Raw genomic sequence first — 288,358 nt, forward strand, 5'->3', positions numbered from 1 at the left:
TATGCTGTATTCTCAGCATTTTGTGTTTAAATAGTGTGTTTGTGTACATCAAATATCATTTTAATATTGTTTAATATCATTTTGCTTTGTCTGAGAAATGATACTAATTATTTTGTTCTATTATTTTACATTACAAGTTTCCATTTTTAAGTTTCCCTTAAAATGTCGTAATTTAAAAATTAACATGAGTATAACAAGGTAAAAATTAAGATTTTGTGTTTTACTAGAGCATTGGCAGGACTTACATGTGGTGACATCTTTGCCAGCAACTTTCTTATCTCAGGTTTCTCTTTAAATCTTTAGGAATACTGAAGCAATTTTAAATTCCAGTGACAAGCAGCAAGCCTCAATGTTTAATAAACTGTAATGCTAATATGTATTTCCAATTAGATATTTACAATAGATTGCTTCAAAGATACATTTAATTATGAATGTGTTCTAAATCAGCTTTAAAGTGCCTTTTTTTTAATGTGTGCACAGTATGTGACTAATTGTTACTCTAAGAGCAAAGGGAAAAGACTGGAAAAAATTAACAAAGGCTGGTTCAGGGAATGTTTGAAGAAGTGGATGTGGCTGTAACTGAAGGTATCTTAAATCTTTCAAAATTGGTAATGGAGAGTCCTCTGAATGTTGATTGAGCTGTTGTCCAAAATATCATCTCTCCATATAAGGCATATCACTCTTAAATCTGTGATCACTCTTCAGTAATTCACAGCTGCCAGGGGGTGTTAAGTACTGCTGAAATCCATACAAAGGTACATATTCAAAACCCTTTCTAATGCAACACTACCTCTTTTTTTTTTTTTTTTTCCCCTCAAGAGGTGGACCAAACTAGCCTACACTGAAGTTTATGCCACGCAGAAATACAACTTTTATGTATAATATTCTCAGGTTTGAGTCTCCCATCTTCTCATTGCTTTCCTTTCCAACATGTGTTGGATTACTTGCACCCATACACACAGAACTGGACCTACCAAGTTTTCTATAAGGACAGAATTCTCTCTGTGCTTCCTGGAGTCCTCTGGATGTGAGGGAGGTGCTAAACCAGTCAGAATGAATAACTTGGAACCTCTTCCTGTGAGTTCTTCCTCCATGACAAAGTTAAATGGTGAGTGTAAGGTTCAAAATGGTTTGGGGTTGCTTAAGGTAAGTCCAGACTAAAAAAGTTTATGTAAGACTTCATCTGCTCTGTGCACAGAACCATTTCTTGGTTTTTACATCCAGTTTTAACCACAACCAGGGGCAGGTGAATCAGCAAAAGGAATTAGCAGAATTCAAGAGCTCAAAGTTTTAGCTTTGGTGCTTGCTCCTGGTGTAGATGCAGTTGAATCTTGGCTTCTGGATCCTTTGAGAGCACAGACAGAGTTTGAGGTAATCCAGAGTGTGTTACTGCCCAGAGAGGGTGTGGGGTCCCCTCACTGGAGATACTCCAGAACCATCTGGACACAATCCTGTGCCATGTGCTCTGGGAGGCCCTGCTGGAGCAGAGGGGTTGGACCAGATGACCCCTGTGCTCCCTCCCAGCCTGACCCATCCTGTGATTCTCTGTGGCACCGACATTCACGTGGCAGCACTTCCCCTTTTGTCCAAAAAACCATTTGAGAGGTGCAGAACTGTGTCCCATGCACTGGTGAGTGTGAGAGCAGGAATCCCAGCCTGAGAGATGTTTTGGACTAAAATGATGGAATTAGCTTGGATGATGAGAACTAGAAAAAAGAGGTAAGGATGGCACAGACACAAATCTGCTAAAGGTGCCCGGAAGAGAGACACTGCTTATTGTCTCAGGCTAGTTTGTGTTCCAAATGTTATAGAAACAGTATGTCTTTATCAAGTCAGAATAGCTGGATTTTTAGAAATGAAATGAAAATGTTAATGGAAATAATGATGCAACCATCACAACTTAAGCTGTGATAGAAGTTTTAGGAATTGATCCTTCAGAAGCCAATAAATATTAAATGAGCAAAAACAAATATATAAAGTTGATTAAATTAGGTACAAGAAGTATGATCAAGGCAGTATTTATTTTGCTTTTTTTTTCTTCCAGCTCTCTTCAGAATTGTGTCTCTGGACAATGTGCTGCTTCAGTCATGTCTATGTTAAGGCAAATGAGGTGATGAATTACTTTCACTTTTCCAATGAGGAATTTCTTTGCAATATCTTCTGAAGTAAGTCTTTAACTTGCTATAAAATTATCCTGTGGATTCTCAGGAATGAAGCTGACAGAAGAACACAATTTTTAACTTCTCTCTATCTGATCTTAGTTTAAAAGGGCTATAAGCAATTGGTTGATTTGTCCTCTGCTTAATGAGAAGGAATAACACATTTTTGGAGGAAAGCAAGCTGATGGACCAAGCTGCTACAGGATAAGCATTCCATTGCACTTGGCTTAGGTGTGTAGGTGATTTGCACTTGCTTGGTTCTGTGTGACACTTCAGACACCCTCTAAAAAGGGCACAGCACAACCAGAAATGTTTGACAGGAAGGTTTCTTTTGGAATCTGTACACCATGAGTCATCCTCTGATTTCTGGACTTCAAGAGATCACGGGAGGTAGCTACTGGTGCCTGTGGAAGGTTCTGCTACACAGGCTGTGCTCCCTGACAGAATGTTGTCATCTCTGGAATCTGATAGAGTAAAAATCTCCTAGTGAGGTGAAACCTTCTGTCTGCTGGTTTATCTGTGAGGTTTCAGAAGGAAAATAAACCCAAAGGTGATGTTTAACCAAACCAGCCTTGAAGTACTGGTGAGAGACCACGGTGTTTCAAATGATCCCTCCCATTCACCTTGTGGTTTGTCCATGTTCTAAACATCCTGCCAAAAAACAGGTGATGAGTCACTTCTGACTCATCTCTCTGGATCAGCAGAACCCTTTGCACCTTGAGGGAGATCAAAATATCTTCATTTTAATTGCATATAAAACAAAAGGTAATGCTTAGCCTAAAATGCAGGTATCATACCAAAAATACTGAGGATAGGGTTGACATTAATTATTGCACATGAGGAGCAGAGTGCAGATCCTGTCCCCTGTGCCAGTCAGATGTGAAAACTTGCTCCTATAAATAGTCATTCAAATGGGCTTAGCATGCCCTTTCTTTATTCATGACATTCATCCTAGTAGAATTTATTAATCTGTAGTACTGCCAGTTTATCTGACTCATATTAACTAAGCTTTCTTTCAGTAAAAAAAGGGGATAAGTAAGGGCCTCTGTCTTTGAGAATGGGTTTGTGGTCATTTAATTCAATTCATCTTAGCTAAGTCACTACCAAAATACTGTTTCTAATTTCAGATGCCACACCCCAGGAAAAACACCAGTCCTTTAGTCAGATTTACAGAATTACAGCACAGACCAGTGGGGCTGATGATGTGGCCTGGAGAGAAGGAGAAAGATAAAATTAATTTAAAAGATTCTTTTCCTAGTCTAGAGCAAATGAGACTCGAGTGAGATATTCTAAGGTTACCTTAGGAGACTGTTTCAAAGAGTAATCAGAATAATGCTTTCAGTGTTTATAGTGTTTAGGACAAGAAGTAACACCTTTAGGTGGCAAGGCTCAAACATGACTGATTGTCTAAGGATTGAGAGGGCTCTGACTCACTGAAATAGATTGTCTTGGGCTATTAAGAAAGTCTCTGGAAAAAAAAAAAAGTCTGAAAAGCAGCTTTTAGACAACTGTTAGTGGGCCAGATGAGGGACCTGCAGAACTCACTGAGGTCCTTTCTGAAGCTATTTTTTTAAACATCAGGACTAGAGTAGTGGTCTGATACGGAAACTTTAAATACCAAGAAGAAAATGTGCACAGTTATAGAAATAACAACATTCAAACAGAAAGAACTGGAGGCATCAACTCCTTTATTTCAGTAAATAATAAAAGCTTTTTATTTTAAATGTGTTTCACCCATAATTCATCTCCCACCAGAAAGAGTCTTTTTATTTGTTGAGAGAGCTAGAACCCTTCTGAAAAAATAGATGAGATTTGAGCCTTAGCCAGAGATAAGAATCTGACTAATTGTCAGATGGTGAATAAATGAAGAGGCAGCAACCAAAAAGTTTTTAAAAATATGATTATCTTAAGTTAGTTTGCTAAAGCTACTTGTATTTTAAATATTTTTCAAGCTATGTGGGCCTTTCCAGATCTTAAGAAAGTGCATGCTTGAGACATTGGGAGGTGTTGGATGCTTCAGAAGATGATGTAATTCATATACTTAGCAAAGGAATTATTATCAGTGAGTAGGGATTTTTAGACAAATTTTAGCTCTTAGCACTAAATTTTATTCCCATCAACAATGAATTATTCTTACTGTCTTTATATAATCATGAAGTTCATTATGGCACGAAGAGCTTGAGCATTTCATAGATTACACCTACAGTTTGTGATGAATATTGAAATGCAATATTAAGCTATGTTGCATTTCTCTCTGTAGTGTGCCAGTTTAGACTGTTACATTCCTTGAGAGAGAAATGGTGTGTCTTTACAGAATGCAAAATAAAATTGAAGAAGATCTGAAAATGCCCTTAAGTAGCTTTATAAAGCAATTTTTATGCTTCCAAAAAAAAAAAAAGAAATTAAATTAACTTCCTAATCTATATCAGATAAAGAGGGGTTTTAAGTACCAATGTTTTTCCTGGAAAAAATAGGCTTATTCTGCTGTGGTGTGTGTTCAGCACTATTATTATTATTATTATTATTATTATTATTATTATTATTATTATTATTATTATTGTTGTTATTATTAATAATAATAGTGATAATAATAATAATAATAACAGCAGCAATAGTAATATGCTTATTATGTATGTTAAAGAGAACCAAAGGGGCATTTTGACTCCTTAAACGAGGATGCCCGTGGAGAAAGAAAACTTGATTACCTGAGAATAACTGGAATTCTTTCAGATGTTTGATCCACAGTGATTTTGTTCCCTAGCTTTAATTCCTTGCTGGTATGAAGCTGTGCCTGTATTACCTGTATGAGTAAGGGACCTGAGCAATGAGGCATCCTTCATCCCCTTGTTTTGGTGAGGATATAAATGTCCATGAGACGTGGATGGGTGGATCCTGTTATCTGGATGCTGGTGGGCCTGATGTGGATAAGCATCTGAACAAATTAACTGTAATGCAAAAATCTTTTCAGTACATAATATTTTTTCATGCTTCTCATAAATTGTAGTTTATGCAAATTAAAAATATTTCCTTTTTTTTTTTTTTTTTTTTTGACCTGAGTGTAGAAAAGGAAGTCATTGCTTGAAAACAGCAGCAGAATACACATAACTTTATTCTGTTTTCTGGAACATTGCTATAGGCCAGCCTACATCACATGTAAAATTTTTGGCAAGCAGCCATCTGCTGCAGTAATAGCAAGATATTGGATTAGATTGCACATTCCTGATGTGCTCCCATTATTTTAATGGGTTTAATCTATTTGGGATGTTACTTATTGGGAAGAATGTAACAAATGTAGCATCTCCTGAAGCCTGGCAGTCTTCCTGAGGAATAACCACTCTGAGTGTGGGTTCTGCCTCATTCCAATGACATGGACAGAGTTGACAGCCTTCAAAAATGCCTGAAAGGATAATCTAGAATAGGGAGAATCTGCTGATGCCCAATTTACATTGTTGTGAAAGGACAGAAGAAGGCAGAAGATTTCCAGAGCTGTAGTTTAATATAGTCTTGATTAGACAGAGGGTTTGAATTATCAGGGCCAGTGCCAAAAAGAACACTTGGGAAAAAACTTATTGGTATGAAAACAAATACCAACCTTCTGTGTGTACCTTCACAGAACAATTATACTGGAAATATTGAATTCTTCTCAAATTCTTACTGATCCTCTGATCTTGGCCATGTTATCTTGTGTTTTCATCAGTCCATCTCTCTCAAACAAAGACAAATTCTGATCTGGCATCTTCCACAATTATGATTTTTCCCCCCTTGTTTATCCCAAATCTTTATGTTTTCATATCCAATGCATTAGTATGAAATTTGCACAGTCTAATTTTCACTCATTTCTCAAAGGGATTTCACTATTTTTTACTGTGTTTTTCTCTGAGCTTGCTGTTTTTCTCATGAACTTGCTCTCTTCATGACAGCATCATCTGCCTCATCTACTCTCTAGTGCTTGCACAAACCCTTAAGCTCAATTCAGGCTAAACACATTCTGGATACATATAAAAATATATCACAGTAAGTTTATACTATTTCCTTTCAGAGAAGCAGTGATGTTCCTTGAACTTTTATGGAATCTTCCTTTGTACAGTTAATTTCTGAATGAATGAAAGAATAAACCTTCCTGAATTTATTAAGTTCATACTAAGGATGTGTTCATCAGTACCACTGAAACTGCTGGAAGTTCAGGAAATTAAGTGCCAATGAGTGAGATTTTCTTCAGCATTTTTTCAGAGTCATATATGACATGCCTGCAGTGTTCCCTTTTCAGGGATGCTGACATGGCCAAAAACAACCCCAAAACTTAAATGTGAGGGCAGAGATTTGGAAAGGAGGATTTCAGACACGATGGTTGTTCTGAGTGCAGCTCTTGCAGCAGTGTTATGAAGATACACTGGTTAATATATCAACCTTTAAACCAAAACAATGTTAAATAGCAGCCAGCTGCTATCTGTCCTAGATATTTCAGCTGGAATTATCTGAACATCCCACCAGGAAATTCTGAACATCTGGCTGGCTACTGTAATCAATGCTGATACAATGGAGGAATTCTGGAGGACTAGAAAAAAACTACTATTATGTCAATATTTCAAATTCTTAAATTGGATCATTAGGATAATTCTAAGTCAGAGGGAAAATAATAAAAAAGTTGATAGAGAATGAAACATGTAAATATGACTAATACTGATACAGATTTAGAGAAAAGACAGTTTGTCAAACGTATTTGATTGCTTAAATGAGACCATAAGTTGGCAGATAATGGTAAAAGTTTGGATTGATATTCTGAGGCTTTTATAAGGCATTTTGATTTAGAAACCAGAATGACATATAATCAATGTGGTTCTCATTAAATGGATTAAAGACTAGCCAGGAGTTAGCTCTCAAAATACCTCAGCAAAAGGGAATTAGAACTGGTCAGCTGCGTTTTGAGCATGGGTCCCTGCAAGAACTGGTTCCTGATGGTTTTTAATCCTCCCCCCCACTTCAATTAGCATTATTTGAGCCATGTTGTAACAAAGGATGGCCTGGAGTCCTTTGCCACCCAGGAAGCAGGACTAGGTACTAAACAAACTCTGAGAGCACAGGGTTGGGAGCAGGAAGAATTGCCATGAGTCCAAAACTGGAGCTGAACTCCTCAGGGCTGCTTCATGCTGAAGGCACCCAAGTTCAGTGGATCCCACAATTTCTCCTCAGGCATTCCACAAGCACACAACATCTACCTGGTATCCAGAAAAACCTTGATCATGACTCCTGACCCCACTGCTTGCCAATGCCTTAGGAGAGGTTTATTCAGTTTTCATGCTGTGCCCAATGCACAGCAGTCAGGGTTGCCTCCTTCCTCTCTTTTCTGAGTTTTAAATCTTCTCTACAAAAGGCACTTTTTCAGGAAGTGGAGTAGCCTGCCCAGCCTCCTCAGAGGAACAGGAACTTGTGTTAGATCTGTTCTCTGTGGGTAAAATAATCTGGACCTGCTGCACCTGAAGTCAGCAGGCTGTTATGTGAGTGGGCTGGCATTAGCTCTCTTTGCTTTTTCTCTTTTGCTCTTTCAAAAGAAAGGAAGCATTTCTCCTCAGCATGAGCTGAAAACTTCAGGTCAGCAGACAAACACCAATTCCTGCCTTTCAGCTTTTCTGCAGCTCCAGGTTGCAGCACTATCTGTGTAAAAAGCCAGGTCAAACACTCAGCCCTGGCCTTCAAGAGCTGCTTGCGTGTTTTGTTCTGAACCCTGTCCTGAGGCCCTCTCTCCCCACACAGAGGGGACTAAATTCTGTGTTTGAAGTTTCAGCTGCCCCTGCAAGGTCTGCAGACACCAATCTTTATCTACCAACAGCCACAAAGCAAGAGCTGGCAAGAATAGTAAATGAAGCTGGCAGAAGTCAAGTGTAGCCCTTACACCTAAAATTTGTGCTTAAAATTCATTTAAAATCTGTTTCTCCCCATCCTATTGCACTTGCCCTCCCCAGAAAGTCTCTCCTCTGCCCAGGAGGGTGAGCAGTTTATTTTCTTTACTCATGGTATAGTTGCATGTGACTCTGGTTACACAAACACTGGCTTTTCCAGACTATTTAAGCAGAGATTAATCATTACAGAGTACTTTGTATTGGGAGGCAGTGGAGGACAGGGGTCTGGAAATGCAATGTACTGGAGAAAAAAAGCCCTGTGATTCTCAGGAGTATGGCAATAGCTGAACACTTTGTGTATGATGCCAAGTGAGAAGCAAGTCATAAAAGGTCCTAAAAGTGAATCATGGTTATCTGATTCATTAGAAACTTGTGACCAACTGGGATGATAGGGCAAGGAAAAAGAAGGATAAAATGCTTTAAGACACAATCTGTTTTTCAAGGCTGGAAAATATAGTTTATAGAAAATATAGTTTATTGGTTACAGATATTTAAATAGATACTTTTTAATGTCCCTTTAGCTATGAAAATTTAATGGGTAATTATAAAGGATGGCTTAGCTGGAATTATGTAAATGATATTTCCATGGATGAATTCAAGCATAAACATATTGAACCATACTCTCCATGCTTATGAAAATACCCTCTCAAAGTAAAATGGCTTGCTAAGTAATGAAATATTTAAAAACTGTATCAGAAGTTGGAGTCAACACAGTCTTCTGGAGTGAAAACATCAGGATGTGTTCCACACCTTGGGTTCCATTTCTTTTTTTCCTGTGAAATCCAAGTTAAAAAAAAAACTATCAGTCCTTTAAATTTTTGTTTTTCTGGCTTGAACACGTTTAGGCATGGAAGGCAAAGTGTGTGCTGAGCTGCAGCTTGGAGCACTGTGCTGCACCTGGCCAGCCCAGCCCTGCCCTTCACCGCCTTTCGGCGCAGACCAGGTACGGCTGGGGCTGCAGGGTCATCCCCAGCCTGGGCTTCAGCTCTGGGATCACTCCATGAGGGAAATGCAGGTGGAACCGTTGGAGCAACGAGGTGAAGAAAATAAACATTTCCATTCGAGCCAGCTGTTCTCCAAGGCAATGTCTTCTTCCTGAGTTGGAAAAAAGGTTTCAAAAAGGTTTAAGGTATCTTCAGTCACATTTTGCCTTTCAGATGAATAGGAGTGGTCATTTCTGTGTTCTAGGAGTGCTGTGTGAACCTGGTGGCAGTTTTCTGTAAGAAGGATAGGTGATATTTACACTAAGAAACTGATTCTAAAGAATTTGTTGCTCATGGATGCCATTGAAACCAATTCTGTCAAATTGATTTAGATACACTTGTTACTTACTGTATCTGGTCTTGAAGTGCCAATCTAAATGGAAAATGCTTTAAAAAATGACATTGTGAATTTTAGCCTTTTTCCCCTACAATTTTCTTAATTACATCTACTGCCAGTCATTATTTACTGGCAATTACTAGAACTTTGTAAGGAGGATTTTTATTAGTTTATTTATAAAACTGAGCTCGTCTATATAAAAGATGTTATGCTAAAATTTCCTATCTCCAGGGTGCATTATATTGCATATCTTTAAACTGAATTGTTTTGGATATCTTTAAATCAGAACCGAGGATACCACTCTGTCCATTTATTGCCACCCCTTACACTTTACAAATCCCTGGATTTGTGAAAAGAAACAGTGGAAGGAATTGCTCTTACCTAGGGAAAAAGGAATGAACGCATCTTTCTTGACAAACTGCCCACTGCTGTCCAAAAACCTCTCAGGAAAAAACACTTCTGGATTGCTCCAGTATTTTTCATCAAAGTGGACAGAGTAGAGGTTGGTGATGACTGTGGTGCCTCCAGGAATGGTGTAGCCACGCACAACAGTGTCTTTGGAAGTGGCATGGAAAATCCCCAGTGGGGCTATGTTACAGAACCTCAGCACCTCGTGCAGAACAGCCTCCGTGTAGGGCATCTTGCACTTCTCTTCCAAGGTGGGCATTTTGTTTGGGCCAATGACAAGATCAATTTCTTTCTGAACTTGCCCTGTTAGGAATAAAAGCTGAGGTTTATTTTGTAATAGCTTTTACATTTTAATTTAAGCTAAAGTATTTGTGTATATACATACGTTTTAAAAGGATACTGAAACACGATATACCTTATACAAACACCAGTAGCTTACAGGATTTTAAATTTACACTCTATATTCCTATCTGTGGTTAGTGCTGTTATCCCCATTCTGAAACCATGGTGAAATTGATATTAGAGTGATATTTTTTGGTCCAAGTACCAGCAGTAACTTTAATCTGGGCCTCTCTTCCTGCAAATCCTGGAAGCCCCACCTGTACCAAGCACTGCTAAGGAAAATTGGAGGCAGTGAAACCAGAATGTGACACTTCACTTCTGGAATCCAAACTTCTCCTCACAGTGTGTGGGCTAACACTCAGACTTCTACTGCTGTCTTATTTCACAATGACTGCAACACATTTTTTTATTTTTAAATGCATTTCTGTTCTTCCCAAAGTGTAAGTATCCCTGTCTATCATATGTAAATCTGTTGTGAACTGGGGAATGTAGGATAAAAAGAATTCTACCTAAATTGTTACCACAACCTGATTTACATTTTTGCTGACACCTGTACATTTCTTAATTTAGTTTATTACTTTCATATTTAATTACATCTTCTTATTATTTATTAACTACATAGATTAGTATATCTGCCAACAACAGATCATGCATCACAATGCTAAACCTAAATATATTAGAAATACTTAAAAGTATTTCATAAAAAAGCTTCAAAGCTTTCATAAAAATGCCTTCACAAAATAATACGTTAAAATTTTATCATGACACTTGACTTTTGATATCCTCTTTGTCTGCATTTAAAACAAGCTTTCCACCTCTGTCCATAGTATATTTAGTGAATGACACAATAGAATAATATATAGAAAGCTTTTTTTTTGGTGGTGATTATGGATCAGTGCACCACTTTGAAAAAGTATTTTAAATTTGCAATAGGAAAGTGACTCAGTTCCTCAAAATGTCAAAATTCTTACCTTGAATGTTTGGGTAAAGAGCCATAAATAACACTGCCCATCTTAAAACATTTGTAGTGGTTTCTGTCCCAGCTATGATGAGTTCTCCAACGGAGAAAATTAAATTTTCTCTTGAATATGTAGATCCTGGGTCGTTTCCATTGCAATCCATCTCATCTAAATATGCATCTACGAAATGTCGAGGTGACTGAGGCTTCCTATTTTCAGAGACACGTTCAATAAGCTCATGAAGAAACTCATAGACTTCAGCTGCATTTTTGAACAGCTGCTGGTGTTTCCCAAATGGCAAGATACCAATCCAAGGGAAAGCATTATATAAAAATACAGAAGCACTAGCAGCTAATTCAACGTTTTCGCTAAAAATCTCAATCATGTGCTGAAATTCTGTATCTTCGTATGTGAAACGTTCTCCAAAAATAATCAAATTAGTAATGTTTGAAACAGCATTTGTTATCAAGTGCTTAAGGTCAAAGGGTCTGCCTTTGTATGTATCAATGGCATCAAGAAAAAACAGAGATTCTTCTGAAATTTTGTGTTCAAAGGACTTTTGGCCATATCCAAAAACTCGAAAGGAATTTACAGCTAATTTGCGGTGTTCTGTCCATCCTCTGCCATATTTACTGTTCAGTAAGCCTGAAAAAATATTTTGACACAGTATTTTATGCAATGCTTTATTTTTCTTCCCCCATAAGATAATAAAGTTATTCAACAAAACAAAAAATGAGACAAAATATTTTGGATGTCTTGCTATGGAGCATAGTCCACCAGTGACATTCCTTTCCAAATAATATCTTTAAAGAAGCATCAAGTATTTTATGAAAGGACATCAAGTAGAGAAAATGGCTATAGCAGATGCTTCACGTGGTTTGTTCATCTATGGGACAAAAATTACATTTTTATACAAAAGACATTAGCACTCACCTCCCATGTTTGTCAGTTTCTTGAACAAGGGAAGAGATGGCCTGTCTGCAAAAATTTCACTTTGATGGACAAGGCATTCCTTCACTGCATCGTAGCCATTCAGCACAACGGCTGATATTCCCCCAAGGTCAAGGCTGAAGATCTTTGGGGGGCAAAAAAAGCAATAAAAAGTGTCAAGTGCTATTACAACCCAATCTGGAACAGGGAATGAAAAAGTGAAATGATGCTAAACGTCAGTGGGAAGTGCAGAGTGGGATAACCTGGCACACAGGTGGCCAGAGGTGGGACAGCTGTGGCACTACACAGGAGAGTCTGTGAGCTTTGAACAAAGCTCATTTGCTTTGTTAAAAGATAAAATTAATTAGCCCACACTACATCCTGTGCTTTGCTAAAGAAACCAGCCCTCCAAATTAAGGACTGGGGACACCTTCATGTAGTCCCTAGAGAGGAGTGAGAGCCAAGGTGACAGCCAACAACTGAGAGCAGAGCCCAGCTAGGCCCAGCTTCTCTTTCCACAAGTGGTTAGCACAAGGTGCTTTGGAGAAAGGTACAATAGAGCCTGCAGAGGGCACATAGAGAATAAAAAAAAATCAAATTTGAATCTACATTTTAAAAATTAAAACTGAGCCTAAACTTAAGATTGAATCCTTAGATCCCTTTCCATACATTCTGTGTTTTTACCATTACAGATCTTTAGATTTTTCTCCACATCAAGGCTGGTGACCTCCACAATATGAAATTATGTTAGCCTAATTATACATTCTGTGACAACTGGGTTGTCACCCAAAGGGTTGCCAGGCACTGGAACAGCCTGCCCAGGGAAGTGGTGAAGTTGTCATCCCTAGAGGCATTTAAAAGCTGTGTAGATGTGGCATCTGGGGACATGGTTTAGTGGCAGACTTGGCAATGCTGGGTTAACAGTTGGACTCGATGATCTTAAGGGCCTTTTCCAACCTAAATGATTCTATGAGTCTGTTTTGGTACTTTCACTGTTATAATGGCTCTTCTTTTTTATGTGTCAAGAAGACACTCCTGGTATATTTCTGCAAACCATCTGTGAGTTTTGTTCACCTTGGTCTAACTTATTGATCTTTATTCCAATAGCATACATGATTTTTTTTTAAACAGCCTTCGATTGTATTTTTCCGAGTCCCCCAAATCCTAATATGCTGTTTCTCTCAAATTCTGCAGGATTCTTTCCGAGAACAGGTGACTGAAACTCCATACAGCATTCCAGGCAAGTAGAAAGCTTGCTTTATTCGACAGCACATTCCCTTCCTATTTCTATTCTACTTGTCCCAGTACTTTGCTTGAAGAACATTTACCTTTTTTTTTTTTTTTCTAATTACCAGAATACATGTTAGATCTAGTTGGGAGTTAAGTTTTACTAAGCTCGTTTAGAGGAGATTGGCCGCTTAAAGCTGGCTGATGGAAAGAAACGCCCGATATAGAAGAAAGAAAAAAAGGGGGAAAAAATGAAAAAGAAAAAAAGAAAAAGATTCGGTTTTAAATAGTTAGGCTGAAGGGCTGTGAGTATCTCAAAAATCGCGCTGAAGGTCCTTTGAGGCACGGTTCTGCCAGAGCCCTGCGCTCCCGCTCCCGGCGGGGCGCTCCGCCCGCCGCATCCGCCGGGCCGGGCAGGGCAGGGCAGGGCGGCAGCTCCCGGGTTCCCCGCGCCGGGGCAGCTCCCCGGTTCCCCGTGCCCGGGCCGGCCCTCCCCGCTCCCGCGGACCCCGGGGCGGCGATACCTGCCCGTGGATCTGGCTCTGCCGCCGCAGGTAGACGTGCGGCTGCTCGGCGCCCAGCGCGGGGATGTTGCCGAGCAGCGGCAGCCCCGCGGGGCCGGGCGGGAAGCCGGGCGGCCGCCGCTGCTTCAGCAGCTGCCGCACCACCAACGCCAGCAGCAGCGCCAGCACCGCCGCCAGCGGCAGCAGCCAAGTGCCGCTGCCCGCTGGGGCTGTCGCTGTCGCCGCGCCCGGGCGCGCCCCCGGCTCCGCCGCCACCCGCATCGGCACCACCGCCGCCGCCGCCGCCGCCGCTTCCTCCTCTCGTCCCGGTCCCGCCGCCGAGCATTGGCCCGCGGAGGCTCCGCCCGCCGCGTCAGGAGCGCTTCTTCTTTTTTTTTTTTTTCTTTCTTTCTTTCTTTCTTTTTTTTTTTTTTGGAACAACGAAGAGTTGGTCCCTCGGGGTCTGTGCGGTGTCGGAGCGCAGCGCTGGCTGCGCGCTCCGCACGCCCGGCAGCCGCGGGGAGGGACCGGCAGTTCTCTGCTCCTTGTTCCGTCTCTGTAGAATCTCAGACGCACAGTTTGGAGATGTCTTTCCCAGAGACACCTCTGGCTCGGGCAGCCTCGGGCCGGCGAAGCCCGCAGGGATTCCCTCTGGCAGGTGTGGACCGTGCGGATTTGTGGCAGCTCCGGGTGCGATGCCCGGGATCCCTGACCCCGCCACGGCCCGGCCGGACAGCAGCAGGAAAGGGTCCCTGCCCTCGCAGGCAGCACGGCAGGGTGTGTGAATGTCCCCGGCCCGTGTGACCGAGCAGCACGGGGATCACACATTTAATGAGCAAAGGTTGCTGTTCCCTAGTGGGATGCTGGCTCAGGAAGGAGGGCTTGAGCTGCAGAAGAGGCCAAGATCCGTAAGGGAGAGGTCAGAGAGCAGTGTTGCTGTGCCATGTGGCGTTCTTGGCAAGACACTTCATAAACAAACCCAGATTTGTTTCCATTCACTCTGGTTTTGTTACTACTATTTTACGAGCAATATTAGGAGTAACAGAAGCATTCCTGACCCATTACAATTTCTGTGCCACATTCTGTTTCTAACTTGAGATGTCTTTCTTGTTGAATTCATCTTAATAGCTGCCCATAGATTTTTAAGAACATTGATAAGATCTAAACAGAGGAGGAATTTATGCTGATGGAGTTCATTAATAACCTGTGTCAATGCCAGCATCCTGTATCAAAACCTTACCAAGTTTGTCAGAATACAGAAAAAGTAATAATAAATAAGTGGCTTCAGCCCTGCTGGAGGTTTATTTTTTTTCATTCTTCTTCTGAGTTTTGTCTTCATCCTTTATTTCAGTGTGATACTGCCTGGTGTCTTAATTATTTGGATCATATCTGGAGAAAATACCAGTATTTTCAATGTCAATGCCTAAAGAATTCTCACCAAGGATTCAGGACCTCAGCTTGGCTCCAGTCAGAGGAAGAATGAAGAGAAAATTGCCAAGGGGTTAAGTAAGATGTGCACATGCTTAAGTATCTGAGAAAACATAGGAAGAGGTATTGCTCAAACCTATTGTTTTGATTTATTTTTGCAGCTTATCTTCAATGCTCTGTTATTTAAGTATCAAATACCCAAAGTTTTTTATGATCATGATTTCCACTGAATCTGTGTAAGAAAAGCAAGGTAATTAACAGTTTTGGCAGCAAGCATTTTGAAGGGGGAAAAAGGGAAAAAATAGTATAGGAAGGACCCAAGAAGACAGGAAAAAAGATACAGAAGAAAAGTCCAAATATTTGACTAAAAAGGAAGGAATAGATTTGTAGTGGGGGGAAAGCCAACAATATTTGACAATAATCCTCAAGCAGAGGAGAGAACAGTCAAACGTGGCCTTACCAGAGTGTTTGAGCTGTGGGGATGGAGGAGAGACAGTGATGTTCACCACTGAACAGAGGAAGGGAAACTGAGGAGTGTGATGGCAGAAAAATAAAATCCATTTTGGTCAAGCCAAATGCTAAAAGATAGTGAGTCAACCAAGAGAACCTCTAAATATGTGTGATTAAATGGAGGTAAGAAGCAGCAGCATGGACAAAGATGACTGAAACTTGTCAAAAGTAAGTGATAAATAAACTCTTGTAGACAGATGAAATCACTTAAGGATGCAGGTTTAGGGATGCAAGACTCCAGTTGCTGTCCAAGCACAGGATTCCTTGCCAGTTTCTGATTGATCTTTTTATTTTTAAATTTTTTTTAATTCATTCATTTCTTCAGAAGTGTGTGGGCAGCTTATGCTGAATTGCTTCTTTGGGAATGTTTTACTCATCTTAATCATGGATGATCAAATGAGAAAACTTACAGGATGAATAAAGGTTTTTTTATTTCAATTATAAAAATGATGGCTGAGTAAAGAAACCCATTAAAGCATGTATCTTTATTAAATTCTAAAACATTCTAGTCATCAAGTTTTACAATTACTTTGCACTGGAAATTCTGTAAGCAGAAGTTGGAGTAACAGGAAATGATTGTGTTCCTGTCTTCTCAGGAAAATCAGAAAGCAATTATTTGGCTTTGTATTCTTTGACTACACATACTTATATATAGCTTTGACTTTTGAAGAAATGTACTGCCAGGTGTGGCTGCTCTCTGAGTAGCAATGTTAGGATCTTGATGATAACTCTGGGGAGAAAAATTAAGTTTTTTCCAAGTTCCATTAAAAATCTCATAAACTTGTACTTAGCTACAACTTTGAAACAGGTTCTGGTTTTCTTATTCTTCAGAGCTGACATTGTAGCTGGAAAACAAGGTAACTCTTGATCAGTTTAAAGTGTTTTCCATTCCTACAGTAATGTCTCTTGCCCAGTGAAATCACAACATGAGTTATAAAGTGCAGGAAAACAACTTCTTTATAGACAGATGTGTAAAGATTTTGCTCCTTGCCTTTGGTGGTGGACTGGGGAAAAGAGAGAGATCTTTACAGATGTATGTGACACAGGCATGCTTGTCATGAAAAAATTCATTTCACAAGCCCACTGACAAGTTTAGACTAATGTGCAGATGTTATCTGTTACACTCACAAAGTTCTTTTTAACCTATGTCATCACAGAGAATGATCAACTTCCATGTCACAATTATCTCCTGAGCCAAGCCTGTAATGATGCTGGTGCTTTACAGATTATCTCAAACAGAAAAACACATCTGATGTTTTCCCTTGTGAATTTGGTGATTAATTGCTGAGAAAATCCCCACCTTTTCCTTCAGTCACATCCTTTTCTTTCATCACAGTCCTGCTCTGCCTGAACATTTCATGTCTGTCAAGCAGACTCAGAAGGCTGGAGACTGGCTTAACTTGAGAAGTAGTTTTGGCATGTTGTATTTTCTGGTTCTTTCAGAGGATACTTAGGTCAATTCTATGCATAAATTTAGAAATTCATCTTTTTAATTGATGGTCTTGTATGACTGTGGGTTCTGAGAAACTCTGCTGAGAGCAGATGAGCAAATATTATGTTGTTATAGCCTTTGCCTTCACATGCAATTTACCAGCACTGAAAGGAGGGAGATCTTTTTCAGCCCCAAATTTCACTGAAGGCAGAGGAGAAATCATTGCTGTAGGACCTAACAATGTCAGGACACCTGCATAGCTCTGGGAGGGACTGAGGAAAACTCTAAGTTACCCTGTGGCTTCATCAGACCTCAGTATAAGACAAAGGATGAAATGATGACAGGAGGAGTTCCACTCATCTAACATCCTGTAAAGAACAAGCAAGGATTAACTTGAGGGCTTGAGAGACAGTTTCTCACATTTTTTTCTCTGACATGCTCTGACAATACATAAGATAGTATCACAGTACTTGTGCAAGCAATGAAATCAAAGTTTTATAACCATGCTGTTGTTTAACAGGATTAGCTTTCTGTTCTGAGGTTGCTTTTTCAACTCTCATTTTAAATGCAGAATGCAGAAAAATGGAGTGCAAGTAGGTGCTGAGTTTGAAACGTTTTCAGGGTGAGGTTTTCCTCCGTGGTGCATCCTCTCAGTGCAGCCCTGGTGATGCTGCAAGTCTGACCCTGCCTCTGCTGAGTGTGAGGGGCTCTCCTTGTCAGCCTGCTGGAGGTGTGGCTTGGGACAGAACTGGGACTGTGCCAGTTGTCAGAGGGAGGGGATGTGTTTCCAGGTGGCAGGAGAGGGCTGGAGTGAGCTGAGGAGGCTGAGCTGTGCTAAGGCAGGACAGAAGGTGACAAAGCCACAGCAAACATCCCTGTGCTCTGCCCCTGCTGCCTGGCCAAGCAAGCCTCAGGGCAGGACAGCGTGGCCCAGTCTGGTTTAAAGGATGATTCCAAACTGGATTTTGAATATATCCAGGAAAAGTGCCACAGAACCTACAGAATCTTTTGGGGTTTTTGTGTGATAAAAAGATTTCAAGGAGATTAAAGCAATGCAACCCTGATCTTCTGTTTAAATGTCTTTCATAAATCAGTCTTGGAGCTTTTCTAAGGCATTTTGGAGGAAAATTTGCTTCCAGAGTGATTCATAGATTTTTCACTAATTAGCTGAACAGCAGTTCCACTTTCTCAAAAGCAGGCACTGAAGCAGCCTAAATCCAGATTTAATGTCCATTAAAAAGGAAATGCTTTAGTGTTGGGATTTATATCAGTGTTCTGATTCTCAGGAAAGTACTGCATTTTTATATAAAAGAAGCATTTATTTTTTGGGCCAAATTCAAACCAAACCACAAGATAGATTGGTACAATATTTTTCTTTATGTGGATAAGCTTGATGTGAGCTTCTGCTAAATCTGAATATGGTTTTTCAGAGACTATGGGAGCAAGATTGAGGAAATAATTTGACCAGTTAGGGATGGAAGTTGTGCAAAACCAAATGCCTACAAAAGTTATAGTGTTGGTTTCAGAGTTTAAAGCCATTCTCCAGCTTTTCAAATTATGGTGTCACAGAAAATGGAGGAGAAAGATATGAAGAGAACAAATGTAATGGATTATGTTCCTTTCCCAGAGCATCTCACCTATATATGTCACTCCTGACAGATGCTGGAGTAACATGCCATGAAATCCTCCACTGAAAGAGGTTTCAGTGCCATAACTGAAATGCAACTTATTCTTGCCTGTCATTAATCTCAGCTGTAGAAAGCTTTTCTCAAGTGTGGTGTCTCCTTTGTTGCCCTTCAAGACTATATATATATATATATATATATATATATATATATATATAATAGAGTAACAGATTGCAGATTGTTATTGTTTATTTTGTTATCAGCTTTCTCCATAGTCTTTCCTTCTGATATGTTTCCCTGGTCTTTGAGCTTGTTTCCCGAAATCCTTATATGGGATCTCTGATAACTCCTATTGGCATTTTTCTGGACTTTCTCCAACTTGCCCAAGTCTTTTGGTTTAGATCTTATCAGCAAAAAGTAAGGATTACCTCCCAGGCCTCAAACAAGACACTCCTGCTAGCACTCAGCTTGCTTTTACAGCAGCACAACCCCATTAACTCTGGCTTAGCTTATTTCATTTTTTGCAGAACGGGTTACAATGAAATGTTAGAATATTAGCTCTGCTCCCCTTGCCCCACATGGCTTGTAGAATCTTCTTAAGAAGCAGTGTTTGCTGGCTGTTCATGAGACAGGATCCTGGATCAGAAAGGCCAGGCATCCACCAAAAACTCAGAGAAGCAGCTCCCCAGCTTCTCCTTGTAAGGAAAGAGCACGTGATTTTTAGAGCAGGCTTTATCACAACTAGTCCTTACTGAAAAATCTTCATTTGTTGTTATAAAGAACAAACTTCGAGCAGAGATCTGAATCACACTCACCTCCCTCATGCAGAGCTGTGTTTGTGGATCATGGCATCATCACTGTCTCCCCTTTCATTTTTGTAGGGTCCTCTTTTCTCTGGTATGAGCCAATCATGGAAATGAAGATTTTACCTGTGCAGTTCACAGTCTTCTCTTTCTTGAGGAATTACATTTTAGTATTGAACAAAAAGTGCACCATAAGATATAAATGTGGTCATTTTGTTTACCAGCATGCCATCTGCTACCATTTCAGAACTTCACTGCAGTATCTGTGGCTTCTCAATATAATGGCAATATTTACAGTAGAAAAAATGGTCACTCTTTTAAATGTATTGGTTAAATTATATCAACGAGGATAATATTGTAAGAAGTTGCATTTAGTGTAGAGAAAGTCACTATAAAATAGCCCAGATTTTTCTTATTATCTACAAATTAAAACAAATGTATTTGAAAATGAAATTCCTTTTACTTGGAGCTGATGGTTGCATTGGATAATCTGATTTCTTGGAATAAATAAATAAAATAAAAATCCCGTCATTCTGTGGCTTTTTATTTAATCTGCTTTGAATCTATACCCAGCACTGAGAAAGGCAGAACAACTCCCTTGGAACAGATTGTTTCAGTAAATGTCTCACTTTCTCAGTGCAGTGCTGCAAAGTACCCCTCTCTGCTAAATTTTCCATGAACATTTTAACCTCTAGTTTTGGATTTATCAAGCAACAGAAGAACATCATCCTGTGAAAATCCTGGTTTTTTTTACAGCTTCAAAAATAGCCAAACTAACTGGGCAACTGCCCTTCTTCTCCATCTCATGTACAAGAGAAATTTGCAAAAAGAAAGTATGTTTGGGGAGACCAGATGACATATAGCTAAGGGGGAGGGGGGAATAGGACAAGCGTTCCAGCTGGGAGTCCCTCCATTAGCGCTGGCAAGGAGCAGCCGAAGCTCCTGCCAACATCCAAGTGCTACATCATCTCTTCGTGCACAGGAGTGGATCTATTGGCATTCCTACCTGTTGGTTTAAATTTACACTCCTTCCTGTGAAAGCTTAAAGTAGAAATGTTGGCACCTGAAATCCTGTAATCACCGGCTCCAGCCCCGGACCGAGCCACGCTGGCAGGAGAAGGGCTTGGACTGGCTGCACTCAGCCACAAGGCAAAATTTAGCTTTTGTCTCCCAGGAGGAGGAAACTGATATATGCTTTTACAACAGAATCGTCTGGAATTTTATTGGTTTAACTTTAATCCCGGGAATATGCTATGTGGGCAAGGAGTAAATAATTCCCCAAAGGAAATGGGAACAATTAGCTGTTAGCATAGGAAGGGAAGAGTGGAGATAGAAAGAACTATCAGACTGGCAGCCCAGTTATTTAAATTCCCGCACTTTATTTCCGTTGGTGTAACTGTAGAAATCGTATTCACACAGGAAAACCAAAGCCGAGTCATTCCTTTAGGTGCTGCTTAATATTTGTAAATACTTGTAAATATTTGTCCTCAGAAAAACTACTTTAAAACCAGAACAGGAGTCGTGAAAACGGAAGAGATTTTAAATCAAATACTTAGACTCCTTCTCCCGAGGGATTCCCGTGGTGAGCATACGTGTGAGGGAGCTGCTGTTTAAAACGAACTTTCAAATTTGGCAGGGCGGGAGGGGAGGAGAAAGCCCTCCAGGGAGCATCCCCTCTGCCACCCCCTCGAGGGCTGCTGCTCCTGAAGGGCTACGAAGACGTGTTGGAGGGAGGGGTAATCAACCCCCCAAAAAACCCCCAAAAACCCAAAAGTGTTTTGGGTTGTCACTTGGAAAAAAAGCAGAACCCAGACCCCAAAAACCGTGAGGGTTTTGTAATTGTGGTTCTGCAAAACGAGGGTGGCGAAGCGGCGCAGCGACGCCCCCCCGCCGGGAGGGGAGGGGGCCGGGGCGCCCCGAAAGGCGGGTGGCGATGGGCACGGCGGTCCCTACCCGGACGGCAGCCACTCGCCGGGGGTTTCTTTCCCAAACTTCCCAGCTAAAATCTCACTGACAAAGCATCTCCCGCCCCGCGGCTCTCCCCAGATTTATCCATCTCCCGGTGAACACGCAGAGTGACCCGGCGGCTCCAAAAACATAAATGAGGAGCCGCCGGGATGTTCCCAGGAGCGCTCCCCATCCATCGGAGCAGCGAAAGGCGCCATCCAGCCGCGCCGGTCACCTGCTCCCGTCGCGGTGTGCGCAGGGCTCTGCTGCCCGCGGTGTCACCGCCGGGAACGGCGACAGCGACACGGGCGTCTCCTCCCAGCGCTGCCGCCGGCGGTGCCCGCAGCGCCAGGAGCTGTGAAGCGATGCCGGGGAGCGAGGGCAGGGGCGGGCGGAGCCGCGTCACTCCGGGGGTCCCGGGGACGGTCGGGGACTCTGCGCGTCTCCGCCCGGCCACCGCCCGCCGGGCAGCCCGTGTGCGGCGGGGCTGCCGCTGCCGCCGTGCTCGGTAAACGCCCAGCGACCTCGGGCGGGCAGGAAAGGCGACCCCGGTCCCTCGGGGCGCGGTGGGAGCGCTCTGTGCGACCAGGCGATGCAGAGCATCTCTCCCGGGCCACTTCTGCCCCTCCCCGCGCCCGCTCCGGGCGGCAGCACGGCTGTGCTCCCCCGTGTCGAGTCTCCCCCTCCGCTCCGCCTGGGCAAACACCCGCCCGGGCAAACATCCTGAGCGGGCAGGTGCTGCCGCGACAGAGGGTCCTCGGCGGGTGATGCATGGGCGGCGCGCAGCTGCTCGCTAATCCCCGCCGGCGGCACTCAGCGCCGGGCAGCGCGGGGGCGAGCCCCCCTTCCCGGGCGCCTCTTCGTGCACGGAAAGGCGCTGCACCTGCCCTGAAGTTGCGTGATGGAGATGCTGGTGATGCTGAGTTTCTTCTCAGAGGAAACTCGGCCCCGGTCCGGGGGGGCGGTGCGGGCGCCCGGTAGGGCAGAGCACGGGAGCCGCTCGCTGCCGCCACGGCGCTCGCAGGTGCCACTTGTCCCCTGCCCCGGTGAGGAGCGGCGGGTGCCGCCGCCAGCGCTGCCTCCTCTGCCGAGGAGCTGCCCCGGCGTGCTCCCCTCGGGCAGCGATCGGCGCTGCCGCCCGCCGTACCCCTGCCCCGCTGCACACCCCGCCGGTGCGGGATGCTCTCGGGGCGCCGGGAGAGCGCGGGGTGCGCCCGGGTTGCGCGCCGGAGCCGCGGCGGCGGCCGGGGGAGGGCGGGAATTCCCGGGGAGGGAGCGGCCCCGCTCTGCAATGCGGTCCGGCTGCTGCAGAGGTCGCCACGCGTGAGCGGTGCAGCGGGGGCGCGGCGGGAGCGGCCCCCCCGCCCCGCCCTGCGCAGCGCCCCGGCCGCGCCGCGCCGCGATTTTTTTTGTGAATGGGACCCTCGCGTAGCGGGCCATGACGTCACCGCCCGGCCCAATTGGCGCCCAATGGAGGAGCGGGCCCCGTCGGGCGGCCGGCGCGGTGATTGGCTGGCGGGCGCGCGCGGGCGCCCACGCAGGCGGCGGCGGCGGCAGGTATAAAGGGGGCGGCGGGCAGTGCGTGACACCGCGGATCGGCGGCGACACCGGCAGCGCGCCCCTGCTCCGCCCGCGCCCCGCTCCGCACCCCGGTAAGCGCCGCGCCGGCCGCGGCTCCCTGCGCGGGGCGGGTCGCGCCAGCCCCGCGTCTCTGCCGGGGCGCGGGGCTTTGGCACCGCCGTTCGTGGCTCGTGTGCGCGGGGCAGCCAGAGCCGAGGTCAGGGGGGACAGCTCTTCCCCGCTCGGTCGCTTCCTCGCCTCGCTGGTACGACGTGGCGTGTCCGGCCAGGACAAGGTGCTGCGGCAAAAGGTCACGGCCGGGGCGCCCCGGGGAGCCGCGGGGAAGAGGGGCGTCCTTTGGAAGTGGGGTCGTGGTTCCCGTCGAGTACCGGGAGCTGGCAGAAATGAGGATGATGTGGTGGTTGTGATGTGCTCCTTGGAGTGCAAGACACTGATGTTGTGAGAGAGGTGTATCTCAAATCTTCAGTAACAGATATTTTCACAGCTGTTGTGTTTATGACTGACTTTTAACTTAGCCTCTTCTCTGGTTTCAGAATAGAAGTATTTATTGAAATTAAACTACTTAATTCTTAGTGGTGTTAGTGTGCTGGCTGGCTAGAAGCAAGCAGCTTCAGGTGAAGTGCTATAACAAGGGCACTTGGTTCTCAAAAACGTTAAACTGTTTTTCCTTGTGATTTGTATCTGTCCAGGTCAGACTCAACAGTCTGTGACATTGTGTGCAGTAGTCAGAGGAATGTATTTTTTACCAGTTTTAGGAAAACTGCTTTAAGTTGAATGCAAATAGCTTCAGGTCTGAAAAGCCACGTTTTTCTGCCCTGTAATAGAGCCAAGCTATAATAAAATTTTGAGAAAACTAAAGCACAATGGCAATAATCCCAATAATCAAAAATACGAATTTAAAATATCAAGCTGTTCATATTTGTGCTACTTGTGGCTGGGAAGCAATGACCTCTTTAGTGGAACTTGCAGGATTGAGAGGGTTGGAAAACAGCCATTGCTTGATGTACCTCTTTGTTGTAGAGAGGAAATCATGGTTATGCTGAAGATTTCATCTTTCCTTGCTGTTTATGCCTTGGTTGTGTGCCAGATGGACAGCTTCCAGGCAGCCCCAGTCAGGTAAGAAGCTGGTCCTGTTGCTGAGTGCTCTGTCTGAATGGGATGAAAATGCTTAATATTCCTGAGAGGTCCAGGAGGGAAACAGACCACGGTGAAGGAGAAAGGTGGCTGCTTTTTGTTCTGGGGTGTTTTCATTCTATCTTTAAACCGCCCGACGCTGCGCGTGAGGAGAGCGCATCGGGGCTTGCACATTCACACCCTGAAAGGCACTGTCAATGACACACAGCCTGCCAAACCCCTCTCCCTGCAGTAGCCTGGGCTTTACTCACCCTGTTTCCCTTGCCTCTGCCCAGACCTGGCTTGGAGTCCATCACGGACCGAGTGGCTCTCAGTGATTACGAAGCTCGGAGGTTATTAAACGCGCTGGTGAAAGAGTTCATACAGATGACAGCAGAAGAGCTGGAGCAAGCCTCCGAGGGGAACAGGTAAGGACTGCAGTCCTGGGCAGTAGAAAAGCAATGTGGGAGTGTTGTATGTCTGATATTTAGCAAAAGCCATTCAGGCAGACTCTCTGCAGGTCAAGATCTTTTTTGTTTTCTTGGGGTTGTGGCTGACTGGTAAAGGATGATCCTGCAGAGACATCCTAGTGTTGGTGTAAAGAGAATGGCTTACCTAGTTAACCTGCCTCTGTCTGTCTCTTACTTCTGAAAGTGGAGGGCGATTTGAGCTTGAATGAGTAGGTTGTGTTAAAATATGGCAGCAAAAGGTATGTCTTCCCAGTGGGAGTGCTAGGGCATCACTCAGTCACTCTTGGATTCTCTGTCGTGCAAGTGCATGCTGTTGTAAGGCATGGAAAGTTCCTGGCAGGAGGGATGTGTTCCTCCTGATGCACGCAGCGCCACTCTCCCTGGGACCAAAGGCATGCAGGAGCATTTGCATTATCCTAACAGGATTTGCATTGCAATGCATGGGGATGGATGAGACACTGAACAGCATGCGGGATGTGGGGGAAGTTCAGCTTCCTGACCTCGGACTGTATGAGCATCCAAAAGGCTAATGGACTTGCTTGTCAACAAAATTGGATTCATTAACAAATGGTGTTTTCCTTCTGACTGCTTTTGTATGGACTTGCCTTGCATGGAATGCGATGTGGAGGGTTTGGATTTATTTTGAATGAATGTTTAAGTTTCCTAGCAGTAGATCTTTAATACAGGGAAGAAACGCATGGATGTGCATGCTTGAGGTTACTCTTCCTTTGGGCATGTTTTTATTTTTTTTCCCCCCTGCAGCCTGGATAAACCCATTTCCAAACGCTGTGCCAGTCTGAGTACTTGTGTGCTGGGCAAACTGTCTCAAGAATTGCACAAATTGCAAACTTACCCTCGCACTGACGTCGGGGCTGGAACTCCTGGCAAGAAACGGAATGTGCTGAGTGACCTGGAACATGAACGCTATGCAAACTATGGGGAGAGCCCCTAGGAAACAACTAGACATGCTTATTTCTCCCCCTTTCCCTTTTTTAACCTGATGCATGTGGATATAACTTTGATTGCTAACTTTGCTGTGTTCTTTTGATTCTGTTTTTCGACAGAGAATGTTTGAGATGGACCTAATGTTAGGAAGACCTAGAATATAACATGCGTACCAAACTAGGGGGAAAAAATAAATAAAAATGATCAGCACTGCCTTGACATTCCAAATGATTTTCTTAGACATTGATTAAAAAAGAAATTCTAAAAAAGGCTCTTCATTTCTGGCTGCTAAATGTACAAGTAGATTCTTTCTTTTGTGCTTACCCATGCACTTGTTCAATAAACCTATTTTTTCTATAAGTGTTAGATCTGCTTGGTTTAACATTTTGTTTTAGAATGTGAGATTTCTAGATGAGGTTAGAAAAATTTTGCAACTTGTCTTAATGTTCAAGAGAGGCAATGCCAGTAACTTCTAGAAAAGTTCAAAGAGAGCTTGGAAGACACTTCTACACATAAATTGATATGTACTGCTGTAATCAGGCATGCGTGCAATCCTGTTGGTAGGGACCCCGAGAAGCAAAGAAATCAGGAAGGCTCATACTTACTCATTCTAACAAACTAGAAATGTAATCCTGTTTAAAACTGGGTGCTGAACATGTCCAGGTAAGAATTTTGTGGTCTTTTTTCTTATTTTACAATAGGTCTTTGCACTATATTTAAAATATATGTATCTTTAAAATATATGTGTTGCTTTACAATTCACCTGCCTTAGGCTGTCTTGCATGAAGAGCCAAACCCAGATTTCTTTACAGTTCTGTTGCAGCACTGCACCTACCTTGTAATTAGAGGCCTCTTTCAAAAAATTTGCATTGATTGTAAAAGCAACTCTTCGTTGTTAAAATTAATAAATTGCCTTGTGATGCTTAGCTGAGAAAAATCCCTCCTACTGCAAGAAAAACTCATTGCTTTAGTAGAAAATTCTTCAAGCAAGGATTGTGTGAATGCATGTTCCTTGAAGTTCCCCATCTAGCACAACTGTTAGCTCTAGGCTGAATTGTGAGCAGAGAATTTTACTGTCACAGTCTGAACCGCCCCATGGTGCAGTTCTGTAGTAGGCAAAGGCCTCACTGGAGGAAAGAGCTTCTCCCATTCCCACTGAGCCCCTGGAAGCAGTGTCTTTGTGTGGTTCAGCTCTGAAGGTCAGAGTCACTGCCAGAGCTCCTGTAGTGGTCAGTGATGCTGCAATTCCATGTGTTTTCTGGCTGTTAGGGAGCACAGGTGTTGGAGTGAGAAGTGAAAAATCTGTGCTGGCTACTGCCTTTCAGGAGCACCTCAAGCCAAATACAAATGTGAGGTTTTGGAGGAAGAGGGGATGGTTTAAATTCTCCAGATCTGAGCCTCCTCAGCTCCATTCCATGGCCATAATGCCTGGTTGGAGGCAGGCAGTAGCCCAGGTATGGCTGAAAATCTGGCCTGGATTTATTCTTCAGTCCTGCTCTTTGATAAAGTGAGCCTGTCGCTGAGAAAACCATGAAGAGGCTTCTTTTAGCAGTTCTGAGCCATGCAGAGAAGGTGCAAATGCCTTTGCTGGCCATAGTGATGTCTGACTGCCTGCAGGGTTGGTGCTGCAGGAGCTAACTCTTCCTTTTCCTCCCGAAAAGCAGCGTAACAGCACAGAAGAGGGCCTGCAACACAGCCACCTGTGTGACCCACCGCCTGGCAGACTTCCTGAGCAGGTCAGGGGCAGTGGGCAAGAACAACTTTGTGCCAACCAACGTGGGCTCCAAGGCCTTCGGCAGGAGGAGGAGAAGCGTCCAGATGTGAGGAGCTGAGTGGGGATGTGAGCACGGTAAATGTACAGCACCCAACAGCCTGGGGCACCCCCAGAGCTCTGGTGGTGTGGGGGGAATGGCAGACCTGCAGTGGTCACCTCGGAGAATCAGGGGGAGTAAGAGTGCAAAAAGAAAAAAGATGTTACAAATAGAGCAAAGGTGGGTGCTCAAGAGCTTTTGGAGATGTTCTGCTTGTGTGAGCACCTTCACAGTGCAGTAACTAAACACAGCCCTTTGGTTGGAATTCTTGTTGTACCACCAACATTTCGTTATCAACGTATCAGTAACTCTGGTTTTCTTTCTTACAGATTGCAATGAAAATGAAAACTCGACTTTAATTTCTAATGGAAGCAACTCTTCTTCATAAACCAAGACCACCAAAAAGATTAATTTTTCATCCTACTATTGGAAATGTTTTATTTAATACAAACGAAAACACTTCTGTTCTGTATAGTAAAAGAGAATCTAGTTATTAAAGTTAAATTATTGTATATTCTTTTTATATGCAACTCTATTTCAAATAAAATGTGACGGCATCTATTATTTATTTATCTTCCAGCTTATGTGATCCATGCTACTTATCCTGGCCCTACTGCCAAATCTCGGGGATTATACTAAACTGCTGCCTGGCAAGGCATATGTGTATTATACAGTGTGCTGTGCCTTGATGTAAAACACTTAACTATCCTGATTGTACAGTATGTTTAAAGAAAAAAAAGAGAAATCACTTCAGTATTGTATTATTTGTGAATTTACGCAAAATTAAAAAAAGTATTTTAGATACACTTGGATTGAGAAACTGATTTTTCATTTGGACATGCTTCTGGAGACGTGTGGCACCAAGCCAACAGCATTGCAGATCAGCTAGTCCATTGATCTGCTCCAGCCTTATTCACTATAAATACTAGGGTTTGAGTCAAAAGGTCAGAACAGAAAGAATAGCCGCTTTTTATAGATATACAAAAAAACCCCAAATGAACCAAAAGATACCATTTAGTGAGACTTCTGCTAGAAAAATAAGCCATAGGTACATCTAGTAAAAACACAGGGACAAATTTCATGGTGTAGTTAAAAATTAAATCTTTTTATGCAGGCTCTAGTTCAGATGAAATGGCCTGACATCCGCTGTAGATTTTTGTGTAAAGTGAAAAAAAGTGAATTAGGAAGAGAAAGAAAAGCTACAGAAATGTACATTTCTTTGAAGCAATCCTGAGACAGAGTCTATTTAGGGATCAGGGATAAATAATTAGAGTGAGTGGAGAAGAGGGTAGCTGGATCCATTCCATGGACTTATAAGTGGTGCTGCCAACTTTCTTCTCAAAGCTGCTGCTGTTTCAGTTTAGTAGCTGAGTCAGATATTTGTTTAGATTTGTTTCGTGCTTTACAGCCTGACCCTAAAATCTGCTTCATCAAGTCAGATGAACCCCAGGATGGGTGAGGGAAAAGGCCACAGGGCATCGTGTGGTGCCACCTCCCTGCCCAGCAGGGTCATCCCACTGCACCCAGCACAGGATTGCATCCAGAGGGTTCATTGCATTATCTCCAGCCAGGGAGGCTCCACCTTGCTGTGCAAAGCAGAGGTGGAGGTTCTCACACTCTCTCTGTGTGTCTCTGCTGCAGGTGTCACAAGGAGGAGCTTGGCCAGCCCGGGGGGGACACTGAGGCCACCCAGTGACTCCCAGTCCGTGCTCGTTCCTGGCTGCGGGGTCACTCCTCGAGGAGCAGCAGTCCTGGTGAGTCAGTGAACAGAGGAGGCCTTGGAGGAGATCAACCACTGCGTGGTCTTTGTGCAAGGATCTGCTTGCCTTAGACCAATCTGCCAGTTTTGGAGCCTGTAAGTGTTTGTTGCTATGTTTTAGGTGGTTTTCCCCATTTTTCCTTGCACAAGGTGGGGGTCATCTCCTGGGATTGCCTGGCAACCTCAGCAACACCTTTCCCTGTCACTGCAGATCCTTTGGGCACAGCTTGTTTCTTTTGTTTCCTAATACAGCACTCAGCAGTTTGATCTTCTCCAAGACAGAATGCTAAGTACAGTTATTGGGGTGAATACATGGATTTTAGTGATTCATATTCAATAAGAAGCCAGGCAATGCCCATAGGCCCCTTCTGGCTTTTAAGTCTAAATGGTCAGGCAGTTTATTTTTTCCCATTTACAGCCATTCTCTGCTGAGAGACACCTGAGGCTCTGCATAATTGAGTGTCAGCTGTACATCCATCTAATCTAAAAACAATTAGTCCCTCTTTTCAGTGTAACCAAGTTATGCAAGGGATTTCCCCAGACCAGCATTGCACACCCCAGCACAAACCTGACACATGAAACATCCAAGGAGCCTTGGTGCTGGCTTTTGCATTGTCCTGGGGATAGGGAATTTGGGTGAAACTTTTGATAGATGGTGCTTGTGCTGATTGTTGTTTTCTTTTTCCTTAGGAAGAACCAGCTGCTTTCCCACCTCAAGATCTATTCCCGTTGTATCTTCTGTCTCATTTCTCATTTCTTGGGATCTCTGCACATCAATGCACTACACTTAGCAGTGCATAGAAAGAGGGTTGAGACCATGGAAGCAAGGGGGAATACAAAAAAACTTTTCCATGATGTGAAGGGATAGAAGCCCTTCACCACAAAACTGAGATGCTCAGAGCTTTAGAAGAAGCAGATTATTATTGAAGCTAGAGAAAAGCGGAGGTGTAAGCAGTAATATTTTAAGTAAAAATTTGGTAGTTTTGAGGCACTAAACATGGTGGAAGGAATTGCAGAGCTGCTGGAAGGTTGTCAATTGCTTTGACTGACTGTGAGCAAGTGGAAGAAATTGCTTCTATTTTCAAAAGGTTCTGTTCTGGGTAATACTACCCAAACTTGTCAGCTCTCAAGCAAACCCCAGACTTTTACTCCAGGAGAAAATCTGTTTTGGAGTTAGCATTTAAAAAGGAAAAATGTGGTTTCTAGTGTACTTTTCTTTCCATTTTAATACATTGCCATTCTAAGAATACTTGTAGCTGGTGCAAAGTGTGACATTGGTGCAATATATGTGAGTATTGGGCACCAAACCCCAGTGAGTTAGCATTCAGCATTCATGAACAAGTGTCTGTGTTCTTCTTTATGAGGCAATAACAGCCTGAGTATAGTTTGGGTCTAATATTTTTAGATGTCTGCGTGTGTTTCTTTTAACTACTAAGTTTTTTTTTCCAGTCTGAGTGCAAATGAAGTTTTGGGAGAGCACTTTGCAAGCAAAGGCAAAACCAGAAGAAATTTCTGAGAAAGAAAAGGGGACAGGGGGTGATCTGCTCCTAGAGCTGACTCAGTTTTTGATTCAGGATCATTCACCAGGACATTGCTGCCCACACTGATAGAGCATCATTTTGAAATAACCCAAGTGGACTTCCACTGTGGCAATTTTTTTTTCTCCTTCTGTTAGTGAAATTTAATTCATCTTCCTGAAAGCTTCCATTATCTGCAGTGTGAGAAAGGAGCAGAGCTAATGTTATTGCTTCTGACACTGAACACTGCCAAAAGCAACTTATATCAGGCAGTAGTAAATTTTGGTATTGGTTATCTAATCCAGCATTGTCATGTCTAATTAGCAGATTGAACATCTCCAAGAGGTGAAGAGTTTAAAACATGCTGGAGAGTTCGGATCTGTGCGTTTTTCCAGGCTGAACTGTCTCAGAGCAGGTGAATACTTATTAGAGATAAACTGGGGGCTTCAAGCCTGGCTTCACCCAGGTTGAGCACTGGCAGCTTGGTTCCAAACTGGTCACAATCACTGCCTCTGGCAGGCAGCTGCAGCCTGCTCAAAGGGCTCAGCATGGTGCACACCTTTGCTGTGCCTTTACTGCTCTAAAAAGCATCACATCCCTTCCCTCTTCTCCACTTTGGATGCTCCTCATGCCTTCTAAAATTCTTCTGTTCTTCAGAAAATGTCCAAGGATTATATTTTTTTTTCCCAACAGAAAGGAAATCATTCCCATTTCCAAATCACACCTAACATTGTCACACTTTCTCTGTGAACTTCCCAGTCTCGGTGAGATTTCGGGTTCAATGGAGCAATAAGAATCATTGCAACATTTATCTTTCCTTTCTGTTCTTGGCTTCACCACAGCTCTTATTTTCACCAATTACTCTTTTGGCTGGGGCTGAGCTGTGATCCCAGCTCAATTATTAGTGTCACCTCCACGAAAGCAAATAATTGCCTTGCAGTCTGAAAGTGAAGCTCGAGGACTGGAAACACGGCACAATTTGTGTGATTACCAGCGGCGGCTGCCGAGGCAGCCTTGCCTGGAGCTGCCTGCCAGACCCCCCAGGTGTCTCCCTGAGAGGTCCCCTGTCCCCCCAGAGCACAGAAAGGGGACAGGACAGCCAGGTTTGCAGTCACTAGCTCCTCTCCTCCCCCAGCAGTGTCACCCAGACTCTGCGCATGATGGAGAGGTGGGAGCAGTTCATGAAGTGCAGCCATGGGAAACACTCACACTGGAAAAGTTGGTGGAGGAGTTTCCCCTCTCTGGAGAAGGGGAGGAGTGTGAGGAGTCCTCCCCAGGTGGAGAAAGGAGCTGCAGAAGCAGCCTGTGATGAACTGACCGCAGCTCTCGTTCCCCCTCCCCCTGCACTGCTGGGGGCAGGGACCAGGTAGAGAAATGTGAGTAAAGTTACCCCTAGGAAGAATAGAGGTGGGGGAAGTGTTTGTAAGGCTTGGTTTTACTTGTTATCATTGAACTGGGATGTGATTGTAATGAATTAAATTGATTCCCACCAGTTTAGTCTGCTTTGCCCATGCCAGTGAGTGCTGAGTGATCTCTCCCTGTTCTTATCTTGTCCCATGAACCTTTCATTTTATTTTCCCTCCCACGTGCAGCTGAGGATGGAGAGTGACAGAGTGAATTTGGTGGGTACCTGGAATCTAGCCAGGGTCAACCCACCACTCTAAAGGAACATAATCACATGGCTATTTGGAGCCTTTATAGGTTTTTTTGTAGCTTTGCAAACACTTTGAATGTCCAAATATATTTTGTCAGACATGTTAATTTGCACATTATTCTGCTGACATTCTTGAAGGACTGTTACAGGTCTTCACTGTCTTTTGTTGTGACAGGAGCCAATTACTCTAGTTAGCATGTGTTCCTAAAATAGTTGAATAAATAGTTTATAATTCCATTTTTAGCACATGAAAAGACCATGATTTTATATGGAGCCCTATCAAAGTTCTTATTTGTACTGGGTGGGAATGGCCTGTTACTGGGAATGAATTCCAGGAAAGTGCATCAGGGGAAGGATGACAATCCTTGTAGTTCAGTGAATTCCATGGGACAGGCAAATTTTATTTATGGAGCAGTCTTAGTAGCTTAGGGGAACTTTTTAGCATGTCAATCCTGCCAGACAGGCTGAAGAAGACAATGTTGCCAGGGTCATTCTTGAGTGTGTGCATTTTCCAAGGAAGGTTTTCCTCTTAGTTAATGCAGTCCTTCTTTATCATTGTGTAATTAAAGATACTATCTAAGAGTTAAATTAGTTATGAAAATTAATATTGATTGTTGTTCTTAATGCAATAGAAGCAGAGAATTACATAGAAAAAGGAAATGGTTCTGACCTTCAAATACTGGAAATACAAAGCTTAAATGAAAGCTGCTATAGTTTTTGTTTAAAAGGCTTACAGATAAGTAGATGAGAAACCAAGCTGTTTGAAGCACTTTATGTACATTGAAAGTGTAGATTTTTTTCATAAACTTTCTACTTTGGCTATCTCTAGTTTGCAACCCTGGTAAGGTTGCACACTTCAGTGGACAAAAGATTTGTTTGCATTATGTGAAGTTCTTCTTCATGGCTTAGGTTCTCAGAAGAAAACAAAATGTCTTTATTGCACCTTTTCCTAACAGACAGTGGCAGAGCACTGGATTTGTAACTGTGTGTTTTCAAACCACATACATTTAGTATTTAACTTCATGAAGAGCCTTTGTGACTGAAGCTTTTGGTAGGATTTGTGTCCCTATTCTGTTATTCCGGTGACTTTCTCCCCAACAAAAGTTTCATTGCCCGTTTGTTATCACTTGTTGGATTTGCAGAAGCTGCACTGGTGCCACTGCAGGGATGTGACAGGTAGGATTGGAGGTCAAGCCTCTGCTCTTACAAAGACCTGTAATCTGACAGGTGAAGAACACTTCTAGTTCAGGTGCTTTTGATGATATGCCAAGAGAAAATTAACTTGGGTTGTCTCTCACAGCCAGCCAGCTTTAAGCTAATCATGCTCCATCAGCCTCCTAAGCTCCAAGAAAACTGCTTTTTCCATCAGGTTCTTGTGGGTTCTCTAGCTATGGACACCAGGATTATATTTCCTTATGGCCAATCCCCCTCCCCAGCCAGGTGTTGCTCTCATATCAGAAGTTCAACCTGAAACCTGCTGGGTGTCACAAAGTACAGCCTGCAGCCTGCCCCTTGTGCATCAGGTGCTTTTTGCTGCACACCATATAATGACCTGATTTAGTACCCTTATGTCTCACAAGTCACTTTTTTCTCAACATTGCTATTTCCAGTTTGGTTGGCATTTCTCTGGTGAGTCTCGAGCTGCATCAAGGGAAATATAGGTTGGATATTAGGAAAAATCTTTTACAGAAAGGGTGATAAAGTTCAGGAATGGTCTGCCTGGGGAGGTGCTGAAGTCACCATCTCTGGATGTGTTTTAAAAAAGACTGGATGTGGCACTCAGTGCCATGGTTTATGTGAGGTGTTGGGACATGGGTTGGACTCAAGGATCTCTAAGGTCTCTTCCAACCTGGTCATTCTGTGAGTTCTGTGAATTCTGTGAATCTCCTTTACAGCCCTCTCAGAGGACTCTAAATTGATATTAATATAATGTGTACCTATAAAGCCCATTTATATCACCACAGAAGTGTGAAGTGCCTGTAAGGTTAACAAAAATTCAGACAAGTATTTCCATGCCTTTATTCCAGTCTCAGGTTAAACTTATATCTGGGAGGAAGAGAGGGAAAGGTGTAACTTTCTGTTTTAGCAAGTTTTTAGTGACTGCATAGAAATGAAAACTCTCTAAACCTGCTCAAGTTAAGGGAGTGCTTGGTAAATACATCTTCTAGAAGCTAGAGGGCACAGGAGACACAGAAAGCCTCTGGTATAACTCAGTTTTCAGGAGGTGTGAGTGAGCCAGAGTAACTTTGGCTTCTTTTCACATAAAATGGCACTTGCTAATCAAGTTCTAACAGATTTTTTTTTCCTCTTTCTGAAGAGAAGTGACTGAAAATAAGAATTGTCTTTCCGGATTTTTATCAATTTTGCTGATGTTTTAAAAGAAAATACATGATTTATGTTGCTATTGATATAAAAGAAGTTGCCAATATATGCTTCCCATTTTTAATCCAAATTAGATCAGTAATAATATAGTTTTCTGCAGGAGCTCCTATCATTAACCATTTATAGAGAGCTACTGAGAACTGGTTTAATGGACCAGGTCAAAGGTAAGTTCATGGGCAGAGGAGTGTTGCTATCAAGCCTAATAATCACAGATTGCAGATTTCCCTTCTCTGGCTGGTCTGGTGGAAGTATTTGAGAATTTTTCTCACCCTCACAGAGTATTTCTGTGATAGTCCAGGTGTATTTTCTTTAAAAGCCACATGTCTCACCAGTGTAATACCTGTGTGAGAAGGACACTGGGAAACTTTCTGGTACAGACCAGTCCTTACTTTGTTTGCATTTTGAAATGAAGTTCACAGACCTTACCCTAAGTGTGTAAGTGGAACAGAAAATCCTGACCTGCTCTTTGGATGACCTCCCCAATTCCAGTGTGTTTTGTTTTCAGATCCAAGCAAGCCAGTGAGAGATCTTTGCCAGTCTGCAAAGGATATAAAATATATGGATTAATTTATGCTGAGTTTCTCAGGGCAGTTGTCTTTCTCTCTTGAGCAGACAATCAGAGGTACTGTGAGTTTTCACGACTCCTGCATCACAGAAAGGATTCCCTCCAGCCTTTGGGAATTCTACATTTTCCATAGGCTTTGTGCCTTAAGTCAGGCATAAAGCCTGAATATCATCCAGGCTTGGATCCAATATCATGGATGCTGAACCACAGGATGGTATTCTAGTAAACAAAACAGCACTGGTGGAGTAATGAAACTCTGCTGAATTATTCATTGGGTCCTGAATGATGCAGAGAGAGTTTTCACAGTAAACAGCCCTGAAGATGAGAGCAGTGCCAGGCACAGCCCTGTGCCTGTGCTGTGCACCTGGCCTGTTTTCTCAGGGAAGCATCTGCAAAAATTCATGTCTTTGCATAAAGGGACTGGAACAACCATGTTTGGTAGCTGTCAACCAAACTCACCTTGGAAGTCACGACTCATCTTGGAATAGTCAATCTAATTCCAAAAAAACCCCACTTAAGTGCAGGCTCTATTTCCATGGACATAACTTTGAAAGCACATTTAAGCTCTTTGCTACAAAGCAATGTCCTTCCACACATTTTTAAAGGAAGCACATCTTCAAAGAGTAGCACATCTTCCAGCTTGTTGGCCTGAATCTGATGATGCCTCCTAGTAAATGTCTCACATAGCCACAAGAATACAGAATACAGAATAAATCAGCCAGGGTCCAAAACCACAGTGTGCACCAGCAACACAATTTTAGCCCAGGAAGCATTTTCCCAGCTGGCCTTTGGAAGCTGAGGAGCAGCACAGCCTCATCCCAAAGTAGGGATCTTGAGGTGCATAACTCCCACTGCTGTCATGGTTTAAGAACGAGCAGGGATGTGTTATTGTGAGTAGGGAATTTAAAGGAGGATGTCCAGCATGGGCAGAGAAGATGGAGAGGAGAAAATGATGATGGTGAGGCCAACTGTGTCTACAAAACTGAACTGGTCTTTCCAACAGGAAATATCTGGAGGTTTAGTTTTGGATGGTGCTGAGAGGGAGTGTCTGCTGAAGCCTGCCAGTAGTGATGGTGAGTGAAGCTGTGCTTCACTCACAGCTCTGGAGGAAAGATTACTTTGGGGGTGGGAGGAGGAAGAAACCCCTCTGTAGAATGAATCTAGAATCCAAAACTCCCCAAATTAGTTTTCCAAAACCCCACTCTAACCTTTGGTGGAAGCAATAAAATGTGCAGCATTAGGTCATGATAGTCTGGTTGCTGGTATCCACTGGTGGCAGGGAAGCCCTGGCAAGGAGAATCATGCTGTCCCTTCTGAACTGGGCTGGGCTCCAGCAGGGTAGTGATGACAGGTGCTATGAGAAAATCCAAGAGCAAAACAGTGGGTAATACCTCAGGGTTTGAGAAACTTGAGCTATAAAATGAGGGGAAAAAAAGATTGTGAACACACAAGCAGGGCTGCATTTTGGACTGGGCAGTAATGATCCGAGGAAAAGCTGGTGCACTCAAGCTTTCACTAAGTGACTTTGTATCTAACATAATGTGTTTTCAACATTATATTAATATAAATTATCCCAGTGTATAGTAATACACAGAATAATTTAACTCAGCTGATGCCCCCTTTCAGCTGTCTGGCTTGCTTCTGATAGTGGTTGCTGCTAGGAGCTGTCATACTGAAATTTATCAAGAAAAAGGTGCAGAGTTTGTATCATCATCAAGTGTCATACAATAATTTCTTATTTTTCAACCTGTAATGTTTATAAAATATATAATGTACAGTTTTTACAATGTTTTACTTCTTCATTAAAGATGAAGTACAGCTTATTAGAATGTCTTGTAATCTTAGAGTAAAATGTAGAAAATGAATCTGATACATTGTTGTAAGGATCCAAAAAGGTATTTGTTTTGCCACTGGATATCAATGAATAGGGCTGTTGGGAAATGGGACTCTGCTTAAAGGCAATTTTTTCATTATAGTAATTTGTGGGAGACTGAGACATGGCTTGTCCTTACAATGCAGATTGGAATTAAATACAGCATTACCGACTTCATGCAGTGCAAAGCAGTCTTTGCCTTTCCTGTAGCAGATGTGCATCCCACCTTTGACAGCTCCATTTGGTGAGACTCCATTTGGTGTTGCTAGCCAGAGGCATGGAAAACCTTTAGTGTTTTTTCCCTGAAATTGTAGATATTTATGTGCTGCCACTGTCAGAGGCCTCCCTGTTCCTTCCTGGTGACTGGGGCTGTCTACTGGGTCTGGCACTTTATTCTCTGTGCTTGACTTGTAAGAGATTTACAATTTACTGGGAGCAGGGAAAGTAATGGGAAACCACTCTGAAAAGTCAAATACTCATGATTTCTCCTGCACAACGGGCTTGCAATTTTTGATTTCCTGCGATATCTTTGCCCATAGGGCTGAAATAGGATGATGTTCAGTTCCTGCTTCTCTGAACTTTTGACACTCTTGCTGGCTGTTTTCTGTATGTTATTCCCCATCCAGTCCAGATGTTTCTGCACACGAGCCACCCAGCCATTTAGCTGGTTTTTTTTGGAAGGCAAAGCCATGATTTTGTCCTGTGGTGGAGGACAGCATCAGAATGTGGAGAGTACCCATTTTTTGTGGAAGGGCTCCAGTGGCTTTGGCCTTCTTGCAGGATTGGGTGTGGTTACTGCCCAGCTGCTGCTCGAGGCTGTGTGATTTCTGTAGTGCTTCTTTGGCCAGTTTGGGGTGCCTTGTTATGTGTGCCTGAGACTGTAATGTGAGCTCGTGGAAATCCCACAGGAATGGTCCTTGGGATCACTGGCCCTCTTCTCAGCCTGTGCTTGACTGATGCTGCCTGCAGCCTGCACTCCCAAGGGACCTCGATGTTTTCAGCCCAAATTTGGCTCTTTGCCTCCCTTGAAGCATATGTTGACTTGTAGTATTTCTAAAAAAAGGTTATGTGAGAAACTAGTTGATCAATCTTCTAGGCCAGCTTCCTAATCTAGCTCTGCATGAGCAGGTCTCCCTAGGATGGCAGAGCCTGGCTGAGAGCTGCAGCCAGAAACAAGACAAAAATTTAATGGAATATTTCTCAGAAAAGCTGACTTTGGGCTATCTGGGCAAGACACTGATTAAACTTCTTGTTTTGGGCCACAATGCATGTCTGGGTGGGAAGAGTGTGTGCAAGCCTGCCCTTCCTCACAGAGCTCTTGGCTGTCTGGGACATGGAAAGCTGGGCTTCCTCTGCCTTCCCCTATGGCTTGTACAACACATTTGACATTATTGCACTGCTGGAGTAAATCCACGAGGGAGGCAGAAGAGGAGAAAGGAAGTTCATGTTTAAGAACAAACCTGAGTGGTGGTTGTGAGGGGCTCTGGGGTGAGCCTTGCTGCAGGCACTGCCCTGTCACTGCTGGGGGAACACAGAGCAAAGGCTGAGCAGAGACTGAGAGCACAGCAAAGGGAGAGTGTGAGAAAAGCAAAGTGAGAAAAGATAAGCTGGAAAGGGCTCAAATCCAAACCTTACATTCAAAGAGGGAAGTTTATTCAGTTTCTCCCCCTTTCAAGCTTTTGTGGGGACTACAAGGTGTGTGTAGGAAGAAATGTGCCCTAATCTTAAGATTTGGGGATGCTATTTAATCTGCATTGGATTGTGGTGGTTGAACCTGGCAGGCAGATAAACACCACCCAGCCACTCATGTCCTCTCCCCCACCACCAGTGGGATGGGGGAGACAACTGGGAAAAAAGAGTTAAATTTGTGGTTTGAGATAAAGGTGGTTCAGTAGGAGAGAAATGGAAGGGGAAATAACAGCAATAATAATGATGATAAAAGAATTAAAAGAATTAAAACAAGTGATGCAGGATGCAACCACATCCAGTAGCCAGGAAAAGAAAAGGATGTTGGTGGTACCATTAGGAGTGTTCAGGAACACTGGTATCAAGGCCAGTGCTCACTGAACAGTTGGAGCACTTACAGTGAGAATAATTAATACCAGTTTCCTGAGAAGGTGGTGGAATTTGCCAAGCATCCAAAAAACAACCAGACCATTTTCAGGTCCTGATTATTTCCTGATGAAATTGACTTGACCCCAAGGGCTTACAGCAGCCATGACAGTCTGCCTTTGCAAAGCCCCTTAGAATAGAGCCATTCAAATGCAGACATAATTACACCTCTCCTCACAATATTATATTTCAAATATCCTCCCAGTAATCAGAATCTCTGCAGTGTGTGAGCAGTGAAGAGCCCCTTTATCCTTCCAGCAGAAAGCATATGAACTGTTATGAGCACAAGAAGGTTAATAATGGGGAAGGCTAATAGAAAAGGCTTTGAGGCATCATCATAGTCACAAAAAAGGCATGAGGAAATCTGAGAGTGAGTGACAATGCTGCCCCTTTATCAGAAAATGCCCCGATGGAGTGTGAGTGAGAACAAGAATCCTCTGCCTCCCCCGCAGAAAATCACAGCCACAGAGGCGTTGTTGTATATTTCAGTTTGTTCCCATGGTTTTAATCTTCTGACTTACTCTAATTATTCCTGCTCAAGGCTGATTTATGTTTGGCAACTTTATGTTAGGAGGAGTTCCCTTTAACAGAACAACACGTGCTTGCAGGCAGGATGGGGGGAATGTGATGTGTTCGGATGCAGTGGGAGGCAGTTATTGGGCCAAGAAAATCTCTCTGACACTGCCTGTGCAGGCAGAGTTTTCCTTATTTGCAGCAGGCTTTTGTCTCCCCTTGATGAAGAGCAGCAATGCTGACATCATTAGGGATTCCTTCCAATTTGTTTCCCAGGGATTTTTAGGTGCTCAGACATAGTTTTTAACAGCTGTATGGTTTTTGCATGAGCAGTATGTAACACGACAGTAAATCCATAAGAACAAGGTTTTGTCAGCTGTGCTCAGTACCCTCACACTGGGATGGTGACTTTGCAGGAGGAGGGGGACACACCTGACAGCTGTGTCACCAGGAAAGTGCAAAACTCCAACCTGTCATAGGTACTAAGTGTCTACTACAAGTTGTATCAAAATCTTTTCCTACTAGGGAAAAAATGAGGAATTAGCTGCTCTTGGGGATTTTTTTGTTTTTTGTTTTTTGTTTTTTTTCAGGAGCTGCCTGTCATCTGGAAATGAGCTCAGAAGGAAGCAGGGGAGCCATAACGGGTGTAACATGGCAAGGAGCTGAGAAAGTTTAACAAACAGCTTGGGAACCTGTGGGCAAACAACCTCTGTGAGTTCTACTGCCTGTACAGTGACGTGGACTTTGCAGTTCCTCCTCAGTGGGAACAGGTGCTAGCTGGGGAAGTGACAATTCCAGATCTGTAGTAATGACTTTATCATGGGACAGAAAATGGGACCAGGGAGCAAACAAGGGGCTGAGCCAGAAGGGGAGCCTGGAGCTCTGGCCAGGCTCCCCCAGAGGCATTGCTCTGAGCTGCAGAAGGTGACTGATGTTCTGCTCTCACCTGCACACAGAGATGCACCAGCAGCTTGTACATTGTGTTTAAAGTGGAGGAGTCAGTGAGCTCTACACTCATGAGTGTTACTCCAAGAAAATTTACTGAAACAGTCTCCAAAGTCTGTGGACTGTAACCATACACAGTGAATAAAATGTGCTGGTGTGACTGAAAACCTGTAATTTGTTAGATTAGCAGTTTGCAGAGATGGAATTTAGCCCTAAGTGAGGGTTGCTAACTGAAAAAAAAAGAGAAATAGATATTGATTTATCTAATTATATGCAGGCTTTATTTAAAGTGGAAATGAGTCTACTTTAAAAAAAAGTTGTATTGAGTAAATGTACTGAGTAACGTGCTCGGTGTATTTATTGTTGGAAGCATGGGATTCCCACATGTGGTATTGTTTATTTGGTTTTTAAATGTACAAAAAGAAATGCATGTTTAATGTACAAAAAGAAATGCATTTTTGACACCAAATTATCTTATCTTTGAAAAAGTACAGGTGACCCCAGGTTATGCCTGTGGTCCTATCAAAGTAGCATTTGACTTAATGGAGGAGATTTTGCCTGCCCCATGGTCACTGGTGTTTCTGAGGAGAGTGACCAGGACTTGGATGGTTTCTCTGTGGAAAGCATGCTGGACCTGCATGACAAACAGAGTGAGATGGAGCCACATCTTTGTGGGAGCCATGCAGGGGTGTTTTCCTTGTCCCACTTGGTGTCTATGAATCCTGGGGGATGAAGTGTGGCAAATGACAAATTCCTGCTGGATTTTTTCCTTCCCTATTTTCATTAACCTCTGAATAGAGATTATTTTAATTAAAATAATCTTGACAGCACCCATGAAAAAGCTGTGGGGGTTGTCACAGCAATTAGGTGTGTTGTCAAAGATGATAAGCAGCCTGGTATCACAGGAAGGAAATTAACACTCTGACCAATAATGGAACAGTAATCTTAATCCAGTGCTTTTTGCCTCTTAGGAACTCTCCAAAATGGATGGATTTTGGAGACCAGGCAATTTTAGAACAAGACAGTCAAGCAATCAGTGCCATAAAACATCTCCATTTTAAAAGTCAATGTCACACTGGTGTAATAGTGGCTGATGGCCAGCCAGCAAGAAATGTGATGTTAATTAGACATTAACAGTGCAAAGCCTTGATGATTTCCCTGTATTTTGGATATCAGAAGGATTGGGAATTGTACTCAATATCAGGTGGTGGAGCTTGACAGTGGCCTGCATCAGTGCCAGGTGTTTGTTTGGGCTCTCCACTGCAGAGAGAAGGCATGGGAATGCTGGCAGCCTTTCTCTGCTGTGAGAAACAAGAGGTTTGAGAGCCTTCCTTTCTAGGTTGTGACACCACAAGTCTTTTATTACTTAGGAGCTGCTCTGAGCACAGAATTCACTGGTCTTTTGGTAAATTGCAAGCTCCAGTGTTTTGCTCATCCTGAAAGCACCATTCATCCTCTAGGGGACCAGCATCACTCTGGGGCAAGCAGAACTAAAATCAAACCCCCTGTGCTGGCCCAGGGAGAGAGGCACTGTCCTCTGCCCAGGAGGTGCAGGTGGAGCTGCTGTGGCTGCAAGGGCTGCATTGCTCTGCCCAGCACAATCACAGGGGGCTGGAGAGAAAGGCTGCCCAGGGAGGAGCAAGCTGTAAAAACAGCCACTGTTTTACTGTGGGAGAGGATGGCAGGGGATTGAGCTAAAGGCTGGAGTCAGATGGAATCTTGGAAGAAGAGGACTGGGAATAGTCCATCTGTAGGTGCCAGAGCTGATAGGGGGAGGCTTGCAGGACATGGAATGGATGAAGCTGTGCTTATCCATAAAGTCTGAGCTAAAAATGAGGCTGGAGAAAGTTTGTGGTTTCCTGGGTACCCCGTGGCACTTCCTGAGGTAGATGCTTCTCTACACGTCACCAGAGGATTTCCAGGTATCCTGTAGGAAAGGGGTAAATGGAGAAATTCAACTCCTATGTCAACAAGAAAAGGGCAGACAAGTTTAATAGAGGCAATCCTGCCTTGTCCTTATCCTGCCTTCCCAGATGTAATCCAAGCAGAACTGCTCCTTGGCATTTAGGGCTCGTTTTGCCCTTCTTCTGCACATTTTCTTGTCCCACTCTCAGCAAACATGAGAATTGAAGCATGGAAGGAGAGCATGTCATGGTCCTGGTTGTAGAATCCAGCACTGTCATGTGCCTGAGATGTTTCAAAGGGAAGCACCTTCCTTGTCCTGCTGAAGCTTTAGTAGCCCACTGTCATTTCCAGAAATGTGTGGGTAGCAATCTACAACGTGCACCCATCCACACAGGGGTTTTAAACTCCCTTTTCATCCCTAAAACTGAAACAAATCTCAGTTTTAGGGATGAGATCTACAGTTAGTTGAAAGCTGCATCTCAGAAGAGCTGTGATTTGAGGAGGAAGATGATAAGATACTAAAGAAAGAGCTTACTTCTTGTTTGCTTTGCAGTGTGAAGAGGCTGATCCTGCTACTCCAGAGACTAATTCAAATTGTGGTGTGAGAACATTCCTACCCCAAGGACATTTCCACTGTAAGGGAACGTAGAAAAATCCAAGCAAAAAAGCAACATGTAAGTTAAGAACCAGGGGACAGGGGGACAACAAGTGCTTCTTTTCTTCCCTGTAGAAATATGTATTGTTTGTTCCTTGCAGCCCTCCAGCTTGCAGTTCTCTCACGTCTTCTAGTGCATGTGGATGAAGGCTTTGAGCTGAGGGATGATGGCAGCCAGGACCAGCTCACTTCTTGGACTAAAGCAGGAGGGAGATTTCTACAGCTTTGGGAGCTGTGTGCAAGGTAGCCCAGCAGGCTGCAGAGGCTGGGGATGCCCTAAGAGTGAGGCTGGGCAGGACCTGGATGCAGGGACTCAGGGCTGCAAAGAGGAGTAAAAATCAGTGCACAGTGGGAAAGGGCAGCCATGGAGCATATCAGGGGAGGGTGGGTGAGAGCAGAATAGCAGCCACTCTGAAAGGCACAGGGGATGAGGAAGTTGGAGCAGAGAGGAGAAGGCAGCAGGGACAAAAGTTCATCCTCCTCAATGCTGACAGAGTTTTGGGGAATTGAACAAAAAGCTTCCCTTCTGAGGGAAGTGTCAGATCTGAAGAGCTCCACAGATCAGTAATGATGTACACTGGGTTTCAGAGTCAGCTTCCAGACTGAATGCACAGGGGAAATGGCTGTACTTTCTTACTGATAGAAAAGGAGCAAAAATTCAATGCAATAGAAGCCAAACATAATTTCCAAAGCACTTTCCTACTTTACAAAGCTAGAAGTTTAGAAGGTTTATTTTGTAAGACAGCAGCAGGCTCCATATGAAGTACTCCTAAGGAAACACCTGTGTTGTGTAAAACCAGCAACATACCAGACATAAAATGGGTGGTAAACCAAACTTTTAGTGCTCTGCATAATATCATTCATTTATTTAAACTAAAAATATTTAATTAAAAAAAAAATCAGCCTACATTTGTTGGAACTGTGTTGGTGTCCAACTACTGACAACAATTCTCTTTTAAAAGGAAAGGTTTTTACAACTTTCTTCCAGTAAACCACATCTGGATTTTTAACTTCATTGAAAGTTTTTAATGTGTTTTTATATCAGACTGTATTCTAATGGAATTGTTATTTATCTCCAGATTTATCCAGTTTCTGGATCATCTTTTTGGACTATTTTTCATTTATCAGGGTCTTTAATTACATTTCTCTACTAGCTGACCACTACAAAAATTGAAATCCTCACCACAAATCTGTAAAAATGTTTCCACTTGCACAGGGAGACAAAAATAGAATAATTCCATGTCTTTTTGGACGGGTGCCTGGCTGAAACTATGCAGGGTTTGAGTGACAAGAGGATGTAGTCTTTGCTGAGAGCGCTTTCTTTAAGGTCCTTTTTAGTCTTCAGGAACATTTAAGTAGATGAATGAAGAGAGGATTTATGCTAGTTTGTTTCCCTTCATTTTTGTTGACTCTGCCTGCTTTTTTGTAACTTTTGTCTCCTGCAACAAAATCTTTTCAGCTCTTCGGGCTTGGTGAATATATAATCACAAGCTGGTAAGTAGGAACTTCAGAGAGTTTTGGGTTGAAATGGCACTCTATTCTTTTGTGTACAGCTGTGGTAGAGAAAGAAAACCCCTTTGTGCAGATAAGGAAAAAGCAGAATTATTGAAATGCTCAGTACTTGCCAGGGTTATAACTGTAAAGTGTAGTCTTTCAGTGGGGAATAAATACAGTTAACACACAGCTCAGCCTGTGAATGCACTGGAGAGACTTTGCTTGGGCAAGTTGGGAATTATTTTGCATCTGAGTGAGCTCTCCACGTTATCCGTTTCCTGGGGAATGTGGATGGGAGCTCACAAAGCACAGCAGGTAATTGGCTGCTTCAGATGGAAAAGCAGAAAGAGGATATTTGTTGGTATATACAGGAAGAAAATGAGGACAAATGGGAATGGCTGTTGGGTGATAATATCTGTCCATAGTCTTCTGAGGTGTCTGTGAGATTTAAATCCCTACTGGCACTTTGCAAGGGCGGTGAGTGTGTTAAATGTCAAGTTTAAAAAGTTGAGCAACTTTTTCTCTCAGTGTCTGTTTTGAACTGGAACTTTCAAACACTTTGACTGTAAGAAAGGAGGGGAAAGTGTGTGTGATAACAGCTTTTTTGAATGATTTCTGTCACTGTTCAGGGCTCGTGTGTCTGTATCTCAGCATTCCTTTTTGTGTTGCTGCCTTATTTTGAACCATACCTTCATTTCGTGTGAACAGTCTTATCTGATGTCTGTGGAAAGCAAACATAGCTCAGCCTTTAGGAACTTTTTTCTGTATTTCTAAACCTGGCACACTCTGAGGCAAATATTTCCTCTTGGAAGGGGAAAGCTATTACTGGGCTAGGTGCTTTTTCTCAGTTGCACATGTGGCAGTTTCTACAGACAGACTGAAAAGAGCCTGTAATGGTATATCTGTGTTTTTGTTTAAAGTGGTTTATGTCCAGGTAGGGTGGGGAAGTGTGTTGGCAGTGAAAAGACAGATGTAGCCAGGTTCCTCCTGAAACAGGGCCATTTTCATGGAAACCTTTCTGTTCCCTGCTTTTACTCTCCTTCCTCTCTTTAAATGAAGCAGCCTTAGAGTCAAGGCTGATAGATACTAGAATAACATCAATTCTAATTTAATTTCATAATATTGTGTAAAACCCCCACGTGTCAGGGGTTTGATATTCCGGAAATCTATGCCTATGGGTGAAATATGTATGATGGATCTCACTGGGGCTGATTGACACAAGAATGTAATATTTACTTCAAAAATGTTTGCAGTTTCATGTTGCAGGATTCCAGTCTTTGGACAGTTGGATTTTAATTTGTTTCCTGAAAATCTCACCAAGAACAATGTAGACTGTGCTAGATGTTGAGCTGCATGTCTAGAAAGAGACAAAAATGAAATATTTTATGGGTTTGATAGGGCTACATGGCTGTATGTAGGGAGAATACTTGGAAGACTGAAAATAGATGATGCATTTTTAACATTTTACTATCTGTACCAAGCAAAGGTTTGTTTTTCCTCCCCTTTGGTAGAGAGGAAGCACAAGTGTTTCTTTGCTTCTTTTATACACCCCTGTACTCTTTGAGGTGGCTTTAAATTTTCATCAGTGTCATATGAGGTAAAATGTGTATTAAAGCATTAAGGAAAATGGGGTTAAGACCTGCACTGTCTAATAAAAGAAATTAGTATTTTTTGGCAGTCATCCACTGGGCTGTGTGATTTTTTTCCAAAGGGCACTGACATTTCTCCTGGTTTCTTTAGGACTGCCATTCTGTGCGTGGACATGTGTTTCACCCATTGACCTTTTTTATTTATTTTCTTGAATGCCAAATATTTAATGTGTCATTTCTGGCAGAAAGTTCTGGTGATCAAAGGGGAAACAAAGCAGGCTTGAAGCAGGTTGCTGGAAAGGCACCCATGGGATGGCACAGCCATGGGAAGCTCTTTTTTTTTCCTGCAGGAGTTGGGCACCAGTCCTCATACCAACTTAATGAACACAGGAGGAAGCACATATTTCCCTGGGCCTGGAAAACAAATGTGGTCACAGAGTGCTAGATTTTCTACCAGAATAATCAGCTAGAGTGGCATGAGTGACTTCCTGCCAAACTTCTTTTGCCTCCTGTGTGCCTGGCCCAATTAACTCCATTCTTCCTTCTTCAGTCATCTCCCCAGGCAGCTGCCTGCTCCTCATGGGCCATAGGACACATGGCACGGGCCCATGTGGAAATGTTTTGGGGTCTAGGGGCTGTCTTTGCCCTTTTTAGGGGTCTCTGAGTGTCAGAGGCAGCAGTGCTGCCCAGAAAGAAATTCAGAGGCTGTACCTGGGCCCTCCTCCTGCTTGCTGGAAGAGTCTCTTTGGGTAACATGGGCCGTGGGATGAAAGCTGGATTCCTTTGGGAGAGCTGCACAGAGAAGCCAGTGGAGAAACTTCAGCTGAGCACCAAGGCAAGGACTTCAGCTGGGATGTTGTTCTTGTCTCTCAAACAAGATTTCTTCTGTGCTTCTGCCTGCCTGCCTCCCTCCCACGTGGGGATTATCCATGACTTTTCTAATTGGGCTTGTGAAGGGATTGTGCTTGGTGCCAAGTCCAGCAGCTCAGTTCTCTCCCTGCTACAGCCCCTGTGCTTCCTGGACTCCAACCCTCCATCTGCAGAGCTCCATGGGGTGGGAGGTGCCAGGGGGCAGATGGTCTGGTGAAAGGCATTCATTCCACAGACTCCAGATTCCAAAGAAAAAGCCCTAGGAAGGCCTGAACTTCTGCAGGTGAAGCTCTGCAGGGAGGGAAAGCACCTGGTGCTGTGCTCCCAGGAGAAGACAAGAAATCCACAGCTTTTGGGTAGGCTCATGCTTGAAAACATTTTAGCAGGTTTGTGACCTTTAAGAGAGATTAAAGCTAGCTATTAGTTCATTGGTACCTCCAATATTGTAATATTGTTTGAGTGTGTGCTCTACATTATCTGAATGAATATATATATATACACACATATATACATATATATACATACATGTATATATATATATATATATATATATATAGTGTGGAAGTGGTATTTCATAGAAATTTTTTAGACCCAAGGAATGTATTTGATAACTTATAACTATTCATTGGAGTCTTCCACAAAGATGTGCTCCATCTCAGGGTATTATCCAGAGCCTCAGAATTGAAACTATTGGTTGAAACTGGAGTAGGTCACTGGGACTCTGCAAAAAATTTAGGGCTGAGCCAAACTTTTCAGATCCTGCCTTCCTTTGCGTATTTCTGAGTATCCTTGAGGTCCAATTGCTCTCAAGAGGACTGAGAACTGGAAAGCTGGATTTCTCACTTCTGTTTTTCTGGGAAAGTTGAGGCATATTGGGATAACACACCTGCTCAGTGCCACACTAAGTCATCTAGGAAATTCAGAGCATTTCATGAATATAAGCCTGCCCAACTTTCCTGTCATACAGGAAAAACCTGTGGAATCCACTTTCCTTCTGAAACCTGCTTATTTGGGCACTTTCATCCTCAGTTGGCTCAAGGGACAAAAATCTTGTTTGGGTGAACTTCACATGAAAAGTTCTGATATCAGACCTCCAACTTGTCAAAATTGAAATAATTCAGAGTTACTGAGATTTTTTTTTTTTTTAGAGATAAGAGGTACCTGGGAAAAGCTGCTTCTAGAGAAATGATGCTGTTGTGATACCCTCACATCCCCAGTGTAGTCAGTAGAGCCACATTAATTTGTCTCTGGCCAGGAAAAGCCCTCATAATTTTAAGTAAGTCACATCTACATGAAATAACAATAATAAAATCTGTGAACTTGTATCATACAAGCATGCCTGGAGAGGGATGAGATTAAACCCAGAGGTGCTGGTACCTGTCAGATTCATTCAGTGACCTCTCCCTGCAACCCCAAACTCATTGACTTCTAGAATTGTTAGGGAAACCCACAATGGTGGTGGGTCACTGAGAATACTGATGCTTTTTGTGTTCTTGGTTGGGAAGGAGTTAAAACCACTTCTAGAAGTGAGCTGAAATATTCAGAGTAAGAGTTTTCCAGAGGAGGCTGTGCTGACTGAGGGTGGACTTTGTGCCTTCTGCTGTTCTCCTGCTCCCTTAAATTGTGGAAAGGGTAACAAACCCACTCACTGGGGGGGCTCCCAAGAGAATGGCTCACAACAAAGTCATTTGGTACTGGCCTGGCTCAAGCATTCTCAAAAAAAGCCAAGCCTGGCTTTGAGCTGGAGCACAGCCCCAGGTGGCTGAGAGCTGTCCTGTTTGCCCACTCCAGGCAGTCCAGGTCAGCTCCCTGGGGAGCAGCACCCACGAGCTTGGTTTGGCTGAGTGAGTGAGCTGGGACACAGATGTGCTGCCCTACTCAGTGCAGTGGAGCAGGGTTAGGGAAAAGGTTTCACTGCTGGAACTTCAGCAGAGCAAACACGGAAAGGAAGAACCCATCAGACCCTCGGGGCAGCACGGGCTCTGTCTCCCACGAGGGGTTTGCACACAAGGAGACAGTGCACCTCGTCTGAGGCAGGAATTCTGCCTCTGGCCAGGGTTTTAACCCCATTTCTTTCCATAGCTATGCACAAGGTACACTCTCTCTCACCAGCCTTGTGAGGATGAAATCTTCCTTCTCCAGGTTTCGCTGTGGAGCAGCAGCTGCCAAGGTCCCAGTGCTGCAGAGAGGTCATTTCCAGGGCTAGACCCAGAGAGGCAAAAGCAGGAGTGCTGAAGAAAACTTGGCAAAAGCTGATCATGCCTTGGCTAAAGTCTTTATCCCTCTGGCCTGCTGAAGGTCTGCTGAGGGAGCCAGAGAACTCGTGCAGCTCTGCAGCCAGCTGTGTGTGCCTGCTGCAGGAGTTAAAACTCACTCAGGCGGCGTGGCTGTGTTTGTTGTCTTAGTCACTTTAAAATAGGCCATGCCGTGTTAATTATCCTTTCACATCTGTCAGAAGTGATGTATGATTGATGAATGAGGATATTTCAGGTGTTGCCTTTGGTGCTGTGTCAGTCAGACACAGGGTGCAAGCTGTGCTCACTGAGCCCTTAGTGCAGGTGGAGACTGCACTGGGGTCCTGACTGCAGCACACCGAGCTGGTGACAAGGCATAAAACCTACATCCCAAAAGTGTCTTGGAAGCATTTCTGGAGAACAAAACCTATTGCAAGTAGTGTATTTCCAGCCAGCCACTTTAGGAGAAGCTTTTCTGTTAGCTAATTTCTGTCCTGAGGAGGAAGCGGCTTCCTTCCTCTCTTCCTTTAATTCCTTTGCTGTTCTGACCTTCACCTGTGTGACTGGCTCCCTGAAATCCTCTCGGGAGGATCAGTGTCAGCTCTAATAAGCCAGCTGTCACTTTACACCAAACAGAAAGCTCCATTCTCCAAACGGCCCAGGAGAACCAGAGGCTTTTTCTAGCACCCTCATTTATTTTTTTATCCCAGGGGAAAGTGTTTTACTTTGACGTGGCTGAAAGTGCACAAAGCAAATTTGAAGCTGCAGATTTGAGTGTCTTGAGCGAAGCCTGCCATGTGAGGCTTTTCTTTATTTGTCAGCCGGGCTGAAACGCGATCAGAGCCACAGCGCGGGCTCCGGGCACAAAGAGTTTTCTTGTGTTTCCAGCCCGAGGATAAGGGATACACCGTGTGAGGAACACGCTGGGAATGTCTTTCCTTTAGAAAGCTGCACAGGAAGACGCAGGAAAAGTAAGATTGTTACCCTGAGCTCTTGGCGGCCGATGCAGCGCTGCTTCTTGTTGGGAGTTTTGCCATTGACTTGACTGGGAGCAGGACAGTTTTTCTCTGTCCCAGCTGTTTATTCATTGCTCCCCTTCTACTGCTTTTTGGTGCTGACAGGCACCACCTGTGCCCCTCCTCCAGCTTGCACAGGTGGGTTGTATTTACCCCAGTAATCATGGAAAGTATTTGAGAGTGGAGGTGAAGGCAGCGCTGTTTGTGCGCCTTTCCCACAGTGGCTGGTGTCTGAATTCAGCAACTTATGGAGCAGAGGTTTTACAGAGTGTTTGACAAAAGTGACATCAGTGCATGTCACTGAGTGACCACCCTGGAGAGCACCTCGAGACAGGAAAAGAAAGTGGCAGCTGCGGCGTGCGAGAGGAAGGCCATGGTTTTTTCCGTGGATCTGGAGGTTGTGTAAGTATGGCTGCTTCTGGGGTTTGCCTCTGTGGTGGGGATTCTGAGCTGAGAAGAGGGCTGAGTGTGGAGTCAGATGATGATGATGAGATGCTATCCCCTGGCTCTGTGAAGCCAGTCCCCCTTCTCAGGAAAGGTGAGGCCACTCAGCTCTCCATGCTCCTCAGGGCAGCTCCGAGCCTTTTGCTCAGTATTGTTTGGAGCTGCCTCCACAGCACTGCAGCAATATCCCACTGACTCTCCCCTCCCTGTGGGCAGCCTCCCAGGGGCTCTTCAAACCTCTCTTTGCCAAGAGAGGCTGAGGGACAGCAAGCTGCTGAGTGCATCTTACAGGAGCTTTACGCTGGAGATGATCCTTCCTCCTTCCTGGCCGCAGAAGTGGGGAGGGCAGCTTGCCTCTTGTCCCTCTGGGCATTTAATTTGTCCTTGTCTCATGATCTGCATAGGCTGGAGGCTTTGGGCCAAAATCTTTCTTGGTTAGTGCCCCAATTTATACTGTAAACTGAGTGTTGGCAGTAACTAAAATAGATATCTGAGAGTGATTTCAGGATATTTAAATCTAGTGAAGTATCCAATGTACCATCCCTCAGCCTGAGTGAGCTTTGCAACTGTGCATGTATGACAAATGTACATCTGGCTTCTCTGTGTCTTCCCAGGTGTGGGCAAAGGCCTTAGAAAGCTCAAGTCTAGAGCCCTGTGCTTGGCTCTGCTCTGCATTAAGCAAGCTGCAAAGAGAGGGTTCTGGCTTTGTTTGATCAGATTTTGTGTTGGACTTTTTCTTGGATGTGTTGGCTGGATGTGTTCCTCAGGCTATGACTTGCAGAGAGTGGTGAATCTGATATTTAATAGCAGTTTGTTTGTTTGTTTTTGTTCCCCTTGGTCTATTTCAAACAACCAAACTACCTAATTTTTAGACCTCCCCAAAACTTCTGGCCAAAGCAATACTGCACTTTAAACAAAGCACCCAGTGGCCATTAAAGCACACAGCTTTGAATAATTGACTTTTTCAACAGCAGCTGAAGTTTGTGGCTTTTCAAATGAATGGAACCACAGAACCATTGTCCCTTCAAGCCACTGCCCAGGTGGGAAGTGGTGCTGGGTAATGAGCCAAAAATGTATGTGTGTATATATATATATATATAAAAAAGGGTAGCTTCCTTTTCAAGAGATTGAGGATTGAATTTATTTTAAATAAAAGTGTGTATGTAAGTGTCTGACTATACAAACTTATGTGTGGAACCAACAACTGATAATCATCCTGAAAAATGTGTAAGCAACAGATGTCTTTCAGCATGTGCTGCTTGGATGTCAACCTAGGAAAACAAAACAGATTCTTTTATGGTTAGATCTCATGTAAGGGAAGTCCAGTAATTCCTAGACTTGGTGTAGTTCCTTGCTGTTATAGTTGGAAAATAGGCAATGCTCAACTCCAAGCATAGTTTAGGCCTTTTATCTTTGATAAAACTTGGTCTGTGTCACTCCCTGTGGATGTGGGAACAGCTGATAATTAGGAAAGTGAAATGTTTCCTTGTGTAGCCACAGGGCTCTGAAGACACTTAATTCAGTATGCTCTGAGAGTACTGAAAGTGGGCCACTGAACACTTGTTGATGTTTAATCAGGTTGTGATTTATGGACTCAGGCTTCCTTCTGAACTTGATATTCCTTAGAGCCTGCCTAAGTGGCAGTTTCTCTCCTAGAACAAGAAGCCCATTTTGATATGATATGGCACATTTTTCATCCAGTGAGCCTATCTATTGCAGAACTTTGCCCTATCTCAGATGTAGGGATTTTACTATTTGTAGTCTGCATACATGAAATAATAAAAATATAGATGCTGTTCTTAGCATCTTGTGATCCAGATGTGGGTTTAAGGCTGTGTAATCTTGGATGTTAAAAAAACGCCTTGGAGGAGCAGATTTAAAACATCAGCATCCTCAAACTGTCTCATTTAAAATATTCTCAATATTTTTGGCTGGAACACCACCTTACTCCCATCATTTACATTATCCTTTCTACAAGCCAGTTGTGAGAAAGCTTTCCTGGCCAGGAAAACTGCCTTTCCCTGTTCCATGTGTTAAGCATTAACTGGCTTAGTAACATTAGGACTGCATTTCCTTTTCCTAACTGTATTCCTCAAAAAAAATGCTGTAGGTAGGAATCCCTGAATGGGATGGTCCTGAGTGCCCTGCTGCAGAGGCACCACCTGTGCAAAGGAACAGAGCTCCTGGGAAATGAGTTAACAGAAGAAAAGGAACAAAACCAAGCCTCAGCTGGCTGGACAGTCAGCATTGGGTGATTTGGTGAGGAAATCTAAATCACTGCTTTTTTAATCTAGTGTCAGTTTGAAATTAGTAATGTGTTTGAAGCTGGGATAAATCTTAAATATGCTTCCTGGGGAAGTGTTCTCTAAGTTTTCATTGCTATTTTTTTCCCCTGTACAAATGGAGAGGCAATCAACTGCCTGTGAAAGGCAGGATTTGGAGAGAAAATTGTGGCTATGTACTGTATGAGCAAACCTAGCTCTGAATTTACAAGCTGCAACTGAGCTTGTAATGAATGACTCTTATCATAACTAGGCATGAATATTTGCATTGATTTCCACTTAGCAGTTGGTTTTCTGTGCTTTTGAAGGTGGAGTGACTTGTTAATTAATTATTTTTCCCCTGCTTAACTAGGAATAAGTGCTCATGTTAGCTGGGTTTATTTTTAGGGAGGAAAGGAGTATAAAAAGAGAAGCATGGCTCATAATTATTGTGTGAGTGGAAAACGTGTTCCCAAGTGTGTTAGGATTAATACAGTCAGCACCTGTGAGAACCTGATGCAGTCAAACAGCAGATGCTGGAAATTCCTTAGTAAATCATTTGGAGCTAGTATTCTTCTTCTGACTGTATAAGTCAGTCCTCTCCACCCCTTCCTTCTTTTAAGTCCCCCAAATCTACTTTCCTTTTTTGTTTCTGAAATGATCCCCAAGCCCTCACTCTGTGTATTGATCCAAAAAAAGAGTACAACTTCCCACTGAGACCTTTGGAACAGCTGTGTACAGCAGAGCTTATCTCCTGCTGAATCTGGTTATCTCCAGCCAAAGCTGTGATTTGTACAGTTATTTTCACATCAGCCTGCAGGACCCAGCTCGTGCTGCAGAAAGGGCAGTGCTGAAAGAGGCCTGGGTGCTTCTCACAGGTCCAGCATGGTTAACAGTAAATGGTAGTGCTGGGAAGTGTCTGGTTGGTTTGGGGGGTGGCAATGTGACAAAAAAAAGCATTGTCTTGGTCTGAGTGTGATGGAGAGAGTTTTGAGCAGATGGGAAAGCAGAGAGAAGAAATATTGTAAATTACCAGGACAACTACAAAGACATTTGCTCAACTGTTAGTGTTGCTAACAAAGCACAAAAGTGTCAAAACAGATTGGTCACAGGCCTGAATGGTGCCATTGCTGCATTTTTTTAAAACAAAAACTGGGCAGATGCAAAAAATAGGGAGGAGAGAGGTGTTGCAGCTCTTTCAGTTTGATAATTTAAAGTTCCAATGCTTCTAGCATCCTCCATACTCCCATCATGGTGATGAGTGGAAGTCAATTTTAATGCTGGTTTTAACATGGTAATAATCAAGGTGAGGTTTGAAGGAGATTGACAGAAATGTTCTGATTGTAGCACAGGTTCTTGTCCAAGCTCAAGCCAAAGGTGGGAGGCTGCTCTCTGGGTGCTAAGGGTTGTGTGCTGTTACTGCATTAATAGATGAGAGAGGAATTTAATTTCTTTATGAAGTTGCTTCATTCAGTTGTCTGTAGGGAGCAATTTGAAGACAAAAAAATGCAAAAGCAAAAACCTTGTTCTAGAGGTGAAAGGAACAGTGGGACTTTAGAATCCTATCAATTGCTTTCTAAAAATGATCCTTTTCATAAACTGCATCAGTGAACACTATTCTTTGGGATTTATACCTTCCTTTTGAATTCTAACTTTTGGTGAGAAGGCAGTGCCCACTGTGCAGGGCCCCAGAGCAGGGCCAGAGCTCGTGGACTAGTGCCCTGTTCCACAACCCACTAAAACCCCACATGCACAGGGAAATGACCTGGTGGCAAGGTGTGACCAGATCATGTCATTGGTCTCAAGAACATTTTCCTTTGTCATGGTTCCTTGGGTAAAAGTACCATCTAAATGAGGTGTGCATCTTCCTGGAGGGAGGTTATTTCACAAGCACCTGGTGGCAGATTTGGGGTTTTTTTCTGTGCAGAAGCTGGCAATCATGCCTCAAGGACAGACAGAAGAATAGTTTGAGATTTAAGCAGGTTCCCTAAACCTTGAGTTTCTCTTCATGGTCTCTGCCTTTATGATCCTAATCGACAGCTCTTACACTTAATAGCTGGAGATAATTTTGGGTTTTCTCTTGAATCTTGGATTTTTTTGGACCCAGATAGGAAGTCTCATTAAATGTTTCCATTTTCAGCAGAATTTTACCTGTCATTCTCAAAACCTGAGCACAACAAACTGCATCACAAAATAGTAGTAAATAAAACTCATTATAAACCAAACAAAAGCTTTGTATAATATTGTGAATCTCTGTACCATTTTGTCAAAGGCAGGCTACAGTTTAATGGGCATTCAAAATAGAAAAATCAAATAAATCAGATATATTTCAATGGAAAACAAGTGAGGCACTTCTTATCACATGAATAAATCATTCCTTTATAAAGTTGTTTTGCACCATTATGGCTTCAAGTACCATTTATGCAGTCACTAATGAGAGGTCTCTGTAGCAGCTAACACACCAGGTATGGAAAAGGCTCAAAATTCCTAATTCCTTTCAAAAGTGAATACAGTGTGTCAGAAAGGAGAGGAGAAGGGGAAAAGAGTAAGGAGATAGAAATTTTTATTAATAATAACAGTGAACTAGCCTGGGGACAAAAGTTCCTATGAAAGGATAATACATAAAGAGTTTTTCACACTGCCTCAAGGTTGTTTTTTTTTTTTTTTTTTTGTTAAAAATAAATTCAAGATTTATAAAGATTTTTTTCAATTTAAAATGCCTTTTTTTCTTTTCTCTCTCCCTTCTCACAGCCTAGGTACCTCCAAAATAAATGGAAGGAATGGATACAGGGGTAATTGGTTTGAAGAAAAGGGAGATGGGGAGGCAAAAATTGAATAATATTGCTAAAGAAGGGGCTGCTTCAGAGAGGCACCTGGCCCACCACAGTGGTGTTAAAGTATAATTTAAGTTTTCAGCCTGTAATACCACAATTGTTTTATTAGTTGTTGCATATGCTCAATGTAAGTAAATATAACTCTATAATATCTCTATATAATAAATAAAAGTAAATACAACTCTAGGTTTTGGAGCAATAATGAAGTGCAACTTTATTATTCCAAATCAATGTGTTCATCACTTGTTAGGGATTTGATTCCATAACCCAAGTGCCCATGGGTGGAGATGAGATCACATCTGAAATACCAGACAAACTCTGTCATGGCTCCAGGTCTGCCAAGCAGTGCCTGACTCTGCAGTGCCTGCCTCCCTTTGACCTGCCTGATGGCTGGTGTTTTTGACAAGAATATTTCAAGTTTGTGGATGCTCCTTTTTTTTTTTTATTTTTTATTTTTCTTCCTTTCCTTCCCAGAAAGCCCAAAGGCCCCAGGCCAGGGTCTTCATGGAGGGCAGACCTGTAGTTTGGCTGGCTCAACCTCTGATTTACTGAGGCTGAGATGCTTTCCAATTTCCAGTAAAAAACCCAAAAAAGTACATTTGTGTCAAAGACTTTTTATTTTTATTTTGATTGCCGTGGAGTTTAACTGCCTCAAACTGGGGCCAGCCTTTGTTCTGTCTTGCAGTTAAGTAACTCTGGCATTTATGACAGCCTGCAATTACTGTGCAAGCTATCATTTTTCCATTTCAAAAGTTAGCCTTTCTCCATGCTTGCAGCATTATCTCAGATGCCACAGTTATGTGCACCCTCAGGAGGAGGAAGTGGCTGTGGCACATCACAGACTGTGGTGTGGTGAGGGCAGGGAAGTGAATTTTGGGGGTTTCTGGGATGAGTGTTCTTGTGGAGCCAGGTTTTCATGTGTGTCTGATGAGAAGAGTTCACAGCACATACCCTGATGCTTTTTCCTAGGAGGATTTGAGGCTATTAATTCTCAAGAGATTCAAAGATGTGCCTAGGAAAAGTAAATATGAGGTAGACTGCAGCAAACATAAACTGGTGAATACCCAAAGTCTCATTTAGTCTTGGGCACACTTGAGAACAAGACCCAGGGCACAAAGAGGACCAAAAAGTGTTTCTAAGTAGGCAATGGTCTCAGACATTTTAAATGTGCAAGGAGACCACTTCCTACTGCAACTGCTAAAAGGGCAAATTGGCTGTGGCAAACCTGGAAAAACTCTGCTGTGCTTGATTTGTTTGCTCTGATTTGCCCTTTGGCTTCCTGGAATTCTTAGGGTTCAAGCTCAAATATGTGGTACCTCCAAGCAAAGCAAGAATAAATCCCTACCTTGCCTTTTTGTCAGGGGTTTGCTATTTATTTTTTCAGGCAATATGCAATCTGCATATGACACAGAGCACGTGGGAAGGCAGGGATTTCATCATTGATCTCAGATGAGCTGGGCTCCTGATGGCTTCAGTGCTCTGGAAGCTGAGGGATATTTGCAGATGGATTTGGATTTATAAGATCTCCTGCAAAAATAGATGCAATTTCAACTAAACCTTTCACAAGAGGCATATGAATTCTTCTGCCTTTTGCCAATGTATTAACTAGGGATGTTGAGAAGTTATGTCAGTCTCTCCTTCACAGCCTTTGAGTATGGCAGCTTTCTATTCTTGTGGAGTTAATCTGTCAAGTTAATTTTTTAATCAGTGGCTTTTTACAAGTCTGTAGATTGTTTATCATACAAATGTAGTACAAAATCACTGTTAGTTTATTTTTCCTTAATGTTAGCATAGAAGTAAGTGTAACCATGTTCACATGCTTTGATAGTTTATTGTACTAGGATGGCCAAATACTTTTTTTCTCTTTCATGGCTTTGAGACAGCTGGTGAGTGCTTCATTCTGCATACAGGGCAGAATCAGCTGTGTCTATTGTGGAACAATACAGTGTTGATTTGGTGAAGAGGGGATTAAAAAAACCCAGGGAAATGCAATCCTAAAGCTTGGCTGACATCATAGTTTGGCAGCCCATTCATTACAGGCAGACTTGTCTCCTCCTCAAAGTTCTTTGGAGCTCAGGCCTGTCCTGTGCTCAGCCTGCTTGTGGCTCTGCTCTCCTCTGGTGGGGGGGAGGCTGCAGCCCCTTCCTGCTGCAGCATCCCTGCCTAAAGCCTTCCCTCCCAAAGACCACACACCCAGTTTTATGTGCCTTCTGCTGTAACAAACTGCAAAAAGCAGCCACTCATACAGGGCTTGTAAAAGCTGACTTTGTGTTTTGTCTCAGTGGTGGTCTGAGTGGTGCTGGTACTCTGTGCACCTGTTGGGTATTAATAGGAGAAGATCAGGATACAGTTTAAAACTTTAATTTTAAATGTTGTCCATTTAAGCATTGCCATGGAAGCTGATGGCACTTTGAAAGGAGGGATTTGCTCTGCATTTTAATTTGTGCAATGAATGATATGTTTTCATGAGAAGTGGTGAAATTCACAGTGTTTTCCTAACATATTTGTAAAATGCAGAGGATGGCCAGGTAGAGAAATTAATCCCAAAATGATGAAAAGTCTGGTGGATCTCTGAGTAGAAATAGAGTCAGTTCTGTGGGTGTGGGCAGCAGAGGTGGAGGATGGTCTGGAGCACAACTCCTGTGAGGAATGGCTGAGGCAGCTGGAGAAGAGGAGGCTCAAGAGTCCTTCTTGCTCTTGACAACCACCGAGAAGGGATGTGGGGTTGGCCTCTTCCCTCAGGCAAATAATGACAGGAAGGCATGAAATGGCCTCAGGCTGCAGCAGGGCAGGCTCGAGTTGGACATGAGAAGAATTTCTTCACTGGAATGGCAAAACATCTGGAATGGGTGGGGTTGGAATCCCTGGAAGAGTTGAAGGGATGGCTGGATGTGGCACTTGGTGCTGTGGTTTGGTTGACAATGTGGTGACTGGTCAAGGGTTGGGCTTCATGACGTTGGAGGTCCTTTCCAACCTTGATGGTTCTGTGAGTCTATGAAATACGTCATCCCTTTAATATCTTGGGTAGATAAAAGCTCTCTTGGAGCCATCAGAAAGGGTTTTTTGCTTGATAAAGTCAGCACAAGTGTCTGGTGTCTCAGTTTCACAGTAACCTTGCAGGTCTGAGCAGGCAGTGTGGCGCCAGGGAGGCCACTAGCCTTCCATGTGTCACTAAAACAGCCAGATTTTGCCTTTCTGTACAAATACACAGTGTGTGGGGAGTGAACAAAGCCCTCCTCTGCCTTTTACTCTCAGTTTAGACTGCTAAGAGAGAGGAGAAATTACCTTTAATGAGCCCAAGAAGTAACTATGCCCATTCTCATGCTCCTTTAAAACAAAAAGCAGCCAGGTGTCACTCTGATTTTAATGGCAGCTGGGTGCAGTCTCTCCTTGGACTGTGAGCACTAATTCTTAATATGGCCCTCAAATATTGTGCAAATATATCAGAGCCAGTACACAAATACACTAAAATATCAAGAAACAGTGAGGAAAACTCTTGATGTTTTTGGTTTGTCCAAAATATTCTTCTTAAGTAGCAAAAGTGATGCAGAAATGGTCTTCAGTGGGGTTGTTTGAATGCTGAGCAGTTCAGTGCAAGTCACCTCTGCTGACAGGGATGCACCACAACTCAGAGCTGATCAATACAAGCTGAAAATACTGGTATAAAACCTGTTGTGTCTCACTGAATGTGGCTGTGACTTTTATTTTCTGCAACAGCACCTGGAAAGTCCAGCCTTTGAAGTGCCACTAGAAATTTTAGGCAGTGGTGTCATTGGATCAAGGTAGATTTTTTAACAGTGCAGTATCAAAGGAATATTCCCTGGTGCACCAAAATTTAGTGATGAATGAATTGCTTGTGCTGACAAGAAGTTGTTAGGTTCACTTGATAAATAATTGTTTTCTTTTTATTTTATTTAAAAGGAGGGATAAAATCTTACATACTGCCATGTTTTTTTCCTAGGAACCTGGCTTTAAAATCGCAGTGTAAGTTTTCAATTTTGCTGTTGAAAATACCCATTTGTGGCAGTAATTTCTGGGTAGGGGAGCAGAAACTGGCTGATTAAATTGCAGATGCTTGTGAGCCATTGTGCTGTCACCCCCACAGTGTGCTGACACAGTGTTCATGTGTTTGGACACTCTTTTCCCACAGATGTGCAGCCCTTGCATCACCTCTTTTTACCAGAACAGGACAGTATGTGCAGAGATGCTTTAGGATATTGGTAAGAATGAAACAAACTTGCACATAACCAAAAGAAGCCTTTATTTTTCATCCTTGTTCTTTTTTCTTTTTTTTTTTTTTTTTTTTTTTTTGGAAAGGATAACCTAATTTTTATCTGAGCTTGCCTTGTGAGTTAATTGTTCCTTGTTCAACTTGCTGTTCACAAGATACTCTCCACTTGTGCTATTTTTTCTACTTGAATCTGAGTTTTCTTTTGCAAGACCATCCTTTGCCTACAACTACATATTTTTGGTACTGGCTCTTAATTGAAACACAAGTCTAAAGACTTGGTGGCTGTGCATTTTGTTTCTAGTATGAAACCTGTGAAGGTCTGTACAGCCCATTGCTGTGTCTCTTACTTTGTCATTGGAAATAGATGGCCAGCTACAATCTGTGTGTATTTAATTTGTCTAAAAAAATGGGTTGGCCAAATTTGCACATTCTAGAGTCATTCAATTTACCCTAATGGTCTTTAACTGAGAGTTATGTTCACACAGTAGAGGATAAAATAGACTGATTTTTTTTCTCAGAGCTATTAAATTTTTGAACTTGATGAGTCCCCATCTAATCCAGAAAATAGAGGTTTTTGAGTTTGTCCAGTATCTCTCTGAAATCTGGCAAGCCAAGAGCTAGATTGCTTGAGGTTGTTGGAAGATGAAGGAATAGTGCAAAGCAAGGAATGTGAAGAGGAATGTGATTATTTCTCCAAGGCAGAAACTTGCTTTATTTGACAAAGAACATGCTCAAACCTTGATGAAATGATTTGGCTTTAAGCACACGCTCTGTATGCTCCTGGCTGGACGTGCCTTTTGCAGAATTGGGGTGTGAGTGACTCACTGGGCTGCCCAAGGACCAGGGACAGAATGGGACTGGTGCTCTAGGCAGGAACATCTGTCACTTCCAGGTGAGCTACCAGGGGCAGCAGATTCCATGCAGGTATTTCCTTTTATTTTATATTCCATTTCAGGCAGGTGGGCTGTGCAGCCATCCCCTGTGAGGCACCAAAACAATGTTCTGAGTCTAAGCCCTTCCACGAGGGGCGTGTTCTGCTCAGCATGGCTGGCACTGGGAGTTTCTCTAGCAGATTTCTCTTGAATACCTTCAAGAGCTGTGTCAAAGCCTCAGAAGCCATTGGTGCTCGGAGCATCTGAATGGTGAGACAAGCCAGAGGTGGCACATGCACAAACCATGGGGTGTTTCACAGGGCTGAAGGCAAGTGCCAAGGGACAACACAACTGATTTCAGTGAAGATTCACAAGCAGCTTGTCCGAGAAGTGCTGAGGTTGCTGACCCTGAGGTAGCAGAGCATTTCAGCAGGTGTCAGGCTTCAAACATGTGAGATTTTTCATTTTGTTGTCCTTAAGTAGTTTGCTGGATAGGGATCCTGACAGGACTGAAAACTTAAATATCTTTGCCCATTAAGCACAATAAGTTATAGCAAGAATTTCTCTGGATTTGCAGCTTTTCCTTAAATTCTGTAACATAGTTATGCTGTTTCCCCTCTGGTAGTTCCTGCTTCTTTAAGAGCTTGAAAGAATTCATTAGGTTTTATAAAATTTAAGAGTCTACATTTTATTCATATTAGATATGCAATCCCATTTAAAGAGATTGGAAACAAGAAAAAAAAAAAAGAAATCAATCAATAAGCCCCACAAAACTAATACTGATGAAAAATATCTCTTGTAGAACTTTGAGGCTGTCCACAGAAAAAAAAATGCAGTCTTGTCAAGCAAACCATCAAGGAGGAGTACTTGTTTTCTGGCCTGCCAAAAAAGAAAGTGATTTTGAGAGCTGTATTTGCACTTAGTGTGGAGGCATAGATGAAGCACATCTAGCAACAGCTCAGCTGAGCTCAGCTTGTCTGAGCTGTGGAGAACTCACACTTAACAGCAAACCATCATAAATGATGGATTAGTTCCTCTACAAAATGAGTGCTGTTGAGCTGGATTCTGCTTATGTTTCATGATTGCATTACACACCTTTGTGCCTGCCTGGTGGTGATGCCTCTCTCTTTTGTGCAGTTTCTTCAGGCTGTTTTTGTGTATTGTTGGAGAAGGAATTGGGAGACTGGGTGGCAAATAACGAAAGCAATGCATTTTTCAAGAGGTGCTGTTTGCCAAAACTAGCTGAATTCAATGACTTTTCAGCACAGAACAGCATATGTTTCTTTTGGCTGGTGAGAAGAAAGCTGAGCTAGGCTGGGAGAGCTCTCATGATTCAGGCAGCAGGACTTGGACTGTACTTGCCCAGTTTGTGCTATTGTAGCTTGCAGGTTTCCTGTTGTTCTTCTAAAACAGACTTTTGCACGTTGATTGAGGGTCTCTTTTGGCTTGAAATCAGGGAGAATACAGCAGTGTTTCAGTGCATAGGGGGGTGTGCTGCAGCTGTAGATTCTCTGTCTGCCCAGACAATAAATCTGCTTGGAGTTGATGGACTTCAGCAGTTTCCAGTACTGAAAACTGGGCCAAGCAAAAAAACATAGAGGACACGATTTCACAAAAAATTTTACTTAATAGGAAAAAAAAAAAAAGTCTTTAAATGCAGATCTTTTGGAAATGAACACCATTACTGCTGTTTCTCCAGCTGGATAGATTTAAACTTGTAATTACAGAAGCATACCAAATAAGCTGCCCCCCAAAATATGATACTCCTTGCCTCAGTCACAAACCTGACTGTTATTTTGAGGTTAAAAAGGTTTTCCAAAGGGATGAATTTGCCCTTTCATTTCTATCCCAAATATTCCATTTTAGTAATGAAATGTGATCTCAGCTTTCCTTCCTTGTTCTAGTGGAAGAAAAAGTAATTAAGTCCACTTTCAGCATTATGTCAGCTGCTGGTCAAGTCCTTGGTTTATTATTTGAATCCATGGTGGTATCTCAATTGGCAGGCAGGCCAGCACTCACAGGAACTGTGAAATTGGTAGAACCCTGCACCATCCATGCCCTTCTTGGTGAGTCCATTAAAAACAAAACTTTTGCCACTTTATCCATAACCTTTAGGAACAATTTACTGTGAGCTGAGCACAAAAAGAGCTTTGATTGCAGAAAGTGCAACTGATATTTCATTAGTAAAAAAAAATATTAATTGCTATCAGAATTGAAATAATCTGACTAAAAGAAAACAAAGGACTGATATCCTTATCACTGTGAAAGGGGAAATGTCTTTTGGAGCAATTCTTTGACCTTAGATCAGTTAGTTTGTCTTTGTTCAGGTTACTGGAGGGGAAGCATGGGGAGGTGTAGGAATGTCTTGGGCAATATGCGTGAGGGTTTTTTTTTTAATAATTTTTGGGGGTTTTTTGTTGGTTTTTTTTCTCTCAGAAGTTTTTTGCACTCAGTGCAGTATGAGTGCAAAGAATCTATGCAGGGCTGAAGCATTTCCTGCTCTGCAGGCCTGCAGTGGGCACGAATGCACTCAAGAATCTACAGAGAACTTGACAAAGGGGCTTGTGGGATAAATGTCTGCTTGTTTATTGGGATGGATTAAAAGGCAGAAAAGTAAATGTCATGTCTAAGTACCAAGATGTGCTGCTGTGCTGTGTAGAACAAATTGAACTTTACATCTACATTGCATTAGTGCACTGCCTTCTTTGCTGTTCACAATTTATAGTTTTGGAAAATACTTTCAAGCCCTAGTATGAGCATTTCTTTAGTCACATAATTTGCAGGCACAGTTTATGGTTTAAAAGGAAAGGATTTTTTTCTTATTCACCTTTTGGTTCATATAATTACTTTTCAAATTTCATGCACTTAAATTTGCTTGTAACTGTTACAGGGTGAAGTGAGTGCTCAAATAAAAACCTCAGCCTTTGGAAATGACCATTGCCTTCATCCACAGTGATAAGGATATCAGTTCTTAGTTTTCCTTAAGTCATATTATTTTAATTCTGATAGTAATTGATATTTTTAACTAATGAAATATCCTTTAATTTTAATTAGACAGACATTTTCTGTGATCAAAGTTCTTTTAGTACTCAGCTCACAGTAATTTTTTCCTAAAGCTTATGGATAAAGTTGCAAAAGTTTTGTAAGAACATCTAAATGCTTTTCTGCTTTATGCCATATCTTCAAATATTTGACATTAAAATTATTCTTCATAATTCTTATTCAATAATGAAAACAAATGTTTTTTTTAACTAGCTTGCTATTGATAAATTCTATATATTGGCAAAACAAAAATTCTATCCTTCTGGGTCGAATACTTTAAGGCTGTGCTGGTCCTACAGGAAAGCAGCTTTTCATTTTCCCTTAGTGGTCCAGTGCTGCAAAATAAAAGCAGGGTGCAAGGGAAAGGAAGTGCAGCTTGAGTACATGGAGTTTTCTGTGTGGGGCTGTGGTACCCAGAGATGCTGCATTTCCCCTGCAGTTTTCTGCCTTCCCTATGCTGAATTCTAGTTCATTGCCTACTTCAGGGCGGAGTGTACAAATTTCAGAGAAAGGAGAATGGCTGTAAACTTGCATTAAAATAATGGGCTGTAGCATAGTAGTTTTAGATTCCAATTCTCTGTAGCAAGGGGAGTGAGCCATATTTTCAGCTGGTATAACATGGCACTGCTCCATGATTGCTATTCTTGTTGGTATCCATGCTGTCCTCCAGTAAAACAGAAGCTGTTGATTTGCTGTAGGTTTTATATTCATAATGAATCTATATTAGAACATTGTTTCACTTCAAAAAAAAAAAAATAGTTTCCTAGTTCCTATGCCAGGTGTGAGCTTTATGTTTATTCTGGAATCCCCATTTCACCCAGAAAATGAGTGTTTGTCAAATTTGGAAAATGTTTCTGAGGGGTTTTCTTCTTTGGTGATGCTTCTTAATTTGAAAATCTGATCCTTTGAATCTGATCTCTTGAGGCTTTTTGTTCTTCAATATCTGCTTTGAGAGATCTACTGGCATGTGGAGGAAAAAAAATATTTGAAGACTTGCTCACTAGAATGGAAGGGCCTGTTGATAATGAGCTGTCTTTGAAAGACAGATGGAATAGCACCAACAGATCAAACAGGTGGAAAATATCTACACAAGAATCTTTTGCCATAATCAGACACAAACCAGCAGAAAAGATTGTGTGGAAGTCTTTGAGGGCTGGCTGGGTTACACACTTTCCCAGGCACTGTAATTGGGAAAGCCAACCTGCTGAGAGTCAAGTGCATCAATAATTAAAACTAGGTCAATTTGTGCTCAAAGAGCACTGTCTGAGTAATTTTCAAGCATAATCTTTTTCATATAAAGAAACTGCACTGCCAGGCTTGCACTGCATGTAGGATTTGAGCATGCCCAAGTGCAAGGGAGTTGGATTGTGCCAACAGTGGACTGACCTTTTGGTATTTCATTTTTTTCCTGGCTCCTGTTTGCTACAGGCCAGGTAAGGTGTTTCAGGATGGGTGGTTGATTGTTTTCTTTAAAAAGCAGTATTTATTATGAGTCACAAAAAAAATCATTTTGCTGTTGTTTGCTGGAGCAGGCAGATGCAAAGGTTGTATGTCAGTCCCTGCCAGAGCAGTGACAGACTGAAATGTGTGCTCTTGTTCTTTCTGCACTTGTGTCTTTATCAATTCCAGCTCAACACATTGAAGTGTAAACTGTCAGAGGCAAAAGCCAGCTCCTGGGAGTCTGCAGCCAGTAATCCCAGGGCAGGCTGAGGGCTGTGCTTGTATTGTCTTTTAAAGCTGTGGTATTTAATGTCAGTCTTCATCTTGGAGCCTGAAGAGTTTGTGCATTGGATTCTGAACTGCTGTTTCAAAGAGAGCACTGAAATGGCAATTATACATCTTCCTTCTGTGAATTTCATATATTTCCTTTAGCTTTGGTTTGCTTCTAAGCATTTTTGTTTTGTTTTGTTTTCTCTAACAGAAGAAAAATGAAGATAAAGTATCTAACCTGAGCCTGAAACTTTGGTTTCCTTGGCTAATTCTGCTAGCTGGCCACCAGGACACACTACAACAGGGTGTAGATGTGCTGGAGATGGCATTTAGTAGTGGTGAAGATAGTGATGCCTCAGTCCCTCTGCACCCAATGCTTGCAATTATACATGAAATCCCACCAGAAATGTCTGAGTGGCTGCCAGAGCTCCTCTGAGAAAAGAAGGTGGAAAAGTGAGCTTCAAACACTCCATGTAGTGATTTTTGCATATTTGCTCTTAAGTATCTCAAGGAACATACTTTGATTTTTTTTGAAATCTGATTTCTGTCCCTTACAATTTCTCCTAAGTCTCTCCCACAGCCCACAACTATTCTGCCAAATGAAAATGAGAAAATATACCAGCTGTGTCTGTTCTGAGGAAGTGGTTTGCTTATAAGTGGTGACCATATGAAACCTATAAATGCTGATACCAGAACTATCCTTGATTATACGGATGTGGGCCCTGGAAAAAGGAAAATGGGGTCTGTTTGCTAGCTGAAGGGAAAGATCTTGTTGCTGCCTAGGCTTTTTGCCAAGGCACAGCTGAAGTAAGGTTATTTTAGGTGTGTGTTGTGTGAGAGCTTTTTGTCCCTTTGATTTTTATGTGAGTTCTAGTGTGAACACTGCTGTGAGCAAAGAGCAAGTCTTGCCTGATTTCACATTTTCACGGGGTTGCTACTGAAAAGGTGAGTGCATGCTTTGACAGCTGAGCGTGGGACAGGGCTCCCAGTGCTGCCTTCAGCCCTGAGCTGGTGCTGCTCACTCCCTGTCAGGGCTACAGTGCTATGGGGGAGACAAAACTCTGGAGACTGGGCAGTGCTGGCATCCTCAGAGCTCCATCCTCCAAGGGTCCCAGCTGTCCAGCAGGGACCTCCTTGCCAGCCCTGAGCCAGAGCAGCTATTTAACACAAACACTGGTTCTCATCCTGGGAAAATGTAGAGCTGGGGACATGAAGTGGATGAAAAGGTGGAGGTGGATTTCCCTAGAAATATTAGGATAAGGTCGTGATGCAGGGAACTGTTAAACACCAAGGTAGAGTCAATGAGGGGCAGAGCTTTACACTTGTCTCTCAAACTGAGATTTCCTGTTGAAATTCTGCCATCCTTCTAAATTATAAGGTATAAACTTTACTGCTTCTATACCCACATTATTGTTTTTTTTTAACCTGAGACCTTTGCTTTAATGTAAGCCACAAAATCAGTTAATCAATAGATTTTCTTTAAAGGAAAAAAAGCAGTGATGAATATTCAGCAGTAGCAAAAATGCTCTTGAGATTGCCATCTAATTAGAGGTGAAATAAAAATGGAAGCTGATTAGAATTCCAGAAAATGGGATATTCATCTGTTTATAGGAATTTGAGTCTTTATATGCCAGGTTTTATAATTTAGTGTTCAGAACACCCTGATTTTAAGCACTTCTGGAAAAATCATTAAAAGAAGGAAAAGTAAGAAGAATGTTAAAAGAGCCAAATTATGTTGATTTACAAAAGAAAAATGCAGCCAACACGAATTGCAAGATATAACACTGTGCTGTGTCTGAAATGTGCTCTCATCATTGCTGAAACATTGCCCCATGCCAGGGACTTACTGTCTCCAGCACAGACTGATGTCCTAAGCATGAGATGCAATGGCATTTTTCATGGTGCATCTTCTTTATTCTCATGGTAATTTTCAATGAAGGTGCCTCCCCAGAGCAGCTTTTCCCTTTATTTCTATTTTCTTGCATTCTTTTTGTATTTGAATGGTCTTGCCTCTCCCATTTCTAACTCCTCTCCTTTGGAGAGCATTTGTAGGACTTGTGGAATGAAGGTGACCTTTGGTGGCTGTGAAAATGTAAAAAAAAAAAAGTTTCTGGGCTTCTACTTCTATGGAGTTATATTAAACTGGGAGACCTGGAAACCCTCAGGGAGTTGTTGTACCCTGTGTTTGGTTATATTAAACATACTCTGCATATAAATGTTTAGATTTAAAATTATATAAATGATGAAATTAAGGGCTGTTATAAGGTGACACACTCAATACCACATGTGGAAATGTTGCCAGTTTCTATTTATCCAAGTATTGCTATAGCTAGAAAACAATGTCAGGGGTTTTGAGAGGGGGACAAAAGGCTCAAAACAAAACTAAGCAAAGCTTAATGTTATGTGAGCAGAGCTGGGCTGTTCATGTCACTTATCCTGGTGCTGTTTTCCAGCTGATGTGTGTGCCTGACCCTTAATGTCTGTGAATTGTGATGTTGATGCAAATGCAGCACACCTGCCTAAGGTGGAGTGAACTTGTGCACTGCATTTTGGTATAATCTCACTTAAGTGTGAAGGACGTTCAGGTGCTTTGTAAATAATACTTGCAAATCAGGTCCCTTTGTAGCAGTTCATGTCCCAGTGCTGGGGAAGGCTGTGCACAGCAGGGACAGAGCCCTGCTTGGGGCAGCAGGGATGGGCAGTGAGTGGGGATGAGGACACGAGCTGTGAGCATCAGCATTCCTGCCTGCACCATCCAACAGGAGATGATGCCCAGTGACTCATCCCAGGCCAGATCATTCCTTCCAATCCTTGCTTTTGTATTTTCTTGGCAGCAGCATGGCCACGTTATCAGGCCAACTTGGCTGTGTTGTCCCTGCTGGTGGGAGTGGCTCCCACTATAGTCTGGCCCAGGGGAAGGGAAGGTTTCTCCCTGAGGAGCTCAACTGCAACTTTGGCTCCCCCTGCCTCCTCCACTTCAGTGTCTTGTAATTTTTGCTACTCCAAGCAGCCTATTCTGAGTAACCACTCAATGTGAGCAGCTGAGCAGAAGTTTTGTACACTCAGTATTTACTTTTTAATACTGCTTGATGTAGTTTTGATGTGTAGCAATTTTACTGGCAATGTACTGAATGTCTTGTTCATCTGAACTTTCCTATTTGGCTGTCTGGGTGAATTTTGGAACTAGAAAAATATAAATGTTCACTGCTTGGTGTGGAGGAGTCTATTTTGGCAAATTAAATTTTTAAAAATGTGGATCCAAGTTCACATCATCCTTGTGTTTTGTCATCTGCGTTTTTTAACATTTCTTCTTAATAATTTAGCCTTTCTGTGTGATTTCAAATGTCACACAAAGTGTTTTCACTCCTCTTATCTACTAGATGAAGGACTGGCTTGAAGTCTGTTTTAACTCAGTGCCTTTCAGGCAGGTGATTTTTAGTGGAAATGAATTGTGGAATGTTTCAGAGGTTCATCACAGGTTTAAAGGTTTTAAGTCCAAGCCACCTCCTTTTGCACCAGAGGGAATGTCAGCAGATGTGTTTACTCTGAGAGCAGGAGGGTGAGCAAGGAAGATGTTGTATGAAGAGGTGTAGATGGAGCAGAGGCAGCCACCTGGGACTGGAGGACCAGGGTCTAGAACTGCTATTTCTATTACTGTAGCATCTGAAAATATTTAAAGGGGAGGGGATTTTCTGCAAAGAACAGCAGAGAAATCTTTGCCTATAAAAACTGGTGTAGCTTAGAGCCACTGAGAACCTTGACTAAAATTTTCTTAATGGGCTGAGCTAGAAATTGAGACATAATTATTCATTGGAGGATGAAGGTAGCTAGGAAAACCAGCAATAAGAATTGATTTGCAGCAAATAGGATCTGGAGCCTCTGAAATGCAGAACTTCCCTAGGAATTCAGAAGTTGTGTGTAGAAGGCCTTTAGAATAATCTGGCCAGCACTGTTGGCTATAAGGCACCAAAAGACATTTAAATTTATACAGCCTAGTTGTGGTAAGCTGGTCTTTGGACAAAACTCATCACTGCATGCAGCCAGTCTGGATTCCTTGCTCACAGAAGTGAGTGAACACATGCTAAGAGTAGGAAGGGTTTCATTGTGCCAGCAGCTTTAGAAGAATTGAATAAAATCAGGGGGGAAAAAAAGAGCAGTCCATTCAAATGCAGCCTCTGAATAGAGATACTGGCAGCAGTTGTATTTTCTGTGGTGTGTTCCTTGCAGTCCACAGCAAACCTTCACTGCCTGGCACAGGCAAGTGCAGCTCCCATTAAGCTTAGCAGGAGTTGTGCTTGCTGAACTTGGCCCTCTGCCTGTAGAAAATTAAATGTGTTGGCAGGTTAGCCAGAGGAAAATGTTCTTCTATTTGGGTTGCTGGGCACTTGTCCTGAGGCATTCTGGGCTTGCAGAAGAGAGAAATTCTCCAAAATTAGGGCTAGCCAGGAGGGCTTAGAGAAATTACCTATTCCTTTTTTCCCTCAGATAAATTCTGGGAGGCCTGAGAGCCACACAAGGCATGGTCACTGTCAGGCTCAGCACACATGGTGGCCTGTCCTGCATCTAGGACTTCATGTTCCTGTCTAAAATAATGAGAACTACTTGTTCATTTTCTCTTTTATAAGGCAAAGGTTTGACAGGGAACAGCCAAGCCATGACAACATTTTTTGTCCAGGTGCTGTGGTCAGACTAGTGTGTATACAGTGGAGATTGTAATGTGTATGTGTTCATACATCCCCTTCAACTCCTGGAAAAGAACAGATGAATATGTGAAAAGATTTGAGTTATTGCAGTGTGATCATTCCCTCTTTTTCTAGGCTCTGTTTTAGCCCCAACTTGTTCTTTATTTGATTATCTTTTGATCCTCCTCTTAATTTGTGAAAGGAGCTGAGCTGTCCCGTCCTGTCCTGGGATTTCATAAATTAAAAATATCCCACTATCCAAATGTCTTGGGACATGGAGTCCTTGTTTTGGAGAGTGAGGTAGTCACTTAGTAGTGTAAATCCCATTACAGATAAATGGGATTCGGGCTTATTCTTTTATTTAAATGGAAATTTGGTCTTCTGCTAGCATATGGTCACTTTGTGTGCTCCTTGAAATTGTCCTTAAAATAAAGCAGTCCTGTCAGATGCTGGTATCCCTTGTGTGGTATGATGACTTACTTTTGAAATGGACAGAATTATATTAACTGGAGCTGCAACACTCCAGTCTCTCTTAGAATGTTTACAATAAAAACCTGATGCTGACAAGTATTGTGGAGTGTATTTATCCTCCTGCTGTGGATTAAACAATTGATTCTGGAAGATTAAAATGCCCTACCTGCCTTCTTGCACACTTCTGTTTTGCCATGTCAAACAATATAAAATGAATACCGCACTTCCCTCTATCTAATTGAATAATTTACTGTAAATAGCTGTCATTTACTTTGGAGCAGTAGGGGATCATTAGCCAAATGGATGTGAGTAAGTCATGCCTTTAATGCGTTAGAGGGGCCTGAAATGGAATCATCTAAATGGGACCATCAATACAGCAATGCTGAATTAAGTCAGAGGCACTTAGAGCTTTAAGTCCTCTTTCTTGTAAATTACATGCTCCCTCAGAAGAAAAGATAATCAAGAACTTGCATAAAATATGGCATCTTTGTTTCAAAGCTTTATTTTTGATGAATAAAATAGTACAAATTAGATGATGTGATTGGTGGGTATAACTGTGTTTTGGATTTCCCTCCTTTTAATTACATCCCTTCCTTAATGATTGAAGCCTTCCTGCTCGCAAGCAGCTACTTGTGCTGACTAATATTGGCTCTGCTCTGTGAATAAGTAAGATGAGCAGGTAATAAAATATATTTTCTTGACTTTTATGGGTATATGACCTGATAATTATTTGCAGAAGCTGGTGTTTTGTATATGTAATTTTAGAAAGGTCCCAGTCAATCTTTAACTCCTAAATGTACAAGTTTTTGGCTTCTTTCACCACTGAAGTCAGTGGCAGGGCTGTTGGGAACTTTAATGCATTTTTTTCCTCTCATTGACTTCTCCTGACCCCATCTAGTTCTTCCATTCAGTTTTCTCTTATCCTGGAAAATGCTGGTCTTCAAAAGTTACACCAGAAGCCAAACTTTCAAGGGCATCCTCAGAGGAGGATGTAATGCAAGCAGCAATTTTCTTGAGGTGCAAAAATTAACTTAAAAATTATTATAAATAATTTTAACTTTGGTATTCTGTATTATCCATAAGAATTTCCCTTTTGAAGCTGAGTCTCTTCAACCTCAATGGTTCTGTGGCTGTGGGATGCCAGGTTCTGGGCCACAGTGACTTGGAGGGAGCAAGTGGCACACGTGCTACAAGAAGAGCATTGCCCGGCTGAGTTCTGACTTTGCAGTTTTATTCTTCTAATTTTTTAGGGGCTCTAAAATGTTAAACTTCCTGACTTATTTTTCCATGTTTGCTTCCTATTGGATTCCCCTCTGAGTCACCTTCTGTCAGGATCCAACCATTTCCCATTTTTACTAAAATCTATTTTTGTGCCTTACGCATTTCACTCCCATGTATGAGGTCTTCGGTTCCTGGAATTAGATTTGAGCCGATGCTTTAGAATCAAGTTGAGGTTCAAGGGCTGTAAAAAGGCGCCCCCAGCCCCCACCTTTGCAGGCATAATCTGTCATTGCACTAAAGAGAGTAGAGGAATTTGGACCATTATCACTTCATTATCAGAATATGGAGAGAGGCTGAGTAAGTTTCTGCATAGCTGTGAGAGGATGGTGATGCACCTTGTTGTGTAAAGCAGGATGATTTCTGTATTTTCATTCCCTGGATGTAACCACTGCCCTATGTTTCCTGTAAGTGATTTCTTTTTCCACCCCATCTTACTGAAATGCTTCTTTTTAAAAGGTAAATTCATCTTGTGCTTTGAAACTTTTCAGAATTTGCTTATGAACTGCTTTCCCTTTTATTGGATGAGTCATGAGTCGAAAGCTCTGTCCTGTAGTTCTACCATGAGTAATGCCTAACATTTTCTTGGGTTCTCTTTTAGAAGACTATTAAATTAAAAGAAGAATCTGTTTTTTGATATCTTAATGGACAATTAGGTGGCTGGGTCTCAGAACTGATTTACATTTGCCACTGCAGTAATTTAAATTTTTTTCCTACAATTCAGGGATGTCACTTTTTCCCTTGCATGTACATGTTGCTGGTCACAGCACTCTGTCTTTAAATAAATGAAGATATTTCAGGTGTTGGGTCAGCTGTGCAAGTGCTGGTTGTGCTTTTGGGGGCAGTTTTCTCACTGAGGTCTGTACTGACACAAGCTGGGAAAGCTGGGCCATGCACATGAGCTTCAAATTGCCTACATGACATTCAACTCATGGCAATGAGTGCAGATGATGTGTGGCTTCAGGATCCTGTTCTTTCACCTGGGCACTGACTGAGAGAGGTCACGGGCTATTTCCCTGAAACCTCTGCTCTGTGTCTTGTCCAGATAATGGGAATAAAGAAAAACTTGTGTGCATCCTCTCCTGCCCTTGGGGCAGACTGTGCCTGACTGCTCAGATGGCAGATCCTTCCTGTGGGATGCCCAGGCACTGGCACATCAGTGGGTAGGCACTGGCAATACCTAGCAAGATATTTGACATGCCTGACCCTCAGATATTTACTGGTAAATAGTGTAATTGGCACAAGCAGTACCTTGGATGCAGCTGATGTAAAAACTGGATTGTTGATAGCAACTTAGGCACTCTGAAAATGATGAAAGCCACAGTTGCAGGTGGAATGTACTCTCTGTCACCCTGAGGGGTTTGGTCTGTTTTCTTGCTGAGGCCAATTAATGCCTTAGGTTGCACCAGAAATATTGGAGATGATGGGTTTGAAGATTGGCAGAGTTTTCTGAGGCTGATAATGCAAAATGGAGACAAAGGAAACTCTTGATCATGGAACTATCTATGGAAAAGTGCTGGTGGTTTAATAGTGAAATGAGCTCTCTGGAGGGATTTTGAGTTCTCTTAGCTGCTCTTGCAAATGGGAGATGGGCTGATCCACTGCCCACTTATCACAGACAGCAACAGAAAGAAACAGGTCAGAAGACTGAAATTTTCTGGGCAGTAGATCAGCAGTGTGACTTCTAAGTTTTGGTGCATTTGCAACTGAAACAATCAATGCCAATTTCTGGAAATGGGAGTTCATGGAGAACTTTTACACTTCTTTGTTCTTACCAGCCTCATGTGTCTGGAGGGTTAATAGAGCAGAGACCTGTATTGGGAATGAGTGAGTTGCCAAATGTGAGTCTAATGTGCCTCTGACTTGCAGGGAAACAAAGTTCTGTGGCATAGTCATAAATAACTGCAAAGCTCAATGGATAAAACCCCCTATAGTCACTGTTATATTTTCCTGTGGGGAGGAAGAATAAAGTCTGGAATCTGAGCACTCCTAAACCTAATGATTACAAATTCATTGAATTTGGCTGCTAATAGCAAAATTGGCTCTGGGACTTTTCCTTCCTACTAATTCTGGTATGTGTCTCTCCTTGTGCCATCACAAATTGTTACGACCTCAGGATAATAATGGGAAATATTTATCAAAACACTCGGCCTGTTCTGCAAGGAGATTTGTACAGTTTAAAAAATTATTTTTCTTTTCTTTCAATATCCATTTTTAGAAAATCATGAGAACAAACAATGCAGCCATCCTGGAACAGACTGTATAGCGATTCATTGTGTACTCAGAACTTGTGTGCCAGATCCTTGCATAATGGGTTACTGAACATCAGCTGATAGATGTGAAGTTGTTGGACTTGGGTAATTTGCTGCCTATCTGGGAGTTACCAGTACAAAAGAAGATGCAGGCTGTGACTTTTATACCTGCCAAATTTGGGGGTTTACTGATTAAAAGTACTGTGACATATAGTCACTTTTTAATTAAAACTGCACAGCTTCCTACTGAGCTACAATGTTTTCAGGCATGGCATGGTTGTTCACGCACTCATCAACATCCAAACTTTACTTCCTAATGAACAGTACTCCTCTCCTTATACTTCTTGTTTTTATTTTGCCTGTGGTCTCCTCCCTGGCTCTTCCACAGTAAGACTTCAGCCTGTGAATTGGGAAGGAGGGAAAGATTAAAAAAACAAAACCAGCAACAATGTCAACAACGAAACCCAGAGTCAAAAAGCTCCAAAGAAAACTGTTCTGTGCAGGGCCAAAAGTTGGACTTGATGATCCTTCCAACTCATCATAGTCTACATTTAGTTAGCAACCCCATTATAGTCTAGGGAAGGGAAGAGGAGGGGCAGGCACTGATCTCTCTGGGGACCTCTGACATGACCTGAGGGAATGGCCTGAAGTTGTCAGGGGAGGTTCAGGTTGGATATCAGGAAAAGGTTCTTCACCAGAGGGTGTTTGGGCACTGAACAGGCTCCCCAGGGAAGTGTTTGCAGAACCAAACCTTCCAGTGTTCATGAAAAATTGGGAAAATGCTCTTAGCACGTGGTGTGACACTTGGGGATTGTCCTGCGGCAATCCAAAAGTTGGACTTTGATAATCTTGGGCTCCCTTCCAACCCAGAATATCCCATGATCCTCACAAAACCTGCCATTCCATCAGGGAATACCACCTGGACTTTTTTGCTTGGCCTCCCAGAGCTCAGCAGCCCGAGGCTCAGGAGAACTTGGGGCACACAGGCTGAGTGCAGCTCACTGGCTTGAGCAGGATTTGCAATTTTTCTCCCACACCCAACTTGATCCCTGGTGCAAAAGTAATGTGAGCAGGCTGGAAAGTCCCTCTGAGCCTTTGGGTTTGCTTGGACTTTCTGGATGTGCTCTGCTCACATTACACCCACCCCTGAGACACCAGATATGAGAACAATCCTGCAGAGCAGTTTTGCCTCTAGCCCTGCTGAGGATTCCCTCTCTTTGATATTGTTATGGCTTTTTGGCTCCTCCACTTTTTTTTCTGTGTGAAGGACAGAGGAAGAAGAAAATATCTGATGATTGGATCCTCTTTGGCAGCGGTTCAAAATTATAAATGAAGTATTTTCTCCTTACAAACAGAAAAAGCTTGCTGCTGCTTTATGACTTCTTCTTTATGAAGAATTATAATGCCTAGGTAGCATGGTTTGCTGACAGGATGGCTGGAAGTGCTAATTGGAGTAAATTAAATGAAAGAAGCAAGAAATAGAAACTATGCTCAAATTTTGCTGTAGGCTCCATGTTCTTGTTTTTTAGTGTATAGGTAATTTCACAACATACTCTGACTTTTATTTCAGCTTTCAGGAAGTTTTTCTACTGGATTTGCTGTGTCTATCTAGCAAAAGTAGACTTGAAAGTAGAACCTGCAATGAGCATGAAGAGAGCTGGGATCCTTGAAAATATGTGGCTCAACCACGTGTGTATTGGGTTTTCTTTGGTGTATTGGTTTGTCTCGTGTGCTTGTTGCCCAGTTGGATCTCCTGCTCTTGCATTCTGTTGAGTTACCACAGTAGCAGGCAAAAACTTTGATTTCTCTTAGCTACTTCCCTTTTAACTTTTCTGTATTCTCTGATGTCCTTGTTTTTCATTTCCCCAATATGCTGTAGAAAGGTGAAAAAATTATGCTGAATTTGATTGAAAGTAGGAAGCTTATTAGTAATTCAAATAGAGATGTGATTTAAAGACTGTGTGTTTAGAGATAAACACACAATTATCTAAAAATTAGCTGCTCTTGGCCTTCTGTGATTGTGTTATCTGCACTGGTCTAAAGCTGGTCTTAAGGTTTTTAGAGTTGTGACCACAAAAGAGCAATTTGATATTAACTCTATAAAATGATAAACTTAATCACCACTGGCAAATAGTGTGAGAATATGACCAGTGTTTACCCTGCAATGTCTTGTGATGCTAGTCCAATATAGCCTTGACTATGACCTGAATTAATAATATGTTTTGCTCTCTGTTAAAATGTCAGATTTGTTTTTCTTTTTGATGAATATCAATGTAAATAAAGATGTCTTTTAGACTTCCTGTCTGACTAACAGGGATGGCTATTAAGATGAAATCCTTTCATTATAGGTAATGGTTTGTACACAGGGATGTGCAAATATTGTCATGTTTCCTTGCAGGGAGTTATTTGTGTAGGTCTCTATTCCTTTCCTTTGAAGTGGTTAAACAGTGTTATCTTCTCTATCTGCTTGTTTACAGTATTAAACTCTGGAATATTTTGTTTCAATTTTTCCTTGCATTATTTTTAACTTTGGGTTAGTCAATTATTCTGTCTTTATTTTATGCCTCAATAGGGAAAGGAGCTTTTTTTATTTCCTTTCATGTTAAGGTCCTTTTGGATTTTTTGCATGTCTTTAGGGGAAACAATGAATCTTAGCTCCAATTTCATTACACTTGGGCGAGTCACGTTTTCTAATAACAGAAAGCTCTGATGTTCTGTAGGCATTTCTTCTACACTTCTGCATTTGTACACTCTAAGGTGCAAAAATCTCCCATTTTCCCTTGTGCCCTGCACGGTGGCTGATTGAAAGAACAGCCCTTTTAAATCTGATCCCTCTACATGGGGAGCAGATTAAATCCTGGCTATGGTGTCAGGGGTAAATGAGACCCAAGCAGGGCAATTTCACTCGAGGTCATTTATTGTCAGCACAAACCTCTGACCTCTAATACCACTCTGGGGTCCCCAGCACAGGAAGGATACAGACCTGCTGGGGTGAATCCAGAGGAGGACCACAAAGTCTGTCACAGGAATGGAAAACTTCTCCTGTTAGGAGAGGCTGAGAGAATTGGGATTCTTCAGCTTGGAGGAGAGAAAGCTCTGGGGAGACCTTAGAGCAGCCTTTCAGTACTGGAAGGGGGGCTAAAAAAGAGCTGGAAAGGGACTTTCCATAAAAGCACATAGTACCAGGAGAAGGGATGTTGGCTCTAAACTGAGAGCAAGTTTAGATTAGACACTGGGATAAAATTCTTTACTGTGAAGTTGGTGAGGCACTGGGAGATCTTGCCCAGAGTAGTTGTGGATAGCTCATCCCTGGAAGTGTTCAAGGCTGGGCTGGATGGGGCTCTGAGCAGCCTGGTCTCTTGGACCCCCCAGAATTACATTACTTGCATCACTCTGCTCTGAGAACCAAGAAATGTTTTTATACTGTGACTATTCTGCACCGCATAAAAGGTAAAATATTGCTCTGGAGTGCCCCAACCTGACACTTCTTATTTGGTTCCTGAACCTCAAAAGTAAATTATTTTCCAGTGAAACTGCCTCTAAAATGCTAATTGCTAGAAATTTGACCACTAATAAGTTTGTTCCTGTAATACTGCCAGCTATAGAAATTGGTGTGCCCCTTGCAGAAGGGGAGAATTTAGAGACTTTAAAAAAGCCCAAAAGATGCCACTGTTCCAGTGGCCTGTTGCCTAAAATAATTTTGAGGGGGGAGTGGGTGAAGTCATCAAATCTGTTATGCCCTTCTTTATCTCCTTATTTTAAATATTTTAATTTTGAATTTTAAATTTGAATTTAAAATTTAAATTTAAAATAATACTTTTTTAAATAATGTAATCAATGAAGATGGAAGCTACATTTTTCTAGATATTTTGTATTTGAATGGGAAAATTTGTTAAAGATGCATTGTGCGACAATTCATGCCTTGGCAAAAGAACTTACTGTGGTACATGTGATGATTGATCTCCTCCAGTTTTAATCTTGGAGAAAGCTGAATTACCTGGATAAATATGTTCTACTATCTAAATAAATATGAACCACTATCTAAAATAAAGAAATGGAAGGAGCAGTCCCATACATCTTGCTTTCAAAGCAGGATTTTGCCTTGTGGAGATCATAAACGATTTTTTTTTAATGTTCAAGGAGTTTTTTTAAAAAAAAAAAACAAACCACAAACCAGGAAGTGAATTAAGGAATTCCTCTGTATGCAGAGAAATGGTACTGGCTTCAGATTTTTTTCTTCCACCCTCAAAGATCTACACAATAATATTCCTTGTCTGTAGCTTTCAGGATGGCCTATTTGACCGAGGCAGATTTTTATTTGTTTCTCCCTCTCCATCCCCCTGAATATTTCCAAGGTATAGGTGTGTAAAACAAGACTAAAATGGGAAGTACCCAGAAGAAAAAATAGCACAAACTTGAGTTTGCATGAATAACTACATCAGATGCATGTGTATATATACACACACACTCCAAACCTCCATAAATATTATAATTTATACTTCAAAAACATTTAATGTAATAGGAATTTATAGTGAATATATAATAAAATAAGACATATTTTTAAAAATATGAAAATATAAGTGAAGTATTAAGAAAATATTCAAATAAACAGATGGCTATTTTTTTTTGTGTGTGTGTGTATATAATCAAGGACAGGTTGGATAAGGTGGTGAGCAACCTGATCTAGTGGAAGGTAACCCTACTGAATCCCAGGGAGGGGTTGGAACTAGATGATCTTTAAGGTCCCTTCCAAAACAAACTGTTTTATGATATATTAGAAGGAATATTTTCAAACACAGAGACTCATTTCTCTGCAGAAAGCAGAGAGAAAAGAGGGGAAGAAATACGCCGTAAAAATAAAACCCCTCTGTGACTGAAAATGAATTTTTACTTCGGATTGTGCTTGATGTGCAAGGCATAAACTTTCAGCAGAGTTTCCTCTCTGATTGTTGGTTCTGCAAGAGGCACTGCCTTGAATGAATGCCATAGGTAGTGCCTTTTCCCACCTCTCCCTCCTAGTTTTAGTTTTGCATTCAAGGACTCTGGTCCATAGATCTGTGTATGTGATCCCATGCTAATACAGCCCATTTCAATGCACCACTGGAAGGGCTCTTCATTATTTTTGCTCCTGCTTTTATGGTTCCTTAGATTTGTGACACCCAGCTTAATTTTGAGTTGGCTCTTACAATTGCAATTAATTCATGCCCACGTAAGCCTCCTATAATGCAGAATGACACAGGATCTTGAGTCCTTAAATGGTTAGTGTGGAAAAACTTCTGATGGGCTGGATGTGTTGCTGAAGGACAGAATGTATGTATTTACTTTCTGACCTCTCACATAAATGCTGTCAGAATTTTGCTCTTAATTTGATTTGTGGCTTTCCATTAACAGTTATTCTGTGTATAGGAGAATAATAACTAATGATTCCCAGACTCCCAGAATTGTAAAACAAGGGCAAGCACTGTTTGGCAGAAAAGAGATTGTACTTTAGTACAGACAGGAACCGTTCATATTAATCAAGGGATATCTGGTCTGAAATGACTTTTAGCTAATAACTTCTTATTCTCAGGTTAACCATATTGCTTATAGGTAACATGCTCTTCTAATTCAGATGATTATTAATAGTCAAAGGTTAGATGTGTGGAGTTCTGTCTCTTTCTGAAAGAGAAATTATGCTCTTGATTGACCTTGTTTTAAGATATTTTTAGTGTTGAAATTATGATGTTAGGGGTTAAAAAGCACGTGGTAAAGTTCACAGATTTGCCTTTTGATTTGAGCCTTCACAAGGGTGAACATGTGTGACATGAATGAGCTCCAAAATGTGAATTTAATTGTCTGAAGTTTCAGGGCTTAATTACTAAGGACATCATTTTGTGATTGAGAACTTTGGGGCCATCAGTAGAGGAAGAATATGAGCCACACTGAGTTCACCTGAAAAACATGCTGTTACCATGATACTTTTGGGCATGGATGTTGTCCCTAAAAGAATCCTTATGCTAACCCCTGCTAATATCTAGTTTGTTAAATATAAGCTAACACGTTGAATGATGGAGAAGAAATTTAAACTGGGAGATTCTACGAGCTGCAATTTGTTTTCCTAGCAGAAATAACATGTTTTGCAGGGTGCTAAAAAGCACTGTGGCTCTGTAGAAGCTGCTCTCCATTGCTAAACAGGCTGGAGCAACAGGAGGCTCCCAGCAGGGAGTTGTTGTAGGGCAGGAGGGGTTTGTCCTGGAGCAGTGGGATAACAGCTGCTGGCTGCACCACTCTGCTGATGAGGTGCTGCACAGGTTTACCCTCTGCTGCCAAGCCTGGTCTAAGCTGGGATGAGACTTCTCCTCCTCTGTTTTTCAGGTAGGCTTTTTGACAGTTTTTAAAGATGTTTTTAGCTCTCTGTCAGTTGTTGGCAAGGCCTGGTGCCTGTCTGTGAGCAAGATCCCTCTTCCTGCTTTTGTGGTTTTGGGAATTTTGGCCATGAAGGTCATGGTCAGACAAGACACTTTGATTTCTGAGAGCAATGCTTTCATGCTCTTTCAGTTGTGATGTTTTATTCTCTTCTGAACTCCTGAAAAAAGCTTTTGGCTGGCTGTATTGGATGGGATTGAAATGTGGCTTGTGCTCTGCCTATCTGCATCTATTCCTGGAGGAAATAACATCTCAAAACCTAATTCAGTGTTGGAATCACAAAGAGGAAAATGCAGGACACAGAGCCTGCTGCCTTGAATGCACGTAATTCCACATGCACTGCTACCTACCAGAGGAGTCAAATTGTAAGTCAGCATTTACACTGTGATACAGGGCTGTGTGCAGATGTAAAGCCCTATGCAGGTGTTAAATAAAAAGCTTCATAATAGTCCAAGGATGCAATTTTATTATTTCAGTGTGTCATTCAGGCTTCCACCAAAATGACCAATATTGCAAACTACAAGCAATGGGTTTTTTGGTTTGGTTTTTTTTTGTACAAATTTACCTGGGCAGCAACTCTGACAAGCTATGGGTCTAAAATCATTAGTCATGAAAATAAGTATTTTCAGTGGAAAAAAAATACTAGACTCTCCTACAGAAGTCTAATGGTGTTATCTGTTATATACTTAATAAAGGTGAGTGCATGTGTAACATCTCCATAGTCAGCTAGAGTAGAGGACTTTGCTTTTGGGAGTGCTGACTAAAGCTCATCACTGTGTTGTGGATCAAATAAAAAGCAGAATCAACTCAATTGAAGGACTCAGCTCTCTCCTAGTCTTTCCAGGTAAGACCAAAATAACTGTACTTCCTAGTAAAGAGGAATGAGAGCACTGGAATCTGAACAACATCTGCCATCTGTAATTGCCCAGCAGGTGGAGGAGGCATTCCAAGCAGGACCAGAAGCCAGTACCACAAATCATTGGTGTTCTAATCTCTCTTGTGATCCTGGGGGTACAGTGGATCCCTTGGCAAAGTTCCAGGGCAGAGCATTTCCTCATTTTGCCAGCATTAATTTGGGATAAAAGATTTGAGCTAATATCTAATCTAAGTCTCCATCCAGCCAGTTTGGTTAAGATACTGTTGTGGCATTTTGTTATTGTTCCTGGGGCATAAGTAACCTCTAAGTAGGAGTTGATAATGTCTTTAAAGGCTCTCAGACATAATATAAAAGTGTGCTTTGTGGGAAGGCAGCATATAAAAACTTGTATTTTTGTCAGGTTTCTAATTTATGGGGAACAAGGACATGCAATAATCTAATTTATGTCTGTGTATATTATGTCACTGATCACAAGTAATGGAGTACAAGCAGGTGCTTTGATTTGTATGTGTAGAAATTGGTAGTAGGCTGAGTTAATGGTGAAGTAGATGTAGCTTGCCAGAGGAAGCTGAAGCTTTAGACTTGATTTAGTGCTGGTAGCATGAGAAGGTAAATCCAGGTCTAATGCTGAGCAGAAACAGTTGCTTAGTGTCCATTAAATCTGTAATTCTGCAGGCTAAAATATTGGACTTTTTTGTCCTTTAAATGACAAGATTTAGGGGGGAAATTCATTTTGGAGATTAAGGTTTTATGTGGATGTGTTCAGCTTTAAGGATATCTCCTCCAAATGAAGACAGTGATTGTTGTGATATTTGGCTGTTTCCAGAAAATGTGATTGTACAATTGTTTGCTAATCTTAAATTCCTTTAAAAAGGGGGAAATATTATACTACTGGAAATGAAGATACCTCATTTATTCAATTCATTAATCAAGTCTGTATGTCATACACCAAATGCTTTAAATTCCCCCTCCTCCCACCCCCCAAAATAAGCTTGTTTTTCAAATCTTAGTGTGTCACAGGAGCAGAAGAATACATACTAATATTTTCATACTTGGGCATATGAACCTCCAGTCAAAACCTATGAAATATCTGCAATCTCTTTAAACCAATTAAACTATTTTTAATGTGGGGTTTGTTTGGTGTTGGTTTCAGTTTTTCTAATAGATTCTTCTCCCGTGTTTCAATTTTCTTCATATATACATCTAAAGAAGGATTAAATAAAGTTTATTTCCAGGAAAACTTTGGGGATAGGGAGGAACACAGGATGACACCATCACCAGAGCAATCTGGTGCTAGGAGTGGACAGAGCATGTCCACTCTTGGTTGTAATACATTTATGTGCTCAGGATGTGTTTGTGAGATCCTGGGGGAAAAAACAAGGCCATGCATTAGTAATGAGATCAGTTTGCTAGGAAAGGGAGTGAGGGCCTCTCTGTGTCAATTAAGAGCAATTTGGGGTGGCAAATATCTTGAATGCTGGCTGACTCAGCTTGCACAATGCAGCCAATAACCAAAAAGCAGAATTTCACAAGCAGCTACATCAAAACCACTCTGCCTCTGCTGGTGACACCAACAACAGTAATTTCCTGTATAAAGTATTTTCTCTAGAAGTGACATCCCTTGATCCCAGGTTTTGGTGGGTTTTTTTTTCACATCTAAGAAAGCATAATTTTCCCACTGTTCCTGTCTCCTTGTCCTAATGAATCCATTTCCTTCTCCTTCTTCCTGAGTCATGGATTAGTCTTTTCCTTCAAATATTTTTCCTTAGTTTTCTTTTAGCCATGTGTGTGAATGAAAATGACCTCACCTTTTTTTTTGTAGAATAAATCCTCTGTGATTTTTTGCTGTGAATATGCTTTGACTTACAGTAGGTAATGCTCTAATGTAAGAGAGGCTACTTAAAGGAAAAGGGGAAAGAGGAAGAACTCTTCCTTTTGTAAAAATAAGGAATCCTTCTCCTTTCTTCTTTTTTTTCTAGTGCAATAAAGCTTGAATCCATCTCTTGGTCACTAGGTATGAAGGGAAATCATGGAGGAGAAAGATGTGTGCAGCATTTAAAATGTATAAACGATGAAATTGTCTGACATGGAAGGGTCAGATGCTTCAGTAACTTAGCCATCAAGGACCTTTCTGTAAATGTAGTACTTAACAATCCTGAAATCATATTGCAGAATAATTAGGGCTGGAAGGGGCCTCACTTGCAATCTTTCTCACAATAGCATGAAGAATTACTATAATACTCATTAGATTTTCTCTAGCATTCCAGTTAATATAAAATAAATGAGGCTAAATAACACCTTAATACTAACTCAGAAATGTTTAACCCAGATGGCCCTGGCCTGTGCAGCATTCCAGGATCTTCAGGACTATGCAAACCCTACATTGTTTATGCTGTGAAATGTTCCTAATGGCCTCAGTTAACTGCTGGAGTTGTGGAAAAGGAGACTTTTTATTTGTTTTAATGAGCACTCTCCACAGGAGAGCAGGAAAATGCCATGCCATCCTGGGCTGGAGGTGTCTGAGTTTCCCTGGGTTTACTAAATGACTGTTTTCTTTCTAGATACCAGCCTATGGAGAAGTGCAGAAAGGAACAGGATAAATATGGCTTTTAAGGGAGAGGACCACTTAGATTCCCTTTCCTTCCCAGTTCAGCGGTAAGTGCTGCACTCCATCATCCACATTTGAGTGATTAAATGATTCTGAGGCAGCAGCTGCCCTTTCCTTTGAGCCTCTGAAGATACTTAAAGGCTCGTTTTTAAACCCAGGTAGTATTCCTATGGAATTTGTAGAAGGCATGTGGAAGTTAGAGATGTATTTCTTGAGGAATTTGGAAATTTGTATACCTGGAGTGTTATAAATCATGGCAGTGTTTCTGCATTTATCATTTTAAAGGGGTGACCATGTTTGCAGTAGCAATGTGGCTGTACTTACTGCACTGCTTCTTAGTCATCATGGAAATGCCTGGGTCCCTCTGCACTCTGTGAAGACTGCTCAAAGCAATAAATATGGATTTGTTTAGCATGCTTGACTTTGTTCTGCTGTAGGTAGGGTCAAGACATGAAAATTGTGCTATAATGTCTGTGGTACCCTGTTGGGAGTAGAGACATTGGTGACTCTGCTGACCAACAGATTTTTAAAAATCTGTCTTTTGGTTGCCATCTAGTAGCTGTGTCTGTGGAGTGTAGTTTTCCTTCTAGCCTAATAGAGGTTCCATGAAAGGAAAGAAAAAAACAACAACCTACAGTCATTATGTGTCACAACAGGGTTTGTTCTGTTTTATTTTAGGGAAGGAAAGAGGGTGAGGTCTGAACTCAGGAGTAAAATCAGAAATAAAAAGTTTCAGTCTTTTCTGTAATCTTCTTTCTTCAGGTCAGACTTCAATCTTTAATTGTAATTAACTTAAAATTGCAATTGGCAAACTATCTCAAAATACAATGTTTTTCTTCATGGGTAGTTTGATGTTTCTCTCCCTTTCCTTACCTCAGTTTTCCAGCAGATAGTTTGATATTGCCATTAAACTCAGGTGTGTTACTCACTGTAACACATCTAAACATTTTCTCTTCTGTAAGAAGCACTGTGTAGAGGTATGCCAAGAACAATGGGGTAGTTAGGCTTACAGTTGTAGAAAACTAGCTGCAAACAAAGCCAAGGGAACAGGTCCTGGGGGTAGCCAAAGGCTGATTCAGGCTGATGGTGCCAAGATTTGTTTATAATACATAAATGGGGAAATTAGCTAGAGTCTCCCTATGCCAGCAGCTGGAAATGTGGAATAGGAAAAATGCACTTTAAAGGCAGCAACAGCACTGAAAAGCACTGAATTTTGTAGGGTGGGGACTTCTAGAAAAGGCAAATGCCTGTGAGTCAGGTGTGCAGTGCTGAGAGAAGCAAAGCTCTGTCATGTTATGTGAACACAACCACCCTACAAGAACTCTGAACTGTATCTTAGCACAAGAAGGGGTTTGGGAAAGTCCCACATAGCAAGTGTTATGTTTTGACAAAGGGCTGGACTCAGCAGGGCAATTCTCTATAGAGAAATTTAAAAATAAATAAATAAGTATTCCCCCTCACCCACAATAAAATATAAAGCTCCTATTTAATTTTTGCTTGTTTTTATTTTGAGAAATAATCCTTTTTTTTTCTCCTACAGATTAGGGTTATTTCAGATAAAGTCCCTGTAAGGATTGGGCAGACTGAAGCTGTCAGTAGTAAAAAAAGTGAAGGCTCAGAGAAGGTTGGAATTGAAAATAAGAGAAGGTGCTTTTATGCTAAGAATTTAGCAGAAAGGACTAGATAAAGTTCAGGAACTGTACAAAATGCTCTTTTTAATTGTTAAAAAAAAACAAAAAAACCCCACCCAACATAATAGCTTTTCCAAAGAAATGTTTTGGTTTTTTTTTTTGAGATTAAGTAATTTCTCTGGGTTAGAGAAAGGAGTGATATGGCTCCTATAGGGCATTTGAAAGGGTTAAGGGAATTTTCAAAATAACAAGATTAAAATATTCTTTATTATTCCTGTATCCAAGGCTAGGGTTTATGACTGTCTCAGGATCCCAGTTCATATTCTTACTCTTTTGAGAGGGGCTTGAATTAACTTCTTGGGTCTTGTCACAGGAGAAAGGCAGCTCAAATCCAACTGAGGTAAATCCTGTGTAGAACCACAACTATGCCTTGCTTCGTGTTGAGGTCATAATCTTTCATAAATAAAACCAGGCAGGTCCTTCAGCAAGAATATTTCCTCCATAGGAAAAGTGTACCATAAATATGCAAACAAATTCCAAATGTTTCCACAGTGGTCACTGGAGTCAACAGTTATTTGGGCTGTATAAGGAATTTAAAGCTGGGGCCTTAAACCAAGTCTCTGTTTCATGAATTGTTGTTTACACACTTTCCTTAGATTTGATGGGAAATCACAACTTGTGCTGGAGTCTTTAGAGTACTGAGTCATGGTGTTAATGGTTTTCTAACACACTGTCAGAGCTCTGTCTCTAATTGACATCCAGCCTGCCACGGATGCAGTAATTAAAGCTATGCAGTACCCCAAGGAAAAACACATTATTGTTACAGAAAGCTTTTTTTTCTATTTCAGTGAGTTAGGAACTTAAGTTATGATTTTGTCTCTTAGGGGAGAAAACAATTGGAAATAGATCACTTTTATAAAGGAGTAATTTGCTTACTCTCCAAAAGCTGTATTCTCATGTAAAGCACCTTACAGGACCATAAAAGTTATCTGTTTTCATCAGTGAGGGCCAGCTCACTATAGCATGTGAAGTGTGTGTGTATTCCTTAGAGATGAACATAACCTCATTCTGAAATAGTTGTTTTTAGTGTAGCTCTGGCAAAATGTCTGTACCCATTCCTTATCTTTACAAGATATAATTATAAGATATTCTTCTCCTTATAAGAGAAAATGAGCTTTAACATTGGCTTTTCCATGTAGAATAAAACCTACCTTTCACTTATGCTCCTGCTTTTCATCCTGTGTAATGAAAGTTCATTACCCTGCCTGTTTTCTGTGAGTTTAAATTGTAGTTTACACAGGCTCTTTTTCATTGTAGACATGAGGCTTTTTTATACTTTACATATTGTATGGTAAACTAAACATTAGAGAGTGCTGGATCTGAAGTCATTCAACTAAACAGAGGGTACTCACCACCAAAAGTGAAATAAGGTGCTGTTTTCTGGGATTATGTGTTCAGGGCTGCAACTGGAAAAACACTATAATTAGAATTTGTAAAAAAAGAATAAATGATCATCTTTTATCAAAAGTAGGTTAAAAAAGCCAGCCACAATTGTCATCACCAACTTCCCCTTTCCCCATAAAAACCTCCCAATCCCAAAACAGCAACAAAGTAAAACCAAAATAAAATTAACAAAACAAACTGAAGAAAAACCTAATCCTGAGCCAGAAGCATGCTCTAGCAGCCTATAAAACCAGTTGTGTCTTGGCTGCATCAAAAGAAGTGGGATGGGCCTTTGAGCAACCTGTTTTGGTGGAAGGTGTCCCTGCCCATGGCTGGTGGGATGGAACCAGATCATCTTTTAAGACCCTTCCAACCCAAACCATTCCATGATTCCATCAATTGATTAAAACAGCTTGCTGGTTTTCAGGTAGCAAACTAAGGCTACTTCCAGAACTTCAGGAGCATCCATGAAGGTCTGGGTGGGCACAATGCTTCTTTTTTTTCCCCACAACTCTTATGAGTACATTGCTGCTTGCCCAGTGGGGAAAGAAGTACTACTTGAAATGATGGAGAAACCTAAAAATAATTGTCTGTATTTGGTATTAATTGGTGTTTAGATAATGTTTGTTGAAAGCTGTGACTTGAAACAGAAGCAAGAAAAGTTCAGGATTTTATACTGCAGGAACTGCATTGATTCTGCTTGTTTCTCTGCCTAATCAGGATGACAAATTTGTAGACCTTTATGGAACATATGGACATATGAGATGAAAACCAGGTGGGTCTACAGTCCCAGAAGTGAATAGTGTTAAAAAAAAAAAAGGGTGGAAAAAAAACCCCCTTTATAAAGTAAGAGGATTTCTACCTGATCAGGAGCTGAATAATTTCAGGGATCATTCACATCACATTTTGTCATTTTGCTTCTACTTTTAGAGTTTCTGGTCTCTATACAGCAGAAAGATATTTTGAGGGGTAAGACATGTGCAGAACCCTTCAATGTGTTTAATATTTTGTTCTTAAGGGGTTTTTAGGAAAAGAATGGATCCAACCACTGGTGTCTCTCTGCAGAGTGTCTAAAATGTCTCAATATATGATTTAGTGCTCTGAATTAAAGGTAGTGACGTTTTGTTACCCTGTCATAGAAAGTGAATTCTGACTAAAATAACATCTGTTTTTTTTTTCCTTGAGCTTGCCAGTGGTGTCTTGCCCCTTGTATTCTGTAGGTTGGAATCTGTAGGTTTTGACCGCCCTGAATTCTGGGCAGTGAGTTGTTTGGGTGCACAGCAACTCATTGAAATTTTTGCTATTTCACTATCATCCTATTTTCTTAGATATGAATCCCCAAGTGAAAGATTTATAGGGATGTGAATTCTGTGAATAAACACAAATAAAGGTTGTTATCTTTTTTCTCATTCTGGTCTATTTTTTCTTTAAACCACCTCAGTTCTTTTTACCTTTCTATTTCCATTCTGCGTGGCTCCTGTAATTTGTAGTCCCATCTGATTTCTTGTTCTCACAAGATTTTCCTGGCTTTTTTTTTTTTTAAATAGCACTTGTTTTAGTCTTCAGTTCTAAGACTGTGCTCCAGTTATAATTAAACATGAAATCATGTTTAAGTAAAAGTGCTTTAATTGCTTTGTTTGATCAGGGACATCTTCTGTAAGTGCTGAATTCCTTCAATTTCAGTTTCCTACAGTGTTTGCTGCTGCTAACTAAGGGTTTGTTCTGTATTTCTGCCTTTTCCCACCTGTGTCTGCAAACTGAACTTCCTGTCTAACAAGAACTCCATGAAAAGCAGAAAACAACTTTCATATTTCTGCTTTTTGTACTGTACATGCTACTTGCTGTGCATAGGTCTTGCCCTGTTAATTAGAATCCTACATTCCCTATGATCAGTTTTATTTGCATTCCATCAGGAACCTTTCTTGTTGTGGCTCCTTGAAAGTTGTCAGATAAAGACTGGAAGGAACTCCAGAAGAAAAAAACCCAAGTTATTTGTAATAGAAGAGCTAGAGCAGAAAATTTTCAGAGTTGCAAGTTCAGTGTTCTTACTTGGCTCTAGGAATAGCTGCTTTGAGTTTTTAAAAACCATTTGAGAATTGAATGCTCCCTGGGGAATTGAAAATGTGTTTTGAAATACTTCCTTTTGCAACAGGCTGTAGGAAAAGATTATGACAGAAGAAAGGAGGGTGCTTTGCCAATAATGCAATAAAATTACCTTCTAGTGACAAGAAATAAAATCAGTTATTGCATAGCTCAAGGCACTAATGATACCTCATTTAATGACCTTGTATTCCTTTCCTTTCACCCAGTTTACCCTACAAGAATTCAGCAAATAATTTTATAGCTTCAGAAATAGAGTTCACCTTCCTATGAGGTATTTTTTACTTTAGTGATTTATATTGTACCTGTAACCAAACAGAAAGCTGAGTTGTTTGCATGGAGTTTTGATGGTGGTTGTAAAACAGATTTGTGAATCTGTATGGTTCTTCTGGGAAGGATTTTCAGGCATGCTAGCTGACTAAGTCCAAAGGGTGATGTTAGTAAAGCAGCAACTATTGATTTGCCATCATTTGGAGGCATTCATGAGGAATATGAACTCGACAGATTTTTTCTTTTCCTTTGAATCCATGGGTAAAATATCTCTGTTCCTCTATTCAGGATGTTAAAATGTAGGTCAGCAGTTTAGCTAGCAAGCAGCAAAAATAATTGCATTTCTCTTGTACTTTGGGCATTTTTGGGGTCTGTAAGTCTGCCAGAATCCCAGATATTTCCCAACCTTTTCCTTCCGATAGTTTTATCATTACATCTTTATATTTAGCCATGTAATGTTCTGTAGAAATATGTTATATTACTTCCCAGAGCTATGCTGTAAAATATTGTATGTTTAACTGTAGAAGTCACAAGAAAATTTTGGCTTTTAACCTGAAAGAGATTTGAGTTTGTCCACTATAATAATTGTCAAGTTATGGTGACTTTAAAATGTGAAAAAATTGATGAATTTAAGCAATCTGAGTGGCCTCACTAGACCTTTCCTTCATTAACTTGATATTTCATATTTGTGGCTTGCTGTAAGTTGGGAAATACTTTTAAAAGATCGAGGACCATCTTTCATCCTTAATGACAATTAAGATTTTATTCTGAATCCCTCATAAGGGTCAGTAACATTTCACAGTTTGTGGCACACGAGCACAAGGTATTGCTGGGGTAGCCCTTATTATGGAAGAAACTCTGCCTATTATTTTGAGAATGCATATTTTTGAAATATGGGGTTTTATTGAGGAGGCTCTTCTCTTTTTGCATCTTGGAGACAAAGCAGTTGTTGTCTGCACAGTGAATATCTTGTGTTTAGGCTGTGGTGTCCTTTTCAGAAATTAATTTTAATGAACCCTCAAATTAATGTCTTGGAAATCACAGTGACAGAGCTGTGCCTGAATGTCAGGATACCTTATCTGCCAGGCATGGCTGATAGGTTCTGATTGCATCTTCACAAGTGTTGCATGAAGTTTTTATTGCGACAGCAAGTTAGTGATCCTGTCAACTTTACACCCTTTATCTTGATCTTGCTCCTCTAGCCATTGGTTCATGGCTTTGGCTCCATGGTTTGTGTTTCTCTGCTTTCACTGATGCCAGTGAAACAAAAATTTTCAGACAATTCAAATGTTGTTTGTGGTCTTTGTTTGCATGAATTGTAATTTTTATCACAGTTAATTTTTCTGTAGCACATTTCAGAACAGATGCTGAGCAGGTTAAACATCTGCCACCACTCCTGTTGGAGTTCTCTGTTTTCAGAAGACAGACTTGCTGGTTATTTCTGTGTTAAATTAAAGCCTTTACCTTGAACATGGGAGCCTTTTTTCTGGTGTGTTAATCTAAAAATGTGAATGATGCATTGAGACAAATGCCTTGATTTCCTTTAGTCTACCAAATATTTTTATTGCAATTTGATACTTTCCTGCTTTATGTAGCCTTCTAACCAGGTAGAGGGATTCTTAGAAGTTTAGGATATTTTAAATGTACTATGAGAATCTCATGGAATTTTTAAAATTGTAAAGTAATTGTATTCATGCTGTCATGTTAGTACTTTTACTCAGAATTTTATTTTGCCATTTTCTGTTATGATAATGGTTTATACTTTATATTTCATTTAGCTTTAACAGTATTCCTTTTAATTTCACGGATGGTATCCCATAAATTCTCTCTCCCTCTCAAAAAAAAAAAAAAAGAAAAGAGGAAAAAAAAAGGGGGGGGGGGGCAAAGGTCAAAACCTGAATCTGTTTCATTTTGGTGCAATGGTAATTGAAGTACATAGGGTATCTTGCTTATTTGCCATACATCCTTTGGAAAAAGCCTCCTAAAACCCTACTATAATCCCTCTTTTGGTTGAGATGCTATGCAGTAATTTTATGCTTTTACATCATAATATTTCAGCCATGAAATATTATGATGTAAAAGAAACCACAGTCTTGACTTCTGCATTGTCTTTGTGAGCTTCCTGTTGTTAAATAATCCTGAATATCAAATTTTCTGAATTGTACATTTTCTGAACCCGGTGTATTTGCTGTGGGGAAAGGACATGAAAAAGGAGCCTCTCCTAGCAAAAAAAAACCATCTCAAGTTACCACGGTGGTCTGGTCCTGTCCTGCTCTGAGAATTTGGTCATGCAGGGAAGAACTTGCAAGTTTGAGTCTTCAGGGTGGCAGAGTTAAGTAGTATTATCTGTAAACAGTGCATTTTACAAAAAAAACCCACAGAGCCTGCAGTGTCTAATCTTTGACTTTGCCTTCCAAGTCTTTGTGAACTTTGCAAATTATAGCAAAGTCTGTGTCTTTGCTTTTCCTTTTACAATATGAAATTATTAGTTACTTGTTTTACTGAGAGGCTTTCTGTGCAAATATATATGTATCTGGTAATCTGAATTTACTATTCTAGCTGGAATAATATTGGGAAAAATTGTGTAGTTTGTATTTTTTTTTTTTAAAGGGAAGCATATAGGACACTACCTGTGAACTAAAAGAGAAAATTGTTAATGCTAAGGGAGTTAAAAAGTGTAAATTATCATCATAATAGGTAGACTATGCTGAAATCAAATGGCATGCCATGGAACCAACAGTTCCATATTTTTCTCTGCTTTTAGCAGTTATGCCATATTGCTGTTATTATCACATTGGTAATGTAGCTGGAATCATTCTAGTTAGCCCTGGAAGGAAATAAGGGATGAAATCCTGTCTTTTTGCTTAGTATAGCCAATACATATTTCCTGTACAACATTCAAGCTGCTTTGAAGCATTCTAGTGACCTTCCCCTTTACTGTCCTGAGACAGGGGAAAAAGCCAAGTTGTTCTCCTTAACAGAAATACAACTCTTTATGAAAACTTGAAAACAACCATCAGACTAATGGAGGGATCTTAAAGCTCAAGGACTCAGGTTCACTGAATTAGTTGTTGACTTATTCTGAGAAAAGATGGTGCTGTGTGTGTCTTCAAAAGTGCAGTGAGGTTTGCAGAAACTTGGATTTAGCACTAGATGTCATTGCTCCTGATTCTCTCCTGGTTGTAATGCTGAATAATCTTATTGCCTCAGGCAAACCACTTTACCTTCCCTTGTCTTTGTGTTCCACCTCAGCTGGGGAAACACCAAGGAAGTCCTCACTAGCCTATCTCCATATATTTCAGTGGTTCTTACACAGCACCATGTTATGAGCTTGTGTGCCTTGCTCTGCCTGCTGTGGGTACAGCATCCTCCTGAACTGTGGCAGGTGGGAAATGTTGAATACTACCTAGAAACTGCTCCCTGTAAATGCAAAGGATATGTTTCTGTTCCCAAAACCCAGCTTGTCCCTTCCATATGTTACATTTTCTCATCGTTCTCACCGTGGTGAGTTCTTTAAACTCTCTTCGCAACCATGGCCATAACAGAGACTGATGAATAAGTACCTGTACCTTGGTATTTCTGAGGTGTTTTTCCACAATTAATTTTTAAAAAATTAATTCCTTCATTAAAGATATTTCAATGGTTTAACTATGACTTGTGCTTTCAGCTATTTAGGAAAAATATGAATAGTACTACTGTTTTAAATACAATATATTTCTCTTCAGTTCATGTGTCCTGGGAATTTCTTCCTTATTTAATTGCCTGGTCTGTCTTAATCAGGTTCACTGTTGCCTGGGGATGGTTGGGAGGATCTTGTAATCAGTTGTTCAGTAGCCTGCAAAGAGCAAATTTAAAAAAGCTATAAGGACAATGTTTCAACTTTGGTAAATATTTTTCTTTGTTCTTTTCCTTTTTGACAAATAATATAATGATCTTAAGAATGTGCTGGTTGGTGTGACCCCATTTCTGGTCTCATTAAATTGGCTGGTGTCTGTTAGTGGTTGGGTTTATGAGCTCATGTTAACCCTGAGGGATTTGGAGTGCAAACAGGAATTTAATATTAAGCTGAAATGCGACTGTTAACAATTCCAGTTGTTTTGTTTTGCTTCTCACAGTATTTCAGAGAATGTGGTGAAGTGAATATATATATACACACACATAAACATGCATTTTTATTTATTTAGGGCAATATACATAAAGGACTATATGTAATATTTTACTTGTTTCTAAAGAAACAACTTTTAACTATCCTGCACATGTAAACTATGCTTCAAGTATTTAAATTTTGCATTTTGCTAATTGCTGATACTTTATTGTTGAATTTCGTCCAGGAACTATAGAAAATATTTGGTCCAATCTGGAAGTATAGAAAACATCTACATCAAGAATATAATATTCTCCTCAGCTAAGGTTATGGAAATATTTTTTCAATATCTAAAATGTCAGCAGCACTGATGTCAGGATAAAGATTAAACAAGAGCAAACCAGGGAAAAGCTGAGCAAATTATTGAAGGAAAAAGGAAGAACTAGGCAATGGTATCTAAGTAACTGAGGCTGTTCAATGGATGACACGATAGGTGAAAGCAAACTTTTGGGAAGTGCTACAGAGCGAAAAATATCTTGCTCAGTATCAGCTGTGCAGAAATCAGCAGTTTGATGTATTATGTGTTACACAAGTTAACTCTGGGATAAGTGTGGTGGTGGGAAGGGATGAAAGCAAAGGGCAGGCAAATACTCTAATTGGAAAGCCATGAAATCTGCTAATGATGTGTATTCAGGTTGTTAACCTTGCTTGCCAGGATGGCAGAGTAAGGGAGCCTTCATTTGTTTGCAGGCTGTCTTGAATTCTGGGCCAGAGATTCCTGTGCTTTTTGCCATTGATGCAAAATGACACTTTTTACTTTATTTTTGAAACTTTTAAAGTTTAAATTCCAAGTTTTAAAACAAATTCACTTTAGTATTTTAAGTTAATATTTCAAGCATGAAATCTGCTATGCTGGCCTGTCTTTGAGGCTTAAAGGAAGTGGCCTTCTGAATATTACAAGTGTCTAGTCTGCAGCAGTGAAGAGTCCTTTATTCAAAGGTGTTTGAGTTGGTTTCTCAATCTTGAGACTATCACTGAGGTCCTCAGGCTTCCAGATTTCAAATAACAATCCTTTACAGCTACTGTTGTTTAACACTTAGAGTCCAGTGCACCCGGTGGGAAGCCAGGAGGGAGAATTATAGAACAGCCATATATCTGCAGAATTCAATTTTTATGTTGTTTTGACAGAAACTTCTCTCAGTAGTGGCTCAGGAACAAAGCTAATTTTTTTCCATCTCATTTAGAAGCAAACAAACTTTTCTCAAGCCTGTCTTCCTGTGGCACAGTCCTGATGTGGGGTTGTGAGGGCTGTGTTTATGTCGAGAGTGACTCAGGAAGCCTTTAGATGGGAGCACCCCTGGCTTAGTCTAACCCCCTATTGCTCTTGGCTAAAGTGTCAGGAGCAACCTGGAAAGCAATCAGCTGCTACTGCCAGGGGAAAAAAAGATATTTTGTCCTGCTCCAAAGGGCTGGAATTGTACTGGGTGTTCTCTGTATAACTGCTGGATGAGAGGTTGATCTCAGTAACTTTGCATTTTTTTTTTCCTTGATAAAATGTGCAAAGAGTTCAACTGACTGAACTGCTGCACAGCTGCCCTGCTGTGAAAGAGGAGGTGTTTTAAAGTGCACATTGGTCCCACCATTGTTCTACTGCAGTTGTCCTTGCTGCAAATTCAAGGTGCTCAGCCAATGCTTAAGTTGAAGATTTTTTATTACCTAAGTTAACAGCTTGATATAATTTTTAAATAACTCAACAGATTCCACAACAATCTTGATGGATTTTCCAGCATCTAAAAAGAGATACTGCTCTTTGCTCACCAATTAAATTTCAGTGTGTGTATGTATGTGTTTGTGGAAGAAACAGGGAAGGTTTTTGGACAGTTCTGATGTTCTTTCAGTGAAAATTTAGGTCAGCATTTGTCTATCCTTTTAATTTGACACAGAATAGGGATGCATATGACATACATTAATATACTGGTTATAGTGCAAAAACACAGAAAATTTGATTTCAGCCTTCTAGCAAACCTGTGCAGGGTTTTGTGTTTCCAGAAAGGAGCCTAAAACCACTTGGAAGGAGTAAAATGGGCTCCATACATTTCAGAAACTTATGGCCTTTCTCTGTGTTCTGTTTACCTCTGTCTTTTGTTGACATTTGTCCAATGATCCATCTTTGAGGAGTGTAACTTATTTTTTACATATAACCTTCCTTCTCTCCCCAGTGTGTCTCATGAGCTGTTTTAGCATTACAGCTCTTTCCCCTTTGTGTGCACCATCCTTTTGACAATGACACTTGATCAGATTTTATTAGAATTGCTTACAAAGACAGGTTGCAAAGCAAACCAAAGCTATGGGGGGAGGTTGTGCCCTTGTTGGAGTCACAGCATGGCTTGAATTGGAAGGGACCTTAAAGATGATCTAGTTCCAATCCCCCTGAACAGAAATGTGTTCCACTATCCCAGGTTGCTCAAAGCTCCATCCAGCCTGGCTTTGAACATTTCCAGGAATGGGGCATCCAGAGCTCCTTTGGGCAACCTGTGCCAGTACCTCTCCACCCTCACAGTAAAGAACTGTTTTTTCCTAATATCTGATCTGGAACTACCAGTCAGAAGCCATTCCCCTCATCTTGTCATGCTCTTGTAAATAATCTCTCTCCATCTTTTTTGTGGGTTCCATTTAGGTATTGGAAGTCCACAATTAGGTCACACAGCTTTGAGTGTTGCATCACTTTTTTGCCCCCTCTTCAGCTTTTCATTTGGATCCCCCTCAATGTCTGCTTGCACACCGGTGCTGCTGTGAAACAAGAAGGCCAGGCAAAGCCACCTTTTGCACTTTTCACATGCCTCTACCTGTTTCCTACTCTGAAGAAATGCCTTTGGCAAATATGATCACCTCAGCATTAAATGAATCAGGAAAGAGGAAATGGGTATGATGGAACGTGCAGAATATTTCACAAATGTGATACAGGAACTGTACCTGCTTCCTGCAGGTATATTAACCTTTGTTTTATTTGAACCCATAAAGAGCCTCCAATCACTCTTGCCCCCAGAGTAAAACAGTGCTACTTCTCAATTTAGGTCCTTAAGTAATCTACAGCTAGAAGTGAGTTCAGTTTTGTATGTCAAAGAGCATCAGTGGTGCAAACAGCCCATTAACAGCTCTGTGTACATCCCTGCAGCTCATTAGGACAGAGTTTTCTACTCCAATCAGATAAATGTGGTGCAGATGGGCTTATTTACTACAGTTGTATAAGAGAAGATATATTAGGATTTAAAGGCATTCTTTTATGTCAGAAATAGTAAAACTTTTTGCTAATAGGAAGCAAAATGCTGCTGGTATTTGCCTTAACACTGTTCTCCAAGCTTTTCTCTCTGGTTTTTTGTAGGCTGAAATTTCAAAATGCTGTCGCTGTTAGACACCTGTCCAAGGGGTGACCAAGGGGTTCACTGACCCACATGCAAAAAAATGAGAAAATATCCTGACCAATGGTAGAGTGACACAGATTATTCAGCATGACCTAGAGCTTGCCTTTGGGGAAACTCTTTAGTTTTCAGGAAATACAAAGTCAGAAAATTGAATGAATTTTGTATGCCTGTGCAAGGAGATTTTCTCAACAGCTTAGGTCTGCAAATTAAGTAAAAGGGAATTAAGGTTTCTCATATTGGTTATCAAGGTATTGCATTTGTTTTTGCCAGTGCTGAAGCTGCAGAACTTATTAAATGGCATTCTGAATACAGTTGACTGAGAAGTTGTGATTGTAAATGTATTTCTGTATAAGTAAATCTGCATAAAGATGTTTCTTACTTGTTCTACTTAATAATTTGAAACCAGCAAAGGAAGATCTTCTGCTGAGAGCTTCCATCTGCAAGAATATCCCTCAAAGTTGAGTACAAGCTCATTAGAAATGCCCTAATATTTTCCTGGATAAATATGAATATGTGTATTGATAGGCAAATTGTTCCAGCTGAATTGCATGAGACAAATGTTGGAACAGCAAATATCTAGCAAATGAAATATGAAGTTAAAATATGTCAAAGCCACAACTTAATGATTTGAATGAGGAGATATATGGACAGGTATTAACCCACAGGTATACATGTATGCATATATATGTGCTCCCTTAATTGCAAATTAAGTCTGATAAATAAAAACTGATCTGGTTTTTAAAAAACCAAACAAACAGGGATAATGGGATAGGGAAAGAGTGAAGGAATAAAATTGCTCAGAAAACAGCCAGCCACTTATAGATCTGATGTATTAAAAAGCATTTTGGTACGTGATTTGTAGTCTCATGCATCTGGTAGTTACTTTTTTCTGTGAAGTATCATGACATTTGATTTCAACTAAGTGTGTAAGGACACAAATAACATAATGGCTTCATTTGCATGTGCCCTGTCATGGTTTCACTCCTGCTGTCCCCAGCTATCATTCCAGGCAGCTGTGAAGTGCAGGAAAATCTAGTTTCAATAGCTTGGTGCAAAATCCAACCATATATTTAATAGATCAAGGGTGCTGCAATACCAAGATAATATTTCATGAGTAGAGGAAGAAGATGTTCTCATCCCTTTCCAGTCTCATGGAACCAATGAGACTTTTATCAGTATTGCTCTTCAAAACCTCACTGTGAGACTTTGACCTGGGTAGTGCAGTCTGGAATATCTCAAGCCCTCAAAACTTCCAAGTTCAGGTCAGATGTCTGTGGGGTTGCAGTGGTGTGAAAAAAGGTGGGAAGGGAAAAAAACATAAGCACACAACTTTGGTTGTCAGGACACATCTGACAAAACACAGGCAGAAGTTATTTAATGATGTTTTTACAGATCCAGTTGAAGTAGGTTTGCAGCATGTAGCACTGATTCCCCTCCAGCCCTGCAGCCTACATAGAGAATTCAATGTAACTTTAAAGTGTGAAATTGTGCTGAACTGCCCTTGTTTTGCTCATGCTTTCTTTATATCTCCCAATGCATGCTTTTTGATCAGCCTTAAATTAAGTTCATTGGTATTTTCTGCTCTCCACTGGAAATGGGTGGTCTTTGCCTTCAGCACACAACAGTAGTGAGAGGCAGGAAATCAGAGACATTGTTTGTTTTGAGGAACAGAGGTACCTATCAGTGCCTTTGCAGAGTGTGTTTGTTCCAATTATTAATTTCTTGTCTTCTGAATTCAGGGGGAAGGTTCAGCTGCTTTTTTAGGTGGATAATGTTCAGTCTAGGAATGAATTTAGTGAAATAAAAATTTTGGGGGAGAAGGACGTTAGAGAGGGAAAGTACATTTTCCCGCAAGTTAGAGATGGCCCAAAGCCTGTAAGATGTTTTAAATCTAGTATTTTGCTTTCAGGGCATTGTTTTAGTCCTTCCAGGAACAGGTGTCAGGTGAATAGTGGAATCAGAATTACACACCTTTTTGCTTGCAAACAGTGTGCTGAGTTAGCACTGCCTGAATTTTTTGTATTAATGGCAGCTACAGGAAAGTACATCTTGCTTGAGAATTGAAGCTTGAAAAGCTGTTGAGCAGGTGCTTTGAAAATTTTATGAAGTGATGAAAAGCCTTTAATAAAACTAAATTGATTTATCCTTGTACTCTGGATAACAGTAGGACATAGAAATCACATAAAAAACTGGGTCTACTTTATTTGCTTCCCTACACAGTGAAGTCAGTTATCTAATTTTCTGTTTACATGATGGCAGCAGAAAAGGATTTTTAATCAGACAAACACAGAACTTTTTCTTTCCCATGAAGACCTTCATCTCATAATACAGGCTGTAAAAGGGAAAGAGAATATTCAGTGAATAACTTTATTTTGTGTTTTACACATGTATTTTGCATTTGTGAAGAAATTCTGTTATCTCACAGTAATTTGTATGAAATGAATTCCTTTAGCTAAAGCTGGTGACAATAACAGACTTAATATGATGCAATATTTCCTTGCTTCCATTTCTGATATATTTTCGAATCTGATTTGCTTGATGTGCTGTGAGGTGCCATAAGGGACCATAAGAGGACAAAAACCTAGTTCCACTCATCCTTTAATTGTCTTTTTAATGCAAAAGACTGTACTCCCATAAAACATCCATTTATTCATATTTGGTGCCAGAGGCCAATTCATTGAACCTGGGATGTATTATTGCAAAACAATGGTGTTCACTACACTTCTGTGCTCTGTTAGCTGTCTTCCAGGTTCTTTGGTGGCCACTGGGCATTTATTATTGCTGAATAAATAATTAAGGAGGGATAATTGGCTTATTTTTGTGGAATGATACCAGAATGATGTGCTTTATTTATTTTTTTTTTTTGGGAAAACATCATTGTTCTGTTTTTAATGCACTGCAGAATGTGGAGCCTTGCTGCCCTTGTGAGTCATGGTTAGTTAGCTCATTTGTGCCAGAAATTCACTGACAGCCATCCAAACCCTGCTCTTGCTAAAAGAAGAGGAATAAATAGATATTCTGTTTCATTCTACTCATTAAGAAGGGGGGAAAAAGAAGGAATCCTTACTCTATCTTTTCCTTTGTCATCATTTGTAATATTCTCTGGATCTGTCTAAAAGTCACTCAGTTCTATCCTCGGGGGTTTGTAGTTCTTTTCACTTGCTCCCTTGTGAAGGTGGAGATTGACACCTGGACAATGTCAGCCAGGTTTGCTTCCTCCCTTGCTCCTCTTTCACACCTGATAGTCTGAGTGGCTGTGAAGAGCAGGGAGGTGAAAAGTCCTCACTAATGAATTATTGGAAAGAGCAGTCCGTGGGATTCTGAGCTCACTCATCTTTGCTTTTGCCAGGAAACCAGGCTGTGTTTGTTTCTTCACCTCATTCAGTCTTGTGAAGGACCCTCCTGAACTCTTGTCTATTTCAGGTCTTAGAATCCAATTGCTTTGGATTTTATATTTTAATGAGAGTGTTCTAGTTCAGGCATTCTTCACACTTCAGCTGTTGTCCATCATTCAAAAGCAACTGTACAGTAATAAAAAAATAACTATTCATTTCCTTTTTTGCCTTACCTATTTGGCCATCAGAACTCTTCTCAGCATTGCTTGGAAAAATTTTAGTTTTTTGCCTTTCTCCACTATTGTGTTGGATCTGGAAATTCCAATCAAGATGAGAGCATTGTGTGCAGTGCTCTTGTGCAAAACCAAGGAAGTGTCACTTAGGCTAAGCAGAGAAGAGAGTTTAGCAGGAGAGGAGGATGGCAGGAGGTAATAAAACTTCTCAGAATATTAGCAGGAAAGCAAAGAGTGGAGCTCAGCTTTTGAAATTTCTGCTTGAATGCATCCACTTGATTGGTCTTTTGCTGTGCATAACATTATTGTGCCTGGAAAGCCACACAAGTTTCAGGAAATTCAGCAAATAAAAGTTTGGCTGTGTACAGCCTTCTGTCGAGTCTGTATAGATAACTGGGGCAAAAATAGAAAAATATTGCATTTCTCTTTCTGATACGAAATTAAGCACAAAGCTTACAACCTTAGGCAAGAGTTACTCAGAAAATGTTAAGAAGGGCATATTCTGCTACTTGAGCCCGTGTGGTCAGTCCAGACCCATGGAAACAAGGGATTTGCCTGTGTGCCTCTGTCTGCTGGCTGGTGGCTCTGGCATCATTCTGGCCATCTTGGTACAATGATGGGATTTGTTCTGGAACAGTGAATTCTGTCAAGAGCCTTGCATATGGAATGGAAAGAACTCAAAGTTGGAAATAATCCTATTAAACATCTTTTGTTTAAGCAGATGTGCAATCTACACCATGCCTGGGCAGTGTTTCCTTGCATCCCACAGTGTACCCTCCAAACCCTGGAAGATCAGAGCAATTCACTATGCATTCAAATGTCCATTAATACCTTCAAGGAGTGAAATCCTTTCTTAACTGCAAAGGATAGGAAAATCTGTTGATACCAGTGAAGAAAGTATTTCCTACAATTCCTTCCTTAAACTGTATAGTTTTGAAATTTAATGTTCGGTTTGTTATCATTGTTTAAGTCATCAGCTTTAAACATAAGTAAGCTTTTTTATTATTTACTCTTATCTTTCTTACCAGCATTGGATGCCAGTAGAAGACTTCCTTCTAAACAAACAACTGTCTGCATTACTGCTGGAGGAAATAGTGCTAAACTCCTTTTTCCTGCTTTCCAGTCAAAATATCTATAGCCTCTTTCTGAACCATCTTCCTCTAATTTCCCATCCACTTAGCATAGTAAAGTTGTGTTGCACATCCATAGTTTTGTTTTGCAAATATGGTCTCTATGTCTGTGCTGTTTGGTTTGGCCTGTAGCAGTAATGCACAGTGCAAGGAAAATGTCAGAGTCAAAAGACGAAATGAAGTTGTTTGGTTGCAAGCAAACAATTCTGAAAAATTTGTTCCTTTGATTTAATCTGTTTTATTTCATTAATGGAATCCTAGGATTTATAACAATTGATACAAAAAAGAGGAAATTCTTAATACATTAAAGCTAGACATTAGTGGACTGAAGTATTTTCGAAGGTAATGGAACCAGTCTCCTTGTAACAAAACAAAGATTGGCTTCAGTTCTGTCCACGTGGATGTGAATTCCCCCAGTCAGCACAAAGAGTGTGGTTAGGCAAAGCCACTCCTTTCCAGGCTTTCCCCAGGAATGTGTCAGTCTCTCCTTCTCCACTGTGCTGACAAGTGACCCCCTGCAAATGCTATGCCCAGAGCTTGAACAGCATGATGGCAGCCAAGAAAAGCACTTTGCATATGCTCTGCTGGATCCTTGTCTGCAGTGGCAGTGCAGGTTTTGTCCCAGCCCCCTCGCCGCCTTCCAGGTTTGAAATTTCCTTCTTCAAGTGTGAGTGCAGCAGATGAAGGGTCTCCTGCTGCTCCTTCAGCTTCTGAAGGATTTCTTCCCTCCTTTCCTTCTCACCAACAGTTCCCTTCCCTTCAGAGAAGAGCAGCTGGTTGATGTCAACAGCTGCCATCAGCAAAAGGAGGGCCCAGAAGATTGCCATGGCAGATCCTTCCTTGGAAGAGAAAGAAAGGTGGAATGAGCCAAGATTCAGATTCTCCAGAAGAAAAAGAAGCTTCACACTGGAATAAAAGCTTTCACGTCCTTTCTAACCCTGAACAAAGCTGCAGGCCAGAGGAGCTCCTCAGTGTGGGCCTGTTGCTGCAAGTTCCAAGCCCAGCTGCCCTAAGAGGCTCCAGCAGCACGGGATGAGGGGGAAGCTGAGGGAAGTGTGGCACACAGGGAGGCCAAACAGAAACGGCCACGTCTGGGGAGAGAAACGTCCAGAATTTTGAAATGAAAGGGGAAACCGAGTCTGCCAAGCAGGAGGAGGAGGAGAAGAGGGGCCCAACAAGCTGGTGGTGAGGGGGACATTCCCCAGCTGCTCTGCCAGGGGGCTCAGGACAGGCTGGATACAGCAGGGCCTTCCACTGGGAGGCAAGGAATGATGAAGGTGAAGGAGCTGCTGCCAGAACTCACACACTGTCACTTGTTCACGAGTTTAAAATCTCCAAAGAGAGTTTGCCAGGCTCTCCCTGTGTTACTGAAGGCCTGGAGATGTTGGCAGGACCCTGGCTGACCTGCGGGTCTGGCGGGAGCTCACTTCCAGCGGGATCTCTGCGCAGTGGGTGCAGTGCGCTGCTGCACCTCCCTCTGACACCACCCTGCTCTCGTTGCCTGGGAGACACTCCTGGGCAGCTGGGTTCCAGGGCCATGGAATCCTAGAGATGCTCAATACTGGAATTCTAGGGAGCCACAGATTCTGGGGCTGATTTTTTTTTTTTTTTTACTTTCACAGAATTCCCAGAATGACTAGGTTGGAGACCTTAAAGATCATCGAGTCCAACCTATGCCCCAACACCTCAACTAAATGTGCCACCAAGTGCCACATCCAGGCTTTTTTTAAACACATCCAGGGATGGTGACTCCACCACCTCCTCTGAGATGATGCTAAGCTGTCAGGTTCTTGAGAGCATTCTCCATTAATTTCATTTTCAGCCAGTTGCTAGTCTCTTGTCAATTCCAATGTGGGATTATGTTCTTAAAATTCTTTGTCCTTGGGGAATTTACTGTAAGCATTGTCAAAAGAATAATGAGTGCTACACACCCAAGCCTCATCCAAAGTCCACAGAGGAGGAATTTAATTTCAGTTTTAAGGAGTGTTGGAACTACATTTCTCAGTTTTAAGTTGGTTGTTCACATTTACTGCTTATGTTACAATCCTCAGGTATCCATGATTATCTGTTCCACAGAAACATGCTTTGTAGGAAGGTAGCTCAGAATTCCCATTTTCAGTTGAAAAATACTGGACTATATTGTGAAAACTTTTTTGCCTCAAATGTTTTGTGATAAAGTGCAGTGCCATCATGGGCAAAGCATGATGAAAAAAGTGATAGTATAGCCTGAGTCTTTGCTGCTTCAAGAGGGGGCTTGAAATGGAGATACAGTGTGAGCTTGGCTTTCCCTGTTGGTTGTAAATATTGAACCTGCTTTGTTTGCATTTAAACCTTCAGTAGGCCTGGCTTTCCTAGGTTCAACACCTGCACAAAGGAATATGAAGGCATCCAGGAACACTAACCAGCTAGTTTTGACTCTGCAGTGTGAATGGGAAGAGAAGGACATGCATCTGAGATGGAAGCAAAACACAATATACAAAAGGCAGGAAAATTACTCTATGTAAGCTGCTGAACTTACTAAAAAAATTAGTAGTGACTCCAAGTGTAAAATAGCAACATAAAATGTTTGTGTCTAAGAAGTGAGAGAGGGTGAAATAAGATTTCATTGGAAAGTAAAATGAAGACCTTCTACTAAAGAGTAGTTAAAGGTTTGGAATAAAACAGGAGATGAGATGCCAATACATGAACCTGCCAAAGATGCATAATAATGAATAATCTATCATATTCTCTAGGGCAAACAAAATTATTTATCCCCTTCCCTCTGAACAAAGGAAGTTCAGTGATTCTATATGTGGTATTTACCATTAAATACACAAAACTAGTGATTAGACAAAGGGCTGCTGATAAAGGGTACTTTTGAAAGTACACAACTTGAAGCATTGAAGAAAAAGGGACAGTAATTGAAATTCCATGGTTTGTATTTGGGGACTGGGGACACGAAAGTCTGCAACAACCTGTAGTTTGTTACATGGGGAAAAAAAGGAGGAGGACCTATGTATGCTGGCTGATTGAGATGACTGTGGCTGCCTTTGCCAGGAAGATGTGGTGATGAAAGCAGGAAGCTCAGTCCTAGGCTCTGTAAAATGAGATTTCTGGCGGAGATAAGTTTGTTCTAATATCACCCAAAATTGGTGTTAGACTTTGTTTTCTATCAAGCATGATATCAAGTCTTTCAGTAAAAAATTAATTTAACAGGAATGTAAATCTGTTCAAAGCAGGGGTCTGGAAATGACATAGTTTCATAAAAGGAATCTGAAGAATTTTGCTTGTCAAGTCTTGCAAATTGGAAGCTGGGAACATGTGTTGGCTTTCTAGAAATGCATTCAAAGATAAAATCTTGTTTAAAAGAAAAGATGAAACCAAATGGGAATGAACTGGCTTTTAAGAAATTCAGATTAAAAATAAGAAACTTCCAACCAAACTTCCACTGTGATTCTGGAATAGCCATTTAATAGAACATATTTGAGCCCTCTAAATTATTTTTAGAGTGATTTTTAAGCCATTTATGAACAAGCCATCTGATCTGGTTGCTTCTAGTGTCAGATGTGTAGGTTTGATGGCATAGATTTCCTTTTCCATCTTCTGACTTTTACAGAAACATAAACCTCTGTACAAATATTGAATTTGTTTGATTGGAAACTGCTTTCTTATTTGAATAAGACCACCTAAAGTATTTTTGCCTTCTCATTCCAGTATTTGTGACACTGTGTTGCTGCTTTTAATCTTTTAAATTTGCCTGTTGAAGGGTTAATATTCTGATGGGAATCTTAGAAAAGCTAACATCAGGCTGTCCTTTTTCTCATCATTTTTTTGTTTTTTGACAGTTTTAGCTGGAGCTGCTGTGTAATAGATGTGAACAAGGGTCTCCAAATTTCTCTAGTCTCCTGAGTGATACTGATCTCACCGCTCCCTGTAAAATGCTTGTTGCACCCTTCATTAAGTAATCCAGGCTTTACTTAATCAGAAGGGTTAGGACCTTAAATGAGTAAATAGTAGAAGGTGAAAGGCTAATGCTGCTGCTCATAATGCATGTCATAACTCCTTTGAATAAGGCACAGAGAGCTATAGTGTTTGTTATTAAACTAGAAATTAAGGCAGATTTGGAGGAAAGAAAAAACAATGTTCAATGAGGCACTAGTGCTATTTTCATGGACTCATGTCAGTCTCCAAATTAGTCATTGCTTGTGATTGTGTCTGAGCACTTCCACTGCCTGTGGCCCCAAATTATGTCCAGTGTTGTTTTTCTCCTTTTCCCTTTCATTTCTAGTTCTCCCTCCCTGCCAGGTGTCTCTCTCTTGCAGCATATTCTTGTAAGGCCATGAGGAATATTGTCCCCTTCAACTCCAAGTGTAGCCTGGGCATTGGGAAGCAGTGAGCCAGGGTGAGCTCTCTTGAGCACATTCTCTCCTGTTGCTGGCCTTGTTCACTTTTCTCCTTCCCAACACAGGAAACGTGCCCTGATAATTATGGCAGTGAGACCTGTGTGTCTGCTCAGGAATCTGCAGTTTAAACGTGTGCTGATGGCAACATCCCTTCAGGATGATCAACATGCTTCAGTCACTGTGTTAGATTTTAAACTCCTGGGTGAATCTGCAAGGAAGTTCTGAGATTTGTCATGCAATGTTCCATGAGGCACATTCCTCTTACTTTGGGCTAAACGAAGTCAAAAGTCACGGATTCTGCCACTGTGCACAAAGCTAAGCTCACTCAGCTCTGCTGTCTCATCTCTCAGGAAAACTATAATTGTTATGCTTTTTTTGCAAGACCCAGCCTGTCATTTGCAAAGAGATTGAGTCATGGAATCCTTCATCTTCAGTGCTACTTTTGTCTGTGCACTGGAGAGCAGTTTGTTACAAATCATCAGGGAACGTGCTGAACGAACCAATATCCTTCACAAACCAATATCCTTCAAACCAATATCATCAGCAGATTATTTTTTGACCCATCCCTCATGTCCAAATTTTAGATTGGCTAAAATTGCCTGTTTCTAGGTCTGGTGGAGTCCTTAAGTTGGATCAAAGCTCATTAAGTCTGATTTGAGTCCATAACAGTTTGTTAAATCTGAATATGCCAATATCACAGGGTCCAAAACCTTAGTGGTTTTGAAAACTTTTCTTGGTTTGCTATCTTATAACAACACTGCACATACAATAATAGTCATTGTCAGTATGAATTAATTATACTACATAAATAAAAATTCAGCAGACATATTTGGGTTGGTAAACATTGTGTCAATATTAGCATGTTCTTTCTTCAGTTAATAGTCTTATAATGTCATTAACTTGCTGATAGTGGGGTTTTTTTGCATTTTCCTCCTTTCTCTCAGGAAATTATATTATTTTACCATAGTCTTTAAATTCTGTGAGCTCAGTGGCTTGTGTGTGTTTGTCAAAATAACTACTGTTTTAGCAATTTAATGTGCCAGGCAGGAAGAAATCTCCTCAAAAGCAGTTTGAACATTGCCTTAGTATCCCTTCAGCTGATGGAGGCTGGATAGGACTGGACCTATTTAAGCTATTCCCATGTACAGAAAATTACTGCATGATAAGTTTGTTCTAGACTTTCCATAAACTAATCAGCAAGCTTAGTTAGTCTGTGATTTTACAGTGACTTCCTTAAGTTCTGCAGTGTGCCAGAAATTCTGGACTGCTGTAATATTTCCAGACATCTTTAGAGAGGGACAACTTACAGTGAGGATTTCTCAGAAAAATGTAAAGATCTGAGGAGAACACTGCTGCAGCATTTAACACTAAATTATTTATATGGCCTTTTAAAGAGGCTTGATGGAACAACTGTAAGTTCACGCATCACACCTTTATATATTACAAGTGATTACTGTGTTTTTACTTTCTTTATAGACTTTTCTACAATGGTGATCTTTGAGTAATTTTGCATTATTCATTACGGAATTTGGAGAAGTTGACAGATTTTGGTAACTGTAACAATTTTGAGTAATCATTGGGGCTGATTAAAACAACCCTTTCAATATAGCCTGTTACCTTTTTTAAAACCTAAAAACTAGCTTTTACCCATGTGTTCTAAATGTTTAAATAATTCATACTAAAGGCACCTTTTGTCACAGTGAAGTTGGATTGCTAGTGTTCCATTGGAAAAGAAGTAGGTAAAATTGAGGGGAATAAAAGGATATCCTGCCAACCATCCGGCTCTACTTTTATCTTGCTGCATTGAGTACAAAACCTAAATATTTGTAGGACTCTATTACCTTAGAAATGATCTACACAGTAAGTGCACTCACTTAAAAAACAGGAATTTGATTCTTATCTACTTAAAGCTACTCTGTGTGTTTTAAGGTATTTCTCCAGTTAGCTCTCCCAAATTTTGCCCAAATCAGTGCAAATACAATATTGTGCACCTGCAGGGCTCTTGTATGTGATTAATATCATGCAAAGCAGTTGAAGAAAAATGAGCACTGTCTCTATGGCTTTTCACTCTCTCCTTGCACTGAGAGTTGAGTTCTGCTGGCCATTGTATTGATGTGGAAATTGGCCCTGGCTATATTGCATACCCATGAATAATTCTGAAAAGATGAATTAGGAAAAAATTAGAGGTTATTTATGTTCAAAGAGGGGGTGAAATTCATTCAATAAGTTGTTTGTTGCCAATTAATTACCTACCACTAATTAGAATAATAAATTTGCACACAGTTTTAAGATTTGGCATTGACTTTCACCATAGGCTTATCTGGAAGCAGCACTAAATGCTATCATTAGGACTGGTAATAAATCTGTCATATTAGGTGAAAATGGATAAAAAGGCTAAGAAGCCTTGGAAACATAATTTGACTGAGCAGAAGTCTTTACACTTTATAAATATGACCACTGGAATTATTCACATGAATTGATCAGCTCCGACTTCCACACAATGTTATAAACCATGAAACTTTTGCACTTAGTGAAACTCAGTGCTAAATTGGAGGTATAACTCTTTTTCATGATAACATTTGCAATTTAAAACAGAAGTGTGTGTGCTGCCAGTAAAACGGTGGTAAAGAGCTTCAAGATGGAAATTTTAAACAAATGATCGATTCATTAACTCCTGACCTTTGGGTTCATGCAACACCAACATGAGAGAGATCAATCATTTTGATATCAATCCATGTTGTCTATCCTGAAAATCTTGATTTGTTAGTAAACAAACTACTTAAGAGATGCTAGAAAATAGCAAAAAAAAAAAAAAAAAGGCGGGGGGGGGGAAAGAGAAATGCTGGCAAGAGAACTTTGAATATCATAGGTCTCTTCTTAGATTTTTAAAATAGTATTTTTTTTAATGTCTTTACCCAGGAAGAAATTTACCTGCAATGTGTTATGCCATGCAGAAATGTGTATTTTAAACAAGGTCCAAACATCTTTTGGAGTAACACACTTCTAATGGGTTGTTTCTGTAAGTTGGCCTCAGCCAGAGACACCAGAGGATTTTTTCCAAATGACAATTTTTTAAAGACTATGTTTTTTGGAAAGCACACTAGAATTCAGAGTATTCAAATTGCTTCTTAGTCAAGTTCAGTTGAGTGCTCTTGAAAACTGTGTCAAATACTTTACAACCTCAATTAAAACAGAATGACTTTTAAGGAATGTTGGAGACTTTCTCTTGAATTTTCTTTTTGCATTGAATTATTTTTACAACTGTTTTTACATTATATGCTGCCTTTATAATGTAGAGTCTAGATAAATTCCTTTTTTTCAATATGCCACAGCATACTAAATTCAGTAATTTTAACTAGTGGGTAACTACTATCCATCTATCTATCTGTACATCTCCCTTTCAAGAAGGAAATCCTAGAGGCACAGGAGCAGGCTGTGCCCATGTGCTGCTAAAAGATGAGCCAGTGGGGGAGAAGTCTGGCCTGGCTGAACAGACCCTTGGCTGGAATTCAGGAAAAAAGAAGGCAATTTTATCACCTTTGGAAGAAAGGGAGAGCCACTTGTGTGAGCTGCAAGGATTCCATGGGGTTAGGCAGGAAGAAAATTAGAAGGGCTAAAGCCCAACCAGAATAAATCTGGCTACTGCCATAAGAAACAATAAAAAATGGTTCTATAAATACATTGGCAGCAAAAGGGAGGCTAAGGGGGACCTCCTTCTTTATCAGATGTGGGGGGAAAACATGGTGACAGAGAATGAGAAAAGGCTCAGGGGCATCCAATGCCTTCTTGCTTCAGTCTTTCATAGTAAGACCAGCTGTTCTGCAGCTTCTCAGCCCCCTGAGATGGAAAATAGGCAGGGAACAGAATAAAGCCCCCATATTTCCAAGGAAATAAGGACAAAAGTCTACAGCATTGGTGGGATCTACTAAAGGATACCGAGGGTCCTGGTAAAGTGCTCATGGGCCACTTTCCATCATTTACCAGCACACCTCCCTGGATAAAGAGATCCCAGGTGGCTGCTTTTTAGCCAATGTGACACCTGTCTTCCAGCAGAGCCACAAGGTGCATCCAGGGAGCTACAGACCTGTCAGCCTCACCTCAGATCCAGGGAAGGTCACAGAGCAGGTCATCCTGGGTGCCATTGTGCAGCACATCTGGAAAACCAAGGGATCAGACAAGGCTTCAGAAAAACAAGTCCTGCTGGACCACCTGACCTCCTCTGACAAGGTGACCCACGTAGTGGACGAGGCTGTAGCTGCTGTCTGTCTGCCTGGACTGCAGGAAAGACCTTGAGGCTGTTTCCCACAGCATCCTGCTGGAGAAACTGGCCATTCATGGCTTGGATGAATAGCGTGTGGGCAGACCAGGGCAGGGATTGTCCCCTGTGCTGGGCACTGGTGAGGCCACATCTCAAGTGCTGTGTCCCATTCTGGGCCCCTCACTGTAAGGAAGACATTGAGGGGCTGGAGAGAGCCCAGAGAAGGGCAACAGAGCTGGGGAAGGGTCTGGAGCACAAGTCCTGTGAGGAGCATCTGAAGGGTGTTCAGCCTGGAGAGAAGGAAGCTGAGGAGGAACAGATCTCTTTTTATTATTGCATGAAAGAAGGAGCAAGGTGGGGGCTGATCTCTTCTCCCAAATAACCAGTGATAGGACAAGAAGAAATGCCCCCAGAATAACCCAGAGGAGGTTTAGATGGAAAATTAGGGAAAATTTCTTCACTGGAAGTGTTGTCAAGCACTGGAATGGACTCCCCACGGAAGTGCTTGAAAAACCATCCCTGGAGGTGTTTAAAAGCTGTGCAGAAGTGGTACTTAAAGACAGGATTAAGTGATGGACCTGGCAGTACTGGGTTAATGGTTGGGCCTGATGGTGTTAGAAGTCTTTTCCAACCTAAATGATTCTATGATTCTATAAATATCAGGGTCTTAGCCAGTCAAGCAGATACTTTTGCTAAATTAGAGAGAACTGTGGAAAAATCACACAAGTAAGGTCTCTTATACATTTAATACCTGAAAAAATAGTTATAAAAGCAGGATAATATGAAATTGTGAAACACTAGAAGAAATCTGTTAATGAACTTAAAGTAGTACATGTGAGGAGGTAAAGGGAGCTAAATCACAATTTCTTTCTTCATGTGTATAGTGAATACATTATTTATTATCACTCATGGAAAAGATTCTGAAATCAAAGTAAGTTTATTTTCAGAAAGGTAAAGATGAAACAAATCTCTGGAAGACAGTTTAGTAAAAAAAAAATTATTCTAAGAATTGTTGGAAAATAGGGACTGTAAAAAAAAATGTGTTTCAAATGCATACATTTATGTGAATCTTGTATATTGTGTCCTGTTTTCTCCATTACATCTTAGGACATAGGGAAACTGGGAAAAGGTGGGAAGAGTAAGGAATGATCAGAGGCTTGGAATACTGTCTGTAGGGGGACAGACTAGATAGACTGAGTTTCTATACCATGGAAATAAAATAACCAGGGAAGATGGAGTAGAGCAAACAAAATAATGAATTGCATGAAGAGGGCGAATACAGAGCCATCATTTCATTTACACTTTCTCTTAGAATATAGCAACTAAAGTGTTTGCGTTCATATCTCCTGGCAGCAAGTTTAAAATAAACAATAAGAAACACTTTTTCAGACAAAAAAAACCAACCAAACAAACGAAAAAAAACCAACAAAAAACTATGTGAGACACTGCCACCTATGTGAGACACTGCCACTAGGTGTTGCAAAGGCCAAAAGTTTAACTGAGTTCAAAAAGGGATTAATGGCTACTTTTGTTTCATGAATTGTAAAAACATCCTACTCGGACACAACTTCTGGCTGAGGAAGTTCCTAAACCACTAATTGCCAGAAGATGGGAAGGAGGGGTTGCTCAGCTCTTGCCACACTTCTTATAATCTTTCCTTATGCATCTCCTAATGGGCATGTTGGGACCAGGATAATGGGCTAAACAGAGTTTGGTTTTTGTTTTTTTGTCTGAACCATTATGGTTGTTTTTATTTTGTAGGCGTAAGGGGTTTTTTTTCAGTAATGGGGAGACAAAATGGAAATTTCCAACTTGTTTTTTGAGCTCTGTAAATGCCATCTGGAATATGATTCCTAATAGCTAATTAGGGATGATCACACTTTTTTGCTTTCCTCATTTTAATATGTAAAAAATGAGTCTACAAATTCATCTGCAGAGTGCTTAAAATGATTTTCTCTACATACAGTGAGATTTGGATGAAGGTGAATAATTTATGTATTTCATTTGAGTGATAATGATGGGCACCTAATTTAAAGGACAATGTGTCAGAAAAGCTAACAGAGTAAGCAGGGGGAATTTTCTGTGGTCCTCTAGAAGGAAATGAATGGTATAAATGTTTCTCTTGTCAGTTAAGTTATATTAAGTTTCAGTGAAAAAATATCCTACATTCTACAACTGTACTTCTGGCAATTAGTAGAAACGGAAGCAAACAAGGAGAGTTTCTTTAATTTATGGTTTTTGGGTTTTTTTTCTTCTCCTTGTACTATTCTTATTACCTCATTTTTTCCTCCTTAGAGTAAAGAATTTCTTTTGGCTGTTTGGGACTAAAGGAAATATGAATTATTTTTTTTCTTGGTTTTTTTTTTTTTTCCTTACTAACTTTCTATTCTAGATTTTTGTCTGTGTGAATTTCTAATGTAGAAGTTTATTTCTACTTACTAAACAGAAATTTAATTAATCATCCCAGTGCACTTTGGAAATGAAAGATACATTATTCTGTGTCAAATGAGTTTATCCTGTTCTGCATGCAAACTATGCACATTGGTATAAATCATGGTCTCAAACTTCTGAAGTTGTTGTTTTTGTTTATTAGGAAACCTTGCTTCAGATCCAAAAAGGCAATAAGGAGACTACACATAGCAAAGAGAAAGTGGGCCTCAATCGATCATGAAATGCAATTACACAATATTCAGAGCTGAGTGAAATAAAGACCTTAAATAGCAGTAGCCTGTGAAGTTCAAAATTAAAAGTAGCTTCATCATATATTGTCAAAAGGTAGATTGAATCAATGAAACTGATCTCTTGTATCTTGTTTGCTGTCAATTTACATGAAATGGTACTTGAGGTGAGCTTCCTTTTCCTGTATATGTAAATACATTTTGTTTATTTATAGAATATTACTGGAGTAGTCTGGCAGGAGATTTCTGGAGTTCAGCTGGTGCTCACAGTATAAATGGAAGCACAAGATTGAAAAAGGCTTCCACCTGGTCCTCCTTAGCTTAGCTAATGTGATTGCAGATTTTATTCTAGCAGTAAGGCTTTATATAACAGCACAGAATGTTTCTGCTGAGTTGCAATAAATCCGTACCTGAATTAAAAGAATAGGGACTTTCTTTTTTGTCCTTTCTGGTAGAGTATCATAAAATCTGCACATGTATTCAGAAGGTAGACAACAATCTACTATGACTAATTTGTCATATTAACTGTAGGATACCAATTGAAGTTTGAAAAAATAGTTAAATCCATGTTCTTTTACTTTTATTTAATCTCTTTTTTACCTTTTATTTTCAATTATTTGGAAAATTTTAGTATGGACGGGGTGAGGATTACGACATTTTTATTAGGATTTCAGTGCCTTATAAGAAAAAAGATTAGGTATCTTCATCTTGAGACGATGAAATTTGTAATACCACAAAAAATGAGCTCTGAATCAGTGCAACTTCTGCCTCAGGTCCCCCATTTTACTGGCTGGAGGGTGCAAGGGCACAAAATGCAGGCTCACTGCCCTTGTGTCAGGGTACACTTGTCAAGGAGCTTTTCAGCCTTGCTGGTTCACATCATGTTTGTTATGTAAAAATGTGCCTTGGAAGTCAGTGTGCAAAATGTACAATGAGAAATAAGGGGGTAGGTAAAGGTCTGGTCAGGAAGTAGAATCCAGCTCTAGTTTCAGGGATTGTTACATGGAACAGATATTGCAGTATTGTTCCCTCTGTTGGTTTGACTGCATAAGTTTGGAAGGCCTTTGGAGAGATGCTGCAAGGTAAAATTTTAAGCACTTGATAGGCCAAGTGTCTAGGAAAACCTAGACAAAGCAAACACACCCAGAACTTTGCTCCTTCTCCCATACAAAACTCTGAACTTACAAGAAACATTTTCCCCAAAAATCATAATCAAACCCTCTTTTTACTTATCTCTAATATCCACTGTTTTTTCAGACATAATTTTATAGCGGGGTGTGTGGCATAAAAGTGATTAGAAATCCAGAACTTGCTTTTGGAATAAAGAGCTAAATGTGTCACTGTGTTTGTACCACAAGCAAATTGTTTGTTCAATAATTTGCCTTTGGTCAATCCATTGCCACCTAGGAGTTGGTGCAGCTGGTGGTTACTGTAAGGCTGTTTTGCTTTACCTCATTCTTGCCTCTCTTTCTCTGCCTTCCAGCATGCACCTAATCCAGGTGGACTCTGTTCAGCGCTGGATGGAAGACCTGAAGCTGATGACAGACTGTGAATGTATGTGCATTCTCCAGTCCAAGCCCATCAGCCTGGAGAAGGATGAACAAAATGAGCTCATCCTCTCCTCCCAGTACAGCACTTGTGATAACTTGCAGCTCCTGCTGAAGAGAGCTTGGATCATCAGCACTGAGCTGACCAGGATTGCTCAGAAGCTGGAGAAGAACAGGTGGCAGAGGGTCCACAGCATGACAGTGAGGGTCAACTGCCACGTGCACTCCATGATAAACGAGTACAACACCTTCTCCAGGAGCTCTTCAGAGGAAATGCAGCAGGTGAGAGGATGGCTTGCCTGATGTGTTTCACTTTTTAAAAATTTTTTATTCCATTATAATGATTAAAACTTGCTTTAAATAGGCTGTAAGAAATTCTTACATACTGATACTGGTCCCTTGTTTAAGACTTTCTAATCCTTTTTCAGCAGTGGAAATCTTGACTTTGGATCTTATTTTATCATAGGCTATTCTGAATTTTAATAATGTTGACAAATTGCATGGAAAAAATGTTTTGCTTTTGAGGACTACAGAACTACAGCATTTTGATACCCCATCTGTGAGTTCCTTTGCATTTAAAATCTCGAAAATGCTACTTTTTTTGTAAACCTCAGTTTTATCTCTACCAGAAAAGTAGATGAAGTGTGTTCATATGAAATATTATGTTTGAGAGGGTTTTCAATTAACAAACAAGGATTATTTATTTTTGTAAAGCAATTGTGTGTATGAATATAACTTTAAAACCACTTTCTCTTGTTCTCTCTGCAGCTTGAAAAGCTTTTAATAGACAAGTGTTCAGAATTTACAGCATTCACAGAAAGGTAACTTAAATTTTGTTGTTGAAATATTAATTTTGCTGTTTTATTATGTTGTAGAACTTCTAATGAGAAGCACAAATCCATAGGTACCTCCTCAATGGTTTGAACTTGGCTGCTGTAACTCTGCAAGGCTTTCCAAGTGTTAATCTCTGGTGGATGAAGGGAGTTGCTCTTACCCAAACTGCATCCCAATGAAAGATGGGATCTGCTGTTGCACAAAGAGTCTGATATAGACACAAAGTTACACACAAGTGGATTTTTCAGGACTTTTAGACACCACAGGAGAAAGTCTGGCTGTGACAGGTATTGGTGACAAAGTTCCCTCCTAGTTCTGTGGAGTCAGGATTTCAGCTGGGGTGAAAACTTGGATTTTGAGACTTGTACCACGTGTTCCTGTATGAACATATCCACTTATTTTGAATCAAACCAAAGTACATACACAGACATTCCTTTAAATTGTAATTGTAGGCTTACTCATCTCCCTGCACTCTGGAATGGTGAGACTGGAAGATAAAAATCTCTGTAATTCTTCTCATGCTGTTTCCGCTTTCTAACATAAATTACCCATTCCCTCCAGCACAGTTCAATCCCTCTTTTTTGGTTTACTTTAAACATTGTTCAAGTCATTCTGTTTAGGGGATAGCATCAGGGAAAAAAGCACCATCTAATTATCAGGAAATAACATTTTTTGGAGCACTATTGCTTTGTGCCAAACCCACAGAGCTCACATTTGTGTTTTATATTTTGCTATAAGACTAACAGATTTGATAATGGGCTCCAATCTCAAAGTGTCTGCCCTAAATCAACGCTCTCCCTTCTTGTCTTTTTTTGACAAAAAAATGATATAGGTGTCTGACAGGCAGGTAAAGCTGAAAAGGTAACCTGTGTGAGGTAGAGACTGATCACCACACGGTATCTTCCATTCCAGTGGCCTGTCTGAGTGGAAGATGTTTTGACAACACAAATGAATGTGTTTTTGTGAGGAAATATTTGTTATTTCATTTGAATTGTACAAAGTTTTCCATCTTTCTCTCATTTCTTCAATTCTTCTACAGCCAAGCATCACTGGTTACAGGATAACTGTACTAACTCTGTAAAGGTGCTTTATGTATCTTTCCACAGAGAGGGCCAAGTTTATTTATTGATTATGCTGTTTAACTCATCTGGGCGCACATTTCTTGCTTCATCCTTATCCTGCTGTTGTTAAACTATGACAAAGAAGGTAAAGAAATGAAAAGTACTGAAATATTGATTTTGAAAGATGGGTGGGTATGCACAGCTGCAGTTGAAATGCAGGCATCCAAGAGTGAAACTATCAGCATAAGAGGAAAAGAGAATTGCTGCACTGTATAAACACACAGCATCTGCAGCAAGATTAGGCCTGCAGTCTGTGAGGTAAATTGGGATCTCAAAATTATTCAGTAGTGTCTATCCTTTCATTTATTTACTCTGTGTAGACAAAGCTTTGCTTAAAGTCTGGAATGATGCTAATGACACAAAGTCCTTGTGAGCAGCTGAATTGCAGTTATATCCTGTGATTAACACAGGGCTCATTTCTGACAATCAGGTCTTTTGCATCCCTTTTTCCTTCATCTCTTTCCCATCTCCTTCTTTTCAGGTGCTTACAGACTGAGGATGAAGAGATACTGAAGTCCATGAAATCTTGTGTTAATGAAACTCTCACGACCGTGGCTCAATATTTTGGCCAGTTGATAGAGCTGGTTTTAACACAAGAGGCACAGGTTAGTTTGTATTAAAAAAGCTCCAAACCAAAAAGCTCTTCCAAAATAGTTGGATCTTGAGGGCAACAATCCATTAAGGATCCAAGGCCAGGTTGGATGGGGCTTCTGAGAAACCTGATCTAGTGGAAGGTGTCCCTGCTTATAGCAGGGAGACAGCAAGTAAATTATTTTAGGAGCCCCTTCCAACCCAAGCCATTCTATAAATCTGGTTTTAAGAGGAGGATTAGAATTAGAAATCTCAATTTCCAACAGAATTTTGATCAAGAACTCAAATATGTTGCAATGAGATTTAAGTGTTTGCATTCTCAAATTCTCCAATAACCTCTAATCCCAAACAAAACGATCTTTTGGCTCAACTTGTTACTCATTTTTTTTCCTGATGTCTCTTTCTTGCAAGGCATCTAAATGATGACTTCTGATTGTCCCTTCCAGCCTTACCCATTCTGTGATTCTGAATCTGTGAAATACACTGAGTAATTACTCTGAGGCTGCAAATGCATTAATTTTTTTCCATTAGATCATTATTGAAATAATTGCAATTTGCAAGTCTAGCTAACCTATCTTGACCCTTCCCCTTCTCTACCCCAGTCCTTCTCACATATGAAAACCTCAAATGTAATTCTACTCGAATAACTTGTCCATGTCTTAGAGGTGATTTTATGCTGAAATTTTGTGTTGTTGCAGCAGAAAAAGAGGGAAGGAGAAGCTTAGTGAACACAAATAGTTAAAAAAGTATTTATTACAGTGACAAAACAAAATTAATGAATGCTATTAGTTTAACTCTAGCATACCCTGATGTGTTAAGATGGCAAAAAAAAAGTCGTGGTGGTTTCAGAAACATAGAAAAATCCCTTCTAGTTTTAAAGGGTTATTACTAGGAGGTGAGAATATCCCAAATATATTTGCAGAATTACAGTCAAACTAACCAGCTGCCTCCTAATGCTCTTTGGTTGGGATTGATGAGAACTCCATGAAATGTAGGAGTTGAAGTGTGTAAATAACTTTGCATATTTCAAACTCAGTGAGGAGGTTACCACTGTTAAGATGTTTATTCTTTTCAGTCTGAAGAGCTGTTCTTCACTGCTGATATTTCTGCCTTTGGGCATCTTGGCACCTACTGACACACCTGAAATCCTACTCCCTTCTTTTAAGGGAGTGGAATAACTGATGCCACATCACCTTGTGTGTGTTTGTGTGACTGAAGGATGTAGAACTCATTAAGAAAAATTATTTTATGAACAGTTTTCTGAGCCATTCAGTCAGGCTGTGTGCCCACTTCTGGCCATAAAAGCACAATGTCTGGGGATAGTTTGCTGTTCTGAAGCAGACTAAGTGTCTGCATGAGAGATTTCAGTTTACATTGTGTAAAGAGCCTTTTTTCTAATCAGTGTATCAGGATTTAATTCAGGATAGGTTCATATCAAATTGTGAACTCTTAAGCTATGTTTTTATGGAGCATTTTTCTAATGCATTATTATGGAACATTTTTCTAATGCTAAAGGTGGAAGAACAGAGCCTCTTAAAGGCAAGGTAATTGAATTTTGTATAAATAACACTGTAAAACATGGGATACTTCCTTGCATTTCTTTCAAAGTTGGATTAAATACAAAAATGTATTTAATTTCCTTCCTCCTCCTAGAAAATAGAATTAATTGCTCTAGTGATTCTATGTCTTTTTTCAGAAACATAAAATGAAATAGACTTCGTGTTCTTTTCACAGCTGTGCTTCTCTAAAGCTGCATTGACACAACTGCAGAAGCAAGACAATTTTTTACAAAGATTAAAAAATATTTAATCTATTTCCTACATTGGAGAAATAAACTATATTTCTTTATAAGAATGTCTATTTGTCAGGGATGTTTTGACTGAGAGTAGTGATGAAAGCAGACCCTTAGAAGGTAGTGTAAGACAGGGTGTAGCAATATTGCTTATGAATAAGGTGGAAATCTGGTATCACCCTGTGATTCAGCTTCTACACTGACTAAATTGGTGGCCCTCTGAAAATTCTGGTTCAAACCCACAACCAAACACAATAACTAAATATTATTAATATGTACTAAGTAGCTGGAGCCTTCCATACCTCTTGTTCTTCTGCACGTACCCATTGCCTCGCTCTGTTAATATTTATTTTTAAATACCCCTGCCCTTGGTTCCATCTACTCAAATGCAATGATCAGTGTGTGCTGTCAGTGTGACTGCCCCCCTTTTGTGTCCTGTGTCCCCCAGAGCCTGCTGAGGCAGATAGAGCTCTCGGGCAGCCTGTCCAGCACGGAGTCGGCCGTCAGCAGTTTGTTCAGCCTGGCCCAGGAAGGCGCTCACCTCTGCCGCATCATAGCCAGGGTAAGGGATGCACCGAGTCACCAAGGCAAACTGGCCATGCAAGAAACTCAGCTCACGAAAGAGAAGCAAAATTCACTCAGAGGAACCACTTTTTTCTCTTCTTGTGGTGCTTTTGCAGGTTGTAATCTACAGAGTTTACCAACACAACTGTTACATTAGAGGGTTTTTTTCTTAAGAGGGCCACATCCCCCCAATTTTTAACTTAATAATGCCCAATACCTGTGCAAGCAGCTTCAGTAGGATGGTCAGCTCCAACAGGCTTCTCAGCATTGCTTCAGTTGCAGGTGTCTTTGTGCCATCTGAGGTATTATCACTCCATAATTCTGGGAACTTTTGTAGTGTCTCTCCTGAAGTACTTTTTAAATACCAGCCATGGAAATGGAGAGAAGCTTTACAACGGACTGTGGCAGATTGTGCAGAGAAACAGCAAGACCTCTCAGGTGTAGCTGGGGGATTAGAGATATTACTAAAGATGCAAAGTTAGAAATGCTTTGCATTCATTATTATACTTTTACAAAAGACCCATCTCTGCAGTTTCTTCTGTCAGTGAGTGTTCTCATTTACTGAGTAGTTGGTACTAACTTTTGGTATAAATGAGTCATTCTGTCAAGATTCATGATACTGGAAATCCCTGCAGAGTTTGTACCTTTGAGGACACTTGGATCTTGAAGAAGTGAGAATGGTGGACATGGTGTCTTGTTGAGGATAGGGTAGTCACAACCACAGGGCATGCTGAAAGAGGAAAAACCCCCTCCCCCAGCTACTGCTGTGCCAGTTCCTTGTCCCACTCAGAGGCAGGGTTAGACAGCAGCATTTAATTACTTCTGATGTACCCTTAGATGGATATTTACACCATAAAAGGTACTCCTCTGTTCTGAAGGCTGAGAACAAGTTAGACTCAGAAACCTGTAGTGGATTCTGTCAACAGCCTGAGAGGTTTAGTTTTTTCTTAATTGGTATTTGAGCTCCACTCAGTGGTACCCAAAACCAATGTTAAAATGCTGAGTATTGAGGTAGTGCAGAATTACCAAAGTAAAGAAAATTGGTCTTGGGCTGTTTGTAATTTTATGGCTTCCATAAGAGTTTAACATAGCAGAAATGAAGTCTGACCTTTCATGAATCACTCAGTTAATGTATTGCTAAAACCTGGGTGTGTCACAGGTGTACAGCTGGGGAAATGAATCCCCTTATGCAAAGAAACCTAGGTGAGTTTGGCTGCCAAGTTACAGCAGTGATTGCATCACCTGTGCTGTGCCCTGGGCACTGGAAAATGCATTTGTCCAGGCTGGCCATTGTCCTTCCCCCTCTGCACTGCATCAGTGACCCAGGGGGCAGAGGAACTGTAACAGACCACAATTTCAAATGGGTAAAGTTGAAAGAAACTTCACAGCACTGAGCTTTGCTTGCTTTGGAGGTTAACTTGCACCTTTCCAAAAGCTCCCAATGTGAATAAAATATGCTTTTATTTATTAAAAATAAATAAATTATTTATTTTATAAATAAAATAAAAAATATGCTTTTATTTATTAAAAGCATATTAAAATATGCTTTTATTTATGTGTGCAGAATTTTTGGAGTTTCCAGTTTTTTGACCAAATAACACATAAATGTTGCTTGTGCTGTTATTCAGGTTTCATTTGTGACAGCTTTCACAACCTCTGAAGCAGAAAGGAAGAGAGGGGCACTGGCTCAAGTAAGCTATGACATGAATGGTTAGTTATGACAGTAAAAATTCAGGGTGATTTCCAAACAAAAAATACACAACAACAACAAAATCTGAAATTGTTCTCAGTCATTATGAGGGTGAAGAAGGATTGAAGTCATGCAAAGATTAAAACTCTTTTATAGAATCCATAGTTCCCTCAAGAGCTGTCCCAGTATCCTTGATAAAAACTAGCCAGAGAGATTGATTATTTGTTTACTGTGAAAGTGAAATTCACAAAATTTGTCCATGTAACCTTGAAGTCTTATTCTCCATGACAAAGTGTGATCTTGTGGAATGCTGCTCTTAGTTTTTTTTCCTATCCCAAGCTGTAAGGTACAATTCTAAAGCACACCAGCCTTGGAGGTGCAAAAAAAAGAACCAAGACAGTGTTGTTAAGCTACAATATTACAGGAGCTGGTCTCTCATTTTACAGTTTGGTAAGGGTTTCAGTCATCTCTCTCCTTCTCCCCCATCCCCTGCTAATAATTTACAGTAATTAAAAAAAGAAAATGCTCTGTGATGAAGCATCACCCATAATTTTATTCCACCTACAGGCATTCTTTGACACTTTCTTTTTCAGCATGTAACTTTGTAATCTGCTGTGAAAAAATCATGTTGCTGACTCACCCTGGCAGCCAGTAGTAGCTCTCACTAGCTGTCAGAGACATCCAACCTAAGGTCTCTAACAAAAATGAGTAGCAGCATGGACCAGAGAAGAAAATTAGCATTACTTAGAGGAAATGAGTTATAAATAGGTTCAGATTTGTGACAACCAGAAGAGTTGGTAAAAAATCTGTTTACAAGTTACAATAAATAGGTCATAGAGTGATAAAGAAGATAATTAAAAAAAAAAAATCATTTTACTGATGATAGAGTCCAATTCCAACTGTACTGAACAGAGTGCTGTGATAATAGGCTTGTAAAAGAGAAAGGAACAAAAATTAAGATACTCATAACATCTCATAACAGCCCCCCTGGAGAATACTTGACTATTGGAATTCCTTATGGCTGTACAGCAGATCATTTGCTCTGAGAAGATTCTAAAACATTTTGCCTTACCTTCTTTATATACTAGTTCCTTTTCTAGCAACTATTTATTATGAAGGTCTCTTTGGAGATCATCTGTCAAGATAATTATAAATGTTGTCAAAGCCTTGATGAGTATTTACTGCACTTGTTATTTCAGGCTGAAACCACGAAATATTCCACTTAGAATTAGCTGCCTTTTTGCTTCCCCTCTTTATTCACTCAATCCACATAGTTTTGGTGAGTGTATTTCAGGTGATTTCATTACCCCAAACCAGCCCTTCTGAACAGCATCCCCCAAAACTGAATCCCTGTTAATCCAATACAGGAGAGAAATAGTTCATCATGTAGTAGAGCAAGTGTCCCTCTCTTCCTCTGAGTGTTTACCCACTTGACAAATTTATCTATGTCCCTGTCAAATGGAATGGTTTGGCAAAAGATACAGGGAATGAATCTTGAAAAAGGTGAATAAATTCTGAGAAATGCTCTGATCCCAGTGAGGGGATGGTTTTGACAAGCCATGGAATCAGGCTGGGAATTGGCCACCCATCCAATATTTCACTCACACATCTCTTGGTTCATTACTCATGGTCAATATTTTACAGCTTAGTGGTGGCACACGAGGCACAAAATAAAGAGTACAGATCTCCTCCTGACAAATGCAGTGATAAATCCCTTCCTGTCCATCAAAGGCAAAATCAGGGCACCCATTTGGCTTAGAAAAGGCTTCAAGCAATGTGCCAACATCACTTGATCATTACTAGATTTATCCACAAATTTCTGCTTATTATGGCCAGAGCAGAGGATCAGATCATCCCTGATTCAATTGAACTGTGGGAAAATTCAAACAGATAATGAAATTTAAGCAAAAAAAAACCCAACATAACTATTCCCTTTGGCTTAGGAATGACAGTGCAACAGCTTTTCCCCTATATTTTTGATAGATAATTACTGATTACCGTGTTTAATTACTGCTTGGGTGAAATATCAGTATCCTTTCATGGAAGGAAAAATATGACTGAAACTTTTTTGCTAGTGTACTGCCTCTTTTTTAATTTAAAGGCTCAGAAATATCTTTCTGTATTAGACTTTATATAGCAGTACTAGATATAAAATAACACACACATGAATGTTTCTTACAATTCCAGAAATAAGTTTTACTCCTAAAAAGCTTCAGTGAGCTATTGTTTTCACTGATGTCACAGAAATTCCATCTACTGGAATTTCTGCAAGGATGTGATCAAAAACTTCTATCTGGAAAATATGTTGAAGAGTTAATTTTGTTTAATTCTGTATGACTTGGTATATATTTTTTTTAACTGAACAGAGGGCTTTGCTTCCTCTATTATTCTCTACTGTATTCAAGCAAAACTAGTACAAAAATACAGAATTCTGAACATGAATAAAGGCTGAATTGTAGCCCAGGGTTTTAAGTCAGAATAACCTGTTGAGCTTTCAAATAATGGTTGAGGAAAAATGGCTGAGGAAAAAATAGATGATTTCTGTGAATCTAAAAATATTTTTAAACAGAATCTAATGAAACAGGCTTTAAAAAAGGGTGTACTTTTCACTTGGTCCATGATTTTGACTATTTTTAATTTACTGCTGTAATCTGAACACTTTAAGCTGAGCTCTTTCATCTGTCATCAATAATTTTCATCATATAGGTCTGATCCTACATCATAAAAGACATATGTAGTCTACCTGATAGCACAACCTTTGGAAATGAAAAATAATTTAAAAAACCCCACCACACGAAGTGCAACATTGTTTGCCTTTATTTATATATTTACATTTGTTACATGAAATTTGCTAAAACTTTTATTTACGAGCTGGGTTGGAAATTAATTAAGGATAACTACTCCAATATGTACTCAAATCTTTGACACTATAGTATTTAAAGAAAAACATTTAGGAATGCAGGTTTTATTTGTTAGAGTATGAAGATTTGGATTGTATCTGTTTAGAATTTGACACCTATTTCCCACCTGCTTTTCAGTACCTCTTCAGACATGGGACTTTCCAGCTCGTAATTTTAGCATAAAGTAAATTTTGTGTGGAGCTCAGAAATGTAGAGAAATGGGAAATATATGGTAACAACAAGCTGTTTTACACTAATAATATGGCTGAAGGGTCAGTGAAATGTTACTTTAATTGCCACCTATTGATGGTTCCTTGCAATTTTTCCAGGAATGGCAGGTTTAATTCAAATGGAGCTTGTAACTGGTAGGAGTCAATCACTTAAGCACACCTCCTACTGAGGCTGCAGTACTTTTTCATCACTTAGTGTGCAAGCATTAATCCACTTGAGTTCTCTGTGTGAGCTCAACACCCTCTTTGTTGGTGTTTTTATGATAGCTGTTTTGTATAAACTGCTGAAGGAATCTGCTCCCCATCCCAATCTTGATGAAGCACTGGGGAAACCCCCAGTCCTGCTGTCCTGATGGCTGTTTTTCCCCTGCAGGAAGGAGGTGTCGTTGCTCTCTTTAAGATCTGTCGCCAGGATTGCTTCAGGTGCCTTTATCCCCAGACCCTGAGAACACTGGCATCAATTTGCTGTGTAGAGGAAGGGATGCACCAGCTGGAAAAGGTAGGAGCTGACTGTGTCATAAAATAAAGAAGTATGGATACTGTGTTCCATACTATGCTCATCTTTTCTGTGCTGAGCACATTTTCAGTCTTCAAAAAGTTAAGCATTATTCCATAATCTTTGCACAAATTAGCTTTATAAGATAATTTTGTACAACAGGTTAACATGTTAGCAACTACATCAAAAAAGGAGAACAAAGACTAGAGAAATTATGTTTTCTGGACTTTCTGAAGTGTTTAGAAATTCCACTGTTTCAAATCATCCTTAGAAGACATCCTTATACCTCTTTAAATACTTTCCTGATGGTCTGACAGGGCTCCTGCTTGTGGCAGTGCTGCAGCTTGTGAGAGTTGTAGTTGCACAGAAAGAGGTGGGACACATACAGTCATTAGTCAATCAAAAAAAAAATGCGTCTGCTAATCAGCAGCAGCTTTCATAAAAGCCACTTTTAACTGCAATAGCCAACAGCAAAACATTGTCCAGAGAAAATTATATCAACTTCTTAGGTTCCTTTCCTTTCTCACATTCACTATGTACTGCTGTGTTTTGGAAAATGAACACTTCTGGTCACTAAATCATGATCTCATCCTTTGTATTTCATAAAAGAGTCATCTTCCTCAGCTGAATAATGGCCTCTTGAAGTTAATGATAAATGATTTCACTGCCCCTTTTCACTGACATATCTTGTAATTTACTTCCTGAATTCAAGTAAACCGTGACAGAGCACCTGCAGCAAAAAGCAAGTCTCTGAGTTTACAGTAAATGAAGATGACTTAAATTTTTTTTTGACATCATGCTGGTTCAGACTAACACCAGAATCAGTCTAAAAGTGTCTTTCATTATGTCCATCATAATGGTGGAGTTAATAGAGGTAGAAATGAAAAAGATTGATTCAAGTCACCAGGTCCAATTCCTGGCAGCATCAATATGTGTTTAACGTGGCTCATATCAAAACTGTTGGAACAGTTTTCTGGAGGCCCAGAAAAATGGAACACTCTCAAGCTCATGTTTCTTGGATCTGCTTTAAAGTTGGCCACAGGTAAAATTGTTCATGGTAAACTTGATCAAAATCAGGATTGGAGCAGGGTTTAAAGGATTTTTAACTGAAATCTCCCCCTTCAAGGGCTTTCAATTCTTAAATTGTCATCTTTAAATGTGGATAGTTTTTTTTCTTCTAAAATTTGAAGTACTCTTCAGAAGAAGACAAAAGAGAGTTAAAAGTATTAGCAATCCTATAATTACAGAAGTTATCACAGGACTTCTTATGTGGCAGAAAGGGTGGCTTCTTTTATCCAACAAAGTATCTGGGTGCTGGTGAACCATTTCATTTCTCTAGTATGAATATCATTATGCCACCTAGTGCATTAAAATATCAGTGCAATTTGAACTGGGTTTTTAATGACAGAAACTTCACTTAAAAAACCCCCAAACTTGGCTACAGAGATATTTCGATTAGACAAATCAAGATTTAAAAACAAAAAACAAAAATCCCCCATGCAAGCCTTCCCCTCTGTATTTCTTAAATTAGATTGCACAGCCATTGCAGTGCTTAAAAGACCATTTGAAAGAAAGCAACAAGTGCTATAATTTCTCATGAAACACTTATCTGAGAGGTGAACTAAAAGGGGGTGGGACACTTTCTGCAGTAATTGCAGTGCCTAATTACTAAAGACATCAGGAATATTATTTATCCAATGCTCTTTGATCTTTTCAAGTCAGTGCTCATTTCTAAAGATGCAGAAAATTGCCTATTTTAATAAAAAAAAATTTCTTTCAATTTTTTAAAAAACCCATTCTTATTCTTCCCAGTGAAACATCTACAAAGATATCACACTGGAAAAAGCCATTACCACCTTTTTTATCAGCTTGATAAACAAGCTGATCTTTGCTATAATTGCAGTGATAAGGCAGTTGTTGCAATGATCAGCTTTTCCTCTTTTAGGTCCATCTAGTTGGGTCTGTGTACAGTGATGTAAAATCACTTGGTTAAAATAAGATTTTGGAGCAATTATTTAATTTGCAAGTACTTTACTGAATTTTGATACTATACTAGTACTCTTTGCTGTACATTGAAGTGCAGAGCTCCAGGAACTCTGGAGTGACAAATTAGGCAATTAAAGTAGAAAAATGGTGAAAAAATAGTCTCATTGTGTGCCTGAGGACTGCATAAATAAAGGTTCCCTGTAAGCTGTGCTCAACAAGTGGTAATTTTTGTGCTTCAAGGTGCTTCAACCTGCTTGTGGGTGTCTGGTTGTTTGATACACTTTAATTTTGTAATCCAGTGTGACACCAGCAGGATTGAGATCATTATTTGGTCAGAGCTTCCTGACCAGTCCTGCTTTAGATTGGAGTGGAGAGACCCTGGAAAAGCAGCCAGAACAAATTATTCCTATGGCTATTTGTCCCTGTACCCAAGAGGACTTTGTCATCTGTGTCTTGCGGCACTCAAGCATTTTTAGGGGAAGGATCACTGCACCAGAAAAGTTGATTTTTCTTAATCTGGGCATTCCAGGGTTTATAAAGACACAAAAGTAATACAGGTAGTTTGGAACAGAGAAAATAGAGAAAATCCCTTAACCTGAACTGAAAGGAGCTTGTGAGAGCTGAGCATGACTGAAAGTGAAGAACAATCTTAGTGCTGCAGATGCAGACAGGCCTGGTGTGTGTCCTGCTCTGAGGTTTAGGACAGAAACACAGTGATGTAGCAGGAGATTGGTTCTCTAGATTTGTTGAGGGTTCTGGAGAGAAGAATATCTGAACCTTCATGGATGTGTTTTGCAAACTTAATTCACCTCAATGTAGCAAGGAGAGTTGGAGGCACAGAGTTGGGATGGATTATTGTGTGTATTTAGTGACACTTAAGGTTGAGAAAAAGTAAAAACTGTGATCTTGGTGACATTTATCCTGCAAATTGCATCAGCAGTAACTGTACTTCAAGTAATACTTTCCTTCTGAAGACACACACAAAATCCAACAGATCTGGTTTTCAACATGGAGCAACCCTGCCTGGAAATGGGATTTGTTTTTAAATAGATCTTTTATTTCTAAAGCAATTCTTCAGGCCTTACCCCTGTGAGCATACATTAGGTCCTTGCTTTGCAGAGCTGTCTGAGCACAGGCTCTCCCACACATTTGGTGACTTGTAGCCTCATTAAGGTCTAAAAACTGAGGCAGTTTCTCTGCTTCAGGGCTGTCTGCACTAAAGTTGGTGGTGGTGGTACTAAAAGGCACAGCCTTCCAATTTTTGCCCCCCTGAAGCCCAGCTGAGTGGTTTTCCACTGAGGCTTCTGTGGCAATAAACTTCCTGCTGCAATAAAAGAACTGCAGAGCTGGATCAGAAATAAATAGCAAACAGTGCAGTGTATTGCATCTTTTTACTGTGCATGTGAAATGTTATCACATTAAAAAAATGCAGCTAAGCTGGGATCTGGATCAAGGGTTAACTGCCAGAAAACCAGGATGATTTTACAAACAGCCAGCTGCCTAAATTTTAACAGTGTGCTGAGTATGGTTACTTACGTTATTTAAACTATTCCAGAAAGGAAGACACCTGGAATCAGCTTATTAAGAGGAGATAATCCAGGGACACTGGTGACAACAGCTGTGACTTTCATTAGTAAAACCTTTTTAACAAATGATACAGCTTTTATCACTGTGCTTAAACCAATATTTCCTTGGAATAGATTACAAATTACTTTGAATCCTTCATTCCCAGCACACTGAATCAAATTGCCTCCAGGAGAAGGAAGGGTAAAGAAAGTATGAAGTGTACATTATTTGGGGCTGGGAAAAGATATGAATTTCATGAAGACTTCTAAAACATGAGTGACCTAAAAATCTATTTTGTCACTGTGAACCCAGTCTGAGCCTCAGAATAACCATATTCTTCTACACAGTAATAATTTCTGCATGATGGTAATGCAGTCTGTCCATGATACTGCTGAGAAAAAAATTTTTCTGGGGAATGAAGTAAAATGTTAATTACAGAACCTCCTACTACAACTTATTCATAGTTTTTGGGTACATGTGTATTGATTGCTTAATTCAGCTCTAACCACTTGGGACTTTCAGCTTCAGACACTAACCTCAGTTCAAACCATGGAGTAACTTTGTCTCAGGTGAAGTGGGGTGAGACAGAAATGAGAACTCTGTGTTAGGAAGAAATTCCTCACTGTGAGAGTGGTGGAGCAGCAGAAGAGGTTTCCCAGAGAAGCTGTGGATGTCCCATCCCTGGAAGTGTTCAAGGCCAGATTGGATGAGGCTTTGAGCAGCCTGGTCTAATGGAAGATGTCCCTTCCTATGGCAGGAGGGTTGGAAGCTGATGATCTTGAAGATCCCTTCCAACCCAAACTGTTCTGTGAATTATGGAGAGGGTTTTGATTATGAGAGCTTGGCTGGTGTGAAGGTGAAGTCATTAATTCAAAGGCTGAATGTAAAAGTCAGCTGGTGGCCCCTGGGTTCCATTGTCACAGCATGGCAATGCTCCACAGCTGTGAATGTTTAATTTTCATAGTACCTGCTGTACAGTGGAAGAAACTTTGTACAGTGCAAGGGATGGAAAATTTTCCTGATCTGAATGAACTATTTAGCAGCCTTCATATTTCATTATTCCAACTGCAGAATGACAAGGGATATTATTAATGTTTTAATATTAATATTAATTTATAATTAAGAGAGATATTATTTCTCTTATAGAAAACATATGTGATATTGCCAGTTTAGGTAGGAGAAACCCTTAGGCTGCTACAGTTTTCTTCTTTTAAGAAGTGCAAGCTTTCTGAGAAACAGGGACATGCTAATTTTATTGTGGCAAATGGTGGCTTATTTACAGGACTTCCAACAATGAGAAAGTTTCAAAAAGTGCATATCTCTGCCTCAGCCTGTTAGCCCTTCTTACTACTCAGAGAAGAGCTTTGTCTTAGTGTTTCTTTGTTTCTTAAACAAAAAATTTTCATGGCCTATTTTAGTCATTTAAGGACAAGGATTTGATGGTCTCAAAGATGATAAAAATTGCATGGTTATTTTATTCTAGAATTAGTGGAGTTCAATAACTCAAATGATTAAGATTAAAAAAAATAATTTCAAATGGCCATAGTTTTCAAAGTTTAGTTTTAATACATGGAGAGTCAAATTTCATATTATTCTGTTTCCTGAGGAAGACAGGATAAAACTGGGTAATAACAACAAAATACAGGATTTTTAGAAGCCATTGGAAGAGGTGTCAAGTTGTCAAGGAGCCCTTCTCTGTCTCTTTCCCACAAAAACAGGTAACATGCAGTCTTAGAACCCTTTTTTGAATTTTTCACAGCTCATGTTGGCAAACACATTCTTAATGCTGCTTTATAAAGAGGAATACCTTTCTTTTATGTTTCCTAAAGCAGTGTTTGTTCACAGGAGGAACTTGTGAAGCTTCCTGGCTGGGAAGAGCTGGAAACTTACTTTCTGCATGCTCAAAACCACAGAGCACTGTCTTGTGTGCTGAAAACATGTGAAATGATTTAGGTGAATGGGGTTCAAGTGATGCATTGCTTTTACAGCCCTTTGGCTGGTGAATCAACTCTTCTGGCCTGCATAATTCACTTCTTTTCAACCTGGAACACTCTTTTGGCTCATCTTCCATGGCTGTTTGTAGCCAGGCTTGGAAACCATGCTTGTGAAGTTACAAACAGTAAGCAGGGAATGGATGAAGAGGTTTCTGAATTTTGAGAGAGAAGGATAACGTTTTAAAGACCAATTCTGGCAACTTTTGACAGAGCACAGCACACTGAAAGTTGATGGCTTTGATGGCTGGACCTGGCACCTGTCTCACTGCTCTCAGTGGGTAATTGTGAAAGCCACATGAGAATGAAGAGCAGAGAAAGAAATATAAGTCAAACTTAAGGAATAGCAGGAGAGACAACATATTGAAGCTGCTTTTGACATAGATAATCATTTCACATTTTTAGATAACCAGGCATATCTGTTTCAGTAGCTGAGTTTGTGGTACAATTAGATAATGCAAAGTTCTACGCTTGCAGCTCTTTAATTTACTGGACACTTCTTCTGAGTAAGGCTGTTTAATTAATTGGCAGTGAAAAATGTGCAGTGTTTGGCAAATTACATTTCTGTCAAAGCCCCTGCAAGATTCACTAAATCATAACTGAGAGTGCAGGAGCTGCTCTCCCTCAAGTGCTGGCTTTGTGTGTCTTAGGTGCTTCAGGTTTGATCTCTGACTTACACAGCTCTGTACATGAAATTAGGAAGTGTAGCCTCTTTCAGCACCTTCCCAGGCAAGAGCAGCAAGACTTCTTAGGTCTCTGCAGAATCTGACCATCTTTGGTGCAACAGGCTGCAGTTCCAAGGTGAAATAAGGAAATCATGGAAGTGATATTTGTCAATACTGAAAAACAGTGTGAAAAGAGGTTTAAAAAATCCCCATCTTCCCCCCCAAAATCCTCACAACAGCATCAAAAGAAAAAAAAAAAAACCAAACCAACTGGAGCTAATCTCCGAAGTAGTATTTGATATGTTGAAAACCTTCTGATAGTTACACAGCAGATTAAAATTTGTTCACTTTATGGTAGTGCCCATTTCATCATGCAAAAAGGAAAGCAAGGAGGTTTTTTTATGCCTCATTTAAGAGACATAGAACTGAATAAAGACAGACAACTTGGTGCAAGTTGCCAGATCTCCATAGGAAAAAAAGTCTACACAAACTGCTTTGGCTGAGGTCATGGACATGATTTCAATTCTGTTAAAATGACTAATGAAATTATGGTGCTTGTGTTGTTGCAGTCCTGATGCTTTAAAGAGATATGTATCTGTTGCTCTGATAAAAGATACTATCTCTCCTTACAAACCTTGCTTCACTTAAATCATGTTATAGATTCTAAAAGAGGAAGAAAGGAGGCAGTAGCACTAAAGATAAGCATTTTGATAATTCTGGTGAAGGAGGACAATGTGAGACGTGGCTGAGGAGCTGGTGAATACCTCCTTGGGCTTTGGAGGACACAGATCCAATTGTTTATTAGCAGATCCTCATTTAGATATCTGGCCTTGCCCAGATTTTGCAAACATATAAATGTTCACTCAGCCTTAAACATCTGAGTAAATAAATTGAAAAAACAAGAGAGCCACTACCTGCTAAAAATGTCAGCAGACATGCACATCTGCTGGTCTGTTCATGACTGAGATTTCTGATGGCAATAAATTTCATTATGTAAATATTAATTTTTTGACTACTGAACACAATGCTGTGGCACAAAGGAAAACTTTTAGAGTTAAAAAGGTAAAAGATCTTTTTGATAAACTTTGCCTTTTCAATGAAGTGCAACAGGCAATCTATGAGTTGACATAAAAATCTATCTGTAAATTGTTTATTGTTAACAATTTATGAATAGATTTGTATGTCAATTTAAAGTGAGCTGTCTTCTAACCAGCAATGAATACTTGAAGTCCATTCCCTGTAGTATGAGACTTTCCACATCACCCACAGATTTAGGCTTTGTGAAGTTTGTCCTGTACTTAAAGAGGTATATTGCTTAAGCATGGATCTGTGATAATGTGTCCACATGCAAAAATTTCACAGCTGTTAAAGCAACTCTGTTTTATTGGGTTTTTTCCATGTTTCAGCAAGACCTGATGAGAAGAAGGCATTGCAGCAGCATTCAGGTATCATCACTGCTGTTCTGGGAGTAAATCTTGCCACTGTTATACTTTCATGGCTCCAGAGCAGTGAGAGCTCCCATCAGCAAGTGAGAGCTGATAGAATGAGGTGCACTTGGGCATTTGGTTTCCATACAGGATGCAGTTACTGAAGGAGGAGCAACCACTCTTCTAATCTATCCCTCAGCTCTGCCTTTTTATACACCTCAATTATATTAATTGAGATACAGGAGGGACTCTACAGACCTCTTTTTTCTTCTTGTTTCAAAAAGATAAATTTCATTGAAATAGATTTTAAAAGCTGAAAAGGAAAGACCCCGGGCTATGCCAGGTTACTGAGGTGTGCACTTCAAAGAGCAAGATCAACTTGGAGCAGTGCCTGTGGGTAGCCATTCCCTCCAACTTCATTTTGAAACTTTGGACTGGTGCCAGGTTACTGCTCTGCACTTGTTTGGCTCCCATATAATTTACACATGGTTTTTGCAGTCAGTTCTGTTAGTATTTTATGCTATCTATCGATTTTATATTTCGCTAAGGATTTTATTTCAAGCACTCCAAATAGCTCTAGATTTATGTTTCCAAAGTCAGGATGTTAAGAGAATTTTATAAATGAAAAATAATTTGGAAATCACCAGATGATGATTTTTCTGTAACAATTTAAAGTGTTCCCTAAAATGATGACAGTGATCAGGGCAGCGAATGATGTCCGAAGGAACAGAAGCCAGCACATCAAATAACAGGTGGGTTTTCCCTACCTAATAATCATCATCATCATCATCTATCAAGAAAATTTAATTTTAAGATGAAAGAAACAGCTTACTCAGCTCCTAAACTGAAGGCAGAGATTAATGACAATCAATTGAAGCATTTAAAAAGAGTGCAAGCAGAGAGCTATTTTGGACCTCAAATATTCCCCTTGTCCCTGACAGAGGCAGAGATCTGGAAAGAGATGGCTTTACAGAAGGACCTCACAGATGAGTAACTTGGATAAACCTTTCCTGCTCACTCACCAGGAAACTGTTGCATCTCATATCTGTAGCCAGGTGTAAACACATGTACTGAGAGTGTTTAGGTTGCACTTTCTGAGTAGCTTAGCTGTATCCGTGATAAAGGAGAGATAGGAGTGAAAATGCTTGTAAAAGGAACACGAGTTCCCCTCTATAAAATCTCTGCTAGTAATAATAAGTTGTGCTGATCTAACCAATCCATCCTGCTGTAGATTTTATGACTCAGTATTGTGGATGAATTTTCTGGATCATAGAAAAGTCCAAAAAGTTTACTGCTCAGAGCTTCCCTTTCTTGTTTGGCTGATCCTTGAGCTTACCTAAAACCTCACAGGTTTCTGAGACCTCTGAAGGAAGGAGAGCAGGTACCTTCCTGCAGAGATCTGGTAACACATCAGGGATTTAAATGCCTCTGGAGCCTGAGGGTTCACTCCCAGCATTATTTTTCCTTCTAATCCTTCTCTCATGTTTATTTGCCCACCTTTATTAACTCACTCTGGGAGTTTTCTAGTGCTCTGTATAGTTTCTTGTGTATCTATTCCTGCTTGCATGGCAGCGATTTTCAAAAATGTTAACACACATTTAATTTTGAAGGACTGAATTCTCAGATGCACAATACCAAAAAGTAAAAGGAGAAAATCCTTTATTCATTCATCTAACTGCAGCTATGGGATTCCTTACTAATATAAAACTATACTTACAGGAGTACTGCATGACCAAAACTCTCAAAAAATAGGGATTTTATTCTCCTGGTTCCATGTGATTTATATTTATTTTCTTTAGATCATTCCAGTAGGAAACAAATAGCTCTGTACATTCATAAATGAGCTGATCTCAGTCAAACATGAGGGTAACGTGATGGAGGCTGCCAGACAAAGTCACTGGCTTACTTGGTGTGGAAACAGGTACTGGTCACACATTGGGGTTACAGGATGTGGGAGCACTACAGAAAACTGGTTTTCATCACAAGAGCATCCATATTCTGAATCAGCTTCTCATCTTGACCACTTCCTTGTGCTTGCTTTTTGGTAGTAGCTCAAACTAGCAAAACACATAAACCTCAGCTTCTGTTCAGCTTACAACTTGGCTCCTTTCCCAAACCACTTCTGCCATTCTTGTGCTCCCATGAGTGCTGCTGCCATTCCTCCAGCTGCACATGGTGCTGACAAGCCCTTGCATCACAGCACTTCCCAGAGCTCACACTTAGGGAGGCTCCAAGAGTCCTGCTGTGACACAACTCAGTTCAGCTATAAGCTGGGAATCTTTGCTAGCTGCAGATACTGGGGAACCTTTGCAAATCAGGTCCAAGAAGGGCTCCCAAAATGCAAAAAATCTGGATGTTGTTATTGAGAGGGAAACCCACAAGTTTGTATTTTGCAAATTTTAATTTTATACAGTTGCTTGTGGTTTTTGTTTGGTTTCACACAATGTTTACCAAAACTACAGTGAAAATATTTGGTAAAACTCTCTTTTCTCCTTCCATGTCTTCAGTACCTATCACTGCAAAAAACAAGGAAAAAATACATGCAGGAAACTTTTACTACACCCACTTTGGCCAGTTCTAGCCCTGTCTGCTATGAAACATTCTACCAGCAGGCTTGCTTGGTTTAAATGAGTGCTTAGCAGTTGAACTTTACCCCTCAAACAGCATTACAAAAACTAAAAACTCAGGATTTTCCTGGTGGTAACATTCTGACTCTCCTACATGGGCCAAAACCTAGCCCTTGGTGGAGCTGACTGTTTCCCAGAGGCAGGTGTAAAAAAGAAACAGAGGAAATCAAACCCAGTGTAATCCAGCTGGCTAATTAGATGAAACCTGGTATCCTTTCCTTGTGATGTACATTTGAAGTCAGGGGTGGCATTACTCAGGTGAAAGGTCTTGCATGTGCTCCTAACAACCCAAAGGAAGTTAATTGTGTGAGATTTGTCTTACTCCAGCCTTGTAATGAGCTCAGAGCTACCATGTGACTTACCTGAAGCTCGTGATATATAGGAGTCTCCATGAGTTTCTTAAAATAAGGGAAGGGTAAACAATAATTAATGGCAGATGATGTAGAGATGTGTTTGTGTGTCACTGGGTTTTTTTGCTTAGGCTTGTTTGCAGGAAACCACTTAGGTCTGGCACACTGCCTGATTTACACTGAAACTTTCATGTTTCATAAAGCAGCTTTGAAAACACTTAAAGAGCTGTTGGAAAAACAACCTCTTCTGGTAAAGCTAATAATGCTGTTAGCTAAACATCTAACAGCATTGCTTGTATATTTACCTGACCTGTGCCCTTCTTCTCTTGCCTATCATTAAGCTCCCAGACAGTGGCTCTTTCACTGACTGTTCCTTCCCTTGCAGTCCTGTCTCGAGCTGTTCCTTCATGAGGGCTTTCAGTTTGTTCCTTTGCAGTCCCTGGGAATGGATCAGGAAGTTTTGTATGGATCAGGGCATACTTATATACTTGTCTGACAAGGATCTTCATCTGAGATGAAGAGGGAATCCTCATGGGACCAGCAAGTGGAATCATAGGAGCTCATCTTTGTCACTTTGTTCTCACAAAGAAGGTGTGGGAAAGTTTTCAAAGTGACTTAAATCAGCCAAGGACCAGTCCTGCCTGACCAGCTGAATGGCTTCTGTGATGGAGTGACTGCACCCATGGACAAGATCCACTGATACCATTTATCTGGACTTCTGTAAGGCTTTTGACACAATGTCCTTCTGCTGAGAATCCTGTCACACTGGCCGTGTGTGCACTTCCTCTATACTTCTTATATACCTGACAGATGGCATTATTTTGCTGTCACCACTTTTTATTTGAAACTATCTGTTAGTTTCAAGCTCCAGAAAATAATATTGAAGGAAGGTATCAAACAGTACTGGTCCAAATATGGGTTCCTGAGGGACCCCACTCATCCCTGCTCTCCATCTGGGCACCAAGGAGTTGACTGCTACTTTCTGGTTGTGACAATCCAGCCAGTGCATCATCCAACAAACAGCCCAAGTCTGGTCCCAAGCCAAATGGTGTAACCAGTGTTTATTCCTAGCTTCTGTTGTGCCTCCATAATGACACACTTGTGTGTCTCTGCCAGAGTCCAAATGTCTTTTTTGTCAGTCTTTGTTTAAAAATGGGCTTAGCTGGGTTGCTAAAAATGGGCATTTCTGGCAGAAACACTTCAGAAAATTGGATTTTGAAGGGAGGCCAAATTTTCTCTTACATACATCCCATGAAGACTTGCTGACACTCAACAGGGGACCTATAACATCTGTCACTGAAGAAGTTGATTTTTTTTTCTATTCAGTGTGCCATGAAATTCTGTGATGTCATTACTACAGTGGTATCTGACAGTAGAGCAGAAACTCTCTGATTAGTTTTACTTGTCTCTAGCCTGCTCTTCTTGGTTACAACAGAGAGGTCAATATACCAGCTAAAGGTGCTCCCTCTGTCCCTCAGGACTTCATATCCTTTCCTCTCACCTATATGTACAGCTATATCTTGCAAGGAGACAAGCATCTTCTAGGTATATCTTGAATCTTCAAGGAAGCCCCTTCTAAGAAGAGTTTGTGACAGCCTCAGTCTGACTGAAGGTAGTGCAGAGCTGGGTGCTCATGAAGCTGAGCCCAATGCCACAGAAAGATGTACTGTGTCACATAAAGATGTACAGCAAGAGCCATGAAGGCCAGCCTGTGGTGACATAATTTCCTGGTCACCCTATTGTCTATTAATCCTCAGCTTTACTGGCCAGAATCCCTTATTAACTATGGTTTATAAAATAAGGGAAAGAAACAAAACCTAAACCAAGGAAACATATCAAACCCTAAAAAAATAAATAAATTTGGAAAGGTATCCTGAGTTTAAAGTCTTCTGATACCTTGACAATTGCCCAGAAGAATTCTGAAGGCAGCACAAGTTCCCTTGGGAAAGCATTCCTGTTGGTTGTGCACAGGAATACTTTCCTGAGCTGTTGGTGAGGTAGGAAACACCATACACATCCTGGATTCCTGAAAGTGTCCTGAATTGCTGGAAGTGGGATTGGGCTCCCCCACCCAGAAAGTTTTAGTTCAGCTGTTCATAGAAAGACAGTAATTTCCCAGGTTTTGGTAGCACAAATTGGTTTATAAACCTGAACTCCTTTCCATCTGTGACCTTTTCTTCACATCCTCATGGGTATGCCTGATAGACACAGATCCATTTAAAAGGCAGGTTCTTTTTCTTTTCTTTTTCTTTTCTTTTTCTTTTCTTCATTAAAGGGCAGATAGTTCTTTTGTCCTGTTTTTGTCTGTTTCTGACATGATTTAGGATGGAGGCATAATGGAGGCAACCCCATGGGTGAGGATCACTCCTGCAGAGTTTGCCATGGCTGATGAACAGCAGCTGGAAGGCTGAGAGAGCAGAGCAGAGCTGCTCTGATACAGTGAAATTCTGCCTCTGTCTCAACCTCGTTTTGCAGGTGTTTCTATTTCCTGCCCTGGGTAAATTTCTTGACCTTATTAGTTTGCCTTGCCATATGAATGTTTCTCCTTAGCCACAAACAGCCACTTCTGAGTCTCCAGCAATGCAGGGATGTCCAGGCTGCAGGGCACAGGTCTTACCTGCTGCCTCCAGGCCTGCACCACAGATCTGTGTAGCTGCTGGTGCCAATGATTCAGCTGGCTTTGAACAGCTGTGGGTCAGGTTAAGATTCAGTCTACTTGCTGTTTGTTTTTGTGTTGATTTCCCTGCTTTATTGGATAGCCTCGTTCTCTCTTGCTGCTGTATCTTCTGGTCTTAGAAAAGTCCAGGCTGCCAGAGGAATGCTTACATGCTCTTTTTTTGCCCATCTCTCTTTTAATATAACCAGTACTGGGCAGAGTTGCTCAAGCTTCTGTTTGCAATAAAGGCTGTGTCAGAATGTAGCAGATTTTCAAGGAGTATTTTGCATCTCTGCTGAAAAGGCTGAGATCCTTTCAAAGGCCAGTGACTGTAGACATTTCTGTACTTCTCAGTATCACTGTCTCTCAGTATTGAGAGGGGTGAAAGACCAAGTTACAAAAGTAGACTTCATAAACACTGAGACACAGCTTCCCTTATCTTCAGCAACTTGAAACAACTGTGGTTATGTCAGCTCTGCCAAATGAGTAGGATAACAAATCATTCCAGGATGGGAGGCTGGCATGAAAATCTCCTTGTAGCAGTGTTTTGCCTGGAAGAATTTTGAATGTTTTCTGTAAACTCTCGAAGTATCCATTAGGTAATATTTATTTATTTAATTACATAGACTATAGAATATAATAATATAATTTTTATCTTTTTATTTATTAATACAATATTAGTTCATATTACTTGGTTATTTAGTTAGGTACTGATTTGAGGCCTGGGAAAAGGAAATAAAGCAAAATACATGAGCAGGGATAATGTGAAATAGATCAAAGGTGATTGAATTGTCTGGCCATGATTTAAAAAAGTGATCAATAAGATTAAGTTTCAGTCTTTTTTAGATTACAGCTTGAATCACCAGAATGGTATCTATCAAGTTGTGGGTATCCCTGCACCATCAAATGGGAATTAAATCCACTCCATAAAACTAATCCTTAATTGCTATTAATTTAAAAGTTGGCTGATAGTGTTTTTTCAGTGTTATTGCCATCCTTGGGATGTGCACACAGTGTAAGAGCACCAAGTGAGTGTTTTTAAGGTGTCTGTGGTAGGATTTTACCCTTGTGCTGGTCAAGCTGTGATCAAAGCCCCTTTAGCAGGAGACAGAGAGCAATAGCATAATTTGGGCTGGAAGGGACTTTTAAAGGTCATCTGATCCAGACCCTCTGCAGTGAGATTAAAAAAGATAGGGCAAAACAGGGTTAAATTGATTATCACTCAGCATGGAGGAAGAGATCCACACATGGGGCAGAAAGGCTTATTCCAGCACAAAATCAGGAAAGAATCTGAGCACTTTCTCATTAGAGCTTTTCAGCTGTAGTTATCTAGGAAGAATTAAATCATCCTCGTATGTCTGTGCTGAAATGATTATCACTCGGTGTTTTAGGGTCATAAAAAACAAGTGATAATTCTCCACATATGGTCTGGAAACTTCTCGACAGGGGAGCCCGAGTTAAAAGTCAGTTTTGCCAGGCTGTAGACTCCCCGCAGTAAATGCACCTTACACTATGCAATAGTGACACCCGGTGGAGAAAGAATTACAGCAAAGTTTGGGTTGCTCCTGGCTATGGTCTGCCCAGACCTATCCTTTAGGAAGGCAGCAGAGGGTTTGGGAAGACAGGTTTATGGGGATCAAAGCTAGGCACTACTGAAGTATCCTCCTAAATCAAGGTAAGCCAAGGCAAACAGGCTTTTAATCTGAAAATTTTAGGTTCTCTTATCTGTTCACAACCACCTGGATGGTCTGTTTTCCTACAGGATAGACCCTCTGCCTTAACTGCATTAATTAAAAACAAAACCCAAAAAACTTTAAGCAACATCTGATGCAAGAGCATCCTTGGGGGAGTGGGGAAAAATGTCTTCTATTCCTACTGTCCTGAGAGTACTGCCTGGATATTGAGACTGTCAGCCTGAAAAACTTGGGGAGAATGTGAGGAGCAGGATGAGAGCACAGGGGAAAGGGGAATCAGAAGGAAAGGATGGTTCTTTGCTCAGTTTCAGTCTGAAAAGGCTGTAAGATGCATGAGAGAGGAGTTGAGAACAGGAGTATTGCCAGGAGTGTCAGGCAGGGAAGGAATTATTTAGGGAAAATGTCTTCAAGCTTTAAATTCAGGTAATGCTAACAGCAGCAGCACTGAAATAAATGGGCACTAATAGCAGCTGTAAGCAGAACAACCTCAAAAAGGAAATCTATTCTAAAAAATAATTGTCTATCAGATTTCTGTAAAGAGTCTGTTATTTCCTATGGGGTGGTCAACATGCTGCTCCATGGGGAATGAGGCTATCTGCACTTGTCATCTTCAGGTTATTGCTTTCTCAGGGATCATGCAGTGCAAGTAGCTCTGATGAGCAGGGATTTGGGAATAACTGATGTGTAGTGCTAAGGAGAATGGAGTGAATTAGAATAATGCTCCTGCACACAGGGTGTTGTTGAGCTCAGATTTCAGTTCCTGTTGTGTAGGCCTTGCTCATAAGATCACAAAAATGTGATGAATTAGAATGATGATCTGAGTTCCTAGAAAGTGTCCATCCTTAACTGCTTTAACACTCTCTGCCCTCTGCATTTACTTTAGCATTTCATTATAAGCACCGTGGGCTTTGGCATTTTGTCCATGCTGGAATTATTCTAGATCTGCAGAGAGTGGCTGGATGCAGGAAATCACCTCCCAGGACTTTCTGTTGGTCTGGGTATTATTCAGTCTGAGAAACACTCAATTTCTGGAGAAATGAAAGATCATTTGAAGGATAATAAATAGCATTATTGCAATGGCCTATATCCACATACCATGTGGCTGTAGGTAAGTAAGTTTTTATCTTCATTTTTTTATCATAGCTCAGGGTATGGAAGGGAAATGAAGTCACTCAGGAGTAAGAATCTCCCCCAGATGTGTAATGTGAACCTCATGGCTGATCCAAACATGATGTTTTACTGCAGTCTAGGCTGAGGAAGCAATTATAACAAAAGGGAAGGCAAAAGAGCTGTTAGAATAGGTTTGCAATTTATTTTTGAGCAAGATACCTGATTTGTTCTGAGAAAAGTAGTTAGAAGGCATAAGTCACCTTTTAGTTACTAAAGATTGCTCCTGTCTCACCCTCTATCCTGGAAGAAGAACTGGGTTACAAGTCACAAGATCTCACCTAGGAAATATTAATGGATGAAGACACGTGGCTGACTTCCTGCTCCAGTTAGCTAAATTTATGTATGTATTTAAAGGCCATGACAAATTGCTTTTCTCCTCACTCAGAAAAGGATTTCTGATGGTTTGTGCCCCAGGGAACTGGTGGTGTTTGAATTTTCCAGCCCATGGATTTCTGTGTGACTATATCAGATGAGGCTGAGAAACACACCCTGCACCTTTATTTTACCAGCTTTGCCAGTGTATTAATGATATTGATGTTACTCTGAGTAAAAATTCTGTGCTTGCTGCTCTCCTTTGGTTCATCTTCCCTTCAAGCTCCTTCAAACATGAAATAACACACTTGCATCTAATTTTTGGCACGTTTCTCTGCTAGAAGAATTTATGTCTTGTATTAACCAGTAAAAATGAAGCACTTGCCACAAAATGTATGAAGAAGGTAAGGCACTTAGGACCTGGGGCATTGGAGAAGACATTAGGACAGAGAACTCCAATTAATCAGATCAGGACATCCAGCTCAAAAAAAGAGGACAGGTAATTGAGACATACTCATGTAATTACAATTGATTTTTCTTACAGAAAAAAAACCCCAAAAGACAAAGAATGACAATTTTTGAAAGTGGTAATGGCAAGGAAGTGATTTTAAGTTGAGATGACACTGGCTTTTTTTCCCTTCTTTTTCTCTCTTGTTTTTTAAAGAAGCTATGAGTGCTGGTTTCTGATCCTTCCAGTCCTAAAAGAAGAGTAAGCCTATACCAATAATTAGTATTTTTTAATTTAAAGAGGAAATAACAGAGAGAGAGAGAGATAGGCAAGGATGTAACAATCAAAGACCTTTTCAGTAGCAGAGGTTCTAAGATTTACAACTGAATGAAGAGAGATCAGTTAAAACTCATTAAAAGCCAGCTGATTAGACTGTTGGTGTGTTTCTTTTTTTCCTTTAAGAAGAATGGTTTGTGGCCAGTTATTTTGAACAAAAACATTTGCACTTTCCTTAAAAATCTATAAGGTTTTGGAATAAGTACTTCCATTTATTTTGGCCATTCAACTTTGTAGTGACTCCTGTATTTTACTTCTGGTTAAAGTTGCTCTTCCCTAAAACAACTAAGGATCTAAGCCATGGATGGCAGTAAAAACCCAGCCAGCATCTCTGTTGCTGCTGGGCAGCCTGTCCATGGTGGTTGGCAATGGAGAAGACAGAGTAATCCTGCAGGTTTTGTGCATTAGGAGAGGGAAACATTAACTTTCTGTCATGGCAGGGATCATGGAGAAGGTGGTTTGGATCTACTTTGCTTTAGAAATGTCTTTGCTCAGTGGTGGGACTAATGAATCTCCAGAGTTCGTGGTGAATCTTTGCTGTTGGCAATATGGAAGTTATTTCATTGGGAATCAATGTGGAAATAAATGTTATTGGAATTTGATATGGGTATTAGTAAAAATCATAGTCACAGAAAAAAACCCAGTGAAGGGTGGCCACTCCTTATGTGGCAGAAAGAGAGGCTGATTTTATCCAACAAAGTATCTGGGTGCTGGTGAATCATTCAATTTCTCTAATATGGATAACAGTATGCCACCTAGTGCATTAAAATATCAGTGCAATTTGTACTGGGTTTTTAATGACAGAAACCTCATTTTAAAAAACCCAAATTTGGCTACCAAGCAATTCAGATTAGGCAAATTAAGATTAAAAAAAAAAACAAACCAAAAAACTATGCAAGCCCTCCCCCTTGTATTCCCTTGTATGTGTCTTAACTGTTGTATGTACACACATAGAGTTGCTTCAAAAACTGGCAATTCTATAAATATTTTGAAAACAAAAGCCCACAAAATAAAAATCTAAATAGCAACAACTGCTTTTTAGGTTTTTATACAGCACTTTGGAGCAGATGTTGTGAACAGAACACCCAAGTGCCCAGGCAGTCTGAGAGCATCCATGCCTGTAAAGACCTAGAGTTCCTTGTGGGACAACATGGGATGTGGAACAGTTCTTAGCTTAGCTAGGTCTAGGTGCAAGGACTTTTATTGATGGCTCCTAATTTCACTAAAGAATTTTAAACCTTCAGTTTGTCCTGTCATTAATATGCCTCAATTTCAAGGCACTTTTTGGGTGAAACAAAGCCTGAGGCATGCTCTTTATCTGTGGAATGTGACAGAGCTGGCAGGTCTCAGCATTTGACTCACTTCAAGACAGTTTTGGATGATCTTTACTAGAACACCTCTTCCTCTAATGTAGAGAGGAAAAGAAAACATGAGAGAGACTGTCCTGAGTTCTTTGTTTGGAGGCTACTAATCCTATTATAAGCAAGATGGGGGATATTTTTAAAAGTCATTTGCACTGATAATTCTTTTTTTTCCCCTCCAGGATCCTTGTTGGTTTTGAATTTGGTATAATTTGTTTACGTTGAATCTAGTTTTATATGGTTTACTTTCCTCATCAGACATCAGTCAAAGTAAATTTAAAAAAAAATTAAATTCATATGCTAAATTCATCTTTGGTAAAAAATAGCAGTTACTGTCATTTCTTCCAGTGGCAGTTCTGGCTTGTTACACTTTCCCAAGGACGAGTAGGATGTGATCAGGACTCTGCCTGCTGCCCAGTGAAGTTGGACCTATTTGTTCTCTAAGATGTGATGCCAATATAAATAGAATGTCCACTGCTCTTTCTTCCTTTGGTTCTTTGTTAGCTGTAGAGATGAAATATTGGAAAAATATTTCCATTGAAATATTTTATTTACAGTCTGAATTATTCTAGATTAGATTGCCTAGAACATTATATAGATTTTGTTTGTCAATGCTTTTGGGAATGGGGAGTGCACAGCAGGCAAGTTTCAGGAGAAAATCCAGTAAAACCCAGTTTCATTCCTGGCAAAGCACTGTCCTTCAGAACAGCATTTTCCTTCTTTTGGATGCCTGGAATTTGAGTTCTTTCTAAAAGTCTGGTAGGTTTTGATTTGAAGTTACATTCTTTGGCCTAAAGGATTCAGGAGCTCTGGTTTCAGGGTGATGTGCATATACCTCACAATCCTAGCTGTCACCCTTTTCTAGTAGCACTTCAGGATGTCCAGTTACATTAGCTTTGATTCCTTGTGCACCAGAACAGACCCTCATCCTGGGAGCTCTCCTGGATCCAAGAGAAAGCCAATATTTTCCCCATTCTGTGGAGACCTGCAGTGGCTCTTGTGTTCTTTATGGACTGGCAGATGGCAGAATGCAGCTTGGTCCTGTGAAATTTCTAGCCCAGACTTGTGCTTTCCAGATCTGGGGGATTCAGTTGGTTTGGACTATGGAAGGAGAGTTTTTACTGCTTATGAGGAGTGAGCCTTATTGGGGAACACTAATATTTTGGAGCTGTTACATTGCTCCTGCCATAACATCCCTTGCATTTTTCCAAGAATGAGAAAATTTGTTTATGGATTAGGGACAATATCAGAAAAACAGTCAGTGACTGCATGACAGAATCAGAACAGTATTTGGGATTTTCCTAAACAACATTTTTGTTTTCCCAGATCTAAAATAAGCAGCTAAAATAAGGCAAATTGGAGTTTTATCTTTGCCATAACATAACACTTCCACATTTATCTATCCAAAGTACCCTGAGAAGATCCTGGGCTATTGAAGCTGGAATCTGCTCACTAGGGAAATTAAATTTCAGCCAGTTCTGACCCGTTTTTCTGGTGTGAGATCAGCTTATGAAAAAAGGCTAACTTGGAAGTTTGCTTTTGAATGCAGATTGTAACTGCCCCTGTATCAAAGTGCTGTATGGTACTTATCCTTGCATTTTCATATGTTGGAAGAACAATCTCTACTGAAAGTGGAACAAAATTTGTGGTTTTTTTCTTCCTCCTAGTTCAAACACTAGCTTAACTTTAAATATATGTGTTTATAATTCTTCCTAAGAGGGGTTCTTTATGTTGAGACCTGTTAAGGCAGCAAAGAATATTGAGTAGAAGAAAAATCAAAATTCAGCTTGTAAAAATATTCTATTTTCTCAGCATCTTAGGATTTTTCTTATTTCTTCTAATATAGAATAAATGTGGCAACTGTATTTGACCAAAGAGCAGCACTGAAAGGTGCTAATGGAGAGAAAAACATCTGAGATCACTTTACCTGATGACTCCTAGTAGACCTCTGACTTCTCATAAAGACTGTATGTGAACAGCTGATCTTAAACTTGAATTTCTTAGGCTTAAAGCAATTCTGAAATTATTTTATTGCCACTGCAGTCATAGACATAAATCAACGTAGGAGAACCAAGGAGATTTACCAAACTGTCAGGAGAGAGATCTTAGGACCAAATAACTTGGGTCTGCTGTAGCCAATAAAGTTCTATCATTTCTCACCAGATGAAAACTGCCCCTTTTTCACTTTTTGTGAATTTTTTATTTAAATAAGGGTAGCAATTTCCTCTGTTGTTATTACAACACAAATGAACTCTTATTGAGTTGCTCACTAAAAGTTTTATAGCAAAAGTACTGGGAGTGTTTTCATTATAAATGGGTATCATAAAACTCTATAACTTGCTTGTAAAAAGTCTCTGCCAATTAAAATCTGGCACATCCAAGATCGGTTCTGGAGCTAATTTATTTAAAATAATTTATTAAAATAATTGAACAGCCATTGTGAAGTAATGAATGTAGAAAACAATTCTATTAATGCCTGGTGCCTCATAGCACTTTCTTAACAGCAACAGAAATTTTGGGAGGAGAGCTATGAGTAAAGCACTGAGTCAGTTTTGGTAACTATGAGAATTTAGACATAAAACCATTTTTCTGAGACAGTTACTGTGAATATTTAATACATTACCTTATACAAATATTCTGCTATTTTAGTGCCTTTGATTAGTGTGCATATGACTGAAATACTGCAGAAGCCTTGCATTTTAGAGAGTGGATATTTTTGGGCTAAATTGACTGACACCATTGAAATGAGAAACGCAGGAAAATTGTGTGCAGAAGAATCTTTTTCTTAAAAGAGTTTGCAAAAATGTCATATTTAAAATAAGAGTTAAGAAAAAGCACAAAAGCCTATGCATGTCCATTGCTCACTTTCTCTACCTCTCTAATGTAACTCTTCTTTCTACTGTGGTGTTTCCACTGTTGTAATTTGAGACTAGAGTAGGGTTGTATTTGTGTGAAAGTCATGGTCTCAACCATGCTATACACCTGGTCAAGAATTTTAATTCAATGAGAGAAATTGTATGTGGAATTACACTAATAATAGCCACAGGGTATATTAAAGTTATTAATCAAATCTGCAGCGTAATTTCAAATTTTTGACTTGAACAAATCAAGAATTCTAGCTGGAAGATTATCAGATACTTTTCCTGAGAGAGGAAAGAACTATGAAGGGTTAGATTAGTTGATAATGAGTGGCTGTGACCTCCATGCTGCTCTTTTTGGATAGAGACCCTTTCTCATTATCGAAATAAAATGAGGGTCCTCCAAAAATGCAGTGTGTGTGAAGTTTTTTGTTTTTTCTGTCATGAAGAGCTACACTAAGAGACAATAGAAAATAAAAACTATGATGTCACACCAAAACCTAAATGATTACCCAAAGTAATCAAACATGTTGAAAGAGTGTTCTTGTTTTTAAATGCCAGGCACCAGGTGCTGGAGAATTTACCCTCACACCATGAAGTGTCTGTGACATTATTTATTTAAAAGTAGATGACTGGAGCATATTTTTTTCAGAGAGCACATCTCATTTTCTGGAGTGCCCTACTACACATAACCCAGAGCCCCTGTTTGTTTATAGGAGTAGTTGAGGTGGGTGTTTTTCCTTTTCTCAGACTATGACCCCCCCAGGGTAAATAAAAATGAGGGCTATGTGAAAATGACTAATGTATGGTCTTTCCTTAATTCAGACTTCAGGTCCCAGTACCTTGTTCAGCATTCTTGTACACCACTTGACAGTTCCTCTCATCTTGTTGACAAGTCCTTTTTTGGCTTCATTTTAATGGATTTCAGACCCCAAAATATAATGTAGAAAGTCTTATCCATTATTTAGAAGAAACAAGCATGTACTTTCTGGAATTTGTAATGCAGATGCCAATACCAAGAAAACCCTACAAATAGGAATAGTTTCTTGCAGCTTAAAAACAAGCTGGTGTATCCAGCCCTCAAAAATATAGGGCACAAGAATCTGAAAAACATTTGGTTTTGTGTGTCACAGAACTTCAAGAATTCAATCTTTATAATATGTAATCTTTATCATACGTATCATAATGAGTTCTTCCTTAAATATGCATCATAATATGGATCATAAATTGTCTTCTTATTCTGAAAGGATTCTGACTCTACAGGTAACATAGTCATTATTGGGATTGATTGGCAGAGTATGAGAAAGAAAATGTAACAAATGTTGAGTACAATGCTAATTACAAATGTCTTTTCTTTCCCCCCCGTGCTCATTGGTGACCAGTGGTTTTCCCTGGGGTTTCCCCAGTGCTTTTATCAATGTAACCCAATTTTGTGAACACCTTCCTGCACTACAGTGACTTCTGCCTAGCTGCAAGTGAATTCCTTTGCAGCCTCTTCTCCTGCCCCTTGTAGCCACTCAGGGTTTATCCTGTAGAAATGGAGGGATATCACTTTGGAGGAGCAGATCAGGAAAGCTGAGTTTATTCTTGGGTATTTCACTTACATTTGTGGAGGGCAGTTTGAAGCAAGGTAAGCTGTGATTTATGGGAGTGGGAATATGTGAATGTTGCTAGGCTAATAGCAGTGCAGTGCCTGGTTTCTTTATCAATCACAAAAATGCTTTAAAAGACTGTTTTACCCTTCATATCAGCTCTCAATATTGAGGGAGTTCAAAGCCAGTTATTATCTTATCCTTGAAGCAAAGACAAGAGAGAGTCTTGGATATTGACCTTTCTGATTTTGTCCATCCTTCCTGTAAAATGACTTATTCTCTATTATCTCTTTGACAGCCATTTGTACTTCCTATCTGCAACAAACTTAGAGCATCTCTGAGTGCTGAGGAACATGAAATTTGGGGTGCAGGGCTGCTTCCTCTTGCTTTCATAGGGAGAAAGAGTTTGCACAGGATTTATCTTTTGACTCCTGGACAGTCCAGAGTAAGGATCTTCTTGTTTGATCTTGCTCTGCACTTTGTTTCTCCCTGCAGCATTGATGTAAGGTTGCTACTCAGGCATTGCCACATTTAATGCATCCCTCAATGTGATACAGCCAAATGTCTTTTATGCACGTAAAAATATTCCTAGATCAAATTTACACTTCTCCTTGGTGGATAAACATCAGAAAGAACAAATACCTCTTCATCAGCTTGACCCCCATCTGAAGGAAGGGACTTTTAAAGGGAAGTTGTGCAAGCCAAAGCACAACTCAGTGCTAGTTTAGATGCAAAGCTAAAGTTATTGACAGAAATTTCAAAGCTACTGAGTTGGGAACTGGTCAACCTCTATTCAGCCCCACACTATTCCATGGTGTACACAACAGGGCTTTTAAATAAGTTGCCACTGCCACTGTTGTACAGCGTTAGTTATAAAAATCATTGCAGTTTTGTTCACTGGTCACTGCTGCTGCCATGGAATTGTTGCAGTAGTTTGGATTATTAAGGATTATATTTGGGGATGTTTTAATGGCATCACTTTGTTACTGTATCATCTCATGAAATTCCATTACTCAGTAACAAGTCATCAAAACAACCATACATGGGTTTTGCTGGATGAATGTGGTAATCCTCCCTCCCTGCCTTCTTTCTCAGTTACCCTCTTCCTCATCCTATACATTTTGATGTGTTTGTGTTTTTATTTATATATTTGGTTTGCCCTGCTAATGTTCATGTCTTCATCTCCACAGTAAACCTGTCCTAGCTTCAGGAAGGAGGTGTTATTACACAGCATGGGTGAAAGGAGAGAAGACACAGCTCTGATCTATCAGTCCTTGGCTGTTGGCTTTAGCCTCTGCTTCTGAAATTATCTTCTGGGAAAGCTGAGATTATTTAAGGGGATATTAAATAATCTCAGCTTTGTGATATTGTTTCCAGATTTGCTGCCCTACCTCTGGATCTCAAAATCTCCATTTTATTCTTCTGTAAAACTGCTTTGAAATCTGATGGTTGTTCTTATCAGAAGCACCCAGACTTAGGCTGATGGTGTTATCCATGGATGTCACAGTGGGAAATCAGCTGATAGGAGCCTGAAAGACTTTCCAGTCTCACTCAATGACTCCGGAGATCAATTTGGAGAAGAAAAAAAATGTTTTGACCAAAGTTTTACTAATATGTAGTGATCATCTGAATGTGAAGTGAGCAAACAGGAATGGTAGGGAAAGTATGAGAAAAGGCCTTCAGAAGCATTTTATACAAATGAACACAGACATTACTAAAAGGAAGGCAGTGGGTCTTGGCTCCCAGAGTGGCATGGAAAAACTGCCTTGAACCCCCTTGTGGGAAGCAGAGAGTTAAGATTGCTGTTGTGTGTAATATTTCAAATCATGAAGTCATTAATGCAATTAATCCCAAATTCTCTATTGGTATGTTTAACAGATGCCTAGTTTTATTTAACATTTTCAGGAGGAAGGACAGGTATACTGAAGAAACAAGAGTGTTGCCCCAGAACTCATTCATTCCTGTTGTAGAGAAAAAGAAATTGTTTCCTTTCAGAAGACTTGATCTATGCAGTAACATGGTCACACATTTATTTTGTCACTTGGATTAAGTTTCTACAACAGGGCTATGTTCATAAGGATGTAAGTTCCTGGCATGTTTCCAGTTATCAATAATGAAATATTAGTGATCAAGCATTTACTGAACACCATTCCTCAAATGCAGGGGCTTCACAGCATCTTGTTGCATTCATGGAATTCATTTGTTTGCATTATCTGGCTGACTGGTTCTTTTGTATTGCCAAGGTGATGAACAGATTTGACATTTAGCTGATTACTTCACCAAAATTAAACAGAAAACAGGGCAGCCATCCAAAGTTCCTTTCAGTGTGAAACCTAATTATAAAAATGCTTTGAGCAGCAATTTCTTTTTGGATGTTAAAGTGCTTTTATTAGATTGTTCCCCTGTCATTTTAAAATTTATTGCTAGACACTTATAAATGGGGTTGCCTGCTAAAGTAGAATTATTTTATTTTCTATATTTAAGATGGGAGGAAAAAGTGTATGGAGAAAATTTTAGGCTGAATTTGTTGGTATTTTATGTGTTTCTGAAAAGGAAGGCGAATAACTAGTGCTGGCTTTCATAGACCCAAAAGATGTAATTTATCTCTGTGTTGAATAAAATAATATCTGCTTTTTTTTTATTCACAATTCAGCAACTCCCAATTTCCAAAACCTATCACTTAGCAAATAATGAAATCAAATAAGTGGTTTAAAATTTGAGTACAGCAGTAGAAGCTTGTATCATTAATGTAGATTTACACAATTACTGGTGATAGAAAAATCTAACCATGTACTTGTACCTGTCTTTCATAAGCCATTACCTCTTCTCAAACAGCATAAAAGTACTCTTAAGTCATTTGTCAAGGGCATTGAATATAAGTAGGCCAAGTAAATTTTAACCAGTAAATTTAGAGCTGAAGAGTGAAGTGGATCTTAGAAGAACTTTCTTCTGAAGTATTTTTTTAATGTCTTGGAATATGTTTAACTTTTTATACTGCCTGTTGTTATTAACATCCTAGGACCCCCGACAAGGTGTGATCTGGGGAGATTTCAAGGTGACAAAATGGTGGGGTTTTGCATACGATATTGTCTAGCACACTTTGGGTACTAAATCATCTTCTGAGGACATATATTAATTCTTGACACTGAGAGCTATTAATATACCTTGAAGCCCAGTGAATTATGTGCTCTGCTGTTTCAAGCTGCAGAATTCTGCCATAACTAGGAGGAAATATTTTGCTGTAGGTAGATTAATGTTGAAAGCTTGTCAAGTCAAAGTTCAACATTGAAAATTTATTCTTTCTCTTTTTGCCAATGCTAGAGCTTCTACAATAAACACCATTCGTGATCCTGGGAAAAATAGAGATATAATTTTTTTCTATTTATCTGTGTTATTAGAGTTTCAATGATATAGTTTATTTCTTATTCAAAACTCCATCCCAGTGAATAATCTTACAGAGGGTAATTTTTACTCCTATCTATCTGAGAGCTTTTCTCATAAAATACGGTAACTGCCAGTACTTATCAAATAATTTAATTCATGGCCATTGCAGGATAAGTAATTAAGATAACTCAACATTCTGTATTAATAAATAATAAAAATGAGAATAAGAGATTTTGAAGATAATGGGTAGGACTTGACATGGATGTTGTGAGGAAGCTTTGAGTTGACAGAGAATGCAGTCAGAGCAACAGAGCCACGAGTGGGTGTGCAGCACACATGTGAGATTGCTTTTTGTTTGAGTGTTGAAGCATATTTCTGTACTAAGCCTTCCTGACTCCTCCTTGTATCTCTGAAGTGTCCAGGGCTGGGGGTGTTTAGCCTGGAGAAAAGGAGGCTCAGGGGAGAGACTTTATCACTCTACAACTCAGTGGAAGGAGGGTGGAGCAAGGTGGGACTCAGCCCTTCTCCCAGACAGGACAAGGGGAAATGGCCTCAAGCTGCACCAGGGAAGGTTCAGGATGGGCATCAGGAGAATTCCTAGAGGAAAAGGGTTGTCAGGCTTTGGAATGTACTGCCCAAGGGAGGTGGTGCAGCCACCATGACTGAACAGCACTGAGTGATGTGTCTGCTTGGCAGGGTGGTCAGTCATAGGCTGCACTCAGGGATCTTGGGGTTCTTTCACATCCTAAATGATCCCATGGTCTAACTGCTTGCTTGTCAATGTAATAAGTTATTCAGGGCTATGTTAATGAGGAGAAACACCTTGCTGTTAATGTGAAAGTTCCCAGACTATGCCCCTGTGCCCAGAGAACTCTCCCTTGCTGTGTTTTGTTGCTCACAATGACCCCAATGGATGTGCCCTGTTGCTGTCTTTTGTTGTGCCAGTGGGTCTCCTATAATTTAAACCAATATTTGTGTGTGTGATCTGTCTGCCTGAACTGTGTAAGAGCACTTCAAACACTCTAAAAGCATAAACTTAAGTCAGTTCTTATTTTTCTGTTTCCCTTTGAAGAATGCAAGGGATGCATGGACCTGGCTTTAATATAAGTACTGTGCAAGCTCATCAGGAGCAGCTTGGGTCATCTTAATGGTATTCTTTCTGATCCTGTGTTAGCTTTGTGACAATTTCAGGGAAAAGTGGCAAAAATAATTTGTCTGTTTAGACCTTAGTGCACATTGAGGTTTGAGTCTTGTAGTAGAGCTCAAATGAGGCACAATAACAATTAACATTTGCTTATCAGAGCTTTTTTTTTTGGATTTATATTTAACTTTAGATGTCTGGCAGAGAAGACTTTGTTGGACCAAAATTGATTTCACAGAAATGTTAGGGGAGAAGGAACTGCAAGACTTTTGGCAGGACAACAAACTCATATGCTGAACTCATTTGTAGTTGCTGATCTGAAACTTCCTGTGACACAAAGGCCACCAAGTTTAAGTTACTTTTGAAAATAAATTGGGTAGCTTAGTCACTGCCAAGAAGAGACAAATAGAAAACCATCTTTGGTTGCAAAAGTGCTTCCTAGAGTATTTCTAACTTCTACCTATTGTTTCTCCATAGGTGGATGGGATCCTGTGCCTGGCTGACATCCTCACTGATACCAGCCATTCTGAAGCCACCCATGCAGAAGCAGCAGCAGTGATTGCCCAGATCACATCTCCACACCTCACATTCACTCAGCATCTCAGCAGCTTCCTGGAAAATATGGAAGAAATCGTGACAGCACTTGTCAGTAAGTTCTCTACAGGACTTCTGAGTCCAGTTAAAATAACAGGTTAGGGTATGAGTCTTTCATTAGAAATATTCCCTAAATAATGGTAAACATTACCTTCCCTTAACAGAGAAAATAAAAATTTTAAATTCTGAACCAGAGAATTCTGCAATTACATAATATTTTTTTTACTCCAAGCCTCATGTGAATAGAATTTATGCATATTTGTAAAAATAGTATCTGTGTGAAAGTCTATCCTAAGAGCCCCCAAGGAGGACTCAGCAAAGCATCCTTTTGTCTGGTGTTTGTCTGTGAAAGAGGAATATTGAGACCTGATAACCTTTCTGCCTGTTGTATTTTCCAAACCTGCATGGACTCAAGCTCACCACTACAGCTGCATTTGTATGATAATTCAGAGGAAAAGGAGAGTGTCCTATAATCTATGGGTATTGTTACAAGAAAATGAAAGCTCTGTCTTCTTTGTCTAGGCCCCTGATCCATGGTAAAGTGAGACAAAGGTAGCAGCAAAACTTTCCTTAACCTGGTCAGTGAGGGTGCTTTAGAATTTCTCACTGCTTTCTGAAGAGAGGAATACCTTATTTCTGGCAGTGCTCTCCCTCCCTCTCAAATACCAGAAGCTTTCATTCAAACATTCTCTTCTCTCTAGTCTAGAAATTCAGCTTCCAAGATCTCCAAGTCAGAATGTACTCTTTGGGTTTTCTGGTTTGATCTCTCATGTATAATAGGTCAGTACACTTAGAATTTTTTCTAGTGGACCCAGTGGTTATAGTTAAACTGCAGAACTTCAGTTTGAATACAGTTTTTTTGTTGTTGTTGTTGTTTTGTTTGTTTGCCTCTTAAAGAAGGAGAAAAGAGTAGTTTGTGTGCTTGAGGATTCTGCTGTGGCTGGGAATTATCTGAGCTGTATTTAGGCATTCTTCAATAGGTCCAAACAGAACTAATGATGCAGAAATCAAGGGAATGATTTATTCCTGATGTCCAGCAACAAATGAAGAAGCTTGTGCCCCAGTACTGCCCATAATCCAGTGGGTGGAATTACCCTGTGCTGAGCTTGGTTCTGTTGTAGCTAGCAGTATCTGACCTGGTTTGTTTCAGATGATTTTCTGGGTTACTTTAGTGAACTGCAGTCAATCTGAACAGTTTATCCAGAATGGATTAGCTGGTGGATTATTCCTCAGTTGTTGCTCTTTAAGTTCCACAGGAATTTTAGCTGTACCTATTCTGCCCAAGAAATGTAAGTGTTAAAAATAGAACATGTATAACTTTGCAAGAGCCATTTCAGTAATCACACACCACTTTCCTTGGAATATTTATAACTCAGTAATTGAATTACTGTAATATGTTTAATTTTTAAACCATGCAGAAATCCCATTACCAGGTAATTCACATCTTAGTTAAAGTACATATGTACAAGGGATTAAAAGGTAGCTGTCTCTTCAGCACTTCTTGTTGAAGTTGAAAAATATGCAGGATGATTTTTGACTACAGTGAATTAGATTTAGAGATAAGCAACATGTGCCTTATTCTAAAGAAGAGGATGGAATTATTCTCATATGGATCATTTACTTTTAGCTTTCTGCCTCCTGTATTTAATTTTATTTAGTTATATCCAGCTTTATTTTGAACAACATGCAGTGAAATATTCCCAGGAGAACAGTATACCAGGTAGAGCATATTGTTCATCAGGGGCTCTAGTGAGGTGGGAGTTGGTCTCCTCCAAGTAACAGGTGATAGTAAATGGCCTCAAGTTGTGCCAGGGGAGTTTTAGATTGGGTATTAGGAAAATATTACTTCATGGAGAGAGTTGTTAAATGCTGGAAAACTCTGCCCAGGGAAGTGGTTGAGTTACCATCCCTGGAGGTATTTAAAAGCTGTGTGGATGTGGCACTTGGTCCATGGTTTAGTGTTGGACTTGGCAGAGATGGGTTTGGTTGGAGCTGATGATCTTAGAAGTCTTTTCCACCCTAAACCCCTATATGATGTTACATAACTGACAAAATTAAGTTTATATTTTTTCCTTTTCTTATGTCCATGTTTATGAACTTGATATTGGCTAATAAGATCACTATTGCAAGCAGCAGATGCCTAAATATTGCCTTTAAATGCTGCATTGAAGGAATGACTTTAATTCAGCTTATTTTCTGCACTCCTAGAACTGTGCCAAGAAGCCTCATCAGGTGAAGTTTTCCTGCTGGCTTCAGCAGCTCTTGCCAATATCACTTTCTTTGACACCATGGCTTGTGAAATATTGCTCCAGTTAAATGCAACAAAGATCCTCCTGGCAGCGTGCTCAGACAAAGGCATAGTGGATACTCCATATTCCCGGGATCAGGTGAGGAATTTCTCTGTCATGTCTGTGTAAAAGCCAAAAGATTTCAGCACTGTGTCTGTTTTGATACAGCCAATCCTTTCTTGGTTCTTTTCATTACATTGCCTCTTTCTTTATCTGCCTCAATTCCTTCTTTGGTTTTGTGTGGTCTTGTTCACATGGGTCCCAGGATGAGGGAAGAGACGAGAAAGTTGACTCCATGTATCAGAAGGCTTGATTTATTATTATATGATAGATAATATATTAAAACTATACTAAAAGAATAGAGGAAAGGATTTCACTACAAGGCTAAGCTAAGAATAGAAAAGGAATGAATAACAAATGCTTGTCGCTGACCGAGACCGGCCGGACAGGTGATCTGTGATTGGCCCGTAATTGGAAACAGCCTGATGAGACCAATCCCAGATTCCCCCTGTTGCATTCCACAGCAGCAGATAAGAATTGTTTACAGTTTGTTCCTGAGGCCTCTCAGCTTCTCAGGAGGGGAAAAATCCTAAGGAAAGGATTTTTCATAAAACATGTCGGTGACAGTTTTGGTTTTTATTTATTTATTTATTTAGTTATTTAAATAAGCATTATAAAATGTGACAGCTTTAATGTGATTTTTGAAAAGTAAAAAAAAAAAAAAGCAAAAAACAAAAAAGTTGCAGTTCCATATAGCTAAAATAGCAGAATTTATTCTTTCATCATGAATTAGGCCCAATAGTGACACAGAAATCTAGACAGGGTATAGGATCTCTGTCTTTGGAGGGATTCAAAACTTGACTGGACAGAGCTCTGAGGCAAAGATAACTATGGAGCCTAAATATAGAGTTTGTCATTTCATAGATGAATTAGCTCCAAAAGCTGAGTAAGGACCTGATCCCCAGCCCACTGACGTTGGTGGGCTTTGGACCAAGTCCTGTCTGCCTGGTAGATGGCTTGCAGATTTTTATTGGCAAATACTGCTAATGTACTTTTGCTTTTCCCTTTCCTTCTCACCAGTATTTTAAATTTATTTTAGTAAAGATCTATGCTGATGCACAGATGAAATCAGGGGGAATTCTTTTGCTCCTCTCAGGCCCTCCAATGCATTGGGGTGGTGCAGAGGCACTGCTTTTTTGGTGTCTCAGTGATTAATTTTGCCTCTGCAGTGCTGTGTACGAGGCCTGAGGGTTCAGTAGTGGCTGCTGAGGGATGGAGCCTGGTAGTCAGCAAACTCCACCTACTTCTGTCCAGGAGACCTTGGGACTGGAATATAAAGTCCACCATTCAGGCCTCACAACCTTCCCTTTCACAGCTCTGAAGGAGCCAAAAAATGACTTATGGTAGATTTAGATTACAAAAGATGAGTTATGGAAGATTTAGGATCTGCACTGCCACAGAAGACTTTGCTCATCCTTAACCAGCAGCCAGGCCTTGGAAATGAGGGCACAGTGGACCTTAGAAACTGATAATTGGTATTCTAAAGGGATGACTAGGGCTGCTTTAGCTTCTATTAATGGCACTTAGTAGTTTTACAGCTCAGGTCTGTGTATAGAAGATAAAATGAAGCCATATTACTGTAGTGCTCTTTGGGCAAAGTCAGAGGTATCAGTTGTGGTGCTGTCATGGCTGTGTACTATTACATATGTACAATCCTTCACAGACTTTTTTTAAAATTCCTCCTGCATGCTCTCATAGTTTTGATTTCCTTATCTTTTTCTGTCCTCATCTGAATTCTGCTGTCAGTGAGTTTGCAGTTTGCTCTGTGGGTAGCAGAGCAAGCCCCTTCTCTTTTTGAGGAAGGTAGATGTTGAAAGGAATACGTATGACTTTTTTTAGGTGACAGGCTACTTCCAGGCCTTTTGCAGCTTGCAAGCTGCAAGCTCATCTCCCTAGCTAGATGTGCAAACTGAATGGCTTCCATCCAAGAGCTGAGATCTCATCCCCCAGAGCACCTCACCTTCCTTCTCAGAACAAGAGCCTAGAGCAGCAAGGGTGGTGCTCTCTGTGTTGTGCTGCAGGGAGATTCTGAGCTCACTCCTTGGCTCCTGCAGCAATGGGAACTATAAAATCCTCCCTTGGGGGCTTTTATTCAGCACTGAATGTCCAGGTGGATTCTGAGTGCTGCTCATCTTGTCTTTAAGAGCTGCCAGTCAAGCAGTTTTGGTAATGCCAAAGCCTTGAGAGAAGTCTTCCTTCAAATTCCTGAACAAGTGTGTTTGAATTGCTCCCCTTGCTTCTTCTGTCTTGTATTTGGATGGTGTCTGCCAATTGCAGCAGTCTCATGGAATAGTTTGCCTTTTAATTTGCTCTGTGCCTGTCATTGCAATGAGGAAAATACACTCAGCTAAAAAGAAAAACAGCACCACAATGCTATATTTGATAATGGTATCATCAATTGTGATTTTGGCTTTTGACAGGAAATCCTTTAAGGTAAGTCATGCAGTCAGAATCTTTCCCCAGTATCTATAATATTATGCCCCAGGCAGTAGACATTTGCCTAGGGAAATGTACATTAAAGATGGGTAGGTTTGAAATTTTTTTGATTTTTATTTTGGATTATGGAGCCAATATGAAATATATTTTCATGCACTGATGTCCATCCTGAATGACTAAGTCATCCTGGTCAGTGAGAAAGATGATTTGGAAATAAGTTATACTAAATGTTGAAATGATTAAACAAAGTAAGAAGTTACATAGCTGATACAAAATGTGGTCAGAATTTTATAAAATTGTATAAAGGACCCCTCAAACTTAAATGCTCTGTTTTTCATACAATATTTAATTTAAGTAGCACAACTACTTATGGAAAACTACCTAATATTTCTAAGTATATTACTACTTTAGTATTAATGCTGATTTAAGAAAATTCTTTTCTGCTAGAATGAGGTGTGCTTTACTATAAGCCAGACCTGAGAGGAAGACAGCTGAAATCCTGGGAAGGGACACTGAAATTTGTTTTTCTTTTGTGCCATTTTATCTCATTTTAAATTCACACTATGTCCTTCTATACAGGACATAAAATTATTATTAGTTGTCACCCTCTGTGATGGTACAAATAAATAACATTCTGCCCAGGATTTGGATCTAGATTGTGTACTGGCTGCAAAAAATATTTTACTGCTCAAGCACCTTTAAAATTGTTTTGCCTTTTGACTTCTGGAAAGTTTTTTTGTCCAGATGATAAAAGAAAAACACCTTAAAAAAAAAACTAAACTAAAAAAAAACCTTTCCTAACTTTGCTATCCAAAAACCAATCTCCTCCTTCTTTCATTTCCCAGGCAGTGTTAGATTAGGTCAGGAAAGAAATCTGGAACTGAGAGCTGGACTTACTGATAAACAAGATCATCATTGCCCATTTTACAGAAGCATGTGACAGTTTTTGTAGCCAGCAACATTATACTGAGATTCCTTAATTTTGTAGCAAAATACATTGTATAAGAACAGTCATAAACCACTATTTTCCAGATTCCTTATTCCCCAGTGTTAGATCAAAATGGATATGAAGGTCCCATGTTCTGCTTCTTTCTGCAGATAGTTGTTCTCTGAAGAGCAGATATTTTACTTCAGAAAAAAATCAAAATATCCTTTCAGAAGGGTTTATGCCTAAATTCAGCAGTGTAGTGTCTGCAGTCTTAATGGAGTTTGAGATCTTGTCAGCAGAGGGGTTTAGCTAAACCCTTAATCAACTGGGATCTTCTTGACTTGAGCCATCATCTTAGACTCTGCATAGGAAAACATGAAATATGTATGTTTGGGCACAGTGTGTTTATGTATAATAAGTTTTTCTCTCTGCATTCCCACTTGTCTTTTCAGTGCTGTTTGTGTTCTCACCTTACCTGTGAAGCTGTGGAGGTATAGCCAACACCTTCTGAGCTTCTCTTACTCAGGCAGACAAAGAATTAATGTGCAGTGAACACATCCATTTTAAAGTGGTCATTCCTAGGTATCAAATCAGTGAATTATGTTTCACAACAGTTTGGTGGAGAAAGGCTCTTAAGCTGGAAGGAAAAATTGGAAATGATTGCTGCTTTTGTTTTTTCTAATAAAACTTTTCCTGTCTTCTCTGTATTTGGGAGATGCTGCTGGTTTAGACACTGACACCTTCTGTGTCATTTAAGATTCTAAGTCCTTAATACCATTCTTCCTCTAGGTTCCACATTATTTTCTCTGCTCTTCACCTTTTTTTCCTTATCAGGCATTTGTGTTTATTTTCACTGTCCTTCCTCCCTTTTTTCCCCTCCTTAAATGAAGATTGTAGTGTCAAAAGGAGATTAGAGACAGATGTTACTATAATATAAAGAAGTTTTGATTTCTAAATGTTGCTGAATCCCCAGTGAAAGACTTTGAGAATAATGTTTTTAATGAGAAGAGCATGAACAGTTCTTTCAGATTTCCTTTGAAAATCCCTGTCTGTATGAAAGAAACTTGCAGTACTGCTTCTCAATCTAAATTTCTTGAATACTGGGGAGTTTATTAACAAAGCCTTTACATGTGGGCAAGTTCATAAAAGGGTATCAGCACTGTTTTCTTGCACAGGTCTCTGTTAATATCCAGCTCTGACATTCATACCATGATCACTAGATATGTGGTTGGAATTCCCTTCCCTCTGAGAGGCCTGACTGTGCCCTGTGGATGGAAAACTGTGCATTAAAACTGTGGGATCCTTTCCAGTACTGACTAGATCACACTGAGAAAACATGACTTCAACTAATATAGCTAGGAAGAGAACTGGTAAATGAAAAAATTAAGCTATTTTAAAAAGCTTAAGAAACCAAGAAAGAAACATGACTGCTAGTAACAGATGCAAAAATGAAAATTAGGCCAAAATCACCCATCTCTCTGAATTTTAACCACACCATTATATTAATGATATTACAGTTAGTTTCCTATGTAAGACTGTAATAATTTTCCTGATGTCTTTTATTTTTCTTTTTAACTGCTTATCTCTGTGTTTTCATGCACATGTGACCAGCATAAATAAATAAGAATACCAACTGGCATTATATGGTCAAGGTTATAGATTGTTATATTTTAGGGGTTCAAAAATAACTGTCTTAAAAACTAAGATTTTTGGGACAAAATTCCTGCTTAGTTACAATTCTGCCTCTCATATTTTAGATTCTGTGCAGGATAAGACAGTGTGCTCCCACTTGCAAAGCAAGGGGTTCAGTTGGAAGAATAAAATCACAACTCAGCTGAAAAACTAAATTGTGTTGAAGGGCTCATGTGTGCTCTGCTCTGGGGAGATCAGAGCTCTTAGGTGCCTTTGGCTGCTTGAAAAACACAAGAAGCTTTTCAGTGCCTTGAAGGAAGTCTGGGAGATTCTTTCCTCCCCAGGTTTTAACCTGAAGGACAGAAAACTGTGGCCACTAGATGGATCATTGTGATGTGCCCTGGTTTATGGGATGTGCATTTTCTCAGTGTGACCCATACAGGGGGCATGTCCTGTGTGCTGCTTTCTAACAAATAATGGGAGAACCTGCCTCTTCTGCCTATTCCTTATCTACATTAGTCAGCAAGAGGAAGAAACATAAATAAAAATGTAGTAAATACTTCCTTCATTCCAAAATGTAAGTTTCCTACAGCTTTAGTCTCTGTTGCTCTGCCTCAGCATGCCAAAAATACATTTCCCTGGCACAGTCTCAGAATAAACCCAGACTTTGCAAGCAGATCCTGTCTCCAGCCACTGTTATTATTTTGGGGGGATGTTAGCTTCTTCTGCTCATCTGGCTGTATTTATTGTCTGTTTTCAGGAAGAAAAACTAAGCTCCCAATCACAAAAATGGCTGTCAGAAGCCATTGGAGTTATTTTCTGTTTTCAAGCATTATAATGTCCCAGAGAGAACATCCGGAGATTTCTCACTGAAGTTTTTTTCTCCTGATAGATAACATCATGACAGGCTTTTTCTGCCTCACCTTGCTGTGGTGCCTGTTCTTGATGCCTGCTAAATGCACTCTTTTGCTGTCTCCCTGTGGATGGATCTTGAATTGTGGTGTTGAGATGATTTTAACTCACCTTCAGAAACAGAGACTCTCTCTTGCTCCTGAGCAGTGTTCAGGTGCCACTTTTTTTCTGAAGATGGCCATCTGGAACTTTGCAGGCACACAAATGCTTATCTCCTTTATTCGAATGAATTACAAAATGCTTTTATAATATGTACAAAAATTAATATTGCTTAGCAGTGAATCAGCCTTAAAGGAGTAATTAACTAAGAGAATTAGCAGTTCTCTATTGATCTGCTTTGCCACTCTATTAAATTACTTGCTAATTCTTATTTTGAGCTTGTGTCTTTCTTTTTATGTTGGGACTGTTGATAACAGCCTCCTGAGCAGTGGGCCTTTATTATCAATAAAGGTATTTTAGCACCCCACCCTCCACATCTGTAGACACTTCCCCCTCCCACAAATGAGGTAGGGGACCCTCAATTGTGGGAAATATTGGCCCTTTAGCAGGCTAAAATGTGTGCTTTCATCCTCCAAATCCTTTGGCATCTTTCTTCCTTGGGAGTTCATTTCACAATAAAGGGAAGAACTTTCCTAAATCTCCCACTAAAGGAAAGTTTTCAGAGCAGCCTTCTGTTTCCTAAGTGTTCTTTAAGTTTAAATCTCTTTGATAACTTCAGATTTACACTCTCAGTGTATCTTATTTTATAGCAAAGCATTTGTGTCTAGTTTTTACTTTTGCAGCAAAGATTGAGTACCTTTGTACACTGATTGATGATCATTGTTCACCATTAGTTGTTTAGAAAAGTTTTATTGTAGTGTTATTAATTACATATTTTAGCCAAAAAAAATTTCCAAGGTGACTGTTGTTTGAAGAAAAATATTTTAAAGGTTCTTAATCAACTGTGGTTTCTCAAATTTAAATTGCCCTTGACAACTGAAATTCCTAAAGTTCAGGGCAAAGCAGACTACAGAATTTAAAAGAAAGGTTCACCACTCATAAATTCAATATGTGTGAAAGTCTGAGGGAGTGGAAGGAAACTATGTGGGAGTAGAAACAAATTTTAAATTATGAAATATATATAGAATAACCAAAAAAGATCAACACTGCCAATTTTATAATAATGTCTGATATTGTCACTAGAGATGTATCTGTGTCTAATATCTGTTTACTTATTTTTCTTATAAAAATAGAGATTTTAAATTAAATTTCAGAATAATTTCCATGGTAACTGCGAGACTTAAGAAGATGATGCTGTAATGACATTTGAAAAATATGAAATGACACTGTTATTTTTAAATTTTATTTATTAAACAGGGAAATTTTCCATGGGATTTAAGGGGCCTCTCAAATATCCCTGTGCACTCAGTTCACCAACAAACCATTTAAAGGTGAAGCTTCAAAGCTTCTTGATTTTGGGTGTGTTTTTTTTAAGCTCTGAAGTTTCAAAGTTCATTTTTAACTTAAAATTTGAAGTTTTTAAGTTCAGTTTGCACTGCTTAATCTCTCACTCTTGTGAAAAATCCTACTGCTCCCAGTGAAATCTCTGCATGTTGCTAAGTTGGTGCCCCTTCAGGAGGTGCTAGAGCATGAGCTGGCCGGAGAATTCCCCTGCTGACGTTCTGTTCTGCCCTGCCCCGTGGGTCAGGTGTGCAGGGCACAGGCAAGCAGGCAGGTGTTGAGCACAGGAGCAGCCCTGCAGGTCTGTTCCTCTGGTTGTTTTTAGCAGTGACACTGACCTGAATCATCCATCCAGCTCCCTTCTGATGGCAAACAAATGTCATAGGGCTGCCAGGACCTGAGGGAGCTAACAGGGAACGGGGAGGACTTTGTACAAGGGCATGGAGTGACAGGACAAGGGGAATGGCTTCAAAGGGAGCAAGAGTAGGTTTGGATTAGATGTTAGGGAGAAATTCTTTGCTGTGAGGGTGGTAAGGCACAGGAGCAAGTTGCCAAGAAAAGCTGAGGATGTCTCATCCCTGGAAGTGTCCAATGCCAGGCTGGAGTGAGCTCTGGGCAGCCTGGTCAAGTGGGAAGTGTCTCTACCTATGATAGAGATTGGAATTAGATGATCTCTAATGTCCCTTCCAACCCAAGCTGTTCTATGTTTCTATGCTGATTATTTGATGATCTAATCTATTTTTCTGTGGTCTTCATTAGTACAGTAGATTTAGGGCTGCCAGTTCACAAGCTGCAGCCACCAGGGAGAGGCACCTGCAATTCCTGATGGATTTGGAGATCAGAGAAAAGAGTGTGGGCCAGCCTGTGTCAGTCTGTTGGAGAGCACTGCTAAAATACAGATTTTGGAAATGCATGGGTCAAGATCCACCTCCAAAGCAGGTCTGCTTAGCAGAGATATGGGATAGGGAATCATGCTGGATTCCCTGGCAAAACTTGTTTCACAGCACATCTACAAATGCCACAGGTCAAGAACTGGGGTGTGGCTTCAGCACATTCCTTCTCCATGGTAGGAAGGCAATGACAGATGACCAGAGCTCATGCATCCTGTCTGCAGGATTTCTTTCTTACCCTTTGAGTTGACCACAAGTTCATTGCATGGATTAGGAATCCAAAATAATTGCAAGAACTATAAATTGTGTCAGGTGCCAATGCTTTGTAATTATGGAGTGTGCTCTTTTACAGGATCAATTACTTGAGCAATTAGTGAAATTAATACTAAAAATTGCAGTTGAACAGTAGAGATTCCATGTTCCATCCTCAAGCCTTTCAATTATTTCAAAGTCATTTCAGTTCTGAAAGAGGTTTTGCTATGTATTCTTTTCCAATAATTTTCAAGGATGAAATGAGGCTTAGGCAGTCACTTTTATCTCCATCTCTTTGTGTGCTCCATGTCTCACCATAACATCTGAGCTGGTTTGCTGATTCAACAGGACTTCATAGCTACTTTTAAAACTGCCTAAGGCTTTATGAAATTTGGAGCCAGATAATGGGAAGAGAAACAAAGATAAAGACTGCAGTATAAACTTTTGTATACAAAAAAAAAAAAAAAAGTCTACAGTGGGAGAAAACCTACTGGCAAACATCTATTTATGTTTTTTGATCAACTGTAAATCCAAAAGAGATGAGACTTCATTAATACCAGTGCTCAAGAAGCATTACTTTCTGAAGCAAATTGAGTCTACATTTGTTTGTGTTTTTCTCTAGAGAGTTCCTCCTTAACAGGAAACTTCCTTGAACTTTGGTTTGTATTACAGAGGAAATCTTCGTGGAAGTTGCATGAACATTAAAATAGGAAAGTTTAGGGGAAATAGAGCATTTAAAGCCAACTCTTTATTCCGTTTGCCTATTATATTTTTACATTTTCCTATTTTGTTCTGGAAAATGAATTTTCTTGGGGAAAAAAAGGTCTAATCATATGGAGTGAGCTAATCTATGGCTTAACTACCTTTTGAGTCCTACTAAGGTTTTAGAAGATAATATAGGTAGAACTTGATGGTCATTGATTACAAGGGTCTTTTTTACTCCCCTCAGGAGAATGTTACATATAAACCCTCTAAACTAGTCCATAAATATTGCAAAATATGGGGGCCATGTAATCAACACGAAGGAAGTATAGCTATAACCTCAAATAATTTTTTGGTGTCAAAAGATGCACACAAACTATTTTTATGTATGAAAATACTTATTAGACAAAATAACTTGAAGCAGTGGAATAATTGGCATGTATTCAAATTGTGGTTAATTGAATTCTTCATCTGTGGCTTAGAGAGCCACATGGGGTACAGATTCTGCACAGAGGAAGCAATTTTCATTAACGGGATATAATTTAGAATGAGAAAACATATACACTCTGCCTGCAACACAGTTAATAATTAATATGGAATAAATACATAGACATACACTGAGTTACCATATTTCTACCTGTCACTCTGTAGAGTTTCAGAAACTCATTTGCATGCTAAGTAAGTGTATTTATTCAGGGAGATGACACTGTAACACCACCTTCAAAAGTGGAAGACCTTTATGTCACAGCATCGGAAATGAGTCATCCTCGTTTTTAAAATGGCAAAGTGAGATCAGAATGGTGATTTGATCTCATGCCTCCTTACATCTAAGAAGTTTGCTGGTTTCTCAAGTGACACTGTACTGTTAAAAGGTGATAACCAGTTGCAAAACTGACCCTTATTTTTGAGTCTGGTCAGTTTTCCTGAATGAGATTAGAGAAAGTTTAAAACCTCTTAAGAAAGAATATTATTTCTGGTTTGCGTTCTGAAGATCTCTAGCATTTATTACTTGGTATCTCACATGTGCTGTTAATATTGGGATGTGTCTGCATGCAAAAAGCAAAGTATTTGAAGGAAAGAGAAGAATGTCTTGCAGGATGTGTGAGAAAGTATGTGACATCCATGGGGAATGGCTGACTGAAAGCCAACATCACCACAGGGTTCAGGCTCTGTCAGTGGCTTGCTTCATCAAGCTGAGTTACACCTAATCTCAAAAACAGATAAAGCTATTTGGGATAAGAAATGCTATAAATCTAGATCTCAGAAGGTGCTTGTGCACATATCAACACAGAATGTGTTGGTACAAAGCCTAACCATGGTTTTTACCTCTGGAAAGGTATAAACAGAACTGTAAGGCCAGTCACTTTTGAGACAGTGCCTTGACATGCGCACAGTTCTTGACTTCAACAAAACTGAAAAATATTCCTTAAATATTCCCTTGAATCAAAGCTCAAAACTCCAAATCTCTTGCAAGGATTTCCTAGCATTTCACCTGAACAGATTCAATGCAATAACAGCACTCCCAAATATTTTCCTTGTTTCTGCCATATTTATTTTATGAACCACAGTGATATTTAATATTACTGCATTGTAGGACTGGACTTCATATTTCTTTCTCTTTTTAACAACAGGTGGTAACAATATTGGCAAACATGTCTGTGTTGGACCAGTGTGCTTCAGAAATCATTCAAGGAAATGGTGTGTATTTTAGCTGAATTATATTTTTTATTTCCTTCTGGAGAGTCAGAGTAGATGGGAATGTAGTACTTACAAGGTACATGAGAAAGGCTTCACTAATAGAGCTTAATTTTGCATCCTGTCTCTGCTGCATATTGCACGTTGCTGCTGGGTGCAAAATGAGTCCTGAGGATGGTTCCACATAAACAGAATAAAATTGCCACTGTTTTAGGAACCTTTGCATTTGTGACCACATTGTTGGTGTTCTGTGTGTGCAACCTACTCCTAGATGCAAAGCAAAGGAGTAAAAAAGTAAAAAGTGTTTCAGCAACTTGTATTGTGGTAACACAGGTAATATTGTGGTAAGATGTAAATGCCTTATTAATGCACCTACCAGCAAATTCAAGGCCAAGCAATAGAGTAAGATGGGTGCCTTTTTATTTTTCCTTTTTTTTTTTTTTTTTTTTCTGTTGGGAAACATTAAATTACAGTGAAAATTCACATACATTGCTTTGCTAGGTCAAGTGGGCCTAACTCATGCTGGGTGCTGCAGTGGATTGTCAGGGACAATGACAGCAAGTAAAATTTGTGCATACACTCTGCCATGGAATTTCACAAGAAGCGTTTTCCCCCCTGGCTTTTGAGAGGGGTTGGCACTCATCCTGTGTGTAAAATCTTTTTTGTCTCTGCCTCATGTTATAACAAACAGGTGCTAGTGAGAGGCCACATTCTGAGAATGGTCTTTGAATGCTGGAGAATTTAGGTACCTTCTTCTCAACTCTGAATTTTTTGTATGTTGATTGATTATTATCTAGCTGTGTGGTTCTGATGATAATTCTCTGAATTATTTATGCAAATGTTCTAACAGTTAAAATCCTCTGATGCTACCTGATGTAATCTGAATGCCTAATAGCGTTTGGAGTCTAATAGCACATAATTGTCTTTACACTTAAAATAATCTAGAAAAGAGAAATCATCTTCTTTTTTTGTGGTGCTACAAGAAGCATATCAACTCCTACAGGCAACAGTAAATTAATGAAGACTCTTTAATGGATAACATTGTCTCTTCTGGAGTGAAGAGTTATACAGTAAATTCAAGAAACAGAATTCCATCATTTCCTTCCTTAAAGGATTCCTCATTCTAAAATACCCTTAAGCAGTTTGAGAAGGAAAATTTTAAAGGCTTGCTTCACAGCATGTAAGGAAACAAACAAAAACCAATTACTTCAATTGAGAATGACACTTCATTTAGAGACCTGAAATATATGGCTACAGGTTTTTCAGGTAGTGATTACCTTCAGGTTAATTTAGAAGCAAATAAGGAATTACATTTGGTTGACTGAAATAAGTTAGTGAAATTTAAAAAACCAACTTTTAGAGGAGGAAAGAGTTAGTGCATTTTCTAGTTCCAGAAGATCTGTAGATTCCTAGTGAAGACAAACTTATGCCTAGATCAGATGTGCCTGGGTGCTGAAGTCAAAATTTCAGCCTTCATTTATGTATTCTGCATTCTCCATTTTCGGGCAGTGGCTGGTCTGTATTAACCCAGCTCTCCTTTCCCCTTTATTGCACTGAGATTCTTGTTGGAGAGTGGATAACGACAGCTCTTGTACTCTTTCAGGTGTTCAGCTTTTAATGGAGATGCTCTTTGAGAAACCCTCCTCTGGGAATGCAGCAGAAGCTGCAGCCTGTGAGCGAGTCCAGCAGAAATCTGCGGTGACCCTGGCGCGGCTCAGCCGAGACCCCGAGGTGGCAGAGGCAGCTGTAAAACTCAGCTGTAAGGACGTGTCTCCTGCTTCGTGGCACTGAAAGAGGCAGCAACTGCCAGTCATGGAGAAGCTGTTTTTATAATTTCTAGCCTCACTTGGTGAAGTTTGTGAGAGATATTCCCTATAGAGTCTGTCCAGAGGATGGAGCTAAATGAACCTCTGGCTTGTTTCCCAGAGGAGCCTGAGGTGCAGCATCCACTCAGCACGTGGCTGTGCCTTGCTGTGCCAACTGACCCTGCTGCCTCCTCATCCCTTTATGCAGGATCTGTCAGGCCACAGAAAACTGGGACCCCAGCAGGTCCAGATGGGATGGATCCAATGGGAGGGAACGTGTTCTTTGGGCAGGAGTTTTTTAAGGCTGTGGGGGAGGATTGGTAGGGATGAAACGGAGGTCACAATTTCCACTCTGAAACTGCAGCAGCAAGTAAACCCAATTTATTTGTTTATTCTTTACAGCTGTTAATTATGACTGCTCTGAACTGCATAGCTCCATGGAAGGTCCCTTAAGTATTTGCATATCATCTTTGCATTAGAGATTATATCTACTAAAAAAAAGATAAATGTGGTGCATCTAAAAAATACAACAAAATAAGAAGGTTTTTTTCTAAATGATTTCTCCTGACATTATTTTGTTGCTCTCAGGTATTCCTCGCCTGATTAAACTTTGCAGATCACCAACAGAAAGAAATAACAGTGATTCTGTCTTAGTGGCATGTCTGGTATGTACATTTTAGTCTTCCTTTCATGCTTGTACTGGAAAATTAAGGAAAAAGCATCCCTTTAGATTTCAAAATGCATAAGAATTGCAGAAATGTTTTAAATTCATGTCAGGGTCTCCTGCTTTTCCTCTTAAGCATAATCCTGTACAGTGTCAATTATTCATCCTCAGATTGAAGATTTAAGCCTATAAGGAAGAATGGCTTCATCTTCACATTACTGGGCACCAAAAAATTTCCTTGGAACACTTTGGAATTTAAGGATTCATTCATTCCTAAATTCCATTCTGTGATGGTTCTGTGTTTGTTGAAATTAGCCTTGAGTCACGGGGGTAGCAGCCCTTTAACCTGCACTCACGCATATATATGAAAATATTTATGTAAAGCATCCAAAACCAGGAAAAGATATTTCTTGCTTCCACTCCCATCCAATTTTTTGTTCTTTTTGTGTCACCAAGACAATGCAGTGCCCAGCAAGGAGTGGGCACCAGAAGCTTAAGGCTGTCTCTGCTCCAAGAATGATCCCTGCACTGCATGGGCTGTGAGCCAAATGCCAGAGCTGGCTGATTTCACTGAGCCTTCTGTGAGAGGCCCCTGGGGACATGCGTGATCTAGGGCTGGAGCACAAGCCCTGGTGAATGAGGACTGAAGAGTATTGTTGGACAGTGCTTTAGGATATTAATGTTATTTTAAATGGGAAAGTAATGCTCGGTTATTGCAGCTTGTTCATTCAAGCAGGTCTCATTCAGGATCAAGAAAGTATAAATGTGAGCATAGAAAATGCTGTGATTATTCTTCCTACATGCCAAAAGACTTGTTAATCTTGTGTGGTTAGAGCAGAGACCACAGAGCAATGGCAGCAAACCAGACTATGATTTTTCTGTCTCACTGAAGTTGTTGCTGCACATTCCTTGAATCTATGCCTATTCCTTGAGACATTACCTACCTCCCTTTGTCAGAAATTCTGCTTCTCCTGATGTTTTAGTAATTGCCTGAAGTTGTTTTTTGATAAGAATGTGGCAAAAATAATGTCCTTGAGACATAAGCTGCTTCAAGCTCTGATTGGTATTGTCACTGGTGTCTGAGGGCTTGCACTGTGCTTAGACCTGCTGCTCAGGTCCAAAAGAAAGGTGCCCCAAAATAGTTGCTATTGAATGAGGGAAGATTCATCTGAGAGATGAAGACAGTGAGGAGAGATTAGCCAGGCAGCAGAACTCCTAGACCTGCAGAGCTCAGTTTGAGTTCTGGCTCTTATTTAGGCATGGTTGTAATGGATTCTGCAGTGAAGGCTCTGCCAAAGCTGAAATGAAACCTTTGCCAGTCTGCATTGCAATGATGCTGTTTTGTTTTTCTAGGCAGCCCTGAGGAGGCTGGCAGTCATGAGTCCTGATGGGCTGGAGGATTCAGATTTTCAGCAGCTGGTAAAGCCCAGACTCGTGGATTCTTTTCTGCTGTGCACAAATATGGAAGAGAGCTTTGTATAAATGGGAGCCAAAAACCTTTGAACAATGATGAAGGTGATGGGTACACAGTAAGATAACACATGTACAATTTCATTTGGGTTTAGTCCTATTGTTATTTATGACTTATTTATTCTAAACCCATGAACATGTGGTTTGTCAGAGCAAAGGCACAGAATGAGAAGACTTGTTACTGTGGTTTGAAAAGAGAATTTTTTATTTACTCTCCTGCCAAGACACACAATACCTTATCATTGCCATCTAGCAAAATGTTTTGTTTAGTATAGTTGAATTAAGGTAATGAAGCCAAGAATTTGTTGCTCTGATGTTAAATGCTTCTGATGATGTTTTTTCACTGATATTTTTCTACAGTTAGGACATTTTGTAGTTTTTTTAATAAATGTTTCAGCCTCATCTGTATTTGGAGAAAAATAATCCTAAAAGCTGCAAGTATATACTTTGAAATGGAAGGGATGTTCCAGTCTGAGTCCAGTTCTTAACTGTTATATTTTAATAGAATTATGTAACTGAGAGGAAAATTCCCCAAAAAATGTTCAGATACTGGCTTCAAATGATGCTTGAATACATTCTTAGGCTGTACAAAGATGTGTTCAATCAGAGGATAAACACTAACAGAAAGCTCTTTATTTACATTGACTGAAATTTCCTAAAGAAATACAGAGAATTCTAGAAGAATCTTGGATGGTGTGTGTGTGTGTTTTATCTCATAATGTAAAATTTTCCACCTGTGATTTAAAACCATTACACAGTGACAATTTTCTGCCCTTTCCAAGCCTTACAAGAACTGGAAGTGCTGATATCCAGACATGTTTTTAACATTCAAGCTACTGTTTTTGTGAATAGTTGTTCACACCTATACTAAATAACCTGAAGAGTTTAATTAATTGGAACTTGAATTTTCATTTTTATGGCTTGCTAACTAGTCCTGTATTTTTAAAACTTAAATGGAACCGTTAGGAGCTCTGGAAGTTGAGAAATGGATGATAACCTAAATAAGAAATGTGATTTTTGAAATAAACTTTTTTTCATGACCATTCTTCTTAATTCTTTCTTTTCCCTTTCATTGAAAAACTACATCTATTGAAAATTACACAACCAGCAATATCTTGGTAGTGTTTTTCCCTTGATTTTTCCCAAAGCACTCTGTAGATTATGAAAAAAGTTGTAATTTTTTCCTCATGTCTTCCAAACGTTGCTCTGGATCCTTTTATGATCAGCAACTTCAGGGTTCTAGGATATCTGCCAAGACTCCCCCCCCACATTCCTTCCTTTCTGTACTTTGTAGATGTATTAAGCAGCTTAATTAATGGATGTTTCTTTAGTGTTATGGGGTGTTTGGATGAAAAGCACCAGGAAATTGTGAAGCTGGGATTGCCTTCCACATTTTCTGTGTGTGAGAACTCTGCTTCAAGCAGTGAGACAAAGGTGGTTACTTTTTTCTCCCTTGATTGTATGACTTGAGAAGTTCTCTCCCTTAATGTCTTTCTTGTGAGCTCTCCATATAATCAGCTCTGTCTTGACTGAATTTTAAAACCTTACAAACCATACAGTGACCTCTGTTGTGAGCAGTATTCAAAGGAAAGTGTTGGATCAGATGTTCTAGCAAGCACAGAGATGAATTCTGATTTTTTTTGCTTACTTTGAGACAGTTTCTTAAGTTTCCAAGACTGTTAAAATGCATGGTACTGTAAAATTTTAAAAATATTGTGTTAATAATGGACTTTAACACTTTCCTCACTAAGCAGAAATACATGTGTGAGCTGTGCATGTCTTAGTATAAACAATGAATTAATAAATTTCATAGAAAACTGATTCAAAATAAAATCCTGTTGTTATCATTCTGGTAGCATGGCAGGCCCTGATAAAACACATCAAATTCTACACTGAATTTCTGTACAGAGCCTCATTCTGTCAGCTTCAGCTAACACCAGAGATAGGAATTTCTAGATAGAGTAGGGTTTATCCCATAGCAGATAAATTTAAAATCTCATTTAAAGAAATTTTCCACACATGCATAGTGAACTGAAAGAGCTATTAAGAAAATGCCATCATGGCTCATAATGTTTTAATGTAATTTCTAACAGATCAATCAAATATTCAGTGGGCAGATGGGTAACATCTAATTTGCTCTCAGATACAGGAATGTGAACCCACATTGATTGAATTTACTACAGATACTCTCAATCTGCAAATATGGGTCCATAATTCTAGGCCCATATTTTCCATTTAAAAGTGTTCATGTAACAGATGTGGCTGTTTATATTACAGAAGAAGAGTACATTTAGGTGGAACTCATATTTACAGCAGAAAATATATCTTGAAAGAGCCATTTCAGCAGACCTCTTGTCATCTAAGTGTCTTCAAAACCATTTTGGGTTTTGATTTTTTCACCTAGAGCTGTGCACTTTATTTTTGTATGTGTTAAAATTTATGGGAAAATAAACTTGCCTCTAATTTTACTTGATTCCCTTGGAAATAATAAGTCATTAAAAATATTGTTTTATTTTTCTCATTACTTCTGAATGAGAATTCTGGATTCTGAATGAATTCTTGATTCTAAATGTTTGCTTTGAAAGTGGCTCTTTAGCTTTTAAACAAAACAAACAAAAAATGACAGTTTGAGCCAGAAGAAACATTTTTGCTTTCAAATGTAGTATGAAATACAATATTTATTATTAAGAAATTTTCACTAAAATAAGTATTGTGGTGGCTTAATCCAAGTATATCCATGTACAGGTAAGAGTGAGAGTGGAGAGTGTGTGTGGTACATTCACCCACCACCTCATTTATGAGGACTCATTGACCTGTAGAGCCTGATGTGGGTTAGATATTGGTTTAATCTTCCTGGAAAATGAATGTCAAACTTGTTAGAAATGCTGTTGTTTCACTTAAATTCTTCTGAACATTTTCAGTTTTGTATGAGATTAGAAATGCTAAACAGACATGCAGTGAGCTGCAGGATTCTTTGTAATTTTGATTTACACTCTTTGGACAAGGTCTTCGACTTTGGACAAGGTCTTCAAATTTCAGCTTTGGTTTCAAACTGTTTACAGATGTTCAGGGCCCAGATGTTTCATTCACAGGATAAAGTTTGGTTATTCTCTTTTTGTTGTGTACTTCGTGCATGAATCACTTAGGTGGAATTTTACTTGTCTGACCTTTTCAATTTCAAATTGTATTTACAAAGAATAAAATAATGTCTTTGTAAATTGCATACCTTAACTGTTTTTTGGGGTTGCCTGTTAGTGTCCAAAAGATTACTTCATTTGTAGAGTTTTGCCTTTGTACAAGACTGATTCTGTTCTCTTACATAGCTTGTTTCAAATTTTTGTGTTGATCATCTCCTTTTAGAAAACAACAAGGAACAGTCAAAATAGCCTTGGCTTTTTTTATTTTGAGGAATCTTCTTTGATATTCAGTTTTAATTTATATTAAATTTAATGTATTTAAAGAAGCACTCTAGACAATGTAAATTATTCACCAATGCTTTCATTTTTAAGGGGAGGGGAGAGAAGATGGCATTAAGCATTGGAAGAAAGGTCCAGAGTGAATTTATTAATTGGAGTTGGAAGTGCAGAACTGGTGGGAAGGTGGGTGAATAAGTTTGGCCCTTGACAAGCTAAAGAACTGGGAACAAGAAAAACACAGGATCATTTATTCTAGACACTGATGTTCTTTGTGGAGACCCTTATCTCTGTTTTCTGGTTTCCTCTTGGATCTGAGTTCCTTTTTCCAGCTGTGACAAATTTCATCCTCTTAGGAGAGTATTTGTCTAATTGCTAGTTATCTAACAGAAGAGAGTTCCATGCCAAGGTCTGGTCCTGCTAATTTTTATATTGATGAGGTTTTTGCTGAGAAACTAAGTAACAAAAGTGCCTTGTTAAATAGATGGAATTAGGATCACCTAGAACAGAAAGAAGTGTTTATGGTTCTTACAACAAGGGGAAGGGCCAACACATCCTCCAAAAAGCCTGAGAGAAAGCACGGGAGATCAGCTTATGTGTTTATGTTCTGGTGCTTTTACAAGCAGAGCTGCTGGCTAAGGGTTTATGAATTAATCAGTTTTCAGCTAAATAATTCACATAAACAATCAGAGAAATAAAAGAAACCCACTAGACCTACAGACCAAACACTGAAAAATCTAAGGTTTTTCTCTTTGATTTTCAACAGCCAGTTGCTGAATTCTTTTTTTTAATAATGGAAGTGTGGCTAGAACCCAAAGAAACTGGGATTCCCACTATGGAAACCCAGTGGGGCAAAAAAAAAAATAAAAATAGCAGGTGATGCTGCTACTTTGCTTTGGAAAGAAATTCAAAAGGATCAAAAGGCCAAAATGATGTGAAGAAGGAGGTGTGTATAAGGCAGTGCCTCACTTATCACTGTTGGGATCACCTGTGCTACAAAGCACTGCTGATACCCTCTTCAAGCTTTCTGGATTACCTCTGGGTTTTAACCTGCTTTTGTCCACACTCCTCACAACTTTTAGAACATGATATAATAATGCACTTGTCTTCTAAGTGATCTGCTTAGTCTGATTTTTTTGTATTTAATACCCCATATTTGTAAAAATCTCCTTTTTGGAATAGCTCTGAAAGGATAAACCTAACAATTTATGTCCATTTTGTATGCTCCTCAGGTGAGACAAAGATTATGTTAAGTCAAGAAAGTATATCTAAAAGGATCCAGAAACAAGCATGTATGTTTTCACTTGCCTCAAAAGAATAATTATGGGTCCAAATGATCTAGGGGAATCTTATTTGGTGCTGCCTTTTCAGACTTCAATGAGTCAGTTTGCCTGTACTGAAGTAAAGAGAAGCCAGAGGTAACCCAAGGTTTCCAGGACCTTACAGAGTTAGATGTGTAGAGGTCTAACACACCAAATAAATAGAAATAAAATCTTGCAATATGAAACTAAGAATAAAAACTTTTTTTTTTTTTTTTTTTTCAGAGCAGCAATTAACACAAATCAATGATTTTAAAAGTTTATCCTATCAGTAGAAGAAATGCTCATGTGCTTTATCCAGGGGGGAATTGTGAACTGTTAGAAATTCAGTTCTGCAAGCATAGTCCAGACAAGTAATTGAGGTCCTTTCTGTAAATCACAGAGAAAAGTCTGGAAAAATGGTGCTCAAAGAAATAATGATTTCTTTGAGGGAGCTGTCTAAACACCTCAGCATCTGACTCTTAGTTCAGATCAGGGGAGCTGAATTCCAGGCTCAGTCTGGAAACAAATGGGAGGCACTTTTCCAACTGGGGTTTTAGATACTGTTTACATATCAAACACAATTTCCCTCAAACCAGAAACTTTTTCAAGATCAGACTCGTTTGAAATGACAAAGACATCATTTGCTTGTTTGGTATGTGCTCACTGATGAATTCTGCTTTCCACTGTTTTAAAACAAGGAATAGCTGCATCAACTCATTGATAAAGCTCATGACAATGTGCCAGATTATAGGTTTATTATTACAGAAAAATATCTTGGATTTGAAAAAAAGGGAGAAGGAAAACAGGCACTAAGTAAGAGCTCCAAAGTGAGCTGTTCTGGGCAACGTGTGAAACACCACTGAGCTCATCAATAGAAATGTACATACCAGGAAAGCTGCTGCTCACCAGAAAACAAGAGCACAAACACAAATCCCCTCAAACCCAGTGCATCCTCTTCCCCAAAATAATCAGCTGAGCTGGAAGAAGAAGAAGAAAGGACACTTCATTACAAGGCAGAGCCTGGAACAATGCAACATCACAGGTGAGGCACAGATAAATGAGGACTATTTCCAGGTGCTCCAGGCTATCCTCAAGGATCCCATGCTGGCTTGGAAGTTGCTGACTCTCAAGACCATTGCTAAACCCTTGCACAGGAGTCTCTGCTGCTGTGCTGACTGTGGCCAATGAGCTAGCATATGTTGGGAGCCCTTTCTTGAGTCAGGAAGATGCTTTCCTTGTGCAGATGTGAGGTAGTTCAAAGCTGCATTCCTCTCTGATTTCCTCCAGGCCTTTTCCCCTGATGGCAACAGATTAATGCTGCCCTTCAGAGGCAATGGCAGCTGAAGGATTAGCTCAGTACAGGGGAAAGCCACTGAGAGCTCAAACCCACCATCTGTGAAACTGGACAAGGTATCTGCAGGTGCTGTCCCACTGCTCTGTTACATCTGCATCAAGGCACTCTCTGGGTCTGACATCTTGCCTAAAATTGTGCCTGTCTCCTAACTTGTACTGTTATCACCAGCTCACAACTATTTCTCTTCAAATATTATCTATTCTTCTTTTTTGAAAGCATCATCCTTACAGTTACCAACATGCTGGGTAGTGCACTCAGATGGAATTTCTGGATTTTGCTGTAAAGACCAGATTAATGTTTATCAGTTGTTGCCATTCTCATTTTTTGTTTCTTTTGCCTATGTAGGCTAAAAGCTACAGGAGTGAATGCTCCTTTCCATCCTTTTGTGTGATACTGAGGTCTCTAAATTGTTCCTTGCATTTGAGGCCACTTAAAGAGAATTTATTTTGAAAAATATTAAAAACAAAGGCCAATTCCTTTGGCAGTAGCAGGATGGTCTTGTTGTTTGAGACCCTTGGATATTCCTTGTGTGCAAATGTCTTTGGAGCTTTTTGGCAGTGAATGATCTGACAGGGCTGTTCTAGAGATGCCTTTTGTATCCAACACCTGTTCAGCTGCAGCTTTCATTCCCTAAAAACAGCTGATTTCAAACTTTTTTTTTCATTTCTAGAAAATGATTTCAGCACTTCTGTTGCTTGCAAACTCATCTGAGAGCCCCTTTCATGTGGCCATACTTTTGTTGCTTCTCATACTCCGTGGAAGTTCTGCCTTCTTCATTTATCCTTTGATCACCTTTTTAATTTGTTCACTTTTCTCATTATGTGCATCAATAAAATATCACAGCTGTTTTAATTTGGATTTAAGGGCTATCAGTTGTGAGCAATAATCAAACAGGCTGCTGAAAATTAAATCATTAAAATATGGTTTTGGAAAAGAGGTGGAACTGACACCAGGATCTCAGGCTTTAAGTATTTTGAAGGTACTTTTAGGGTAGTGTCTTTCACTAATGAAGTGTGGATATATTTTTATTGAAAAAATTATTTCTTAAATAGTTAGATTTTTTTTTTAAATTAGAAATGTTTATATTAAAAACACCATAAAAAACTTCTGCAATAGATTTTACCAAAGAGGTTCTTATATTTTTTTTTCATGACATTTCACAAAATTTTAATGTCCCTTTTTACCTTGAGCCCAGAAATGACAGTGTTATCAGAAAAAAAAAAAAAAAATCTAGTTTCACCCAGGGGCTGCTTTTCCAAGCAAATGCCCAAACACCAAGTGTTTGGTTTTTCTTGCAGCACTGGGGTGGTTCTGTGCTGCAGTCTGCAGGTGTGTTCTGTGTGGGAGGCCTAGGGGCAGGGAATGTATGCAATGCAAGAAAAAGCAAAGATCCTGCTGAAAGTCCTCATCATTTGGAGAGTTCAGGTGTCCCCTGCCTTCACTCAGTGCCCTCTGGGCTTCTTTAGTTTTTCAAAAAACCTTGAATGGTAACTTCTCTCTGTTCCCATCCTGACAGCTGAGAGCTGCAGCCTTGTGGATAATTCTGATTTTGTCTGCATACCTCTTTCTTTCTGCTTTATTTGTAACACTTGCCTGCTGAAGAATCATCTTCCTTACTGTTTGTTTACTCATGACAGGCTTTTCTGAAATCTGAGAAAACTGCAGTCAAGCTCACCACATAATTAATAAAATACCCTTTCTTCTGTGTATAGACAGCATTATTTTGGTACTACTAAAGCATTTTCTGGAAAACTTAACCAGTTTTATCAGGGACAGTTGCTCAAATTATTCTCCTCCATTTACATAGTCTTGTCAATAAACTGCTTTTAACAATTCAAGCAAAGAAAAACCTCTCTCCAAATTTAACTTATTTTCAAACAAGGAAAAAATTCCAAATGCTTAACAGGAAAGCTTGTTCCTTTAAAAATTAGAAAGCAATTAGAGAATCTTCTGAAAAGAGTCAATTGTCATGTAGCAGCCCAATGTTTTGCCATGGAGTGCATTTTTCTTTTTTCCTGAGAAGGAGCACAGTGTTGCTATTGTTCAGTTTCATGTTAGTTCTGGCTGCTGTTCTACAAATCCCATGGACAATGGGGTAATTTAGAGGCCCCTTTGCAGCTGGGTGGGAAAGGAATTGCAACAATAATGGTTTAAATATTCTTAAAAAGTGCTTGATGGTTTTTTAACTTGTTCTGGTGACCTGATCCCATGAATAAGGACATTTTAAAAAGTCTAAGGGATGCGTTTGAATCTTATCTCGCTTCCTAAAATACTTAAGAACCAATTTTCCTTACATCTGGAATGTCTTTAGTCAGTTTGGCTGTTTTAATCTGGGTGAAATCTGAATGGGAGCAAGTAATCTAGAGACCTGCAAATGAACCTTTCTGAAATCTTTCAACCACTGCTGAACTCATCAGAAATACTTGATCATTATACACTGTTATGCATCCAACCTCTCTTCCAAGTCTTAAGGGGTGAATGCAGCCAGAAAGTCAGCTTCCCTTGGGGCCACCTGCTAAAGTGACAAAAAAAAGTCACACAAAACATTTTCTTGCCCTGGGAACTGCTGAGAATTAATTTTGTCCTCTAATATCCTTTAGAAAATGTAAAATTTGTCTCTAAAGAAAAAGATTATTAAAATCCCTTCAGAAAATGAAGTTTAGGCTAAAGAATTTTCTTCTGTAGCAGAATATGGTTTTCTTAATTTGGTTTTTCACATTGCAATGTGCTGTGGGTCTGAGTTGCTTTTTAAAGAGCAGAGTAAATTATTTTTGGTTTTGTTTCATGATGCAGAGAAATATAAAGGGATTTATTAATGTATTAGTTTCATTTAATAATTAAATTTTAAATAATAATAATTTATTTATTAATTAAGAATTAAGAAAATGCATTAATTGTCAGATGTGAGGAGTCAAGGTCAGTGTAAGCAAATGAATATCCATTGATGTTGTTTCTCAAAGATGCAGATTTTATCTGGAATTGAGTTTCATCTGATGTTAATTTAAAGATATTTTCTTCCCTAGAGACTGAGTGTGCAAAGAAGAAGGGAAAGGACTGGGAATGTGTGTCTGGATGCAACTGACCAGAAGCATGAGCCCTTCTTCCACCATGTCAGAACTCCAGGCTCCCAGTAGGAGTGGAAAAAAAATGTAGCCATGAAAATGAGGTGAAGTGAAGCATGAGGCCTCGTTTTTCATGAGAGGAGAGATAACAGAAAGGAAAAGCTGAAAAGAATTGAACCCAAATGTTTAGGAAGGAGACGCTACTGGGGCTTGCTGAAACTTGGGAAACAAAAGCAAATGAAATGTTGCATGGAATAGTTGTGAATGCTGGAAAACTGACTGTAGTCACAATCAGAGTTAGAGTTACTATCAAAGCACCAATTAAAACTTTGATAGTTATGAAGTATCGAGTGAAAAGTGAAAAAATCAATACAACACCAGGTACTGTTTTGTATTAGCAGCAACATCACCACTGGCAGCTGATCTGCTCGTGCCTTGGTTTGCAATGGTGGCAGGAGCTCTAGAAGCTCATTAATTCATTGGCACAGATTAGAAAAATGGATATATTCTTTTTCTGTCAAAACACAATGTAACCCAAAGCAAAAGGAGTCTCTGTGCTTTCACAACTCATGATGAAGTGCAAAGTGAGTTTTCCAAAGCTCCTTTTAGATGTACTGAAGGACTTGCTGGGGGAGAAGTGGGGACATCTACTGGAATTTTAAAACACTTCATCATCTGTTTCCAAGGCTGCTCGTGAGACATGTTTGGTTTAGGTCTAAAGTTGGATGAATAATGCAGAAACAATTTCCACTTATATTTGTGCAAATTTGGAAGCAAATCTTCAGCCATCTTGGGGTTGCTTTTGGTGTCATTTCCTGCACGCTCTCAGAGATATTAAACTTTAATCGCACAACTGTTGGCAGAAAATAAATGTTAAGCTCACACAGGAATACTATGAAAAGTGAATTTCTAATGTGCTTTCTGTGTACCACAAAGCTGATTCCATGAGTTATGTTCATTAGACTGGAGGATGGAAACAATATTAAGTGATTTATGGGACTAACTGCAATTGAACAGCGAGTTTGTGCTTGGAGTAGCAACCCCTTACTTTAAAAGAAATTAAAAAAAGAATTCAATGAGGAAGGAATATGTGAAGGAAATTGCAACCCACTCCCCACATTCCATGGTAAGAAGGAAGGAAACTCATCCAAAATTAAATGCATTCATTAAAAATGATTCCTTTAGATCCATTTAAAGCATGTTCTAACTTTAATCTCCTAATTTCTTGGGGGTAGATTGAGATGTGTCCTGCATGCCCAATAAGAGTGGGAAGGCTCTTCCTGCACCCTGATGTAAATTGCTTGGACTTTGGGACAGGGCCTGCAGGAGCAGCAGGGTTATGGATGTGCTCCCTTCCTCTCCTCAGAGAAAGCCTGGGGAAGGGAGGGAAAGGGGAATGAGGTTGCAGAAGGGGAAGCTGTTCCTCTTGGTACAGAAATCCTGGCTTGCTGAGTTTGGATGAAGGTTGGGGTTTCCCAAAATTTTACTGCTATGAACCAGTGAATAAAAAATTCCTGCTGTGACAAGGAAGGTGTAGATAAAATTGGCCTGAAGGGATGTTTTCTGTGTTATCTGTGTGCCACTGGAATTTCCCTGCCCCATGCCCTTCAGCCTATGCTTTATTTTAATCCTGAAAGTTCAAAGAATTATGTCTACAAAGTTTATGACCTGATGGTATGATGTGATTGTGTCATGCAATTAAAAGCTGTTGGAAATGAGAAGCAGGAGTTTTCCCACCCACCTTAAACTAAAAGCCAAATTCCCAATGTTTGAACTACACTGGTACTTCACAGACTGGTCCACAGAGTTTCACAAACTCTCTGTTTTACTGGGCTCTCTGCATTTTCAGCCTTTGCATACCATGGGCTAAATAAATGGTGTGATTTCTGGTGGGTAATGTGAAATGATTGCTCAGCAATATTTAGAGTTACAGGCACAAGAAATGCCACGTGCAAAATGGAGAATGTTGTTCCTGTCAGTCCCATCACCATTTTTCTTGCTTTAAATATTACACATAGCTGGTTCACATTATTGTGCTGGGGGTTTTTACTCATCATATATATATCTATATATTTTTTGTTAAAAATTTCCAGATCTGTGAGAAACTTTAGAAACCTAATGTTTTTCACTAAGCTGTCCTTAAGGATTTTCTGCTGGAATGACAAAAGAGAACCATTTGCTGCTCATCAAAATGCACATTTACTTCCAGTCTTACCTTAATATTTTATTCTTTCAGCCTCCAGTTGTGTCCTGGGAATCAAAGGAGATCCCAGTCCCCACAGCCTTTTCAGTAAATTTTTGTTTTGCACACAGTTTGCAGGGTGCTCTGGTTGTGAGACTGTCTGGTTGAAGAGATCACAAGTGACAATCTCACTTACCTGCTGCCCATCAGGGACAGTTTGGGTGTCAGCATTATAGGGAGAAATGCTCACATGACTTTTCTGACTTTAATAATAAGTTTTAATCCTCCAGATTTGTTAGTAAGTGTTGACTTTCCTGCACTGTGTCTCTGATTTACCATAGTGACACGTTTCTATCAATATATCAGTCTCATTTGGTCGGTCTGCTGCTCCCCAAGTTTCCTAAATTCATCCCAAATAACACGTTTTTAATTGAAAAGAGATTCCCTGAGTCTGTCTGCATATCCACATCCACTTCTAACCATTTTTGAGGCTTAAACCTGCTCCTGTTGCAGACCCTCCAGTATCCAAGATGTGTGGGCAAAGTTCTTGTATATTTTCAATTAGTACTTTTCATGATTGCACTTTATTGGATCAGGTCATTGCTGGGGAAACACACCTGCCTGTTGGGAATGCCAGCAGCTGCCTGCACAATGGGGCTGGCAGAACTCCTGGCCCAAGGTCAGTAGTATTTCAGTACTACATGCACTGACACAAGCTGAAGATGTGGCTGAAGGCATTAAGGTAAAAATACTCCTATGTCAAGGCAGTGAGACAATAAAGGATTGAGGGTGCAAGTACTAAAATCTTCCCCAGACAATGGCACATAATATCCAACTAATAGTTGGGGTAAATCTGTCTGATATGAACTCCATATCATTTCTGGCAAGAGTTGCTTTCAAAAGGTGATTGCAGAGAACATTTAAAATAGCTGTGAGAATAGCCCTGAATAACGAGCTCATTATTTACTATATTTGTGTTTTGTTGAGTTTATTTGTGGTACTGCCTGGTTAGGTTTTGTGGATCCTTTTCTGTCCTTTCTGCACAAAAGCCCAACTATGGAAGGTTTCTGAAAGCAACAATTGTGATTTTATAATGAACCACAAGAGGGGGGAGAATGAACATAAATGAAAGAACTTGATTTCAGTGAACAACTGTTACATTTAGGGCAATGCTGTATCAATGCTGAATTTAGGAATCTTGGCCAGGTGCTGGCTGTGGAATGAAGAGTTTGAACCAATAGTGAGATGTTTTCCCTAAGATTCATCTTTTCTGGTCTGCTGATTTCTTGCTGAGCTTCTCTGAAAGCTGTGGGCAACCCACACTCAAATGTTTCTTGTTATGCTGAGTGTGCTCATCCCTTTCTTTATTGCCTTCATCAAACACAAACAAATGTTAATGAAATGATAAAAACAGAGATCTCTGTGACCTCAATAATCAGTTTTATAACTTCCTACCCTGCCTTTCAATTTTTCCCTGCATTTATACAAAGGAGCTCTCTAACTCATACAATCAAGGAATTCCTCCCTGGTGCATCAATGAGTTTTTGGTGTCAATATTAAAAATAAATCAGCTTAGTCTTGTGATTATGGCCTGATACAGGACTGGTGAATTTCCACGTGGTTTCAGCCTGCTCTTTAAAGAAGGCTCATAGTCCCCTGGTCCTTGTGTGCAGAAGCAGCTACCCTGTGACAAAGCTGGGAACTCCTGGAGATGGTACTCTGGGACTGCTGGGACCACATGGCCCTGGATCAGCCCTTGGGAGAGGATGCACCAGCAGCTCTGGCAAGGAATCAACTTCCTAATCCCAGGACTGTGGTGGCAGTTCCTATAGCCAGCCCAGCTGAAGGGTAAGGAAGGAAAACAGATTTTAAGAAATCACCCACTCCACTTTTTTTTTTTTTTTTTTTTTTTTTTTTTGTTTCAAAGTGTATACAAGGGACGAATATTTTCCCAATTTTTGGTCCTTTGTATCTCATGTTCCTCCTGGCCTAGGCTGTCAGTCCTCTGGGAGAGGGATAGGAAAAGAAGCATTCTTACTTCCCCCCGGATTAGGAAAGAAGCAAAGCAACAATTCTAACAGTAATATGAGGATGGTATTGCAGCAGGTGTTTGCAGCATGGCAAAAAAAAATAAAATAGAGTAGTAGAATAGTCAGAAAACCTCAGCTTTTCACTGCAAGTAATTACAAGTACCTCACTAGACTGTAACTCTGAGAGAACACCATGTAATGTTATTAGGCAAAATGATAATGTCCTTAATTTCATGTTCAAAAGCTGAATGGTTCTGAAGGAGGCTTGCAAAAAGAAATTAAGATAGTTGTACTGGAAGACAGAATGTTGATTACCAGCAGTGAGGTATCCAGATTTGACTAATGGCACAGTTATTGTATGCATAAGCCCTAATGGTGTTTAAGTGGTTGCTAGAATGAATGCAATTAATGTAATTTATTTGTCAACATCCAAACACTATAATACTCAGAATAGGATGGGAGGTCCCTTGCCTAGCACATCACCCTATGAATATTTTTCAGTGTCTCTTTTCACAAGTACACAAAACCAGTGACTATGTGGGTTTTTTGTGTGGTTTTCTCTCTTGTTTTTCTTTAATTATTCTCATGTCTTAAGGGGTAACATGGAAATAACTCCACTGATTTAAACTCATTTTGTTTTGCTTGGTTTCATGGATTTTGGAGGGCTATTTTAGGATGTTTTGGTCTGTCTTGTCACTTGAAGACAATAAATTTCATCTATTCTGCATGTCCTGAGTTGTTTAGAGAGGGATCCTCCTGGATTGTATGAACTACTGTAGGGTTAACAGTAAATTGATTACTTTCTTGAATTGCTTCAGTGATTGATGGTGATCTATGCCCAAAAAAAAAAAAAAAAAAGAAATCCCATTATTTCTAATGTGAGTTTCTCTCAGCTAAAAGCTGGAGTTAATCATTTTTGGGGTCTTGTCATGCTGCATCAGAGAACCTTGTGTTAGTGGAGAACTTTCCCTAAGTATGACTGGGATGTAATCTTTGAATGGCAGAGATAAAGCTTCTGGTGTTTCTCATTGTGTGCCTTTTGCTTTTGATTTCACATTTTTATAACTTTCTAACCATTTCAACATTTTCACTCTGCATTTTTGGGGATTTTTTTGGTGGGGTTTTTCTTTGTTTGTTTGTTTTAGACCTAAAGACCTCCCTAATGTCAGGTCTGAGAACAAAGCACCTGTGGTGTTCTTGCTTGGTGTTTTCCTACTTACCCAAGGAGACAGGAGCATCAATCCTGTTGGGAGATGTTCCTCTCCATGGTTCTTCCAAGTGTGTGGAGCAGCTGTGCTGCAATGCTCTCTCCCCTCTCCTTGCACCAGTGTGGAAACACCCCAAGCTTTGGCATTGCTCCTTGCTGACTCAGGGAGAAAGCAGAGCCATTATTCTCCTCCAGATGAAAATGGATTGATATATTAGGGTTAATAGCAAAACTTTATCAGCTTACCCTTCAAGTAAGTTACTCAAAAATATTGACAGGCTCTCTGAGCTACTGCTGCCCTCTGCACTGAGGACTGACATGGCAGGGCTGGGATGAGACACAGCTGCCTTTCAGTCTGGATCCACATCAATTACCTTATTGTGGAGCCACAGGAGGAGACCTGGGCTGTACATCAAACTTCAACAGAAGCAGCAGCTGTCAAAGCCATCAGATTATTTATTGGTCATTCATCATTTCTTGTTCAAGGTGGAAAACCCTTCCAAATCAAGGCAGAGAGAACCTGAAGTTGCTGCTTAGAGCAGTGGACGTGTTTTGAAGAAGGTTTATAGATTTCACAAATGTTTGTTATTTACATGCTAAATAATTTTTAGTGTAGTGTCTCCCTGCCATACCCAACAACACAGTTAAAGAGATATACCAATGCAGTTCCCTAATTCAGAGGAGAGCTAGATAAATTGATATATCTGCTTCCTCTTTATTCCCATGACTTGTTTGAAGGGACTGTCATGTTTAGGAGAGCTTAAAGTAGCATGAAAATATTTCTCTTTAGACTTATTACAAGAAATGGAAAGACTTTTTTTTCTTTGTCTTCTTTTTTATTTTCTTTGTCTTTTTTTTACTTTTTTGTCCTTTTTGGCTAGAGAAATGTACTGAGAGAGAAGCACAGATAGTAGAGAAACCCCTTGTAGTGGAACAAACAAACTGCTGCTTTCAACTCTCCTGTGAAACAATGGAAGACTAAAATTTAGCTGTGATTCAGAAACACTAAATTACTAATGGTTTTTTAAACAATCTGCTATATTGAAAAAATGTATCCTCATGCCTATGTGCCTCTGAGTTCCTCATGGCATCTCACAATCTCAGAATTGCTTCTTTTTGGTAGCTTGATCCCAGGAAAACCTGTAAGAAGCTTTACTGAGCATAGTGGTCAATCTCTACTGTGCATGATTTCCCATGCCTGCAGTCTATACCATGATAAACCTGAGGTGCTCGAGTTTTTACCTCCAATAATCACAACTAGAAAACCACAAATGGGCTTTTCATTTCTCCCTTGCAAGAGCTATAAAAACCAAGGTAAACCATCCTGCCAAATCACTTTTATAGGGACCTCACTTTCCTGTTCACTAGTTTTACTCCAAATAATTAAAAGCAGCACTTCTGCCCTTCTCTGTGGTTTCCAAGGAATTCACAAGGTGCACATGCTCCATCCAAAGTCCTGAGTGAGACCAAACTGGAGGTCCTTGGTGGGTTCATAGCCCAGGGCTCCTACACCTGGGGATTTGAGCTACAGTCTCCACAAAGTCCCCTTCTCCAAAAGATGGAGGCTTTACAATGCTGAAATGAGCAGCCCACATAAAATTTAATACAGTGGTGAAGATGAAATTAGTCCTGGTACTTTTTTTTGTTTGTTTGCTTTGTTTTCTTCAAATAGGATTTATCATTTTGATGTCTCTATAAGGAAAAGGTGAGTTGAATCCTTAAGTACATGTGTTGCTGGTTTTTGTTTTGCAGTTTTGGGGGTTTGTTTAAGAACATACTTCTGTCTGTAAAAGGTCTTTAAGCATTCTGCATTCTCCTTGCTTTCCAATTAAGTTTCCTGGTGTTTCTAACGTGGTCCTCTGGAGTGCTGGAAAGCAATAGGAACAAGAATGCATTTAATACCTGGCCTGGTGTCTTGGCAGCAGAGCTTAGCACTCCAGAGTGGGGAGTAGCAGGTTCAGGACCAACCCCAGGAGCCTCAGTACTTGGACTGGCAGAGGGCTGGTGTAATGCACAGACAGTGAGCTCATTCTGCAGGTGGAGTGTTCAGCTGCATTGATCTTGTGGCAAACCCAGCCTGCTAAGGTTTTGGAGAAACATTGGCTCTGATCTGAAAGGAAATTGTGCTGCCTTTCCCTGTCTTTCCACTAGTTTAGCTTGCAAGCTCTAATAACATTAAAACATGCTTTAAGCAAGAAGGCTGATGCAGCTACAGAGACAAAAAGTAATTTCCTATAAATAGTAAATACAATAAGCAAAACTCTCTCATTAGGTAATTGTATTTTCATGGGGTCAGCCAGCCTCCCTGGCCAGGTTGAGGTCAATTCTAAAATATGTGCATTATATACATTAGGCATTTGTTAATGAAGCATAAATTTCATCAGCAAGCTGGGTGCCAAAACCAACTCATTTGGGTACATGGTTTGTATCTGCAGTGGTGTCTTCTGGATTTGTTCCATAGCTGAAACAGCAAGTTTGTGTAGATGCCACGAATGGCATACAACAATGGAAAAAATAGGAATGCCACAAGAATCATAGATGAGCACAGATCTTCTGAATTTTGGTTAAATGAAATTCAGAATGCAGTGGGTTCCAAGATAACAGCAAATAAAGAGTAATGAAAAGATCATGTTGCCAGGACCAGGAATACCTGGCCAGGGTTAGGTATTATTCAATTTGATAATATCTGGTCAGTGCTACTTATTATTTCCTGTGACAAAATATGAAATGAAAAAGCTAATAAAAAAAGCTAAATTCAAAGCAAACACTCTATTTTAGAGCACTATTTTCTAGAAGGGGTTCAGTGGGACTTCAGTCTAAAAATTCACCAGCATTTTGCTCAGATCCATCACAGGAGCCCTGGTAGAGCAGCAGCAAGATGACCCCTCTCAGCAATTAAGCAAGAAGTCCTCATGCTCACTTCTCCAGCCAGCCTGGTGTGTCAAATGTAGGATTTTGTTCCCAAGAATGGTGAGCCTAAAAATGAGAACAGGCTGAACAAACTTAATACCAAACCAAAACCAATACCTTATGGTACAATGAGGGTGCCATAACACTCTTCCCTTGCCAGCAGGTAAGCAAAATTACTTCTCTGCTTTGGAAGTAAGGCTTATGAGTCCTTTCAACGTGCAGGCTGGAATACTGCTTTGCTTTATGTAACCAACACAGGGTCTAAGGACAGCAGGATTTTGGCCATTTTTTTTTTTTTTATTGCCCATTAAAGTGGAAGAAGTGTTTCAGAGCAGTAGCCAATTTGAAAAGGAATATGAAATAAAATAAATTCTTCAGATTTCAGGAGCGTTCTACTTTCATTCATTAAGTTTCCATAGCCGAGCACTGGATCATTGCGTGCTTTGGCAGTGGAAAATAAAATTTCAGAAAGAGAAAGCTTTCCCAGTAGCACATGTTGGAACAACACTACAGGCTCCAAGTTGGGTTAAGCCAATTGTAAGTTTGACAGCAGAATTATATCAATCTCTTTGAACAAGCAATCCAAGGAATTTATGTAGAACCATGTGAGCTGTTCTCTTAGTTTCGATTCAGTGACTTTCATGTAAAGCAAAGGTGAGGTTTTAGTAGGCAATAGAATGAGCAAATTGTTGGGAAAAAGATGACATTGTGCCAAGAAATGTCCTGCAAGACATTGAATCCCAGTGAGACTGGCAAATGAGTGAGGGGAAAAGGAGATCTCCTAATTCTTCATTCTTCTTTTCCAGTGGAGCAGAGGATGGGCTAGTGAAGGAAGTTAGTCCTTGTTCCTGTGTGCCCAAAATTCAGGCAGCAAGGAACTGAATAATAGATATAGGGAGAAAGGAAGGATGCAGGTATAAATGGACAGTCCTTCATTAGTAAAAATGAAAAACATGAGGTTTTTTCTACATGAACTTACACCTGGATGTAAAACACACTGAGACCCACAGAACCCCATCCATCTACATCAGTAGGGCTTTGGGACAGTGCAGACATCACCCTGTTGGAATGAGGCTACAAGGAGCCTTCAGAGAGGCTGTTTCTCTTCTGCTGCAGGTAATAGTGTTGCAGTCTAAGAGCTAAGAGCCTTTTTATGAATACAGCTTGAGAAGAAGCAGATCCTGATTGCCTCTGCAAATGAAAGCAGTGAGACAACATAGGTTTTCAATACTGTTAGCTTCCAGGTTAAACAAGACTGATTCCCTTTTTGAAAATCTCTGTACTGTTCAAATTAGTGCAAACAGCATCATGGGTTTCTTGGGGGGAAAAAAATCAATGACATATTTCCCCCTTTATCCATCTAGCTCTGGGGAATGTAACGCTGCTGAATATGCTGGCTTTTGTAAGAGATGTAAAACAGAGTCTGTGATCATTTGTGGTCATTAAGGATGACTTTTTTTTTCCTTTTTCATGAATAGAGGTGTTAGTGAAGGTGTTCTGGCCTAATTCCAGTGCGAGTAATTGGACTTTTTCTAATTTTTTTTTTTTTTAACCTACACACATTCCTTCAGCAGTTTCATTTAGTTCTGTGTGCTGGGCTCAGTTCAATATTGCCACATTGGCCCTCTTTTTCCTTAGCTAGACTGATGCAAACAGACACTAAGGCCACTGTAAGCCCTCTTTTCCCTCCCATACAGCCCTTTATCCCAAGAATACAATTACTGCTCGACAAAGTTTCTTCAGATGTGCTTTCAGTAGTGTGTCTCTACCACCTCTCCAGCAATATTTGATAGGGGGACCTTTCTAGAAGGCAATATTCAGTAGGAACTCAAAAGGTGAATAGATTATCTGTTAGGGACTGGGCATTGGTGGCTGAGCCATTCTTCTGACACTCTGATTTTTAGCCCTGTGCACAGGGACATTCTCAAGCCAGCTTGTGGCAGGAGGCATAACCCAGTGTGTGCTGCATGGTTGGATTGGTAGTGATGGGTGGTATCAGCAAGAAATAAAGATAATTCTGTCTCTCTGTGCAGTCTGGTAAGACACTTCCAAAATTCATCAGAAGGGAGATGAGCAAATTTAAGGCAAAAGTGTTAGATGGGAGAAAGGAGAAAACAGGAGGCACGTGGAATGCATTAGAAGCTGAATGAAAATCTTATTTCTTCTACTCTGACAGATATGAGGGCATAATGGAAAAGAAGGTTGCTGCCTTTCTGCTGCTGTGCCTAATTGAAGTCACAAAGGATGATGAAAGGTCAGACACAGTGTAAACATCTCATTTTTCATCTGGAATGAATAGTTCCCAATGTGCTGTATGCCACCAGCTTTAGCCCTTCTACCCTGCGTTATAGAGGGGCTCTTTAGCCGGGCATGAGATACCTCAGAATGCTTCAACAGCCTGGGAGTGGCTCATGTGATGCATTTCTAAAAATGGGGTGTTTTGGTCCCTCCACAGAGATCAGCAGAGCTGATATACAGCAGTGCAACCAAGCCCAGAGATTCCCTCAGACATTACTTGTCCAGTGTGACTCCAGGCACATCACAGTCCTAATTCCACAGGCAGATCCTTGCTTCTAGACCAGAAAAAGTCCATTTGCTCATGGGGGAGTGATTAGGGATTGCCATGTGTTTAACTAGCCTGGAAATTCCCCAGTCCTCCTCGGAGTTTGTTATTAAAGAGGAGAGAACCCAAATCAGAGCACAGTCCAAACCCCTGTGCTAAAGGAAAACTTTCTATGGGGGCACCCTCACACCTTGGGTGACAGAGAGTGCCTCTGTCCCCAGGCTGTGACCATCAGCAGGACTGGAGATCACTGAGGGGCTGTACTGAGAACAGGCATCCAGGACAGGCAAAACCACAACACATTGGAAAAACAAATGTACAGTTCTTCTACAGTTTACTCTTTCCAGGAAAATAAGTGTGCTTGCTACTAGAAATGTTCATTGTAGGCTGTCAAGGGTTAAAAAGCATGTGAAAATCAGCTTCTATTGGACTATTTTGTTTGGCCAATATCTGACATGGGTTGTACTGAGCACGTTTTGCCACCTGGCCAATTTTTTTTCCTGCCAAGCTATTCACTCAGGCTCGTGGTGTGAAAAATAGATGTTTAATAGTCAATGAAGTACTATAGTGGGTAATAGTTTATAAATTTCCATGACTTATTATGCTCAGCCTAAGTGACTGTTTATTAAGTGTATTTAAAGCCCCCCATCTCATTAACTTACAGTACTGGTGATTCCCTCCTCCCACCACTGGTGTTTTTAATGGAAAATATTCACACGTCTTTCTCCTAGGGCATGTGAAACAACCCTGTGGAAAAGAGACTGGATAAGAACAGGACATCACCCTTGGCTGGGTACAGTGTGTTTATAATTTTTGGAAATAAAGTGGATCTGAAATATGAGATCTATATGTTGTGGACCAAGAAAAATCTATAAATATCCTTTGTAAAAAATACAGCTGCCAATATCCCACCCTTCTCTGCTTCGGGTTCACAGTGAATGACACGGGCAGTTTTATCAATAAAGTGTGTCTCATGTAAAAAAAAAAAATATTAAACCAGCAACTTAATTATGAAATACTGCCTTTATTTTCTTAATGGATTCCACGGTACTTCGGGGAAATATTACAGACTAAGGTTAAATAAATTCTCTGCTAACAAAAACCAGGCCCAGTCTTAGCTTTAGGGATCTACTATGAGCTGTGCAATGGGAAGGTGAGTTTCTGTAGCAGGGAAAGGCTGCTAATTATAAAAGAACATGTTTTGTTCCCCTGTATTAACCTCTGGAATGAAAAAGGTCATTGGTTGCTCTTGATAAATTCTGTGAAATCTCTCAAAAGCATCCTGCTGACATCAATGAGCTACGCGTGCTTTTGTCATATATAATATTTTAGTGAGGCTGTGTAAGTGAAACTCCAGATTAATCCCTGTGGTGATTCCAATGAAGCTACTGGGAACATGAGAACAGTTAAGTTTGGTCATCTAACACCTGGTGTTTACATCACCTTCCTGAAGGTCACCTGGAAGCTGAAGACAAACATGAGATAATGGCAGTATGAAAACATAAAAATTGGTAAATATTACAATAATGTGAAGAGCTTTACCTAACAAAGGTAAAGGAGGTTGTGCATAAAATCCCCTCCAGCAGAAAGCATCTGAGAATACAGTTTTTCCAAACTGGGATCTTCAGCTGACACAGATGTTACAGAGGAGCCCTTTCCATACAACCTCAGATGCCACATCTGGAAACAGCCACCACCATCAGCTCAACCTGTGACAGCAATGAGCAGGGCCACCTGTGCTGCAGGGAGTGAGCAGCTCTCTCCTGGCCTGCTCCCAGGTACTTCCACACAGCAGATATAAAATACGTGCCCCCAGTGTTGAAGGAGTTAATGTGACATTGCAAAATGAGCTTTGCTATTTGCTGTTTTGTTTGGCCAATAGCTGACACAAGCACATTTTGCCACCTGGCTAATTTTGTGCTGCCAAGTTATTCATTCAGGCCAGTGGTGTGAAAAAGGAGGCATTTAATAGTCAACAGAGCACTATATAGGGTAATAGTTTATGATTTTCCATGACTACTTAGATGCTGCTCAAATTATTCTTGATTGAGCAAATTATTCTTTTTTAAAATCATCCCATTCATTTATTTACTAATGACTCTATCCTTTCTCTCCTGTGCACCATTTTTTTAAAGTGGGAACTATCAGCCATTTCCATGTTTGAGGGGATTTAGCCAAATGAAAACTACGAGCATATTACAGCTCAGATCACAACTTTGAAAGACCTTTGGCCAAGATATTAAAGGTTGCATAAAACTCCTTTCTGAGCTTCCCAGGGAGCCCTGCACAGGGGTCAGATGAGCTGGAGAGAAACCCTGACATCTGGGTTCAGCAGATGAAAATATTAACCCTCTCTGCACCCCAGTTATTTTATTTTTACAGCAGGTGGTTGCTTGGTTGGTTGGTTTTCAAGATGAACCACAGGCTGATTGGCTTGTTCCAGGGGGGTCAGCAGCTAGCTGAAACCCTTCAGCCTTGGCTGACAGGGAATCCTTGGTAAGGCTATCCAAGATTAGTGTTGGAACAGCAAACCCCTTCCTCAGGAGAGCCTACTTGGTAATAGTTGAGTTATTTATCCTGCAAGGTGCTGGTAAAGGTGCTTAGGTGTGTGCCAGAAACAGCATTTTTGCTTTTGTGTGTACTTCCCAAGGTGCTGGAAGCAAGCAGGAGAGGCAATCCTCTGCCTGTCACAGCAAACACACCGTGTCAATCTGTGTAAATTGATTTTCCAGACTTTGGCTTACCTGCCTTAAACCAAAGGGAGGAGGACTGACCAAAGCATCCTGCTCTACAGATGGGAGTTTAATAAGCCATAATGCCAGAAGTTGTCAGAGCAAAATAATGCATGTTTCTGTGAGTTTACCTGATGTCACACACTTTAGACAAACACTGGTGTTAATATTCATTGTATGGCTTAATTGGCTGGATGCAGAATAGCAACACAAGGGTAGAGAGATGCTTGTTATGTAGGTCTTTGCCTTGTTTCAAAGTCTTTATTATTATGACAGCAAAGTCTTGTTCATTAAAGTTTCACAATCCATTTTCATTAGGATGAAACTGATTCTGTAAATGAACAGTTGCTCTGAAAAATCAAACCCTTGCAGCTATCACAGGGGAGGTACAAAGTCTGTATTAATTATCAGGAATATGGTGTCGATCGAAGATGTTAATTGCCCTGATGGTTAGTTATTTGGGGAATTGCCATGCATTTCATGCAGGGATAATAAAAATGAATTTTTAAACAAAGAGATCTTAAAATAATATATAATCTGTAGAGAATACCAACATCAAAGGCTTATCTCAAAGCTTTGAATTTTATCTTTGTGGTCCAAAATGTTAAAGATGAACTGAGCAATATTTCAGCTGGTTCAAGTTTGTGAGAGGAAAACAAAACAAGAGTTAATTAACTGTTATTACAAACCTTTTCAACTTTAATTTGACTTTCAAATATTAGCATTTATCTATGAACTATGCTTCTGGGTTTGACAAATTAGCTTTCACAGAACAAGTTTAATTAGGCTTCATTGTGCTTTTATGTCACTTTGCACAGTTCCAGACAATGAATGGATTAACTTACTAAAAGTCATATGTTTAAAAGAATTTGTTGAATGCTAAAAAGGTTGACAAAGTTGCAAAGCTTTACCACCCAAATGCAGAAAAGATGCATCCTGTTTAGCATGATAACACACATTCTTTGCAGAGAACAGCTGGTGCTGACACACACAACCCTGCCTGGCTGCTCTCAGCACCCACAGGCTATGTCACCACCCCCTTCCCATCCCATCCCATCCCACCCTGGGAAAGCCTGGAGTGTGTCTTTACATCCAAAGCCTGATACCTGTGACAGACAGGGAAGGGGAGAGCTACAGGTGCACATGACATGACTAAGCATGCTGGTTCTCCAGCTGGAATAAAATGATCTCAGTGTGAACTTGTATTTCTATTTTAATTTTTGATTTCCTTCTTTCTTTTTTTACCAGTGGTATTAAGACTTCATATTTATGCCATTTTTATGAGAGATTAACAAAAAAGGCAGGGGTAGAAAAGTAACTGTGAGACTCTGAAGCAGTATAGCAAACTGATTTGTTTCAACATAGTCACAGGTGAGAGTGGAGAGAAGTGTAGAAAAGTATAAATAGATGTGAAATTGAGAAATGTTGTTGCTCTCCTTTCACAAAGGGCTGTGTCACTTTCGAACTCACTAAATACAGATTTGGTATTTCAGTAGGTACTCTCTAGAGGAGAGCTGGTTTTGTAGCTGGGTTATTAGAACTTTTTCTGCTTTTTTCTGACTTCTGATCCTCCTCCCTAGCCACACACGTGCTTCTCTGCCCTGTGGTGTGCAACTGCTTTTGTCCAGACAAGCTAGAGCAGTCAGGAGACCCCGAAGAGATCCAAGAGGTGATCTAGTGAAAATTGTGCTTGAGAACAGAAAGCCATGGCAATCTGTTTTGTGGAGAGAAAGAAGAACAGAATTCTTTTGGGGAGAGAGCACTGTATAAGACTGAAGAACAGGTTTGTGATGGCTGCATGTGGGGAGACAGAAATAAATGCTTTTAGAAGCTGCAGTGCTGCAGCAGCAGTGGGTTTGTGTGTGTTTGCCCATCCCAAATCACACAGCCCCTTCCTGGTGGCCAGTATCATTTAGGATAACATCAGACTGTGCTAACTCATGGCTGGCTGACTGCCTGCAGATTCTTCCAGGAGTGATTTTGCACCAGGATTGTCCAGTCAGGATGTTTACACTAAACACTACTATTCTGTAGTCCATGGTTAAGAAAGGCCAGTGCTTATGTATTGACTTAGTAGCTTTGTGCCAGTTAAGGATTTTCCCCATGCAGGAGCATTTCCTGGGAGGTCCTACTGCTTTCCTCACTGCTGAGGGTGTGTCCTGCTAGATTTTGAGTAAGAGTGCTGCTGGCATTGTGGGGTACTTCAGCATGCACTCTTTGTTTGATAAAAAAGAAGAAAGGTCTTATGTGAGAAAGTAACAAAAAAGAAGTTTAGGAGGATAGGGAAGACAAAATAGAGGAGCAGAGTGATGGGCAGAGCCAGAGGCAACAAGGAAGCCATACTAAGCAGCAGTGAAAACCAAAAAACTAGAGGCAGTGCAGAGGGGAGAAGAAATGAGTCAAAAAATACATTGCAGTGCAGTGATAGCAAGCTGAAATGAAAGCTAAGAGACAAGCAACAAGCATCAGGCTGCCACTTAAACCCCACTGGGCAGCAAGATGGAATATGCTGTAGTGACCATTTTGTCAAGGGTCCTTTAGATTTAGGAGAGAGAGGCAGTTCCAGCACTGGCAGCACAATATGAGTTGTACTTTTCCTTCCTCCCTTCTGTCTGGCAAGTGCCAGTTACTCTGTTTTTCTGTGTGCTCATTATTGGAATTTTCCAGTAACTTTGCACAATTCATAAAAATATATACAGCAGAACTCTGGCTGAAACCAAGGTAGTAAGAAAGGAGTGGGAATATACAATATGCTCTTATACCTAAAGCCCCCATTCCCCTTATCAGGATTTATGAGTGTTCAAGAAGGAAAGGCCCACACTAAACACCTTTAACATTATCTTATGTTTTCCTAAAGTTCTACTAAAAGTAAAGATAAAATCTATAAGGTTATATGTATAAGATCTGGTTGGAAAGTAGAAGAACAGTTTATGGAATACTATAAAATATTTGACATAATTTCTGTTTTATAGGGTTGAAAAATGCATACTGTTTTCAAAACACAGTCACTGTTTTACAAATCAATTTTTTTTCCCTGTTGCTCATATTTTTCCCTTTTTGTACTGAGTCCATTAAAATCCATACTGTCTACACATGCTTACTTCCAACTTTTCTCCTGCTTTCAGATTCACTTCTTTGCTTCAGCTGCACTGGGAAAGTTATAATAAATAATAATAAAAAAATCCCCTTCTTTTGTAAGCCCTAGAAATAAAGAATACTTTATTTCCAGAGTACAAACTTACATGAGGCTAAGCACCTTATTCTGCTAAAGATCTTTGATATGCAAGAATCTTATGTGTACTATCTTGGTCTGAAAATTCCTTTTAGTGCTCTGTTTGTTACTTATCCTGATTGATTCCAATGAGAGTTTTTCTGAATAAAAGTAGTTTAAAATATGAAGTAGGGATTTCAGGATTTGGTGTGCTTACATGGAAGTCCCCAGTGCTGGAGAAGTTGATACATTTCCTTTAAATGTGTGTGCTGTAAGGATGTCCTTTGAAGTCAGTGGGACAAATCCTCAGCTGATATCGATTGCTGCTCTTCCACTGAGTTCAGTGAAGTGATAACATTTATTGTAGCTGAAGACATATCCCACAGGGACTGAATGCTATTGTGAAGTTGCATGCTTAGAAGCTTTTTCCACATTTACCCCAAGACTATTTCCTCTCTGTTCCCAGAACCTTCAAGCAGCCTTTTATAGTATTTCATTTCACTGGAGTGCTGACACGAGTTCCATTTCAGTGATGGAAGAGAATCCTATACTTCTGTGGAGCATAAAATGTTATAAACAAAAGACAAGTGATAAATTGGACCCACACACTGTGCTTTGCTTAGATATTTTCGGTGTATACAGTGTTCTGGTATGGCATTCTTTCAGGTGTGGGTTTCATATGTGAAAAGACTGTACTTCTTGTGTCATTTCTCACTCTCCTGAATTGTACATGGGTTCTGTGAAAATGTGGTCATTGAATTATTTTATTTTTGTTGTCTGTTGAAAGGTGAAATCAAGCAGGACTCTTTGTCCATGTTGCCATGTCTGACAAAAGGCTTACAGGGAAGATTCATACTCTCAATTTATGGCTGGGCAGCTCCTTCTCTTCATTCAGGTCTTTGGCTGATTTTAGAGTGTGTTGATCTGAAACTGCCCTCTGACACTTCCCCATGTTTTCTCTTGCAGCTTCTGGTATGCTCATACTGTGCTCAGTGGGGCTGGGTTGTGTGCAAGGCCCCAGCCTACAGGGTTTTTATGGCTTGTTCTTTAAATTTCTCCAGTCTCTGCATTCTGTGCCTATGGTGGCACCAAAATGACTCTTTAGGCTGATATTTGTGGGTTTGTAGGTCCTAGGAATACCTTTGGAGGGAAAAAAAAAAAGAAAGACATGGAGCTGTTTTTCCAGATAAGCTTTCAGAAGATAGGATGAAGCATAAGGGTTGGTACTGGGGACATTGAATTTCTTAAAGACAGTCATCTCCATAATAAAAATAAAAAAATCTGAATTTTAACTCTTCCATACCGAATATCTTGACAGATGAACCTCAGAGCAAAGAACTTGAGCTGCATGTGAGGCAATTGGGAAAAGGCAAGATCATCAGACTTAGCCAAATCATTTTGACATGGCAGTCCTTGCATACCCAGAACATGAACCCAGGGCTCAGAATAAGTCTTTTACTGCTGAGTCAGGGAGGATAAGTATTTTCACACTGCTTTTCTGGAAAGCACCAAAACGATCCTGGGTAATTAGAAACAGTAGCCTTACTTGTGGACTCAGCAGTGTATGAACTCACCAGCTCCCTTTTTGTCCAAAGCATGGTTCCTGAGGTAGCAACAAATGGGGCTGTACTTAATTCAGGGGGGAAATCTTAATTTTTTTTTCTGGAAACTTCTGTCATCTTCAAATATCAAGTGGGGTTCAGTTATCTTCATCCAGAAACTGATCTGCTGGATGAAAATGGGCATGATGGAAGTGGGTATAAATACAGATTCTCATATTTTATGGGGAGAACGGTGAATTATTCCCCCAGTTTGTGTGACAGTATGAAGAATGGACAGATGCATCCTTTGGAGACATTAATCCCTAACAAATGTGCCACTGCAAGAAGTTTGGGAGGTATTTATTCTACAGAGACAATCTGTTGTTAGCAAATTGTGCACTTTGCTCGCCGTAACCCATTGTTACTGCAGATTTCGCAGGTAGATTGTCACCCATTTGCTGAGTGGTTTTGTGCAGTCTCTAAATCATTGCAGGCCATCCATTTGAAAAGTGTTAGTGGAGGAAGCATAATGTGCTTTCATGGTAATGTAAAATGCATTAGAAATGAATTGCATGATGCTTACCTCTCAAATTACAGAAAAGACAATGACACCCATATATGCGAATGCAAATTATATATAAAAATATCACAGATGAATCCCTGAGCTGTAACACTTGTTCATTTCTATAAATATTAACACATCAGGATTTATTTTGACATACCACTAAGATAAGTGCTAGAACTGACAATAATAATGTATAATTTATGTCCTCCATATTACCTTAACATCACTGTGCTTACATTATTGCATAAATTAATTTAATGTTTCTGACATGAAGCAGATTATTCAAGCATTTGTTCTTTTGTCTTCTACTGGTTTCTGTTGCTGTTTTCCAAATTACAGAATATTATTATACTCTAATGTTTATTTTATGGTACATACAATTCATAAAGTCACTTTAAAGTTCTGAAAGCTTTTATTTAGCACTCAGATAAACATGTGTTGTTATATGATGTGGAAAGAGCATTAAAGCTTTTGTATATTAAATAACTTTATGCTTGTGATGCAAATTGACAATAGCTGAGAAGTGCAAAGCTCAGGAGAAATTGACTCTGCAGCCTGTACTTTTAAGATACTTGGGGAATATACGATTGCTACTGCGTGTGTGTCTCGTGTGAGAATCCCTCACAAAAAAAGTCCTAGATTTATCAAAAAATCTGTTGGTATTTGTTGGTCTGAACTACAGGTCTGTCCTTACCTGTCCCATGTGATGAGCTATATGTAATCTAGTGTGCATTTTTACATGGCCAAAAACCATAAAATGATGAACTGGTGAACTTGAGGCTAGAATTCAGCTTTTCATTTTACCTCCCAAAAAAGCAGAATATCCTCTCTGGACATGCAGTATTTTTTTCTTTAAGTTAGAAATAAATATCTAAGAATTGATAAATCAGTGCCTTAATTTCTTTGCAATCAATAGAAATGAAAATTTCCCTAAAAAAACCACCAAAAAACAACAAAACAAACCAAATCACACAACATTATAATATGTTTAATTTATTTCCCCAAACGGTTTTGACAATGCGTAATGGAAAGCATTTAAAACACTGAATAACTGTTACTTGGTAGCAGTTGTGCATCTTCACTAAATCTGGAGAAAAGAAAGTGTGATAAAGCCAAGCTGTTCACAGCCCAGCCCAGGCCAGTAGCCTGGAGAACTCAGAGTGGAGGATTCCCAAGCTGAGCCTCTGTGACTCTCTCAGTGCCCTTTTCCTGGGGCTAAAGGAAACACAGCTGAAACATTCTGCTGTAAGAGCTCCAGGGTGTGGAGGGCAAGATACACACTGCACACAGTGTTTTTCCTGGTAGAGTTTTTGCATGGCTTCCCCTTGGTTTTTAAGTCTTCAAGGCTGCATGATCACTGCTTGGTAGCATTAAAAAAAATTTTAAAAAGTAAAAATATTCAATAAGGGGAACTGGCTTTGTTCTAACTCCATTGTGCATGTATTCTGAAAAGAAAAGGAGAAGAATATAGATTTACATTTTAAAGGCCAGATTTACCTGTGCAGTGTGGTAGTCTTATGTGCTTGCTGTAATATCTAAAAGTGCTGTAAGCCTCATTGATAACCAACTAGCTATTGGTGTGTTCAGCAAATTAATTATTAAGCTCCAAAATGAATAAAATTTTTTCAATGCCAATACTAAATAGCAAATAATTGAAAGCATTGCAGGCTTGTTCTTCGTGCTTGTTCACTGCTTTTGTTTGGATATTAAATAACTGTGGGGCTTCTCTGAAAAAACACTGCAGAAAGGCAGGGCTAAGGTCAAGATTATATGGCAGCAATTTGAAAGAGGCAGATGTAATATATGAATATTGTAATAAACAAAAATCAAACAATGCAATCACTGGAAAGACCCACTGAAGGGTTGGGCATGTGAAATTCCATTGCAGCAATCAGTTTGTAGGCACCTGATCTTCAAGGTGGAATCCATAACCCCAAATTATACCTCTGGGCAATGACTAAGGAAAGTCAATTTTCTTAAAAAGAGAATTTTCAAAATAACAGTCATCTGTGCAGGGAGCTGCTGCAGCCAGGGAAGGCTGTTTGCTCCCATTCTGCAGCTGTTCCAGTGTAAGGTCCCAGGAGATGGGGAGAGGCTTCCATCTTCCATCCATGGGCATCCCCATTGCAGAGTGGTGCCTCCAGCTGCCTTTCAGGATCAGTGCAGCCTCACTGAGGGGCTGGCTCTCCTTGCCAGTTCACATCCAGATGATGTGTAAGCACATTGCTCATCTCATCTCATCTCCCAGGAGATTATCTTAGTCATGGTGATAAAAACTGCCAGGTCAGGGCGGGCACTGTTCCGTCATCTCTGTACCCCTGTGCCAAAACCGATGCGAGGTGCTTGGCATCAGAGCTGAATTCTTTATGTTTCATACTTTATTCTTGATTTCTTTTTGTTTTCTATACTCTATTTCTGAGGAAAATAATTCCCTCAGAAGTTCTTGATGAGATCTCTGAAGTTTAATTTGGTCTCTTACGGAACAATTTTGTAAAGCACCTACAATGACCTATCTGGGATAGGAGGAAAAAAATATTTTCCTGAATTGCCTTTTATTATCTACTTGATATATTTTCAAATCTTGCTCAAGAATTTTACTCTTTATCAATGCAACTTGTTGATTTTGTTTGTTTGAGGACATCAGCAATGAAGGCATGTGTTTGCTGTGCTGGGGGACTTTAACAAAGGAACCTTTTGAGCATGTTTGCAGAGGAGCTTTAAAGCTGCTGAGTATGGGAGCTCTTTGGAGATGCTGGCTATGCCACCCTCAGTGGTGGCTGACACAGAGCAAAGTGCCCTGCTGGAATTTAATTGTTGCCTGTGTGTTTGTGTATGAAACCAAACTCAAAAGATGCTAGGAATTGCTATTTCACACTGCTCTGATTATCAAAACTTCAAGTTAAATGACATATTTAAACAGGTCAGTTTAAATCCCAAGAAAGAACACAGCAATTTTTTAAAAGGTGGTGTATTTTGTGGTTGCTTAAATCAGCTAAATAATATTAGAAGCATTAAAAATAGTATTCCAAGGAAAAACATTCAATATTTTAACAGTGTCATTGTTTTCCAACTGCTTAAGATGCTGAAATCTCTTTTTAAGACAGCTTCCCTTTTTCACTAGAGTCTGCTCTTAGTAGTGGTAGAAAACAGAATATTCCCACTTTTTTGGACTTATTTTGGTGTAAAAATAAAGAATTCCTTACTTTATGATTGGTCTTTCTCCCTCACCAGCAGGAATAGTACCATGGTGTTTTTTTTTAACTGAAGGTTAAGGACAGAGGAGTTATTAAAAAATCAAAATACTGTTCTGCAGACCCTCATGTGGAGCAACTTCAGATTTTTAGTGATGAAGAGGCACAGAAATTATATTCTGCATCATCCAACTACAAAAGTTGCACTCTGACTGGAGCAGAAGACTGTGTTAAATGTGCAGGGGGAGCAGTCCTGCCTGATATCTGATGCAGGAGCCAAAATTGTTTCCCACAGGAAAAGGAGAGATCCCAGTTTGAAAGAGGACTACAAGCTGGAAGCAATAATGCTTGAGAAAGACAGAGGAGCTGAATAAGGGCATGTAGGTGGTGGAGGATCAGCACTTCCAGCAGCACATAAGAAATGCCATGCTGCACAAATCCTTCAGGATGAGAGATGGGCAGCTGTGCAGAGACCAGAACTAGGTGATGGAACTGCAGCTGAGAGCAGTTTTTATCACAGGCATCAGCTGAAATCAGAGCTGAGCTGAGGAACACAAAGGCTTCATGGAGGATTAAGGGAATGGGGGGAAGGTGATGTGCTTGAGGTTGCCAGAGTAATACCAGGTGGTAATAGGATAATTTAACTTCTCAGTTAGTTAACATTCTGTGTTACCTCTACAGTGAGGAGTCAGGACAAGAAAGAAAGGGGAGACAAAAGGAATGAGCTTCATGAACCTGGAAGCAGCGCTGGAGGAGCCAGGTGAGCCTTTAGTTTGGTTGGCTGTTCCCTTGTTAGACAGCCATGGTTGCAGTATCAGCCCAAGGTGTTGACAAACCAGGGCTCTGCTGAGACTGAGAGCGTGCCCATGCTTGGAAGGCAGCTCTGAAAATGTCTCTAGCTCAGTGATCCTGAGTCTGGACGCAGCTGTACTGGCAAAACTAACTCCCAAGAGAGAAATTAGCTATGCTGGCAAAAGTTCAATTTTGCCAGTGAAACCACATCTATGTTAGGGCCTTTTGCCAGCACAGCTGTGCTGGTTGCAAATCCCATGTCCTCACACCCCTGACTCTCTGCTAGCAAAAGTTTAGTGTAAGATTTGCCTCAGAAAGAAAATAATAGGGAGATTTGCTTGTATTGATTCAAAGCTGCTTGTTTTAATACAGAAAGTAAGGCAAAATCTCCATAATGGTATAGTTTATACAGTCCCTCTTTAGAGCTTTTCTCACTTGCTTTTCTTAAATGTTGATTTTTTTTTTTTTAATTTTTTTTTTTTTTTTTGTATGTGTGTATGTTGAGCACTTTAATACCAAATCATCAAAAATGCAATCTGGTAACCTGAAGCACATTACAGCTTCAATGCAACTCTGCCTCATTCTGTGCTAAACCACAGCTCTTTGATAAAAAACATGATAAAGAGCCACATTGTACAAAACACAGTACAGCCAGCTGCAAATATTCCAGGGCTATCTGGTAGTAAATAGCATAAAGTACAGAATGTGTGGAGGCTAATGCTCTCATTCATTCCTGGATATATATATATATTTAAAGTAAGAATCAGATGAAAAAAACCATGTAAAAATCTGCCTACCATCAGCTGAAAGCATGAAGAAAACTGAGTTTTTATCACTTATCTGCAAAACCAGAACTCAGTGCAAATATAGATGTATTTTCAGAGCTCTAAACTAGATTTAAGAGTGAATTAAGGCTCTTGATTATTTCTCCTCTATGCTACAAAACACTGGTGTTGGGCCTTGCTTTTTGGAAGTCAATTCATACTGATTTTACCACCTTGACTGAGAAGGAAGAAAGGTCATGGAATCATAGAATATGCTGAGCTGGAAGGGATCCATCAGAGTGTTTGAAGCCAACTTGTGGCCCTGCACAGGACTCCCCAAAAATCACACCCCATGCCTCAGAGCATTGCCCAGTTGTAGTGTCACTGAAATATGTTTCATAGAAATAAATCTCCAGAAAATGTTTATTCATAAAGGAACTAGAAGATGTGGTCTGTCTCCTGGAGGCCTGGGTAATAAATGAGGTTGATGCACAGGACCTGTCTGCCCAGATTGCTTCTGGGTGGATCTGGTGCAAATTCTCTTTGTAAATGGGGGGGAAAAAACCCAAAAAAACCAAACCAATGAAGTAGCTTTGCAGGTGTGCAGACATGCACAAGCACATCAAGAACAGGCTGCTTCTGAGCTCTAATATTGCTGTGCTACTCTGAGACAGAAGAACAACATGAAAGCTAAAAACCAATAATTTCAGGAGTACAAAATGATCGTATGCTGGTTTGCAGTGGAACTGCAAAAAATGCTTGTCAGTGAAATCTGACATTTTCCCATGGCTTGGAAGGATCCCCTGGTTTTACTCTAGGGTTATCATCCATATTTTTTAAGAGGAGAAAATTATTTTGGTCTCCTGAGTGTAAACTTTTCTAGGGACCAGTGCACAAGCCCAGCCTGGAACTTTTCCTTCTATTGACAGCCTGTTTTCACTCAACATGTCTTTGATACTAGTTCTACTTGCAAATGTGCTGATGTGGGAAGCTTTGCTGAAAAACAGATAAACAAATGTGATTGCATCAGCCTTGTTTTCTGGGGAAACCAGGATTAAAAATCTATTTGCATATCTCTATATACAAAAACAGTGCTTTGGGTGACCCCTTCCTAATAAAAAAAAAAATAAATTGCTCAGTAGGTAGAATATCCTTTTCCAAAATGTTACCTGAGTCTAATATGATGGTTGTAGGAAAACTCTCTCTTGCCAGGAATATCCTGAAGTTGTGCCAGAGGCTTGCTGGCTTTGAGACATGTTGGGAGTTATTCATAACTCAGTGTGGGTACCTACGAGCACTGGAATGTGCAAAGTGATTTTTCGAAACCCACACAGAATCTTCAGAAGATGGTCATATTTGATGTAGGCTTTTTCATGCTATAGAGACTGTGCATAAGAAATCACAGCATGCATAAATAGTGCCAGGACTTGAAATTCCAGCCTTTTCCCAAGGAGACACTTCCCACAACGGGTTTTTGTTTTTTGTTTTTCTTTTTTTTTTTTTTTTTTTCCCCTCTCTTCTTTTTCATTTGTGGTCATGCTGTGGCCAGAGGATGAGCAGGAAGTACAATTATTGTATTTTTGACATGGTGAAAATTACACTCGTGTTGCTGTAAATCTGAGTGAACATCTGTGATGTTTAATTATGGTGGTAGCACCAAAGCATTAAAAAGATCATTCTGCACAGTCACAGTTTTTCAGGAAGAAAGCATAAATTCAGATTTGTTTAACTGGTTTCTGGTTTGTTCTCCTAGAGCTGATAACAAAGTCTAGGCCTATGACCTAGACTCTCCTGAGAAACAGCACATCTGCTGAAATTCCATTACAATTGTTGACAACAGTGGTTGTTCCATGGAATTTTAATGATGACTTTTTTTTTTTCTGTAACAATAGGAAGCTTTATGAGTAGATGCAAACGTAGAACTTAACCTGTTTGAAATTACTTTTTGTTCTTTGTTTGTCACATTGATGTTTCTTAGGCCAACAGAGGGAACAAACTTAGAGAAAAATACCAAGTAATAGTGTGAATGGGATGCTAAAAACCTATGCAGCATATTCAGAAACACTACAAGAGCCTTGACTTGACTCTGTGTGACAAATTATGCAGCAGAATAGGCAGAATACATAGGTGTCACACTTGATATTATATATATATATATATATATGCTGTCATGATACCTCAATATTATATATACATATATAAATATAAATATATATATATATAAATAAAAATAAATAAATGAATATATATATTTATGCTGTCATGATACCTGTTTGGGATCAGGAAAGGATTTCCCATATTGGCTGAGGATGGGTAATGAGCCCATCTGCAATGGGGATGCCCATGGATGGAAGATGGAAGCCTCTCCCCATCTCCTGGGACCTTACACTGGAACAGCTGCAGAATGGGAGCAAACAGCCTTCCCTGGCTGCAGCAGCTCCCTGAGCAGATGACAGGTATTTTGAAGGTATATTGACTTTCTTTAGTCATTACCCAGAGGTATAATTTGGGGTTCTGGATTCCACCTTGAAGATCAGGTGCCTACAAACTGATTGTTGCAATGGAATTTCACATGTCCAACTCTTTAGTGGGTCTTTCCAGTGATTGCATTGTTTGGTTTTTGTTTATTACAATATTCATATTATATTTTGTACTTATATTTTATTTTTATTTAAATATTCTTATACTTTCAGTAATGGTTCCTGGAAAAGAGTGGCAGCTGTGAAGGATGAGGTCTCTGATGTGCCATGGGCATGGTATAAAGACTGCAGAGCAAAGATGAGAGAGTGCTGTCAAATATTCCTGCTGTGGAGTCTTGGATTACTAGTTAGAGAAACATCTATTTTTTAAAAAATGGAAATCTGCACACTTTTTTCTTTTTCTCTAGAAATTCTCAAGCAGTGAAATGGATTCTGAGAAGCTGTACTTTGGAGTTCCTTTTGATTCTAATTTCCTGAAGATGGTTGTAACCCGACACTTCTCCTAAGTCTGAGGGCAAAAGATCTCTGAATGCATTTCTTTCCATGGTGATAAAATAATCTTTTAACAAAAGCCTGAGTTTTTTAGGGGACCTTTAAGTCACAGAATACTTCCAGCCCCTGATAACATTAAATAAATTAAGAGTTTGTCTGCTCTTTTCACCACAGAGATACATCCCATATGTTTGTTGTGCTTATTGTCAGTAGAGAGGGAGGTCAAACAGCTATTCCTTCCTGTGCTGTTTTGTCTCAATGTGCTGGAGATATGTCAAGGAAGTTTGGGGTCCTGCATTCCAGAAGTGAGGAAGTTGTCTGCTCTGTGACCAGGGAAAGAGTTGCTTGCTTGGTTTTTTCTTCTGCCTGTGGAAGGTCCATTGAAGCAGCCTCTGTGTTAGGAAATAAATAAACAATATCTTGGCAGTCTTTTCAGATTACAACAGAAAATGTGAAGTTTACAGGAGATCATTGAGATAAATATCTTATTTTCTGTGGTTGATTGCATGTTGTAGATGTGATAGAGCAATTTGAGCTGGCCTTGATTAGAGGTTAAACAGATGGTTATTCCCTTGCTTGCCTTGGGGCAGATTATGTTTCCATGCTGTAATTTTTTGTTTCAGTTACCTGCTATAAACCAACAGGTGATGTAAGGAGAGGTTCATCTGCCTTTTCCTCTTTTTTTCTTACCTGAGAGAGCATGGTCCTGATTTACAGAAATTCCCTAACATGTGACCTTTATGTTTGCTTTTCCCCTTTAACCAGGGTGGGTTTTTTGCCCACCTGTGAAATTCTCTCCTTTCTGTGCAAAGGCTCCAACTCTGCCAGGCTGCCCCAGGAGCTGGGCTCTGCAAGGTCCACGAGGCCACAGCCTGCAGCCTCCCAGCCCCTGGGCAGGGCAGGAGTGCAAAAAGAGCTTTCTTGCTCTAATGGCTGTGAAAAGCAAGCACAAGTGGTACCCACTCTGCAGATCGATTCTGAATTGCTGAGTGAATGCTTTCAAAAAATCTTTCCTTTGTTGCCAGTTTCCTACGCCGTGGCTTCCAACCCTTCTGGCTTGAAAGGCAAAGGCATGATTTCAAAACCTTTAGGGTTCTGGAGATCAATAAGTGGGGAAGATTCTTTGTTTTGTTTTCAAGCAGCAGAAAGGGACAAAAGCCGCCCCATTCTGGCTGCAGACGCAGAGAGAGAGCACAGAGGGGTTTTATTCTGTGTGAGCTCCAGCACACAGAGCATCTCCTGGTGAGAAGAGGGGGTAGGAGAAGAGAGAATGGTACAGCAGTTGTAGTTTCCATTTGGTCAATGATCTCTAGGGGCATCAAACAAGCTTGCCTGAGACTGAAGTCTGTTCTCACTTCAGTGGAGCAGAATTCGTGGTTCCATGGAAGGGTGTTGGGTTTTCCTTCTCTTTCTTGGGCTGCCCTCCATGGAAAAATTCCTAGTTTTAGAAAATACACTCCAAAACTCCTACTGAGCAGGGTAATTTGGGAATCCCTTCTGTGGGCTGTAAGACCTCTGGTCGAAGAGCACAACTGGGGTGTATTTCTGGCTCCATATCTGGGGAATCTGGTGAATCAAAGCAGCAGTGACATAATATAATGTGTATAATATCATGTACTCTTACTTGCTCTCCATCCTGGCAGGGAAGGACCTGGCCTGTAGGAGAAAAACTCTTGCTGATGCCTTCACACTGCATGGGACACCCCAGGGCTGGGCAAATCCAGAGACCTGGTGTGGAGAAGGTCAGAGTGAAATCCAGAGAGGCTCTTTGTGCTGTGTGTGTGATGAAAAGTGGATATCAGGCTGGAAGCCCTTCCCTGCATGGGGGGAATGAAATGCTCCTGGAAGGATAGAGGACTCACTTGTGTGGGAATCACTTGAAAGAGAGAAGAGCAGGAAAATGAGTGTGTCCAGTGAGACAGCACATGTCAGGGAGGAAGGGGGACAGTACAGAGTGCACAGAGTCAGGAGAAGAGTATTGCATTAGAAGAGAGGAAGGTGAACAGAAGAAAGAAAAAAAAAAAAAAGAAAAAGAAAAGGAACTGTAATGGGAGAAATGAAGTCATTCTCAAAATGTAAAATATACATTTTTCTAATCAGATGGAGCAGTCAGATTAACTCCTTTCTCCCAAATTACCAGGATAATCTCTCTATTCTATTGCATCCCATCCACTAGTCTGGCTGGCATGAGTTGTATCCCTTACAAAACAGGCATGTGTGGTAAGCAGAGGTGACCTGTAAAATAAGAGCTTTCTTAAATGGGATATGAGGAAATTATTTGGCTCCACAGGCAAGCTTGCAGTCTCCTTTAATGAAAGTTTTGTTTTAGACTTTCCAAAAGAGATAGAGGGAGGCCTTGCAGCAATTGCATAATTTTAAATATTAAGGGTGTAAATTTCATAAAGCCTCAAGCCATGCACAGGGCTTAATTTTTCCATATTTTCAAGATGGCTTGTACATTGGCTAATGAAGTTCAACTTCACTTCTGATGTTTTAGAGTTGAGTTTACTTTCTAGCACATCTTTCATGTCCTACCAGTTAGTTTCCAGGGTTACAAGCAGGGACCACAATAGAGAAATGCTTACATCCCGTTAGAGATGCTTCTTTGAACCTTTGCCACTCTATGGATGTCCTTTTTTCCCTGTAATGATTTTTCAGTATTTAGAGAGAGAGGAATGTACAGTCAGTCTCTGCTAATTTTATTAAAGGTAGCCCTCAAAATGAAGGGTGGTGTGGGACTGACACCTGTGTCAGGAGCTTGTTCACAGATCTGAGCATTGGCCCAGGACTGCAACTGCAGTAAGAGCTGCCTGCATGACACTTGCTGGGGCAAATGAATGGTGTGTTATTTCAGTGTATTTTCTTTGACAATTGCCAGAAGCAGAGATAATTCAGGGAAGAGTCTTTGTTTCTGTGACTCCACCGTGGTAGGAAACCACCCTGAAGTCAGACTTTGCCATAAACAGAACTAAGACCAAAAAAAACCTAAAAAATTCCCATTTTAGTGAGTGTAAGTGTTCTTACTGACACAAAAATAAAGTCTCTATTTTGGCTTGTGTCATGTTGAGATGTTTGATAATTCAGTAACTAGTAACAATTGTGTGTGTTATATGTACACACATTCAACAGGATCCTTAAATAAATTACTTGCATAATTGTGCAAAATGGAAATGAATAATTTGTTGTCAAGTAGGTCCTTGCAAACAGTAATTTACCGAAGAAACTCTCAAGGACAGCACTGAAACAGGAAGGAAAGAAGAGGGAGAAAAATTTAACAGCAGAGGAAGCAGCCTAGATAGAGGAAGTGAAGCTTCAAGAACCCTGAACACTCAGGAGCAAATGGGATGAGTTGGCCAGGAGTAAATTCAGGCTGGAAATCAGGAACTAAACTGACTGTCAGAGCAGTGGGAGGCTAGAACCCCCTGCCACGAGCCCTGTGGACCAAAGGGGCAGTTTCCAAGAGGGAGATTTAGCCCCTTCTGGAAGACTTTTTGTGAAATGTGCACCTCTGAGGCCAGGAGCTGATGGTCCAGGAGGCACTCTCACATTCTGTGTTTCTGCAGGAGCTTTGTGCACATGGTTATCATGTGTCTAGCTTGGAACTGAACAGAAAACGACTTTATTAAACTTATTTTCCCGTGTTAAACTGCAAACATGAGTATGAACTGTAGACAGGTAAGGGTTAGACTGAATGTTGCACAAAACCCCCCTCAAAATAGTAATTTATTTCCAAAATAGTAATTTATTTCCAAAAATATCTGATTAATAATAAATGTCATAGCAATCATTACGAGGCTACAGCTCATATTGCATTCAGAAAGTGGAAACCTCCTTTACTTAGATTTCTGGGGTTTTGTCATTAGCAGTTGCTATTTTATATGCAGTCACACAGTATCTCTAGACAGCAAGTGGTAGTAGTCAAGCAGATTTAATTAGGATTTTTTTTAAAGAACTTTTCATGTGAGACCCAGTCCTCACCTCTGGTGGCAGAGGTACATGGGCAGAATCTTTATTAAGGTTGTTATAGTCCAGCCTGCAAAATTGGTGACATTCCATTTTGAGTCTTTGTGTAGATCCACACATGAAATTTATACTGATTTTTTTTTTTTTTTATTTTAAATAAAGGGCAAGTTTGTGCCCAAGCCAATTGATTCCCTAATCCATCTGTTCAAACCAGTGTGTTATGCACTGTAAATCAGGAATCTCATGAAAAATGAAAAGTGGTGTTATCATATTAGAGAATTTTGCTCTCTTTGGCCATCCATACATAATGCCAGTTCCCATCATCGACCAGACTTTTCCCTGTACTTTCAGAAGCCTGCAGGCTATATGGAAGTGCATGCTGTGGGCATTATGGTCCTGATTATGTGGTGTATCCATTTTCATATCCTGGATGTCTGACCATAGCCTCTGGGCATCTGTAACAGAGGAGCAGGTCCTACTAACTCATGCATTTGTTACTTGTATCTGCAGCTGTACTTTATATTGGTTTGGAGCACCTCTGCTGCTAAACCTGCTCTAAGAACTATTTTGAGTAAGTCCCCCTGAATGGCCAATTCTGTTCTGGCCATTAGGTTTCACAGGTACAGCTTCTCATTAGATCCCAACTATTCTTCCCTGAGAATGCCATGCTTTCCAAGCTCTATTTTCATTCCTTTTTTTTTTTTCCACTCCTGTTTCTCTAATAATCAGTGCCCCCGTGGGCACCTGAAAGCTTACACAAGCTTAAATCACTCAGAACAATGTCTCAGTATTAGGTTCCTGTCATGAGACTCTGAGGTGTCATGCAGAAAAATAATAAAATATGTTTTTATAGAGACAGAATTGGAGGCTAAGGGCCAAGGGAAAGGTATAGAGAATATGTATTTTACTTTGTCAGTCCTCTGCAAAATGGTACCTTGCTTTTCATCCTAAACTCAATGTTTCTATTGTTGGGAGGAAAAAAGTAATAGAAAGGAAAAGTTTAGCTTTTCTACTAAATGAGCTAGTTTCAGTTTCTGGAATTTTGACTTTTTGCTCAGTGTTTCATTTTGCTCACATGAATCAATGTCATTCAGATTTCAAGAGGAGATATTTTTCTCTAAGTTTTGGGGGAAAGTCTTGGTGCTGTTAACAGGAGCTAACCAAAGAAGCTGAAAAGTGGTTTTGGGTGGTTTTGGGGTTTTTTAGGGATGTAGTTTTCTTTCCCACCTTGAAAGTCCCATTTGCTTGCTTTCTTCTCCTGGACCTTGTCACTGAAATAATTATTTTTCTTCTCAGTACAATGTTTTCCTCCAAAGCCTAGTGAAGGCCAGTTATTGATGGTGTCCCTACTGTACACATGGAAAAATGCCCTCTAGGATCACGGCTGGTTGAAATTTTCATTAAGAGTTTTGTCCCCAGAAGTCTGTTTCTTGAGCCCTTGGGTATAAAATAATATTTAAACTACAGTTGTGATGTTGGTGTGAAGTTTTATGTTGTTTTTAATTTGTGGGATATTTTTAAAGTAATTTCTCTTCAACAGTAGTGTTTTTAAACAAATGCATTTCTATGTGGAGACCTGAGGCTGTTTCCCCTGGCTGGCTTGCTTTATCTAGTTTGGTGTGCTGCTCTCCTGCATGGAAGCAGGCTGTGGTATTTCCATTTGCAAAGGCTGAAGAGCCAGTCCCCTTGGCTGGCTGTGCAGAGGAACAATTTTCTGCTCCTGGACTTCATCAGTGGTGGTGCTGCTTGGTGTGAGCTGCCCCAGACGATTTGATTCCTCTTAAAAAGACTTTCTGACAGTCCCTGCTTAGTGTCCTGCCACATTCTTAACCAGGCTGCTGCAAAGGATGAGGCTCAAGATATTCTCTATCCTTGAAGAAAACTGTTCTGTGTGACTAACCTACCTACCTGATTTTCCTACAAGGCAGTGGGGGCTTGGGAAACTCATGAGAAATCCCAAGTGAATAGGCTGATTGGGTAAGGAGAAGGGATGAAAGGTTGTTGTGCTGAAAGTACCCCAGGCAGGCTTTGCATTGAAGCACTCTTTGTTTCCAAAGGCAGACAAAACCCAGAGGAACTATTCTGCTATTCCCATTTTACAGGAAAGTGCAAGTGAGGTTTGAGATGCTCAGCTCAGAGATGCCCAGGAAGCCCATGATAAAGAGGGAGACAGAGCTCAAAGCCTTTGTGTCCCAGTCAGCCTTCTAAAGAAGGACCAGCTTTTTAGAGGCACATGTCCTGAATAGTCTGTTATTAATAGTGATTTACATAACAGCTTGTAGCCCCATTTCAATATTACAGAATAGGACTCACTGTTTTTTTGTGAAAATGACCTGGATTTATATAAGCAGTAATAAAATACTGTTGGAAAGAAGGGCTGTGAAGGGGGGGGAGGGACTATGAAACTAAAAATAAGAAATATGTACAGTACATAATTCTAACAATGTTATCTGAAAGACAGTAAAAATAGACTCAATTAGATATTGTCAGAGCTTTTTTCTCCATGCAGCTGCCTAGCCAAATATGACAATTTTTCAACAATATAAAAGTTCTAACACAATGCACGATACATTGTACTGAATTCATTAACACTTTGCTACCTTAAACATCATTGTAAAGAAGGAAAATAATGTAAGAGAAGCTTGTCATTTTTTGTTGTTGCTCCTTTTGTTTCTTTGACATGTTTGGAATTGCATGCCTGCGAGAGTTTTGTGATCTAAATTTAATGATCCTAAAAGGGATTTAGTAAGATATTGTTCTTTTCTCCTGCAGACATCCCTAGGCTGAGTGCTACATGAAAAGTGTGACTCAATTATACAAAAAAATTTTAATTTATCTTCAAAAATGAAAAGCTTTTTCATGCAGTATTTCCACAGGGATGTAGCCTCAGTGTAGAGCTTTCCTTGCTCTGCTTTGCAACCATGTAATTCATATAGAAAGTGAGTTTGCACGCAGTACATAGAATATCTGTGTGCAGAAATGTGCCCCCCTTTCTGTGAATAAAGACATTATGATGACTGTTGATATATTTGGCTTTGATTTGGCAATGGAATCTGCAGATCTCTGCTCTCATCCAAAGCTGTAAATTCACAAAATTACTGGAGCAGACATTTGGTCACAGTGCAGATACCAAAACCTTTAAACCCAAATCTTCAGCATTAGACTGAAACTTTTGGTCCAGTTCTAACCCAAGTTTTTTAGCTATCATTCTCTTACAAGTATTACATATGAGATAGACAGATAGACATTTGCAAAATTATTGGCTGTTAATTTGTAGTCAAAAGCAGGAATAACATGTTGAACATATAAGGTAAAATAATCATTGCATTGGGCATGCTGTTGGGCTTTAAAATAATATTTTTGTGGCTATAATCTGCTCCGTCATTTCCCTGTGGCTTGACCATCACACTTGAGCTACAGAGAAAGAAAACCCCCAGGAATGAATAAGAATCTGATGCATTTTTGAGAGGAAATAAGGCTGATGACTGAGGAGACATCACTTACTGGGCAATATATTAAATTTATATTTCCTCTTTTCTTCCAGTTTAGTACAATGTGTACTTCTGGGAAATTTTATGGGATAATGCATTCCAAGTTGAACAAAATTTAACCAGGGTTCTTTTGCCTTGCCCTTTAACCCTTAGCCCTCGGCACCAGGAGAGATATTTATTCTGTGTGCTCAGAGTATGAGCAAAGAGGATTGCTGTGGTTACTTAATCAGGATATGGGAGGTCTCTTTGCTCCCAACAAGGAATTCATAGCTGTGAAGCTCCAGTTTTCCTGCTGCTGAACTGTTGAGTGTCAGATTGATGGGGAGTTTGCATTGCTATAGATAGATGTGTGAGCAAGTTCTGGGTTCTCTCTGCTTCTCCTTTCTAAAGTGAACTTGAGAAAACTGCTGCTTCTTTCTGACACTGGTCACCACCTCTCAAGGTATTTAAAAGTCATGCAGATGTGGCACCTGGGGACTTGGTTTAGTGGTGGCCTTGGCGGTGCTGAGTTAATGGTTGGACTCAATGATCTTAAAGATCTTTTCCAACATAAACCATTATATGACAACTGGGAAGGAGACACTGGAACACAAGAACTTCGAATTTATATACCTCTGGAATGTTCTTCACAGCAAGTAAGTAACAGTTTCATCTTTAGTTGTGGCATCTTGCCCTGAATTAAACTGGGTTTGACGTGGAAAGACACTGTACCAGTCAAACACTGAAGAGATTTAGCCAGCTGAAGAGAGAGTGATGTACACTGCCCACTATATGATTAGTGTGAAAGAGCTGTTCAATATCTGTTAGGGAAGCATTGGACAGTGCAGGCAGTAAAAAGGATGCTGGTGGTTGGGAAACACCCTGTGCCAAGGCAGTGTTTTCATCCTTCACCTTGTTACTGCCTATGTGAATAAAACACCAGTCTGCACAAGGGAAAAGAGTGGAATAGAAGGGGCAAAAATCCCAAATCAAATTCAAAACCAAACAACATAAAACCACCCCTAAACCAACTCCACCCACCTTCCCCTCCTCCCCAAATCTGGCCTGGGCATCTACCTGGAAAACTAGAAACAGGCTGGCCAATCTAGAAGTATTTCAGTCACCACCAATATCATGGGGCCAAAATGACACACTGGCTGTTCTAAGAGCACATTACTTAGGAAACCAGATATTATGAAAAACATGTATTTCTGCATTGTAGAAAGTAGATGCCACATTCAGCATTCGTGCCTGTAGATGTAAGAAAATTAATTCTATCCCAACCAAACACAGTGCAGTGTGTGTCTCACTTTGGAAGAAGTCTGCCATGGTGGAAAAACACAGACAGTCAAAGAGCAAATTTATTTTATTTTTTAAGATGTAGAGGGACCCTTTAAACTCAGTCAATTTCTGCATAAGCTTACTGAGTTCATTCTTTGTACCAATCCCCACTGTGTAATGATTGCTTCAGTTCCAACTGAGCTGAAATTAAGCCTCTGTCTTCCCCTGAAGCTTTGTTTTCACAAAGTCTGTAATTACAATTAAGTTTAAACCACGTACATACGTATGTGTATCCTTGTGAAGCCTCCTCTCCAGGGTTGCTGTGTGGCCATGGCATACACCTAGAACGTGCTGACATCTGCTGAGGATCTTGGCTGAGATAGCAGCCAGAATTTTGGTTATTATTTGCTAATAGTGAAGTAGTCCAGGGCTCTACAGAAGGTAAAACAGCAAGGTGATTGAAGGTATGTGCTACAAAATTATGTAAAGTATGTGCTGCCCTTTCTGACTGGGGAATGTGCAGTTTACAAATCCTTTATTGAGGGATACAAGGCCTGATATCCAACAGAACAAATAACCAATCAGCCTCAATAGTTGATTTATTTACCTTGTGAGTTTTACGGTAAGATTCACTAGAATTCAATGGGTCTGTGCTGCACTAAATTCTGCTGATGTTCACTAAGGTGCTCTTTGCTGCTTTTCACAGCCTTGCTGAGGACTTTTAAACAGTTGAAGGATTTCTGTTCCAGGGAGGTTTGGGTTAGAATAGTGAATGAGTCCCTGATCATAGTTACAAAAGTGTCTGTTTGTAGAACTCTCCAAGTTCCTTCCAGATAAAAGATGCTAATAGATGTAAGATAATGTGTACATGCAAGAATGTCGTCATTAATAAATATTGAAGGAAAAAAAATAGCTCTCTGTGAACGATGTAAAGTAACACCAATGAGTATTTAATCTGCTTTTTAAATTGAATTTTCAGCTTAAAGAGGGAAACTTTTCTTCTTGTTTGAAAAATTAAAATAGAAAAATGAATATTGAAATGTATTGGCTTGGGATTTTCAACGCAGTTTAAATAACTAATTAAGAAAAAGTTGCAGGGAGGAAAAACATTAAAATATGCAATAATTTATTTTTAATAAGTGTAAAACAGATTATTTTAATTACCACATCTTTAAATATGGGGTAAATAAAATGCCTTAAATTGTCATTCACAGAGATCTGGAATTGAAGTGTAGAGATTAAAGCCTTTTATCAGTAGATGTAGACAAAAGACTTAATGAATAACGAACACAGAAATTAACTGAAATGACAGCTACATATTTTTTTGCTTGGTTTACCACGTCCTCTGACATTTTTTCCCTTCTTTGGTTCTGCTATTCAGAACAAGCTGTTAGCCAGGTGAGGTTTCATGGTATTTTCTGTGCCACTATTTTCTTTATTCAAAGCTTTCAAGCTCTTTTTAAATTTACCTCCTTGCCTTTAGAATAGCAGCTACCTGGTCTACCCCTTCTGCTGCACAAGGACTTGAAGGTAGATTCCAGTCTATATAATTTTTTTTTCACTGAATTTTCAGTCAGCCAGGTTTCCACTGAAATCTTTATAAGCCAGGGTGCCAAAATCACCTAACGCCAATCAAGCTTTGGCAAAGTCTGCGTGCCCTGGCTGGAGTTAATATTTTATATTACTACATAAATATTGGGTTCAAGTGCTCCCTATTTATTGAGCAGCTTTTTCAGAGGGGTTTTGAGGAGCCATCAGGCCGTGTGTCAGTGCATGAACTCTGTTCCCTGAAGCTGGGTGTCTCTTGGCTGGCAGTGAAAACTTCTCCCTTTGGATGCAACAAATTCCCTGCAGAAACAGAGCACGACAGAGCCGTGTTTGCTGTGTGGTGTCAAGTGGGGGTAAGGCTCCCTTCTCTCTGCAAGCACGTGCTTTTTGTGGCCTTGCTCAGAGCCATCTAAATGACATGCACTCTGTGCTGCTCGCCTGGTGTTTACCCAAAAGCAGAGCCTGACCCTGAAGTGCTGTATTTGTCCTGGTTGTTATAAGGTTGTAGGTTCAATGTGCATAAATGAGTAATTGTCCTTCAGAGGCCTGGGCTTTAGTTCACCCTCTTAGTGCTGCTGAGCCAACAAGCACAGAGAGAGCTGTACTTTGGCATCATCCCAAAAAGTTAGAGGTCGTGAGCCAAAAACCCCGGGAAAGCCTTTCAGCTTTCCCGGCAGCCCAGTGTGCTGGGGTTCAGAGCTGCTGATCTCACCTGGAACAGGACAGCAGCAGGAGGGGGGGGGAAGGGACAGCTCTTTCCAGGGAAGGAGTGTGCAAGGTCTCCAAGTCTTCCAGCAGCCAGGGAAGCTGTCCTCCCAGCAGGCAGGGAAACAAGACATCTTTTGCCTTGGCTTTTTAGGAGAAATGTTTGTTCTCCTGTTGGCTTGTTCTATTATGCGTCTGACTTTCCTCCTTTTTAAGAGGGGAAGAAGATATGCCAAGAAACCTCTGTCACTAAGCCAGAATAGTTCTGTCATATCTTCCTCTCATTTTAGCACTCCAGCTATTCTTCTAAGGAGGGAAAAATAATTTGGGAGTCCCTGGCAGTTTTGCTGTTTTTTAAGGAAACATGAAAGACGGGAGGATTTGGCCCGCTGGTAGCTGAAAAGCACTCAGGCTCTGCCAGGATTTAATTCCTTGTGAACTCTGACCTGGAATGAATACAACATGTGTGCTACTGTTCCTCTATAATTTAGCATCCCTTTTTCCTGTGTGGGTTTTTCTCCCTGCCCTGTTTGTTACGATCAAACCTGGCTGAGGGGTTTATCCTTTATGCCTGGTACCCCTGCAAGGGAGAGACTCTCCCTGCTTTTACAGGCCCCCCAAGACTCCCCCTAAAAGGTCCTGGAGCTTTGCCTTTGCTGGCATGGATCATGTTGCTGCTTTTGGGTCCCAAAGCCTGCAGTTCAACCCCACCCCCCCTCCCCATCAGACTTAGGATCCTCACAAAGTCAAAAGGCGCTGCTCAGATTAAAGGGACTGGTTGGATGCTGCTGTGTGGACCCTGATGTGTTCCAAGGGTGCTCAGTTCTTCAGCAGGAGCTGTGCTGTGCTGCTAGGGGACTGCTCAGGCACTGCTACTTAGAAATTACGTGGTGCTACACCAGCTCTGGGACTTGTAGATTTGCATTCACTCTGCAGCTTCATTAAAAATTTTAACTGGGACATATTTAGACTACTCAAGCTGCTTCTATAGAGTTGATTATTTTGTCTTGTCCTTAGAAAACAGCTTATCCTTGTGAAAATAACATATAAATTGTACTATTATATTTAGTGTTGCAAGCTTTGCTCTTGCTGTTTGGTTTTTTTTTTTCCTTTTGGAGCTGTGGAATTTCTGTCAAATAATGTCTTATGAGTTAAAATCCACCACAGAAGAAACACATTCTGTGTCTTTTCCATTTTCTCAGTGAACCTCTGTCATCAGTGTGTTTATTGCCTAGAGAATTAAGGAAAAGAGAGAAAGGATGTTTCTGTGAGTAAGACACAAGATAGTTCAGATCTGCCATTAAATCCCTGTGCACCTCCATTCTATCTAAGAAAAGCATGTAGTAGGATCTGCTCATTCTGGAATTCTGTTTGTGTCTTAATTTGTTGAAGAAAACTGATTCTGTCTTAAGAAAGCTTTTCTACAAATACAAATGCTACTCTCATCAGCACAGGTGTTTTGTGGTTTTCTGAATTCTCTTGCAAAATGCTCTCCCTGTGGGGAGTTGTGGTCAAGAATCTATGGTTTAATTCTCAGCATTGAATGGCAGAAAAAATATGTTGTGTAAATATTTCTTTTTCTAGCACTCAAATGTCCAGAAAAATCTCTCTAAACACAGGAGCAAGTAAATTTTACACATGAATCCATTCACTTCATTTTGCATTTGAAAAATCCAGTGTATCTGAAATTGGATAAAGCTGCCACAGCATTTTTAGTCTATGATGGCATTTGAGACTTAATTCCTCCTGTGAAAGCACTGTTAGTTTCTGTGGAATCCTGCAGGTGCTCTGTGCTTGTGAAATCCAGGAGGTCTTAAATGTAGAGATGCTTGTTGCAGTCAGTTTCATGCAAAGCCTGTAGTAAAGCAATCTGTCAATTAAAGAAAATGCCTCACCAGTTCATCCTTTTCAAGTTTCCTATGTATGTGTTTAAACATAAAAAAAGAAAAAAAAAAAAAGAAAAGATTGTAAGCCCAAATGCTGTTTGCTCTCTTTTATAATTTTCTGGGAGCAGCAGGAAATTATTTTCACACTTGATAAAGCTCAACCTTCATAATGAAGGCAATGAAGAGCAAACTATGCACCAGAGCATAAGACAGCTTAAACTTGCAACACCAAGTAGGCTTTTAGAAGAACCCTCTTTGAGAAAAAGAACCTGGCTTGTTTCAAAGGATATTTGAGCAAGCTTTTCCAGCTTCTTATATTTTCTTTACATTTTGTTGTAATTCTGTGTGCTGGAAATCTAATTTGGAGTTGCACAAAGGCTGTGACTGAGTAGGATGTCTGGGGGTGAAGCTGTGACTTCACCCCTTCTTTGGGAATGGCCAGCTTTCCTGATAGTGCAGTAATGTTTGTTATTCTGTCTGAGGAATGGAGGAGCCATGGGACTTGTTTACCCTCTTACATCTGATTGAGGAGTTGGAGCATTGAGGGGTTTTTTTTGCAAGGGGAGGGAGTTTGGCATTTTGTTGTGTCTTTTTTTAAATTATCCATAATATATGTCATGGAGCAAGTAAGGATTGAATAAATTTGCTGTGGCTAAGAAATCACTAAAGACTTTTTCTCCTTGTCTGCTTTGAAGCCACCTATTGCTCTTTCCTTAGTTGCTAGAATTAATTCTCTTTTACCTTATACTCTGTAGTTACACACTGTAGGTCAGCCTTCCTGTCACAGAAGGTCTGACATAATTCCCATCTGGTTATGATATCACAAGAACTGTGATTATTTAATGGTATTTTTAAAAAAGCAAACAAACCAACCAAATACAGCAGTCACTAACAAATTTGCTTTGCTATGGATTTTAGGCAGGACTAAACTCTTAGCAAGCATCACAGCTGTTGAACCACCTTAAAACACATTTAAGAGAAGCTAGTTAGTTTTGAATAAATACCTGCTGATTATTTTTGAGAAAACACTCACTGCTTCTTTTCTCTGATATGTTTAGGTGTTGCTAATTTCTCTCCATGCCTCTGGGAGGGTTTCCATCTGCATTTCTGACGGCTGCCATGGGGTGGTGCCAGGCCATCGGTATTTACAGTGCGAGACAATGGTCTGGGCTTTGAGCAGCTCAGAAACCAAACCAGCTCTAAAATCTGATCTCAAATAATTCACAGTGCAAATAAACGAAGCAGCCAGTGCAAATAGTTACTTTGATGCCTTTTTTTTTTTTTTTTTTTTGTACTTAGCATAAAGGAAGGGTCTGTCTGGTATATACTTTATGTGTTTGTGGGGGTGTACATATCTATAGCTCTATATGTTTCTATATGTGTGTGTGCATGTGTGTAAAGTTTGACCTGAAATGTAGTTTTGCCCTGAGGATACTGATGCCTTGTTTTTGATCTCCTTCTATAAATGTGGCTTAATTAATAGCCCCCTTAGCATCTCTGCTAATGTTCAGGGTTTTGTTGCTTGTGTGTGTATTTATTACAGACCTGTTAAGTGTTAAAGCTGACTGGAGAGGAATGATAGATTTCCAACTTTAAAGAAACAATATCCATCTAATGCATGTTTAAGGAAGGCTAATTTATTGCCTTAAACTAAGCTCACAATTGAGTGCCCAGTGAAAGCAATGAAATATTAATATTTTAGAGTAATGTTTGAAAAACTCCCATCTATCTGGTTCAAAAATCTATATTATATTAATTATACAGACGTACCAATTTATTCTTAGAGCTATCTAAATCAGTTTCCAAAGTATTTGGTTTATAATAACTGAGGAAAAGAAATTAGGCTTGTGGTTAGTGAGAGGGAGGGACAAATATTTAGTGAATATCACATTTGAAAAGGCTACTGTCTGTGTAAGATGAAATAATAATAGTTGGAAGTGAAAAAAAGAATATTATTGGCAATAGATTACATAGATCAAGTCTAAAATTCTCGATTTCACGTTTCTGTTAGTGTTCACATTTAATAAAGAGGTTGAAGGTTCATATTTATAGAAGTATATCTTTAGTGAGGAAAACATCAACATTCACAACTCATTTGCTCTTGAACACCTTTTGTTAATGTATGAAATGAAATGCAGCATGTGGCCTGGCAACTGAACGAGCTAAAATTAAAAATGATTTAACTTACGTGCATTTGTAGAGCTTTGGAGTTATATGGAGACAAACACACTAATTCTTCTGACAAATCCTGGATGATACTGTGTTCTTTGCCAGGTAGTGGTAACTTAAAAAACACAAATAAATAAGACAACAACCCCCTTCCCCCCAAAACTTTAAACCCAAAACAAATAAAAAATACCCCCAAAACCCCACCCCACAATTCTTCTTTCTTTCTAATTTAAAAATTGTACTAACCTAAACAGAGCCTACTGGGTTTAATGATTTCAAATTCCTGTGAATAACTTTGGAGAATTGATGTAAATAACCAACAACAGCCAAAAATAAATCCTTTGTCAATCAGACTTTTTACCACACTAATTTTCCCCTCAGTGAATGGGAATAAGACCCACTTGTATCTGAGATGATGCTGTGAGTGACATTTTGAGGCTAAAAGCCTCTAAAATATTTGTAATAATTTAGATAGTGATTATCCTGTCTAGACCTTGTACTCTTTACTAGACTTTCATTTAAATGCTGAACCTTTTTCTTTTTTTTCCTGACTGTAAATCAGCAGCAAATGTGCAGATTTGGACTTTCTGAAGTTTTACTTTGAGAATGTTTTCTTAAAGCATTCCAAAACACTGAAATGCTGGAATGGCAAGGGGAAAAAAAAAAAAAAATTCAAGCCAGAGGTAAAATCAAAAATTATTTATGGAGCATTTTGTCTCTAATCCTAAAACTGAAAAGTGGCAGCAGGGATGAGCTTAGCTGCTTCTCGTGCCTAATGCTCGTCGTGAAGTCAAATTTGATTGACATGTCATCATAAATTTCTATTCCACATAACAAATATTTCTTTTTCTCTGTTTATAGGAGCCTTTTAAAGATGCTTTCTTAAAACAATGTAGCAGTCACTTGCAGCTTTTATGGCATCTAAATCTATGCCTTTCTGCTGGTTTGCTTCTACTGACATTTTAACATGGTTAATAATCGCTGGCCATTTGTGTGTGCTGGGTAAAGGCATAATGTGCTTTTATATAAAACACTGTTATGAGGGCTCATTATCTCCTGAGGCAGCAGTTATAATGAAAATTAAACAATGGCAAACTTGCTTTGCCAAGTGTTTTTCAAATAAATTTAGCTGGGCTGCTTCACAGCTCCTACCTGATTCTGCGGGAGCTGCGTGCAGAAATTCCTTGGTGCAGTGGAGAGAGCTGGGAGCAGCCTGCTCCTCACAGGGCTCCCGTGCTCTGCTGAGCCCCAGCAGGAAAGGCTTCCTTCCCAGGGCATGAAATAAGTGCAAACCTCTGAAAGGAGCCTCTGATGGTGGCACTGGTGGATAAAGGGGTGTTCCAAACGACCTTCTGCTCGCAGGTGACCGCAGCAGGATTAGATCTGCAGGCTGCAAGCTACTCCTGCTGGTTTGGAAACCACTGCCCTGTGGTTAAAAATCACCAAATTAGCTGCACTTCTCAGGCTAAGAAAGGGTTGAGAATGTAAATACGGGCTGGTCAGGGTTTTGTTTAGAGATGGCAAAGTTTTACTAAATGCTATACATGATGGGCATAATTTTTTACAACTTGTTCAGTGTTTCTACATTAAATTATTTGAATGGGAAGTACTTTAATAATAAAGTAAGTGTGTGATGAGAAGTCCGGGTTAGGCTTCTCCATAGTGCCTGCGTTCTAGCTGAGGGTCTGGACATCTGAAACTCACATTTAAAATGACTGTTGCTTAGCTAGCCAGGGCAGTTTGTGTCATTTCTGACATGCTTCCCTTCTGTTATGTGTGCAACCAGATTTGATTTGTCCTAATAGGAGTTCTATTCAGCAGCTCCTCTTTTATTTTAATGCAGCACTTGGAGGCAGATTGTTCCAGTACTACAGTAGTAGGGGAAACCAAATTTCCATTTTCTTTTTTTTTTTGTCCTTTTTGCTCATGTTTAATTTTGCAAGCCACCTTGGCGTGAAACAATAATTCAGAGAGGCTCTGTTTCAAATGACCTTTCTTCATTAAAAAATAAAATAAAATAACCAGGAGGTCTAGCACGTTATGTCACTAAGTCACACAGTAAGAGGGACCATCAAAGAATGGTGGGAATTATCACAGCAGCTTGCTCCTTGTTAGAAGCATTTACCTCATGACCCTTTCATTTGCCTACTGCCACTTTAGTTTAAGAGTGACAACACTGTATAGCACTCTGCACTTTCCTCCTCCCCCCCCTTGTCCTTTCCCTTAGCACCAGATGCCTTTGTAAAGCAGCCTGGTGAAGGAGTGAACAAAACCTTGTGGGATAAGTCTGACACTGGAAGTTAATGATTATCAGTCGAAACAAAACACTTGTTTACATGTTGTAGTCATTAGAGGTTCCAGTCAGTCATACCTCGGCTGGGATTCCTGCCAAATGTTTTGAGGGTTCTTTCACAAGCTGTGCAGTTTTGTAAATACAAAAGCACTCTTATTAAGCCTTTTTAGTATTAGACTGTGCAATTAAGACTACGGGTAATTAGATGCCTTTATTGGGAGTAGAATGGCCCAAGATACACACACACAACTTTCTTAGCCACAGGATAGCATCGTATCTCTGTCTGGGTGTTCCATTACAGATCGATGACTGAGAGAAACTCTTTTGTATTGCACACATTTTTTCTTTATTAAAAATTGTGCTCCAAACTTGGGGCGGTATGGATTTTTCCTCACCTTATTGTCATCACCTCTGCTGGAGCCATAAAACTTTCTTTTTTTGATTAGCTTGTCTCAATTTGCTGGAAACCCTTTGCTTGCATCTCTTTTAGTGTTGCTGGCTTTTCATTTCAGCCTTATTACAGCTAGGATTAAGGAGGTGATTTGACTATGAAGGAATTTAGGAAAATTTCCAGTAAGCTAAGGATGATTTTAAGTTAACTGCAGGATAACAGGGTTGTAGAAATGAATGTTTCTTTTAACACCTGTGAATTAGTCCATACCTGAATAAATAAATGATCCCTTTGGTATTTGAAGTTGATACAAACCAGCTCAAATTTCAACATTTTCTTTTAAACGCTCTAATCATGCAAAAATGCATCTAATACAAATAATCGTGCGAGTTGATGAACCTGTTTCACATACCCTTCTGCTCAGGGAGTATTCTCTGCATTGAGCAGGATGGTAAATTATTTAAGATTTGGGAGGCCATATTTTGTAACTGTGAATTGTAAGACAACTGAATCATCCATCCATATTTTATCTCTATTTTTCTCTTTGCCAGAGAAGATATCCGTTTTAGTTGCTCCAGTGCAGGACTGCTCGCTTTGACATTTCCCGGTTGTCTGTAGTGCTAGGCAATAATTAAATATCAGGTGCATAAGCTGCTCTTTAATTTGACATGTGTGCTCCAGGCAATAAACACATGCAGTGCAACGTGGGAGTGTAATTGCTAAGGAATAAAATCTTGTACCAAGTGAGATCATTGTATCAGGTACTGTGTGACAGCTCATTTGATCATTATGCCCAGGCTAAAGAGGTTGCCTAATTAGTTTCCATTAAAACTCACCCTTTAATCAGGAATTATTCTTGCATAAAGAATGTCACTTGGTCCAGATGAATGAACAATGGTTCCCCCTTGGGATTCAGCTATCTGTTACACTTGGGATGCCATATGTCTTTTCAAACAATTCAGCTACCACGGTACTCTGTGAATCTGCATCTCGCAGTGCTATGTGGTATTTGCATTTCCTCAGTACCAGACCTACAGTGTTCTGTAGAAAAATCACAATGGTGCTCTGCATACACTTCATCAAGTCAGATGAACTGCGTTCAGGCAGCAGAAACTGTTGTAAACACACAAATGACTAATGGGCCTCTCTTAACTAATGTGTCTTAGTTGTTGTATATATTTCATTAGTGACATACATAGCATGCATGCTATCACCTGGAGCTAGACTTTGGTTTCTCACCTAGAAACGTCAAGGTTCATCTAAATTTAATATCTTGAAGTGAAACAACTCCCTAGCTTTTGTGACAATAGCTTTGTCATCTGAAGCTGATCACAGAAGTAGCTGCGCTTTCTTTTTTTCTCTCCTCCCAAAAAATATCTTTCAAGTGCCTTCCCCTTGCCCCCACAAGACATGTGAGGTTTCGCACATTACTGGGTTCAGGCACAGAAGTGGAGATCAGTTGTTGGGTGTGTTTCAATCTGAGACATTTCTGCAGGTTCAAGTCGTCCAGCGGAGTTGACTCTTCTGCATGTGGAACTCTTCTACATGGAACCTGCAGTGAGCTTGAGGTCATTTGAGCTGTCCAGAAGCTGCTCCTTGGGGGAGGATTCCCCTGTGGCTGTGCAGACTGTGGTAGGCCAGCTGGAGAGGAGCAGACTTGCAAGGCAGAGCTCAGCCCTTGCAGTCAATGTTCTCATGGAACTCCCTCGATAACCTGCTGTACAGATGGGAACTGATTCAGTGATGTTTGAAAAGTGCCATGGGCTGGCCTGGCAGTTTGAAGTCCAGCAACAGCAGGAACTGCTTGGGGCTCATCCTTTCCCCAGAGGTGTCCCAGGACTGTGAGCTGAGCTTCCCTTCTGTAGTGGAGGGATGATCCTACAACATGTTGATGTCTTCACTGCCTATCTGCCAGTGTGGTGCCCAGCCTTCTCCTAATCAAATGGTTTGTGAGGCACCCAGATTTACAGGTCTCAAAACTACTTCCCTAATTATTTCTTATATATTTTTTTTTAATCTCAGATTTTTGCTGACCCCTTGTTGTGTTTGGGAGGAAGGTAAAAATATTTTATGGGCTTTGTGCACCTGAAGGCAATGCCTTTTACAGAAACAAGAGCAGCCCTAGGTTTTGTGAAAGATTGCCACAAACACCAAGCAATTTTTGTGCAGGATACCTGCTCCAGGTTCATACTTGGTAAATATAAATGCTCTAAACCTTCATACTTAAACTCAAGGCAAGCTTGCTTTTACACTGCAAGAGTATTCAAGGCAATGGAAGGATGTTGGTGCAAGATGGAATTCAAATCCTTAATGTTTCTTGCTGCTTCTGCTCTGAGTGCCCCCATTCTCCATACTCACTATAAAAAGTGTCACAGCCACAGTGAATGAAGCAGAGAGCAAAGTGGCTAAATTACAGGATTAACATCTAGAATCAGGAGAAGAGAAATGTTTTGGTGATCTAACGTGACTCTCTAAGTAGCAGAGGTTTTTAATTTATTGGTTTTTATACCTTGAGCTACTTGTCTAGGAAAATTAGTATTCTGTGTAGTCTAAGAGCTGTCCACCTTTACCTAAGATGTTCTTTGTAGCTGTGGCAAATCTCTGATGCATCAGAGGAAGATGGAGAAGAAAGACTAAAAGCTTCTTTGAGCACAGAAACTGAATTCTGATCTCTTCTGGCTTCCTCTGGTAAATCCATACTATTTTGGCATTCTCCCATACATTTTACACTCCCTGCTTGTATTTTCAGCAAACTTTTTCTTACTTCTCTTCCATGTTCCCAGTGCCATTCCTGACTTCTTTCCGTGTCCCCAGATTGTATTTGCCCAGGCTTCTGGAGAAACCTTTTGCACCTGATTCAGTTTCAGACATTGACTGGTGTCAGTGGCTGTCTCTTGACTATTAGTCAAAGAGGATTTTTTGCATCTTAGTTGCTTCGAACCCAACAGATGCCTAGAGGGGCTCCATGATGATGATTTATGCAAATACTTTAGTGAAGCTCCTAGATGGTATCCAGACTGCTCTGGTGGTATGCAGCGATAAAGATCAATTATTGCTAGAATGAAATGAATTATCTGGCTATGAGATCTTTATTTTTAAGGAGGTTATTGATAGCTCCAAAGCAAGGAGATATACCATGTAATCATGAATGAAGTGCCTTCTCCAGGCCTTCTCTGCAGGTCTCTCTTGGAAACTTGCGTGCTGAAGAACACACACAATCTCTGCAGATTATTAACCTCAGAGCAATCCTTTGTCAACAAAAATTAAAATGAAAAATTAAATATAAAACCTTAAATCAATTGGAAGTTTAGTAACATAATAGGGAAATAAAAATGCTGAGTTAATAATGGGAAGATTTACATTAGTAATAGTAGTGGTATTATTTGGTACAAAGGGCAGCCTGTCCAAGAAGTAAGTTTTGTTTTGTCTTGAATCAGGTTCACCTCTTTAGCCAATCAGTTTTTGTGCTAATCATTGTGGTTTATGTTACTGAGATTTTCAACCTAATCATGTGTATTTTCCCTGACCAACTAAACTTTTTCATTATGACAATCAATTCTAAAGGTTACTTATAATATGCTGTTAAAAAAACAAACCAACTTTAAAAAAAGCAGCTTGAAATTACAGTTTAAGAAGTGTTACATTTTAAGAGGAGTATTTTTGCAATCTTTATTCTCATGCTCTGATAGTGGACATGGAAACATCTGAAATCCCTCAGACTGGGTTCAGTGCAGTAGCTCTAGCATGCTCCCTCCTGCTTCCTCCTGTGTTTCCTCTCAAAACAAAATTTTTAATATTTCAAGCTCTCCTTCTGCAGATGTATTTTTATGACTCCAATCTTGACTGTTGCCTGGTTCTTAGTCCTGTCATCGGCCCAGGTCTTTCTCTGTGTTCTTTCCAAAGCTGAATAGACAGAACATGGTAAATTGTTTCATAAGAGTGCATCCCATTGATTTATAATATTGAGTCTATTATTTAATTTTTGAACTTTCTGAAGATAACAAGGTGCTTCCTTTTTAAATGCAACGCTATAAATCAATCTGAGTTCACTCTAGAGTTGGCCCAGTTTTACCAAAAGGTTTCTGAACTTTGCAAACTTGGCTCAAATATGGCTGAGAAGCTGCACTGAGAGGCATCACATTATGATTAAAATCTTGCTGTAGCCCTACTCCAAGTATTATCTAAATATCTTCAGTAGCAAGTTTAAACCAGAAATTACCTAAGAAAATTACTTCTGCTATAATATAGGGGTTAAAACTAGTTTTGGGTGACCATTCAGTGCTACTTTTACTTTCTCTGGCCTGATTGCCAGGACTTAAATTTTATATCTTTTCCACAAATCACATTTTCCCGTTACAAATACATATGTTTATCTTAATATTATAAATTGGGGACTATTTTTATTACTCTCGTTATTAATCCCAGTAATCTTTAGTGTTTCTGTAAGAAATTCACTGGAGTGGAATCAAAACACTGCTCAGTATAGAATTAACCTTCCCTGTATGCAAAAAGCAAACCAAGTTGCATTCAATGTAAATAGAGTAAAGACCATCAGCATTACTCTAGGTAATATCCTGATTCTTTACAGCCCTTTTGGAGCTGAACATATCAGCCATACTTCAGAAGCCTCCATAAACTTGTATAAATGTTTTCTTTTGCAATGATTTTTCAAAGTTTCCAGTAACAATCATTTATTGGTCTCTTGTGAGCTGTACTGCATGGACTGAATATTATCAAGGAAAACAAACTGGTTTTGTTTTATTTCTCTGAAGTGCTTTCTAAAAAGAATTCTATTCAAAATGTACACATTGGATCATATTCTGCCCCTAGCTATGGTGTCTGATGAAATGCCACTGACTTTATTCCCATCCACTTTGACTCTGGCCTATTTCCATGTACTCCGGGCTGCCTGTGTAACCAAGGAGGGAAAGCTTGATCTGGGGTGTGTGTTTTGCTTCAGAAAGAGCTGCATTATTTACCCTCAGTGAGGCAAGTACAGTAATTCACACGTTGCACACATTTGGAGAGAGTGAGTCCTGAGCTCCTGGTGTAAAAGTCCCCCCTGGAAAAGCTCCTCAGTGAGGAACTTCCCAGAACAGCCAGCACTTGCACTGGAGAGCAGTGCTCAGCTGCAGCTCAGGGATGCTCAGGGGTGTGGGACAGAAATTTCTGTGCAGGTCAAGGAGCAGGGTGAGTCCTGCTGTGAGAAAGAGAGGGGCTGGGCAGGGACACTGAGGTGCTGGAGCCCCTGGTTCTGTACTGAAAGGATGAGGGCAGCAGAGGTCTTGCTGCAGTGGGAGGACCATGTGTCCTGATCCACCCCAGAGTTCCTGCTGGGGCTCCTGTAGGACTCAAAAGAAAATGTAGAAAATAGGTTCAGGGACAGCAGCCATCCTTGACAGGCAAGCCAATTGCCAGCCAAAATTCTTTATACCTAGATCTGGCCAAAATTGTCCTCCACCTCTCCAAACTCTTGATTGGGGAAAAAAAAAAAAACCCAAAAACCCAAAACCCCTGTGAGTCTAGACAGGTTTCTCCATTATTTCCAGGTGTAGTCTGGAAGGCCTAGGTCTAATCTACATGATTAGAATAAAGAGCTGAAGGTATTTTGAAAAAAATGTGAAGTGGCATGTCATTTCCTAATTGCTGTCCCTGTGTGGCTGCTCTATCATGAAACAAACCCCATTTTGCTTTGGAATAACTACTGTGGGAAAGATAATTTATTTCAGTTGGAATACATTTCCGAAATTTTATCTGTGTGTTTAGTTAATGCTTTCCAGCCATTCTCTCCTACCATGAATTTAGAGTTTTGTGTTTTTTATACTTTTGAAATGAATGCTGCTTTCAAAGTATGTGATTCTGGAAAAAATAACAAATATATTGAAATTCAAGATAACTGTTAGAACTGGGACCAATCAATGTTTGTTTTTTGAAATATGCAGAATTGAGAGCATAGACAGATCATCCTTGAACACCACCAAATTAGTACAACTAGAAGTATACTGAAAAATCTCATTTTGAAAAGATTGTGATGTATTAATTTTTGTAATTGCTCTAAAAATCTGGAAATTTTATATGTACTGTGCCTTCATTTTTCAAATACAGCTCTCTAACTTTTTAAAAGGCCAACTTTCAGGGGAGCTTACATCTCCAGTTCAAGGAACAGTATGCATTCACAGCTGACTAAATTTTGAAAGCTTTTGCTGTTCATTCTTTCACATAGAACATTGAACACGTAGTATTCACTGCCCTCATGATAATATGTTTGTTGGGACAAGGAAGGCATCTCTTTCTTGTTCCATCTCAGTTAATAGGTCTGGTTTAGCCACTTGAGAAATAAAGTTGGCATCTTCAACCTCTTGTTTGGAAGATATTTAGGTCCCATCTTCTGTGATCTGCCAAGAGTGGTCATGAAGGGGTCTCTTTTGGGCTTTGAAGAAAAAAAGAAAAAGTATTTTTAATCATGTCTTAAACTTAGTTTAAAACCAAGTATCATATATTACTCTTATTTTTTTCCTGTGTTTGGTAAAGATACCAGCTGCTAAAATAATACAGATGTACATGTTAAATTGGATTGAGAAGTGAAGCAGAAGCACACAGATTTCACAAAGGAGATGTGGAAGATCTCTAATGATTTTCCTTAGGTAAAAAGGCTCTAATATGGGTCTTAGAAAGTAGACTGTAAGCTTTCAATGGCAAATGACTGGAAACATATTTTTCAGTTGGCCCAAAACACTGTAATAACTAATATCTGTAGGGAATAAAGGAAGGATCAATGCATGCAAGTACTTAGGTTACTTCAGCATTTGGTAAAGTGGTATGTTCCTCTTAAACCACAAGAAGACACTGCCATTATTTTACCTGGAAAATAATATAAATAAGAACTTATATGCATAGATGTATGCTTCAAGTAAACCACAAATTCATGCACATCACAGTTTTAATGCTTACTTATGTTGGCAAATTTGAAGAACTTGTTTGACATGCCTGCAGCTTGCACATTACAGCTACAGACTGCTTGGCTGGAAAGTTGCACCAGGAATAGCATCCAGGCTGGCTAGTGCCAGAGTGCAGGAAGCAGTTGCGTGGGCACCCGACGGCCCTGCTGCCACCCTGGCACTGGCAGGTGGCCCCAGGATGCTCTGCCTGCCTGATGCTGCCAGAGAGGTTCAGAAGTGCACTGTGGTTATGGCTGGCAGCTGCCCCTGCTCCTGGCAGCACATCTGTCCCCTGGGACAGCCAAGGCTCCTGCCCTCCTGGTTAGGAGTAGCTCAGTCCCTTCTTCTCAGGCTGGCAAATCTGCTTCTCTCTACTTGAAAGTATTCCGGATTATTTTCACAATAGAATGTTTTAAAATTTTTGTCACGTTTTGTTGAGATGTGAACTGCCTGGATGTGCCCCGAGGTGGGTGGGAAACTGGCTGCACCAACAGGCTTAAAGGGCTCTCCATTCAGGGTCCAGCCAGTGGAATTCTTCAAGGGTCACTGCTTGGGTCAAGGTGCTTCAATGACTTTTGTTACTCAGCTGGAGGTGGGATGGAGTGTACCTGCACTCAGTTCGTGGGTGACACTGTGTCAGGCAAGGCAAGCCCAGAATGTCACCGACATGTTTTATGAAAAATCCTTTCCTTAGGATTTTTCCCCTCCTGAGAAGCTGAGAGGCCTCAGGAACAAACTGTAAACAATTCTTATCTGCTGCTGTGGAATGCAACAGGGGGAATCTGGGATTGGCCTCTTCAGGCTGTTTCCAATTAATGGCCAATCACAGATCACCTGTCTGGCCGGTCTCGGTCAGAGACAGGACTTTGTTATTCATTCCTTTTTTATTCTTAGCTTAGCCTTCTAGTGAAATCCTTTCTTCTATTCTTTTAGTATAGTTTTAATGTATTATCTATCATATAATAATAAATCAAGCCTTCTGATACATGGAGTCAACTTTCTCGTCTCTTCCCTCATCCTGGGACCCCTGTGAACAAGACCACATAGAAATCCAGAGCTGCCTTGGCTTGCTGGAGCACTGGGCAACAGGAATCTCATGGATTTCAACACAGCTTTATGCAGAGTCCTGCACCTGGCATTGCAGGTTGTTGAGGATGCACTTCTGTGGGACAGAACTTGGGGCCTTGGCCAGTGACAAATCAAATCTGATTTGTCTGATCAAAATCACAAATCTGATACTTGTGCCAGGAAAGGTCAGCAAACCTGTGCTGTATCAGCCAGAGAGGAGACAGCAAGCTGAGGGAGGTGAGTGTTCCCTCTTGGGAAAGGGAGGGAGTATTTCAAGCGCTGTCTCCAGTTTGGGGCTTGCTGGGAGACAGTGGTAGAGAGGCAAGTCCAGCAGAGTTCTGGAATATCACTGTGGAGGCTCAAGCACATGAGGTACCAGGAATGTCTTGAGAGTTGGTTCAACCTGAGGAAGAGAAGGTGTATCATGTTACTGTCTCAAATATCTTAACAAGTTTATGAAAAGGATAGAGGATTCCTCAATATGCCCAGTAAAATAAAAATGGGCAATGGATGCAGGTTACAACATATAAAATCCTGTTTTGATATGAGGGAATTTTCACACTGAAGGTGCTGAAACATTGGTGCAGGAGCCCAGAGGGGCAGGGAAATCTCTCTGGGGATAATCAAAACACTGCTGGGCAAGGCCTTGAAAAATGTGTTGTAACTTTTGAAATTGTCTCTAATCTCATCTCTATCCCTGAATTTAGTGGCATGTTTAGACCACAGGTCTTTCTGAGCTCTTCCAAATTGACTTATTGTGCGCTTCTGTTTTATATCCATTTTCATATTTCTACCAGCAGCCTCTGCAAATGGAAAATGTCACACTAAGTTGTGTAAAATGCAGATCTGATCTGAAAATTCGAGCATTATTTTAAACAGTGGTGTAAGACACACAGTGTAAAAGGCCTCCAATGCATTAATTTTTGCTATGGATTATTTGCACAGATATATTGCTATTGCATAGCAGTTTGAACTTTTTTGTCAGATATCCTGTCACAGGAAAGTTCATTTCTCACACCTTTTTTTCTGTGGTGTAATTAACTGCTTGCTGGATGCTATGGTCACTGCATACTCATCCTGGGCTCCTGCCAGTGACTCCTGGTGCTTACCTGAACACAGAAGTGGTCTAGACATTATATGAAATTCAGAAGCTACTTCAGTGCAGGCCAGTATCTCTGAGAATGGGTCAGGGCACTGTGTCTTTTCCTTTTGTCTAACAGGATGGAAGTAACCATGTCCTCTCTCTTCCTTACATTGTTTGGACTTGGGATGAGGAAGCTGAATTTTCCACAGCCTTCTCCTAGGAACACATTCCTCTCATTTTTTCCCCCATTCTGTCTTTATCTTGTATCTCCTAATTTCTTTGCCTTCTTCCCATGTCTAGAGGAATGGAAGCAAACAGGAGTGATAAAGGGGAGGATGGATATTGCTCCTGGTGGTCCTGAGCTCTGCTGTCACAGCAGCTCTCCATGGCACCTGCTATGTCAACAAGTTAGCCCTGTGCACCTCCTCCTTGCTCCATTTGGGAGTAAGACAGTTCAGAAAAAAAAAAACCCCATCTCAGTGGCTCTTCACTGTGGGAAGACAATATTAAAATAAGTAGAACTTACACAGAGACTTTGTCATTCCCCAAGAGGCAAAAATCAGAATAGCTGGAAAGCAAGTTCATCAAGGGACTGATTGCAGAGCTGGAGACAGCCCCCAGGAGCTGTAACTTTCTTTGTGTTTTTCTTTGCTGAGAAATTTTGTGAGGAAGCTGATTAGAAACCTCCAAATCTCATCAATGACAGTAGCTGGCAGCTACAGAGAAACTGAAATTTTCACATTTCAGGATTCATGCAAATAGCTGTTTCAATGAAAAAAAAAGGAATTAGCTCAGGTTTTTACAAAGCATCTCCAGAAGTGAAGATCACTAATGAGTCATTTGGAATTGTTGTCAGATCACTGGCCAGACAGGAATTTGCAGTCAGGCATTGATATTGCTGCCTGTTAATAGCAATCTCATTAGTTACAGCAGTTCTAGGCTTTATGTGTGTCATCCCCCAGTATAAATATAAATTCCCCACCTGGAATTATCAGGTGCATAGTCATTATTGTCAAACAGTTCATATATTTTTTGAAATTAAAATATTTTCTGAGCTTTTTCAAAAACTGATTTAACAGGCTCTTTTTTTTATGGTTCCATCTGTACCACTGTTAAAATTGACTAAGAAATTGTGGTGCTCTTCTATCTTGAGCCATGAGGCTACAGGGCAGATCCTAGCTCTGAAGACATGAAAGAGGGAGCTAAAGTGCAAGTGGGTGAGCAAGCTGACATTATAATAGAGATATTAGAATATTATTATATATAATATATATAATATTATATAACCTTGCTACCTGTCCCTAAAAATATCTTTTTTTCTGGTTGCTGATCTTCTGTAATGAAATAATTGCTTATGAACAGTCTGAAATTCTTTACATTTGACTTCCAGAGGGAGTCAAATGCACAAATTTCAGGCTTTTACAAGCAAGCCTAGAGAATGGTTGAACAGCATTCAGAATATTTAGCTAAGACACGTGGCTTTAATCTTCTGGAAGTTGATTTTTCTGGAGGGAACAACAATGGACCTCTCAGCCAGCTCTGAGTGCTGACTTTCAGGAGTGCTGAGCATCAAACCAGGCCTGGGAAACCCAGGGTGGTTAACTTGCTGTTTAAAAAGATAAAGAGTCTATTCAATTTAGAAGACAATAATAGTAATTTAACATACTTGAGCTGAAGTAATTACCTTTCACTGTTTCCACAGCATGAAATTACAGCCTGCAGTATTTTTGAAATATTGATCCTTTCAGGCATCTGATGTTAGAAGTGTTTCTTGAATGCATTGGGCTCACTGGAAGAAAGTGAAGTTTTCTGCATGCTGATCTGGGCTAATTTAACTTCCTAAATACACATTATCTACTGTGCTGTTTGAGACTGACCAGCAGCTGCAGAGAAGCTGCCACTGAAATTCCTCATACATGCACCTCAGGTGCCATCAATTTTTGGTGATATTTTATATTATATTTGATGTAAAGTGTGCTTGATGTCCCCAAGAAAATCTTTCTTTCCTGTTTTTTTCTGTGAGTTTTCTCTTGTTTCTGTATCTTATTCAAAGAAATCAGTTTTGCATGGAAAGCACCATTAATAATGAAATGCAGTCTGTGAGCTTTTTAAAAGTCTATTTCTTCCTTATAAATAAATGGTAATTTGTTTTAAAGCATCATTGCACACAGTGTTCAGCTGGCTCTCATGCATTCGATTATTTTAAATAAATGTACCATAAATGGAACAAGTTCTTTCTAATTTGCAAACGATATGCAACATTTTTCAAAAAAAAAGGGAGAAAAAACTGTAAAATTTGTTCTTAACTACATCTCATTAATGTGAAGCTGTTCAATGACCTGTAAAGATTAAAGAATTAGTGAATTGGTAAAATTATCAGAATGAAAAATCTGTATAATTTTGATTTCAATTTAAAAATCTGCTAAACAGTCTGGGGGCTTTAGGAAACTATATTACTTTTTAATATCTGTTCCACAAATGTCCTAGTATCAGTGTTACAAATGGACTGAAATAAAGGCAACAAATAGTATGTTTAAATGTACAGTGTTACACATTCTGGTAAATCCTTATTTTTTTTCTTTTCATTAAAACAACTGAAGACATTTAATTAAGTGACCACTCTGCTAAGTGGAGCAAAAATTAATATACATAAATGAATTTATGTGTGGGCAATGATGCATAATTTAAAATATCCTTCTCATAAGGAGTTGAGAAGAAAGAAAACAGTTTAACAAGAATCTTCAAGACTATTTCCTCCTGAATCTTTAAAGTCAGACATGCACAGGATTTACTTATTTGCAGCATTTCAGTTAAAACATATGACAAATGTGTCTTTAAAATACTGGTGTCTTGGTATTATGGGACAATGATTTGCTGAAAGCTGGTCTTGACTAGAAAAATCACCTCAATATCTTGTGACAGTGATGTGTTACTCAGCTCGCTGAAAAGGCTGCCTTTAGGCAAATCTTATCTTTGGCAAACTTTTATTCCAAAATTGCTGAAGTTCTCCTTGTGGCAAGATGTGTCAAAGCTGGAGTGATAGAAGATATTTATATGTAAACTGAAAGATGCTGTGAACATCAGTAAGTTTAGGGAATGTTCCTTTTGCCATGGGATAGTTGTACTGAGTTATCTGAGTTATACCTGGGGTAGAAGTTCAGCTTTACATTGCTCAGTAGTTGGCAGAAACTGGGGAGTAATAATAAAAAAAAAGCAAGCTTCCTTTCTTAAGTGAAAAAGTGCAATAATTTGATTTACAGATCCTTGAATGTTTGAATGTTTCATGGCAATTTATATAGTCATCCTTTGTGGGACAGAAGTTGTGGTTCCTTTTTTTATGATGCAGTTGTCATAAGGCATGCTTTGAACAGCCATCATTCCAGTCCTCTGGGGTTTCAGACAGATTCTCCAGATTTTCTCTGTCTAGGGAGCAAATATCAGGATGGTGAATGTCGAGCTTTATTGCATTGCCAACCTCAGATTTCTCTTAAGGAAATACATAAGGAATGTGGTAGTGGAAAATCAGGTCTAAAAGTTTTGCCTAAAAGTGGATTTGGATCTTGGTTTTGTGATCTTTGTCTACACTTGTGAGTGTTGCCTCTGCAGGCAGGAAGAAGTTTTGCTGCCTCTGTGTTTTTAATTATGTCATGTGCCACAGGTACCCATTTGGGATTTGCATTTTGTCTGCCATATTTCATTGGCATGGGCATTATTTGTGTTGATGCCATGTGGGTCATAGGTTGTGGTTCCTTTTTTATGATGCCATTGAAATCTCCTTCCTTTCATGCCTTTCTTCTAATCTCTGCCCAATTGGTAGCCGATTTAGGAAAGCCCCATGCTTTTTGTGTCCCAGACTTCTAACACTTCTTTTGCTAAGTCACAGCTGACCCCACCCCTGTTTACTGCTCTTGAGGAGAAACAAAGCAGGAGGAAAACTGCAGCATCCAGCCACACACCTGTGTCCCAGTGAGGCAGCAGCATGAAGAGAGGAGAGTGGCACAGAGAGCCCTTCCTGTAAGGATTGCCTCTCCCATTCCAACAAATCAGCAGCTGCTCTTCTGGGGATGTTCAGGTTCAGCTGAACTTCCACCCCCCTGAAAAAAAAAAAAAAAATAAACTCCTTTATCCCCTATAGTATTTTATTGCAAGTTTAGCCCAGTAATGAGAGGGGACTTTGGGGACTACAAAAGGTAGAGTCCCTAAGGCCACATATAAAGAACAGAAAAGCAACAGTCCTTTACTATTTTTCACTAATAAACACATGTAACAGTAACTGCCATTACTTAATTACTGCAAAGCAGTTTTAAACAACTGGCTTAACACTGTATTAACACAACATAAAAACAGCCTCACCAGGAGTATCACTCATCATTATTGGATGTGGCCCTATTGAAGCCAATGGCATGAAATTAATAGGTGCAGAGTTTGGGGGTTGGCCCCTTAGGCCCCCACTGGCCCAGGAATTCATTGCCTCATGCTCAGGTTTTCCATTGCCTTACAGCTCCAGCAGTCTTATTTTCATGAACTTTCCTGGTGTTTCTATTTCTAAATAAGTGTGTGCAGCTTTTTTCAGGATGGCCTCTGGAGTAAGAGCCATTTCTTTACCCAGTGTGTTTGTCTGCCTCAGACACCAGTTAACCCTGGGAGTGGGTAACTACAGAGCAACCTCTGCCTTCTATGTGTGAAGCTATTCCCAGAGGGCAGATCAGATCTCACTGCTTGGATTTTCAGATACACTTAATCAGAGCCCTGTTAAAGCTGCACCTTTCCTGGGCAGTTCTGTGCTCCTCCAGGTGGTTTCAGTTTCTCTATGCCTGTGACATTTTGCTGTCTGATTTCTTCTTCTAGCTCTGTTCTGGAAGCCTGCTGTGCCTCCCATGAATGTCTCTACCAAAACCCTTGGCTCTTGTGAGAGCAGTGGAGATGAACTGAGCAGCCACCTCTCAGTTTCATCCTCTGTGCCCTTAAGAACAAGGAAATGGGGGTTCCACAAAAAAAAAAAAAAAGGGCAAATTCTTAGGTGGTAAAGTGTTCTTTTCCATGGAAGATGTTGCTTTCAGGGTTGTGAGTGATATGGGGGGAAAGAAGAAGAAAGAAGAGCTGGTGATAAGTGGCAGCAGGAGAGAGGGGCTTTAAGGCCATACAGAACTTGAGTAGGAAGGCATTTGTTCAGTGTGTGGCATTTCCATTGTTAAGAGATTGAAATAATAACAAATTCTCCCCCGCTGGCTGTCAAAAGCTCCTGCAGCTTTCCCTGTTAAAAATTGCTGTATAATCTTTCATCCTGTAATGTTGTTAGCATTCTTCTGTTTTCATTTCCTTCCTCAGTGTTTTGATACAGTGCTGCACAAAGGGCTTTTCTAATTGCATGCAAGTTTTGTAAATATTGTGAAGGGATCTACTACGTGAACTGATGATTATTGTTTTAAGTGCATTGATACCAAAAAAGTAATTGTGAATTAAGTCACTTCAGGATACAAGGAGGTAGGGAAAAAAGGAAGTGCCACAAGGAGCAGTTTTAGGACTAATTCAATTTACTTTATACCTTAATGGTCAAGACAAAAAAGCATTTGGCAAAGGATTTAGGATAGCAAAGATACAATAAAGCCATAATAAAGAAAGTAGGCAGTTTAGTTAAGAATTATTTGGATAAAATAAATTAATTTTTTTTTTCTGTAGCTCCATTTCTGGATATTGAGCTGTATAAAGCTAGAGACATATATAAACAAAATGCAGTAATGAAAAGTTATTCCTTTGTTTTGTGTTTTAAGGATAGAAAACACTGTAAATGAGAATTATTTGGGAACCTGCTAAATATTTCTAGCAGCATAATGCCTTGAAACAGGAAACTTGCTCCCCGGTGCTTTTTGTGCTGCTTGATTTACAGATGAAAATTGGCTCTATCCAGGTGTGAGCACTTCCTAATTACATGTTTTGTGATAGCAGCTTGAACCTGCATGATTCCATTCTCCATAAGCCTGTGCAAAAGAGAGAGTCCAAGGATTATGAGAGGTAAATCATTTGCTTTTAACTTTTTTTTCAGAATTCTAGGAAAAATTTCTTATATTTCTAATGTATTTAGAAGATTCCAGTTTCATGCTTGTGTTCCCTGGCCACACTTGCACATGCTCTTTACAGAAGTAGAGAGAACAAGTAAAGCCTAGCCCAGGGTTTCTGTCAATCTAGTTTGGATAGCTGATTTCTCACATGGAATCCTGAAATCCAGATAATGTCCCTCTTTCCTCATGAACAGGATCATTAGGAAATGGTCCCCTTTGAGTACCTCTCACAGCCAGTACTTCTAAATATGGAGGGTCGGGCTCTTTTCTGACATAACACTGAAGATTTTATCCACTGACTCAGTGGAGTGTTTTTCCTCTGGTCCTTTTTAAAATGGCCCAGTTAGAAGGGCAGGTGAGAATTCCCAGAGTTATAAATACCAGCCATGGGAGTAGCAGATAATGACCCTCTCTGATGAGACACCACAGATTCTGTGCTCCTCTTGAATTGCAGGTTTGATGGTAATGGGGAAAGGAGAAAGCACTGGGCTCTCCAGGCTAATGAAGGGGTCACTGCAATCACCAGATAAGCTGGTGTCCAGCTGTGGGAGAGAGCTGACACTGTCAGCACAGCTCCTGTGTAAGCCCACTCCTCTGCTGCAGGGGAGTCTGGTCAGAGAGGACCCTTGCCTGCATCTGGAGTGTTTGTGGGAGGTGCACTCTGGTCACCATCTGGCTGGTGCAACAAATTGCTGTGGGAAGCAGGTTCTGAGGAGAGTGGGAAGGAGAAAGGTCAGAAAACATTTCCTGATCTGGGCATTCAGATGGATATCTCACTTCAGATATCAGCTCTGCTTCAGCTTCAACCACATCAAGTCATTTTAGTTGCTCTGGAAATGATTACTCAATTCTTTCTTTGAAAAAGGCACTCTGATCTTTTCTGCAGGGTTATGTGTGTAGATCTCAAGGGAAAGGTCCTATGAAAATGTTTACATTGGTTTTTAATGGGACAATCTTGCTTTTTTAGTCAGAATCACTCACTTGGTGACTTGCCTCCTTTGGGGATTAGGCCACTTTACCTGGTTTCAGGGCATTAACCAGCTTTAGGTGATTTTTGTTTGGATTATGAGATGAACAGATAAAATTTAAATAGCTACCACTCTATACTGGCTTAGCACATGGCCCTTTTGGACTTGAGTTTCCCTCTTGCTTTCTGCATGTAAAACATTATAAAAGACTTTTAAAAACAGGGGGGTATTTTTCCCTCTTGGAATTTCACTGAAATTCCCCAGAAGTTTTTCTGGCCTGACATCTGGCAGCTGGAGGAAAGGGTATTAGTATTTCCCCAGAAATGTGCAAATCTGTGAAGAGAATTAGCTGGAATCTCTATCGGAAATAATTTGGGAAATCATTTCCTCCTTGCCTAATGTAATTCCACCTAAGCTGCCTTTCAAGATAAAGGTTGCTGCAGGAATGTAAACTTTTCATCTGTCATAAAGATTTGCTGCTCTATTATTCTGTTGAGAAGTTCACATCGGATTCCAGCAAAGAATATTTAGAGATCCAAACTCTGTAAGTCAGTTTGTGTTGTAAATTCAGTATCAGTCTTCCAAAACTAGCAAATGGAAACTCTCTTAATTATGAGGAATATTTGGGAATTTTAGACTTAGAAGCAAAATTTGCAATTTTGCCATAACTCTTCATTAGAACAAAGCATTCAGAGGAGACCAATTTTTGATTGCTAGTATTTGAATGCTTTCTCTTCCCACCCCTCTCCTTCCCACACATATTTTGACAGTGCCTTTGGGAATGTGACTGCTCCCAAAGGTGAAAATTGAGCAAAAAGAGTGAAGATAGCTGTTCAGCAGTAGTATTCCAAATCGTACAAAACAAAATGGAAATTGTAGGCAAAATTGGATCTTCCTCTTTTCTCTCTCCCTCACAGAGAGAAAATTTCCTTTTCCACTCTTCAGTTTTTCACTCCCATGAAACCATGAAAGACAGGGTTGCTCACCTATTATTGAAGTTGAAATGGTCTATTTAATCCAGAAACAATCAACATTTTAGCTAATGGATCAATAGAACATGTTTGGTGTAAAACCATTAGGAATGAGGGAATGATGTGTCGTAGCTCTGTACCAGAGTAGGAGGAAATTCTTTTGAGTAATTCACAACCAAGAGGAAAAAAAATCACTTTTTTTTTTATTTTCCAACCCCTGGTTTGCCTCATCTGTATCTTTCCCCTTGTAGTCACTTCCTCTGCAAGGGTGGAAATATGAGTGAGATCACAACCAATGCCAGACACAAAATTTTAATTTGCTAATATTTTCCTGCGGCACCTCACCGTTTCTATTTCTTCGTGACACCCCTACTGTGGGAAATAAGATCACACAACACAGCAGTACTTATTTCACAATACCTCCTGATGAGGAACATTTTACTATTCTCACATCTCTACCCCTTTTCTCCGCCTTTCCCTGCCCTCCTCCCTCCTACTCAGCCCCTGCTAATAGCTGGTCTAAATTTCCCAGATTAATCTGATGTGCAAGCAACAGTGATACAAACCTGCAAATTTAATACACACAGAAGCAGAAAGGCTACAGAATGGAAGATGCACGTTCTGCTCCTCTTGCTCTGGGACAGACAGACTTCCAAACAGAGACACAGCTTTGCCCATAGCCACTGTGCTCCACAAACCCTTTGAAATGTTTCAGTTTCATGCCTGTGATAATTAAAGAGCAATGACCTTCTCATTAGCGCCAAGAGGGCTGATGATGATTGTTCCCCATTTTTCTTAATGGATGCAAGCTACACGCATGATCTTGGAATATCAAAGCAATTCTCCAAGATATTTATTAGAGTCAAAATTATGAAAACACATAGCAAACCTTTAGTTTGAATTACAAGTGTTAATATATGCAGAACCAAATGAATAGCTCATCTTTCTTCCTCTCTTGTATCTTAAATTTTTCATTACAAATTTCCAGGGCTTCAAAGTAGTATCTCACAGTCGGTCCCCTTTTTTCTCTCTTGCATGACAAAGAGCTGTCAGAAATTGTTCCTGTGTTTGTTAGTATTTTTCTCTTTTTTCTCTCATCTAAATGTCAAACAACTTAGCTTAAATAAAGCACAGCATTCTTCATCTGGTGCTTCTCAAAAGAAAAACAACACCACAGAAGGCGTCTAAAAAGGCCCTAATTAATGTTTCTCATTGATTTTGTTTTAGTGTGATGTATTTTATGAAAAAAATATGAATCCAGAAGGCACTCTCATTAAAATCATTAGTGGCTCAATGTTAGCTGAAAACAGCTCATTCTTTGGTGCACTGTAGTGCTTAAAAGCACGTTCACACACAGAGTTTCTTATTTAACATCACAAGCTGGTGCTGGGTGAAAACTGGCATTAGTTTTGTCAGGTACCATTGAACTGTGAGGAGCACAATGTGCAAAAGCTGTATCAAGGTGAATAATAAGAATGCTCTGTTGCTGGAGCATGCACATCTCTCTAAGCTCTCTTTCATGCCCAAGAATTTCAGAAACTTTCTGTAATTGATTTTTCTTTTACCCATTTGAGAAGTAGCAACAGCCAAAAGAAGAGGAAATAATAACCTGGGGCCTGTTATAGCAGTGAGACCCAGAGTTGTTCTGTTTTTTAGGCAAATTCCTGCAAGCTGATTGCCAAGATAAACAGAGATGTGTTGCTGTCTGCAGAGTAGTGCTCACAGATCTGCTGTGGTGCAACCACACAGGGACTGTACCCTTGTGCTTTCTCCAGCAGTACCTTATAGCTAAAACTAGAATAGAAAATTCTATGTGTATCTTCCAGAGCAATTAATATAAAAAAAAAAAAGAAAGAAAGAAATAAAGAGAAAGAATAATTAAATGGTTAAGAAGATGTTTTAAAAGAAAAGCCCCCAACCAGCATTTTTTTTCTCTACTTTGTTGCTATCGTTATTATTTAAACAGGGAAAAATGAGCTTTCCACAGGCAATATGAGAGAATTCTTTCTAAGGCACTCTATGATGGGAAAACATATTCAGAGGAACAGTGCTTTGTAGTGAAGTATAACTTTTGCAGACAGAATTATTTCCAATGTAAGAAAGCAAGTTTAATGATTTAAATCCTCTGTGTTCAAGTAAAACTGACCATCTTCATAAATCAAGTGCTGTTTATCTGGGAATATTTCAGCCAGCTGGACAAATTCTGTGAAGTTCCAGTAGAATAATGCAGTAGAATAGGCTCAGAGATGAGAACTGTTGCTATTGCCACACTCTGACAGAAGGCATCAGAAATTGCCTTGGGGTTTTTCACATTTAGGATGTACAGAGCTACAGAGAGTTAAGCAGAAACACATTTTGTCATCAAACATATGAATCTCATTTTAAAAAATAATGAAACAATAAGTAATGTTATTTTTTCTACTGTCTCCTTTGGATTTTTATAAGAACTGTTATGAGCTGCCATAGTACAGCTTGTAATAATATTTTTGGGTTATGGAACCGTACTGACAAACAGGACTGGTGAGCAGTAGAGTAAAAGGGAAATCAAAATCTCTGAATTGAACAGGATAGCAGTTTCAGCTGTTTAAGCTTTGTAACACATAGTGCAATGACTGAATTTTCATTAATTTGTGTCTTGGTTTTTAATGTGGCATTCATTAGAAAACCACTGAGAGCTGAATCGCTGATGGATGTGTACTAATATATGGGATACTCTGCCAGGGAAGTCACATTTTTAGTAGAAGAGGTAACATTTATTCTGGTCTGATCACTGTTAATGAGGCTGTCAACAAAATTTTCTTAGAAAAATAATTACTCTGCAAGTAAGGCCATTTAGATCTAGATATGAGTAGTAAACCTGTATTAATTTAGGATTCAGACTATTTTAATGGTTTAATATTTTTTCTTTATGGAGAGCACAATAGTGAGGTCATCTGTAATAAAGATGATAATATTGAACCTTAGTAGTTTTCCTTCCTGTATCTATAGGACATTTATGGCTGAAATGTGGTTGAGAGAGCCTTAAAACGTTGTTTTATGGCAACCTCTACGCAGTGCTATAAAGCACTTTTTGTTAATGGTAAATAAAGTATGGAAGATGTATGCCTCAGCATAGGGATGTGTTCTTCCCCTTGTGAGCAGCCTGACTTTTTAGCAATGTTTGGATTGCCATGATCACTTGAGTTCCAATTCAGCCCTGTGGCAAGGAGATGCAATTCCAGAGGTGCTGGTGGTTGTATAGGCAGGCACATAGGTCCTAAGTTCAGCCCAAGAAACAAAGCACACATTAAAGTTTCCATGAGAGTTCTCTGGCTCTTAAATGGCTTATTATCTCAGGAATTGCCTCCTTAAAAATATACATAAAATTCTCCAGTTTGCAAATAATTACTTTAGAGGCTTCTTCCTACAGCTGTGAGGCTGACACCAGTGCAGTGCTGAGTTCCTTCAGAGGCCATGAATAAGAAGCATGATTGACTTTCATTATTTACTGAAGTATTGATTGGATTTATTAATGCTAATGAAGTTGTGGAGTATAATAGACAGGGCACTGTATTGGAAAGATCAGACCAGGTTTTGAGTTAAAGTTTCTGCATGCTGTACTGATGGATGGGGATAGCAGGCTGAGCAAGCTCAGAAATAGTTAGGCTGAACTGCAGTTCATAACTTACTTTTGATCACACAACTGCAAAGCTGAAGTAATTCCATCAAATTCAGAATGAATTTAGATCTTCTCTAAAAGAGAACTTTCAAAGTTTGCCAAGTATTCTTTTTTTTTTCCTTGCTTTTTTTTGTTTTTTTTTCCTTTTTTAAGGATGATTGGTCACTGCAGTCCTCATATCCATTCAGTGGTAATAGTGAGCTCCCTGATGTCAACCTTTGAATGGAGAAATATCCTTTTGACCTTAATGTCACAGACTGGAGAATACTGTTTTTATTTCACAGCTTGATTACTCTAACTAAATCCTGTTTACCACTTTTACCACTTTTTTTTTTTTTTTAATTTTTTTTGGCTGAGCCTATAGTTAGGTCCTCATGCATTTAGACCATCTCACAATACAAACCTATTAGTGACTCTAAAAGTTTGCAATTACAAATAACTAACACAGCACAGAAAAGAAAATAGAGAGAAAGAGGGTTAGAGACATTGGTCAGGGATTATAAAGGCAATCCAAGGAGAGCCCTGTAGCTCTGTTATAACCATTATCCCATGTTTTTGCTAAGGTGTGAACTATTTCTTCTATTCCTAATATTTGCTGCAGAAGTAGAATGTGACTTGGTTGCACAAGCTGCTTCTTGCTAAAGTAAAAACCTCCAGGGACATGCATTGTGACTGATAATTGTCTCAGGTATTTTGGATGAGCCAAGAATCCATTGCCTCTGGGAATGTGAAGAATTCTGACATTAAGAAGTTCCTGGCTCAGGTCAGTATAACCCAGCATATTTGTTTCCCTTCTGCACATTATGTCTGCCTGTAATAAGTGGTTCCTGTCAAAGTGCTGTGTACTCTGACAGAACCAGAATATGTTTTTTATCTCTTTTGACTTAAAAAGCTTCACTCTGATGCACCGTCATTAGGCATTCTTCAATAACTGATAGATAATATTTTGGCAGCTGTAATTTGCTCCAGCTGCATCAGAAAGCTGACTGATGGATGGAGAGGAACCAGAATGAAGTTTGCCTCCAGATCTAAACCTGATCAATGCTTGGAAGGTTCCTGTGCATGAGCTGTATGTGCAGGATCCCCTCTTGCCCCAGTTGCACTAGAAGTTATCAGATCCCTTGGAAAACATCTGGGAAAACATTTTCCCAGCATAGTAAACCAGTTCTCACTGCCACCAGCCAACAGCTGAAACAGTCAAGTGAATGTGCCCACCTAAGATTGAAGGGAGCAACCAGCAGTCCTTCTGGGTTATTGCAAATCCCAATCAGAAGAAAAGATCTGACACATTAAGTAGGTATTTTGTGCCTTGCTTGATCAATTACTTGAATTCCTTGTAGAATAGATTTTGCAGTTTTTTAAAATTGTAATTGTTTTGCTCTTTTAGTCTTCTGATATTAGAAACAACTTTTTATTAAAAATATGTCTCAAATGTTAACCTGCACTTATCTGACTTATCTATGAATGCAATCCATTAAAAAATAGATTTCTTTACAAATCAAGATTTTTTCCCCCATCTTTATGAAGCCACTCCTTTCTTTAGTCACAGCAGTACATTTGATTTTTTTTTTACTCTGAGAATTCCCTCAAATTCACATTCTCATTTCTTTTTTTGGTGTATTTGCAGCCCTGAATATGTGTCCTGTATTGTGCAATTCTTTAGTAAGTGTATCAACAGCAAGCAAAGGGAATGTATTAGGCAACACACTTCAAACCCATGGTTTTAATTAGCTAGGGACAGGATTTAGCAAGTCACAGCATTTATTTAAACAGTCTTGACATAGCTCAAGACAGCAACAGCAAATTTAATACTTAAGGCCATATTAACAAACACAGATGGATTCAGATTCTCTCTTTAGAGCAATATTGTTGCTTAGATGATGCAGAGCAGTTGGAAACTTTTTCAATTAACATCTAGCTGCAAGTTGCAGGATTTAGCTGTGAGCTGTGTCCACTACATGCTATCCATGCAAATGCCTTGATTTGTTTTATATATCAGTGTGACACATCACTGATTATTTGGTGTCCAGATTTTTTTTCTGCAGGCCTGATTTGTCTTTATGTAGCAGTTTATGCTGCCTGTAACAACTGCACTATTATCTTCTTCTTTTATTTTTCACTCAGTGAAAAGATCTAAAAGTGAACCTTTTTGCCTTTAAAAATAGGGTTTTTTCCCTTACTTTAAAGCTGTGAGGTTAGTACATTTTTAGCAGGATGTGTAACTGAATGAACATTCATCTCCCATTAGTGTCAATTGGAACTGCATATTCCACTTTGGTCCTGAAATGGTTAAATAGTTATGCCTAGCTGTTTAAGAGACACTAGAAGCACATCATTTGGAGCTGAGGAGCAGTGTCAGAACTTCTGGAATAGAACAAAACCTTAATGTTGAAGCAGTTTTAGGCTTATCTCTACCTTGCCCTTACAGCCTTCCATTTTTTCTGGGCATGTGGTGCTTTGCTGGTACCTGTTTGTGATGTTCACTGCTTAATTAAGTTACTAGCTTGGATCACCTGCCCATGAGGACATATTCAGTGAGGTGGGCTTTGCTCTTGAGACTTTTGCTTTATTATTCTCTGTGTCTAAACTGTGGTTTTAGTTAAGGGCTGATGAAGAGTGGGGTGAAAAACCAGCTGTGAGCACTGTTTCTGTAAGATGCTTAGGGAGATTTGACTGTCTGTTACTTCAAGAATAACTCCTTAATTAAATGGCAACTCTTTATCATGTGTAGGTGTGTTCTGTATCCCAGATACCTCCAGAAACATTTAAAGCTGTGCATATTTAGGAGCTATAGCTGTGGAGTCTCCAACAGACCTATAATGACACCACTAAATAAAGAGAAAGAGATGATATCATAAGCATCTTTCATTAAGTAAAAGTTGGAAGTGAAATATTTGAGTAAGAGTGTGTATAAAAGTTAAAGATCAATCTAATTTAGTCTTTTATTGTGTGCCTATGAGGTGCTTTTCAAATCTCTGTGGTTGCTTCTTGGTAAGGAGACAGAATAATTTGAGGTTTCTTCTTACGTACCTGAGCAGTGAGTTTTTCATTTCTTAAACTTGAAAGGATTTCAAATATTGTTTTATACTTTGAATTTTCTAGCCTTAGTAATAAGTCTGTGTATAAATATGCATATACATACACATGTATGGATAAAATTCCCCAAACACTGATCTCCTTTAACTTTCCTTTGAAATTACCTATGTCTGAAAATGCATTTGGATCTGTAGCTGAGAAGTGAATTCCTGTCTTTTTTTCAGATTCTCTTCTCTTTTTTCCATCACTCTTTCCTTGTTCCATCACTAAACCAGACGTGTTGAAAATATCTACAAGTGCACACCCAATTTGCTCAAGGATCCATTGGGATCAGCCAAGGCAGGCAGAGGAATTTGTGGGGAGCCAAATGTACCTGGGGACAATTTGTGGTTGTGTCTAGAGAGTGGAGGGGACAAGGAAGAAATGAGCTCCCAGGTGAGCATTTGGAAGAGGAGATTGCCTAAAAAAGCCTTGAAAGCTCCTCCATGGCCCACAGGAGGAGGAGATTCTCCTGTTGGCATTATGGTGTTCTGTCAAGTGAGCAGGAATTGAATTGCTTTGGCTTAGATCTGGGACCCCAACTGATGTTTGCAGATAGCAACCCTCTTGGGCTTCTAAAAATAGCTCCTTCAGACTGCAAATGTGCAGATTGCACCCACCCAGAAGAACACATGAGATCAAGATGTTGAAGAAATGATGAAAAGCCGGTGTAACACTTTCTTCTTTTTTTTCCCCCTCCCTAATTTGCTCCCTGCTAAAGTTTCAATTACTGTTTGGTGATGTTTTGGGAGCTGACACACAATTTCAGTCTGATTTTTCCCTTCCCTTTGCCTGTTTCCCACCTGTAAAGGCCACTGTTCATTTTCATTCAGAGTCCTGCAGGAGGGAGCCCATTTATTCTGTCTCTTCCTCGTGGTGTTTCTTCTTTCCCATTTCCTGTTGGCTGTTTTAGAAATGTCTACCAGATTCCTTTCTGGCTTTGGCTCTCTGTGCTCTGGACCTGTGCCCCCAAATGGAAGAGAACAAACCAAAAGCAAGCTTTGCCTTGAAAACAAAGGGCTTGGAGATGGATTTATCACCAGCTGAATGGGTGTGTAAAATGGAACAGGGAGATCTGTCAGATTTTAGTTGCATGTTGAAAACCAGGGGTGAGAAATGAGTTAGTTTTTCTTTGCCACAGTTAGGGACCTGAACCACTGCTGTGCATCACATATTCTGAGGAAGTGCCAACACTCTCTCAAGTTTGATGGGCTCTTCAGTGCATTTTAGGGTGTTTTCCTTTGGCTTCTTGATGACTTTTTAATTTTTTTCTTGAAGAAAACAAACGTACCTCTTGGCATTTTAGTTTGGGCATCACTTGAGTTTTTCCCTTTCAACATAAAACTTTTGTCTTTCTATATCCACGTGCTGTCATGGTTAAACACAGAATCAAGGTGTGCAAACTAGACTGAGGGTACAGGAATGCAGAACTGAGACTCTGCCCAGCAAAAGACACTGTGACAGGGAGTCAGCCAAGGCCAGCAGTGGGGAGCTGCTGGTTACCTGCTTTTCTAACAGGCTTTGAGTTAAAGAGTGCTTTGTTTCTGCTAAACAGAAAATGGAATTTCAGAAATCTTTGTTGTAAGAGGCCTACTACAGGAAAAAGAAAAGAAGCACGAAGTAGCTGTGAAGATCAGCTTGCAATGGGTTATTTAAAGAAATAATTTTTGTCACTCTGATGTGTTAAATTACTTGGTTTTCAAACTAATCAGTGCAGGGTGACTGTGTTAAATTACTTGGTTTTCAAACTAATCAGTGCAGGGTGACTGTATTTTCTTCCACAGATCTCACATTTTCCTGTTTTTCTTTGTTATCTTTTTCCACTAAACTGTCCTGGAGAGAGCTGTTCAAGTCAGGTCAGGCACTTGTTAGCCCTCATATTAGTATCATATTAGTATTTTCTCTTCTCTTCTGCCCCTGTGATCACAGCTGCCTTTCCTTATCACAGTTCACCTGCCCTTTGCTGAAAGGGAACTGAATTGTAAGAGTTTTCTGTGCACAGCTACAAAACCCCACCGATAAGGCAGGTGCTCCTCAGGCTGATTTAAGTATCCTCTTTCCAAGGGTTTGAGTAAATATTCTGCATGGGCATTAGCTGTTGGATGGCAGCTCTCTGCCTGATTTGGTGAGAGGCAGCTGAGAAGGAAATAGGCAGGTGATGCTTCAGCTCTGGCAGTGCAAGGTGGTCATTGCCAGGATGGAAACAGAAATACCTACATGGAGATTCAATGGTTTGCTTCCTTTCCCAATGCAGCCTGCACGTGCCCAGCTCTGTTTTGGCATTATGGTGTGAAAGTGACTCTCTTAATGTTCCTAAAGTTTCTCCCAAGTTGTGACAAAGTCAGCAGCAGAGGCAGAGGTATTATTCTCCACCTGGCATTCCTTTCATGTCAGCAGTAAACATTTGTAAAAGCTGGAGGTACTCTGCCTTTTATTTTGCATTCTGCTCTCTCTCTGTTTCTGACTGAGGCTGGCAAAACTTCTTGACAGGACTGCCATAAAATAACAGAACCAAAAAGAGAAAAAATCAGAATGATGATATTCAGTTGCAAAAGAAGCTCTCCTATGATTATTCCAGTCTTAAAAAATCTGCCTGTTAGCAAAGTTTTCTGAGTCAGACTGAACCTTTGTTCAGACTTTGTTGTACCAGAGCTCAATACTGGCAATTGTTGGTGATAAAATCCATGTGGTTTGTGGTGTAACAATTTGGGCTGTAGGAGCAGAGTCACTGTATCACTGGGGCCCCACTTTGTATGACTAGGAGTTAAATCCTCAAAATTCTGGGGACTTGGGCCCATCAAGAACATTATTCCACTTCACACAGGCAGCATAAGACCCTTCAATAGCCTTTCACTGCAGCTTCTCCCTGAAAGTTTCCGAGTCACTCATTTTCTTGGGACTGAATATGAACCAGTTCCTGGGCTGCAGGACAAATACATGGCACACACAAATCTGCTGATTAAGGACTGCAGGTTTTGATCACATAGAATTACTTTACACTCCAGAAAAGAGGAAAAAAAAAAATATTTGGCTTGGGGAAACATAGCCTAGTACTGCTGCCTAACTTGTTGGATGCACAAACTTATTGGTTGCTCATATTTTTACTCTGTAGTTAAATCAAAGTGAAACAAAATATCTATGGTTATAGTAGGATGAATTTGTAGTGGCAGGAAAGAGTTTATACTCATTATTCACTAAAACAATATAGATAAGTAGTTATTGATTAAAAGGTTGCATTCTTAATAGCAATTTATAAATCCAGGACTCAAAAGATAATGTTTGTTTTACTGCTTTTAATTATTTAACATGCAGTGACATTTCTGTTTTGCCAACAGCAGCACAATAGGTCCCTAATGAACTGAACTGAGTTACTAATAATTAAACCATCAGGCACAAGTAAGGGGTGCAGCATGTTGTAAGATTACCATTCTTAAATAGTCATTCTTCTGCTTTTTAAGGAAAACTCTGTCTGAGTCTTCTACCCTGCCCCAAACCAACTAGACATCAGCCTGCTTGAAAAAGCAAAGTTTAGTTTTGGCTGACACTCACAGACTACTTGGAATACTGATTTAAAAAACAAAAAAAAGCAGCCTGAAGTTATTCACAGGACTCTTTCTGATGAAAGTTTGGTTTCAGTGCTTCCAACTCTAGCCTAGAAACAAACAGAAATTGATTGTTTGATGAGAATGTTGGTCAAGCTTTTTCCTTTTTCTAGTTGACTTCTCACTCTGTGATTATGGCCATTTTCAGTGGAAAAGGCTTGGAGTGCAATAAGAAATTGGTTTATATGGTTTCTTGAAGGGCAGTGTTGGAAGGCAGGGGACTTGTTGAAGAATTTAGATCACCAGGAAACAGAGTACATTAGGTTGTGTAAAGAATAGGATGGCAATAAAAGAAACTCTTGGTCTTTCCTTGTAGAACTGAATATTTATTCTTGCACTGTATCTTCACAAATATATGGAAGAAATAAACAGATTGTGGAAAGGGAAAACAAGAATAATTGGAGTTATGGAACAAGAGTAATATGAAAAGAGATGGAAAATAGGAAGCCTTTTTATTTCAGAGCAGAATGAATAAGAAGAGACATGACAAAGGGATCAGAAGAGATGACTGTTGTAGAGAAGGTAGATCAGGAAAACTACTCACTCTTTTTCTTAACACTAAAAAAGGAAAATACTCAACAGAATGGAAAGAATGCAAACTCAAAACTGAAAAAGAAACCAAAAAACAAACACTTTCAGCTTTGCTCCCTGGCAGAATTCTTTGATAAAAGGTGCCACTGACTTGCAGAAGTTAGTAGGATTCACTTTTTTAAAAGTAGACCGGTAACCTTAAGAAATATTCAAAACTTGCTGAAAATATCACTTCCAAAGCTCCCATTTTCATTCCAAGTTTATGTAGCTATTGGCAGAAAATTGATTTTTCAGTCAGATTACTTAATAACAAGGCTTCACTGGAAAGGGCTGTGTCAGAGGCTGGGGGGGGACAGAGAGGGCACACTGCTTTTCCTTTCCTCCCACACGAGAGGTTTTTGATGTCTCCTGCCTTCTCCATCAAATTGGGAAATTCAGAGGAGCCTGGCTGAGCAGTTAGGCAAGTGCTGCTCATCCCCAAAAGCTGTGATGTGAAGTGTCTGAGCAGTGGACTGCTCTTGTTGGTGTTGTTAAGATGATGTAAATGAACCAAATGTGGCCTGAAACTCTGGTGATAAAGTTGGCAACTATCTTTTATTTTTAAAGAAAACTCTTTAAGATCTCTTTGATCTCTTACACTGCTGTGAAGCTTTCACAGCTAAGCAAAAGAGGGTTTTGTTTGTATTCAAAATTAATCTAGGTTCATTAAATGAGTTTGAAAAGTTAATGTAGCAGGCAAAATTTGACTAGGAGGCAAGAATCTGCATGAAGTTGTGAGGAGAAATCAAATATACCTTGGACCAGGACTAGCACTTCTTGCTTTATGAAATTTTGCCCCACTTGTAAGAAATAAATATTGATAATTTGTTTTCTTTTTTGTGTCAAATGCTACAAATCTTTCTGTCTGCCCCTACAATGGAAGCCTGTCTGGCCATTATTCTGAGACTAAATGCTTTCTGATTTACTGCAGACTGAAGTCTTCCACACTGGTTAGCATTAGGTATGACTTTGGGTCAGAATTTTTGAGTTTTCACATTCTTCTGGGGGAAAAGAATCTTAAATGTGCCATTCATGCTAAAAATATCTGCCATGGTTATTTCAAAAAATTGAAAACATTGAAATTGAGTTCTCCAAGTTGGTACCTTCATTTGTAGGGCTGTTAGCTTGTCCTCAAACATGGCAACTTTTTGTTTTCCATCATTCCTATAAATCATGAATTTTAACCTGCTGAGGTCTGTATGTGAAACATCTCATCACTTTGAGGTTCTTAGAAATGTGCATTGATCCTTATTGTGTTTCTTTGGTTTTTGGCAGCAGACAGGTCATGTTCTGAAGAGTGTTAATATTTTAAGATGAAATTAACGAGAGTTTCCTATAGTGCAGGTGAAAATTTTGTTGTATCCCATGTGAAAGTCTGGGTGAATTTTGACTTCTCCCCAAATACATTGTCTTTGAATACTTGCTTTAAGTAACCTGAAGTCACTCACAGGTGCTCAATTAATGCTGCTTTAGGTTGGATCCATGATTTGCCTTAATTCTAACATTACTGGGCAGTTTCAGTGGTGGAGGTGCTTTCCCAGTGTGTGTTCCCTGGCAAACAGGATGAGGAGCTGCCTGCAGAACAATCCAGTTACTGTAAATATGCACAGACTGCATTTGCAACAAAGACAAACCAGCTAAAGGCATTGTACACTGCATTTCACTCTATAAAAATCCATATTTTATTAGAGGAAACGTGAAAATCAAGGTGGTTTTTTTTGCAACATTAGTAGCTGATAACAATGCTGGTTTGAACTTTTCATTGCAAAGTACTTTCAAATGTGATTACTGGGGGCTTAATTTTGTTCCCAGTAAAGCAGATGTTGCTAACTTGCAGTTTTCCTGGTCTAGGAGATTGGGAAAACTCACCCTAAAAATTATCTTTTAATGGTCCTTCAGGCTTGGTCCAAATCAGAGTAGCAATTACCCTGTCCTTGAGTGGCCTGCACCAGATGTTTCACAAAAACTGGGACTTAATTTTAGAACATAGAGACTAAGGAGAAACCATTTCCAGGTTTCTGTCTGTTTTTTTTTTCAAGCAGTCAGTCAAATTCCTTCCTTCCAAAATGTTTGCTTTTCCTCAGGAATGTTCTGGATATCCCTGAAAACGGTGCTGGTGGCTCCCCCATTCTGGTGTTTGTGTTGCTGAGAGCGAGTCTGTGCAGTGCATGCTGCTGCCAACCTGACCAGAGCACCTGCAGAAGGAAGTTCTGTGAGAAATGCAGTCTGCAAAAAGCACTTTCTCTTGCAGATTTTTTGTTTGTGAAATGCAGAGGGATGGGGGCTACTATTTCCTACTGCTGTTAGACAAAAAATGCAGAATATTTCCATGGCTGCTGCGTGCATGTGGTTGCTGCCAGTTTCCTACCAGCACAATAGGGATGGGACAACTTAGGGAATTCCTAGATCATAGAATCATGGAATGGCCTGGGTTGGGAGGAACCATAAATTTCATCTCATTCCAACCCCTCACCATGAGCAGAGACACCTTTGAGGTTCTTGGAACTGTGCATTGATCCTTACTGTGTTTCTTCTCTGGTTTTTGGCAGCAGACAGGTCATGTTCTGAAGAGTGTTAATATGCTAATATGAAATTAATGAAAGTTTCCTATAGTGCAGGTGAAAACTTTTGATGTACCCCTAGATGTTCCACTAGACCAGGCTGCTCAGAGTCCCATCCAACCTGGCCCTGAACACTTCCAGGCATGGAAAGCTCACAACCTTTCTGAGCAACCTGTGCCTACCATCCTCAAAGTAAGGAATTTCTTCCTAATGTCTCAGATCAGAACCTCCACAAACTTAGACTGGATTGTTGAGGAGGTTTATTTTTCAAATCTTCATGTGATTCACTTCTCCCTATTTATATATTGTGTTGCTTCTGAAAAATCTGGGGAATCTGAAGAGAAGCAGTGCATGGGAGAACTTCAACCCACTTCTGCAAATTTGTGAAACTCAGCTAGTACGTGAGTTATTCAAACTGAATCTCAACATAGAATCTTTTGAAATTTTCTCATCTGTCAAGAATATGCCATTTCATTTAAAGTATGAAAAGACTAAATGGATTCCATAATTTAGTAAATATTTTGTCTTCTGACAGCTCCTCTTTTTCTTCTACTCTTTACATTTTTAAGAATATTTTTCCCCTCCTTGATGTGATATTTTGATGAGATTTAATGGTGGCAAAAGAAGTAATTTGAGGAAAAAGTTTGAGCTTCTTACAGTAATAAGTCCCCAAATCCATTTTTCTCTTTTCTTTCCTTTTTATTTGTCATGTAGGTATTTCTCTTCATTTTAGGAAACTAATCTGAATATTTGGTAGTGACTGGTTGGACTAGGGCTCTTGGATTTGGGCCCCTTCTGAATATGAATGCAAAGCTGAAAAAAAAAAAAAAGTCATGTTGAATCTTATAGTTATGTGCTGAATCAGAAGGTTCAGGAAAAGTTCATTTTATTTTTACTTTGTAGAAATGTGATTAGCCAGAAACTATGCTTTCAGAACCTGCAAACAGTCCATTTATTTGCCAGCACCAGGATGAGGCTCAGACTTCCAATGAAAACATCTTCTTGTCTGCTAATGCAATGGGTGCTTATTTTCTGCATCTTCAAGTTCCTTGGAAAAGCATCAGGGTTTCATTGTAAATCCATTATGTCTCCCTTGGTCAGAAATTATAAATGACAACCAGTCCCAAGGTAAAGAAAAGAAAGTATTATTTTGTCGAGGAAAAAGGGGTTAAATCACTTTTTATCATGACTGTCCTCCTGGTTATGACATATTCAATGTATTATTTAGTTTAAGTGCATGATTAAGATAGAACTGGGGTTCTTCTGGGGAGCATTTTCACACACGTTGTACTTACAGTACCTCATTCTGTGGTACAGAAGAAAGAAAAATGACATGTCCCTTTGTGAACCTGTCCTTTGAAAATTAGGTTATAGATTATACAGTGGTGTGAGATCCTCTAAGAATTTCTGGGTCAGAGGTACTTTGTTTTCTTTCTTTTATACAGCAAAACCCTTGTATCTTTATTAAAAATTTATTTGCTGTCAATAATTAAATGCTTATTATTTGATCTTTAATGGGGTCATGATTCCCATATTCCCATATTAATGAAATAATGCAAAAAGTAAAAAATGCCTTTCAGTTGGAAAAAGTACTTATTATTCTTTCTTTGTTCTGAGTAAAATAGTTTATCTTAAATTAAAAATTAAAAAAAAAGAATTTTCTTTAATCTTAGAATTAAATTAGTGCTAATTAGTTCTATTTTCTCTACAACATTCAAATGCTAAAGTCTTAGTCATTTCTTCAGAGTATTAATAGTGCCCTTTGGCTGTAATCAAGATAATCTTCAATTAAAAGCAATACAGTTAACTGAGTTACATTACCAGTTATTGTTGTCAAATCACAGGGTTAAGAACACAAGTGCTGTGTGTTTTCAGCACGGGTGCATTGCAGGGGTGTGGGGTGGTGCAGTGACCTGGTATTCACACCTTAAAACTAAAAAAGCACTGACCCAGAATGTTCACTGATGAAGCCCTTCAAACAAAGCCTTTCTTCAGGGTGGTGATGTAAACAGAATTCAAAGATGCTGCAGCAGACTAAATCACTTTTTGGATTTGGCCAGTGTTCACCTGGCCTCCCCCTGCCCCTGCACTCCCCTCCCCCAGCCCTTTTTGCTGTAAAATCTGTAAACTATGGGGCATTTTCAATGAGTGACTTCTGCTTGATAGTCACAGCTGCTGTTCTCCTTTGTGAAGAGTTAAAGAGCACTTGCCAGTCTGCAATAATTCACCCTATGTTATTAATTATTTTTTTTTTAGTTCAGAAAATTTATTATATGCAGTAATAGTGGATTTCTGCTGAAAATAGGAGTTTTTCTTTCAAATTTCTTAGTGTAGCCAATGTGATGAAATTGTGGTCCCATAGAAACAGGGAGAAAAAGTGTTTTTATCCATGCTCAAAGAACAGCTCTTTCTGGTTTCAGAAGATGAGCACAGAATTGGGGAAATTCTGTTAATGTTGCTGTGTTTGCAAACAAAAAAACATAAACATCTTGAGCAAACATAACTAATGAGGGAAACCATGCTGCTTGCTAGCAGATTACCACTCCAATGGTAAAAATAGACTGTGGCTCTGTCTCAGTAAAAGTTAATAACAGTTGGTGAGACAAAAAAAAAAAAAAAAATAGTTGAGTTGCAAAAATATTCTTACTGTATTTCCATGTGCACCTGGCAATAGCACTTCTGTAAATTCCAGCCAGAGCAGAAAGCTCTGGGCACTTCGAGTGGGCTCCTGTACCTGGGGCCTTACATCAGTTTTTAATACTTAAGATGACCTACCTAATTAAAAATCTCTGTTTATTATATTGTTGTTTTGGGGTTTTTTTTAAGATCCACATGCAGAGTAGGATGGTGATTTTTCTGTGTTGCTGCTGTTCAGGAGCTGAAAAGGTAAATGTCATAACTGGGCAGATGTTGCCAGTAAACCCAATTTAAACAGGTTTCCAGGATTTTAAAATCTGCTTTCTCAAAGCATAATGGCAAGCAAAGATTTTCTTTGAACTAGCATTTGTATTCTGGGAGTTTCAAAATGCTGGCACAGACATTGCATATTGACACGGAGGCAATAAATCAAAAGGGATGGACAAAGATATGAAACTGTACCTTCCAGAAAGAACAGTGTGTCTGTACATGCAAAAATAATTGCTTTCTTGGAATGTGACAAAAGAAAATTGAATATAAAATAGGGTGTTAACAGACAACAAATCTAATTTTTAAAGCATTCTTTTTCTGCCTCACTCAGGAGGATTACCTGAGGAGTCGTAGATCTTTGGTAGAAATGTAGTTAGGTAGGTAGGTTGGTAGAATTTGAGGAGGACAATTAAAATCTGCTCAACTTTTCCAGTATTTTACAATGTTTGTCCCAGAACATGGCTGGGACAAAAAGCCCAGAACAACAAGTCCCACAGTCAGATTCTTTTGTAATTTAAATGTGGCCAAATAATTATCTGGAAAACTTCTGTAGGGTTTTATGTCTCTAGAACTCTTCTATAGAATTTGGGATACAGGACTAAGGTGCCCTGTGGCCAATATGTTTCTTTTCTCTTTCTTCTGTTTGCATGGTAGGTACAAATTTTAGCAGCCAGACTAAAATTTGAAATGACATGGAGACATTTTATGCAATTTCTGAGGGTTTATATCAATTTTTAGATGTTTCTGTAGGACAGGGTGCCTGTGTATTTGTAGAGGGACAGAGTTAATTTGTGGGTGTGATTTTTTTAATTTTTTTGGAAGAGGGAACCTGAATTCCTCTCCTGATTTATGAAACCTCTTAATCTTAGGGAAAAAATATAGATTGAGCTTGGAGACAGGAGTATGGTAGTTTACATTGTCATCCCAGCCACTGAGGATCCCTCACAAGGTATCAAGACTGGTTTGTGTATCTCAGTGAGCTTTAGATTATTCTTCTTTATGATATATGTGATATATGGTGCTTCTTAGTCCCATCTCTATTTATGAATTATTATTATTATATAGGAGAAAGAATTACCACTTATCTCTCTTCATTTATCAAGATACAGCATTAGGTAAGGAAAATGACCTTTAGTATCATTGGGTCTATCTAAAAAAGATTACCAGGAGTCCTCCAACTCTTGTTGGGGAATTGTTTAAAATGTGATTATTTTGGGTTTTTTTCCCTTTCTCCAGCATTATGGTTTTTCATATCTCCTTGCTCAACCAACTGCTCAGATACATGTTTTATGTGAGTATTTATTTGCCAATTTTCCTTATTAACCAGAAGGAAATATTAAAATGAATATAAATGTCAGCCTGAAAGCTGTGACATTGTAAGGGTAGTCAGACTGAGTAGCTGATCTGAGTCATTGTATGTAAAAAAAATAAATGAGAAAGGCAGCCAAAAAAAGCCTTTTTACCCTAATCATGTTGTGACAAGAATGAGGGAAAAGTGTTTTGTGTCACAAACCTACAGGACCTGAAAATACAGAATTCAAAGTTCATTCTCTACAAAGAAATGAGGAAAAGAACCAAAGAGCTCCACCAAACCCCTGAAGCTCTACTTTCAATTAATAGAGCTGTACATTAACTCCTCTGATGTTATTACATTATGAAATTCACAGTAAATTAAAGCAAAACCTGCTCCTCATTGAATTTTTAGTCTAATTTAAAATCAGAAAGGAATTAGAAATGTTTATGTGTCTGCAGAGAAGGTAATTGAGTTTTGGTAGCTCACAAAGGAGGGTCCTGAGCACCTGGTCCTGTCCCCAGGTGTGGGCTGTCCTGGCTGTCCCCAGCTGGTGAGGAGGGCAATGATGAATTCACCTGCAACTCAGGCTCTGGCAAAAGCAGCTTAAAAACCTCCTTGCAGTGCAGCATCATCCTCCATTTCTACTTTTAGGGAAGGATCTCTCCCTAGCCAGTTCCTGATCTTTTTTTGGTGCTGCAGGGTGTAGTTAAAGTCAGAGTGAAACAATAATTTCCCAGGTACAGTTGGTGATGTGCAAGAATTTGTCTCAAAGCATTTCAGGGATTTGATTGACGAAATGAAATATGGTCCTGACGTCAATTCACTGAGATTACTTTTTAATGAATACTACTTTAAAAGCATATGCAAAATTAAGATCAGTCACTAAAAATGCATTTGGATGTGACATTTAAAGAATGATATACATAATGTATTGGAAATTAACTTTGATAATCTACAGAAAATTATTCTTGTTGCTGGCTCTCTCAATTTGTGAGAACTTTGGCAATGAAATTATTAATTACAAGCAAAGGAAAACTGAATTATCTATTTTTTTATTAATATTGCCTGTCTACCAGATAATGACTTCCTAAAATATTAGTGTACATGGTTAGTGATTTTTACAGTCAAATCCTACTTATCTCCTGCATGCAACATCTCTCTGAAGTTAAGGAAAGGGTGTGTCTTGCAAAAATAGATTTGTCCAGAATTTTCCCATGGGCTGTTATTCATAAAGATCATCCTGGATTTGTACTCTGTTTTCTTTCTTTAGAATAATGCTATTCCTAGTGAAGACAATGAAAAAGTTCCCAGTGGCTCTAATGACAAAGTGAGAAGTGTGAGAAGTCCTTTGTCTATATTTTTTTTTATATATATATATATATATATATACATATATATATATATATATATATATAAAACTTCATTCAGGATGTATTAATTTACACTATATTTACCTGCTTTGAGTCTTTTGATGATAGAGCACGGACTTTTGATAAAACACTGGATGTAAAGCTTAAATCAACAGCTGAAAAAGCTGTTTTAGTTTTCTGCTTTTGAAAATCAGAGGAATCTTGCCAGCAGCATTTCAGTGTCTCAGCAGTTATTAGGAGTGTCCTGAATTGCTCCCTGTGTCAGGTGCAGGACAAGAGGAAATTGACTTAGTTCATAGAAGGAGAATATCTCCATTGAGGGAAAAAAAATAAATCTAACTGTACTGATAGCTAAGCAGGTAAATAACAGTTTTCCAAAAGGAAAAAATGTACCTGAAGATTTCAAAGAACTGTTAGTTTTCCCTGGCAAATGTTTATTTAAGTACAAATAACTCTGATCATGGTCTTAGACAAAGTGATCTACTGAGCTCCTTTTCATCCCTGAATGAAAAGGGCTTTGACTTTATGATTGCAGGAATTTATCAACAAAAACCTTATCTGTTCTTGTTCTGTTAACGAGGTTTGAGATTTGATGGCAGAAGTATTCCTTCTCTTTTGCTCTCTTCTCCCCTATTTATATTTTGAAAGTGATGACAACAGTTTCACAGCTTTCTTTTGATGATGATTTGTCATTTAAAGAAATATCACAGTGCATGTTTGACTTTCTAATATCCCATGAGTCACTGTGCTCAAGAAGTCATTGTGTACACAGAGTTGTACTCTGCTAGCCTTTATCTCATCTACTAACTCTCATTGCCCTTGAAGGGAAGAAATGCCAAAAATGCCTTGAGTTTTATGAGACAAGACATATGGACTGCAGAAAGTTTAATTTTCTCATTGACAAGAGGAGTAGGTGAAGGTATGGTGACTTCCAGGACACTCTGTATTATTGCAACCTGGTTTTCTTCAGAATAAAAAATGAGGTGAAGATTTTCCTGCCCAAATCTTTGCTGAAAAACTGCTCCTAATATAAGCTTGACCCTCTTTCCACAAAGAAAGAATGGGAGAAGGATGGAAATGTTCTCTAGCCCACATCTTGATCTTTTTCCCCACAGCGAGAATGAGGTTTGTTTTCAAACAGGTGTAGGTTTTCCCTAGATCTGGTAAATATCACAACTTACCAGAAGTTACTTTAACAACATCTTTGAAAGAACTGGTGATGCTGTAAAAATTTATATAATTTAGATGTGCTACTCTTTAGGTTGTCTAATTTTTGTGATAAGAAAAAGAATACTCTCGTGAACAGAAGAGCTCTGCATAGCTTGATAAAAGTGACTTTAGCTGAGAGCTTTTGGAGAGCTCTGTGTCTGCTCAAGCCACATTGAATAAAATGGGAAAAATTTAATTTTGTATGTAAAAGTAGAATGCTTTCCAAAGGAAAAATAAATGAGGGGGTGGGTGAGCCAGTAACCTTAGCATAAAGCAACTCATGCATTATTAATCTAATTTCCTATAAAGTTTGAACAAAAAGCATGTTGAGACATTACTCTGTGTTCCTTGTTAGGCTGTGCTCATAATGCCCTCTCCTATTTTATGTAATATATTCTTCAGCCTAAATAAGATATTCTTGAAGCCTCAGGATTTTCACGCCTTCAAAGATCTCTGTTTTATTTCTAAATATTATAGATTTTGATGCACAAGAGGCTTTAAGTTTGGTACCTCAAAGGCTGTTCACCCTTTTAGGTAACCCCCAAGTTGGCTTTCATATTTGCTTATTACCCGAAATTCTTCACAAGAAGCTTCAGCCTGTTTTACAATTAAAGGCTTTGATCATATTTACTGTAGCTACGTAAAAGATTTCTGCATGAATGTTGCATGAGTTCAATTTCCCTGTTAGACGAGGAGCTTACCTGGTATCGAGCGTCTACGTGAATCCTTTCCCAACAGAATTGTTAAACCTAAACATTGCCCTTCTCCTCAGCAACCACAGGCAAGAGGGAGCTGCTCCTGTGAGCTATCCCACTTGGAACACGCTTCAGAGCTGGAGCCCAAGACTCTGGGGTCAGATGGTGTAGGATTTCCATCTCTAGATAACCAAGAGTTGTTATGGTCTTAGCTTTTTTACTTTAGGTAGACCTTGTGTCTGGAACTGCTTGGAAGTTTTTTCAAATGCAAATGAGCTTTAAGCTCTGGTGCTGTGAGTAGCAGGACATACTGACCAACATAGTCATGAGCAGCTTTGGGCATGCTGTGTTCAATCATAGCACATATATTTGTTAAAAATTGCTACATGCCACGTTGCACGCCAGTTTCCAACTCCTCCTTTTTGCATGTTTTCAAAATTTTTGTTCAACTTAGGCTTATTTGCTTATTCAGAAGAAATACTGTCACCGACATGTTTTATGAAAAATCCTTTCCTTAGGATTTTTCCCCTCCTGAGAAGCTGAGAGGCCTCAGGAACAAACTGTAAACAATTCTTATCTGCTGCTGTGGGATGCAACAGGGAAAATCTCTGATTGGCCTCGTCAGGCTGTTTCCAATTAAGGGCCAATCACAGTTCACCTGTCCGGCCGGTCTCGGTCAGAGACAGGACTTTGTTATCCATTCCTTTTCTATTCTTAGCTTAGCCTTCTGATGAAATCCTTTCTTCTATTCTTTTAGTATAGTTTTAATATATTATCTATCATAAAACAATAAATCAAGCCTTTTGATACATGGAGTCAACTTTCTCGTCTCTTCCCTCATCCTGGGACCCTTGTGGACAATACCACAAAATACCTTGAGAAATACTGAGGTATGGTGAATTTAACTCCATGTTTTTGCTTTGTTTGCATAAGAAAATGACTGGATGCACAACATACCACATACAGCACAGCTCTGGCACAGATAACTCTTGAAAGCATTGTGCCCTTTTTTGTAAGAGACATACTTAACCAAAAATTCAATTGATTCCTGCTTTAAATTCAATAAGCAGTACTTCAATGACAGCTCCTAAGAGCCCACCTTTTTTATTCTCAGTATAGTTCTTTTGTTATTTTTTGTTCACTCTGTCTTCCTAAATTTTAAGGTATAAATTAGTTTTTGAAACTGCATTAACTGATGGGATGCATCATGAACTTTATGTAGCTAAAAATTTAAAAATTTCGGAGCTTCTTTGTCTGTTTCATTTGGAAATGTGCTGACTTTGATTAGAATATCAAACCCAAGTGATGCACTGTGCAATTTCTCACCACCCACCTGTCAGTCCCTGAGCCAGCTTTCCTCCTAGGGCACACACTGACCATGACACCCACCATGTGGAATATCCCTTTGGCCACCTTGGCTGTCCCAGCTGTGCCCCCTCCCAGCTCCTTGTGCCCCCTATCCTCCTCCCCACTGGTATAAGCTGAAAAACAGAAGTCTTGGTGTAAGCAACAGCTCAAACCTCAAGTGTGTTATCAACGTTATTGTTATCCTAAATCCAAAACTCTGCACTGTACCAGCTACTGGGAAGAAAAGTGACTGTGTCCCAGATGAAAAAAGGACACAGTACTGGGATTTTAACATTTACTTTTGAATTCAAAAATGCAACTGGTTTTCAACACTAGCAAATTAGTTATCAGAAGGCAGAATCTTTCAATTTTCCTAATTTTCATGTGATTTTCTCACAACAGTCTTTTCACTGACTTCACCAGCTCCTTCTTTATATAAGTTGTGCTTCAGGAGTGAACAAGTCTGGCCTTAAATTTAATCTCATCTTTATTCCTGGGACTGATATTCCCATTTATTTTTTTGCCAGTTAGTTTTTCTTTTTTTCTTAAATGCAGCTTCCACAGAGCATTCCTCCTCATCTCTTACACTGTATCTTGTAACCAGATTCAATCTTTCAAATTGGAATTCTCCCAGAAGCAGATGACATTGGTCTTCTGTATCATACAATTCTTGCTCATATTATTGGCCATATTTCTCCTATGAAAAGTCTTCTGATTAATTCTTCTCATTAGTCAGCTTGGTAAACAAATTACTGCAGGAAGCTTAAAAGCTTGGCTTGAAAGCCAGAAAAGAAGAAAAAGATATCTTGTTTGCAAGTCACTATTTTCCCTTGGAAATATCTGCTCCTCTATCAGGTTGTCATTTGAGGCTGCTAGAAGTTTTTATTACTCAGGGTTAATTGCCTCTGGCACAATAATCTCAGATTTCTCTGGAGGATTACTGATAGCACACATTTGCCTTCTGAAATAAAATTACTTTCCTGCCATGAGAAATGCCTCAACTTTTTAGCACTTCTGTAAAAAAGTAGGATAAATGGCATTGGGACCAGTATTCCTCCACCTCCTAGTTCTGTTTATTCATCTCTGCTAGGGATATTGTTTTCTATTTCTAGGTGAAACTCCTCCAGTTGGACATGTGTCATGCATTAGTCCTGTAAGTATAACTAGCTGCTTTGCTGGGTGACTGGTCTTCAGCTTGCACATGTGTGAACACTGCACTGCAAAAAGGCCTTGGATTGCTTTTAATTCATCTGTTTATACAGCTCAGGCATGGATCATCTGTCTGGATAGTCAGGAGTGCTTTTTTAGGTATATGTCTGTATCCCACAGTGTTTTCTTGTGGTGCATTAGGTCACTGAAAGCCTCTTGGAAGTGGAAATCCTTAGCCCTGTGTACCTGCTTGCAAATCTTTCCAAAGAGTTAGTGTATCTGAAATATATTACTGGGATGTGACAGGTAAGGATAATACATCAGCCTAAGCAAGTTTTGTTCTGGAAATGCTCTTCCTGAAAGGTGATATTTTTGTCAGCCTGTGACTCTTCCATCAGTTGGGGTGTAATTCTGAGATTTCTACTCCTGTGCTGCCCCAGGGAAAGGAAAGGTGAGGCTGTCACCATCCCAGGGCTGGCAGCAGGGAGGAGGACACTTGGATTGACTGTGGTGTCTGCCAAAGCCCTGTGTTCACAGTCCCAGAGCATGTGGAGGGCAGGATAGAGTTGTCACTGACATCCCCATCATATTTGCAATTAGTAAACACGCCTCTTGTGCGTTCCAATGGTTTAGGAATGGGAAAATAGATTTTGCCTTTGAACAAAAGCCACTGAAGATTTTCTGAAAAATGCTTGATTGGAAGTGTGACAAATTGAAGACATTTGGAATTTTTCCAAAGAGTTTTTCAGATGTTGGGCAGATGTTATTGTTTGCTGACCTAGGACTTTGCAGAATGACAGAAAATAATTTGATGCTCTAACAAAGCATTGATTACACACATTAAACAGCCCTGGTAGAGTATTTCCCTTATGGCTTGCACTTCCAGGGTTATGGTTAAACGAGCACCCCGTGTCATCAAACACACAGAAGGTGCCTTTGCCACTCTAAGGGGATGATCCCAGCATTTAAATAATGATTTACTGATGCTTTTATTAGAACAATTATTGGTTATTTCAGACTTGAAATGGGCAGATTAAGCTCTGTGAACCTCACAGCTGAAACCTCACAACACTGGCAATTTTCAGTGATTAAAGTAATTTACTTTATCTATAAAATGTAAAGATATTTCATAATAGCCATACAGCAAGTACAGGGAGGTGTAGCTTTCCTGGAGATAATCAGACCTCTGGGGATAAAGGGTCCTGGCTGCACCTCATGCATTGCAAGACCCAGAGGGCTTTATTATCTGATGATTACCACACCCCCATTTCCATGTCTTTTTGCTTAATTAATCACAGTAACATTATTGCCCAACTTCAGACAACAAAAATAATGAGAGGGGCTTTAAAAGATTCAAAGACTTGAGGAAAAACAAGAGATCCCATAGGAAAGTACCCATAGTGAAACTGGGGTTTACAAATCACTGAAATCTATTAAAAATGATGCTTACATTTTGTAAAGTGCCTTCTTTAATATAAATATAATTATGTTTTAAATATTGTAAATGTGTATATACAATATAAAACATATACTTGTTTTGATCAGAGGACATGAGGTTTTATTTTTAGGACAAAAAAACCCTTTTAAAATATTGCAGCCATACCATGGGAGGTTGTAGCCACTTGCTATTTTCTTGGGAAAGCTTGCTATATGTCCACTGTGTTGTTCCTTATTTGGTCTAAGTACAGTCTAATGTACATTTTTATGTCTTCTCTGCCTTTCTAAATGACCAAATAATCATGCAGTTTACAGACATAAATACAGAGTAAAGCCTTCAGGTGTTATGTGTCAGAACTGACTTCTGAAGAAGCTCATATGGTTAAATTTCTACTAAATTCTGATCATCTCTCCTTTTAGTATATCCTTCTCTGCCACACTTGACAGTTGTTCCTAGTATAATCAGTATAATTATCTGTAAAACTGGTGCCTGACTTTTAAAAAGTTGAGTGAAACAAAATTAGTTTATGTGTTATGCCCTTCCTTATGCTGAGCAACATTGGACAGAGGGCAGAATCTTTTATTGTAGCTCCAGTCCTGTCAGAGGAGGTTTTATCTCAAACTGCATGGCACTGATTTCCTCTTGAATCTACATTTTAAAAACTCATTGCTTTTCACAGGACTCATCAAATATTTCTGATCATTTGGGTGAAACTTGAACAACCTTGTAGCAGACACAACGTGGTCATTTTGAGGTCACAGAAGAATCCTAGTCAAGGAAACAAGGTTTTCTTGACCTTTGAGACTTCCAGAATTTCTTGTCTAGAAGTCAAAATGCAGCAGATCTGCACAGCCACTGTAGTTGTATGTTTCTTGAAATGGAGGCTAATAAGGTAGGTTAGGTTTTAGTCATCAATGTCTGAGGCACAGATAGTCTAAACTAAATTCACAAAATGAATTTTTCAAATGGTGTTTTCACCTTTTCACTCCAACATCAGTTTGTTTAGGTGGAACACGTGTTGGGCTGCCTCATTTGGACAGGCAGCTGACTGAGATGTGGGGGTCAGGAGCAAGGCTGGATTATTTCTGATAACCATTCTTGTGCTGCACTAATTTTGTGTGGAGGAAGAGCCATGTGTTTGGTAATTGAGTGTGATAATATTGATTGCTTTCATCTCATGGTGGTTTACAACCAATCTGTAATCCCATCAGTGGAAGAATGCATAAGGAGATAAGAACACCTTTGGTGTGTACTGCAGCAATAGCTTTTTCTTTAAAAGCCTCTCATTCTGAACAAGGTCTTTGAATTGTATTTATTAATTCATCTTTAAGAGAAACAAGAGTAAAACTTTATTAGGGAAGTTGTCAGCACGTGCACCTGCTGGGTCTATGACTCCTCTGGTGACAGTTTCCTCCTTTAAAAATATTACTTTTTTTTTTTTTTTTTTTGTGTCAATGATCTCAGTAGTAGAAACATCAGATAAATAACAGAGCAGGTATTTGATATCTAATTCATCTTGAGATGCCCCTTATTCTTCCCTCTTCATCATCTGATAGACAGTAAGGAGAATATGAAAACTGAAAGTTGGTCTATGACATGATAACACTTTCACAGAGCAATGTTTGTGACTGTCTTAAGCTTTTTAATCAAAAAGGTGATTTTTTGCTTTTAAGTCATGAATTTGATGCTGGGGAGCAGCGTGAACCAGGTAAGACAAAATAAATATCTAGCCATGAAGAACTGCAAGTGGTCCATCAAATGTAACATTTACATTCACTGCATTCCATTTTATAACTGCACCTCAAATCTAGATTTTGGTGAGCATCTAGAACAAAAGATAAATGGAGAAAATAATCAGCTCAAACACACCTGTTTGAACCAATAACTTTTAGTCTTGCAGATAAAAGAAAAAACTCCAAATTGCATATTTATAATGTTCCCAGAAGCTCTAAGGTGTGCTGTAGAAAGCATGAAATACTTTGGAAGCCCCTCACATTAGGTATCAAATGGATTCCAGTAAAAAATACTGGTTTGGTCATTGAAAAAAAAGGAAAAAACCCCAAAACATAGCAGCAGGAATAACAGCTGTCCAAAACCAAAAATAAAATGAAGGAAGAAATTACACTTTGGAGAAATACACATGTAGTATTTTTAATGTTAAATTGAAATACACATATAGCATTGAAATACATATATAGCATTTGTGTGTATAGCATATAGCACTAAATTGAAATAGACATATATGATTTTCAATGTTAAATTCTTGTACTATCCTTATCTCACTGTCTTTCAATTGGCTTTAATTTCTGACTTAATACTTTGTAGTTACATTAATGTTTATTTTGAAATTTACTACCGCTCCACTCTAGAGCAAAACCTCTTTTCTTTTTTCCCTTTTCCATTATTTCTGCACCAAAAGCATTAATTTTGAAAGGTGATTTAAAAATTTTAATTTATTTATGCAGATTTTTTTCTAGTGCAATTTTCAGACCAGAAAACTGTCCTTGCACTGTCAGCCAGTGGTCTGTTAATGATATAAGACATTTTTGAATTTTCATATGGATTTTTTTTCTCAAGTGATTGCTGAGCCAATGTTGTAAATATTGGGTGTTTTTTAAAACTCCACTTTTATGTGGTCTCAAATGTTTACTTTCTTATTCCCAAACTATCACATATAGGATACTTATTCCAAACCATGGCAGAACAAGTACCACAGCTAAGGGTCCTGTAGTCACTTCCAAAACCTAGACATTGCCTTTGGAAGGAAAAGGGTTCATCCTGGCTTTGGCTACATGTGGAAGTAGATACAGATGGTTTTTCTTAGCAGAAAACTGCAAACACAACAGACTGAGCCACAGGTCAGTGTTCTGGGGAGGCCACTGTGCTCCCCACATCCTGCTGTCTGTAGGGGTTAAATCAAGGTGTGATAATGGACCAAATTCATTTAGGGGGCAGGGAATGTGTTCAGAAGTGGAAAATTGGTGGAGTTTGGGTGGGGGAGGAAAGGTTAAGAAGGTGTTTATCCATGTAAATTTACAGGCATGGAACCTTTGAGAATGAAGCTCTTTCAGATGTGTTAGCTGCATGTGAGCTATACATAGAACCAAATTGCCCTGATCCTCTTCTTTTTTTCCCTCAGAATATATAATTGAAAGAACCACACGTCCACTTTCAATTTGATAATTTAAAGCCTGGTATCAGGAAGCAGAGCAATGGATAGAAATTCATGCAATGGCTGTTGCTGCACCCTTTTACAAAAGACTGAACCATGAAAGATATGCAAATTGTCCATAATTATACTTTTAGATGGTTACTTAAATACCTGTCTTTTTCACACTACAGGCACAAAGTTAGTGTACCTCAGATATGCTAATAAAAACAAATGTCTGTGGTTTCTGGCAAAATAAAAGCTCCAGCAGTTGGCTGTGTGTGCTCTATACAACTGTGAGGCAATGTCATGATGCTTACTGAAACAAGCTGGGATAAAGCTGCTGCAGTATAAAGATTAAGGCTATTTTATGTTCTTTGATTTTTATTTCAATGCTCCCTGCATTTAAATTACTGTATTGCTAATTTTAGCTGATGTATTAATACATGTGTCTCGGTTATTTATACACACAATATGAAACTCAAGTGAGATAGCAAACAGGGTGTATGATTCCCTAAGTCTGGAACATCTACTGCTCTATCTAGTGGGTTTGTTCACAGGACTCAATAGGATTTGCAAAGCGTTTACATTAAGAACTGAATTTAAACATATCTTTACAGAATCTCCTTAAATAAGGGTGATGGTTAATGAGACCCTGAAATTCTCTCTCCCTTTAATTTCAGATGTTGTCACTTAAATCCAGAGTGACTGCTGCTCCTTACATACCTCCCTACTACTTTTATCAGCACTTCTGAGAAAGCAGTTTCAACTCTGTGTTGATGGTGATAGAACCTGACCCTCTGTAAATGAGAAATGAATTTTCCTAAAGACTAACAGATGCCAAGGATGTGAGGATTGCTGCCTTTTTGCCAGCTGTTCCTGTAAAAATGCATGGGAAAATCATGCCTCTGGGTTCAGGGTATTCCATCACTGATGTGTAACAAGTGGGGATTACTGAATTCAGGATAGGAGACTGAGTCTGAGCATGTGCTCCTCTCACTCTCCAGAGACCTGAAAAGATCAGAATTAAGCTTTCAGTTTTTATCTAACTTGTAATTGATCCTCCAGCAAAAAGAACTTACTTCTAGAATATTATGCCTATATTGTGTCTTTGGTTTTATTCTTCTGAAAGTACTTTTTTACACATTTCTCTTCCTGATCAGACACTCATCGTGTGTCTTTCATGTGGGTCACTCCAATCTCCACCTTCCTCAAATGAATCACAGATCAGATTTAATTGTACTTGGTTATTGAGCACTCTTTATCTTAAATAAAGATCTTACCATTTATCTTTCCATTAAACCTAGTGACCTGAGAGAAAGTTTGCCACCAGGTTTTAAACCTTCCTTGTATATTGCAGAATAATTCAGTCATCAAGGCTATTGATTTAATTTAAAAAATTTAAAAATTTTTTCTCAGTTTATCCAGCTCATAGAAGAATGTAATATCTTTAAGCTCCCAGGCCTGATGTTCTTAGATAAGGAATAAAATGGATAGTGGGTAAAACTGGACTTTTTTTACTGTGTTTATTCATAGCTGAGTTACTGTACTATTGGTGTATAAGCACTTACTGCTGTTTGTCTATATGTCTATGATTATTTATTTTAGTTTTCATATAGATACTTTTTATTAGTTTAAAGATGTGTATCAATGTGTGCCAAATAATTACCCAGGTTTGGTTACTTTGGAAGGTTTCCCACAGCTTTTGTAAGACTGAGTGTAAATTTTTTGATAATAATCAGAAGTGTATTCCTGTTTAGGTTCTCATACGATGCACAAAGTCCCTTTCCAGTCATCCCAATGTTAAGGAAAGAAAAGGGAAATTACTTTTTAGAGGGTGAATGTATTTTTCTACTTCTGAGCAGAATATCTGATGTCTTGTTCATTATCTTCTCATTAAAGTTCTGGTCCATGTTACTCATAGAGATGAAACTGTGCTTGTTTCACTGCAGCTCATTTCAGCAGCCCTGCTCATATCCCAAAAGAGCCAAGGAATGCATTTTCTGTGGCAAGTACAGAAGAGGGCACCTGACAGATGCACTTTACAGAAGTGTTGAAATTGGAGTGTAGGTCCTTGGAAACACAATAAGGGTAGTTCCTCTCCCTGCTATTGATGGTTTTGGGTGATGCAAAAAATTATTTGACTCTTGAGATGTCTGAGCAGACAGCCCGGTTTGTAAAGGGTTTTTTTCCAAGCAAAGTTACAAAACCTTTAGGTATGTCCTATATATATATATATATATATATATATATATATATATTTATTTATTTATTTATATATATATATATAGATATACACACATATACACACACACACACATATATATATATATATAATAGAAAGAAAAGGAATCCACTCTGGACAGTCTGAGTGCAAGGAAGACAATTTGGCAGGTGAGCCATTCTTTGGTAGAAGTATGGAATGCTGAACTGCAATGCTTAGCAGGGTCTCTGTGGGCCATCAGGAACACATAAAGACTGCCAACATCTCTTATAGATCTTTTCACAGATCCTATTACAATTCACAGTAAAGGGATCCTCTACCTGTCTTTCCTGAGGGGTCCAATTAAGGTAAGGATTTATTCAAGACTCACACAGACCTGGGGCTTGCACAGTGCAAATGTGAGAAGAACATGATTTTTCTTCCCTTTCATCTCAAGAGCACTCCCTGTGCAAGATCTCGTGCTAGCAGTCAATCTGAAAAAGGGTTTTCTAGTTGGGAATTCTCCCAATCACTGCTTTATAACTTGTTATACTTCACATCATTATAGAGAGGGGGAAATGAACTTATTTCTTTCATCTCCTAATGGCTATCCAGACCAGTGTCCTCAGAACCTGCAAAGGCATTTGAACCAGGATACTTGGCATGTCAGATGAATTTTCCAAATGCTGATCTATAAAGGAGGATGTCCCTTTTGCTATCTCCTAAGAAAAATTTATCCAGCTGCTCTTCCTGTATGATACAACACTTAGGATGAGGATTTCATGAGATGCCACAGGATGGAATTTATCCTGAAGTAACCCTGTGTCTAGATGCCTACTCATCTCATGTTTACCTTGAAGATGTCATTTCTTTCTTGTGCAGTTTTTGGTTGTGATTGTTCCATAATATGCCTGCCTGAGCTACAGAAGCCTCAAGGAAGATTTGCTGTGAGCATCCCTTCAGTCTGTAGGACACATGAAATAGCAGTGCTGTGACTGAACCGAGGCAGAGGTGGAGCAGATGTTCCTGAGGGGAGCACAACCAGGGCATGGAATTCTGGTCATCCTTTTGTAGCAGCACAGGAGGCACAGATTTCCTCAATGAGATACTGACAAGCCTTCATGAGCATTAGAAGTTAAACATTAAGAAGGTGGATGCTGGCTGGTAATGCAACACCATTTTGTTTTATTAATAATAGGATAGTAATGGAAGAGTGAGTGATGTCAGAGTAGGAAAAAAAAAAAACCCAGGATGGATAAACATAACTGAATTGTTGTGATAAAAGGAATTTATTTCTCCCACTGAATAGTCAAGTAAAATGTAGAGTTTGCAGTTTTAGTTTGTCAGTTAAACACAACTTTATATAACTCTACTTACAATGCTTTATTATTCATATCCTTCTATTTACATTGTTAGATTTAAAGAATGTACTGAGAACTTTGCAATTTGCAATTAATGACATTTGGTTTTATTAAAAGCAAGTAGAGAGCTATATCAATAAAGAATAGACATTAAGATTATGAAGAAAATCATTTGTCAAAATCCTTGCCTGTAAGCAGGCTCTGCTTGGAGGTTTTATTGGCCATATTATCTTGGTTATTTAGGGAAAGACATATGATCTGCTCAAGATAAATAGCTTGAAAGCATTTCCACCTGCAGCTGAATCTGCTTGTGTGTGGGTGTAGTTGGGGCTTGCCTTGGGCTTTCAGGGCTCCTTGTAGAGCCTGAGGCAGTGTCTTACATAGCACAATGTTACTGCAGCAACTCCTCAGTTAGCACTGCAAGAACAGTGGGATAAACACATCCTAGTGAGGGGACTTTAATAAGGGAGCTGTCTGCACCATTAATTTACTGAGCACCAAGTTGTTCAGCTATGTGGAAAGACTTGAGTGCTCTTATACATTTTTCATTTCTGCAAATGAAAATTTGGGGAAAAATAAGGCATTGCAGAATGCCAATGCATCCAAGCTGTTAGACAGAAGGGACTGGTGCTGGCAGCAGAAAATCCTTGGACTGCGCTGTGCACCCAGATGTGGGCACCTGTGCATCAAGGGAGGCCAGCAGGGATGCAGAGGGATGTCACCCCACCGATATGGAGAGGTTCTTGGACATTAGACTTCACAGAATCAATTTTCCACTGGCATTATAAATCACAATAAACTTCCTTACCCTGCTCTGTAACTATGACTTGACACCACCATGATACTGTGAACTGTTAATAAAAGGCCAGGCATGCTTTGCCAGCAGGTGGTATACCAAAGTAAAATTACCACTAAATCCATGTTTTGGGTATACTTTTAATTGTAATTCAAGTAAAGATGTATTAAATTAGAAAGATATAGGTTTTTTTCTTGCATCTAATTGGTTATATGTGTTGATGGTAATGAATTAAAAAAAACCAAACTCTCATTCCCAAAGTTAATTTTTAAAGTTCATCCTTTTGCTAATAAGTGAATACATGTTACAAATATCTTCATGCTTCTCATGCTCACTTATTTGCTTCCTGGAACAGCTTTTCTGTCTTTTTACTTAGGGTGTTCTGGGGAAACTTCCACACTCTGATGGTGTCACCATAATAAATGAAATGCAATGGAGTCATTTCCAAAGCCTACAGTTCCTGGGTGTTATGATAAAGCATATGCTAATAGAGTGTGTGAGCTTATTGGGAGCTCTTAAAAAATGCCATCTGCTACAATTTTTGCAGCTGAAAGTTATATTCAATCAGAGGTAAATTTTTACATGCTCAGTCTAGTGCATGGAAATATATGCCAGGAATTAAAGTTTACCTAAAGTATGAGAAACATTTTTTGCATCTAGTTACTTTTGAAGGCTTAACCTAAGATTTCAAAGATGAGACTGATACTAGAAAGGAATCTGATCTACATATGCAAGTCCACTCTTAAAGTACTCTGTGGTTCATGAAAATGCCTCCTTTTCACTCCAATGCTTGGAAACAGTCTTTAAGTATGAAAATTAAATGAGCTGAAGAGCAACCCTATATTTTGCATCTGACTACTCAGTGAATCTATATTCCTCATCTGTAGCAGATAGTGTTAATGCTTAAAATCAGCATGACTGCTAAACCCACCTCCACAAAAATTATTTAAAGATTTAAAGCAATAGTAGATGGAAAAAAGCATTGAGGTTTCACCACCATCCAAATCAGGCTTTCTGCATTAATTTTCTTATATTTAGATAAAATCTGTCAATAGATCTTTTAGATGCTTTTGGGGGAACTAAAACAATTAGCTCAATTTGTCAATAAAACCCAGAAATTAACTAGCTTTGCTGCTAATTTATTGAAAGAGAGAGACTTATCTATTCTTCCTTTTTAACAAACTTTGACCACACTCGGTCTGGGGAGCTCCATACAAAAGATATACAGGACTGGAAAAAAATAACTGATTAAATTTTAACCAGCTGCTGGGCAGATAGTTTGCCTGAGGCACTTTTGTCAGTTTCAAAGGGTCCTTTTATTAATTTTGCATTTTGTATTTTGTTAGTGGAAAGAGCTGGCTCTGTTGGGACTGCCAAAAGCTATAGGCAGCGAATCTTACAGCAGCAAAGAGGAAGCTGTAGAGCATGCCAAGTAGATTTAGCACACTGAGCACTCTAAATTACATTTGTTTTATCTGTTCTAAAAATATATTAACTTCAGGTGTAAGTTCTTTGAATAAAGCCTTAAAGCTAGTACATTCAGTTCCTCTTCTGTTTATATAAGGCTTTCACTTTGTCTATAAAAACAAACCACTGTAGTCTTTGCCTCATAACTACCCGTGTAATTTAAATCTTTCCTTCCCCTGGCTGTTGGTGCATTCTTTGTTGTTCTGTTTTCTTACGTTTAACTTAGGTTTTTACTGAACAAAAAACAACTTGTGAGTTTTATCTAGATCCTCCTCACTTTCCACAGCATTCAGATGCAGCTCTTATAGCAAAGATATTGATGTCTAAGTGGAGTCAGTATTTAAATAAACATGTTCTGCTTTCATGTGAATGGAGCCCAGCATCTGTATCAGCATGTGGAAAGTGCTGCACGTAGCATATTGCTCAGACAATTTGTGAACAGAAGTTAGAACTCAGGGGTTAAATGGAAAACACAAGCTTCTCTTGTGATGCTGGGAATTTCACAAGTTCCACTCAGGCAGCTTCAAACAGCATTAAACACAAAGGAAAAAAAGTATACCCTCAGGCTAGAATTTGCAGAAGACTTACCTGCAGTAGAATGGAGCTAAAATTAAGCCCTAAGACAAAGCATTTGGGCTTGCATTTAGAAAATTGAAATGGCAAAGTATATAATTTTAGAATGCATATCACACTGCTTTTCTAGTTTAATTGCATCTTTTAAGATGGTCTTTTATTTTTTCCCCTCCCCCAAAAAAATTTAGCCCACAAATCAATATATGATAGTGTTACTGCTGCATTATTTAATGTGTTCTACAAGTAGTTTTGTGTGTGATCCTGTGATGGCAAACCTCATTGGTATCACTAATACATAAAGGAGCCTGTTCTTGCTGTTCCTGAAGGTAACAGCAAACCTGATGGTAGCAAAATTAACTTCACAGGAGAAAACTGAGCCCAGAGTAATTAAAAAGCTCAGTAATTACTAGTAATCCCTAACTTTTGCAACAAAATGTATTGTAAGGTTTTGCACAGTATTTAAAATAAATTGTGGTTTATACTCTGATTTACCTAAGTTTAACTAATATGTATAAGAGCAAAATAACCCTCCAAAAACCCAAAACAACAGAAAAACAAAAGCAACTTGCAATTAAATCGTATCAGGAAATGTTTAAATTGTGCCAGTTCCTCCTTCTGTGATTAAAAAAAGTTCTGTTCAGGGATGTACCAAGGAAGAAGAGAAAAAAGATGATGTGGGACTGCTGGGACTGTCAGCTCAGCTGTGCTGTGTGAGAACATTGAAATTATTTATCTTCCAAGGTTCATCTGAAGGTCCAACTCTGGGCATAAATAAATGCTTAGCTTATGAGATACAATATTTCTGTGAATGTCTAACATCTTGCTTAAGTATTTTATGGAACTGGGGGCAGAGAACTGAACATTTCCATTGTGTTCATCACATGGAGCAATGCTGAGCTGCAAGTGCTGGCTGGAAACACCAAATGGGCTTGGATTCTGGGTGACATAAAACTACCACAGCACAGTCTCTGCTGTGCAATAACTCTCCTATAAAATTAGGCACCAGACTGGCTACAAACTTGCTCTGTATTCAGAATGGCTTCTTTCTTTGACTTTGTTACAGTCCAATAATTAAACAGACAATTTTATCAATGCACCAACCTAAAGGAAAACAGAAGTCTCTTCTTTCTTTCATTGCTGCATGCTTACAAAAATTGACAGCAGTTGCTGATGAGAAGAGCTAATTCTGTAGTCCCTGTGGAAGGCTGGGAATGTCAAGGAATACAGGCTGCTGGCTTTTGAGTCAGCAGGGATTTATACACTGTGCTTAACTTTATACTTCAGCTAAGTAATGTGTACATCTTGCAGGTTCAGTGTCATAATTTCTGCCACAATGGAAACCTGACAGACTCTTGCAGTTCCATCTAAAATCATGGGGGGTCAATTCCCCATTTCTAACTGAGCAAGTAAGTTGGTAGAATTTCAGACTGGCAATTTTGGAAGGCAAGTTGTTTTTTCATGTCCTGTGTCCTTCCTCTTTCTTGAGCATTGAGCAGCAGTTGTTTGATATTAGAATAGAATTTGCCATTTCAATTAGCAAAATTATTTTTTTCTGGGCTGATTAATTATCAGAGTGAAGTGTTATATTTTGAGGTAGTATTAGTATTATGAAAACAATTCTGCAGATCTTCAGTCATATCCTCACTTGTTTTCTGTTTGCAGCATTCTTCAGTAATGGATGCCAGATTATGGTCAAATTACTATCAAATAAAAGCCATCACAAGTGGAGAATTTCATAAACTTGGAGACAGTGTTACTGAAAGTGTTTAGTGAGTTTGGACCTGTTGTTCTGCATATTCCAAATTCACCTGAGGGTGATGTATGATGTACTCTATGACAACAGAAGGACACATATTCAAATCAAAATTATTTCTCATAAAACTGGTGTTGCTGGTCAGCCATCCTCCCAACCTCCCTGGTGGTGTTTGGAAGGATGCAGGACCAGGTTGCAAATACTTTCCACTTTTGGAAAGCATTGCTTTGAGCTGCCCATATTGCTTCTCACTGACTGCCATGGCTGTCATACTTGTATTGAAAAGAACCTGAGTTACTCTGCATAAAACAATATTTCACAGGCAGAAAGCAGTATTAGGAATAATTGGCCTATCATTTTAAGAATGAAAATTGGGACTAATATGAAACTCTACCACTTGTGGCTGATATGTTTCTTGCCTCAGACATCTCTCCAAAGTTTTCCTAAACTTCAAAAGGTTAGTTAGGTAAAGAGTTCAATATTCTCTCATTTTGTTCTCATTAAATGATGAGATGCATTGTTTTACTGCTGTGAAGCCAGATCTTGGCATGATTCTTTCAATTTACCTCTGTGTTGGGTTATTAATGAGGATTTTTTCCTCCCTCAAGTTCCCTTTCATGTACAGTGACATGCAGGTACACAAGCATTCAAGACTCTTAACATTTTCCTGTGATGTCCCATTTAAATTAGGGAAAATCACTCTAATGATTAAGGGGAGGGAACACAAAAGCGGCGTGAGCTTATCTGAAATGAATTCTTCTTTAGGTTTCAGTGACTACCTCCTGAAAAGGAGTTACAGTGTTTTATCTGACTCTACATGCAGAATAACATGGCTCATTGATATTTTATCACAGAAGAAATGCCTGCCTCCTCTTGTGCCTCAGGAAGAAGCAGGCAGCTGGTTATCCCTACCCTGCTACTCTTTTTGCCCCACTTTTGAACCTGAACGTGCTGAAGTGCTCAAAATGTTCCCCCTGCACCAGGGTGGTGATGGAAAAGGCAATTTTATGTCTTTGATTGCATTATCTTACAGCACGTTAGCTGATGTGAGAGAACCCTGCAGGTGAGACAAATGCTAAGGTTTTTCTAATTTTGCATTATTCCCCTCAGAATGGCCAGAACAGAGGTTTTTGCAATAGCCAGATGCCCCACTGTATTAATACTCTCCAGTGGCAGAATGTGCATTCTTGCTTCTCTTTGCTTCTCTTTTGCTAAGGTTGGGATGAAATGCACAAGGCAGTATTTCTGGTTCAGACTTGGATGTTTATTAGTTCTTGTCTACATTACACTTTCACAAACTGTGAGTTCTACAGTACTTCACTCTAACAAACTAAAAATGGAGCTGTATTTCTCTCTACAAGGCCTTTGAATGATCAACTGTCTAATTAAGAAATGATAGCTAAATTATTTTTACTTTTAACCCAATAACCAACCACCTGTGGCCCTCAATGAGGATTTATTTATCCAATTACACAGAACCACCCAAACCCATGAAGAAGAAAGTGAAGAAGGACTAGTTTTCACTCTAAAACCCCCATCTTTATATATATTGCTGTATTCCAAAACTTAAACTCTGTGTTTTCTTACACACTTCTATTCAAACCACACACCCATAATCCCAGTTCTGTCAATCAATTTTGGAAGCCTTCTCTATGGCCTCAGGTCATTTGCAGTGCTCTCTTGGGGGTCAGCACAGAAAGCCTAAAATTCTCATTAACCAGGGCTCTACCATCAGAGCACTTCAATGCTTCCCCATCACTTTTCAGTTGCTCCAGATCAAGGTCCTGAACCCCTTGTACAATATCAAATACCCTCTTTTGTCACACAGCAGACTCAGACATCTGGAAGACTAATGAAGTACAGTAAGATTTTTCAGTGCTGAAGCTATATTCTGCATGTTTTGGCTGGTTGTGATCTCCATATATTTATAGCTGATGATTTAATATAAAAAAATGTTAAATTGAAAGTGCAAGGTTAAACTTTTAGAAAGGAAATAATTACTTTGTGCACACAGTAGTCAAATCATTCCCTCCCTAATCCTGAGTGCTGGATTTACTTTGAACTAGGGATAGAGAACTCATTATGGGAAATTTCAAACCAGCTAGCAAATTGTGGGTTCAAAAGTATCTCTAAAGTAAACTGATGAACGAGATCATCAGAAGAGAAGAGGTGTGTAAGAGACATTGATTTCTTTATGGCTGGCTGCAGAATATTAGGAATATTCACAGTGCTCTGCCTTAGAAAGAAGCTTCAATCCAAACAATTTGATAAACACCTGTGGCTGCTGAACATCTTATTTTACCTCTATTTTATAACCTCTCTGTCAAAACATAACTTTGAGGTTATAACAGTGGTCAATTGAGTAGAAAGATTTTCTTTCATGCAGCAGTTAAAACATAAAAAACTTTGGGGTTAATTTTAGTGGCAGCAAGCAAAGCATGATTGCTATTCACAGGTATGTTTTATTTCTCCTCTTCTTTATATCTAATGCAGGATCAGGCCCTGGTTTGATATTATAAATCACAGTAATTTTTTTTTATTGAATGTGTATAGAGGGTTTGGTTTTAAAAAAATACAATTTGACTTCCAATGAACAATGTGAATTCCCTGACTTAATATATTTAGCAGCATAAAGAGTAAAAGGTAATATCAGTGTCTTCATTCTATACCTAGGCACAGGGTGAGTTTCTTATCACTCTTACATTAAAGCTCATCTACCTTTCCTATATTTACATTTATTTTAATTTTTATTATTTTGATAACTGACATATATAATATGGCTTTCAGGCAGTTGCTTCAAACTCATTTCTGCTTCACAAAACAATTTCAATCACTTGGCCAACTTCTACACTTGTTTAGAGTCTGACTAGCCCTTATGAGTTAAATGGACCTTTCATGTCTATTGTGTAGGAATGTTTATAACACAGGACACAGAATCTTCATATGAGGAAACATAGTAACTATTTTTAATTATTGTTCTGTTGTAAAATATTTTGTTTCTCTTTGATTTACTGGCCAACCAAAGGTGATCAGTGTGAAATTTACCATAAGTATAGCATTTATGGAACTTAGCTTTTCAGTCTAGTTTGGGAATTTGTTTCAGGTTCTTTTATTTCCTATTAATTGCACCAGTTTGAAATTTTTCTTGGCTGATACTTTCCTTTGGCAGCTCAGGTTTCCACTGTTGGTGGATTTTGTCAGTCTGCATGACCACAGCATGGCCTGGGTGGAAGGGACCTTAAAAATCATCTTGTTCCAAGCCCCCTGCCATGGGCAGGGACAGCTTCCACTAGACCAGGCTCAGAGCTCCACCCAACCTGGCCTTAAACCCTTCATGGGTTGGGCATCCAGAACTTCTCTGGGCAACCTCTTCCAGTGCCTCACCACCCTCACAGGAAAGATCTTGGTGTGGTTTGAACTGCAGCCTCTTGGTGTGCTTTGACTTCTATTGCTTTCACCTTTGTTTTCTTTTCTTGTTTGTATTTTTGGTTGTTGCTTTTTGGTGATCAGCTCTTCTTTGTGAAAGGAAGAAAAATTGTCAGGAAGTGATCAAAATAACACAGATAAAGCTTTAGAACACAATGCTGAAGGCTTTTCCCTGCTTGAAGTTCTGAGATGAGGTTCTTTGGGATTTTTGTTGTTGTTTTTTGTTTGTTTGTTTCTTTGGTTTTTTTTAACAAGAAATTGTGGTAAAGAGGAAAATACTGGAAATTGGGTCCTAATTTGTAAATTACAGTCACATTGCCTGCTGAGGTATAACTAGTATTTCTCTAATTTCCTTTAGGGCATACGGAGGAATTTATTTTAAAAAACCCCAAACCCATAAGTCTCAAAATTATAATAAAAACATAAGAGCAGCCATTACCAGCTCCAGGCCTGTTGCTAGTGCAGTTCTGCTTTTCTACTTCTGTTTTTGCAAAGATTGCCTCCTTTATTTATACACTGGTGTTACCTTGGTCTTACCATTGACAACAAGAGTTGAAGTACAGACAGAAATATTGCATTAAGAACTAACCTTTATTAGCTGTAGATTTTTCTTATATATAAAATCTTTTGTTTGTGGGCTTTTAACATCCTGTCGGTGCCAGAGGTTTGCTTTTGTGGAACAGCAAGAATAAAATCATTGTGAAGTCTGTGAGAGGTTAAAAAGGGAGTTTCAATCCAGATGAATGAAGTGTATGCAGTAGAAGAAATATTGGGAAGAGAAAACCAAACCTGGGGAAACAAAAAGGCAAAGGGTAGGTGGAAAAAAGCCAAGATGTAAAAAAGATGATATTCAGGTAATAATGAAACAGGAACCATTGAGATAAAATTAAATAGGTATTAATTAACAAATTAGCCAGGTGTTGCACTTGGGCATTTGGGGTACAGTCAGTATGTAATTAAAAAAGTGATCTAATTTAATTAATATTAGGCAGTGAGATGCAATATGGTTCCTAATTAAGTGTTACAGCACAAAATTCTGGAGAGCATATTAATCCTGCTTGTTTGTTTGTTTAGAGTTTGGGAAGTCTTAAATAGATGCAGACTGTCTAGTAGGTCTGAAAAACCCAAGGATGGACTGGTATTGTTTGAACTTGTATCCTGTGGGGAAAAGGTGAATCCCTATTTCTTGGTTTGTATCAAGGACTAGAAGGAAAAAAAAAATTCTTGTGAAGTTGGCAGCTGAATGAAATGGAATATTAAATCATAGCACAGATAAATCTGCTTTACAGTCTAGTCTGAGTACTCCTGCTAAGTGGGTTCAATTGGCCTGTGTGTGTTTAACACAGCTAACACAAGGTCTCATGTCTAGGAATTCAAGTATATTAGTCCCACTTAGGAAACAAGAGACCTTATTATAAAGTAATAATATTGCCTGAAGTAGCAATGCTGAACTTTTGGGCAGTAATGGCCCAAGATTTGGGGTTTTTTAATAGTTCATTCCATATTTTCATAAATACATTTTCATTAGGATTGAAATAGCCCTACAGCCCAATTGGAAGGGATGCTGCAAACTGGATCCATACTCAGAAAACTGGAGGTCTGTGGGTGGGACAAGAGGGAAACACAGATTTCAGATGTTACTCCACAAAAAGGTGTTTCAACTCCACATCTTTTTTTCTTGCTCCCTCACTGACCCAGTTCAGTGACAAAATTTGGTGACTTGGATGGTGTCAAGACCTGAAACTCAAATCTTTGCTGTCAAATTGGCTTTGTGTAAGCATGGAAAGCACAACTCATACAGACTCTGTGTACAGGCAGCCTTTTAATTATGTGTTTTAATTATAGCTTTAATACACCACTCTTTGCAGTTCCTGAAGGAAAAAAAGGCTAAAAAATTATGTTGTTATGTATTTCAGCTGTACACTCATGTGCACTTGTCCTTCTTCATATGATTTCCATGTAAACAAAGATGGCAATGTGTCAATGTCATTTAAATATCTTGGGGTTTACGAAATCAATATGAAAGCTTAAAATTAAAGAGTTAAAAAACCAAGCATCTTTGTGAACTAAATTTATTTTGGGTTAGAATTTAGAATTTTCTGGTTGAGTAAGTAGAATAAGGGTCATCTTCAGTTGTCCATAATCAAATTCTGATTTTCACCTTAATGTGGCCTGTTCAGCAGTACTGATATTCTGTAAATACAGAGCTGTACTGATATTCTGTACATACAGAGCTGTTCTGGCTCCACTTCATGTTCATTTCACAGATTTCAAATGGAATTTTCTTGTCATGCTGCATGTGGGACAAAATCTCATGGAAGTTGGATCAAAATTGGGAAAAGGAAAGGTGAAAAGTGTTTTAGGAAGAAAGATGTACCCAGGCAGGTCACTCCAAGTGAGTCAGCTCTTGAAGTGGGTGCTTATAAAAATAACCTCTTCTTTCAGGTATTAAAATGGTTGTCCAGAAAGTGCAGCAGAAATAAGGAATGGTTGCCAGGAACAAAAACCACTTTTTTCTCTTTTTTTTTTTTTTATAATTAACTCTGAGATAAGATGCTGTGTTTGAATAGGATTTAATCACACCTAATGTTGGTGCTTGGATACTTGGTGAAGTCTCTTGTCTGTGTTGTAAATCCCATACATTAAAGAAAATGCCCACTGGAAAACAGAAACCAGCCAGATGTCTAAAACTAAGATCAGAACAAAACAAGAAGAGAAAAACTGTACTGGTTCTTCACAAAATTGAGCAATTGAACAACTTGAGGATTGGAGTTATGGACTTTTTAGTTTTATTTTCTCTTTCACAAAGAAACTCACCCATGATGAATAGCACTGATTTGACAAAAGTTAATGAGTGGAGTGGATAAAAGCTAGAGATGTCTATTTTGCATCACAAAACATTTTAATGTTGTTTTTTTTTTTCTGATTTGGAGCAAAACCAAATTAAACATTTAATGTTTCAGAACTTTTCATTATATGAGGATATCATGTAGAAGAAAGGCTGCTTTTTTGAAAATGAAATTTTCCCCTCTGTGTGTGTTTTTCAGTTGTGCCTAACTTTTATTATGCCTACAATATTTTACACCATCAAGAATCAAAATATTAAATTAATTTGCTGTATTTACATATAGCTCATTTAAGGACAGCTGCTTTTCATTGAATGCTATTTGAAACATCCCTGCTATTGAGATTTCTGCATCTTGTGGTACATTGGAAAATTTTGAGTATGAATTAATCTTTATGGATAGAAAGTTTCTGGAATAACTGAAAAAAGTTTGACATGATAGCATATGCTTAGATATTTCAGACTAAACCTTTTTAAATGTCAAAAAGTTAATGTTTTTGTGGGGGTTTTTTGGTGTTTTGTTGGTTTTTTTGTTGGTTTGTTTTTTTTTTTTTTTTTTTTTTTTAATACAGACAAATGAAACATTTCCCCTGGGAAAGATCACTTATGTATATGGGAAAATAAATCTAAATCAAAATCTGTAAAAATGTTATCAGGGAAAAAATCTTTAGCTGGCATTCGTGGAATTTCCTGACTGAGACTTTTAGTACGTAATTAGGACAAAAGTAATTTATATTTGGATGCTTATAGTGTCAATAGATGTTGTCTTTGGAATGATCTCTGTAGAAAAATGTTTGAAATGTCTGCATAAACTAAGAAAGTAGTGCTGTCTAGCCTTGGATAAGTTACAGTCCTGGTGCAGCTCTCAGTCAGTAGAAAGCCATTTCTACATTACTCACTGAAAGAGTTTCAGCTTTGAAAGGTACCATCATTTCAACCTCTGTGCAGACAGCAAAAAGCTAATCACATGAGTTAAAAGTATTGGCAAATTAATATCTGGCTGCACAAATCATAAATATCCTGACATCATAGGTTTAAATGCTCTCTACAATCAATCCAATGGTTTGGATTATTTACCTTATGAGTCCCACAAGGAAAAGAGAGCTGAACTACCTGTATCATAATATTTCTCATAACTGATTAATGGTTGCCTTGGGAATTACATGATGTTCAGTGTATTTATTTTTTGCTACTTCTAGTGCTAGGTAGAATTTTCCCTAAAAGATAAATGTATTCTTGGTCCCTCCAGCAATACAGAAGGAGTAGCTAATCTGTGTGTGTTACAATAGTGTAGAGCCATCCAGATGTGTGCTATGTTTTCTATTTTCCAAGTGAATTTTCGGAGTCACTTGGGTTAACAGGAGAGCTAATATTTCAAGAAGAGTTTAAACAATCTGGTTTGTTAATTTTTCCCTGGGGATCAAAAGAGGGAAATAGGGAAATGGCTAATAGGAGCAACCTAGAGCTAGTGATATTGTGCTGATAGAAGGGACTGAATTACCTCCAATGTGTCACATTGATTTAAGATGCCTGTGATGTATTACAGAATGTGTTCTTGCCCTGCATATACCACTGGAAAACAAACCATGCATGTTATTACCATGGATCTTGAGACCTCAGTAAAAACTTAGCCAAAGCAAACTTGTCTTTCATGTCACGTGTGTATTTGTTTTTAGATGAAAAGACTTGAAAATATAAAAGAATTTGTAGGAAGAAAATAACATACATGAAAGATCATTCTATGAAACTTCCAGGGTTTTCCAATGCTCCCTTGCACATCTTTTTCTGAATGAGTGTTTGCAGAAGGAACCTGGGGAAGAACCATTCCTGTAGTGGTTTGGTCCTCTCTGGAGGAAAAAGAAAAAGTATGTGAACAGGGAAAGGTGCCCATGTGCTTCACAATCCCCCTGGGACTTTGTAGATCTTTGCACTGCAGGCTGGAGGCAGCCACAGAGAACCCACACCCTGCTGCTTCCAAGCACATGGGCAGACTCCAATGCAGTCTGGCAACATGCCCCAGAGTCCAAAATATGGATAGCTGTCACTCAGCAGGAGTAAGTTTAGTGGGCTGGCCCTGGCTGGATGTCAGACACCCACCAAAGCCACTCTGTCACCCCTCAGCTGGACAGGGGAGAGAAAATATGCCCAAGGTTCATGAGTTAAGGTCTCAGACAGATCACTCACCAAACACCATCACTGGCAAAACAGACTCAAATTGGAGATATTAAATTATCACTAGCAAAAGCAAAGCAGGATAATGAAAAGTAAAATAATTTGAAAAACACCTTCCCCACACCCATCTCTCCTTCCCAGATTTACTTCCTCCTCCAGTGGCACAAGGAGACAGAGAATGGGGGTCGTGGTCAGTCCATCACACTTTGTTTCTGCTGCTGCTCAGGGAGACAAATCCTTCCCCTGCTCCAGCGTGGGGGCTCCATGAAGTTCTCCATGAACTCCTGAAATGTGAGCCCATCCCACAGGAGACAGTTCTCCATGAACTCCTGAAATGTGAGCCCATCCCACAGGAGACAGTTCTCCATGAACTCCTGAAATGTGAGCCCATCCCACAGGAGGCAGCTCTCCATGAACTGCTGCAGGAGATGCCACTCTTGCAGTGGGTGCAGCTCTCCAAGGACAGGCTGCTCCAACTTGTGTCCCCCACAGGGTGACAAATGCTACCAAAAAACCTGCTCCAGCGTGGGCTCCTTTGCCCAGGGCTCTGCAGGTCCCAGCCCAGGATTCCCATGGGTTCACAGCCCTCTTTGGGGCATCCAGCAGCTCTGCTGTGTCTCTCCTCCCTGGGGTACAGGGGCTGCAGGACAATCTCAGCTCCAGTGCCTGGGGCACCTCCTCCCCTCCTTCCCCACTCACCCTGCTCTCTGCAGGGCTGCTCCTCTTGGTCCCACTCTGCTCTAACCATGCCACAATTACAGCTGTGCAATAATATTTTCTTTTCCTTCTTAAATACCTTATCACAGAGGTGTTACCAGCCCTTCTGACTGGCCCAGCCTTGGCTGTGCTGGCCCAGCTGGGAATGGCTCTGCTGGACAGGAGCAAGTTTCTGGCACCTTCTCACAGAAGCCATCCCTGTAATCCTCCCACTAGCAAAACATGGTCATGTAAACCCAGTACAGTAAGATTAATGGGCACAGATTTCTTTCCAAATGCAGGGGAAAAACAGAAGGAAAAAAAAAAATCCATACCCTTGCTTTTCTTCTAGTTCAATTATAAAGCAACAACCTGATATTTAATTTACTTACAGATATAATCTATGTGCTAAAAGTGTGAGTAAAATATTGCCAAGCCATGATTTAACCCTTATTTCTGTTCTATTTTGCATTATACAAAGAATAGGAAGGCAAAGTTGAGTAGCCATGTTCACCCTTGCTTCTCCCCATAAGTTAAAATTTTATAGAACCCTTTTTTTGTGAGTATTTTGTCTTATTTTACAAATGGCTTATTTACTGGGTGTTTTCTAATTGTCTTTTTTAGCCCATTGTCAAAAATTTGTGTTCCTTTAGAGAAGAATAAAAACATCACAACAAATCCAGGCTAGTTTATTCCCAGATACTTCAATCATGATCTTGGAGTTACCCACCAAGGAGGAAGGGCTGGCCAGTAGCTTGTCCTGACTCATCTGATGTGCCAGGGGGAATCTGGAAGACAATATTGATAGTAAGCAAGAGGACAAGAAGGAGGGCCTGAGACAGTCATTGCTGGTCACTGGATATCCTGCAAAACAGAAAATATTTTTAAATAGGATCTAAGATTCGGCAAGTCTGATAATAACTAAAATTACAATCAGGTACAAATTATTCTTGGGGGTTTTTTGTCTTATTCTTGTTGGTTTTTTTGGTTTTTTTTCAGTGGCTGTGAATTTAACTGCAGTGGTCTGTTACCTCATTTATACTGTTCTTTTTCTCTCTGTAATTTTGGCTAAAGTAATGGAAGAAAAAGAGAGAGAGAATCTTTGGCTTCTCTTTTTGGACCTGTATGCTGAAAGAAGGATGAGATTATAATTTTAGTAATGCAACCTTTTGTATTTTCAAAGCTCTTGTTGGATATAGGAAGGTATATTTTGGGCTTAATAACTCATCTAGTTAAATATTAATTTCACTCAAATTCACCCAATTTCTCTGATACTTTTCATCCTATGGGTAGCTCCTTAACAAAAGTTCTGCAAGTGAGTCTGAAACAAATACCTTTCCTGATATTGATATACATATATTCAAGGCCCTTAGGAGTTATTTACATCAACCAATGATAGGGCTCCTCTATATATCCTGAAAAAAACCCCCAGAAAAACCCCCAAATATCCTATGCAGGATTTAGCCTCTTTTACATCTCACCACCTGGCTCACAAGGTTGTATATCTTTCAGCTGAATCACTCATGACAAGAGAAGCTGTTAAAGTTTCTTTTGCAGAGTGTTTAGATGTGGCTGCCAATGAAAAGACATCAATAAGTCAACTATTGCAGCTGGGCTTGGATGTACCCAAGGCACTTTCAATTTTGCTATTATGCAAAAAAAAAAAAAAATCTGGCAATTCATGTTTTTTCCCTGTGTGTGCTCTCGAGCTGGGCTCTTCAGGTTTTTCTGGTTCCAGAGCTGGTTTGGGTTTCCATTTGTTTCAGGGACAGCCTTCTGAGGAGGTGCTGGGGAGCTGTTTGTGCAGAGGGTGGTGACAGGCTGCTCACACCTCAGGCTGCAGCAGGACAGGGGGCTCTGAGTGACAGCAAGGCTTCCCCAGCCAGACCTGCACTACCCACCCAGACAGGGCTCAGCCAACACTTGTGCTGCTTTT

At 39.8% G+C, this 288,358-nt stretch overlaps 3 protein-coding genes across 6 annotated transcripts; 2 read left to right on the top strand and 1 right to left on the bottom strand.

Annotated features, from left to right (window-relative positions):
* Positions 1 to 8,508: 8,508 nt before the first annotated feature.
* Positions 8,509 to 14,027, bottom strand: LOC103827030 (vitamin D 25-hydroxylase). 2 transcript variants are annotated; one of them, XM_009102490.4, is made up of 5 exons: positions 13,767 to 14,027; positions 12,019 to 12,160; positions 11,098 to 11,730; positions 9,758 to 10,087; positions 8,509 to 9,151 (listed from the first exon to the last, which is right to left on the bottom strand). In XM_009102490.4, the coding sequence occupies exons 1-5, from the start codon at positions 14,025 to 14,027 to the stop codon at positions 8,976 to 8,978; spliced, it is 1,542 nt and encodes a 513-aa protein (XP_009100738.3). In that variant the 3' UTR covers positions 8,509 to 8,975. The 2 variants fall into 2 exon arrangements, with proteins under 2 accessions (XP_009100738.3, XP_050831334.1); XM_050975377.1 differs by lacking the exon at positions 13,767 to 14,027 and having other exon boundaries at positions 11,098 to 11,294; positions 12,019 to 13,191.
* A 9,039-nt stretch (positions 14,028 to 23,066) lies between these two features.
* On the top strand, positions 23,067 to 28,067 carry CALCB (calcitonin related polypeptide beta). 3 transcript variants are annotated; one of them, XM_030240295.2, is made up of 5 exons: positions 23,067 to 23,142; positions 24,092 to 24,187; positions 24,481 to 24,612; positions 27,261 to 27,448; positions 27,740 to 28,067. In XM_030240295.2, the coding sequence occupies exons 2-4, from the start codon at positions 24,102 to 24,104 to the stop codon at positions 27,421 to 27,423; spliced, it is 381 nt and encodes a 126-aa protein (XP_030096155.1). In that variant the 5' UTR covers positions 23,067 to 23,142; positions 24,092 to 24,101; the 3' UTR covers positions 27,424 to 27,448; positions 27,740 to 28,067. The 3 variants fall into 3 exon arrangements, with proteins under 3 accessions (XP_030096155.1, XP_030096156.1, XP_030096154.1); XM_030240296.2 differs by having other exon boundaries at positions 27,264 to 27,448; XM_030240294.2 differs by lacking the exons at positions 27,261 to 27,448; positions 27,740 to 28,067 and adding an exon at positions 25,417 to 26,151.
* A 22,834-nt stretch (positions 28,068 to 50,901) lies between these two features.
* Positions 50,902 to 170,975, top strand: INSC (INSC spindle orientation adaptor protein). The gene is made up of 13 exons (XM_050974722.1): positions 50,902 to 51,031; positions 84,414 to 84,507; positions 114,910 to 115,255; positions 115,742 to 115,794; positions 117,410 to 117,533; positions 119,760 to 119,873; positions 125,069 to 125,194; positions 153,233 to 153,404; positions 155,558 to 155,736; positions 166,521 to 166,587; positions 168,188 to 168,343; positions 168,978 to 169,054; positions 170,407 to 170,975. The coding sequence occupies exons 1-13, from the start codon at positions 50,902 to 50,904 to the stop codon at positions 170,533 to 170,535; spliced, it is 1,767 nt and encodes a 588-aa protein (XP_050830679.1). The 3' UTR covers positions 170,536 to 170,975.
* Positions 170,976 to 288,358: the final 117,383 nt, after the last annotated feature.

This window comes from Serinus canaria, chromosome 5 (assembly GCF_022539315.1).
Source record: "Serinus canaria isolate serCan28SL12 chromosome 5, serCan2020, whole genome shotgun sequence".
Lineage (NCBI taxonomy): Eukaryota > Metazoa > Chordata > Aves > Passeriformes > Fringillidae > Serinus > Serinus canaria.

Coding starts and splice junctions, on each gene's coding strand:
- LOC103827030 (XM_009102490.4), bottom strand. CDS start 14,027: ATGCGGGTGGCGGCGGAGCCGGGGGCGCGCCCGGGCGCGGCGACAGCG. Junction 11,731..12,018: donor GAAACTGACAAACATGGGAG/GTGAGTGCTAAT, acceptor ATATTTTTTCAG/GCTTACTGAACAGTAAATAT. Junction 10,088..11,097: donor TCTTTACCCAAACATTCAAG/GTAAGAATTTTG, acceptor TATTCCTAACAG/GGCAAGTTCAGAAAGAAATT.
- INSC (XM_050974722.1), top strand. CDS start 50,902: ATGGCTGCTTCTGGGGTTTGCCTCTGTGGTGGGGATTCTGAGCTGAGA. Junction 115,795..117,409: donor TTTACAGCATTCACAGAAAG/GTAACTTAAATT, acceptor CCTTCTTTTCAG/GTGCTTACAGACTGAGGATG. Junction 155,737..166,520: donor CTCCATATTCCCGGGATCAG/GTGAGGAATTTC, acceptor TTTTAACAACAG/GTGGTAACAATATTGGCAAA.
- CALCB (XM_030240294.2), top strand. CDS start 24,102: ATGGTTATGCTGAAGATTTCATCTTTCCTTGCTGTTTATGCCTTGGTT. Junction 24,188..24,480: donor TTCCAGGCAGCCCCAGTCAG/GTAAGAAGCTGG, acceptor GCCTCTGCCCAG/ACCTGGCTTGGAGTCCATCA. Junction 24,613..25,416: donor CAAGCCTCCGAGGGGAACAG/GTAAGGACTGCA, acceptor TCCCCCCTGCAG/CCTGGATAAACCCATTTCCA.